The sequence below is a fragment of the Ambystoma mexicanum genome, chromosome 1p (genome assembly GCF_040938575.1).
Source record: "Ambystoma mexicanum isolate Mex_15411 chromosome 1p, UKY_AmexF1_1, whole genome shotgun sequence".
Taxonomy (NCBI): Eukaryota; Metazoa; Chordata; class Amphibia; order Caudata; family Ambystomatidae; genus Ambystoma; species Ambystoma mexicanum.
Window position 1 is genome coordinate 443,006,698 of NC_090921.1, and position 288,358 is coordinate 443,295,055.

A 288,358-nucleotide genomic window follows, 5' to 3' on the forward strand; every position below is an offset into this window, starting at 1 on the left:
CTTTGCCCTGGAGGGATGGAAGGAACGACTTGAGCACCCAAAACACTGCCCGCAATTCCAGGATATTGATGTGGAGATTCCTCTCCTCCGGCAGCCACAGACCTCTGGCTCCCAGCCCTCCAAGGAAGCTTCCATGGTGACCGTCTCCTGGTACGGGTAGTTCTGAAAACTTGTGCCACCACCAATGTTGGAACATACATCCCACCACCTTATCGCTCGATGGAATTCCTCGTTGAGAACAACCTTGTCTGTGAAGCTTCCAGACACCTGGATCCAGCTAGCGTCCCGAAACTCCTGACGGGGTCGCATCCGCAACCTGCAGAGCCGGATCATGTAGATGCATGACGACATCATGCCGAACAGCGACTTGATGGTGCGCACCGTGGTGCTCTTCAGTGCAACTTGGCCAGCAGGGCTGCAATGTGCTCTTCTGAGGGAGCCACCAGGCAGGAGACCGTTTTGAGTCTGGCTACCAGGAACAGTGTGTTCTGTGATGGTATCAAGCAGGAGTTTGGATAGTTGACTGAAAAACTCAGATCCGCCAACAGCCGGACATTCTCTCTGCGTGTTTGATGGCCGGTTCCCTTAACTTGGCCCGGATGAGCCAGTCATCTAGTTATGGGTACACGTGTATCCCCTGTAGACGCAGATGGCCGCCACTGGTGCCAGGCACTTGATAAACACCCTGGGTGCCGACTTCAGTCCAAACGGGAGGGCTCTGAATTGATAGTGCTTTTCCTATGAAGCGCAGGAATTTCCAATGAGTCTCATAAATGGAGATGTGGAAGTTTGCATCAACCAGATCCAGCGACTTCAGGAAATCTCCTTCCAGTTGGCCGAGAACGTGCTGCAACGTGACCATATTACATTTCTGGGACTTAATGCATTTGTTGAGGTGCCGCAGGTCTAGAATGGGCCTCCAGCCCACAGTCTTCTTCTTTACCAAGAAGTATCTGGAGTAGACTCTACTCCGGAGCCCCGGAGTCGCCTTGGAGCCAGCTTCATCGCCCCTTTTCTTATCATGGACCAGAATTCCTGCAGGAGCTGAGGGATGTGCTGCTCTTACCGGGCCACCGCAGGTATCCGCCAGACACTTTTGCTGGAACTCTAGAGTGTGCCCAAGGGCGCGACATCACACCCATTGGTCGGTGGAGATCTTCTTCCACTCGCTGACAAAACCCACCAGCCCACCTCCCACTGGTGTGCATGGGTGGCGGCCTGACCTTCTGGCCAGTTCAATCTTGCTTCGGGGTCTGCGTGCCACCTTGGGAGCGACGATGACGTCGGCCACCTTCAACAAAAGCCTTGGAATGGCATGTAGGACTCCTGGGTTGTTCGCCTAGAGTGACTTCCCACCGGAGACACGACAGGAAGGCAGTGTTGATGAAGAGTGCCTAGGGTATGGGTTGTTTGTGTCCGTCTTAATGGCCTGCCATTCATCGATGGACTTCCCAAAGAGGTTGTCCCCACCAAAGGGCATGTCCAGTATCCTCGTCTGGACCTCCTGACGGAAGTTGGTGGCTTTTAGCTAGCCACGACGATGGAGGCAGACACTGTTCCCCATCTGCAGGAACCCTGTTTCCACGACATCCAGGGCCACAGTAATGGCATGCTCCGATGCCACCTCCTCCTCCTGGAGGATGGACAGCACCTCAGCCAGCTTGTTGTCAGGTAGAAACTCCAGCAGCGGGGCCCTCTTATACCACAGCTCCCTGTCATATCTGGCCAGGATTGCAAGTGTGTTTGCCGCCTCGACTGTTGATGCCACTGAGTAGATCACCTTTCTACCCATGGCATCCAACTTCTTCCCTTCGCTATCAGGTGGAACGGAGGATGAAGACAGGGGGGCTAGATTACTTCTAGGCAGGATGCTAACGTAGGCATTTGGGTGTGGACTCCGGCACCCAGTACTTTTTCTCCAGCCTTTGCCTCTTGGTTGGATTTCTCATCAAAGCTGAGCCCTTGTCCCAAACGTCATCCAGGAGATGCACCGCCAGAATGGTCTTCCTTTTGGCCTTGCGCCGTTGGTATAGAAAACCTTCCTTCCTGGTCTGTTCTGGCATCAGTTGGAAGAGCTTGGACTATCTGGTGACCATAGCAACTGCGGAGTCCCACAGGACTCATGCTCTTCCCCCCCACCCTTGATAATCTCTTCACGCTACTCCTCTTTAAAGATCTAGACGAGCATAGCATTTCGTTCACAAACTATGCTAATGACACGCAAATTCTCCTCCCCCTCTCCGGCTCCTATGAACAAGACCTAAACACCCTCACAGAGACCTATCCACTCATTCAGGCCTGGATGGTGGCTAACGGTCTATGTCTCAATGGGGACAAAACAGAAATCCTACTGGTTGGTCCCAAGGAAATTCTGAACAAATTAGACAGCCAATACAGCTCCCTCAGCATTGAGGATACCGTCATCACGGTCTCTGCTGCAGTTAAACCTCTGGTGGTGTACCTCCACTCCCCTTTATCAATGAACCGTCAAGTCAGTGTCATCTCATCATCAGCAGCTCATACTACCAAAATCATGAATGCAGTAAAACCCTACCTTTCTACTAAAACATGCCTGAACATAGCCAGAGACACCTTTGGTGCCAAACTGGATTATTGCAATGTCCTGTTCCTAGGCACATCTTCGAAAAACCTCAACAAACTGCAAATCACACAAAATAACACTCTCAGAGCGGCACTTAGCATTCCCAGGAGAGAGCATATCTCAACGGCCAGACGAGACGCTCAATGGATCCCAGTCAAAGAGTGCATACTGTTTATGACCCTCTCCATCACCCACAGATGCCTCTTGCAGTCAGCACCTCCATATCTGTCAGAACAAATCCACCATGCGCCCGCAAACAGACCTAAACAGGCCTAATACTAACACCAGCTCTCAGTCCCAGCCTTCGAGAGAGTCAAAGCCGGTGGTGCTAGCACCAAAAAACTGGAATGCGCTACCACTCAAGCTCAGGAAAGAAACTTCCTTCACTGTGTTTAGAAAAGCTCTGAAAACAAAGCCTTTCAACTAGACTGTACTTAAGGAAGTTCCCCTATAACCATGGAACATACCCACTGTATTACCGCAATGTACCATGTAAATGTTTATTTTTTTCTTGCTTTTTTTTCTTCTATGAAATCTGTACTCAAGTGAAACCTCTGTAACAGAGCAACAATGAGTCAGGGCCGAAGAAGCCCTTGGGTGCGGCAAACCATGGCTATGTCGTCATCCATGTCCATAGTTTCCGTGTCCATTCCCATGTCCATGGGCAGACGGGGGGGAGATGTGGGACATGCAGAGTTTAATGCGGCGGCATATTGGTGCTGCTTCCTCTTTTTAGCCAGAGGCTGGCCCAGTGTCACCAGGGCCCGGAGGCATCGCTGACATCTTCTTCTGCATTTCCAACAGCAGGGTGTGTAGGGGTGAAAGGATGTCCAGCAATACATCCCTCAGAGATGCCAGGGGATAGGTCTACTGGACCCAGCACCATTGTCATTTAACGTCGCGGTCTCAATCATCCCCCTCAGCGTTTCCGCCATTGCCGTTCCCCACGTTCTCCCAAACCATGTGAACGGACACCTGGTCCTCCTCGTCCGAGGAAGAAATATCCATCCCTGAAGTTGAGGCCTCCTCCCACACACACCTTTTTTGCATCCTGAGGGGTCCGCTTTGGGCTTAGGGATGGCATCCTCTTCTCTGGTATCTTCTTCACACGCTTGGCCAAGGCCTCCCGCCTCGGGAGGCAGGGTTACTCTGGGCACCGCCAGGGTTAGCCACTTTGGCCTTCGAGAGGGCGACCTTCACCAACTTGATCATCAAAGATGACCACGCCTGGGCCTTCTAGGGTAGGTTGGTCACCTTTTCCTGCACCTCCTCTGGCTTTTCCCACAACTTTGCGGGGTTAGCCGATTTCCTCTGAGGAGGAGCTGGAGCGATGGCTGGAGATGGAGGCAGATGGTGAAGATGAGTGTGCCCTACCTGTCACGGGACCTGCTTGCACGCCATCCCCGAAGGAAACGGATTTACAGTGCTTGGCCTTGTATTGGGCACCCACGGATGGAGCACCATCAAAGGACTTAGAAGCCTGCTCCTTGGACCGGCCAGTCCTGGGTGAGGCATGCCCCTGCTTGCTGCACGGGCAGAGGTCTTGGTATTGAGCCATGCCGCCAGCCTACTGGGATGATCCTTGACGGTTTGCTTGGAGCACCCAAGGCAGATCTCACAATCCGCTTCCATGTGATCCATATGGAGACAGAGGCACTGGAGGCGTTTGTCCTCTACAAAAACGTTCCACAGTCTGCAGCTGGAGCAGAGCTTGAAGAGGGAACTTCCCTATCTCTTCTCTTCCGACATAGTGCGGAGTAGGCCTGATGGCCTTCTGGAATCTTCGATGAAACTTCAACGATTCTTGCCATTGAGTGGCGCTGAAATTCACTGACAAATGGATTCCCGCTTGTTGGCCAAAGGAGCGAAAGAGCACATGGGGTCCATTTGACAAAATAGAAATTATTTATCGAAAAAAGCACACAAATTTAGGAAACCTCACAGAGTAAAACACAAGGAATCCAAACGCTTGAACGTGCAGTAGAAATCTGAAGATGGCGGCCAAAGGGGGGGCTTAGGGAGAGGGCATGAACCAGAGTACAGTGATTGGTCTAGAGAAGAAAGACAGTTTGTAAGTGAAACTTTTCTTTTACTAAGGATTCCCAGCAGGACAACAGGGAATTTTCATGAGCATGTGAATCCATACCAGGCCCCACGTTGGAGAAATAAATAAACTGTAGCTACTAGTCAAACATGGCCGTGCCATGCGATTTTTCACTTTTCCTTTTGCCATCTTGTTTTTTAGCCTTCTTCCTATAAGGGGGGGGGGGTGGTGGGTGTGGGGGTGTATGTGTGTCCCCATCCTTTAGGATAATAGGAGAAACCATTCTTCAGAGATCCTCAAGGAGCCAAGTATCCTGTCCAGCTGTGAGACCAGAGATATGACTGAAGGCCTGGCAACCAACTTCTGCTGCTGTCCTGGAGGAGCCCCATCTTGCTTGTGATCTTTAGCAGTCCAGCAATGGAGCTGCGACCCTTGGAGTGGAGGGACCATCCCTTCCTCATGCCTGCTCGGGAGCCTGCCAAAGGAGGCCTTCGGAAGTGCCATGGAATCGTCCTGTGGCTGACCAGCTTTGATGTTGGGCTACCGTGGTGCCAGCATCATTGTTCCGAAATTTCAGCACTCTAGCATTGAAGGGACCCGAGATAGGGGGGAAAGTCCAACTGCGGCGGCTGAGTCCCTTTGCGTTGCGGTGACCAACGTCCAAAATCACCTACCTGACCAGAGTCCAGTCCTGAGGGGGATCCTGCATCGAGTTTTGCTGCATTCTTCCATTGAGAGTCCTTAAAACAGTGAAAGACACCAACAAGAGATCCCTTCGAACCTGCAACCCCTGGGAATCAAGTACTGCGACCTTTGGTGAGAAAAGCAACCTCTGACCCTCTTCCTTTGTCCTGCCAAGTCTGGGGAAGAATCAGAGTACGGGGGTAAGTTACAGAGGTTCTAACCTACCCATACACCCCCATTATAAGTCAATTGGTTTACAATAAACCATTACTCTAACACTTTTGGCTTTGGCATGGCTTGCTTGCGCAAGACCTCTGAAAGTTGTGGCTACTTTTGGTGGTTAGTTCTACCCGTACCCTAACCCTAAGAATCCTTCGCTGGACCCCAGAGACCCTAACTGCATTTTTTCCTGCTTCATAACTTCTGTGGAACTTTTACCTGAACCTTTGGGCAAAAGGGCCCCAGACAATTTAGGGATGGACAATGTTAGTTCGGAATCATCTCTGTGGACCTTAAGTGCATAATACTCTTCTAGCCTTTCCTTTCCAGGAGTTTCTGATATGCATTATGCCCTATAACAAAGTGAATGTATATATGTGTTTAATGTAATAGTGTTGTGTGCTAACTGTACTTGCTAGTAGTCATATATCCTAGTGTGTTTTGGTCATAAATAAATAACTATTTGTATACATCCTGTCTAAGTGTAATTTGTGATTCCCATTGCGAGACCTCATTGTGAAGCCCTTACAAGCTCTCCACCTCTGAAGAACTTAGCCTAGACTGCCTGTCATTGCTACCTGAATTGGTTTGGCTACAGCTCCCCAGAGTTGTCCCTGTCACAATATAGGTTAGCGTTCTATACATCTGTCCATCAGGCCAGAGTATAGAAAATCAGTCCAAACAAACTGGTGTACAGCAGTGGTATGACCCTCTCCACATATCATCTGGGTGTTTTGTGAAAAGGATCTGTATTGGGTACCACAGTGTAGATCACTGGTGGTGGGTCCAGATAATACTTACACATTACACAATAATATTTGATTGCAAGGATATGTCACCCACTGTACTAGATATAGTGCAAAAATCACTTTCGCCACTTTAAGTGCCTCCAAAGTGGATCAGATAAGAATGCTGTGTGCCGACAGGCGCTTGACAGTCTCTGGCACTAAAGCAGAGTTGGTTGTGAAAATTCAGGATTTTGAAAGAAATAAGGTTGTGCCTAAATTAGCAAATGTTCCCGATAGTGGAGCTGGGTTTCGACCCAGCAGCAGTAACAGGGTTACTGAGAATGCAGTTTCTAATGTTGAGGAAGAAGAAAGTGCATCCTCTGAACTTTTGGCTGTCATCACCTCTGATGCGGAGGCATTATTTGACCTGAACAAGAACTCAGGCTCAAAGAAAAAGAGCTTCAGTTTAATATGGCCAGGTTGGACTTTGAGAGGGTGCATAGGCAGAAAGACGGGGATCACCAGCTGGAGCTTGCCAAGATTCAGGCTTCACAAGGTCCTTCCAGAGGATCTGGAGATGGTTCTGGGTTCTCTTCACATAATAGGTTTCCAAAATATCTCTTAAGTATGTATGAAGAAAAGAATTACATAATTGACTGGCATGTAACATTTGAGTATGCATGTGAGGTACAATGAGTGAGTGACGATGACAGGGTTGCGTGGTTGATCAGCAGACTGCCCCATTCTGGCTGCAGTGCCATTATGAGTGCCATTATGAAAATGTCAAAGGCTGATAGATGAGACTTTGTGAGACTAAATCAATCAATCATCAAGTTTGGGAAAACTCCTACCTAATACTTGAGGAAGTTTAGAGAATATAAAAGTAAGTATGACCTATGTAACATTGGTTGCAGATTCCTTAAAAAACGTTTGTGGCTGGAAAGAGGGCAATCAAGTAACCACCTTTGAGGGTTTGCTCAATTTGGCCATGCTTGAACATATTTTTGCCTCTTGTTCCCCAGAACTAAAGCAACATTTGGCTCACTCAAATGAGTTAAATCCAAAGAGGCTAGCCATTGCTGCTGACTTATGGGTATCACGTAGTATGTCCCATAAGGACAACCCTGCTTCAGGTAAGCAAAAGAAGGAGGGCAAGAAGCAGAAAGAGGGTGGGGGTGCTAATAAAAATATGTCCAAGAAGGCCCACAAAAGGTTTAATAGGGGGAATTCATCAGAATCAGGTCAGGGTAGTGGGACTAACCATCCCAAGCATGAAAGTGGTTTCTCTAAGCCTCCCTATGCGTCAAGTTCCAGTGGGAGCAAGTGACCACAGGACGGGGGAACCCCAAATGTAAGGGTAAGACCGTGGGGGTCCACTCTGCGAGTCTGGCCTTCTCTTAGTACGAGGAGGAAGAGATGGCAGAGGTGCATTCCCTCAAAGGAAGAGTCTGAAGTTAGTCTACATTCCTTGGAAACTAGTGCTGGAGCATTTTTCTCCCATCCCAATCCTGTTGCATAGCGATAATTCTTATGAGGATAGTATTCGGGTAGCAGGTGTAAATAGGAACACTGGGCCCAGTCCTACTGAAGTAGCTTCCTTCCTGGTAAACTCACCGACTCTTGTCATAGTTCCTGGGGGGATACTCTGTTGGCTGGTAGGCCCTCTCTTAATTTTCCAGTAAAAGAAAAATGTTTCTAGTACAACCTGTCAGGCAAGCTGTGAATAGAGAAATGTTCAGGGCATCTGTCAATATGAGGGGAGTGGTTCCTGGAAGAGTGCTGGGGGAGTTGAGTCTTCAAGACTACGGTACTAAGAGTCACTCACCAGACCCTTCACGCACTAGATCTCAGAAGCAGGCTGTCTTGGCCAAGTCTAAGAGAAAGCCTAGGCCTAAGGGTAAACCCATGGTCAGAGGAGTCGGAAACAAGAGCCAGGGGGAAAGAATATTCCCCCTGCCTTACCTTCCTCTGTTGAGGTAGTTGGAAGAGTGCCTATTCCTAATTTGGAAGAAGGACCTACAGACAACCTTGCACCAATGAGCCTCCTCAGCTGCCTAGTATTCAGGTAGAGGAAAGTCCAAGGAGCGAGAGAAGTATGGGCCAAGAGAAGGGAAAACCATTGTGGTTAGGCCTATGGAGAAAGGCCTGCTTCAAATGGGAGGATTCTCCTGCAGTGAAGCAAAGGATTCACAAGGAAGGTGGGTTACTGCAAATTAAGCCCACATAGTCCAACAGAGAAAACCTTGAGAGGTTGGAGGTTACTCAGGTAGTGAGGCCCTTTCTCCTACAGTTGGTGCGCGACATTCCCCTGGTGATGCAGCCTAGTGTCAGGATATCACCTGTGTGGTCCAACACACATTCTTGCTGGCCGATGATGAGGGTACCAGAAGAAAACCATTGTACGAGTCTCAGTCTCTGTCACCAGGTTGACAGGGGGTGATAGGAATTCAATTACTCCAGAGGTCACTTTTAGGAGTGAACTCATTGCTACCAGAGACCAGGCCTAATTTGATTAGCCCTTTCACTCTGGAGACCTCCAGCAATAGGTTGCAAGTGGCAATTGCTCATCATAATCCCATATACCCTTGTGCCACCCCACGGGGAATGACTGCAAACTCATGATTGACACCCTACTGTATGAAAGTCCAAGAAGTAGCTCCTCTGCTGTACTCAGTAGTGGTCAGACCCAGTGGAGGGATGGTGAAGTGACCCGTCAAGTGTCACTGAGCTTTCATCCACAGGAGGATAATCCAAGAGCGAGATCTCTCGGATCTCTCACAAGTTTGATTGGAGCCCTCAGTGAGCCCCAGAGAAGGAGGTGGGACCCTCTCCTGTCAAAACTATATAAATCCCAGACCACCTGCCAGCGGTTTGGACCTTGCTATGTTTCACAGCGGCAAGTCGAACTATTCCCAAGGCTTTGGTGAACGTGGACAGGCTTGCCATTCAGTTTGCTGGGAGTGGTCTGGAGGATATCTTGAGAGAGAACATTGGAGCTCAGCTTGTGGCAATAGAGTGGAAGACAGGGAAATGTGTGTGTCTTCCTGCCCTGTGCCCAAGCAGCCCTAATGGCTTCAGTGAGGGTGCTTTAGAGTCTCCTCACCTGACCCCATGTCAGCAGGGTGAGCTGGAGATTTTGCTGAGGCAACCTCCCCCCTTGTGGTCACTGACATCCCTTAAAACAAATCGGTGCAAACCAGACTGAATTCCGGCAGTGAGTGAATCCTCCAAGTTTGGGTATTGTGGTGGCTCAGAACAAAGAAAAAGTTCTGACAGTTGGGTGTTAGATCCACCCTGTGTTAGAACTAGGAGTGTTTGAGCATTCTAGCTGTCCAGAATCCAGATCTGAGGATCAGGAGGGGTATACAGGCAAAGCCAGTATTGGATTCTGTATGGACACTAGAACTCAGTATGCTGTCGCTCCGACAGAGACACACTCTTCTCTAAGAGGTAATACCTTAGGGGATCAGCGCTGTACAGTTGCTGTTCTGATCTCTCTGCAGGGTATGGCACCATATCCCCATCAGTGTATGCTGAGGAGGAGACAGCCTTTTTAGGACTTTCCAGAGCATTACTTCAGTGTATGGACATGTGGATTGGTGGCTGCAAATGACACCTGTCAAATGATCCGAGCTCCTGTTCCGAATGGGAAAAGGAATCTAAGCAATACATGTCTTGATGACATGGCAGATCCAACCCCCACTTAGAAGGAACTGGGTCTAGCTCAAGAGATTGGGTGTCAGGACCTTCATCAGGCCAACATGTTCAAGAAGACAAGTGTCAAACTGAACAAGAACCATTGGCCTTCCTCCAGCATGAAGCTGGTGTATGTGGAGACAAGATGCTACCTCTCGTCAGTTAGGTACTTCATGTACAGTACTGGGCAACCCACACTACCCAAGTCCAAGTGAGGACTTTCCTGACCTTCACTGGGAAAACAAGAGCAAAGTGGCAGCCTGTGCTAATGTTTATTTATAAAGCACCTATACACAAGGCAAGTGTTTCAAAGTGCTCAAGGAGGGTGGGACAATGGGGAAAAACAACAGTCGCTCAGAGCCCTTGAAATTCTAAGACAATAATAGTCTGCACATACAGAGTAAATGCATATAATACATTTAACAGTTTAGAACAGCAAATAGGCCTGAATACGATTTAGCAGTTTTACCAACTGCAATTAAGGGGTGAAAACAAGGGAGAACAGACAGACGATCTTCAGGCACGGTACAATGGATTGTGCAAGTGCACAGACGGTTACAGGGAGGGGGAGATCCAAGTGCACCCAGTCGGTGGAGACTGGGGTAAGTGCATGGAGAGCCACTCTCCTGGGTCATTTCTCAAGTGCGGTGGGGGGAGTTTAGGGCCCCGAGGAAAGTGTGATAGAGGACTGGAGGGGGTGCCCGGAACCTGTGAGACTCTGAGGTACACCATGCGGCCAGTCAGCAAACTGTAAGGAAGAGGAGGGAGAGAGGGAAAAGCAGAGAGCTAGGTTAGCAGGGTAGGAGAGCAAAGGAAGAGAAGAGCAATATAGCTGTCCCTCTGACTGCCCTCACTACTCATAGGGGACCTAAAGAATTCTTATAGACCCTTGAGTGTGAGAAGGCCTTCACTGGCCTGAAAGAATCCCTCAGTGAGGCCCCTGGATTAAGGGCATCCGATTGGAAGAGACCTTTCTTAGTGCAGACAAATGCCCATGACACTTGGATAGTTGGAAAACATTCACAGCTTAACGACAAAGGAGAGGTACATCCTACATGGCTACTCAGGTTCCAGTTTAGGAGGAGTGAAGAACTCAGTTGGACCCAGGCAGAGAAGAGCTGTTTGTCCATTGTAGGGTACCTTAGGAAGTTGAGGTCCCATCTCCATTGGACTCACTTCAGTGTGTATGCTCACCATAAGCCTTTGAAGTGGTTGATGGATGTTAAGGGAGAGGATCCAAAGTGGCTCAGGTGGTCCATGAGTCTGCAGGCCTTGAACTACATCATTGTGCATAGGCCAGATCCCAAATGTAGCAATTTTGATGGGCTGTCCAACAGGGGTATCCAACTGGAACAGAGGACCCATCCAGGGGTGGATTAGTTCCCCCCCATCCCTTAGTCTGCAGGGGGGGGTAGGACAGATTTGTCTTTACTGCCCCTTTCCTTTCATCTTTATGGAACCAGCAAACTTTTAGCTTTTATTTTTGAATCTGACCTGTACCTTTTACAGTGCATTGAAGTCTTAAGCTTCACTGCACTGGCTTTTGCTCATATGTCATGGGGAAATTGACATGTCCTTCAGGCTATCAGTACTGTGAAACATTGTTTCCCTTAGTCGTGTTACTACTTTTGTATCACTTGTGGAACTTTTTTTATCATTGTGCACAGCAGCTTACACTGCAGTACAAGGGTGTGCATTTTTATTTAGCCCTAGACTAACATTCAGAGGATTTTTGGTTACTATAGGTGTGCTAAAAGGATAAGCTGGTGGCAGCAGTGACTTTTTCCAACTTTTTGGGAACTTTCGTTTTAGCTTTAATGCGTTTGGCCACCAACTGTGGCTACTGATGAAACATGGCCGTGCCACAAGATTTTTCATTTGTCCTTTTGCCATTCTGTTCTTTAGCCTTCTTCTTGGCTTAAGAGGACAAGAAAATCTTTATAAGGACTTCCAGTGCCTGGGAAAGGAGTAGCTTTTGAAGGGCTACTGGAGGGCTGTGTGTGTTTGCTGGCAGGAAGCCTTCGGAAGTGCCTTGGAATCGCCCTCTGGCTGACCAGCTTCTATTTTGGGCTACTGTACTGACTGTGTCACCGTTCGCATTTTGGATCCTCAGCTGGCCCTATAAGGCTAACCTCTATGTAACGTCGTCATTCCTAGCATCGAGGGGACTCCAGATAGGAGGCAAAGTCCGATCGTGGCTGCTGAGTCCCTTTGCGTCGCCGTGCTGCGGTGACCACCATCTGAAATCACTTACCTGACCTGAGTCCAGTCCTCAGAAGGGTCCTACGTCAAGTTTTGCTGAATTCTTCCATTGAGAGTCCATGCAATAGTGAAAGATACCAACCAGAGATCCGCTCGAACCTGCAACCCCTGGGAATCAAGGACGACTTTTGGTAGGAAAAGCAACCTCAGACCCTCTTCCTTTGTCCTGCCATGTCTGGGGAAGAATCAGAGTACGGGGGATAAGTGACAAGAGTTTCTAACCTACCCCTAGAGTCCCATTATAAGTCAATGGGCTTATAATAAACCTTTAGTTTAACACTGTTGGCTTTACCAATGCTTGCTTTCGCAAGACTTCTGAAAGTTGGGGATACTTTTGGTAGTTAGTTCTACTTGTACCCTAACCCTAAGAATCCTTCACTGGATCTCAGAGACCCTGCCTGCATTTTTTTCTGCTTCATAACAAAAGGATCCAGACAAGTTAGGACTGGACAATTTTAGTTGGGGACAGGGTCGGACTGGGACAAGAAATAGGCCCGGACACCAAAAAAAAAGTGGCCCAACCCTCACCTAAAAAAGTGGCCCTCACATCCTCATCCGTGAATCGTGTCAATTCACGACTTTACAGAAAATGCTGCTTATGGAGGGTTAATGGCATTTGTTGCATGTAATGTTTTGTGTAAGCACTTGAGAAAACCAGTGATAACATTACTTTTGTTCTTTTTTTTAAAAAATACTTTATCATCACATAGCTAAATCCTATACTTATTTTGCAGAGCCAAAGAATGGCAGCGCGTGAAAGACAAATTGCTTGGTTTGGGGGCGATTGGTAAAAGGAAAGAACTGTGGAGTACAAGACGTTGTTTAAAAAGACTTGATGGCCCAATTTCTTATTCCCTCTGCAAATATTCTTAAATTTGAAATAAGTGTCCCCATGCACACACGCACAGTAAGGGAAACGTACTATACAACAAGTGACCCAGGAGCAGGCGCAGACGACTGACACTCTAACCTCACAAGTAGTAAAGACTATTCAGCTGTTGGCTACATCCTTGCAGGTGTAGAGGGACACAGTAGGGCGGAACCCTACTCACAGGTAGGGACAATGACTGGACACCACTGCAAAAGGTACTATCTCACTCTAACCACAGGTAGAAAACCACATACTGACTGGCAGTGGCTACCATGCTGTGACTGGCATCTCACAACACCCTCACAGGTACAGACCAGGCCATTGTACCTGACAAATCCCTCACAAGTCTAGATAAGTACTCCTGAAAACTCCCTCAGAGGCACACATATGTGCCATGATTTGTTAATCTCTCACGTGTGTAGAACAGTACCCTGAAAGTTATACCACCTTCCCAGGAGGAGAACCTCAACCCGGACTTGACGTCCCGGGAGGATAGCTTAGCGGCAACGTGCTCACCTTGGAAGCAAGACAACACGGAGCGACACACGTTTGATCCCCGGGTCCACGCTTAGAAACCTCTGGGTATTAAGCGTGTTATAAATAACCTTTCATATCATAATTACAGCTACAGAATTAGACCCATGCCTTGACAACACCCTCACAAGTGCATGCCGTGGACATAACTACCTCACAGGTGCAGATAGTTACCCTGTCTTGGACACCAACCTCACAGTTACACAAACATATGAATGTACTACTACCCTCACAGGTACATATCTAAAGTAGTCCGTGATACACCAATTAGGATACAGACCAATATCCTGCACCGTACCATATCACAGGTTCAGACTTAGAGTCTGGACGTGAAACCACCCTCAGAAGTAAACACCTACGTCTGCACCTGACACTACCCGCATGGGTACAAATATGTGTTCTGGCGTGGAGGTTTCTCCACAGAGCTGACCATTCCATGGGGTAGTCACAGATTAAGAGGTCTAAGTGTTTGTTATGGGTGGCACTTCCCTCACTGCTACTGTACAAGACAACATTTGCACAAGGCAGAAAGGCAGACAGACATAGACCAAGAGAGCAGTGTGCTTGCCATAGCATTACCCTCACTGCTACTGTACAAGATAGCTATTGCACAGAGACGGGGCAGATTGAGGCAGCGAGAACTGTGTGCCTGCCCTGGCACTCCCGTCACTGCGCTGTACAAGACTATGCATGGGGCAGATTGAGACAGAGAACTGTGTGCCAATACATTCTAAGAAAAGCACACAACATTGCAGAGAAAAATACCTCGTTCAAATTTTCGGACCTGCACCCCTGCCTGGAAAATACTGTCAGCTTGCTTCAACAATTTCTCTCCCCCCCAGTTTCACCAGAGACAGGCCAAAGCACAGCACAGAGTACACCGCCCTTTTCTCGACTGTCAAAGGCCGGGTCTCAGCTACCGCCACATCAAACACATGCACACCCACATACACAGAGATCTAACCCAGGGCAGAAAGCTAACCGTGCTAACAGTGTGGTGACTTTTGGAAAGAAATGTGTGTACCCAGTTTCATTGTGTTTCATACATGAATGTATTTAAAAGGAATAAAAAAACACATACATCTTTACCACACTGTACACCCAATGTCCCTTTTGTCAGTACAGCAGCTTGGTTTTCAAAACTGCCCATTTCTTTAGGCGTGTGGCAAAGTCCTATATTGGAATTCAGGAAGTGGGGTGATAGGGTGCGTGGTGCCCAGGGGAGGGCACTGACACCAAGTGATGCTGACTCCAGAGGTGGTACTAGACAGGTGCCCCACCTTAGACCGTTACAGACCTCCTTTCCCACCTTTACGCACCAGGCAGCTCACTGGGCAGAATCATCACAGCACTTACCAATTAAAAAAGCCCCCATTTCCCAAAATCTGCTCCTTTCACATCAGCGCTAGGAGGAACTCGTCGTGCCAGTGGCAGATTTAAGGCAAAGGGCCCCGTGGGCAGCACCTGACACAGGGCCCTAGGTGGGCGTGTCATGGAGTCAGAGATTAGGGTGGGTGCAGTTAATTGTGGTCACAAGTGCACAATGGCAAACTTTAGGGACAAAAGCTATATTTTACAAAGTTGGTCCTGGACAAGCCCGTTGTATTATTTTCGTTGCACGATTGGTGGTGGGGGTGGGGGGTTACTGTGTGTTTTTCCCATTGCTTCACCCACTCTGCATGTGGCCCTGGCGGTAAGCCAGAATACTGCACACCACTCCTTCAAAGAACCTCTGGTGAAATCTGCTACATAGGAGTCCCTAGATATCGACGTGTGATTCTCGTGTAAGGTACAATGTGAATACTTTCCCCAAACACGTACAGGTGCATCGGAATTTCTCCTCCTCTTCTGCCCCTTTCATTGTGCCAGGGTATTGGCCGAATTATGATTTAGTGAGTGCTCCAGTTTCCAGGTGATTATGACTGGGACATGGGGAAACATATTGTATATTACTCTGCTAAGTTAAGACGACAGTGTCTAATAGGTTTCTGTTAATTGAGATGGGCCTTCCAAGCCCGTCCTGGCCGGCCTACCCGAGCATTCCCAGTCCTGTGTATGTCACAGTGTTTCCTATATTGTTGGTGTCGGAATTCTCCAAGGGCCTCTAGTCTTGTTAATTGTGTGCTGTATAATTGTACTGGCTCCAGCTGTAATGCGGGGCATTTAAGTGGCTGCTAGAGCATATACGGCCTTTTACCAAACACCCAAGTAAGAAGAGAAGTCCAAAAGAACCACTCCTCTATACTTTCAGCACTAATCCATCAGCTGGAAAAACATTACTTGATCGGACAGTATGGGCTATGATTCAATGGTGTTCAATGCACATTGGGATGCAATTATGCAATTCCTGCCGTGGGCTAATTATAAAAACAGGCACAGCCGTGCCATCTATTACACTGTCACTGCTTACATGGGGTCATGAACAATATTGAAGGGGTTGTTCTGTGACAAAATGCAGCGAGTGAATGAGGATTAAGCGGTTTATTGCCCAGCACGAAATGGGTCGACTCTCGGCGCAGTGTCAAAAGTATTTAGCGCTTCCTGTTACTTAGATTTCCTTCGAAAATAAACACAGCGGGAGTTTTCAAAGAGTACCATGTTTTGTAACATGTGGAAAACAAAAATTGTACTTTGTGATCAGTACCATTTTGCTGCGCTTGGGCCCTAGCACCCTGTTTTCGGAGTCCAGGAAGATGGCAGTGTATTTGATTGCCTGGAACTTGGCTGATAGTGCAATCAGAAGTAGCCTGGCATGACCCTATACTGATGGTAGCCTGGTAAGGCAGGCAGCGCTGAGTACGGTGGCAAGGGTAAAGTGAGTGGTGTTTTAAATACCGTTTATTTTTCAAATGGTGTCTTTTTGCACGAGTCCAGCCAGAGGGCCTCTGCTCTGCTCATTGCCCCAGGCATCAAGTGACAGTCACTGACTCCACCACTGCCACCTGCCGCTCTATCCCCAATGGAGTGCCGGCCGACCCCCACGCCCCATGCTGAGTTGCAAATTTTGCAATTGCACTGGCGCACGCACGTATGTTTTTTAAATGTTTTGCTGCTGCAGGCAACCAAGTAGCATGGGCATGCCATTGACCACCGACCGTGGTCCATGATTCATTCTACCCCGTAAACACTGCCCCTGTGGGTTGAGGCAGTGGCAGTCAGACTCACTCAGACTGCAGGCAGGTTCTTACCTCTGGTGCTGCTGGATGGATGCAGCAGATTCACACGTACTCACAAAGACAGCCAAACAGCATGGCACAAGCCTTTAATTCGTGCCCAGATTGCAAAGTGTGAAACTGCTGATGCTTGCGCTGGCCCTTTCTCAACGAACGGGTTGGTCAAGGAGGCAGCTCTGGGCTGACCGAGCCCTGTCCCCAAAGAAAAGAACATGAGCTCTCGCAGCTCACAGGACCGATCCCCTCCCCTACCCCACCCCACCCCCGAGTGGACAATTTGTTTTTGTGAGAGAGAGAGAGAGAGAGAGAGAGAGAGAGAGAGAGAGAGAGAGAGATATATATATATATATATATATATATATATCGCGGCACTAACAGGGCTGCCTCCTAGCTAGCGCCACGCCAGTGGATAACTAAGGGTACTCCAGCACAGCCTCAGCTATTGTGGTGCATTCATCAAAGAAAGCTAACAATTAGAAACTAAGTGTTACATGTCTTTGATGAATGCATATATCCCTGTCTGCATGCTGCAAGGTGAGCTGGCAGCAGGCAAGCAGCAACCACCTTTAAGTTACTTAAAGTAACTGAAATTACAAAATGTATACCGCTTACTAAAACCGGCCCCAGGCTGGCTTAAAAAAACGGCCCAGGGCCATCCTTGGTCCAATTCCGTTCGGCCAGCGGCCAAAAGGCCGATAGGGCCAGTTCACCCTGGTTGGGGATCATCTCTGTGGACTTTAAGTGCAAAATACTATTCTTAGCTTTCCTTTGCAGAAGTTTGATATGTATTATGCTCTATAATAAAGTGAATGTATATATTTATTTCGTTTAATAGTGTGTGATAACTACTTGCTAGTAGTTATTTTGCATAGTGTGTTTTGGGCATAAATAAATAACTGTATTTTCATACATCCTGTCCAAGTGTGATTTGTGATTCCCATTGTGTGACCTCATTGTGGACGCCTTATATGCTCACTACCTCTAAAAAAAACTAGCCAAGACCGCCTGTCACTGCTACCTGAACTGGTTTGGTTACAGCTCCCCAGAGCTGTCCCTGTCGCAATATAGGTTGGCCTTCTGTACATCTGTCCCCCAGTTTATAGAAAATGTGTTCTAACAATGACTGTATAATAGCACGCACTGCGTCCGTGGCCTTGGGTCTTCCCTCTTGCTGTACAATCGACTTGAGGATTACATCATTTTTTTTAAAAATTGCACCGATAGTCAGAGGGGTAGGCTATGAGTGCAATGAGGAATCAGTGGGAAGCTCATCCAGTAGAAAGAACATTAATAGGGGGTAAGTAATTTGTTGTTCTAATGGATTGTGTCCTCCTATGGATTCCTCTTAGACTCCCATAGCAGTTTTGGAGATGGGAAATTTGGATTTTTGTCACTATTGATGTTGTGCAGACCCGCTCTCCCAAACACAGCATCCTGACCCGATAAGGGTATCCATGCACTTCGATAAGGTGTGTAGGGATGGCCAGGTAGCAGAATTATAAGTGTCCCGCACTGGAACTATTTGAAGAGCTGAAGTGCCACTCCTCTGGTAGAACGGGCTCGACATTTTTAGGGACATCCTTTCCCTTTATAGAGTATCAGCTGAAATGCATAGAATGATTCAACAGGCAACGGGATAAAGTTTGTTTGGTCACAGCTTTGCCTAGCCTGGGGCCTGTATAACCAGTAGTCATCTTCCCGTTCATTTTCCATCCTAGAAATGTAGAAGCTAAGAGCCCTTTTTGGGTCCAGCCAGTGAAGCATGGTAATCCTTAGATGGGAGGGATGGATAAAAAGCCGGTAAAGCTATTTTCAGTGTCAGATGGACTTCTGCCACCACCTTGGGAGGGAAGGCTTGACGAACCCTCAAAACTACCTTATCCTTGGAAAATATTGTAAAAGGAGGTTTATATGACAGGGCTTTTAGCTCATTCACCGTGCAAGCAGATGTGATAGCTACCAAAAAGATTGTTTTCAAAGATAATAATCTGAGTGGACAAGAATTGAGAAGTTCAAATGGAGTTCCCACTAAGAAGGTTAATACCAGGTTAAAATCCCAGGATAGGACCAGAAAAGGGACCGGTGGGAACGTATTTGTCAATACCTTGAGGAATTGAATGAAAATTGACATCTTAAAGTAAGAGCCTTGCTCTGGCATGCATTTAAAAAATGGATAATGCCACCAGGTAACCCTGGATGGTAGCCACCTGCAGCCGCTGATGGGGTAGGTCGAGTAAAAAAAGGCTTCTTGCAAGTGAAAGGATCAATATCTTTAGCTCTACACCAACTGCAAAATGTGTTCCAATAGCAGGGGTACATTGCTTTTGTTGCTGGCCCTCCGGCCGAAAAGCAACACTTCCCTCACGTCTTCCAGAAGTCTCAATCTTTGCATCCTAAACTCTCACAACCAGACGTGAAGTTTCAGAGTTCTGATTTCTGGGCTTCCCTCTTGCAAGAGCAAGTTCACTCTCTGGGGAAGATGGAATGGAGGGCAGATGGACATATCTAGAAGGTCCCGATACCACACACTCATGGCCCAATCCAGATCAATCAGGATCATGGAGTTCCTCAATCTCCTGATGACATCAGGAATGACAGGAACTGATGGAAACACATACATGGGTGTAAATTCCCAGTCCACCACAAACAAGCACCTCAGAGAGCCTCTCTGAGGAAATTCCTGGAGCATAACAGGACACATTTCCTGTATATACTGGAAGCAAACCGACCTCCTTTAGGTGTTCCCCAAATGGTGAAGATCTCTAGGACTTCCTGAGTCAACTCGCACTCGCGGGAGATGGTGCTCTGCCCACTCACAGTACCCAATATTATTTTCTCTTCTAGGTGAACAGCCGTTAGAGATATCTTGTTTTGTAGCACCCAAAACCAGAGATGCATTGCCTTCCTGCACAGTTGTGGTGACCCTAGCCCTCCTCTCTTTGTGTTGCAATGCATCGCCACTGTGCTGTCTTTCATTATTAGGACGATTTATGGCAAAAAGTCCATCAACGCCAGTGTGACTGCCCTTAGCTCCAAAAGGATTATGTTTTGCATTGTAGTAGTAATTTATATAGCGGCTTTTCCTATTTGTATGGCCTCAAATGCGATTTGTGATAGGAATGCCCTCTGGGACTAAAGTCCAGGTATGGGAAAGTTAAGAGGCGGCTTAAGATGCTTGTGTGCAATTGGCCCAAGATTAGGACTTAGTGTAAAGACTGGAGGAGGGTATCTGTACTCCTGCTCTCTATATGGCACAGAGCACCCCACCCAAGATGTTCTATTTGGTAACGTTGGATGAGCAATCCAGGCTTAAGCTCTCAGGAGGTGTTGCAGGGTGGTTCTTAAGTACATTGTAGTTCAAAAGCCCCCACAAAGCAATGTACACACACTATGTTAGTGAAAACACAGTCTTTAAATGAATAAGGCTTTGATTATGTACATAATTACAATAACACACTTTGCGCTCAGGTAAATCTAAAATTATAAATATATAGTTTCTATGTGGTACCACAATTACTCTTCTGATTCCATTAAAATGTGTCAACTGTAGTCAGTTTCAAATGACATACAAATCAGTTAATAATGTGAACCAACAATAGACTTGGAAGAAAAACAAGTTGGTTAAACAATAGGCAGAAATGTACTGCAGCTACTAAGTCACAGTTCTGTGTGAGGATCCCCCCCACCACACCTGGGCAACCTGTAAATAAAGATATAATACAAGCCCAGTCCATATATTGTTTATATGAGTTATTTACCTCTAAAGAGGTTCTACCACCCCAATTTTACCTGGAATAGCAGAGTTCAACGTTGGGTCGTCGACGGATCCTTCTTGAGCAGCTCCCTTTAAGGCAAGAGCCACAGATTGTCGAGATCCCTCAAAGAAATTATGACATTAAGGCAGCAGCTTTGGTCCTGGCGGTGCTCATAGACGATCAGTCGTGGACGTCCTGCAAAGGCGAGGCATGCAGTGCACCTAGACGACGATAATTCATTGCCGCAAAGAGTCACCGAAGAACATTGGCCCAGCAATGGCGTCGGGTTGTTGGTATCTCTGCGGTCTTTGGGTGGCTCCTCAGCGCGTCAGCGGTCTCAACTTTCTCCAGTGGGACAAAGTGGTCGGCGGTGCTGGCGAGAGCGTCCTTCAATTCAAAGTGTCTTAATCAATAGGGCGTTGCTGCTCTGGTCGTCAGCGGCACAGCGGCAAGGCGTTGCTGCTTCTGTGCAACACAGCTTTGATGGGCCTCCAGCGGTTATAGCAAACCTGCGAACCCAGGGCAATGACAGAGGACAGTTTTCCAATGCTTCTCTTAGTCTCCTCAGCGTTTCCAGTCTCCGGTTGACAGTCTTTCGAAGGCTGACTTGCAGGGCGCTTCAGCGAAGGATAACGGTGCACAATGGTCCCTCCGACGGCACGGCAGCTTTAGGATGATGGTATTTTGCATTTATAAAGCGTCTTATGTACCATTGGTATGGTCTCAAGGCGCTGGTAGGTTGAACGCCCTTGGGAACCGAAGTTCAAGTCAGTAGAGAGAGGTAGAGGGAGTCAAAAGGTACATGTGAGCACTAGTCATGTGTGCAGCTGGCGAGGTGTTCGTGTGATAGCTGCCTCTTAGCAGTAGGTGTGGTGGTTGAGAGATCAATAGTATGTGTTCGTTCTGGCAGATTGTTATCCAGACCGATACTGGCTGCTTTAGGCCTGAGAATGCCTAGGCTGGAAGGTGTATAACCAGCAGTATTTAGATAGGGTGATGGGAAGTATGAGGCAGAATGATGGTATGAGAACAGCTGTACCGAATGGTGTCATAGTATCGCTGTGTTCTAGATGAGTGGTGGTGTAAGGAAGAGAGTAAGCATGGAGATGTGATAAGGTGGTTTATCTTAGGTGCTTGCGGTCGCGCTCACTCCAAAGGTTCCATGTACTCAGACTGTTCTACGCGTTTATGACCGTTTCAGGTGCTCAAATCCATTCGTATCAGCCATCCGCACTACGCGCTCATCCAGACTACATACTAGTCCGCTCTACCAACTCGTCTGCTCTACGCACTGACCCGCTCTATTTACTCATCAGCTCTACGTACTCACCCGCTCCACGCACTCATCCCCTCTTGGCACTCATCCGCTCTACGCAATCGTCCGTTCTTGCGCACTCGTCCACTCTGCGCACTCGTCCACTCTGTGTCAGGTTTCTGCCAATTTATTTTAGATTGTGTGGAAAGGTAGTAACGGTTCCTTAGGAGGGCCTCTATGATATGACCGTTTATTTATTTAGCGCCTATACACAATGTGTTTCAAAGCCCTTTAAGGCAAGGGAGGGAACAAGGGAAAATACAATGACATTCTTACAGGCCATGAACAGTAAGGATGTGACATTAACTATCATACTCCGCCTGACGACATTTCAGAAGGTGCTGCTGAAGAGGGGGCAAGGAGGAGACCGACTAGGTTGCTATCATACTAGGTCCAGGGACAATTCTAAGCGAGTAAGTGCATAGAAGAAAGTGAGGGGAGGAGGTGGGAAAAGGGAGAAAGGGAGAGTGGGAGAGAACAGAGAGTAAGTAGTCAAAAAGAGTGGAGAAGCAAGAGGGGCTAGCAAATACAATTGCAGGAGTCAGTAGTTAACACATAATGTTGCAAGCCAGGATACAAGATGAGGATGGCATGATTCAGGGCCACCATGAGTACAAGATGCAAAGGAAGTTCAGCATGAGAGTTCAGAAAGAGTGATGCACCGTCAATCAATGAAGTCCATAAAAGTCAAATCCAGCTTTGGTCACAAGACGGTGATGGTGAAACCAGAATGTATCTAGACAGACTCCTGGAAAAGTAGGCTGGAGCGGTGGGGGTGAGCAAGGTAGAGGAATCAAGCAAAACAGGCTACACCTGTGTGCGCAAAGGGTGGGGGGGCACACAGAACATCACAGGCGGTGGGTATGGCCTGTGGGGAAAGAGGAAGTAAACACATTTTGGTGCATTCTTACCTGCTGTTTGAGCAGGGGTTTGGGCCCTGGGTCCTCCTGGTCCGAACAGGTCCAAACATTAATTGCCCTTTTCTTTGCCTGCCATTTGCTTCGGACACCCGAGCGAGAGACAGTTGATCTAAGAGTTAAGAACTGGAAGGAAGTGGCAGGGCTAGGAAGGTGGTTGGTGCTTAGGCCAAGTGACCTAGATCCACTTGCACCTGCTCACCATCTGCAAAGGAAAAGAGGCTGGAGGGCTCCTTAAGTAGGGAAAAAGAGCAGCTACTAGGAAGGCACCAGGTGGGTGGAGCTTGCTAAATGGGGTGGGGGGAAAGAGCAGCAACCAGGAAGGCACAGGTGGGCAGAGCTTAGGCCGGGTGACCTCAATCCACTTGCACGCCATCTGCAATCTATATCCAGGATGTCTGTATGGTCATCCCAAATTATGTCCTTTGCAGGTTGCCTCAAACACAAATAGTCTACCACCCTGTTCGCAACCTTTCTGTATGACATAATGGGGTGAGCATTCACATGAGGCTTGTCAAATTCCACCTATGGAGAGTTATCTAGACCACTGGCATCTTTAAGGCAAGCAGCTAGGTCCCCTAGACGAAACTGATCAGAGATCAATTCTTCTGGAACATTAGGTGTTCCAAAACATTCATACCAGAAAGGTAGAACATTGTCATCTTCTTAGTCTTACTCAAAGATGGATCCAAAGGACTTGAAGAAATAAACTCTTGCATCTGAGGTCGAAGTCAAAGGGCCCTCGAATGTTAACTCCTTCAAAAAAGTCATCCCTGATGCCTTTGGCTTTGCTGAAGTCTCTGTGGTCAACACCGTCAACACTAATCGAGATGACATTCCAGAGGTCTTCAGACTCAGGCTTTTGGGTGTGCAGGTCAAAGTCTTTGAAGATCCTTTGCCAGCCTTGGAAGATGTAGTTGGATAACTAGCCTTCTTCAGCTCTTGCAAGGGCCCAGAGGAGCCGCCTTTAAAAAAAACCATACATTTTTGATAGAATTCAGCCATCATAGCGGTCTTATCGGGTAAACGTGTCCGATGCTTGTTGGGTGAGGTATGGAAGAGGAGGAACAAAGGCATAGTTTCAGCTTCTTTCCTGAACACGACGAGAAACAGAAATTGCTCCTAGATCTCAACCAATTGGCATGTTTGGAGTGTTTCTTGATCCTTTCCGCAGACTTGTCCCAGTAGAGCTCTTGCCTTCACAAGATGTTCTTTTGGAAGAAGTGGAGGACTGAGACTTTGAAACCTATCGACTGACCTTGGGCACGTTTCAACCATCTCTTAAGGCCTTGCTAGTCAATAACTGGCAGGAGCCACACGCGATGACTTTGTGCTCCTTGCGGAAGCACCAGAGACATATTCTGTGGAGATCTGAGAGAGGCATCTTCGAGTCACAGGCCATATATCTCTTAATGCCTGTATTCGCCGTAGACAGAGAAATCCAAAATAATTATGAAGTTAGAATTGCAGGGGTGAGTGAATCTATTCCAGAGCGTGCTGCGCATTCTGAAAAATTTAATTGAGGCAATGGCACAGAGCGTGCTAATTATACGATCATCTTCGTCACGTCAGGTAACCATTGAGGGACAGCAACTCTATGCCGTACAACAGACCCTGCTGTTGAAAAATGTTCAGAGACTGCAAAGCAGGAAGTAGAATATGGATATATCAAATATAAGGAATCCATGGGAAGACAATTCATTAGAACATATTGCCTGGATTTAAGTGGGGGCAAACCACCAAAAAGGAAGGACAATCAGGAACCAAGGGAAAGTCCAGAAAAGCCAAAGGGTAGAACTTGATCCAGAGAGGAGGAGAGGATCGACCTCTAGACATCAAATGGTAAAAATTGCAATTTGCTTGCATACTTTGAGCAAGTAATTTCCTAGCAGTCTTTAGGATGTCAATAGGTTCTTGCAAGAAGCTCTGCAAAATTAAAGTTCTCAGGTACCAAGCCACTAAGGAAAGAGTGTGGGAGGTGGGTTTAGCACTATTCCACGCTGCTGAGATTCGTCCTCTGTGGGAACAAGTTACTTACCTGTAACTGTTGTTCTCCAGCATGGGTCTGGCATGGATTCACATGCTCATGAATATTCCCAGTCATCAGGCTGGGAATCCTCCGTAAAAGAAAAAACTCTTTCAGTTTCGTTTCTAAACTGTCTTTCTCCTATAAACCAATCACTGAGCTCTGGGTCATACTGCCTCCAGCCAATGACTGCCCTTTACCTAGGCCCCTCCTCTGGCAGCCATCTTCAGATTTGGTAGAATGTAAAGTAACAGTAGGACAAAGAAGAGCTGCAGAGGGGCAGACGGGGGGGGGGGTTGCGCATGTGAACACATGCCAGACCCATGCTGGAGAACAACAGTTACATCTAAGTTACTTGTTCCTTCTCCAGCATGGTGTCTGGCATGGATTCACATGCTCATGAACAAAGAATACATAGCAGTACACACATGCATAACCAAGGGAGGTGGCAAGGCTCAACAGAAGCAATCTCTTACCACCTCACCAGGATCACCTTCAAGCAAACAGGTTGCACAGCATTGCTTGGCCGACTCTTGACTCCTCTCTGGAATCCCTGTCAACGCAGTAGAACTTCGTGAAGGTGTGCGTCGACCTCCATGTAGCAGCCCTGCAAATGTCCAGCAGAAGCACACTAGACAGGAACCCTGTATTAGAAGTGATCGCTCTGGTAGAATGGGCTCTCCGTCGGCCAAGCAGCAGTCAGTTTGCCTCCCGGTGACAGTGAGTGATACAGCCGGAGAGCCACCTGGAAATGGAAGCCTTGGACAGGGCCTTCCCATGGTTCACAGGACCAAAGTTTTAAAAAAAAGCTGACGTTTTCCGGAAACTCATTGTGCAGGCCACATACAACTTCAGGGCTTTAGCCATATCCAGCGAGTGCAAAGTCCTTTCAGCCGGCGAGGAATGCGTCGGAAAATAAAAACACAGGTAACACCGTGGCTTGTTAAGATGAAAGTTAGGCGGCACCTTGGGCATGAAGAAGGGGTGCGTCCGCAGCACCAGCCTCGTCTCGTGGCAAGTCAATTAAGGTGGATTACAGGATAGGGCCTGGATCTCACCCACTCATCGTGCAGAGGCGATGGCCACGAGGAAACCGGTCTTCCAGAACAAAACTGGAGCCGAGCGGAATGCATAGGTTCGGACGGGGCTCCCATGAGCCCAGTCAGCACCACATTGAGTTCCCACGCCGGGGCAGAACAGTCCCTTGATGAATTCCTTAACTAGACTTTGCAACCACAATGAAGACCATCCAGAAGATCTGGTGTAGCGGGAAATAGCCCCCAGAACCTTGATGGAGGCGTGAGCCAGCCCGCTTTAGCCAATGACAGCAAATACGGAAGTACTTGAGGGGCCGTGACCCTCAGAGAGTTGATCTTCTGCAAACAGCACCAAATTGCGAACCGCTTCCATTTGTGTCCGTAGCATTTTAAAGTAGATGACATCCGGGTCTTGGCGAGTACCTCCTTGCAGTCCACTGGAAGATCGTAGCCCCTGAACTCTAGTGCTGCAGGAGCCAGGCCTTTGGGTTCAAGGACCCCAGGTTGTGGTGCAGAATTGCAGAGAAGATCTGCGACCCCTGGTAGCTTGACTCGAGAGCACGCTGACATGCTGAGAAGGCCCGGATACCAGATCTGCCTCAGCCACGCTGGTGCGACGAGGATCATCCTGCATCGGCACCGTCTGAGTTGATTGATGACTCAAAGAAGCAACGGCAGGAACGCATACAGAAACAGGCCTTTCAAGGGGAATGAGAATGCGTCCCCCCATGCTCCCCGGCTGGGGGGAACCTGCTGGCGAACCTCCGGCACTTGGTGTTCGTCGCCGTCGCAAACTGATCGATCTGGGGACTGCCACATTTGAGGAAAAGGTTGTCCACTGAGCGCAGACCCTGACAGAATCGGCGACGGTGTTCTTTACTCCTACCAGGTGAAACAGAATGAGAACAGCCCATGGGCAACAGGCCCAGTGCCACAAGTCCTGCACCTCCTTGGAGAGCGCTGGGGATCTGGTGCCCCCCTGCTTCTGGATGTAAAACATTGTGGTGGTATTGTCCATGAAGACCCTCTTTGCCCTTGAGGGATGGCAAAATTGACGCGAGGGCACAAAACACTGTCCATAACAATGTGCACTGTCGTCTCGTCCAGCAGCCCCATGCCTCTGGTGTGAAGACGTCTGGTGTGCGCTCCCCATCCTTCCAAGGAAGCATCCGTCGTGACTTTCCTGGTAAGGGGGCTCTGGCAATTCGTGGCTCCCGTGATGTTGGAGCACACGCCTCACCACCTTATCGCTCGACGGAACTCTTTGTTAATGCAATCCTGTCCTGCAAGCCTCCAGACACCTGGACCCAACGGGCGTTGGGGAACTCCTGTAGAGGGCATATCCGCAACCTGCAGAGCCGAATTCAGTATATACCAGCCGACATCATGCAGAGCAGCGACTTGAGTCCTCACCGTGGCAAACCTCAGTGCCAACAGCCATTGCACTTTGCTTAGAATGGTCGATATCCTCTCCTCTGACCGGGACACCAGGTAGGGCACCGTGTCAAGTCTGGATACCAGAAACAGCACGTCCTGCGATGGAGTCAAGCAGGACTTTGCATAGTTCAGAGAGAACACCAGTTCCGTCAGGAGGCAGATGGTCTTCGGCGTGTGGTCGACGGCGATGTCCCTTGATCTGGCCCAGATGAGCCAGTCAACCAGGTAAGGGTACACGTGGATCCCTTGCAGTGGTAGATGGGCCGCAACTGGCGCCAAGCACTTGGTGAAGACTCTGGGCGCCGACTTCAGTCCAAAGGGAAGAACCTTGCACTGGTAATGCTTCTCTGGGATGGCGAAGCGTAGAAACTTGCAGTATCCTTTGGGTATGGGGATGTGGAAGTACGCATCCTCTAGATCCAACAACGACAAAGTCTCCCTCCGCCAGCTGGCCGGGCACCTGCTGCAGCGTGACCATAGTGAACTTCTGGGACTTTTACTTGTTGAGCCGTCCTAGGTCGAGGACGGACCTCCATCCCCCGGCCTTCTTGTGTACGAGGAAGTACCTTGAGTAAACTCCAGAGCCGCTTTGAAACCAGCTCTATCACCCCTTTCTTTAACATGGCCTGAACATCCAGCAATAGCTGAAGGCCTTGGAGCGACCGCTGTTGGCTTCCTGGATCGAGGAGCGCGAGGACTGGCGGTAAAAGGAGGAGCCCCATCGAAACCCTTCGAAGACCGGCTAGACTTCCCTCCTGAGGAACGAAAGGACGGTTGTCATTGCTGTAGCATGCCCAGGGAACGTGCCGTCTCTGTGTCAGTCTTGATGTGTTGGAGGGATTCATCCCACAGCCTTTGCAAACAGGTTGTCCCTGTCAAAGGGCATGTCCCAGAACCTTTGTCTGGACCTCCTGCCTAAAGTTGGTGGCCTTGAGCCAGCCACAACGGCAAAGACAGACAATGTTTCCCATCTGGCGGAAACCCATGTCCACAATGTCCAGGGCCACCGTGATGGCATGCTCCGACGCCACCTAACCTTCTGGAAGAATCTCTAAAGCCTCTACCTGCTTGTCATCAAGGAGGAAGTCCAGAAGCGGAGCCAGCTTGAACCACAGCTCCTGGTCGTATCTGGCCACGATTGCGAGGGCATTGGCAGCCTTGACCGTCGTTGCCACCGAGTAGATAACCTTTCTACCCATACAATCCAATTTCTTCCCCTCGCTGTCAAGAGGGGTGGAAGAAGACGACGACGCTGAACTCGACTGTTTCTTCCTGCCTGCCGCCGAGACTACCAAGTCCGGCGACAGTTGAGAGCTCAAGCACTTGGGTGCAGAGTTCGGCACACTGTATTTTTCTCTTTGCTCAGGCTGTCGAAGGGTTCTTCATTAGAGCCAGCCCTTCATCCCAAACATCGTCCAGGAGTGGGACCGAAAGGATGGTCTTACTCTTCGCCTCTCGGCGCTGATATAAGAAACCTTCCTTCTTCTCCGGCGTGAGAGGGAAAAGCTCTGTTGCTCGGGCGATCATTGTATGGAAGGATCCCACTTCGTCTGGCGGAGAGGCCCTGGGGGGAGGTGACGGGAGGACCCATATCACAACGTTGTCATCCGTGCCTGTTGTCGCCATGTCTGATTCCGTCTCCCTTGTGGGAGACAGAGGGGATGGGTGGTATGGAGGCGTGGGATGCCTCCTCCTCCTCTTGGCCGCGGCTCTCCCGGTGTTAATGTGGTGGCCGGAAATGGTGCCGTGGGTGGAGCAGTCGGAGGGGCTGTCGGCATCCTCCTCTGTATCTCCGACACCAGGGTGTGGAGGGTCGAAAGGATGTCCAGTGAAGCCTCCCTCCTGGGAGGAAGAGACACCCCGGCTGTCATTGGGGTACCCTGGGCCGAATCCGCCCCTACGGCTTTCGAGAGTGACGCCACCACCACCTTGATGGAAGGGTACGATCTTGCTTAGTGCACCTGGGCCTTCGTGGAAAGGCTGGCTCCCTTGTCTTGCTTGGCCATCTCTTTCACGGCCGGGTCAGACACCTTGTCCTGTTTGGCCTTCTTCGGGCCGGGTAGGACCCCTTGTCAACTTGGGCCTTCTCTGTCATGGGTAGGCCAGACACTGTACCCTGCTTGGCCTTCTCTGGATTCTCTCTCAGCTTCCCCGGGGTAGCCGACTACCACTTGTAGGAAGAACCAGAGTGGTGACTGGAGATTGATGCAGATGGGGATGACAATCGCACCCTGACCGTTGCGGGACCCGTAGCAGCAGCGACCCCAATGGAAGCAGACTCCTGGTGCTTGGCCTTGTGTTGGCCCACACAGTTGGGGCGCCCTCAAAGGTCTTCAAAGCCCACTCAGGTTTGCCGGATACGGGAGAGGCATGCCCCTGGGAACCACCCGGGGCAGAGGCCTTGTCCTGCAGCCATGACGCCAACCGTTGATGTCTATTCTTCGTCATGCGCTTCGAGAAGCCATGAAAAATTACACAATCTTCTTCCTGATGTGTCGGGTGCAGGCAATACAGACACTGGGAATGTTTGTCGTCCATGCACACATTCCCGAAACTGCAGTCATAGCAAAGCTTGAAGCAGGAGGCGCCGTCCTCCTTCATGATCCACGTGGAGTAGGCATGAATAACTTCCGGAAGCTTCCAAGAAGAATACTCAATGATTTCTGCCCTTGAGGGCAGATGAAAGATGCCGACAAATGGGTCCCCGTTGATCGGAAAAGAGTAAGCGATGGCACACACGGTGTTGATTGACCAAAACCTTTAATTTTCCGATCACAAAAGCAAAAAAACACAGCAAAGCTCAAAGAGCAAAATGCAAGTACTCCCAACACTTGAACGTGCTGTAAAAATCTGAAGATTGCTGCCTGAAGAGGGACTTAGGTAGAGGGCAGTCATTGGCTGGGGGCAGTATGACCCAGAGCTCAGTGATTGGTTTATAGGAGGAGGACAGTTTAAAAACAAAACTGAAACAGTTTTTTCTTTTACCGAGAATTCCCAGCCAATGACAGGAAATATTCAGGAGCATGTGAATCCATGCCAGACCCCATGCTGAAGATGGGAGGATCTACTATCAAGACTATCTAAAAAACCAAATCCTGTCGGACCAGGGAAGGGTTATCAGCAGCATAGGCAGCCCCTTGGCAAACAATGCTATTGGAGGGAGAAGAAAGGCATTGCATAAACAGTATACTCCTGGATCCATTCAGGAGTCCTATGGAGGACTTTTCTTGCTGTCCAGGTGTTCCACTAGAGAATTACTCCCACTCATCACAGGTTTTCAGGAGTCCTGCTTAGAATAGTCTACTCTCCTGCCAGATGAAAAACGACTGGGAATGTGTCCATAGCAAGGTCCCATTGCCAAATATCTTTTTTTTATTTTTTTTATTTGAAACTTCAGCGTGATTGCTTTTGTTACAAGTTGTTGATCATCAATATTGACAGAAATCCATATTCATAAAAACAGGGTGTAATACCCCCAAGTGAATATATAAATTGCTAGGCAATCACAGTTGGTCAAGTCGTAGTGAATCTAAAAAGTTAAACTACAGCACAACTCAATTTAATGCAGTGTCCAGCACTGGCGTAGGTCCACCAATCTCGATTTCCTTCTACTGCAGGCATAAATTCACTTACATGCTGTGACCGGTGTGCTGCGAGTCGCTCGCACTTTGTTAGCAGGTGTTCGGTTGTTTCTGTGTCGCTATTACAGAAGCGACACATATTATCTTTTCCTTCATTAATGTGTCAACGCCACAGCATCTCTTTTGTTTTAAGCGCGTTTAAGCGGAGTCTCAGGAATTGGGTCCTATGATTTCATTTAGTTTATGGGTGTCAGGACCGGAGTCTAAAGTAGTCGGCATTTGATGACGACGGTCGATGTTCTGAATCCAGCACCAGAGTTCGAACTTCTTTTTTGTTACTTGGGGGCGCATGATCAAGTCATTCAAGTTTAGATTAGCAGCAGTTAGAATTGAGATCATCATCTCTTTCCACTCATCTAGTAACTTCGATGAGCTCTGGCCTGGTTGTGTGCAAAAGATTTGAAAAGCTGGGGTCACTGGAGTTAGGCACATCTTGCGCAAAGCCATTAGTGATTTCCACAGAACACAAGTGTGGAGCGGGTTCAAGGACAATTCTTATCTTATTTGGACCATCGAAATGTATGAAGGTAGCCTTAGAACTCGCCGCCAAAAAAGCCCTTCCATTTTCTGCCAAAATAAAGTATCAATATTCCATGCGTCTTCTGATCCAAAGGTAATTGCTGGAACAACCTTTAAGGCGTAGGTTTGAACTGGGATGAGGGTGAATTTGCCATAATTTCTGTTCAGCAGCCTCGCTTGGATGTTAAATTGTGTCATTCTGTTTTCTATGTCGAGTTTCCAGTGGTGTTCATGTAGGGGGAACAAAGGGACACAAGCTCAATTACCCCTCTTTTTGTCCGCCTCGCAGTAGGGCAGGGACAGAGGGATTTTTGGATAGATATATTTCTTGTCTATCTGAGAGTCGCATAAAAATATTTCATTATTCAGAGGGTAGTCACAGTAAAAAACATATTTTAATAGTATAATTTATACACTTTTGTAGGTGGTTGGTGCTTTCCACCAGGCACCTCCAGACTTAGAAAACAATACATACAACTAAAAAGTCCAAACTAACACATACATATTCTGCTTGTGGTGTCTAGGTTAGTAGAGTGACAATTCTAATGATGCACTTTGTCAATTTTAATTTGTTGACTTTCAAAAAATGGGGAAACTAAGACATTCAATGTACAGCATGCAATTTTAAACGCTGCAAGAAAACACAGTTGTTTCAGTGTTAGGATGTCTACATATGTTTCGGCACATAATATGCATCAACACCATCCCTGGTGTTCTGCTATTTTAGTTGTGGCCCTCTTCAGGACTGAATGTTGTTTTTCGGAATGACAAAAAGTTCAGAAAAAACCCCAGGTGTTCACGTTGTTTTTCAGTGCTGTAAAGGGTGGAAAATATGGAATTTGTGTTAGTGGTGTGTCTAGGACTCAACTTTGCATTAAAAACTCTTCTGATAGAAATTTATGCGACATGGATACAATCTTCTCCACATTCCCACTTCTTACTGACCTTTGTATGCTTTTGCGGTCGGACTTAAGATTATTATTTTTGTTCTAGGCAAGCGTCGAAATCGCTGTCATGCCCTGGATGTCATCATACAGTTGGTTGCCTATATCTTATTTGGGCTTAATGGTTGGTCCTTACGTCGAAGTAATTCAGACTTTCGAGCCTACGGACACAATTGAAAATTTAAAACAAACCGTTTGTTGCGTTTATGCGTGTTGGTATTTCAAACATAGAAGTTGTCTTCATTTTTTACTGACCTGAGAGTATCGTCAGAGGATATAATTTAATTTGGCGCTAGTTGTTTTTGCAGAGATGCATGTCCCCTGCATGTGGGTTCCCAGGGGTACCTTCTTTTCCAGTTTGACAGAACCTGTGGGGGCAGATGGAATAAAACCTGCGTTTAGGAGGCCAAATCTCCACATGAGCCGTAATATACTTTTTTTCCCTTTCGCTAGCGTGGTTTCGTAGTTGTTTTATGAAACATTAGCGTTTAGGTTTTGTTTACCTTCTATTTGATTCGATTAAACGATCTTTACGTATCGTAGTGCAGCTCCTCTCAGTTTCGACGTAGAGGTACCAACTTGTTTGAGTTTGGTGTTTCAAGAGATGAAATATATTACTTCCGTATTGCTTCCGTAGTTGCATATCATGTGACTGCCAAGTACGTCTTTCGAAAAACCCGTTCATTTCTTGGCGGCGCATGCGGCCATCTTGAAGTGTGTAAACTAAATGGTTGATCCTTTCTTTTTTGTAGGTTTCCACATAACGTAATTATGTTTTGTTCATTAAAATAAATATGGTGGTACATAGACACACCTTGGCAGTGTTTTCATTGTTTACATACAGTATAGCCCGTGTATTTGTTATGGTAGACACGAAGTCTGGGCTCCAGGGTCATATAGGCTCGAGATATTCTCTTCAGAAGAAAATTCCCCACTCTACTGATGAGTTAAGACCATTTTTTACTGTATCTAGGTCAAAAATCCATTTTTGTTCGCATTTGCGCAGAGCCAAATCACGGTCTCCGCCTCTGTTTGAAATTTGAACTGTTTGGATGATAAACCAAAAGATTTCACATGGTTTATGTTTTAGTTGGAGATAGTGGGCTACAAGAGGTTTATTAGGTGTCTGATTTCTGATGTTGGTCCGATGTTCTCCTATGCGTATTTTGATGTGTCTTTTTGTTTTCCCGATATACAGGAGTTGGCATGGGCATTGGATCGCATATACTACCCATTGCGAATTGCAGTTTGTGAACGATCTAAGTTGCCAGTCTCTTTCTTTCAATTTTATGTTTTTCATGTTTTTCGTGAGTGGGCAAACCGAACACATGCCACATTTAAAATGTCCTGTTACCGGTGGAAGGTCCCAAAGGGTGTTCTGTAAGTCTGTTTTTTTTGATTGAGGATATGTGTGGACCAAACTGTCTTTTAGGTTCTTCTGTCTTTTAAACGCAAATCTAGGAGGTGCAGGATTGAAGTCCTCCGTTTTTATGATGTGCCAGTTCTTTAGGACTAGTTTGCGTAGCTTGTGGCTAATCGGGGTGAAAGTTGTGATGCATGTCATTTTTTCCACAGTTGTTTTTCTGGGCGGGTTTAAACATGTATCTCGATTTTTATTTTTCGCACTTTTATAGGCCACATTTATATACTTTTTCGGATATCCTCTTTGTTCCAGACGTTTTTTCAGTTGTTTGCCATGTATCCTATAGTCTTCTAGATTCGTGCAATTACGGCGTACTCTTAGGAATTGGCCTATCGGAAGATTGGTCGTGAGGCTTGCTGGATGGTAGCTCTTGAATTCGAGAAGTGTATTCTTATCCGTTTTTTTCCGATATAAGTTTGTGGTGAGGGAGGCATTTGGCTCTGTTCTGATTTCTAGATCCAAAAAAGGGATGCTCTTTGTGTTGTGGCACATAGTGAATTTGATGTTCACATTGCATTGGTTTAACCATTTTTGGAATTCTAGCAGGAGTGAATTGGAGCCTCTCCATACTAGAAAACAGTCATCGATGTATCTGTACCATGCGATGATGTTGGTTTTAAACGGATTATCGATGTGATAGATAGACTTGGTCTCTACAGAGTCCATATATAGGTTTGCAATGTCGGGGGCAAATGTTGCACCCATACTGGTTCCATGTCTTTGGTTATAGAAAGAATCTCCACAGATGAAGTAATTCTCCATAAGGGCCAGTCTTGCGCATTCCAGGATAAAGGGGGTTGGAACTGTCTTGTTGTTCATAATTCGTTGGTTCAAGTATTGTTCCAGTATTTTTAAACATTCGAGCTGCGGGATGCTGGTGTATAGAGCGACTACATCAAGTGTTGCTAGAATGTCTCCTTGTTCCGTGGTTATATTTTCTACGATCTTTATCATACTCGTAGTGTCCTTAACATATGATTTCATGCGTGATACGAAAGGTCTGAGGAACCAATCGACGTAAATTGACAGAGGTTCGAGGATCGAGTCTATTGCCGACACTATTGGTCTCCCTGGGGGTGTTGTGCTGTTTTTATGTACCTTAGGGAGTAGGTAGAATGCTGGGATAGTAGGATTGGTTTTGATTAGAAAGCATTTTTCATCATGATCTATCCACCCTTCGGCTTCTGCATGTTGCATTAGACTCGATATCTCCTCTTTCAGGCGTGATGTCGGATCGCCTTGTAGGCGTTTATAGAATTTCTCGTCTTGTAGATGTAGTCTGATTTCCTCGTTGTATGCGTTTTTGTTCCATAAGACTATTCCCCCTCCTTTATCTGCAGGTTTTATTACAAATAGTTCATTTGTTTGTAGGTCTTTCAATGCCTGTCTTTCCATTGGGCATAGATTGTCTTTGGAGAAATTGTTGGTGCATAGTAGTTTTTTAGTTCCTTCAATTATTTTATTTTCAAAAGCCGCAATCGCCGGGCTTATCATATTGTTCGTAGGGAAGAAGGTCGACGGAGGTTTTAGGCCCGTAGTGCTCTTTTCTTTTTCTTTGTTCCCTATTTTGGGGTTTCGGAAAAAATATTTTAGCCTGATTGTTCGGAAGAATTTTTGTAATTCGATCTCTGTTTGGAAGTTTTCTGCCTTTTTAACCGGTACAAAACTGAGGCCACGGCTTAATACCTTGATCTCACCTTCTGTAAGAACGTGAGTGGAGAGATTGAAGATAGGGATTACCAATTCTGCACAGGTCCGTTCCAGTTCCGTGTTTGCATCCGTTGTGTGGCTTGGGATCGGTTGCGGCCTCCTTGTGCCCTCCCTTGAAAAAACCGTTGTCTCTGGTTTTTGCCTCCCCTCGGTGCGTTGGTATTGGTGCTGTTATCGGAGTCACTGCTTGTAGTACTATTGGTGGTGTTAGAGAAAGTAACGTATTGTTTTCTTTGGTATCCATTTCTTCCTCTCGGTGGTCCTGTTTTGTTGATGTTGTCATAGTATGTTTCGACGAGATATGGATAGGTCTTTGTTTCTTTGTACATTTCAATGTCCTTTTTTAGTTTCCAAATTTTCTTATCAATGGTCAGTTTTTTGAATTTAGCCATTTCTTCCTCTATTTTTTCCAGTTTTTGTTTTATTTCTGTAATGACTTGATCTGATTTAATTTTCTCTTCTAGGATGTTGATTTCAGCTTGTTGTTCTTTCGCTTCTTCCTGGGCGATGTCAATAATTAAAATGAGCCAGTCTCTTGAACATTTGTTTCCGACACCGCTGAATTTCCCTTTGAACTTTGCATTGTCAATGAAAACTCGAGGGATGTTTTTAACCTGGAGGCCTTCCGGGATTATTCCAGCTTTTAAGTAGGCTAACATCAGTTGTCCGTGTGATTCAGTTCTGATGAGCTTTTCTTTTGTGTTAGTATCTCAAAATCGTTTCCAGCCAAATTGTCGATTGAGTTTGTTTCATCTGGGATCATTGTTAATGGTTGGTTGATTATTTTCTGATAGTACTCGTCTGTGAATGACACGAGATTCACTGTTTCCATATTAAGGCGTTAATGGAAGCTATGTCCGATTGGAAATTCAGACAGGCTGACACTATGTCAACGCTTTTTATTGAACCCTACAACAACCGGGTTGTCCAAAGTAGTGTATAAAGGAGGGTAAGTCCCAATTTTTTGGTAAAGGGGGATTGAGCTGAAAACGGGACTTGGTTCTTACAGAGGGAACAAAGGGACACAAGCTCAATTACCCCTCTTTTTGTCCGCCTCGCAGTAGGGCAGGGACAGAGGGATTTTTGGATAGATATATTTCTTGTCTATCTGAGAGTCGCATAAAAATATTTCATTATTCAGAGGGTAGTCACAGTAAAAAACATATTTTAATAGTATAATTTATACACTTTTGTAGGTGGTTGGTGCTTTCCACCAGGCACCTCCAGACTTAGAAAACAATACATACAACTAAAAAGTCCAAACTAACACATACATATTCTGCTTGTGGTGTCTAGGTTAGTAGAGTGACAATTCTAATGATGCACTTTGTCAATTTTAATTTGTTGACTTTCAAAAAATGGGGAAACTAAGACATTCAATGTACAGCATGCAATTTTAAACGCTGCAAGAAAACACAGTTGTTTCAGTGTTAGGATGTCTACATATGTTTCGGCACATAATATGCATCAACACCATCCCTGGTGTTCTGCTATTTTAGTTGTGGCCCTCTTCAGGACTGAATGTTGTTTTTCGGAATGACAAAAAGTTCAGAAAAAACCCCAGGTGTTCACGTTGTTTTTCAGTGCTGTAAAGGGTGGAAAATATGGAATTTGTGTTAGTGGTGTGTCTAGGACTCAACTTTGCATTAAAAACTCTTCTGATAGAAATTTATGCGACATGGATACAATCTTCTCCACATTCCCACTTCTTACTGACCTTTGTATGCTTTTGCGGTCGGACTTAAGATTATTATTTTTGTTCTAGGCAAGCGTCGAAATCGCTGTCATGCCCTGGATGTCATCATACAGTTGGTTGCCTATATCTTATTTGGGCTTAATGGTTGGTCCTTACGTCGAAGTAATTCAGACTTTCGAGCCTACGGACACAATTGAAAATTTAAAACAAACCGTTTGTTGCGTTTATGCGTGTTGGTATTTCAAACATAGAAGTTGTCTTCATTTTTTACTGACCTGAGAGTATCGTCAGAGGATATAATTTAATTTGGCGCTAGTTATTTTTGCAGAGATGCATGTCCCCTGCATGTGGGTTCCCAGGGGTACCTTCTTTTCCAGTTTGACAGAACCTGTGGGGGCAGATGGAATAAAACCTGCGTTTAGGAGGCCAAATCTCCACATGAGCCGTAATATACTTTTTTTCCCTTTCGCTAGCGTGGTTTCGTAGTTGTTTTATGAAACATTAGCGTTTAGGTTTTGTTTACCTTCTATTTGATTCGATTAAACGATCTTTACGTATCGTAGTGCAGCTCCTCTCAGTTTCGACGTAGAGGTACCAACTTGTTTGAGTTTGGTGTTTCAAGAGATGAAATATATTACTTCCGTATTGCTTCCGTAGTTGCATATCATGTGACTGCCAAGTACGTCTTTCGAAAAACCCGTTCATTTCTTGGCGGCGCATGCGGCCATCTTGAAGTGTGTAAACTAAATGGTTGATCCTTTCTTTTTTGTAGGTTTCCACATAACGTAATTATGTTTTGTTCATTAAAATAAATATGGTGGTACATAGACACACCTTGGCAGTGTTTTCATTGTTTACATACAGTATAGCCCGTGTATTTGTTATGGTAGAAACGAAGTCTGGGCTCCAGGGTCATATAGGCTCGAGATATTCTCTTCAGAAGAAAATTCCCCACTCTACTGATGAGTTAAGACCATTTTTTACTGTATCTAGGTCAAAAATCCATTTTTGTTCGCATTTGCGCAGAGCCAAATCACGGTCTCCGCCTCTGTTTGAAATTTGAACTGTTTGGATGATAAACCAAAAGATTTCACATGGTTTATGTTTTAGTTGGAGATAGTGGGCTACAAGAGGTTTATTAGTTGTCTGATTTCTGATGTTGGTCCGATGTTCTCCTATGCGTATTTTGATGTGTCTTTTTGTTTTCCCGATATACAGGAGTTGGCATGGGCATTGGATCGCATATACTACCCATTGCGAATTGCAGTTCATGTAGGGACTTGTTAAAGGTGATTCCCAAGTAGAGAATAGAGTTGACGATCCCGAGAGCTTTCCCATCGACTCTCCATGAGAAAGCTTTCAGTTTTTTTGGAATCCCGATCGTCAATTATAACAACCTTTGTCTTATCGATGTTCAGGGTCAGGTCATTGATGCTTAAATATTCTTGTAAGTTCGCTAACTACCGCTGAAGGCCAATTTGGGTACGGTCTAGGAGCACCACGTCGTCGGCATAGATTATGCAAACAGATTTCGTTCTGGTTGACTTTGGGAGGAAAGCATCTTAGATTTTTTCTGAAATCTGGTAGATCACAAATGAACATTTTAAACAGGTCGGCTGCCAACGGACACCCTTGTTTTACTCCTTTGGTTGTGGGTATTTGGTTAGATAAAGCGCCATGATCATTCAGCCTGATGCGGATGGCGGTTTGGGAATAAAGAGCTTTTATAGGGTCGATTAAGTTGCGGGGACAGTTCCAGTTATTCAATTTTTGCCACAATTTGTCTCGATTAATGCTGTCAAAGGCGCCTTTCAGATCGATGAAGGCCAAGTAGAGATGGGTCTTGGACTTCAGAGTTTCCAACTTTAGTATGTTTAATAATAGGAGATTGACTTCCACACCCACACCTTTGGTGAAGCCAGTTTGTCTGATGTCGAAGATGTGGTTAGACACAGACCATGCTGCTAATTTTTGGCACAGAAATGAGGCGAAGATTTTTCCTATTGTGTCCAACAGGGCAATCGGGCGATAGTTGGCAGGGTCAGCCCAATTGCCCTTTTTATATATTGGCACAATAATCGCTTCGCGCCAGGAATCTGGAATCGACGAAGCAGACAATCGCAGGAACAGCATTTCAATGAACGTTGCCCACTGTTCAACATTTTCCTTGCGCATCATGTTGGAAATTAGGTCCGGACCGGCAGCATGTGATCTTTTTAAGGCTAGTATTGCTAACTCAATGTCCTCCTTGGCGATACTTAGATCCCATGAAGTCAGACCAAGGTCAGAGACTGTTGGTTCCATGGATAGATCACCAAAGAGGTTTGAGAAGTGTTGTTCCCATTTTCCGGCATCAATTACATTTGACATCATGGAAGCGTGCTGGACATTGCCTGTGTTCAGAATTACCCAGATTTCACGGGAATTCTTTGTAATCAGAACATTCATTAGTGCCTCTGCTCGTTCTTGTTCGATGATTATTTTCTGCGATTTTAGCCAATTACGATATGTTCGACGCCGCTGACAAATTTTTGTTTGAATGAAGGTGTTGTTGGTGGTCGCGGAACTAGATTTTTTTATCACGCGAATGTCGCGTCTCATGGCCTTTTTTTCTTGCGTTAGTGTCACTGAGGATATGTGTTTGTACTTTATACCCAATTTTGAAAAATGGGATTTAGGGGTGACAAAGTCGTATAATAAAGGAGCATAGTTCACAGACAAAGCTGTGTCGTGGAGAAATTTTTGGCCTATTTTCTCAATCTTTGGTCCGTCAATCCGCAGATGGTTTCCTCCCGCGTTGACAGAGATTGAGGGTTTGAATTGGTTACAGTCTGTTTGCCATTCTACGATACAGGATAGATGCAGAAGATTGTGATCGCTGGATGGCATCTCAGTTACTGTCAAAGTTGTCTCCTCCTCTAGTAGGTTGCATGAGACCCAGAAATAGTCAATTATTGAATGTACCTTTTGATTGGACCAGGTTGGTCGCGGTGGTTGATCACCTGGGACATGTCCATTTGCCATCATGCAATTGCGGTTTCCAAGAGAGCGACTCCAGTAATGGCTCCTTGTCGATAGATCATCCACTGACAATAGTTTGTATTTTCCAGCGCTGGGATCATAGCCGAACCAGAAACAATTCAAATCACCGACACATATTATTGTCAAGTTTTTGTAAATCAAAAGTGTCTTATCAATAGTTGTTGTGACCGTATCTATAAAGGTCTTTGTGCTTATTTTGCTTGGATTCCAGTATCCATTTAAATGTTTTCTCGCAGAGGTTCTTGTTTCGGCAGTTTTTAATAGGGCTCCTTGTACAAATGGATTTGGGTTGAATGAGTCCACAAGACTCCACCAAGAATTGATTTTAATCAGCATCAGGAGCCCGGACGATGGACGTCCCATCGGGTTTTTGATGGCTGGGTTTAATAAGGAGACAAAGCCGTCTCTAATTGGTGGGTCGGTTAGCCATGTCTCTTGGAGACAGATAGCGAATACATTGTCCAGATCAAGATCACAGGAGTTGAATAGATGGGTGAATCCACAGGTATTACAAGATAAGAAATCCTGTTTGCATTCAGCAGGGATAACTGATGGCTAGCGCTGAAATGTAGCAGTGTGTCGCTTGACACTTTTTTGCGCCTCGGTGGAAAGCGGTATTAAGTTATTTGGAATTGATATTTCTTGGCGAAGATCTGCACGTCGTTGTTCGTTGCTTCCTTGGAGGCTACCTCTTGGGCTTGATGGTAACGGGCTAGGCCTGAGGGATAATGGTTTGATTGAGATGTCGAACCCAAAGACAAGCAGGTCTTCTGTGGCATTCAGCAAGGTATTTCTGACTGAGGCAGAGGTTATATGTAAAAGAACTTGGTCACAACATTTCTCTGTGGCATACTACACGACTCGAATGTCTTCGGATCGAATAGTGCGGAGTGATGGAATACAGGAAAAAAGTTTCATCACGTTGTGTCGGTTCAAATTAAGTTCGCGGTCTTCATGGTGGACATTTTGTAAGCGGAGTTTGCAATTCGGGTTTCCAGGTCCAGATTTTGCAGCAGCGTGGACTCGTGAAATAAACCGAGGTTGTTTTTGCGACTGGAGTCTCGGTTGCTTGGGGTTCAAGAACCCCGATGTTTGCTGTCCTCGTTCAGGATCTTTTGTTCTGTAGTCCAAGTTCTTATTCTGCCAGGAATCTGGTTTAGAACTAGACGAGGGTGCCGCACCAGCAACTTTGGGATTTGTATGGAGTTGACCAGTTTGCTGGTCGATAAGAGAACCATCTGAATATATCGAGAGATCGCAAAGATCGATCTCAGATCCTGATGGGTTTCTCATAAGACTTTCATGGTCTGACTCTAAACGTTGTCTTTTTTTTGCAGGCACCACAAGGTTTGGGTGTCTGGCCAGCAAGGGTTCTTCCAACGAAACACCATTTTGGGGCAAAGAGGCTGGTAATGTAGACTGGGAAATTAAACCTGGTTTGGTTGAAGGTATAATCTTTCTGATGTATTTTCTTTGCTTCGTTTTCTGTTCACGATTTTTTTGTTCTTTCGTGCCTGCCGAAGTGCAATCGTTTGAAATTTTTTTTACTGGGAATTTTTGAACCGGCTCGGAGGTGACCAATATTGATTTGGCAGGACCACCAAAGAAGCCAAAGGAACTCGTAGGATTCAATGGAATGGCAAGAGGGGGTGGGCATTTTGGATGTTCCTTTGATGTGGTGTTTGGAATAACCTCTTGAGGCGCTGTATCCAGATTAATTATTCCGACTTCGTCGATTGGATGACCAGTGCCTTTTGCGGTATGCTCACTCTCAGGAGAAACAACAGGCAAGTGTGAATTGTTTGCGCAACCAAGGGAGAGCATAGAGTTAGGAACAGGTACTGGTGGTTGTAATAGAGGCATTACATTGGTATCGACGGCTGGCCTTGGAGAATCTTTGACTAGCGCCGAATTTGAATTCATAATTTATGTTGAATGGCGCATTCACTTTACGGCTTCAAGAAGGCCATCTGATGGAGTGTCATTTTGGCAGTGGTGCCGGGCGGCAAGATCACTTAGCCGCTCTTGCCATTGCAGGGTCAGTTCAGCCTCCCGAGATAACTGGGAGTGTAAAAAATTGGTCACGGCATCAAATTTGTCCATCTTTTCTTTTACGGTAATGATTACAGAAGTCTGGTCTTTGAAGGCTTCATGAAGTGATTCATACATTTTTAGGAAGGGTAACAATGCAGCGGACGAGGCAGCCAAGACATTGTTGTAGATCTGCATCGCTGCGGCGGACGAGAGACTTGGTTTAGATTTGGAGCTGGATTTTTCGGCACTGCTTGACTGAGTTGTTAGCAGAATCAGAATGGACATCGCCAAGACCAGAGGTGTTGACAATTGGCAGGACTAGACCGTCACGTGGTTGTTGTGCAACTTTGGTGCGTGAGCTTGCTCTCCTGGGTGTGCTGAGAATGTCTTTGTTAATTGTGAGCACGTCTGATTTCGGTGGAGTGTCTTTCACGCTAAGGCCTGCCAGACCTCCAGGGTTTTCACCGCCGACTGGATTTGCACTAGGGCGAAGAGAGGTCAGTTTTAAATTTCGTAAATTACGTGGATTGTCACTTGCGAAGAAAGGCAAATTGTCCCAACCAGCGTCATATTGGAAAATATTTTGAGTATTCATGACAGAGTTAGTCAAGAGACATAACTGAGGAAGCTTTAACATGCATGGCCGATCTTGAGGCTCTGTGCAGAGGGGCTGGGGTGAAGTGGTAGCATTTCAGTTGTCTCACCTTCCAAAGATCGAGGGATATTCATTTCATGCCCACTACGGCTGACAGCATGAGGATTCATGGTGTCAGTTTCAGTGTCGCAACCAATTGCAACTTTAATATTTGGGCACTGGATTTCATGTGTGAATTGGTTGGAGGTGTACACACTCTTAATACTCGTGTTTTGTCGCCTTCTTGAGAGGCTTCCATTAGCTCTGCATCTGTCCAATCAAAGTGGGAGAAAAATTCATCAGCTGTTGCCGAAGTTGGCAGGTTAGAATCAGTACGTTTACAGTTGGCTGCTAGAGACAAACCTGATGGACTTACAGATACATGAGGTAAATCAGTCAACGTTAGTAAATGGCATGGAGGTAGGGTTTTAAAATGTATCGAATCATTGGCAGGCGTGAGGATTGGTTCGCGATCAGCGGGGACTTTTCGGCGGGAGCGGCAGCCTTTGCAGCCTCTGCACAGGCAGATGTATTCAGCTCACCGGCTCCCGCGGGCTGACAAATTATTACTTCTGGAAGTAGTGAAGCCTGATCAGGAGCAATATCACCGCTACCAGGTAAGGAAGGATTATTCATCTCGCCCCTGTCATCTGTTAGCTTGGAAGTTTCAAGCATAGATGTTGGGGTGCGCAATGGTAATATGAGGGGGGGAGAGTTGACAGCACACGTTTTCAGTGGTAAGATGGGCAGTAATGCTGAGACTGATGGTATATCAGACGAAGAGTCAGTAGGGGAAGCTAGTTCGATAGGATGTTGAACACGTTTAGGAGCGCTTACCTTTACAGCCTCAGGAAGTGAGTCGGCTTTTAAGGCAGTCCAGGGGTTTTGCATCCAACGTTGTTGGATGGTTTCCTGCGCGTGTGCGGCCCTCCATTTTCTTTTTGAGCAGTCACTGTGGATAGGTGGCCGCCAGTCGCGGACTGATGCACGCTCCACGCATGAGCTGAAGATTTATCGGCTCAACCTTCTGAAGTGCCTTGAAGCGCCAGTACACAAATGGCAGTCAGGTAGAGAAATACGTGGCTGCAGCTCCTCTCCGGCTGAATTTTCCAATGGAGTGACGTAGATTAGCTCTGCGCACAACTCCGTAGGCGCTCAGAAGGGATCAAAGAGGTGATTCCTCCGCAGTCTCCCCGGGTAAAATTAACACGTCACCAGCGCCAACCGACCGCTCAACAGCCTCCAGGCCTTTACCCCTGTCTGGCTTAATGCCGCAAGGGTGGCAGTTTGTGTCTTTTCAATGAGCCCAGGATCACGTGATCAGGACACGTGTCGGGCGTGGCCCCGCCTCCTCCAGGAAGCGAGGTGCAGCAGTGATGCCGGCAAGAGCCTAGGAGTAGCTCGCAATGCCGGATGAAAGTTTGCAGCTTTCGGATTCAAAGTAAAAGTTCCTTGAGGTAAGCAGCGCACAGGGCGGGCGGCAGCCTGTGTCTTTTCAATGAGCCCAGGATCACGTGATCAGGACACGTGTCGGGCGTGGCCCCGCCTCCTACAGGAAGCGAGGTTCAGCATTGATGCCGGCAAGAGCCTAGGAGTAGCTTGCAATGCCGGATGAAAGTTTGCATCTTTCGGATTCAAAGTAAAAGTTCCTTGAGGTAAGCATTGCCAAATATCTATAGCCAGCCTGCACTGTAAGGGAGGCAGAGAGCAACCCTGCGGCTACTGTTAGAGCAGTGCAAGTGGTATTGTCCATGCATAGGCAAACGCTGTACAATCTGAAAAGCCTTCAGTGCTATGAAAATGGCCTTGTGCTGCAAGACTTTTATTTGGAGGGTTCTTTCCTCATGGGTCAGAGGGTAGCAAGCCTGAAAGAGCCCAATGGTCACTCCACAGACCATGCAGGAAGACCCTGGCACTATGCTCTGGAGGGTTAATATGTCAAACCACCTTGTAGTTCTCTCCTCCTATTCCAACTCCAAAGCAGATTTTGTGCCAAACTGGCACCAGAACTGTGCAACCGTGGTTGCAACTAATGAGACTACTAAAATGCAAGTTGGAGCTGAGCTACGATCATGTGGAGCCTTGCATGAGGAACAACCAGAAGGCAGGCATCATTACCAGAAGTCTCTGGAAGAGAACAGCTGAACGCTGAGTAAGAAGACTAGGTCTTGAACGTCCTGCACTCTCTACTGACTGTGGAGGGACTGGCCCCTCCTGTTATTAACTGAATGCGCAGTGAAGGAGTCTATATTCTGTTCCCCAGATAGGCATGGCGAGATGTGAAGGGAAAACGCTTTCCGGCTCGCTGCCCTCACCAAACCGGGGGAAGATAGGTCTACCCTTTTTACACAACAAAGCCATCACCTTGGTAAAAAGCCTGGGTGTTGGATTCAAGCATAAAATTAAGGACTTTGAATGTATATGACAGACAGGGTAGCAAACCACAGAGCCATTCAAAACCCCCCAATGAAGCCAGAATCAATGCTGACATGACCACTTAGGCTCCCCATACCAGAAGAAACTTGAGACATCCTCCTTCCATCACCTTGCCTTTCTTGGGAACCACAAAGAAGCAAGAGTTTACACATCCGACAGTCTGAGGAGGAACTGGCTCTATCCTGTCAAGGGGAAGCAGTATCTGGGTAAACACCTGCAATTCCAATAAAGATTGTTGGGCGTGGAGTGATAGCTGAAATGAGTAAGGGGTGGGGGAAGACTATAAACCACCAGATGGTCTGCTAATATCCAAGTTCTGCAAGGTGTAGAATGTTTAGGTCCGTTTGGTTATAGCTAATAATTACTTGGCAGTCATGGTGTTGGCCTTTCACTTTTAACGGATTTTATGTGTTGAAAGGCAAGACCGTGTCTCAAGCCTCCGTTTGGTCGTTTAAGCCAAGCCACACTTTGGCACATATCACTTTGTGCATGTATGGCTATTTCTAGCAGCTGACTCAAGGAAGTCAAGCACAACAGCTTTATCTTCGGCCATACCAGCCAGAAACATCTATTGGGTGGGAGATCACTGATAAATTTGCCAGAGCTTGTAGTTTCAAACGCCCACTATGACCAAAAGAATGTTTTCAGAGATCATTTTGATAGAAGAGGAGATCTTCCACATCATCACCATCACTCAGGTCCAACTGGGTGGGGGGTAGAGGACAGGGTGGAACACAGGCGCATATGGGTCAGAGGATGTGCCCGACCCATTGGGGTGGAGGTTAAGGAGCCGCTGTGGGGGATGATGCAGGTGGATTTAGCAGAAGGGCAAAAAAGCTGATGGTAGAAATGGTGAAGAAATAACATCTGCCATCAGATGAGTAAAGAATTACCTCATGATTGCAAGATTAATAACCTGAAGACTGCCTGCAACGGCACATCCCATCTGAATTCCTGGTAGTGGAAGCGCGAGTGCCTGCATACTGGTTAGGGAGGGTGGTGGTTGGCCGATACTGGAATGCACTGCTATCCATTGCTGGGTAGGTTGATCAAGTATAGCGAAACCCCAGCCCCTTCTACGTCCTAGGTCAATGTCCAGGTCTGAATGCACACTCAGACTAAGAGGCGGCTGAAGACACCTCATGAGGGGGGAGCAGAACAATCGACTGTGACCCAATATTGAGGACGGAGTGCTCTTCCTTCCACAGCAGACAGACAAGAGGCTTCCTGCATGTAACCTTGCGTGGATTCACTGTTTTGCAGCACACCCTGATCTGAACAGTTGAATGCTAGGAGCTGTGGTACCCTAGTATGGGGGCACTGCCATGTAGAAACATGCTAGTACGGGGGGGCTGTAGATGGTTCCCAGAGAGCCTCATAGTCTGCTTTTGGCAGTGGCCATATACTTTATGGTAAGGGGCCAAGAGGAACTCTGACCACATCAGAATGAGGCTGCTGGCAAAGCATGTTGGGCATACGCCCAGTGACACAAATGCATTTTTAAGTCCCCAACAGCACACTGGACCAGGTAAAGGATATCTTACGGACAGTAATAGGTCCATGTATTCTTTCCCAAAATATGACCTGAGTGGCCAGCTTAGTTCTCGGAAACTTGTAGTCAGACACTGAGGAGAGCCATTCGGCATACATTTTCTCATGGGGAACCAGAGCTAACTGCTGTGGAGCCTACATGCTGGCCCATGACAGTGAGGAAAACCTGGACTAGTGCCCACTGTCTATGATCTTGAAGCCCAGGAAAGGGTCACTGAAATTCCTCCTGTTTGGGAGCATGCAGAAAATATTTCCCATTTCCTTGATGTTTGGAAGAAGGAAAAGGAAAACCCCCAAAGAACTGCATGCAGCAGAGACGGTACAGGTGTGATCCACAATGATGCATGCAGGTGTGTGGAGAAGCACCGGAAGCAGGACATGCACCGCTTAAATGTGCGGTCACAGGAAGAAGTGCAAGGAAGACCCCAACGAAAACTGGTTTCAAGTTGACCAGGTGACGCTCCAGTCCCCATCCCTGCAAACAAAAGGGCATTGAGGTGGGGTAGTGCACAGGAGGCCTGTCCCAAGGGCAAGCCTATTTATGTGCCCACCCTGCTGTTAAACATGCTGCAATCCATTCTCCTTTCCGGGATGACACCCCATTATTATGGCAGAAAGGGGACAGGTCACAGATTGAACATGCATGGCCAAGTCTAAAGCATTACTGTGGTAATTCAAATCAGTTGTCTTCATGAGTAGTGTATCAGATTCCACTGCTGGGCGTTTTAGCTCTTAAATTCCAACCTACCTGCTGGCCACACCCTTTCACTCTCTGATTTTGCAATATAAAAGATACATGCTTTGATTACATTGTATCATAGGACATCATCAAAACATTAATAAATTCCTCATTCTTAAACCGGCATGTTTACAATTTTTCCAATATTATGCTACTAATTCCAACCAGGAATTTTAATCTCTGCCAAAGGCCACCCTTAAAAAGATTTTCATTAAAGATGCAGAAGGGTTTCATTTTTCCAGGCACATCACTCTAACACGCTACACAAAATCCCAAATTAAACAAAAAAAAGTTTTGTACTTAAGGAAGTGGATGCGGTCAAACGGCAGAACAATATTCAACAAAAAAAGTGAGCACTTAATCTTACCTCACAAAACCTTAATGGATTACAATATAAAAACAGGTTATTTTTTTCAGTCAACACCCATTGGGACAAAGCTTGACAATTGTATTAACGACTAAATCATTGGTTTTAATGTGAAGATCATTTTCCTGTTAACCCATCAAAAAGCTGTACAATTCAGGCAAGCTAGCCCCCATCATAAGAAGGTGCAGCGATTAAACTTACTTGAAAATGCTCCCAAATGTACAGGGACCCATGTTTTGCTCTGCAGCTGTATGTCATAAATTATGTAAGGTAACAAACTAAACTCAACACTTCAAACAATTTTCATTTAGTTTCTTTCATGAAACAAACATGTTTTTGTCAACTTAACCCAAGTAAAAATAGAAGAATCATCATTTTTCAAAAAGACCAACAGGCAAAAAAAAAGGTCGGTAAAACAAGCATTAAGCATGACAAAACACTGTTTTGAAAAAGTTTCTGAAGCTTAAATCTAAACTTTAACTTAAAACTAGCATTTTCAACCGATGTGAGAATTCTCCCCCACTCCCGCCCCCCCAAAACAAGAAGAAAAAGTAATGGAGGGACATTTTCCATAAATGTTACAAACATAAACGTATAGTTTACAAGTACTTAAAATATTGTGACATGATCTTAATTAAAAATATACGAAGGTGTTAAAGTTCAGCTGGTATGTCTCCACTTTTTAAATGGAAAAGAACAGACAATTCTCCAATTAACTGATAAAGTGGTCTATAAAATATAATGGTATTGCCGATCCAGAAAGGCTGTGGATTTACTGTAAAACAAAGAATCAGCTTAAGTGCAGAAACGTAATACTTCCAATTATCGGCAAGCGTCAGTGAAAGCACAACTCAAGGCTGCACATCAATGTCCACATTTACAAAACGAACAGTGTCCACACATTTTCACTGTTTTCCAGACTGTCGCCCTGGTTTTCTTTCTTGCTGTCCTCTACCACTGCCTGGGGCTCCTCGTCCACGTCCTCCAAACACACCTAAACATTTAGAGAAAACATAAATCAGAAGTCAAGAAAGAATCTATTGAGACAGATTAAAAACTGTCCCATCTGCTAAATGCAGGGATTGAGAGAGATTCACTTATTGCAAAGGTTTTGTTCAAAATTCTCCTTACTTATCAATTTTGTGGCTGTAAATCGAAAACATGATTTCCCCTGGAGTCACAACGTGGCAGTTACTGGGGTTGGTAAAAAAAAAGCAAAGTCTGCTAAATTATATACAAAGTCGATTAAAATGGAGCCTCCGGAGTGAACGTGTTAATCTCCAAATAGCACCGTCAATTGGGAAATCCCCAATCTCCCAATTTTTTTTTTTTCGACAATGTATTGTCTCTGAAAGGATGTGGTATGGTCATTCACACGTTGGGCATTGTAGATCCAACCAGCTTTGGGAGACACCAACTTCGTCAAGACATCTCCCCTTCAGTTAGTTTGCCTCTGGTTATTTGATTAACTGCACACATTGGCTACTGCCCAGTTTTCCTCACCACTACCCACTTTTCAATGTCTCCAGATCACTATTCCCCACAATTTGCCACACGTCAACGCTTTTGACCTTTTCTCATCATAGTAAAGTAATATTCAAGGTGGCAAGTACAAAACACACATGATAGGTCTGTCTCCTTAAAAGCATTTATTTTGTTAAACAAAAAAGAAATCAGCAAGGGAGCCATTGAACAGAGCTTGTAAATCACTAACCTTTTGTGGTTAATTTTATGGTCATCGTCCAGGTTATGTACTTATTGTCTTCATATCCATAGAAGCCATAACTTTTAATAGTTTGTAAACCAGAACCATTTCAAATCCATTGCTAGATGTTTGGTTTTGACAGGGAAATGTTGGTTGAGTGTGCATTTCTATAAGCACCCCAGGCTGCCAGATACGTTTTACAGTAATCCAGTTTCATAGTCGTCTTGAAAAATCAAAGTTAAAACAGCTTGTCTAGGGTATATAGAATCAGTCCCTTCACTGGTCCAACTATCCCCAATTAGAGATTGGGCTACGGTTGTTTCAAAACGAGCAACGGCTTCCAGAAACTGATTAGCCGGCACTGCATAAAAAAAGCTCATGTAGTTTTGTCATTGAATTGCTCTTCAATAAATTGCAACCATTAATCTATGTGGCAAGCAACATTAGGTGCAGCCAGAGGGAGGGCTAGGAGTCTCTTGCAAAAATAGTTTTGGATATGGTGCAGTTCTGCACTCTTAGCAATGCCCCAAAAACCAGCACTGTAAAAGTGCCAGGGTATGGGATTTAAAGGCCGACCGATGAACCACAAGATGATGGTTTACAAATCTAAAGTAACGAGCAACCCTAAACAACCCCCACCAACAGTTTGCCTAATATGGAAAGCATGCTTTCGGACATGGTATAATAATGTAAGGATGGAGGAAAAAAAGCTCATCTAAGCAATCATAGTAGTTTACCTGCATTACCCGCTCATTAACCGTTCTAAAGTGGTGTAACGTTTTTGCACTACATTAGGAAAATAAATAAACTAACTTTTTATCATCAATTTTTAAACCTCCCTCAGACATATGCATTATATAAATCAAGCAATTTCTACTAAGATTTGGGAGCATAAGCTAGCAGTACACTTTCATCACCACAGGCCAATGCTGGGATTTAGCTATCTCATCACGAATGTAAAAAACCTTTATATAAGTTAAATAACGCAGGGTCTACAAGTCAGCCTCAGAGAACTAGAGGAATCGGGATTTTGTAATAAAGCCTTTGGCGGAATAACTTATAACAGCAAAATAGTCCTTGTTCATGGCAAATAAAATATTTAAAAAGGCCCAGACATATCCATGCTGAGCAACGTGTCCCATAAACTGCTGCCGTGGCTAAAACCGTAAAATAAAATCTCATCTGTTTGAGATCTACCAATATGGTTGCAAACCTATAAAGATTTAAAGCACCCACTTGAAATGTTATCCAACAAAACCTTAGCAAACATTTTATTAAGAAAGATCTAAAAAGGAGATGGGCGATAACTTGCTGGATAAGCCCTATCCAGCTTTTTCAATATAGCCTTCATCAAAGCTTTAAGGAAGCGGGCTTAAACAGCATCCCAGAGTCGAGGAAGGCTAGAGCAGAGCTATACCTCAAAAGGCAGATTAACACTATTATAACACAGGACCAAAGTGTTTTAACAAAACAAACAAATTAGGATTCCTTTGATGGCTGGGCAAACGCAATGTCAAAGGAGGGATCAGGTAAATGAAAGATGGCCAACACATAGCGACGTAAGAGTTTGCGACAGAGTCCGAAAAGGTTACTTGCAGCAGTAATAACTGTATTCAAAGTCCACTTTTCCTCCACAGTACGGGACTAGAATCTCTTGCACAGCAGCTTGCTTTAGAACTTTGTGCAAGCGCGCGATAGTCACGCCCCGTTAGTCTCTGCGACATTGCGTCAGTCACTCCCTTTGCTTGTATCAGGGAGGGCGAGTGGAGGATAGGCGAGAAAAGAATACTTCGGACCAAAAATACAGTGTTCAGTATGGTGCATAACCTTTTCGTACTCTTACGTCGTCGCCTTTACTCCATACTGCAGGCAAGTTATGCTCATTGAGAAAATCATCTTTGCACTAGATCTCAGCAATCTGGACCATGCAATTAAGATACAGCCATTTTGTTAGGACTTTCTTCTAAGCACAGCATGGTCTTAAAAGCCATTTTTTTTTATTATTGTGATATAACCAATTAGGATTTTACACATTTTATCCACATTACAAAAGTATATAAAAAAAGGAGAAAGAGAAATCTTTTCCACAATTCCTTCAATAAACAAGAAAGTAAACCTAAAAAAAAACGGAAAAAAAAAACGAAATCGGAACATTGTAGTAAAATAAACACACTAAAAAGGGAGTAAGAATGGAATTCACAGTCCTCACAACAGAAAGGTTACCAGAATTCATGTGGAATAAACCGGTTTGCTGTAAAACACGTACCACATTCATTGTTAGCGTCGTCTCATGTCCTGAGATCATCCTTTCCCAGAACGAGTTTGACGAAAGCCTGTCAATGGACTTAACAAAAGAGGTCAAATATTGTACCCTACTATCCCAACTCCTCCTACAGAATCTAAGTATGTGTTCAATGGTCTGATCACGAGGGTGGATACTGTGAAGGGGTTTGACCCATGCTGAATCAATAGACTGGGTAGATGTGGGGATGAGCTACCGCCGCCCACATTCACGCCAGAATCCAGGAGAACTGCGCAGTTGGCACAAGACCACTCCAAAGATACAACCTTCTTGTGGGGGGGTTCCACATCACCACTCTACTGTAAGGATGCCATCAAAACAATGTTAAGCAAGGGTCCTATACTATCAAGCAAAAGACCACTCTATTGAAATGCAGTAATTCAAGACAGATCCCAAAAATGGATGCAACACCGGTACTCACCACTATCAGAAAGCCAGCATTTTAAAACCACCAGACTTTTGTGTAAAACTGAACAGAGGAACCCAAACCAGGCCAAGGAAAGACTTGCTAAGAGGTGGATACAATGTAAAACTATATTCTGAAATGACTTGAAGGAAGTAATTATTTAATGTATATGTAAAAATTGTAAGTTTGATTTACACTGGGAACTAAAGTGACATTTAGCTGAATTCTGCCTGACAACTACCCCCGACAGGAGAAACCTGCTCAGCCAGTCTTCCCAGGCCTAGCTGCATCCTGCTTCCCCACCAAAAGATGATACCTCTCTGATTAGATTAGGGGAGGGGCACCTGCAGGAGGTTGAACAAAGCCCTGTCCTGGGCTCAGGCAAATGTTATATTGGGGGGGTCGTAAAGTGGCTTCCTCTTGGGGGAAACTGGGAGGGGCAGTGCCTCCTCTAGCAAGCTGAGCTTGGGGGAAGTGGATAAACCAGTTATTCCACCATGTGATGTGGGAAGCCACACCCCTTTTTGACCAGGGCATAATTTTAAAAAGATAGATAACTCATAGTGCGGACTGGTCAAAATTATATAAATAATATTATTCTCGGGATTTCTCTGTGCACGTTTTAAGAGGCGTTAGGACCCTGTGGTGTATTCTGGGGGGTTGCTAGCGGAAAATAGTGTCTTACTCCAAATGTCTACATGTTAAAAATCTGACACTTCATCAATTAATATCCATATTCCTTGCGCACATTTGTGTAATTTTTGGTAAATGTCCGATATTGGTAAACCGACCAAAAAGCTCAAAATGTTGTCATTTTTTAATGCAAGCCCCCAGGAAGATCAGAGGCGGACAAGCATGGACCATAAGGAATATATAATGTGTACATGTAATGTCAACCACTTGTGTATCTGGGAAATATGTATTTGAATCAAATATAGATTTGTGGGCAAATTGACCAGGGGAGGATCGTCTGACCCATAAACAGACCTCATTACTCTGACTCACAACCCAATTCCCCCAATCATGGGAGAGGGGAGAATTGGGCCAATGACAAGTAGAGAGGGGCAGGCTCAGTTATGCCACACACACACCCACTTCCAAAACACACAAAAAGAGACTGCTGGGACAGGTAGAGAGATTCATTTTCCATTTCTGCGGAGCATTTTGACAGCCGACATCCCATCCAGACAGAGACCAGAACCAGGGACCCATAGACTACAGAACTTTGAACCTAGAAGGCCCACTGCAAGCAAACGTATTCTCAGCAGGCGTTCAGAATCCAGCAAACCTAACCAAACTATTCAACAGCCGGGCGAGCTGTTTGAATTCTTTGCCAAGAACTTTTGCCGGAACCGCAGACCAGACCCAGACCGCTGTGAGCAGAACCAGAGATCCGGATCGCTGTGAGCAGCACCGGTGCCTGATGACCCGCCGAGCAGAGAGAACCGCCGCTGGACGTGTTGACCAGATCTGTGACGAGGCCCATTCATTTCAAAATTAGGAGTGAGTATCCGCCAGAACTGTGCAGAACCCAATCTCTTAGTTAAAATAATCTAATCCAAACTATTTTAAACTAATTAGAACAGCCTCCTAGAAATCGTGTCATCTGTCATTTTTAAAGTAGCACAACTGTCACCTGTCAATTCTGCAGCTGCAAGCTGTCACCTGTCATTTTGAGTTTACTTTAAATCCGAAAAACTACCTTCACAAAATTGTCCGTATCTCTGGAACCGTTTGTCCTAGGAACAAGCCTAGAACCGACTTCATACTCCTTATACTTTTACCGCAATCGCGATTTACGCACTCCCAAAATTTACCGCGATTTGGCCTGATTTCGTCATCTGTAAAAAGATAGCCGCTTTTGCCTGAACTGCTAAAATTTGTTTGCAACCTAATAACCATCCCTGAACCATTGTTAGGGCTGCCCTGAACTGATTTAAAGTGTCTACCACTCACCCTGAACCTCCTATAGGGAATTAAAAGCAATTTTAGCATTTTTCACTTCCTTGCCACTACATTACAAAGCACTCTTGCCCGTGTTTTAAAAAGCATACCTGTTGTCTAAGCTTGCTGAGGGAGGAGGGGGGACTGAATTTGATTGTATTCCTGAAGACTGTGTGCGTTACTTCCATTTCCTTGCATTGCATATGGGGGGGGTGAATTGCCACCATGGGAAAAGTGAACATATTATCTCTAGTGAAACCATATCAGTTTATTTCCTGTACTGCATTTATTCCACCTTGCATTTCCTTGAAACCATAAAGCATTTCAGCTACCACATCCTCTATACTACTTCTAAGTAACCAAATAAGTTTACCAGTAGAACATTATCCATTGTTGATCACTGTCATATTTTAAGTGTGATATCCAATATTAATTATAAAAGTGTGATAGAAATATATTGTTATATTTCTCAAATAAACCTTTTAAATTTGCAAAACAGACCTACTTCTTGGCTCAGTGGGGTCGGGAGGATTCTAAGAGAGGAGTGTTATATAAGGGTTGTCATCCAGAGTACATGAACTGGACCTAGAAATATATCAATAAGGGTTTCCCTCAGCATCCCAGACTAGGCATTGACTTAGCTGTAATGTTGAAGTGAAGCCGCTTAACAATACAGTCAGGACAAGAATTATGTTTCGACTGCTACGTCCCATTTGATCAGAACCAAAACCGCTCTAATCAAATTAAGGCGTAGTCTAAGAAAGTTCTGCCTAGTTTTGACATCTGGGAACCTCGTAAGATATCTAGCCAGATATCCCAGTTTTTTGCCATATTTGGAGAATGAAGTAGCAATGGAAGAGGCCCTCCCATTATCACCTATCGTGATCCAATCCCTTAACGAAAGAGCTTTTTTAACCTTCATGGGATTAGTGAGCAATGTATGTTCTCAAGCTCATAGAAAAGTAAGATCTCCTTCACTTGTATCCTAAGATCACTCAGGATATGGGACGATTCAAGATTCTGATGGATCAAAAGATCTTCATTAAGTGTGTGGTCTATTGGGTCAGTGATTGACCTGTAAAGTGAAAGTAGTTTCCAATCCATTTGCATCTTTAAAGATCTTAGGCCCAGCTCGTACCTAGGCAAACCCAGCACCTGTTTCCAGATCACAGCTTCAATTTTCAGCCAGTCAATTGACCATAGTAAAGGTTTAGCCTTTATGCCGTAAAACTAAAATAGGTTATAACCTTTGCCACATAGAATGTCATTAGCGGCAAAATTGAGAATTAACAGAATAGGCCCAGAATTTTGTTCATCTGTGCTGTTAATTATGTGCTCTTAGCCAGTGTTTCGGCTAACCTCAACCCAATGGTTGGGACAGCATGTAGAGTGTCCCAGGTAAGTTATTTAATTTACCACAGGGATAAATTGGCCACCTATTGACCACGGAAATCTAACTCCTCAAGTTCCCTGTCTCCAAAAATTAGAACCGTGGATTTCTCTGGGTTAACAACGAGGTTGTTGGCTTTCATGTAGTGGTCTAATGCCCTAAGGAGTCTTTGCAGACCGACAGGTGTTCTGTATAACAAGACAATGCCATCCACATACATGAGCCACTTTATAGGTAACAAACCTAGCTTAACACTTGCCAGAGCTGAGAAGTCTATTTCCTGTCCAAATTCTGCAAGATAGAAAGTAAAGAGAAAGGGGGACACCATACAGCCCTGTCTTAACCGTGATATGTTCTGACAGATGGCCGTGCAGGGTGAGTCTAACTCTTACCATATTTATATCATGGAGATTGGCAAGAAAGTTCACAAGTCACTATTAACAAGATCGAAAGCGCTTGAGAGATCTATGAAAGCCGCATATAGCTTGCCTACATTGGTTTTGTCCTTATTATTTGTTAAGGATGCAAGTAGAATACCATTTAATGATGTTGAATGGCCCCGTCTGAAGCCTGTCTGTTGTTTAGGAAGTATATTATCATCCTTCGTCCAGGCTTCAAGTTCTCTCAGCACAAGCCCCATAAATAGCTTGTTCTTAGCATCTAATAGCGCTATGGGTCTATAGCTGGATGTGTTTTTCCTGTCCCCCTTTTTGAAGATCGATACTATAATGACCGACTTCCATGACGGGGAGATGGTTTTACTTTCAACAATTCCTCCAAAAAATGTATGAAGAATGTGCACCCATAAATCGGGGTTACTCTTGAACACTTCATAAGTAAGACCATTAGGTCCAGCAGATCTCGATGATGAGGATTTTCTGATCAGATCTAAAATATCTTCTTTAGTGAATCGTAGTGCCCACTTCCCTTCCGCTATAAAAGGTTTGTGATATTTTTTTTCAAAATATCTAATCCACTCGCATTCAGTCACTATGTTTGTTTGGACGATCCTTTGACCATTATTGATATTAATTAGTGACCAGAAATTACGGGTAGAATTAGAACCCAAGGAACGTAGCATAGTTTCTCCATCATTTTGCAGACGGGACGCTTTATGATTTCTGGACCAACATCGGAAATTATTTAGAATCATTTTTGTTTCAGCAGCCAGAATAAAATGTTTTGGATTCCTCCTTCCTTAATGCACTACGGGTTTCTTTTGTTTGGACCAGGTTGCCTCGTCAAACACGTGTTTGTGTGTGCGTTGTTTACCTTGTGGCAAACTCTGCGGATAATCAATGGACCATATAATGTTATGTAAGGTAGGAGGTGTAGAATTATTTTCCAGATCATTCAAGGACATTGTATCCCAAAGTTGGACCAAACCATCATTAAGGTGATCACAGTCTCTACGATATTTGACTAGCCTATTTTTATGAGGATTCACCATGGCCAAGTTTTGCCATAAAGCCACAGTCCTATTAAAAGTTCCAAGTTGAAAGGGCTTCAAGGCACTTATGGTCACTCGTGCCATCATCTTTTACCAAGGAATGAGCACACTTTCCAAATAGATTCCCAGATAAGAAGATATAATCTAATGTTGACTGTGGATCACCGACACGATGTGGTAGCAGGTGGAAGATCCCCCTCTATTGACCCATTTAAGATCTTGTAATCCCATTACCCAAAAAAACTCAACCACCTTCTTCCATTCGCTGTTATTTCTTTCTTAAGTGCATTAGAGTTTGAATTGTTAATTCGGACACATAAGGAGTTCAAGTCCCCCCCCCCACCACCACAAGTGCGTCCGGATAGACTAGCTTAATTTCAGTGAGAATAAGTGAGACAGAGTTTAGAAAATCCAACAGTTTTTGCGAGCAGGGTTCCAGTACAGATTTACAGCCATTACCATTAGAGGACTGCTACCCAGGGATGTTACCGCCTTCACAACAAGAATACCTTCTTGTTTACAATGAAGAGTTTTAGCTCATTAAATAAAATCCATCTACAAGCTATTAAGAGGCCTCCCATTGGTCTACCCTTAGCTTTCGACAATGCTGGTTGGATTGTTATATTAAAACCCTCTATTTCAGGTATGATCACTAACCAGGTCTCTTTCAGTAATATCAGGTCACCTTCCCCGAATAGCAGCGTTCTCATCTCGTTATTCCTAAATGAACTGGAACCGCGTATTCCAACTGATAATTTTTATAGTCTCGTAACTAAAGAGAGCATTGACCTACACCCAATTTCTGATACACTTGCATGATTATCTCAGCTAACAATGACCGTGGCAACGAGTCAGCTGCCCCCTTACATGCTGCATCTGGACTCTTATGCCATTTGTTTTGCTCAGGCCCATGTTTGAGAGGAACCACATCCCGTGCTCACAAAACCTACTTCATTGGCTGGTCTAGTTTCCAGTACTTCTAGACCTAGAAGACGCAGCTTTACTGCTTTAGCGCCCATCTGGGACGCAAATTCTACTTCTAACAAGCTCATCAAACTAGATTCTGGAAATAGAACATACTCAATGTCCTTAGTGGAAAACAGGTAATGGTCAGAAGTCCTTTTAAACACTGAAAGTAAAGCCCCTTTGTTCAGTGGGTTTTGATTTGTCGACTAGCATCACATGAAAACCAAAGTCTGGGGACTGCGTAGGGTGCAAAAGACTCTTTGCGACACCTCCTGTTAATCGTACTCCGGTCCCCCAACAAAGTCTGATTTCCCTGACTTCCCATCGTTGTTGAGATGGCCAGGAGACTTTCTTCCTGGTTTACGACAGGTTGCTCACAGTGTTCAGATCCAACTTGCAGTGTTGATTTCTCATTTTTATCATTCTGAGATTCAGATTGAACAGCAGGTGTGCCGAATGTCAGGGGCGACTTTCTTGGACATGTTGAATATAGGAGCTATTTTTAAGCCCATATTTTGAGTCGAAGTTGCTTTTGGAACCGTATTATGCCGAGGTAGAACAATCGGAGCCCATTTAAGCAATTTCCCTGTCGTTGCTGATCTCGAAACTTTTTGTAAGTGCAAAAGTTCATCATTTGGTTCCTTGCCCCATCCAACGTAAATCTGAATACCTATGGTAACTTTCTGCACAAAATCTTCATCTGGTGTCAAAGCAATTTTTTCTTTCCATTTTTCTTGGGCACACCTGCTACTGTAGCAATGAGGTTAGGAAGTACAGCTTGTTGCTACTCTGAGCACCAACAGTTCCCTCAGATAGTTTTAGCTGACCTCCAAGCCCCTTAACAAAGGGGTTGATGTTACTTTCTTTCACTTCATAATTTTAGACTTCTTCGCCTGCGGTTCCATTAACTTAGGAAACAAGGGTCTACCTTACCGGAATCTAAGTCTTGCTCTTCTCCATCTCTTAAAAGACTGCTGTGAACTTTCTCTCCAAGGTATTGAATTATCTGTAGTTCCCTGTGTAGGTGTTTCACTCATCTCCTCTAGGGATATTATTGTCATGATGCCCGCTCCCGGGGAGCCGGTTCAAGCCCTGCGTCCCCGAAAGCGGACATCCAGTCCCCAAGGAAGGACCCAGCAACCCCATATAGGGGCCCTTTGGACAGTGTCCTGGCGCCTATGGCGCCTATGGCGCCAGGCTCATAAAAGACATCAGTCCTGGCGCCATAGGCGCCAGGCTCATTATGGGAGTGCTTGGGTGCACTTACCTGATGCAGACCATGCTGCAGGATCCCGGCCTCCTTGAGGCCTGAAAGGAACTACTTTACCTGTGGGACTAATTTACCATCCGGGCGTGGTCGGGGAAGGATACATAACTGATTGTAGGAAGGATACATACCTGGAACTTCTTCCAAGGCTATTTGAACCCCACCCGAACAGCCACACATGCTTCGCGTTGTTCTGCATCTAGCAGCTGACGCTCACCGTGTCTGCTCCTGCATCCTGACTTCTGCCACGCCTGCCAGCATCCTGGATCACCTGCAAAGGAAGAGAAGAAGATAACAGAAGAAGGAAAAGCCCTTACCTGCTAAATCCGCATCCCGGAGACATCTCGCCGACAATCCTGAAAAGGAAGACTTTAATTTAAAAGCTCATTGCGTCGATCGCTGCAGCGCCGCATCCCACTCACCTTTACAGGGTGCCTCCATGTTCAGCAGCGATCATCCGGATTCGCAGTCACGCCCCAGCGCCTAGGGAGAAGAAGACCAGAACAAAAGGTGAGAGAGAGAAGGGAATAAGGAAAGCTAAATCTCCATGTTAAGACTTACCTGTTGATTCACTCCCTCTTCATTTCGGGTCCGCGCCGCATCCTGGCATTTCCGGACCCCGGCCCCTAAGGAGAAAAAAAAAAAGACATCAGCGTTAATGAGCGAATGAAAAGACATTACCAAAAAACTCTCATTAAAGACTTACCTGATTTCTACAAGGATTTCACCTCTCATCTCGGGTCGGTGCCTGTCCCCCGGCATTCCGTACCCCGGCCCCTATGGGGAAAAAAAGACACTAGCATTAGTACATTAATGCATGGACACAAGGGGAACCTCTTATCAAAAAACTTACCTGGAAGCCAAGCAAGTTTGGTTCTCACCAATCCGAAAATCCAGTGAAGTAACTGGATACCAACATGCCCCTGCATCAGAAGCAGGACGGAGAGCTCGTCCTTCCAGACCCTAAGGTGAGACGCTACGAGAAATCACAGAAGGGTTTCGAGGAGGATGAGAGGGGAAAGTGGGAGGCCGATTGCATTACCCCGCAGACAGTTAATCCCCTATTTTCGCCCACAGAAGGATACTTCCGCGAGCCAGACAAGCCAGATTTGGGGGCCCGGTCCAGTATGTCTTCCGAACCCTGCGCATCACCTTAGAAGAGGTCACAGCAGCGCGAACCAGGCCAGCGCCTCCGTGGGAGTCAGGTGAGCGTAACAATTATAGGTTGAGCAATTATGGATTCAGCAACCTGTGCCAAGCGACAAAACTCCTCCATAACTGACTCGGAGAGTGGAGTATCGTCCGCTATGTCAACTGTTGTAGACAGGGTTGTTTCCTTTATGGAGCCCAAATCTTGATCCTTGGTTTTGTCTAATGTCTGGCGCTGTATAATCTGTGCTATTAACTGCTTGGTCACTTTGTCTCCCTTGAGCAACGTACTCAGGGTCTCATTTATCACATTCAAGTCATTGCTTGTTTTAAGAATCCTTCGTCCAACTTCTTTAAAGTCGGGACCACTGCGCAGTTAATAACATTGCTCAGCCCCACCACCGAAAATTCAAACTGCTCAATGTCTTTCGACATTTCCATAAGAATTCCAGTGTGGGTTTGCACATCTCCTTTCATTGGTTCAAATAATTTAACCAAGGAGTTGAGAACGAAATTCAAAACAGGGCGGGTAAAGTCGCCTCCCCTCTGCACCATATTAGGACTCCGGTGGACAGCGGTGTTTGTATTCATAGGAGGATTCAAGTCAGATTCCACCGGAGCCATAGATTCCCTCCTGTACTCCTCTGTTGAATTAAGATGTCTTTGGTATAACAGATTTTGCATCAGGGTAGGACAGTCATTCAGTGTTATGTGAAACATCCAAGCCAGACCCCAGCCGATGAGATTGCTTAATCTCAACTATGTTAATTGAGTCGTAGATCTGAGACCGTTGGGTGTTTCATTGCACTGCACTCGTACTCTTATGACATCTCTGAAAAAACATATCAATCGTTCCTTTTAGGTTAGTTGCAGACAAAGTGAAGTCATGTGCACGTGTAGAAAATTGAATAACTAGTTCAAGTGCAGGACCCTCAGCCGTAAGAACTGTATGGGTAGCAGTATCTTGATGGACTTGTGCAATCACTTGGGCCAATCCCCCACTGCCTACATTAGGATTTGACAGCACCCGGTGTCCCACACATGGGCTGACTCCTTCGTCAATATAAGAGCCGTCCCAATGTTGCATTTACAAGTCCTCAGGGAAGGGTCAGCTTCATAAATTATAGCGGGAAGACATTTTGTTATTTGCTTTCTTTCTGCCAATCCTTATACGAGCCCAGGCAACGTCTCAGTGCAGTGACCACCCAACCGTACCTTTATTTGAGCAATTAAATTCAGTGGTATATATTTGTGCAAATAATTAGAGAACAGCAGGTATTTCCACAAGGAGCACAATCCAATAGTTAGAGTTACTGAGGCCCGTAGAGAGAAGTTAGGCAAAGGAGATAGGGGAGGGATCAAAGGGGCCAAATCCCAACAGTCTCCCACCCCTCCGGCAACTGTTTTTACTTACCGTTGTGTTTTGTATGCCGAAGGCCATGCAGTGAAGAGTACGTGAAACGTAAAGCAAAGTAGTACTTGTTACCAGCTCCAACAAATATGGCCGACTCCTTTCCTCCTGCCCAAACAGACCACAAATGACCACTTGTCCGTGCGCGCTCCGCGCACAAAATTTGTTCAGGTAATGTTTAATGGAATCCCAGCACACAGGCTACTCCGCTTCAGGAAACACTGTAAACAGACTCAGAGTAACTTGCTACAAATGACCACTTGTCCACCGACTTATCTGCAAACTTCAAAGCAATTCACTTGCAGAAGCTAACCATATTTTGTAAGCATGCACTACAGACTGCGACAGATTAGTTTCAGATCTGGTTTATGTGCTCATTCTGTAAAAACACATGTTTATGTTTTTATCTTTAAACACTTGGTCAACAACCAATCGATAACACTATTTAAAAATGTGTTGTCCACATTCTTGGGAGGACACCAACAGTCGGAATTGTTAGGGTGGCAATTCTGGGAAAAGAAGAAATGGTCCCAGTCCATCTGCTGCAGGAACTGCACTTTTCCTGAGGGCACCAGGCACATAATGACAATGGATGACCACTTATCTACTACAGGTAAAATAGAATGGCTCTGCAGAAGTGTTTACAATTCCTGCTCATCTCAAAATAACAGCACTGACACGCAAGTGAGCTCTGCTAAGGATTACATCTAGCTCAAATGTTCTGAAGCGTGCAGCTTTCGTAAATACCACACCATCTTGAATGAAGTTGTTGGTCCATTTAGTCTGCTTCACCAAACCGTATCATGCACGTCTATGAACCCAGCTCCTTTGAGGGAGTTGTTGGTGAGGCTTTTTCAAATTTGATGGCCAAATCCTACCTTAGGTGAGTGTAGGTTAATTGTCAGAGTGAATATTGCTGTCTGGACTGTTAACATTTGTCTTTTTCAAGAGAAGTGTGGGATGTTCACCCAGTTTACTCTTCCAAGCAAATCACCATCAAACAACAGTACAACCCAGACCAGCACGATTCCATACAAAGTCAAATACAATGGTAGACTGCTGGATCATATCTGATCCTAAGCTACAATTTGGCAGCGGCTGCCACTGTGCATCGGTAATTTAGATACATAGACAGCTATAGGAATGACTTTCTGAAAAACTGGCTATCCATGGACCTTATCAGACAAATTCTCACTGATATATTGCCCATAACTATATAATATCCGAGAACTCATCTTATGTCATATAATCCAAGTCCATTCTTCTTTCTTGCCAGGTCATTGGAGTAAAAAACTACCACTTTTGGTTAACTTAAATGAACAAGTTACTTACCAACTGTAACGTTCTTTCGATTGGATGTTCCTCCCACGTATTCCTCATCTTAGATATATTCGGGTCTTCAGTTTTGCTGCATCGGAAAAGAATGTCACAGCAGAGGGCGCTGTGCTCGAGATCATAGCGTCGATGACCCTCGAGGGCTGCCATCGACCATCAACGTCATCTTTAGTATAAAGGGCTCAAGCTGCGCCCATTGTCTTCAGTTCAACTACTCAGCTGGTACATTGAAAAAAGCGGAACAGGCATCCTTAGACCTCCAGCTCTCAAGTAATTTAGAGTGCAACTGACAAACTGTACTGTGGGGAGGATGGTTGTGAGGGTCGAAGAGGAAAACGTGGGAGGACCATTCAATCGAAAGAACGTTACAGTTGGTAAGTAACTTGTTCTTGGAATGGATTGTGTCCTCCCACGTATTATTCCTCATCTTAGATAGGCTCCCGAAGCAGTATGAATTTGGAGGTGGGAGTACCAGAAAATATTAATCATGAATTGTATGAAGGACGGCTTTGGCAAACAGACCTCCTTGTGATATCGAATCTAGAGAATAGTGCTTTACAAACGTGTGTATAGACGACCAGGTGGTCACTACACAAATGTTTTGCACAGGGACCACCCTCTGAAGAGCCATTGAAGTTGCCATGCCCTTAGTTGAATGAGCTCTTAGCCCATCCGCAGGATTTTCTCCTGCTAACTTGTAGCATTCAGTGATTGCTACAATTATCCATCTGGACAGTGTTTGTTTCGTTACCGCCAAGCCTAAATTATATCCATTATATCCGACAAACAGTTCACTTTTTGTCGAAACTTTGCCAATCTGGAAATATAAAAACTGAGAGGCCCTTTGGGGTCCCGTCTGTGTAATCTTTCTTCCTCCTTACTCGCATTAGGAGGAGGATAGAAAGAAGGTGAAGTGATTTTCTGCGACAGGTGAAAGTCAGAGGCTATCTTTGGTAAAAATTAGGGTTTTACTTTAAGCGTAACCTGTCCTCATGAAGAATTGTATGAGGAGGCTTACGAGAGAGCCTGTAACTCATTCACCCTGCTGGCTGATGAAATTGCCACTAGAAGGATTGTTTTTAAAGGAGTCTTAGCGGGTAAGAGGGCCAGGGCTCAAATGGAATACATGTAAGGAACTTAAAAAGAGAATTTAAATCCCAAACAGGTACTTGAAATAGAGTTGGAGGGAACACATTTGAGAGACCCTTCAGGAACTGAATAATCAAAAGGCATGTTGAAGTAGGACACTTCTTCTGAGGAGTGCTTAAAAATAGATAACTTGGAGGCCCAAATTGGCCAAGTGTAAAAGGAAAGAAAGCACCATAGGAGTATTACATGGGAATGGATAAACATTCTTGTCCTTGCACCAGTTACTGAACTTGTTCCAACGACACTGGTACAAGGACTTTGTTGCTGGCCTTCTGGCCGAAAGCAAAATCTCCATTACATTGTCCGTGAGGTCCCAATCCTTATATCTCAGCCACTCAGAAACCATGCGTGAATGCCGAGAGTCTTGACCTCTAGGTGGAGAACCCGACCTTCCTCTTGCTAGAGGAGATCCTCTTTTTGTGGAAGACGTATTGGAGGACAGATGGACATGTGCAGAAAGTCCAGGTACCACATTCTCCTGGCCCAATCTGGGGCAATAAGGATCATGGTTTTCCTGAACTTTCTCAACCTCCTGATTACGTGAGGAATCATGGGGACTGGTGGAAACGCGTATAGAAGTGGAAATTCCCAGTCCACCACAAAACGCATCTCCTAGAACTCCTCTTAGAGGAAATTCCCTTGACCAGTAATCAACGCACTTCCGGTTCACACTGGTCGCGGACAGATCCACTTGAGGGGTTCACCAAAGGGTGAAGATCTCTTGAAGGACTTCCTGAGCCATCTCCCACTCGTGGGAGACTGCTCTGCCTGCTCAGAGCGTCCGCCCCTGTGTTCTCCCTGGCTAGGTGAACTGCCGACAGAGAGATTCCTTCTTGTATTGCCCAGAACCAGAGCTGCATGGCCACTGTGTTGTTCGTCAGAATCAGGACATTCTTTCCCCGTACAGAGTGCAGAAAGGCCTTCAGGGCTATTCTGATCACCCTCGGCTCCAAAAGGGGGGATGTGTAGCTTGGAGTCCGATGGAGACCAACAACCGCTGATTGACAGATCATTTCTGTGGGCTCCCCACCCAGTGAGTGAGGCGTCCGTCACTACCGTTATCTCCGGCAATGGTTGCCAAAAAAGTTCTCCCTTGAGAATATTGTCCTTGCAAGTCCACCATAGCAGATCTTGAGCCACTCTGTTTGGAACCTGCAAAAGATCTGACATATTCCCCGAATATTGGGACAATTGGGTCCGCAGGGCCCATTGAAGGGATCTCATTCTCAATCTGGCCTCTGGCACCAGAAAAATGCAGGATGCCATGAGGCAATCTTAGAAAACCAAAGGCCGGCAGATGCTGGGCATTCTGAAATTTAACATCTGCAGAATGTGAGGAGCTCTCTCCTAGGGAGGCGAGGCTTTGCCCGAGGAAGTATCCAGGACTGCTCCGATGAATTGGAGTCTTTGGAATGGTATAATCTTTGACTTCTTGTAATTGAGGGAGAAGCCAGTCTGTGTAAGAAGTAGCAGGTCATGGTCAGATGTTCCTGGGCTCGTTCGTGTGAACTCGCCCTGATTAACCAGTCGTCCAGGTAAGGGTAGACGTGAAGCCCCCTCTCCTGAGACTCGCTGCCACTCAGCTTGGTGAAAACCCTCGGGGCGGAGGTCAGCCCAAATGGCAGAACTCGAAACTGATAGTGAGAACCGCCAACTGCGAACCTCAGGTACTTTCTGTGCTTGAGATAGATCGGCACATTAAAGTAAGCATCCTGAAGGTCCAATGATACCAACCAGTCTTGGAGTTGGAGAGCCTGAAGGATCTGAGAAAGGGTTACCATCTTGAACTTGTCCTTCTTGAGGCACTTGTTAAAGTCCAAGATGGGTCTCAATCCTCCGTCCTTTTTTGGGATGAGAAAGTAAGGGGAGTACCAACCCTTGTTTCACTCCGCTACAGGTACATGTTCTATTGCACCTATCTCTCCACCTATCCCTAGCAGGGTTAAAATCTCCTGCACAAGGAGCGGGTCTGGAATTTTGACAGAGTTGGCTACCAGTGGATGGTCCTGAGGCCTTCGTTGAAAAGGAAGGCAGTAACCCTGGGCTACTGTCTCCAGTGCCCAAGCATCTGAAGTAATGCCCCGCCATTTGTTCAGATGTTGAGAGATCCTGCATCCCACAGGGGTTTTTTGGGGAAAGGCCTCCCGAGTGGCTTTCCAGCAGCTGCAGCAGCGGCCAAGGGGACAGTTGCCGCTGCTGGGGCTGATCTAGCACTCTTCCCACTTCCACCACGAGGACATTTTCTTTGCTGTCCTTTTTCACTGGCCTGCCCCTTCCCTCCCATAAATGAGGAGTAGAATCGGAAAGGATGACTCCTCCAGGAAGATAAGCCTGAGTGGCAGTAAAACAACCTCAACAACACTCCTAAACAACCTCAAGCCGTCAAATGGCATATTTAGTAACCTGGCCTGCACATCTGAAGCGAAGCCAGACTTTCTCAGCCACGCAAATCTGCGTAGCACTGTGCAAGATGCCATGGACCTACTGATGCTGTCAGCAGAGTCCAGTCCTGATTGAAGGCATTCTCCCATAGCCTCCTTTCCATCTTTCACAATTGCAAGGAAGCCTTCTCGCCTTCAGGAATGTGTTCAGCTGCTGCAGTCATACAATCCCACAGGGTGTATGTGAATCTTTCAAGGGGTGCAAGTCACATTTGTTGATTTTAAGGACATGCTACCAGAAGAGAAAATCTTTGTCGACCATGCATCAATTTTTTTTTATCATTCCTATCTGGGGGAATTGAAGGATATGCTGAACGTTTAGAGGATGTGGCTGCCTGGATCACTAAGCTCTCAGGTGAAGGATGTGATGTTACATTTTCTGGGTCAGAGGAAGAGGGTCTGTATTTCATTGTGAAATTTCTATTCACAGCTGGTCCTGAATCCGGGATTTCCCATGTGGCCATAACCACCTTTTGAAGTGCTATGTGAAAGGGAAGGACAGGATCCTTCTGAGGACCTTCATTGAGAATGTCCTTCATATCATCTTGTTGGCATATAGAGGACATTATATTCCACCCCATAAATTCTACTACCTTATTCATAAGTATCCTATATCCTGAGTCTGCATGGTCAGCAGGATCAGGTTTTTCAAAATCCAGTTCAGGAGACGTGTCCAGTCCACTAGCAGTCTGCAGACATAGGTCAGCCATTTTGGAGTGAGGATCAACTAACTCTTCAGGAACATCTCTTGTCCCAAATGTTACCCAGCAGGGGAAATGTCATTTTCAGAAGATTGTTTTTCATATATAGAAGCTCATAGATTTGAAAAAAATCTTGTCTAGGCACAGGATAGAACATTTTATCCGAGGATGCATTTTATCCGAGGATGTTGTAGGCATAAACTTTGGCTTCGACAAAGGTGTCGATATAGGTGCGGAAATCTGCGTTGGCCTCGAAAAAAGCATCAATATCGTCGACGCCGGCTTCGACACCGAAGGAGCCTTCCATGTAAGTGCCTTCGAGTAAGGTGTTGACGCTACCTTCGATACCCGGCGTCGAGTACGCCTTTGACAGGGGTGTCAAAGAGACCTTTGACACTGACTTTGATGGCGTTTGAGCACCGGACGGCATTTTGACAGTTAATGCCTCCAATTTATGCACCGGTAGGCCTGTTTCTCTCAACGACACCCTAGACTATTTCTCGCCGGATTTTAACCGTTTAGTCTCTCAGGGAGCCGTCTGTGTCCCCCGGACCGGGTGAGCTCCTTTCGCCTTCTGAGAGGGTGGCCGCCATCAGCTCGATCGAGGATGACTTTGCCTGCACCACTTGGGCCTTCAGGGGCAGGTTGGACACCTTTCCTGCGCCTTGGTCTTCTTGAGCATCTCCCGCAGCATCCCTAGGTTAGCCGATTTCCTCTTCAAGGAGGAGCTGTAGCAACTGTTAAGATTAGTGGGGCCTGCCCGTCGCGGAACCCGCCTGCGCGGCGACCCCAACGGAAACAGAATTACTATGCTGGCCTTGTCTTTGGCACCCACAAATGGAGCACCCTCAATGGACTAAGAAGCCTGCTCCTCGGACCGGCCAGTCCTGGGTGAGGCATGACCCTGCTTGCCGCACCGTTGAGCCACACTGCTAACCTACTGGAAAGATCCTCGAGGGTGAGCTTGGAGAAACCAAGGAAGATTTCACAATCTGCTTCCCGGTGATCCGGATGGAGACCGAGGCACTGGGGGCGTGTGTCCTCCACAAACACGTTCATTAATCCGCAGCTGGAGCAGAGCTTGAAGAGCGAGCCTCCCTCCTTCTCCTCCGATATGGTCCTGCGTGCAGTGTAGGTCCAATGGCCTTCTGGAATCTTCAATGAAACTCTTGACGATTCTTGCCCTTGAGGGGCACTGAAAGACGGTGTCAGGCAAGATTGTGTGCAGTACCCTTTGGGAGACTACAGCAACCTTGTCCTCCTGGCAATAGGTAAGCCAACCTTTGGAACAAGTCTGTACTACACAAGTTGGTAGTGTAGCCGAGCAGCCAGGCTTATCTCAAGAGGGGTAAATGTGAGCAGTAGGGTTTTTACACAGAAATTCACAGTGACAAGCATTCAAATAAACTCTTACACTCAAGGTTTCTTGGTTAAACAATTATTCATTTATTTAACAGCCAGTTGAATAAGCCTTCTTCAGAAGGGAGCAACACAAAAATACACTTCAAAATATACATTCTTAGTTTCTCTAAATAATCAGCAAGTACCCATTTGGGATGGCACACAGATGGTTCCTACACCGAGATGACTTAAATAACTGGACACTGTGGACATTAATATATCATTAGTGCATTTAGAGCAATACTGAGTTGGTGTCAAAGTCAATGGTTTGAGAATAAAACGAAGGTTAAACAAATATTCTGAAGCAGGTAAGTACCTTTGAACCCCACAATGCAAAGTAAATTAACCCTTTCCTGAAGGAAAGGTTAAGCACACAATCAGAGGTAAAGAGTCTTTCAAGGAGCCAGGCCAGCCAATGTTAACTGAGCAAAAGTCTAAGGGAGCTGACGCACTTCTTACCGGTAAGGAAAGTCTTGCACAATGTTTTAGAAGTCTTTGTAGAACAAATAGAATCACTTTAGGGGCACAAGCTGGGAGGCTTGTGAAGGGCAAAGCTGCAAGCAACTCTGCAAAAGCAACCAAGACAAGTCTCAACTGAGAACAAGCAAGTCTACACAACAAGAGGTAAGGCCCCATATTTTTACAGTACCTTTGGTTAGAAGAAATTGGTTCCAGCTGGCTTCTGTTCCTGTGTAGGTCTGCAGATCCTGTTCTTGGGCCTCAGTCATGGGGAGGATGTCTGGGAACCTGCACTACAAATCAGCAGCGGCAATGGGCAAACTTAAAAATCAGCGGCACTTTGCGGTTTCAGCTCCTCGCATCTCTAGCAAAAATGTGGTTCTCGGATACCAATTTGGACTTTCCTCACATCTGGGTTCCAGCACTCTTGAGGTGGTTCAGGCTTTGTCAGTCCTGCTTTCTGGGAGTCCAGAGGATCGTCCTGGAGCTCGGGTCCGCAGCAGCAATGAAAGTAAAACCAGGTCTGAGAGGATTTCCAGATGAGCTCGTCTTGGGGTTGATTGCTCCCACCAATTTAAGGGGAGAAGTCGTCCTTTGCAGGTCTTCTCTATAGTCGAGGCTAATTTGGAGTTTCAGCAATGAAGCATCCATGGTGACAGACTCCTGGTACGGGAGGCTTTGGAACCCTGTGCCCCGGGCAACGGAGTGAACGCCCCACCACTGCATCACCCGAAGACCTCGCTGTTGAGCGCGATCTTGCCTGCAAAGCTTCTGAACACCTGAATCCAACAAGCGTCCAGGAACTCTTGAAGAGGTTGCATCCGTAACCTACAAGACGACATGTCGAGAAGCGACTTGATGGTCCGCACCGTTCCGGTCTTCAGAGTAGTCCTGGCACTTTCCCCAAAATGGCCGCTACCCTCTCCTCCGAGGGCAATGCTAGGAAGGAGACCGTACAGAGTGTGGCTCCTAGGAACATTGTGTTCTGCGATGGGGTCAGGCAGGACTTCGGATAATTGATGGAGAATCCCAGATCTGTCAATAGCTGGATGGTCATCTCCGTGTGTTCGACTGACTCTCGCAAACTGGCCCGAAAGTGCAGGTACATGTGTATCCCCCGTAGACACAGATAGTCCTCTACCGGTGCCAGGCACTTTGTCAACAACTGGGGGCTCAGGCTAAAGGAGAGGCCCTTGAACTGGTAGTGCCATCCCTGCACTACGAAACTGAGAACCTTTCGGGGGTTCTTGTGAAAGGGGACATTGAAGTAGGCATCCTTCAGGTCCAGCAACGTCAGTTGGCCGAGCACGTGCTGCAGCATGACCATCCTGAATCTTTGGGACTGCAGGTCCAGATTGGACCACAAGCACCCGGTTTTATTTTTGACTAAAAAGTATCTGGAGTAGACTCTGGAGCCCCAGAGTCGTCATGGAACCAGCTCTATCACCCCCTTTCGCAGCATGGCTCATACCACCTCTAAGAGTTCAGGGATGTGCTGCTCCTGCCGGCCACCAGGGGGATCCACGGCCACCTGTGCTGAAACGACAGGGTATGTCCGTGGGCAAGAGCGTCCAGCAACCATCTGTCGATGGAGATCTTCTTCCACTCGCTGACGAATCCCGTCAGCCGGCCTCCCACCAGAGTGTATGGGTGGGGGCCTGACGTACTGGCAGGTAAAGAACTGCTTTGGTGCCGGCGTCCTGCATGGAATGCAACGGCAGCGCTGATCACCTCCACCGTAGGCCTTGGAACGCCCTCTGTAGGCCTCCTGGGCCGTGGACCTGGAGGGCTGGCGGTATGAGGAGAAACCTTCCGTCGATCTACTTGACTTTCCTCCTGAGGAGCGAATGGAAGAGCATGTTGGAGCGTGCCCAGGGCAGCCTCTGTATCCGCCCATCATAGCCTGCAAGGATTCGTCGACAACCATCCCAAAAAGGTTATCCCCGATTAGCATGTCCAGTACCCTTACCTGGACGTCCTGGCGGAAATCTGTGGTTCTTCAGCCAGCTCTGACGACAGAGGCAGACAATGTTCACCATCTGACAGAAACATGCGTCAGTGATGTCTAGTGCCACCATGATGGCATGGTCCGAAGCCACCTCTCCCGCCTGGAAGATGGCTATAGCCACCATCCTCTTGTCATCGGGGAGGAACTCCAGAACCGGGCGCAGCTTTTACCACAGCTCCCGGTCATACCTGGCCACGATCGCCAGTGCACTGCAGTGTAGATAACCTTCCTTCCAATGGCGTCCAACTTCTTCCCTTCGCTGTCCGGAGGGACTGAGGAGGATGAGGAAGGATTCGACAACCTTTTCCTCGCAGTCCCCAACACCACCTGGGGGGGCTTGTGCCATCCTTTTCTGGATTTCAGACACCAAAGTGTGCAGGGTCGATAAATTGTCCTGGGATACATCCCTTGGCGGAACTGGTGTGATCGGAGTGCTAGGCCCCACGCTGTTATTGCAGCCACCGTCCTCGGGGAGCGTGTATAGGGACTCTAGGTCCTCGTCGTCCGTGGATGAAGCTTCCATGGCCTGGGACTTAGGTCCAAAAAAGGGGGAGGGGACACGAAGGGGTCAGAGCCAGGCTCGGAGACGGAATCCTCACCTCTGGCATGCCAGCCGGCTTTGCCACAGTCACCATGGAGGCTTCCTGCCCTGGTGGCAAGGACACCTTGGGTGCAGTAGGGGTTACCTTCAAAACATTCAGCCCCATTCGCCTACGTGAGAGCAGCCACCACCAGCTCCATAGTCAACGATGACTTCTCCTGTGTTGCCTGGGCCTTCCAAGGAGTTCAACCACTTTTTCCTCAGACTTTGGCTTGTCAGACTTTTCCTGCAGCTTACCCAGGTTGGGCAATTTCCTCTTAGAGGAGGAACTCTATTGCTGGCTGGCGATGGAGGCGGATGGTGATGTTGATCACGCTTTGCCCATCGCGGTAACCACTTCCGCAGCGACCCCGTTGGAGCTGGACTTGCAGTGCTTGGACTTGTCTTGGGCCCCCATGGATGGGGCGCCCTAAAAGGACTTAGAAGCCCTCTCCTCGACCCGGCCGGTCCTGGGTGAGGCATGACCCTGCTCAGGGCAGAGGCCTTGGCGTTCAGCTACGCCACCAGTCTACTGTGTCGCTCCTTCATCGCTTTCTTGGAGAAGCCAAGGCAGATCTCGCACTCTCCCTTCTTGTGGTCCGGGTGAAGACAGTAGAGGCATTGGAGGGGTTTGTCCTCTACAAACACGTTCCGTAATCCGCCTCTGGTGCAGGGCTTGAAAAGGGACTTCCGGCCATGACGAAGGAGAAGAAAGGAGGTACGGATCAGGCCCAATGGCCTTCTGGAAACTTCAACGATCCTCGCCCTTGGGGGGCTCTTTAAATTAACCATCAAACGGATCCCATGCTGTTGGCAGATGGAGAGAAGAGCACGCAGGCTTTTTAAACTTTCCGTTGAAAAACGAAAAAACAAAGAAGTAGCTCACTGAGCCAAACTAGAGGCTCCCAACACTGAAACGTGCAGTAAAAATTTGAAGATGGCTGCCAGAGGAGGGGCTTGGTGAGAGGACTGTCATTGGCTGGGAGCAATATGACCCAGAGGACAGCGATTGGTTTAGAGGAGAAACACAGTTCGTAAGTGAAAGTTAAACTATTTTTCTTTTACTGAGGATTCCTGGCCTGACAATGAATACATTCACGGGCATGTCAATCCATGCCAGACCCCATACTGGAGAACAGTGGAGTTTCTTCCAGTGGTACTATGTACACTACTGCTCCAAACATATCCATGCGAGGATGAAAGCAGAATGATAGGAAACTAACACATTGGAGCCTATTATGGATGAAGTATTTTTTTACCCTAGTTTTATTTAAAGGAGCAAAAGTGGCTGATAGGCCCTATATCTGTAGGGCTGGGGGCAGGTTTAGAATTAGTATTTGGAGTAAGGAAAAATTATGGCAGAGCCTTCAATGACTGTAAATGAGCCAGGTGTCTGCTGTTTCAATGCAAAGTATATTACTGTCATTTATATAGTGCCTTTTACCATTACTATAGTCTCAACGCCCTCAGGGACGCAGTCCACAGTATGGGAACTTCTCCGAAGTTTGGAATGTGTGTGTGCATTTTGGTCAAGATAAGGAATTAGGTGGGCTGGTGGGCTCCTGGAAGCAACCCAAGAAATCGGGTATGTGGGCGGGTGATGAGGGAGGTCACGAGTGAGAGCAAGTGCAACAGTCTAGTTTTGTGTCCAGCTAGACCGAATTCTGACGTAGGTCGTAGCTGCATTCTAATGTGTGTGGGAATAGCCGTGCCTGCAGCAGTAAACTAGAGCTCACATGGAGCTCATCTTTGAAATTTCTGTCATCAGATTGTCTGTAGAGGAAAAAACAACTACCCTTGTAGACTTTTCTAGGCACTTGGGGAGGCTACCGTCAAGTCATCTAAGTGCAATAGACTGGCTGTCCAATTACATCTAGGCGTGACAGGCAGGCTACCATAAGATCTATGATAATAGGATCCTTTAAGAGCCATAGACACGCTTCCTTTATAGTCCTACTAAATATGTTTTAAGTTCTATAAATGCTACCAACAGCTATTTACTAGCTGCGATATCTGGATATCTGCATATAATCTCTATGCGTTACAATGGCTAACTTAGAATCTTTTGAATGCAATGGAAGGATTACCAGCAATATCTTTGAGGATAACAGGCAGGCTAACATTATAAGGCGCAACACACACTCCCCTACCCCCGAACCATCCAACTTATACTGTTCTTCTAAATGCAATACCAGTGCCAGTCTTCACAGTTCTTCTAGTGAAATGTGAGTGATCTGATACAAAAAGTCATTTATAATGCGCCTATACACAAGTGTTTCTAGGCAGTGTGAGGACAATTTCCCTCCATTTATGGACCTCCCGTTCCCCCACCAAATTTTTCGTTTTGTTTGGCTTAATTAACCTGACTGTTTTCAGGAGCACAGCTTCAGCTGTACTCCTCTGGGCTTTTGCTCATTTGTTTATGGGGAAACTGACAAGTCCTTCAAGCTGTCAGTACTGGGACACTATGTTTCCCTTAGTCTTTAACTATGTGGCCATTTCTTGGTAACTTTGTATCTGTGTGCCAAGTACCTTGGGTCCTTTTGCTTTATGGCCCTAGCCACCCTCTAAGGATTTTCTGGTGTTTGTACATGTGTGCCTAGGACGAACTGGTGGCAGCAGTTCACATATTTTTACTTTGTTTTTGTGGGTCATAGCGCTTTTGGCCCAAGACTGTGGCCGGTGCCGAAAATGGCTGTGCCAATTTTGTTCTGTGCTATGGCCTTTTTGTCCCTCCCCCAATTTTTTTCCAATGGTATGGCATTCAACGGTTTGGCCTTATTTGGGCATGCAGCCTCCAGCGAAAACGGCATCTTTTGCAAGGTCTGCATGTCACGTGCCCAGGAAGAGGGTTGGGACTGTCTGGTCCCAATCCACACTACTGGCGCCAGTATGTTTGGTAGGCCTGAATGACTGGAACCACCATGGGCCACGATTGGCCCACGCCTGGCGTGCATGCAAGAGAGCAGATCTTCCAATGGTTATCCTAGAGCACAAGACTTATCTTGGATAAGAGAAGGGGCTCTGCATCCATTCCAAGTGGATCACCTGAAGTTCACACCGAACTACAAAAGGAACCAAGTATCCTGAACAAAAGAGCAGAATTGTGGTACCGCCAGAAACGTGCTGGAAGGTTTGGCAACCCGACCCCGCTGTTATCCCGTCGGACCCCTGCTTTTGTATCTTTCCAAGAAGGCCTGCAAGGGCGCTTCAACCCTTTGGCGTAGTGGGACCAACTACTCTTGGCACCTCCTGCTCACCCTCGCAAAGAGCTCCTACGGAAGTGTTCCTGGGCCATCCAGCGAACTGACCAGCTCGATCCCGGTGTATTGTAGAGGAGCGCCGCTGTCCCCGCTGCAGGCCAGAGACTTGGCATCGCTTACTTGTGATCCTAGACCCTCTCCTGCCAAAACTCATTGTCATGGCTCCTCTGAGTCTGGATTTATGAGTGTGCCACGCCGCAATCATTTGTGTTCCGTGGGTCTCACCACTGTGGCAACTGTTGCTACAAGTGCCTGCAGACCTGCTGCACCACCTACCCTCCTCCGTTCTTTGAGAGCTGAGAAAAAAGACTACTGTCCCACCACGGACGATTGCCCCGTCCCGCAGCCACGAGAGCCGTAGTGACATGTAACTGCATGGGTGAAACCTACCAGCGTACTGAACACAAAGTTTGGCCTGGACTGTGTTGAGGGTCAGTGAGTAAATGCATCACTTCCCGGTGGTCCCCTGGCACACCCATTTTTTTTTTACACATGAGAATCCCTGAAAAGATAGTCACCTTAGCTGGGCTCTATCTGCAAGGGTAGAGCCTCCTCAAGGAGTAGAGCTTTATTCTTCATCGCCTCAACCCTCTTCCCGAACAGCTACAGCTCCCTGAAGTGAACCCGCTTTACGCACAACCATGCGGTTGTTAACGCACAGCTGTACTTTTGAACAAAAAACTCCTCACCTCTTAGGGTTGGACTGCATAAGATGGGGATTGACTTCGAAGAACTGCCTGATGCAATATCTGTGTTGAACTTAAGTCTTCTGTTGCAGGTTGTGGTTATGTTCTCCCATTTCATCTACAATAGGCAAACACATCTTATATATATGATAAATAGTGAAAAGTGTGTGTGGTAACGGTTTTATTATTAATGTGGTTTATATTAGTGTTTAGTTATAAAGTCCTATAATAAATGTATTTTTGATATACATCTGTCTAAAAGTAATCTGTGGAGTTTTTTTGTGTGTGCTCATTGTGGGCTTCCAATCATTACCCCTTCTGAGACTTATTCTCGACCGCCTGCCAAGCTACCGTAGATTGGTCTGGTTTGTCCAGAAGGCTCCCCTGTTCCACTAAACTAGGGTGGTCTCCTAAACTTCCGCCAACACGGTCAGTGTTTAGAAATTCATCTCAACAGGTGCTACAAAACAAGGCAGGGGAAAAAGGGGGAGGACAAAACAACAATCTTACTAGGCCTGCTCTCATTCAGATCGTGCAATGTTGCATCTACACCGTTCTTCTAAATGCAATGTGCTGACCTTCACAGTTCTTCAAGAGCAGTACAAGTGTTAAACTACCCAGTTCTTTATGTGCAATGCTCAAGTCAATCTACCCAATTTGTTCTACGTTAAATACAGGTGCTCACCCACGGATACTTCTATGAGGCAACTCAATTGTTGGTCTTCACAGCTCTTCAGGTATAACAAGTGCTAGACATACTTCTAAGTGCAATGCATGTGCCAACCCATACAATTGCAAAATAAGAGCTAAATTTCACAGTTCTACTAAGAGCAGTGAATGTGCTAGCCTATGCAAGCTTCTAAGTGCAATAAATGTGCTAACCTACAGATCTTCTGAGTGCAGTTTGTGCATGTGATAACTTACACAATTGCTCCAAATTCAACACCTTGTTGAACTATATGTGCAGTCTTCGAAGTGCATTATCTAAGTGCGACACATTACCTACCCCCCCAACAATCCATCTCAGTGAGCAGAACACAACACAAATGCCCATCTCAGTGTGCAGCAGGTAGCATATGGATTACCCATACAAGCAAACTGGATTCAAGATATGGCTAACTCATGCAAATAGGCGAGATGCAAAAAATTGCCAATTTACACAATTAGGCAAAAAACGCAGGTAGGTATACGATATTAGGTAATAAGAGTGGTGAGGTTTTACTGGAGTACAGTAATGGTTGTGCTCCCAGTCCACACCACACTTAGCTTTTCTGTCGCTGTAGGTTGTCTGTGTCAGGTGTGCCGAGGCGAACAGAGACCAATAGGGAGGGCTGCTGCTTAGGAGGGAGCTGCCCTCTGCCGATGGCTGCCCAGGAAGGATATGTTAAGAGCAGTTTCATCGGTCATGTGCTTGGATCACCGGCCAATCAGGGAACAGGCAACAAAGGAAGGAAAAGGCAGACACAAGGGGGTAGGAAACCATAAAAAAGGAGAAAATGGAGCAAGGAAAGGGTTTTTAAGGCCTTGAAGGAGGACCAGGGAGCTTACCAGGCACAGGGATTTGCTGCTGCAGGGCCGCGAGCTAAAATTTTAAAGGGCCACTATTAACAGATCGATTTTGGGTCTCAGCAGTGGGGAAATGAGAGATTCATAGATTCTATTTTATGCCAGGCCTCAAAATGTGCACTCCGCATTAGCCATTCACTACTGGTCACTGACTCCCGAGTGTAAGAAATGGTGTTTTATGCATGTGGAAACTTGAGGGTGAAACACTTTGTATGTCTTGCCAGTAGCTTGAAACTTGAATTGGTCTGGCAGTTGACTCTGGAAGGCCATGTACCTACTGTATTCCAACTCCATGTGCAGGTCTATTTTTATTTCCTGCTTGGTTGGAAACGTGTGCATTGCTTTTTAGTGTTACAGTGAGGGGATTGTGGAGAGTACAGTTAAAGCAGGTGAAGGGGATGTTCAGAATGCTTGGTCCCCATGAAGATAAATACCAGTGTTTTGATAAACCTGCACCTGGCAATCTGTGGAGTGCCTCAATTCAAGAACTACGGTGTCCATGTCACTACGAGATTGACAATATTATCTGCGCTTCCATTGCCTAAAATCTCCTTGAATGCTACAACTTCTCAAACGACTCAACGCTGCTACACACGAGATATGAGACATTTGAGAGACAGGGACTCCTTTTTTTAGAGTACTTCCCACAAGTCCAGCAGGAATCTTTTGGGATCTACGAAGAGAGCCAAATAACCTCCACATAAAACATTATGGTTTCTATGGATATGGTGGGTCTTAGCTCGAGGGGTATGAACCGAGCAGTAGTTTAGTGCTAGGCAAGAGCATCCAAAATTTAGATCGGACGTTCTTACAAGACTTTTAGAGGCACCATTTGCTACTTAAAGCAGGTTAGGAAAAAGGTTTGAGAAGATGCTTGACACGGCCAAATCTAACAGCAGCAGTCTCAAAGCAATGGCCATGTTGAATATTTCCGTGGAGGGGTTGTATATAGGCAGAGGCGCTTAGATGCGGTTCGGTCTATGACCAAGAAACGATGGGAGTTGTAAATGTTTCTCTCCTTTTGACCTGTGAACTCAATGAGAAATGTGCCCCATCATAGCATCAATATCTGGGTAGGAAGAGCGAGAGAATGGTTAATGGACAGTTAAGGGTTCAAAGGGAATGCTTTGAACAACTGGATAGAGTTTGGGTCAGGTGGTGGGGGGCACAGCTATCTGTGTTAGCAGGAGACCGTAGCTGGTGGAGAAGTCTGAGAATGCTGCAGGAAAACTGAGGCTTGCAGGGGCGTTTTGATTAGTTATTGACTTCAGTTACGAGGTAGGGAGTCAGGTTGAATTATTTTTCTATATTTGTTGCCCATGTCAATATTGTGGATGATGATTGCATTCAGTTTGCTGTTGGCGAGATGTAGGATGCTTTCTGGCGTTCTCATTTGGTGGCAAATGTGTGTGCGAATAACTAAGTTGGCATGGTTTGGTTGTTACATTTGCCATAGAAAAAGTCCCTGCCATCTGTGGGGGCATACAGCCCCGAGGTCTTGGTTCATTGGGAAATTAAGCAGGGTTTGCGGATGGTCTGATGCTATTAGCGGTTGCACATGTACGAAGGGAAGTATGTATTTATTATGCCTTTGTTAGGGTACGAGTACTATTTGTCTACTAGATTAGCGTTTCAGGGTTCTGAAAAAGGTTTCTTTACTTAAACAATTTAGTGCGCAATTCTTTTAACATTTAGCAGGACTGACTTTGGGGATTGTGTTTTCATATGTGATGGAGGGAATCAAGAGGGCAGAGCTATAGTCTTTGAATGGAGTCAAATTGGGTGAAAATAGTTTGACTTCGGATATGGCCTGGAGTCTTAGAAGATTGCTTATTTGGGACAGATTTGTTATCCAGATGCCCAGGCAAGGCAAAGATCAAGGAAATCATGTAATATAACATTGTGCCATTCATTGTAATTTGATATCTGCCCAATTGTATGTAGTGTGCACTACTTGAGGTTTATTTGAAAATGATTGCAAGTCACCTTTCTCTGGAGGGTCATATTCCATCATTCTACAGGATCCCTCATTTTTTTTTTTTTTTTTATTTAGTTGTTTCATTTAGTGAGTCTACCCTGATTTGCCTAAACAGGAGTTCCAAATTATTTATTACGCTTTACATTTACGTTTCCTCAGTCCAATGCAACATGAAGGTAAGCTTAAAAGGTGGACAATTAGCGAATTAATAAACAGAGGTCAAATCAAGAGGCTCCCATTGAGGTTGTTGGGTTTTACTGTTTATTTATAAAAATCAAAACAGAGGAGTTAAAGGCTTTAATTTACTCAAAACACCTGGCATTGCTCTGGCCAGTCTTCCATACCATCGTTTTTAGCCAGTGTGCCCAGTTGCAGAAGGAAGGAGCCAGACCACATGGAAATTAGTCTTCAACCAGCAACCTATAGGAGCAGACCAATCCGAACTGCTTGGCCACATCTCAGCACAAGAACACAAGCAACATTAGGATGTCAGTCTTGATAAGTATAGAAATACCTGGTTTGGTTTACACAGATACAACCAATACCAAAATGTGATGGATGCAAGGTTTTGAATTAATCCCATTCACTGGATTTGCACTAGGTAACCTTTGCAGACCAGCAAGTCCGCCAAATTGTATAGGATGACCTTTCAGGACGGCGGCCAGTGCGAAATGCATGAATTACATAGATTCCATTCCCAAGATGGATGGTATTTCTTTTTCTACAGTGTCAGTACATCTTTTCAGTGCCACGTTTTCAGGCACCATTTTTGAGGCATTACACCAGCTATTAAAACATCTGGTTTGTGTATTTGGGTCTTTATTGACCAAAATGTTTTTTCCTCTCCTGTACCTGTCAAACGAAGCTGTACTACAGGAGTTGCGCTCTAGTCCAGCCAAAGACTAACGTCTAACTGTTACGATTGATTTGTTACCTTGGAGTTTTTTGTGTCACTTGCACTTTATATATGTGTTTTGTATAAGACTGTTGTAACATCTCTGTGTTTTTATGTTTTTTTAATGACTAATAAAATTTGTATTTTGTGATAATATGTTGGCGTAGCTGATTACATTTTTTCTCTACCTTTGCTATTTGTATTTTTGTTTACCATTTTTCACAGCACTACTTTCGATGAAGTAATCTACCATATGGAAACTAAAGCCTTGCCATTGAAATTTCAGATTGACGTTTATACCGGCATCATAGGCCGACGCACCACTGTGTTGGGTCACTGAACTCTTTGCAACAGCAGAAGATTAGGCTTCATGAGAGACTTTTTAACAGAATGTTCCATAAAGAGGTAGGAACCAAGTCTATATTTCACCGTTGCATTTTCAAAGCGCCATCGTCGACACAAGTCCTGCACTTGTCTTCCTTCTTCCCTTCGGATCGGTGAAAAGTTTCGAGAAATCCCCCTCTGAGTGAGTGATTTGGCCTGGAAGGTTCAGCAAATTACAGTTCTTGAAATCATGAGGTTCCAGATAACTATTTGCATCTTCATGTCCAGTTTATTTCTCCACTGCTCTTAAAACATGTTGCAAATGTGAACATTGAGGAAAATGGGAAGTAATTCATTCAAGAGATCTGCATTATGTGAAAGCTCTTGAGACAAAGAAAAGTAAGGGCTAAGCCTTAAGTGGACTCCTCAAGTATGTAGCAAAAGCAAACTCACATGACAGTTGGTTGATTGACATCATAGGAGCATTTGCCACCTCCACTCTTACAGGTTGTTGCTCAACACAAGGAAGGGATGGGTTTCAAATGTTTTCCGTGCATATGTATACTGCTATGTATTTAGCGAGGGCTCTCTGGTCAGATGCAACGATAAATGCCAAGCATGCACATCTATAAGAGATTCAAACCTGCAGACACCCATCTTAGAATAGAAGCAGTCTCAAAACAGGTCAGTGAAATCTTTAAGTGCTTGATAAAATAGTTTTGTAGGATAGCTAGCTCTATTAGCTCTCCACAAGTTGCAAAATGAAAACTGGATGAATGGATATTATTGTGCCTGTTAAATAAAACTATCCAGTTTATGTTTGTTTCTTTTGAAGTAAGTTACTTGGCAGTCCTTTGTTATGTGTGCATTGGTATATAGAAGATGATTGATCAACAACACTCGCTGGATAGATAGATAACGTGGCTCTTTCAGTGCGCCCACAGCCTTCTGAATTGAATAAAACTTACCACATGGCAGATCGGTAAAAAAAAAAAAAAAACGATACGAAGGGACTGATTTTAAACCATGCCACACCTGACCCACTGCACCATTATTATGGATGAACTAACATTTGCATCCCCACATTCAACATTAAAGGCCATCTCAGGACTTCACAAATGATTTGTACACCAAGTCATCCAATTATACCAGAATATACAATTCAGGAGTAACAGCGTTTGACTTCATTAACAAAAAGTCAAACCAATACAAATAACATTACCTCGCCCAGCACCTCCAGCCCCTCTACCCTTCTGTTGTTTCTGCTGTTGCTGCATTCGATCTCCACCACCACGGCCTCTGCCCTTGGAAATCACTTCCTCCTTCACCATGTCAATAATTTCATCAGGAATACGCAAGTACTTAATTGTGCTGCCACGAATATAGCATTCCGGCATCCGCCAGAATTTGTCACCATCCTGTTCAACACAAAGGAACGCAGTGGTTAAATGTGAGGCACACCATGGTAGGAAGAGTAAGAAGGTAGATTAGAAATTGCAGACTTTACAAAAAAAGAATATTACAGTGTGGCTTCCCATGGTCAACCGAAGACCATTCCAAGCAAGAAGAGCTTCAATATGTACTAAAGCTTAACTATGAAATAAAGTCAAAGACTGGCACATTACATACACATAAATTAACTGAAATTGGGAAATTACTACAGAGATAATTGTTCGAAATGCAACAGAGGTCAACCTGTGGTCCAGGGATGAATATTGGTTTCTAAACCATCAATCAGCCCCACACCTCTAGTACACCAGAAGAGATCCGCACAGAATGTAAACCCAAGCAAATGATAAACCTACTTGTCCAATTTTGGTAACGTGGATGGAACGGCAGGCTTATCTCTGAAAGGTTGTGGTTAGTTGCAACACAGCGAAAATAAAATTACCCAATGATAAAAGGGACTGTACAGTCAAGGTTATATAAAAAGATCTATTTTATTAACAATAGACAGTTCTAGCACACTACAAAATGCAACCCGCCCTGTAAAAGAATGTATAGGACAGACAGTTTCAAAGCAGGAAAAGGGATACACTCTGGATACTGACAGGAGGGTAGTCGATATAGTAATTAATCACAATAATTCCAGAATCCATGGCTTCAACACAAAGGCAGCAATGGGTCGTAAAATGTCACTAGGGGCCTTCGGAGAAGGACCAGGGGCACAGAACCACAATGTACCTCGTGCTGTAGGAGTTCTTGGTGCTTGACAGGGTTGAGTCGGTGTCAGGGCGCTTAGCAGCTTCTGCGACAGAGTTCAAGATGGGAGAAAGCTGAGGGTATCAGGCAGCACGCAATTCGGCAAGCTGGCCTACACAGTGTCTCGGGTTCAGGAATCTTTGTCTCAGTGCTGGTCGGCGGTTCTGAAGCACTGCTCGAGGAGTCTCGAACGGCTTTACCGACTGCAGCGTAACAGTCAGTGGTGCAGTCGGTTGCAGCTCAAGGGGCTCGACAAGCTTAATAATGTCCTTAGATGCTTGTCGATGCACTCCTACTAGCTTCTTCACTGGGTTTGTGTCATTCTTTAAGGCAGACGGCCCAAAGCTGTGGAAAGTGTTGTAGGCAGCTGCTGTGTCTTTGGTTTGGTTAAGAGACTCTGGCTTTTCCTACCTAGGAAGCTTGCAGCAGGGCCTAGCAGGGCACGCTGTGTGCTGGCCGGGTACTGGTTCTGGAGCTGCTGGAGGGTTCGTCTGGATTCACTATCTCCCTCTGTTCCCTAGGAGATGTTTAGGGGAGGGATTGTGCTTCTCTTGGAAATCCTGGCCTTCCTTCACTGGCGGAAGATGCAAGGCAGACTACCCAGGGCCCAATGATGAGGTCTTTCTGCTTCTGGTTAATCTGCCAAAAGAGGGGCTCAGCCCTATTTTAAAGCCAAATGGACCACAGGGATTGGTGTAGGCTAAGCCTACCTTAATGAACCAATCCTGGCTCCCCACCAACAATCTCCTGTATGCGTGAGGTCATAACCGGAGTGATGTGCAACAGAGAAGGTAAAAGGGTGAAAAAATGCAATACTAAGTCCTACCCATCTTCCTGTCTTTTACGAATCAAAGGGTCTCGCTGGTTTATGGAGCCCTCTGTGGTCCCAGATTAAAGTTGCAAGTCTCCCTTGAAGCGGCGGCGAGACCAGACTTGCTGGCTTCGTCAATCCACATACTGGTACCTTCTAAATGGGGTCTAAATGTGACAAGAACTACTGTAAACACGCAGTCCCAGACATGACATTTCACTGTCAATCGATAAAGGGTGGGAGCTGGCATCAGGTAGACACAGTGCATATGAAAGGGTGTTGGGGTTTCCGGTCTCCTTCATTAGCCTCTGCAGCCAGGCCCCTTGTGGGCATGTTTGAAAACTATGATTAGTATGTGACTGCTGTCACTAGCTACAAGGCTCAACAAAAGCACAGGGTGCATCCCCAGAGCCTTTGTTAGTCAATTACGATGGCCATGGCAGGGGGAAGGTTTGGCCCAGCCCCCTTCTGAGATGACATGGTGTACTCCTAGCTGTAATATCCTAACTAAATAGGACAGGGAAGGGGATTGTGCCTGTAGAATGTGTCCACCCAGAGTACACAGGTCTATGCGTATGTCAGGCGGTGAGCATAGTAAAATGTGTGCAGTTTAGCCACACACTTTCCGGCAGTTGATCTACCATCATTCAATTTCATTTAGAATTTCCAAAGAACTCAGGCGCGCGCACACCCACTGTGCAGATGGTCGAATCCCTCACAATACCCACTAAAAGAAATTCCATATTTAGACTTGGACACAGAACACTGAACACATCATCCTAGGTTTTCAATGGTGTTCACAAAAACAGATGGTTCACACTACACCCACCAATAGCACTATTGCCACTCAAGTCTAAAAGGTGAGCAATGAAAGCAACCCAGCTGGCGCATACTTCAACATAAAAACAAAATCTTTTATTGTAGAGTACCTACTGCCATATCGCACTGTGTACACGGGCACATGTACACTCACAACCAGGCCAATCCAAAAACCATAAGGATGCAAGTTATCAGGTGTCTTTTTGAATGGTTGACTGTGGGCTGTATACTGTCCCCAACACAAACCTGCATTAAAATGTAAAAGGTGCTGCAGTGAGTAATGGGGCTTATGTGATGGATCCGGCTAAATCAACATACTTGGCTTGCAGGTTGTTTCCCCAGTGTACGCTAAATCTACGAATGGCAATATTGTTAAGCAGGCAAGGGAAGCTCGTTGGAAGGAGTAGAATCATTTGAAAAGGTATAGCAAACATATTCAATAGATACACAGCAAGTGAAAGTGCACAAAAGTGCAGTTTATAAAAAAGGCCACAAAAAAAAATAAAAAAATTAAAAAAAAAACAGTACAAATAAATGATTCCTCCTCTTGCCCTTCACGCCCAGACCTCTTTCAGCCTGATTGCAGACCGCTTTGATATGCATCTACAAATTCATGCTTTACAAAGGTCATATTCTTAGGACATTGATTAGCCTGCACCAATCAAAACACCCAAACTCCAAGCCCTGAACGTCCCTCCCCTGGACCCACATCACGCCTTATGTTCTTTGGATATTGCGCCAAACCCGAATCGCTCAGGGACCAGCATAAATATTTGCAGTCCACCCGATAGAAGTCTTCTCAGCAGCCAAGGCAAGAAACATAGTATGTCTCCTCGTCAGGTGGATTTGTCCATCTGTAGTAGTCTACGGCTGTTGTCGAAACAGTTGCAGTTACACAGGAAACCTGAATGGTTGGGATTGATCAGTTCGGGCAGAATAGGCTCTACCCTATTGGCTAGTATACTTGTGTATATTTTGCCATCTACATTAATTGATGCGATCGGCCTGTACGACGAGTACAGCTTGGGATCCCCTTACTGGTTTACGAATAATTCTGATGCCAGATATTCATCGATTCAGCTATCTTTCCATAGTTTAGAAAGGAGATGCAGGTCAGTCAATATAGGGGCTAAATGACTGGAGTACATTTGATAGAATCCTGTTGTGAACCCAAATGGGATCAGGTTCTTTTGAAGTATTATTTATTTAGGAGATTGATACAATAGATATTCTATAGAAATCAGACAGATGAAGTACTGTTGGTCTTTCGTTATGTGTGGCAACTACCCGTGAGGTTGGCATCATGGAAGGAGACAGACAACAGATTCAATGCTAAACAGAAGGCTTTAATTAAAGAAAATGTCAGGATGGTAGAAGGCCTAACTTGCCCTATGGTAAGGTGGGATTTCTCTACCTCAAGAAAGTAAGGCTTGTCTGTGTCATCAAGTTCAATTGGAAAGTCTGTGTTCAAAACCTATGCTTGCCCTTCCAACTAAGACAAAAACAATGTGGAAGGATGTCAACCATACACTAAGGAACAAGTTACTTACCTGTAACTGTTCTCCAGCATGGGTCTGGCATGTTTTCACATGCTCATGAATATGCCCCGTCAGGCTGGGAATCCTCGGTAAAGAAAAAAAAAATCAGTTTCAGTTTCACTTTGGAACTGTCTTTCTCCTAATAACCGATCACTGGTCTCTGGGTCATACTGCCCCCAGCCAAATACTGCCCTCTACCTAAGCCCCTCTTCAGGCAGCCATCTTCAGATCTGGTAGCACATAAAGTGGCAGTAGGAGCAAGAGAAGAGCCGCAGAGGGGTAGGCGGGAGGGTTCGCATGTAAATCCATGCCAGGCCCATGCTGGAGAACAGTTACAGGTAAGTAACTTGTTCCTTCTCCAGCATGGGATCTGGCATGGATTCAGATGGTCATGAATAAAGACTACATAGCAGTACAAACATGCACAACTACGGGAGGTGGCAAGGCTCAACATTAAGCATCTCTTACCTCCTTACCAGGCTCACCTTCAACCAAACAGGTTGCGTAGCACTGCTTGGCCGACTCTGGACTCCTCCCTGGAATCCCTGTCGACGCAGTAGAACTTCGTGAAGCTGTGCGCCGACCTCCACATAGCAGCCCTGCAGATGTCCAGCAGGTGCGCATCAGACAGGAACGCTGTAGTTGCAGCGATCGCTCTGGTCGAATGGACTCTGACGGCCAGGCAACGGCTGGTTAGCCAACCGGTGACAATGGATGATGCAGCCGGAGAGCCACCTGGAAATGGAAGCCTTGGAGAGGGCCTTCCCATGGTTCACAGGCCCAAAGTTCACAAAAAGTTGCAACGTCTTCCAAAAACTCTTTGTGCGATCCACATAGAACTTCAGCGCTCTAGCCACATCCAGCGAGTGCAAAGGCCTCTCAGCCGACGACGAAGGCGTCGGGAAGAATATTAACACCAAGGGCTCATTTAGATGAAAGTCTGACCGCACCTTGGGCATGAAGGAGAGGTAGGTCCGTAGCACCACCCTTGTCTCGTGGAATGTCAAGTAAGGTGGTTTCCACGAGAGGGCCTGATCCCTCCCACTCTTCGTGCAGAAGTGATGGCCACAAGAAACAGGGCTTTCCACGACAAAAATTTAAGTGGCGCCGAATGCATAGACTCGAATGGTGGACCCATGAGCCTAGTAAGCACCACATTGAGCTCCCACGCCGGGGCCTACACCGTCGGGAATGAGCAAAATAGTCCTTGGACAAACTCCTTCAGCAAACAATGCGACCATAATGATGATCGTCCAGGAGATCTGGTGTAGTGGGAGATAGCCGCCAGGCCAGATGGACCTTGATGGAAGCATGGGCCAGTCCTGCCTTGGCCAACAACAACAAATATGGAAGCACCTGCGGAGCAGGGACTCGTAGATGGTCGATCTTCCGAGTACGGCACCAAATGGCGAACCTCTTCCACTTGTGCCTGTAGCATTTGAGAGTAGATTAAGCTATGGCCTTGGCGAGCACCTCCTTACAATCCGCTGGGAGATCGTAGTCCCCAAACTCTAGTGCTGTAGGAGACAGGCCTTCAGGTTCAGCGATCCTGACTCATGGTGCAGAATCGTGCATCCTTCCCTGGTGAGAAGATCTGTGTCTGCCGGTAGTATGGAGGGGACGCGGACATGTCCAGAAGTCTGGGTACCATATCGGTCTCGGCCACGCCGGTGCGATGAGGATCATCCTGCACCAGGACCGTCTGAGTTGATTGACTAGTCGAAGAAGCAACTGCAACAGAGGGAACGCATACAGAAACAGGCCGTCCAAGGGGAAAGAGAATGTGTCCCCCATGCTCCCTGGCTGGGGAAATCTACTGACGAACCTCCGGCACTTGGGTGTTGGTCGCCGTTGCAAACAGATCGATCTGGGGATTGCCCTATCTGCAGAACAGGTGATCCACTTGGTCCTGCCGAAGTTCCCACTTGTGGCAAGTGCGCAGCTCCCTGCTGAAAGAGTCGGTGATGGTGTTCTTCACTCCTGCCAGATGAAATGGGACGAGGAACATCCCCTGGGTTACGGCCCAGTGCCACAGGTCCTGCACCTCTTTGGAGAGCGCCGGGGATCCGGTTCCCCCCTGCTTCCAGATGTAGAACATCGTGGTGGTGCTGTCCGTGAAGACCCGTACCACTTTGCCCTTGAGGGACGGAAGGAAGGACTTGAGGGCCCAACACACTGCCTGCAGCTCCAACGACTTCTCCTCTGGTAGCCACAGACCTCTCGCATGAAGACTTCAGGAATGCGCTCCCCATCCTTCCAGGGAGGCGCCCACCGTGACCGTCTCCTGATGAGGTGGGATCTGGAAATTCGGACAGATGTGCACACACTCCCCACCTCGAAGCTCCCCTCCACTTGTATCCAGCGGCCATCGAGGAACTCCTGCAGTGGACGCATCCACAGCCTGCACAGCCGAATAAGGTAAGTGCATGATGACATCATGCCGAGTAGGGACTTGATGGATCTTACCCTTGGGACCTCCAGGGCCAACAGCCGTTGTACCTTGCCCAAGATGGCCACAATTCTGTCTTCCGACGGAGACGCTAGCCACGACACGGTGCGTCCTGCAATGGAGTCAAGCATGACTTTGCAAAGTTTATCGAGAACCCTAGTTCCGACAGGAGTTAGACTGTCCTCGACGACAACATCCCTTGAGTTGGCCCAGATGAGCCAGTTGTCCAGGCACGGGTACACGTGGATCCCTCAGACGTAGCTGCGCCGCCACAAGGGCCAGGCACTTGATGAACACTTGTGGCGAAGGCCTTGAACTGGTAATGTTGTTCTTGAACCACGAAGCGTAGGTACTTGTGGTGTCCCTTGTGTATGGGAATGTGAAAATAGGCATCTTCCAAGTCCAGCAACGATAGAAAATCCCCTCTTTCAGCTGTCCCAGCACGTGCTGAAGAGTCACCATCCAAAACTTTTGGGACTTTATGTACTTGTTCAGACGGCGGAGGTCCAAATGGGCCTCCAACCGCCGGTCTTCTTTCTAACAAGGAAGTAACGAGTATACACTCCAGAGCACCGGAGTTTCTTCAGGACCAGCTTGATCACCCCCTTTCTTAACATGGCCCGTACCTCCAGCAGCAGCAGAGGGACGTGGTTTTCCTGACGGGCCACTGGTGGTATCCTTGGACACTTCCGTTGCAACTCTAGAGTGTGTCCGTGGGCGAGAGCGTCCACCACCCAACGGTCGGTGGAGATGGTCTCCCACATACTCGTCTGCAGGCCTCCCACCGGGGTGCACGTGTGGGATTCCACGGCCAGTTCAATCTTGTTTCGATGTTGAAGTGTTGCCTTGGAGGCCTTGGTGACGACGTCAGCGCGGCCCCTGTAGGTATCCAGGGCCGATGAGCGGGGGCAGGGGCTGACGATAGGACGGGACACCTCCTCAGAATCATTTAGAGGAACTTTGGGATTTCCCACCAGAAGTCTGAAAGAACAGCCGCCGTTGCTGAAGCGTGCCCAGGGCACGAGCCGTCTGTGTCGGCTTTGATGGCCTGGAGAGACTCGTCCACAGTCTTTCCAAACAAATTGTCTCCATCAAAGGGCATGTCCAACACTTTCAACTGAACATCCTGGCAGTAATTCATGGCCCTCAGCCAACCTGGCCAACGAAGGCAAACGTCGTTGCTCATCTGGCGGAATCCCATGTCAGCAATGTCCGTGGCCACTGTAATGGCATGGTCAGAAGCCACCTCACCTTCTTGTAGGATCTCCAATGCCTCAGCCAGAGTGTCGTCGGGAAGGAATTCCAGGAGGGGGGTCATCTTGAACCAAAATTCCCTCTTGTAACGCGTCACGATGGCGAGGGCGTTTGCGGCCTTGATGGTCGTTGCTGCAGATGCGATCACTCGTCGCCCCATGGCATCCAACTTCTTCCACTCACCGTCCAGGGGTAGGAGGCCGCCGAAGAGGATGATCCCGAATACTACTTCTTGGCCGCCGCCAAAACCAGAGTTTGAAGACGGCTGGGACCACTAACACATGGGTGCAGAGTTCGGCACTCTGTACTTCTCGTAGCGAACCCTCTTCGCCGGAGCCAAAGAAGGGTTCTTTATGAGGGACAAGCCCTCGCCCCAAATGTCATCCAATAACGGGACAGTACTGTCTTCCTCTCGCCTCCCGGCGCTGGTAAAGGAAACCCTTTTTCTTCTTCTCCTCCGGGACAAGCTGGAATAGCTCTGAAGCCCTGGAGATCATGGCGTGGAATGAACCAATCTCGTCGGGCGGCGAGGATCTGGCAGGCAGAGATGGGAGATCATCCAGGCTGCCGACACCGTCTGTGCCAGTCGTCGCTGTGTCCGGTTCCGTGTCATCCCTCGGTGGGGGAGAGGGAGGCGAGGGGTGACAGGGCGTATGGGGGGGGTGAACTCTCCTCGTCTTGGGTGGTGGTTCCGGTTCCTCCGATGGCCTCGGTGCCGCGGGGGGGACCACCGGCGCACGAGGCATCCTCATTCAGATTTCCGAACACAGGGTATGCAGGGCCGCCAGAATGTCCACTGAGATATCCCCAGGTGACTGCTGCTCCATAGGCGATGGGGACCGGGCGTTTGCACCTCTGTCTCATCGTCGTCACCTTCATCGTCGCTCTCATCGGGCCCCCCCTCTATGCATCTCCCCTCCTGGAGGACCGGGAGACTGGTGAGCTCCTCTGAGGAAATGTCTGTGCCCTGGAGGACTACAGTGCCCCCCCTTCTCAGGGGAGACTGTTTCAGTGAAATGATGGGTATTACCTTCTCTGGGGTCTTCTCGATGGGCTGGAAAGAGGACTCCCTCCTCGCAGGCAGGGATACCCTTCCCTTGGGGGCCGTGCCCTGTGAATCCACCCCAGCGGCCTTCGTAAGGGATGCTGCCAATACTTCGATGGAAGTGTGGGCCTTTGCCTTCACCTTCGGGGGAGGGTCGAGACCCCTGCTCTCCCTTGGCCTTCTCCAAAATCTTGCCCGGATGGTCCGACTTCCTCTTCTTAGAAAAACTTAAGCGCTCGCTCGTGGTCAAAGGTGTTGGAGACGACGATTCGCCCTGGCCACCGAGGAGCCAGTCGAAATGGCGCTCCCAGAGGTAGAGGACTTGCGGTTCTTGGTTAAGTTGGGCTGCCGCCGAAGGGGCGCCCTCAAAGGTCTTAGAGGACCGCTCAGCTTTCTTCTTCTGTGCAGGGGAGGCATGCTGCCGGGACTCACACGGAGCAGGGGCCTTGGCCTGCAGCCACTCATTGAAGCGCTTGTGTCGGTCGGCCTGTGTATGCAGCACCACCTCCCGACAATGCCACGCAGTCGTCCTCCACATGCGACTGGTCCGAATGTAGGCAGTAGAGGCACAGGGAATGTCCATCATCCGAAAAGACGTTCCGTAGGTTGCAGCTGGGGCAAACCTTTAAGAGAGGCACCGAGTCCTTCTCCTCTGCCATGTCCACGCGGAGTAGGCCTCGAAGAAGCTTCTGGAATCCTCCAAGAAGAAACTCAACGAAAATCCGCCCTTGAGGGGCACTGAAGGAATCCAAAACGGGTCCCCATTAATCGGAATGTTAATCGGTGGAGCTCGAGGCTTGATTGACCGAAAAAAATAGAGTAAAACTCAGAAAAATCACAAAACGCAGTAAAAGCTCAAGAGCTATAGCACGAGGACTCCGAACACTTGAACGTGCAGTAAAAATCTGAAGATGGCTGCCAGAGGAGGGGCTTAGGTAGAGGGCAGTCATTGGCTGGGGGCAGTATGACCCAGAGTGCATTGATTGGTTTAGAGGAGAAAGACAGTTTTTAAGTTAATATTAAAGGATATTTATACCGCGTACTATCACAACCGTAGTGGTCCCCTGGCGTTCTGGCAGATCTGAAAGAAAGGGGGTTTGTAGGGTGCGTTAGTAGGATAAAGTTTGGAGACAGAGCAAGGAAGCTATGATGTGCTGTTGGCACATCACATGCTCCATCTACTATAGCAATTCCCTCCCGATGCGCGATCTGCGCACGTCGTGCAGCGTGATGAAGTCACAAGTTTGCATGCGACGTCATCGTGCGCATGACGACGCGTATGACGCGCTCAACGCAGGAATCCATTTCTTGCTTTTCAATAACGAATCCCACTTGTTCTGAGACACACTGCAGACTGGCAGCCCATCCCTCCATGGGCCCAGGAGCAAGAACCTCTGCATTACACCTCCAGGCTTCACTTGTAGGCAGGACCCATTTTGTCATACCCAGTAACACAGGTTCCTATTCAACCTTGTTTGGATCCATCTACTTAAATTGCTAACATGTCCCCTTTTTTTAAGGTATAGACAGCATTCCTTACACCTATTATCTCTCCTACATAGGAGTCCTCATCCACATTGAAGCCACAAGAGGACAGACCCCCTCCTTTTGTTTGAATTTTGAGCGACTTCCATTGCGGCAGGGCTTTGAGAGCACATCCTGAATTACAGGCACCCCTGCTAATCAAGCTAGGACATCCGAAGTTTCCTTCAGCCCCAGGAATCAGGTACATCTTCCTTCTACTTTACTGATGAACACACTTACCTTTTCATTTGCATTTTGATAAAATTATCTTCATCTACTAAGTAGATCCACCTCTAATCCATAGGCCACAGACTTACCAATTTGGGCCACAGAAGACTGAAATGAATTCAATACCAGCCACTTATGCTCTTGGACACAACCTCGGGGCACCAATGTGAGGTAGGAACTATTGTGTAATCTTGACTATTATAAGTAGTAAGAAATACCTGTGGTACACTAAATGACCAAGTTACAATCTGAGTAATATGATCTCGCTCTTAGATATCAAGAAACATCATCCTTGAAGTTTAGCAATTGAAGAAAATCTATGGACAATAATAGACTGAGATTCTTTAACACTTACTCCAGAAGAAGGGATTTTTCCCGAAACACGTTGAGTTTTTATGGATTATCACATGGAAGAACTGACAGACACTGTCATATGTTGTACATAATTGAATATTATGCAACAATGTTAGTTGTAAACTGTTTGTATGTTAATAAGAGAATCCTATTAACAATATTTGTGAATAAACAAATATATATACATATATTTTTCCCTGAGAACCTATAGTGATGCCAATTTTTTACATGAATATTTATTGACTTACTTTGTATTGAGTATTATAATATAAAGCTGGCCGTAAGGAAGTAAAAACATCCATATACCTTCACTTAGATGTATCCAAACCTTAATATACTAGCCTAAGCTTTGACAATTGAAATATCCATAAGAATTTTCTTGGAACACTCATAAATTTGTGGACCCTCATGGCTGCAAATATTAACACCTAGAGAACCATACATATTGACTGTCTGTGGACAGTACCATTAAGTGAGCAGGGGACGCGAGGGGTCCACACTTTGTGGATACCCTCCCTTTTCCAGTCGCTTATAGAAAACAACAACAGGGTCAATTGGGGCTTAGTAAGCCTGGGTAGTAACTGCCTTCCCTAACCGTGAGGGCATACTGGTACACAAAAAACGGTTCACTGGGAAAGACTTTCGTCTGCATGCAGGTCAAGGCACGACGAGAGGGGTTGTTGTGATAATTTAAATGGTAGTCCTAACCATTGGACACAAGACAGGGAGCTGTTCTGGCCCTCTGGTGAGACACCCAAACCATACCGGGGGTGAAAAAGGGAGGGGTTGTGATGGGTTGTCTGACCACGGACAGCAGTAGGTATAGTGCCTGTCTGGGACGGAGAAAGGAAGGAACTAATATCAGCTCTATGCATGCAGTAGTCTTTGTACCGCATGTGGTGTTGTCACCAACAGCCTTAAAAATGATGAGAGGGCAACCAACCGTATAGTCGAGGAGTACGGGAGGGGGGATTAGATCTCGTAGTCATACACCAAGCAACTTTGGTTAACGTGCAGATTGCAGACATCAGGATTTTTTCCTTATGATTTATTCACCCTGGTGGCTCAAAACTCTTTGCATATGGGTGGTTTCCCAAAATGTAGAAAGTTTTTTCTTCTAAAAACGCACAGTCCCACGGGCTATGGGGTGTGCTTGAAAGTCCATGCTTCATGGATTTTGAGTTCGATTTTGTGCGGTACCCCCTGTTGGTCTTGGGGATATCGTGTGGTGGAGCCACAAGAGGTCTGGTCGACCGGTTTCAATGGTTTTTCAGTGATTATGGACCTTCTTCAGGACACACTCAATCTTCATGTGATAATTAATAATGTCTGTCCTCGTAGTAGGGCAGCGATGGCAGACTGAATGGGATCCTGGAGTGGGAGACACAAGGAACATTACAAAGAGGGCATGAGTAAACCTCGAATTGCAATGTTGCAGAGTGGTGGATCCATGAACTAGTTCAGAATCCTGTTGCATAGCTATTGAGTGCTCTCTGGAGAGGCATGTGCTCACTTAATTGGTTAGAGCATTGCCACTTACATGGTGGCTAAAACAGATGAATAACCCCCACACGGGGTGGTGGGGAAGAGAAAGACAGACGGGGGGGCAAAGAAACAAGAAAAATGGGGGTGTGGGGGGGGTGAAAAGAGGAGCAGACCACAAATTGCCGAACCATTAGATGGGATGTTCTTTTGGCAAAAGATTTAGAGTCTAGGCCGTGTGAGTCGGCGTGATAAATGGAGGTGCTCAAAGAGCAAAGAAAAACTATGTGGGCAGCGCCTACCTTGGTCGAGATGCAGAAAACCCAGGATAGCCATGGGCAGGCAGTAAAAAGGGAAGCTCTGCAGGTGCATGCCTGTTAGGAAAGAGGGGGCAGCATGTTGTATAGCTGTCTGTGCCTACTTGGGTAAAAAGTGGCGTATGAAAAAGCACAAACCTGGGTGACTGGGGCGGACGCAACCGCTGCAGCCTGCTCGATCTGAACGCTGGTATCGTTGTGAGCAGCCACAGCAGTTGTTGTAGTTCCGCGTGTGATGCGCTGGAGGGGGCGTGGCTAAGCCCTGTCAATGGTGCACGGGCCAATCAGGTGGAGCCACCTCGAGGGTGTGGTGCGCGCTCGGTCGTGGGTGTGCCTCAAGGCCTGCACGAGAACTGGAACTGGGAGAGGGAGGCGGGAGCGGGAGGGGATTAGAAAAGGGTGAAAGCGGAAAGCAAGAGGCAGAGGTGTCGCTTGGAAATGGGCAGCCAGGTGGCGTGCAGGAGGGTTTCTGCCACGCTGCATGCTGGAATCTGGCTGAAAAAAGGCGGGCTAAGGTGGATCTGGATAATGAAAACCCATAAAGAAAGAAAAGGGCAAAAGAGTGAAATGCAAGCAGATGCAGGAAGCTCGAAGTGTGCCAAGAGGAAACGCAGACCTTGGAATTGGTGTGGTTCGGTGTGGGAGGGAAGGAGGGAAAAAGAAAAAGGAAAAAAGGGAAAAAGAAAAGAAAAGAAAGGAAAAGGGGGAAAAACGAAAAGGAAAACAAAAAACACAGAACACAGAACTATTGTGTGCAGATTACACAATAGAAAAAAGAAGCAAAACAAAAACAAATGGCACATCTTCTGCTGCTGAGTGCATTGGACAGGTCCATAGGGCAGGTGGCAGTTTAGACAAATTTTGAGTTTCAATGTTGTAAAACAGCTAGCTGCTGCCACTGCATTGCTTCGTTCAAGCCTTGCTTGCATGTGTCTAGGCGAAAAATCCACTTTTGTTCTTGGGTTAAAAGAGGATTGCATGGTAGTTTCCTCCTCGTTTCAGGCGCTTGATCTTTTCCAGGATGGTCCATTGGAAAGACTCAGCTGTATGGCCTTCTGCCAGGAAATGGGGGACCATGGGTGCCGACAGTTTTTTGGTTCGAATACATGATCTGTGTTCGATCATTTGTTTCTTCACTTCTCAGGCAGTCATCCCAATATAGCGCAGGTTGCACGGACAGGTGATCATATACACCACTCCTTTGGTATTGCAATTTGTGAAGAGTTTCTGAACCCATGGAGTCATCCATCCAATGTCCACAGTGGTGCTGCGAGCCGTCTGTCTGCACAAGGAGCAAAGCCCACAGGGACTGTGGCCCACGGGGTGGGTCTGCTTCCATAAAGTGCTCTGTATGTCTGATGCAGTGTCTGCATCTTTTGAATGCAAATCGCGGTGGAGGTATGGCGGATGTACCAGTGTTGAGGATGTGCCATCAGGACTTAATCTCCTCCTTTATTTTGTTGAGTAGAGGAGAGTAACTTAGTACTGCCATGATGGTTTTGTCCTCCGTTTTCTTTTGATGTTGCTCAAGTGTGCACAGGCGTAGGATGTGCCTGGCCCTTCTGTAGGTATTGTGGACACTCCTCTGTGGGTAGCCACGCTGGACAAGTTGGTTTTTGAGGATTTTGGCCTGGGCAGTATAGTCGTCTGTCCTGCTGCAGAGGTGTCGATAGCGCAAAAATTGTCCAAAAGGTAGGTTGTCTTTGAGGGATTGTGGATGGTAACGAGTATGTAAGTAATGAATTCTTGTCGGTGTCTTTGCGGTAAACCTTGGCGATTAGCCAGCCTTCTGATGCCATGATTGCTAGGTCGAGGAAGTAGGTTTGTCTTCTGTCTTTTTCCATGGTGAAATGCAGGTGGATATTTCGTGCATTGATCCATTCATGGAATGCCAAGAGTTCTTCATTGGTGCCTCTGAAGATGATAAAGATGTCATCTATTTAGCGACACCAGGTGAGAAATTTGTCTCGAAATGGGTTGGTTGGTGTTATATGTGCTGGAGCTAAAAAGAAGTTGACATACAGATTGGCCAAGCTGGGTGCGAATGTAGCTTACATGCAGGGGTTGGTTTGAGGATGGTTGTCTAGTGTGTGTGAGGTAGTAGGTTGGGGTGAAACCTGGAGATGTGCGAGGTAAGAGAAGAGCAGGGTGCTGCCAGGACTCGCTGCTTGCCCATGTAAGAATGGTTATTAATGCAGTCCTTGTTTCTTTACCTTTGCAGGTTGAGGCGAACTCCGGAGATGGGCGAGGTAAGCGAAGCGCAGGATGGATTCAAGACCGGTTACTTCCCAGGTTTAAGTGTTCTTGCTTGCTAATGCTGTTCTTGTTCTTCCAGGTTATTAATGGAATCCAGATCTAGGGCTTCAGGATCGGGCCGCTAGAAAAGCAGATGAGCAGGAGCAGGACACGGTGAGCGTAACACTGCAGGAGTGCAGAATAACGCGAAGCATGTTCTGCTGTTTGGGTGTGGTTTAAATAGCCCAGGTAAAGTAGTTCCAGGTCAAGTAGGTCCAGGCCCAGCCACACCCAAAACACTAGACCGCATGGCTTGGTTCTAAAGAACTGAGCTGTGTAATAGGCCTCCATGTTGGATTGAGGTCCAAAACTGGTATTGCTTTATTCCTGATAATGAGCCTGGCGCCAAAGGCGCCAGGACTGACTCCATGTATGTTTCTGATGGAGTTTTAATGCCCTTGGGGCCAGTGTGAAGGGCTTTAGCCCCACTGCTGCCAGGGGGCTGTTATACCGGAGGGGGTCAGAGGCATGGATCGTGACAAGGTTCATGTAGTCATGTCTGTCAGGGGTATGCTTGGTAGTGGGTAAGGTTGATAGTTCAAGCTACAGAAAGCTGGAGGCTGAGGTTTCCCTGCCATAGCCGACAGACACTAGAACACCCTTCCGGCTCAACTCGGGTCAGAAGAGTTGTTGTGGACCTTCCAGAGACAACTGAAAACCTGGCTCTTTTTGCTGGAAACTCGCAATCAAGTCGTCCCTAGAAACCCACCAGTTCACATTGCAAGTAACATACTAGCTCAACCTGTCATAGCCTACTGTACAGTCTCGGAAATGTCCCTCTGCCCTACGCTATCTATGATACATTATAACTAAAGCTGTATAATATTGTTTTTATTATCTACTTACTGACACCTGCAATAGGCGTCTGTCTTGGGAGGATAGCTCAGGGGCAACATGCTCGCCTTGGAAGCAAGACGACACAGAGCACCACAGGTTCGAACCCCGGGTCCGTGCTTAGAAACCTCTGGGTATTAAGCACATTATAAATAACCTATCATATCATATCATACCATACATTGCAAAAATGTAACTCTGTACCCTTGCGTGACCCATTTCTGTAAATCTGTAACTATGCAACGCTTTAACGATGTAGGACTAATTCTATAAGTACAGCGCCTAGATATCTTCGGGTCCGGTGCGCTATATAAATTGCAAAATAAATAAATAGTTGTGCCCGTTTTGCGTCAACCTTGTTAGCTATTGTTCTGTCCTGATTGGGTTGTCGGTCGTGGTCGGTTCCGCCTAGCACTGTCCCTTGTTCTTGTGGGTGTGCCCCCTTCTGTCGGTTCTAGGAGTGGTCTGTACCGCCATGGGTTCTGTCAACTGGTTCTCTTTGCATTTTTGTTTCAGTTGTTTCCGTCTGGTTCTGAGGTGTTGAAGAGCCAGGTTTTTTAGTAGTTGTCCGAATTTTAGGTGGTCTTTGGTGGTTCTTATTCCTTTCGGGAGGTTGCTCCAGGTTTTTACTGCCAGGTGGGAGAAAGAGGAGCCTCCTAGTTTTTTCCTGGCGTATGGCTTTGATTCCAGGCAGATTTCATTGCTTGATTTTAGGAGTCTCGGAGTTCTGTTCTGTGCCCGCTGATTTCCCTGTGTGTTATACACGTTGTTTTCAAAGTGATGCGTTGTTTGATTGGAAGCCAATGTAGCATTTTTAGCGCTGGTGTGATGTGATCTCTCCTAGATGGTTTGAGGAGGAGTCTAGCCGCTGCATTTTGGATGCATTGTAGTTTCTTTAGCGTGTGTTTCGGCATTCCGAGGTAGAGGCTGTTGGCGTAGTTGATTCTTGACAGGAGGTCGACGATTGTCTGTTTTGTGGGTGAAGGACAGGAATGGTAGGATTCTTTTTGTGGAGTGAAGGAGGAAGAAGCATTTTCCAATTATTGCATTTACTTGTGGTTCTAAAGTTAGTGCGTTGTCCATTAGGACTCCCAGGTATTTTATTACATTTAATTGTGTCGGCGCGGTTCCCAGTTCTATTGGCCAAGTATGCAGGAGTTCTCTTGGGTTTTTAATAAAATCACGATTTCTGCCTTTCCCGAGTTGATTTATGGGTTATTGGCATTCATCCCATCATATATTTCTTTGAGACATTCTCCTAGAGTTGAGTGCTTTGCTTGTGCATCTTCGATTTTGTAGATGTTTTGAGTGTTGTCTGCATAGTTGTAGCACATAAGATTGCATTTTAGGAAGTGAAAGTGAAACTGTTCTTGCTTTTAACAAGGATTCCCAGCCGGATGACAGGGAAAATTCATGAGCATGTGAATCCATGCCAGACCCTATACTGGAGAAACAGTGTTCCGAAAGTAAAGTTCTCAGCCATTTCCAACTATGGCTTAATCTTCAGCTTCATTTCCCAAATGTCAACAAATTCATTGTAATGTTCAAATTACCTGCTCTTGGCCTTAGAGTAGTATAGTTCCACACCTTTAGGAGGCCCTTACCCAAGTTCAATGTAATTCCAGAGCAGCGGGTTTCAGGGTTCCCTTGCCCAAGTACAATATCAAAAAGATGGCACAAAAGTAGTATCTTGAAGATTGGTCTTTAAACTGACTTTTAGCAATTCTTTAAAGCTCCAGGTTCCCTTCCTCAACCGCTCATAGGCATCAATAGTAGTTTTCCTCTCAGCACAAGAGCAGGTCTCCTTGTTAGCATACAGGAGTTCTCTGGTCTCAGTGTATTTGTTAGACTGCACGGTCCACCCAGAAACACTTGTGTGTACAGGCGTGTTATAAAATGACATCAGTACAAGTCACGCAACCAGGAAACTTGAATTATCATCCAGCCATTAATTATTCAAAATACAGTTCTTCGTGTAATTCAATATTCCATAAACAAGTTGTTTCTTAAAGGCAGCTTCTTGCTGTTTTTCAATTCAATATTCAGCGTCAGCAATTTGCGGTTGTATTTACATGCAGTGTTCAATATGAGCAGTTTGCTCGTTTTCATTCAGTTTGGTATTCAAGATTAGCAATTTGCTTATTTTCATTCAGTTCATATTTCTTGTGGATTTTGCTCATACTTCGCTTTTCACGAGGCTCCCCTGCTTATAAAAAGGCTTTCTTTCCACAGAGACGTTTGAGAACATATCTCTTGACATACGACCACTCTGTTACTTAGTATCACTTAGCCTTCTATTATCGTGATTGGTAATTCATTTAATGTTGTTCGAAGATTAAGGATGTGTATTTGTTCACACGCAGTTAGTCAGTAACACTGTATTCACTCGTCCCTTTCACATACCAGGTTTCCTATTAGTTGAAACTCACCGGTTGTATTCTTGACTTCCTGCTGGAAATGAGTGAAGCGTCTTTTCCCCGATGGGTCAGGGCCTCGCCATCGGCCCCACAGACACTCCTGGGCTCCCTTCTCAGCCCAGGGGAATGAGCATTTCTCCAAATTCCTTCACAGCAGTATGCCTTCTGGTTCCCTTCGCTGGCTCCCTGGAGACACTACTCCCTCGCTACGCTTCTTCTCACAGCCTCACTTGCAGACTCTCCAAGTGTCTGGGTCTCGTTCTCCACCGACTGGACCTGGATAACTCTGGTGCCTCAGCTGCTCTCCCAACTTGCTTCCCTTCCTTCCAGTGACTACTCCTTTTATACTCTCGTGAGACTTTCATAGTTTGCAGGTGGGCATACTTCATTTCACTTGCCTGACTTTGCCTGAACCTATTAGTGGTACCTTGCTGTTCAGTGTACTGTGTGCCTCTTTAGGCCTCTTCCTCATCCCCGGTACCAAAATGGTGAGAATAAGTGTGGTGTTCATTATTCTGTGGCTTCATCCTCGTCTCAGTACCAGAGTGGAGAAAGTATAAGTGTTCATTCCTCTCAGTTATTTCTTCCTCATCTCAGTACTGTCATGTACCCAAAGAGCGGAATAAAGGGGAATTGTTCTACAATGACCCCTAAAGGTCGGGGGATGGTTATGCTGGTTATTACAAGAACAAGGAGAGTACTGTGTTTTGTCCCAAAGTACCTCATCCCCAATCCTTCTCCTCCTCTTCCTAACACGTCTGGCGTGATAATTTCTCCTGACCTTCTCAGGGCCAAGAGAACATTAAGAACAAAATCCCATAACCACCACTGGTATAGGGGTTCCTTCCTGACAGGAGTGTGGGGACTACTGATTCTTAATTAAGGGCATCCCACTTCCAATAACCAAGGTCCCGCCATCCAGGTGGTCCTCCCTCGCTTGTCCACCCCCAGGGACAGGATCCAAAAGCGATGACCTTTCCCTGGCCACCTGTATAGAGTATCCAAGGGCTAGGTTTCTCACATACGCATTTCAGGTACTGCTCCTATTCTAAAGCGTCAGGATTGCATTCTATAATTTTGTCTAAAAGCTGAATCTTTTTTTCCCCCCTTTTCCTTCCTCTGTAATTTCCTTACCATCTACTCCCTGTATAGCATGAATGTGGGTGCCGTCAGTTCATTATTTTAATTATACACACAAATAAGGCTTCCTGCCTGTTTCCATGTCATTTTCCCCGTCTCTTTGTCCCCATTAGTTATAAGTGCGTTGAGCTGTCCCTTAACTGTAGTTTATTTTTTATATATGCTCATAGATCCCATTTTTCCATGTGCGGTCTCACAGGGCACTCCTGTTCTTAGTGGTTGGGAGAGCAAAATGTAATTTAAATGTCAATAAGACCTGTGGACATGAGTAGAAAGTGTAATGTGGGGAGTCGGGAATGAAACAGACAAGAGGCAATCACAGTTTTGGGCCAAGACTTACTAAAATAAAAGGGGTTGGGAAAATGCCTCCGTCTCTGCACTGGAGGAGTTTCCCTATCTAAAACCAAAACTAAGGATTTGTCAGCAGACAGAATGCCCAAACAAAAACATCCCGTGTCACACATTCTAATAAACCATTTCTAGAGTGGAAAGGGAAAATGTCTTTGGCCTTTAGTGATCTATAAATGCTCTGAAAGGGGGGCGTGGCCTGGTGCTCATGGTGTGGGGAAGCAGGGACGCCGAGCTCCGGCCGAGTCGCCGTAACCTGCTCCTACAGCAGTGTCTATAATCCACCACAAGCCTGAAAGAAGCAACCTGAGCGAAGCTGGAGCGACACCCGACCCACACCGAGAAGTCGCTGGGAAAATCGGAAAGGGGAAGAAGAAGAAATCCGACCAGCAATCAACCCCCCTCCTCCCGATCGCATCCCTCAAAATGGCAGACACCATCGTGAGCCCACGTCACTAGGCGGAGAGAAGGAGCTCGCTCCCGAAACACAGTGAGGGTAACCAAATCGATCAACACCCCCCCCCCCGTTAAGGGTGCGAGGTGACGGGGAGGCGAAAACAGAGAGAAGTACAGCACTCGTAGCACTAGCCTCACCCCAACGCCAGAAGGAGCGAGAGCCGACACCGAGACCCAGGCTGCAGTAATCCGATGGCCAAAGAGCAGAAGAAGGGGAAAAAGGCTCACGTGGAGCCAGACGGAGGTACCTTGTGGCAGCCGCATGACCCGGAGCTGGACCGAAGCCGCTGCATCGAGGTCAGAAGCGGAGGTGTCCTCATCCGACGGCGCACTGAGCTGGCGGGCACAGTAAGAGCGAAGCAGGCGATCCACTGCCGGTGGAGAGGCCCCGAGAGAGGGAGCCACTGCAGGCGGGCAAGGTAAGCCCACACAACGGAGGACGATCAAAGTATCAAGGTATCACCACCCAAAGCCGAGAGCACACTGACACGGGGAACATAACCCCGCTCAGAACAGTGCTGTAGCTGGGCACTGCAACCCATTGGGACACCGAGAAAGCTGGCCTCACGCTCCCGCACCTTCACAGCCCCAAATCCCACTAAGCACAAGGCTGCCACTTTGCCTTCTGAGCGTGATGTTTTGCAGGAGCGGCCAAGAGTTTTGATCTGGACCCGGCAGCCTCCAACCGGCAACTACCCCAATCCAGGAAGCTTGCTCCCACTGCTGCCTCTAAACCAGCGACTCCATTGATAATCTCATCACACGGGCTCTGCCACCACGGCCAGCAGGCGCAATATAAATAACGCCATAATCAAAAACGCTTCAAGCAAATTATAAGTGCAACCGCAGCTTTCACAGAAACTGAAAAAGCACTGCGAAATCCTGCGGTACTAACCACAACAAACTCTACACACGAAACAGTCACAATGTCCTCCTCAAGAAACAAGGGGAAACCTTCCACATTGGCCATTTTCGTCACTACCAAATCACATGCCCCAACACGCACGCCAACCCCCGACGCAGATAACCAGACCGCAACTGAAGGAGAAGGCAAAGATAGCCAAGTACTGGAGGCCACAGCCGCACTGAGAACATTCATAGATACCATAATCGACGAAGTAAAGTCGGGCATGCAGCTAATGCGCCAAGATGCCCAAAACCTGAAAGAGTCACCATCGCAGAAATGTCCCACCAGGAAACAGTAGAAGATACCGTACGCCTTAAGGCCCGAATCGCCGAATTGGAAAAGAAGTTCAACACGCTGGAAGCTCGCTCTGAAGAGGCCGAAGGACGCGAAAGGTGCAGCAATATACGGATACTCCGAGTACCTGAAGGAACAGAAGTATCAAATCCAACAGGCTATGTAGAAGCCTTGATTCAGCAAGAAATAGGAGCGGGATGACTAACACAAGACTTTGCTGTGTAAAGGGCACACAGGTCTCTCCAAAAGAAGCCACCACCGGGCTCATACCCGCACCCAATAATTTCGAAGACACTCAATTTTCAGGACAGGGAAACCATACTGAAATATTCCAGAGAGGGGGGAGTGATAGAACGAGACAACTCTAAGATCGCCATCTACCCTGACTACACACCTGCGGTTCAGAGAGCGAGAAACTCGTTTGTCCCGATTAAAGCCAGACTCAGACAACTGAACCTGAAGTATATAAGTATATGTTACTAAACCCATCCAGACTGAAGTTGATCCACAAAGAACACGCAATATTCTTAGAAATCCCAGCAGCTGCCACCAGGTGGATGGAGCATAATAACCTGGCGGAAGGAGGAGGAGGGTCACCCCTCCCCTCTACCCCCAAAGGAGCTCAGAACTGAAACTGCGCAACAAAAACAAACGACAACCACTCCCCAACTCTTAAACCTGAAACAGAAAGAACACATAGATGTGACAAGAACACTGCAATGCTAAAGGACAGCTGAATGGTTACGGAACTCGCCCAGGCTCCCCGGCCGAGCAAACACTAACCCACGAACACTACAGTGCCGGCCTGTTGCCAGCACGACCACACTTGCGTACGAAACCCAAGATGGGACTAGACAGCGCGAGAGCTGCCTGAGCACCGCAACGGAAATGCAGTCGCTCGGCGCACCAGTTATAGTTATGTTTTTGTTATGCTCGTAACACAGTCCTCGGCCTGCAAGCACTCAACGCAATAAAAGTGAAGCACACCACTGAACACAGATCCAAAGAAGGTTGATTAGATGAGGGAGCCGAGACCAGAAACGACGGCCACCCCGAGCACCCAACCAGGGTCGAAGCAGGAGACCCCCCCAGAAATCAACGATGGCAACACAACTCAGGGTACTGACATGGAATGTGAGAGGCATGGGGACATATCTAAGGAGGAACCAAATCCAATCCTTCCTACGAAGGAAGAAGATATCGATAGTATTCCTTCAAGAGACCCACCTCACAGCGGAAGCCACGGCCAAGCTAACTGAATGCTGGGGAGGTCAAGTACGAGGTGCGCACTACTACAAATACACAAGGAGTCTTCACTTGGGTGAATCCTGAAATACCATTTCAGCTAATAGGAACAGAGGCGGACAAGGAGGGTAGATTCCTAATAATGTGGGGCTTCATCGAACAAGTCAAAATATGCCTAGTGAACTCATACTTCCCCCCCCACCATCTCAAACAACTGTGCGCCAAGATCACCCACCACAGAGATGGAGCCTTTATATGGGGTGGGGGGTCATTTCAATTGTGTTAAGGACGGAGCCATTGACAGATCCGAACCCCCACAACAACCAAAAATGCAACACAAGCGCTGAGCACAACAATGGAACAACTAGACTTAGTCGATATCTGGAGAGAAATTCATCCATCCGAAAGATGCTATTCTTATTATTCAGCCCCCCACAGCTTACACACCAGAATAGACTGTTTATCGACACAGAACAACTAACGTACGCAGAGTTCGCAGAATACCTGGGTGGATCGATCTCAGTCCACTCCCCCCTTACTCATGCAATGGAAAATCAAGGGCCCCAGGGCCCCAATCCCAATGTGGCGAATGCCAGTTGCGTCAATCACTGATCAAGCGATCACCGAGAGTCTTGGTGAGAAACTTGAATAAGTGAGCATAAACAAGTGCACGGTGGATAGATGGAGCACCCTATGGGAAGCCATGAAAGTGGTAATGAGAGGAGAGACCATAGCGGGAGCCGGTGGTGTCCGGAAACAATTGAGAAGAGAACTGGGCTTCTCCCTCAATTTCAAGAAGTTGCATCTGAAACCTTCCCACCAGCTCCAGTACATCGGGGCTGTGTTGGACACATCCTTGGGGAAGTGCTCGCCTCCCAAGGTAAGGGCTCATCACATTGTGCAGATGGTGAACAAGTTTCAACATGCCCAGAGTCTCCCAGCTTTCGAATGCTTAAGGTTGTTCGGCTTCATGGCATCGTGCATTTTTCTGGTGCCAGAAACCAGGCTGAGGATGAGATCCCTGCAATGGTTCCTCAAGATGCAGTGGTCGCAGTTCTCGGGCAAGATGTCGGATCCCGTTCTGATTCCATTCTTGGTCTCCCAGGATCTTCTGTGGTGGGCCAACAAGGATAATCTGATGAATGGGGAACCGTTTTGGCAACCATGGCCAGGTGACTGTAGTGACGGACGCTTCCCTCACAGGATGGGGAGCTCAGACTGACAGCGGTCGTTGGTCTCCGTCTGAGTTCAAACTCCACATCAACCTGTTAGAGCCGAGGGCCATCAGGGTGGCCCTGAAGGATTTTCTGCCGCCCTCATCATGGCGCACAACACAGTGGCCATGCATTACCTCAACAAAAAAGGGGGGGCGGGAGGGAGGGTCACTCCCGTTGTGCAGAGAGGCAATGCAGCTCTGGTTCTGGGCAATTCAGCAGGAAATGTCACTCTCTGCAGTTCATCTCGCCGGAGAGGACAATGCGGCGGCGGACGCTTTGAGCAGTCAGAGCACGATCTCTCACGAGTGGGAGTTGGCTCAGTAAGTCCTTCTGGAGATCTTCGCCCTTTGGGGAACCAAGGGAATTTCCTCAGAGAGGAGCCTAGGAGACACATTCATGGTGGATTGGTCATTGCCACACACGTTTCCTCCAGTCCCCGTCATTCCTTGTGTTAAGGAGGTTACGTAGGTTCGGATCCCACATGATCCTCATTGCTCAGGATTGGGCCAGGAGAGCGTGGTACCCGACCTTCTAGAAATGTCCATCTGCCCTCCACGCCGTCTTCCCTACTAAGAGGATCTGCGCTCTCTCTCGTGCGTGCGAGGCGGGGGGGGGGTTGTGGGGAGGTGTGTTAGGCTCTCCATCCAGAGGTCGGGACTATCAACCTTCACGCTTAGTATCTGAAAGGTATAAGGATCGGGACCTCCCGGATGACGTGATGGAGGTGTTGCTTTTGGCCAAGCGGCCAGCAAAAAAATCCCTGTGCCGTTGGCATAAGTTCTGCGACTGGTGCAGAGGACAATATGTTGATCCTTTTCAGTGTTCCGTTCCCATGGTTTTGTCTTTCTTACTTTATTTGGCCCACAGGGGCCTTCAAGTGGGTTCCATTAAAGGATACGTGGCGGCGCTGTCTATCTTTAAGTGCTCTTCTGAAGAATGTTCTTACTTTAAGATTCCTTTTGGATTCACAATTTCTTAAAGGCCTCACTAATGTGTTGCCACCGTCCCCTTTGCAGGTGCTGGTTTGGGATCTGAATTTGGTTTTGAAATTCCGTATGGGTGCTCCATTTGAGCCTTTGCTTGTCCTTTTGAGGTTATTGTCTTTCAAGACAGTGTTCTTGGTTGCGGTTACTTCTGCTCACAGGTGAGTGAATTGCAGGCACTTTCATCTAAGCCGCCCTTTACTGTGTTCCACAACGATAGGGTTGTACTGAGGGTACGTCCCTCCCTTCTCCCTAAGGTAGTGTCTCAATTTCTTTTGAGCCAGAAAGTGGTTCTCCATTCTCTCTATCCTCCTCCTCATCCTGGGAAGGATGAGGAGCGACTCCATAGGTTGGCTCCTAGGAGAGCTCTCGGCTTTTATATTTCTAGGCTATCCAGGGTCAGAGTGGACAATCAACTCTTTGTGGGTAAAACAGACCTTGTCCAGGTGGATTATCCTCACCATTGCTGAATGTTACCTTTCGGTGGGTAAGGACCCTCTTGATGGGTTGCAAGCTCATTCCACTAGGGGCGTGGCCACTTCCACAGCCCTGAAGAGGGGAGTTCCTATTTGAAACATTGGTGATGCAGCCACATGTGCTTCTATCCACACCTTTGTTAAACATTACTCCCTGGATACACTTCTTGGTCAAGATATGGCCTTTGGTAAGGCGGTTCTTTATTCTGCCATCTGATTGGGTACTCTAAATTCTTTTCCCTCCTCCATTTTTTTTGGTACTGCTTTGGGAGTCTGTCAAAGATGTGCAATACGTTGGAGAACCCAATCCATTCGAAGAACAAGTTACTTACCAACTGGTAACATTCTTTCGACTGGATGTTCCTACAACGTATTCCACATCACCCTCCCAGCCTGGCCCTCTGGAGAATTTTCTATGCGATTGCAGCTTACGTTTCCACAAGGCTATGTGCAGTCAAGCAGGCATTGAATATGTGCATGTCACACGTTATGGGGGGAAAAACCTAAACTGACTCTACGGGCGTTGTGCGTTCTATTTATAACATCCGGTGACGTCGCCCTTGACGGAGGCCTTCGAGGGACATCGACCTGACGCCATCAACGCATGACGTACTCTGCTGAAAAAGTTTCCGAACTACACAGCTGTGGACATTACATGTCAAAGATGTGGAATAGGTTGGAGGAACATCCAGTCGAAAGAAAGTTACCAGTTGGTAAGTAACTTGTTCATATGAGAAATCTGGATAAGAGAAGACCTTCTCAAGAAAAAGAAAAAAAAGGGTAAAATGAGCTACCATCATATCTAAAAAATTCCCCTCACCAATTTATTGAGATCTCCTGTTGATCGTGAGAATGGACATCATAGAGTCGAGCGATAGCCCTAGAGAGAAAATTAATCTCTCCGGGGGAAACAAGCTGCAGATTCTGTGAATCTGAAGGAATGGCGGAAACCCTTGTTCACTGGGTAATTACTTGTCCTAAATTGGCAACCCTCTGAACTATACATCTAATGAAAACTCAAGATTGGCTACACTGAACTAGATCAGAGCTGGTGACAGTGGATGGTTATGGGGAAGAGTACCAGCCTATGAAGTTCTCTAGTTTATCGAAGCCATCTTAGCAAAGGCTAGAGAAGAGTCGTCTTTGTGAAATAAGGAACAAGACGTGTAACGGATCTTGGACTTGGTCCACCCTTTTTTCCGTATTTTACTCCCTCTTTCTCTTCGCTTTATCTTTGTCATCCCCTCAGCAAAGATGGATTGAGATATCTTTTTCCTTTTCTTTTTTACCTTTTTTACGGTTGGATGGAATGAAAAACAGGAATTGAATATAAATGGTTCATTTAACTTGCTAAGTGGTAGCTGTCTAAGTTTAACCAATAAACATTATTAAAAAAATTGCTTAAGGGTTCATCCTGCCTATGGAAATAAACAAAGGGTGCCCGTCTGTCATCAGGAAGTCACAAAGTAAAAATGTCCACCGTCCAAACCTAATTCTACCTGACCCTACCACTAGTTTAACCAACTTAAAGTCAGCCAAGAGAAGTTCTTCTTCCCTTGGACTTCTCATATATCCCCGATTGTCTCTGTATGAAAATGTCTCTCCAAGAATTGTTTCTTTATACAATCTTCTTTGGTAAGCTCTGGATATCTCCTCCATGAACTCTTGCAAAACACCTCTGGGCTTGGTGTTCTCTTTAACTGTATGCTGCTTACAGCTTGTTATGAGATGGTCTCTCACACTCTTGTCTTCACTTAAGACTGTCAGTCTCTTAATGTATTCTTGGCTACATTGCATGGGACTTGATCCCCCTTTTTAGATTCCTCCCACTCCTGGTTTCTTTTCTTCTATCGTATGGTTTTCATTTTCCTTAGAAGCCATGCTGGGGCTTTACTTGAACCAGCCTGTGTCTCTTTGCTCCCATACCTTTCCCTTCTTCCCAGTGTAATTGGCTCCTCATCGATTTATTCTTCTCACTGGGTTAGTTGCTTTAGGATCGTTTCACATTGTCAGTCCGACAACTGTATTTCTTGTATCTTGCTTTGTATAACTGGGACAAGTTGTGCTCTTTATATACTCTTGCACTTGTGGCCTCCACTTTTCCAGTTCTCCCCGGTACTTTGTCTGCATAGGGTAGGTAATGTTGCAGGGTTCGACACACACCTCAGTATTCTTCTCCGTTGTTGCTTCTCTCATTCTGGCTTTTTTTTTGGTGGCATCTCGTTTGGCTTCCCCTCAGGCTGCAGCAGTCTCTGTGGATGTGGGCCACAGGGAGCTTCTTGTGTTCCCAGCTGTGATGGTCCCAGCGTCGTTCAGTGGGCGTCTCCCCCACCACGAGGCGATCGTGGTAAACCACCATTAATTCCTGGTTACTTCTCTCTTCTCGAGCAACATTTTCCCCGTTGACTCACTCGCCGGCCTCCCAGTGTCTCAATGTGGCATTACTCAGCGAGTGCTCTGCAGCTTGGCTCTGAAAAACTTGTGTACAAGCGCGATATAAATAAAATATTTAATTCCATTACTCTGCCCCTCCAAGGCATGAACATGTGAGGTGGGGGCTTCCCCTGCATACCATACTCTGCCCCTGCATACTATACTCTCCCCTGCTCCCTCTACTTGTCTGTTAAATATTTCTCGTCTTAAAAAGACATCGTCTTTTCCTCTGATAGATTTTCTTCAGCTTTGCCTGCAGACAAAAATAAAGGTGTTGCATGCTTCTTCTCAGCAGGCAGTCTCATATACACCAATCTGTTGGGCAATCTAGGGAGTTCCTCATAGGAGCGGGGAGGGGGTGGGGGGGTTTCCTTGTCCTTTAAGCGCGAGTCCATCCCTGTGAGGTTCCACTTGCCCGTAACCATAGGGAGGATGTCGCGGAGCAGGCTCGCCTCACTAGCCTCAAAGGGGGTGGCTACCTCTTGGAGGAGAAGGGGCGAATACCATTGATTCATCACAATGGACAGAGTAATAATATGGACCGACCATATACAGGCACTAAACTCAGCCTGCAAGAGGCTCAATCTCTTCCTAGAACTACAAAGTGAAACCCCACAGGTAGTGTGCGTGCAAGAAACTCATTGAAATGTGTGGGAACAGCGCAGACTCCCCAATAAAGTATACTTGCTATAATTTCATGCAGGTATTGGCTCCAAGAAAGTAGCAGTGACAATTCTGCTTCACAAGAGACTTGCTTTCTCCTCCAAAGAACTAATCTCCGATACAAATGGTGGATAAAGTGTGTAGGGCGATGTCCCCACCCCCCCTAAACCTGGTCAGTTTACGCACCAAACCATGGTCAGGCCCAGTTCTTGCAGCTCCAGAAAAAAGGATGCACAGGAGACTTCAACTTAGTCAAATCCAGCACATCAATGCACTGGGTCGATGTCTAACCAGCTCAAAAATACATTGGAGGCTGGATTAGTAGATTCCTGGAGCACTAGGGACACAACTGATAAATGACTTTGATGAATCCTGTGGTGCCATCACTTCTTTTCCGGCCGTGCCCACCTCCTATGTGGCCAGGAGACTGCAGCCGCTACCTGATCCTGGGGGCGGTTATACGAGGGATGATCACATGGGGGGTGGGGAGGGAGATGTCATGGCTTTGTCATGGTAGCTCCTTTTTTCTCTGAGAATATCCCACCCTCACATCATCCACCTAAGAGTGTTGTAAATCCTCTCAATAGATCTGTATGCAAACAATCAAAAACCAACTTGCCTTTGAAAACCACTAAAAACTTTGCCCAAACTACATATGCAAGTCGCCAAGAATGGACTTCTAGTCCCATAAGTAAGAGAATACTAGGACGAGGAAGACGAAGAGAGTAATGCAGGTCACCCAAGAAGTGTGCAGGTGTTAGGAGGTTGCTTCCACCTTACCCGAGCTCAGGAAGACACCAGAGAGCCCAGCAGGAACCGTGAAAAGCAGAGAAATGGAAACTACGAGCAGGATGTCGACCACTATCGGTCGGTTTACCTCGGGAGATACGAAATACGTCAAGAAGAACCAGTGAGTCCACGAAAGGGAAGCAGGAGCACTGGGGCATATTGCCCGACATGTCGAACACCGTTGATGCATAAAACAGCCGTCCTCAGCACAAGAGGTTTGCAACTGTGTGAATGTATGCAATTCACATTTGAAATGAGTCCAGACAGAATTATACCGGGGGAATACAATACCAGAAAAAGCACATATGAATCAATATTTGAGGTTATGCGCAGAGCCCACGTAAGGAAGTCCTGGCAGGACAATTCCAGGCAATTGCAAATGGGTTTAAGGAAGCCCTGGCAGAAGAAAATACCAGGCAGTTATAAGAGAAGCTCTGGCTGGAGAGTATTCCAGGCATTGTGAATGGGTGTGAACATGCAAGAAAGTGTGTGTAACAAAATCCCTGGCAGGAGAGTATACCAGGCAGTTTGAAAGTTTATGTAAGAAAGTCCTGGCAGGAGAGCTCACCAGGCCAATGCAAGTTGCAAGAGTGTTTATGAAGGAAAGTCCTTGGCATGAGAGTATACACGGTGGCTACTAATTGTGAGCATGTCTTGTGAGAAAGCCCTGATAAGAAAGCATATTGGGCATTGAGATGAAGTATAAAATGAAATTGATTCTGAAAATCCTGATCAACCTGGCAGGGGAGTATACCGGGTATCCTTACACAACCGATTCCAAGAGTCAGTTGTTTTGCGCTTCAGTCGTGTTGATGCTCAAGAGACTGATAATCCTGAACGAAAACCAGAGGGAAGAGAAATTCAGGGGAAGGGCATCACTCTCTGGAGCAAAGATCTCTAGCCTTTGGAACTTTGTGTTGGAATTTGGTATTTTCTTTCACAGCATTTTTTTTTTAATGTATTTTATTGAGTTTTCTTAACAAGTTTACAGGATCAATTACTCAATGTTAAAGCATAATTGCAATGTGATATTCATTGTTCTTAAACTAACAATATATACACATTAAACAACATTTAACAGTAACTGTCCTCTGGCTATGTTGCATTTGTATCTCATCCTTTGTCGCTTTTTCTTCAGGTGGCGAGATGTGTGGGGCTTGGCGGCGCCGGGTGGAGAGGGTCTTCTTGGGGTCCTTGGCGTCGTTTATGCTGCGTGTGTGCCGCATGGTGCTTGTGAGTTCAGGCGGGGTTTGTGATTTGCTGAGAAATGTATGCCTCTTATTAGGGCTTTCCATGAATCGAAAGTGTCATTTGTGTCCTCACCAACTCTGGCAATTCTTGCATTCCAGGCACTGGGTTCTGCCTCAGTCAATCTTTCCACTTCCTTGACCCAAACTTCTTATCTCGGTCCACGAGCAATTTCCATGTTATAGCTATCGTTCTTTTTTCGAGGATGCACGCCATGTCCATTAGTTTTATGGCGTATTTGTACTTGCTTGGTCTGGGGAATGTGCCTAATAAGCATTCCTTCGGGTTCCAATTGTATCTGTTCACTCCCGCTTTCCTGCATCTTTCTTCAATTTTGGTCCAAAAACCTAGCACCTTGTGGCAGGTCCAGAACATGTGGATCATGTTGGCGCCCTAGTTGTTGCACCAGGGGCAGCGCGTTCGGGCTTGTTTGTTAAAGCTGGCTACCCGGTGTGGGGTCATGTACGTCCTGTATAGGATGTTCCGCTGTACGAGTCTGTATCTGGCGTTCCTTGAAACCTTGTTAGGGTAGGTTAATGCTCTCCCCCATTCGTTCTCTGTCAGAGTAGTGCTCGGGTCTTTCTCCCATTTTTCTTTCAGCGGCGTGCTTCACGGATTGGGTTGTTCCGTGATTTGTTTATATAGCCTAGAGATGGGTTTCCAGCCATCGCTTAGACCGTGCATTTCCTGTAGTAGGGGGTTCAGGGTTGGTTCCTCAGGCCAAATGCTCCATTTTATTTTCTTTGCAGTGTGTTTAACTCTCTGGTACCCCAGGCACTTGCCTTTTGCTGGGCCTTCCTGTGTGTGTAGTGATTCAAAGTCTCTTAAAGGTTCCATCAATGAACATGTCCCCGCAGGTGTACAGACCCACCTTTTCCCATTTCCTCATTGCCAGTAGGTCGCTGAGATCTGAGCATACGTGTGTTATTATGGGGGTTTCGGGTGAATATGGATGGTGTAACTTAAGGATCAAACTGGTCCTGTTCCACACTTGTTTGACTAATCTCACTATCATGGGGGTGCTTAGTGGGTCGAGCAGTGGGCTCCATAGTGCTTCTTTGGGGAATGTTGGGGCTATCGGTTGTTGTAGTAGCCCTGTTTCGGGTGAGGGTTTGTCAGAGATCCACTTTGTGACTTGGCCAAGCTGGGCCGCTAAGTAATATTTCTGGACATCAGGTAGTTGTATCTCTCCTTCTTTCTGCGATGGTGTCAATAGATGTAGGGGTAGTTTGTGGCGGGTCGCTCCCCATAGGAATTCTTTTAGCATGGCTTCTAGTTTCTTGAAAAAGGGAGGTCTGAAGTAGTAGCATATGTTTGTAAAGTAGTATAGAAATTTGGGGAGTATTATCATCTTTGTGATGGCGGCTCTGCCCATCATGGAGAGTGGTAGCTTGGACCAGAATTTCATGGAATTACATAGTCCTTTTATCACGGCCTCCGTGTTGCAGCCGTGTGTGAGCTCTGGCGTGTGCTTTATTAACTCCCAGGTATCGAAACGTTTCTGGTTGCCATTTGATTCCCACCTTGGGTAGGTCTATTTCCTTCACCCCTCTTAGTCTGGCTAACGGAAATGCGCAAGATTTCTATTTGCTGATTTTTATCCCTGACTAGCGTGCAAAGTTGTCCAGTATGTCGAGTGCTACCGGGGCGTTTAATTGTGGGTCTCTTAGGTACAACAACACGTCGTCGGCATATAGTGAGATTATATTGTAGTTCATGCCCACCTTTATCCCTGCGTCAAAGAGTTATTTCCTAAAAAAGATGGCTATTGGCTCCAGCCCCAGGATGTATAACATTGGCGATAGCAGGCATCCCTGCCTAGTGCCCATGTATTGCCTAGGCTTTTGACACCACTTTTCCCGTCTTCACTCTTGCCATGGGGGCGTTGTGTAGTACTTTGACCCATCTCACAAAGCTTTCACCAAACCCAAATTCTCTCAGGGTCTCGATCAGCCACTCCCAAGTTATAGAGTCCAACGCCTTGTGTCTGTGCTATGATGTGTTGGAGTCTCCGCAGGTTAGCTGCGGTGTTCCTGCCTGGCACAAACCCAATTTGGTCTTCATGGACTAGGGATCCCACTACCCTGGCAAGTCTCTTAGCTAGTATGGTGGTTAAGATCTTGCCGTCATAGTTTAACATTGCTAGTGGGCGATAGGAGTCGCAATCCTTTGAAGGCTTCTTTGGTTTAAGCATTGGGGTTATGAGTGTTTCTCTCATGCTTCCTGGTAGGATTCCTGTTTCGTACGCTTCTTGTAATGCTGCGTGCCGGATCGGGGTCAGGGTTGGTTCGTAAGCTTTGTAGGCTCTCTGGGGTTTTGCATGTGGCAAGGGACCCGATTGCTTCTGTTACATCTTCTGCAGTGATCTCTTCCTCTAGCGCTTATTTTTGTTCTTTGGATAATTTAGGGAGCCCGCTCTCTTCCAGGGTGGGCTTGATATCTTCACTCGGTACGCGTATTGCATAAGCGTAGAGTTCGGAGTAGAATTCTGTAAAGGCGTCATTGATCTCCGTTTGCATCTTGTGTGTTATTCCATTTTTGTCTCTGATCTCGGTCGGGAGGTGTCTGGGATGTTCCCGTTTGCACAGCCAGACCAGCAATTTGCCTGGTTTGTCGGCTTTGTTGTGTGCTCTGGCGGTGCGTGTGGTGAAGTCGAATTTGGAGAGTCTCTCCCAGGCTGTTCGGCAGTTATTTCTAATCTCGCTTAGCTTGTCCTCGGTGGTGCTGGTGTTCAGGGAGTTATTTTCTAGTTTTATTTCGCTTTCCATGTCCTCTAGTTCTCTTCTTGTGGAGGGAGCGGCAGGTGAGACTGAGGTGAGCCAATGCTTGCTCTGGAGAGTGCGCACGGATCAGCCAATCGTCCAGGGAGGGGTAGATGTGAATTTCCCCCTCACCCGAGATATACGCTGCCACTACCACCATTACCCTGGTGAAGAACCTTGGGGCAGAGGTCAATCCTAACGGCAGGACCCGAAACTGAAAACTCGAGTCGCCAGCCGTGAACCAACCAATCCTGTAGTTGAAGGGCGTGGAGGACTTGAGAAAGAGTAACCATCTTGAACTTGTCCTTCCTGAGAAGTTTGTTCAACCAATGTAAATTCAGGATGGGTCTCAATCCTCCGTCTTTCTTTGGAATCAAAAAATATGGGGAATACCAACCCTTGTTCCTCTCCACTACAGGCACCAGTTCTATAGCGTCTTTCTCCATCAGGGTCAAGATTTCCTGCACAAGGAGAAGATCCAGAAGCTTCAAAGAGAGATTCCCTGGTGGATTGTTGTGAGGCCTATTTAGGAAGGGAAGGCAGTAACCGTGGGCTATTGTATCCAGAACCAACACCTCCGAAGTAATGGCTCGCCATTCTTCGAGATGCTGAGACAGCCTGCCCCCAACCGGCGAACCATGGGACTGTTTAGGAGCAGATGCGGCAGCGCCTGAAGGCAACGAGGCAGCTGCCCGAGCGCCTTTTGCACCTCTGTTTTCCCGACCAACACGGGTATTCTTCCGCTGACCCCTTTGACGGGCAGCTCCTCTCATTCTACCAAAGGAGGAGTAGTAACAAAAAGAACCTCCCCTCCACTGCTGTTCCCTAAAAAATGAAAAGGCAGAGGTTGATGCACAGTTGCGCTCAAAGATTTTGCAGCAGCTTTCAAGGTCTGCAACCTCTCAAGGCTCTCGTCAGCCTTGCTGGCAAACAAATGAGGGCCATCAGAGGGCATGTTCAAGAGACGGACTTGCACATCTGGAGAAAAACCCGACTTTCGCAACCATGGACCGGCTAACACTGTCAGCCGTGTCCAAACACGACTGAAGGGATTCACACATGGCATCCTTGCCATCTTACACGAGAGCAGGGAACCCATCCCTTTCTTCCCCCTTGGGAATATGCTGAGCCGCTAATGAAAAAATTCCAGAGTGTGTGAAAATCTTGCCAAGGCACAAGTGGAGTTGGCCGATTTTAACGCCATACTCCTTGCAGAAAGCACCTTGCGTGCCCAACCTTCGAAGCGTTTGTCGTCCCTATCAGGAGGGATGGTAGGGTACGCCGCATGCCTCGAGGTGGCCATAGCCGCCTGAACCACCAAACTCTTGGGAGTGGGGTGAGATGAAAAGGTAGCTGGGGTCGCTACCGAAAGGGCAGTATTTTTTGGTTAACAACTTGTTAACAGCCGGAAGAGATTTCAGAGACTTCCAAGCAGCCGCCACCCTTTCTGTAATGTCAGATGAAAAGGTAACACCAGGTCAGAGGACGGACCTTGACCTAAAATGTCCGTTAGGCCATCATCACAAAATCTTCAGGAGGACTGGACCAGCCCAGATACTCAGTGACCCTAGCCACAAGCCTCCTGTAGGACGACTCGGCATGAGCCCCAGGCTAGGCTTGCCAAATTCCAGTTCCGGAGAAGTGGCCAAACCACTGGCATCATGAAGTCTGCCTCAACTCTTCCAACTGGATGTCTCCTGAAAAGACAGGAGCTACATCAGGCTCTACAGGGTCCAGATAGGAAGTCTGACCTCTCCTCCTCCTCATATGTCATCCAGAGGGAGATAAAAACCATGCCTCGGGACAGAAGGGGGTCTGGAGTCCACCACCGGCCTCACAGACTTAGAAGTAGCCTTCCTAGGAGGATCCAAAGAATCAGGGACCTCTGTCGGTAAATTTCGGGCAAAAATACAAGAAGGCGCCGACAGCTTCGGCGTCGAGAACGGCTGGAACGAAGGCACAGCTTCGACATCGGTATGCGACGGACACAGCGCCAATGGAGTCAACGCCGCCCTTGAGCCCTTGCCTGATTTCTGCAGTATCGATGGAGATGAGGACCGAGACCGGGAAGCACGTCTCTTGCGACTATCCTGGGCCTTGTCTGAACGGGACCCTGAAGGTTTCCGATGGGTCGGGTCGACGACCCGAGCCGGAAGGCTTGGGAGCCACGGTACAAGACCGTTCCTTGCCGGCTTCGTCAGAAGGCGTGGATGGAACTGTGCCCTGCGATTGAAAAATCGCCAACATCTGCTCCCGAAAAGCAGCCCATTCCTCTGGAGTCGGGGACTTGGTCAAACAAGCCACTTTCCTCACGGCACCATCCTCCGAGGACGGGGAAGGCAACCGGTGACAACGCTTCCTAGAATGCCGAGACGAGGACGAATGGCGGGACCCACTCCAGGACCGAGACCCCCGGGACCCCTCCCGATGCAGAGAATTGCCCCTTCGAGTCGTCAGTGAACATCCCCTTGGACTTAGATTTATGGGACTTACTGTGTTTAGAACCCCTACCTACCTGAAGCTTTCCCTTACGCTCCCGCAAGGCGTAAGGGAAAGATTCAGATCAGCGACTGGCATTTGGAACAGTCGTTGGTAGGCAGAATTATATGCAGTACCCTTTGGGAACACCACACACAATTAAGACTACAAGTGACAGTACAAATTTACCGTTGGTACAAGCCTGTACTACACAGTAAAGTGGTAACAATGGCTGAGCAGCAAGAGCAAGTGAGCAGTATCAATAGTTACACAAAGGACAGCAATTACTATGAGTCAAACAGATACTGACTCAAGGTTTCCTAGTTAAAGAATATACATTTATTTACACATCAGTTATATAACATTTCACTAAAGTAAAGCAGTTTAAAAAAAAAATCACACTAACACCACATCACTCCCAATACGTTTCAGACAAGTTAAGCTCCCAAAATGAAGTGGGAGCAAAATGACACTCCAGAAATTCAAATGGGAGGGAAAGACAAAGTTAGGCAGAAATGGAACCACACCAATTTAAGTACTGAGGGCAATTGAGCAAGAGGAACTACAGTAATAGAATCAGGGTAAAAAGGCTTAAGGCCAAAGTCACTAGCTCAAAGGTTTTTTGCCCAATATCATACGGTTCAGGGTAGTTTGCGGTAAAGTTCGCCCCACGGGTTCCGGACAAGGCTGGTTGGCAGAAAAGTTAGTTCAAAGAGAAGAGAAGGACAAGCCCTTGGATTGGAGAAAGATTTCACACACTTTCACCGCAGCTGAACTAGAAGAACATCCACATTTGCACAGTAACCTTAAAACGGAGAGGAACCTGTAGCTTAGGCGGACGTTCCTGGTAGTTCCAGCAGGTTCACGGTTCCTGAAGCGACTGTCTGACTGACACGAAGTAGGACGACTGGAGGGTCCTGAACCACCCAGGGAAGAAACCAGCAACAGAGGAAAGCAACGAATATAAGGTGCGCTCCTTAAAACCCAAGCAGGGTCCAACCTTCCTGGTGGCTAGCCGGCCCACTGTAGCTCTGTACAGCGAATTAGACCAGAGGAGGGGTCCTGGCTTGAAGTTTGGGCGAACTGGTTGGTCCCACCAGCTCAGGGGAAGAAGATTCCTGGAGGATCTTCCCCGTCATTGGAGTTTGAGGATTCGGGCCTGCAGCAGGGCTTCACCGGGCGGTTCAGTCGTGGTAGGGGTCCTCATCCGTCGGCCCGTCGTCGGTTCTTTCGTTCCAGTGGCGACTGCCTTTCCAGTCCAGAGACCTGCTTTTTATGCAGTTTTCCCCCCCATTCACACAACCTGGCTGTCAATCACGCAGCAGGGTGGCTTGTCCTGGCAAGAACAGTCACCCAGCCAATCAAACAGGAGTGCAACTTGGGTTACCAACGGAACCCATGGCAGGGACCCTAAGACCCCTCCCTCACATCCTGCCTACCCAGACTTTTAGGCGCCTTAAGGAGGGCTTCTGTGCAGAAGCCCGCGAAAAGACGGTGAAGAAAGGGACCAAACCTCGTTTGGCGCACAGAGTAAAACACGAGAAAGACTTATACAAAAATAAATGGCAAATAAACCCAGCCGGAGCCGAAATAAAATATATTTGGTCAAACAGGTTTATATTCGAGGCTACTAAAATAGCCTAAAACAATACCATGGTTATTTAAGGTAACTGCGGTAGAAAAAAATAGGGTAGTTACCACTGCCACCAGCCAAGTCTTGATGAAAAGGGAGCGAAACAGTGTTCCAAGAGAAACAGACAAAAAGGGATAAGAATTAACCCTTTCCTATACTCCATGTAAGATGGGGTGTACTGGGTCTGTGATTTAAGAGACTACATAAACTTATGGCAACTTTACATGTTTCTGGAAGGCAGTAGTCAGTCCCAGTGGGAAGTCTAAAAGACAACCCGGTGTCACTACACTGAGGGTGCTCTGTAACACAAAAAATGATGCTCATGGCGTAGGTGAGGCTCCAGAGCCCAAGATCACACAAATGGTAAAAACACACACACACACAGCAAAACACATGCAAGTGGGAAAAAGGCTCACACTCTTACCAGGTGAAAAGAATAAACCCTAGAAATCCAGCAAAGCTGCTGAGGGACTCAGTAGGTAAGGGAAATTGTCCATTTATGAGAATTCTCCCTAACATTCGACAGTGTCGTGACTCTCACACAAGCACCACAAACAAATGCGATGCGGGTCGGTTATCGATATTTTTCTTGCCGAGTTACCGCCATTCGGAGGGCATTGGGTAGACACAAACATTTCCGCCAGACTAGACCTAAAAGGGACCAGATTTTCCAGGGTAGACAAAACATCCCCTCTGAGCCATATGTCAAGATGGCTGCGACCTTCGGGCGATAGAATGAAACCAGCGGTATAAGGGAATACCTTCTGGCGTATTTTAGTCAGAGAGCACGATAATGAGCACTCATCGCAGCACTTGTCTTATGCTCAGGGCTTGTGTGTAGATTTGAATCAGGACTCCGCCCTATTCTTCTGGGTTTTAATTTAGTAAATAATTTGATATCCCATTTGGGCCTGCTCTTCTTGATGGGCTAAGTTTCTTGATTCTTATTTCGACATCTTCTCTATGTCGATGGCCCACTCAGATTGTAAATTGGTAATTTCTCTTAAAGCCTTATCGCCGGGATCAGAAAACAGGTTTGCATAGTGATCACGACATCTTACTTCACCAACTTGCGCAAGCATTTTATCCACTCTAAATGATCCTCCATTGTTTAAGAGTTCTCAGAGATCTCTGGTGTTTTTTTTTAACCAATCGCATTTAGCATTTATTCTGCTTCAGATTGTAGTCGCTGAGATTTGGTGGCAATTAGCCAGTTTTTAAACTTCTGTTTCCATTGCCGGATTATTTCTATCCACTCTGGAGGTTTTAGATGTTTGTTTTTCTTATGTCAGTGCGAAGTTGTTTCTTTGCTTTGTGCACTAGCGGATCATAGGGATTCTTTGGGGTTGCACCATTAAATTTACATGGTTTGGAAAAATCTCTCAGAATCCAAGTGTAATCTACCTGATTCGTGTTAGCATCCACAGCTTGTTTAAATGTACAGTCAATCTTCGCAATCTTTTTCTTTCCAATTTTCAATCCATTTCTGGCCCATGTTAGTTCAACTGGGTCCATTAACTCACAGGTTTTCTGTGCTTCATTTACTTCTAGGGCCATTGCAACTAGATCATGGTCGCTTGTAGTCTGGAGTTTTACTTCTAAAAGTTCTTTATTGTTCTGTAGGTTCCCAGACCAAAAGTAATAGTCCAAACAAAATCTCTTGCTTCCAAGTCCCCATGTGCTTCTCCCTGGTATATCGCCAAGTGTTTGCCCATTGAGCATAAGGAGGTCTCTTAGATTCATTTCTTGGTACCACTTCTGTGCCTTCCCTAGAAGCTCTCGTTCATTTTTTGGAATTCCTTTTTCATCTAACAGACGTATGTTGAAGTCACAACATATTATCACAGGGGCTTCTTTCCATCCAGCTGTAACTTGGTCTACTTCTTCACACAGTGCTTGGATAAAATTAATTTCTTGCACTGAGTTTACTTGCCAGTATGCGTTTATTAATATCACAGTTTGTTTGTTCTTATTTTTCCTTTGTAGATGTAAAATCTGCACATATGGATTGGGACTGTTGTGTGAGACTACTTGATATTCAGAGTCGGTTTTCACCAGAGTCAATAGCCCAGAGTATGGTCTTCCCATGAAGCCCTTGCATGCTGGATTTAGAAAGGCCTCATAGCCGTCACATGATGGAACATGGTGGCAGACCTGGTCCACGAGGCAACTTCCTTGTCTTTATTCCATTTCTTCTTTCTGGCCGCGAATGCCTCAGCTAGCCCTTTCCAGGAGTCCTTCACCTCCACTGCACTTCTCTTCCTTCTGATTGTTTCTCACTGTGAAACGCACTTTTCGTAGATCATGCATACTTCCTGTTGCAAAGCTCTCAGGATTGCTCATTATGGAGCGGTTCTCAGCCAAGTTGCTTTCCCTAGTTTCTAGTGGTTGACTTCTATCCTTTTCACTTTGCCTCTCATTAGCTTGTCCAAGTGGCAGGTCTTTATATGATTTTTGATCTCTTTCTATTTGATTATTATGATGTTGCTTATTTGAACTGAAATTAGATTTCTTTGAAGGTTTCAATCTTTGCAAATGTTTTTTTCTCAGATTCCTTTTCAGCAAGGCGAGATCTTCCTTCAGGGTGACTGCTGAACTTCTCATAGTCTTGTAGATCGTACCCTAATCGCAATAATTTCACATTTTGTTCTAAGATTGCGGTCTCAATTTTCCATGATGTCAAGTGTAAGACTACCTGGTCAATAGACTTCTCAGAAACAAATTCTACTATCTTGATGTCATCTGTCGATATGAATCTTAAATTGGGTATGTGCTGAAGTAATTTCATCACAGTCCATCTATTTTGGATCTGAGATTTACGCCCTTTATCAATCCGTTCTAGATATATTTTGGGGATTTCCTTTTTCTGCCTACTACTGTACACATATGGGCTTTTCGCTCTTGGTCTCTGTGCTTGAATAGATTGTTGCTTTTTCTGTTGATTCAATTTCATTCACTTCTGTTCCATGGTGAAAAATTCTCTCCTCCTCTTCTTCAGAGGGAGGGCAGCTCCAGTTTTCTTTATTTTCTCGTCCTTTTTACTGGGTTCATCCGATCTCTTAGCAGCTAGGCATTCAATTTCTACCCATTCTGATTCCGAGAAGTTATTCCAGTGTGCATCTTCATCCCGCTCGATGATTTCCACCAGATCACTGAGGCATGTTACGTCTTCTATTTCACAGAGGTCCTCTTTGGAAGGAGTCAAAATTCATTTTGTTCCCACTATAGACTTCTCAACTTCGAATACAGCTAGTTCTTTTCTAACTCTAGCTGGGGGATTGATCTACTTCAAACTTTGGTGGAGTTCTTAGATTTCAAGCCAATGGATTGTTTTTTTCTTTTTCGTGACTAGTTGATTTTTTGTTTTTGTTTATTCCTTTATCAGCAATTTCTACGGTAATTTTTCTCGTCCTCCTTTTGGTTGCACTAGATCTTTTTCTATGAAAATCAAAAAGATATTTCCCGCAGCTTTGTTTGCTTGTTCCGGTTGAATTCGATCTACTGCTGCTGTAGGGATCACAGGTTTCTTCAGAGCGGGGGCTTGCGTATTTACTTGGGCCAACAAATCTTTATTTTTTGGGCCTTTCAACATTGATCGCATACATCTGCAATCTTCCAATATCGATTCCATTAAAGTGGATTTGTCATTGGATTGTCTGCGTGCTAGGTCACGTAGCAGATTTTGCCAGAGTGCTGATGTTTCTGCTTCTAGTTCTAAGCGAGATTCCACTTTCATCGCTATGTTGTCCACTATTATTAGTTTGGTCTACAACATGGCAATCAGGGTGCTTTGGTCTCTCATAGCCTCATTAATTGATTCATACAGTTTTAGAAATGGTGAGATGGAAGCCAGGATAGTGCTCTGTAATTCTGACGCGCCTTTGTTCGTTATTGTGGAATTTAGATTCTCATTCTGTGATTCCCAATTCCGATCTTCTTGATGGAGTCTGGAGGTACTACTTGATTTAACTCAAGATTAGTCGATGGTATATCTTGAAAAGATTCTAGACATATTAGCTAAAATTGCCTACTGGTGTCATGTTGTTCTCATGTTGTCTCGTTTCTTCTCTTTGTTTGTTTTGTTCATCTTGTGACTCACTTTTTCTAGGTTCTCTGGGGAAGTTTTGAGATGATTCTTCTGCCGACATGTTAAATTCAATCTCCGACAGCAAGTTTTGAATTGAGGCTAGGCTCTTCCTCTTTTGTTTTGAAATTGTTTGAGTTTTCGCTTCTGCTTTCGTGTATCAAAGCCCCATGCTTTATCTTGTACTGCGACAAAAGAGGGGGGATTGATAGTAGTCTGTTACATCTCCTCTACGTAGCGCAATACCAGCCAGCTTCACAGGAGTACTAGAAAGACCAAAGATCCCTGCATCAGTAAAGACCTCATCTAAGATACATCCATTTGTTTCTTTGTAAGTTTCTGTCGGCATCAGAGTTCCTTTTAATCCTTTGTCTGATGTTGATTGGCTCAAGTCTTTCTCTGCATGAGTAGGCTCAAATTCTACATCAGTTGGCATCAGTCTGCTTATGATTGTTTCATTTGCTTTCGAGGCCGTATTTGCGTTGTGAAGTGTTACATTGTTCTCTCCTGATCATGATGCCTCAGTGGTCTGTATTGGAGTCTTTAGTTTAGTTTGACTTAAAGCATTTATAGGGGTCTTTACGTTTTCTGAGGATTGATCCCCTTTAGTATCTCCTTCGGAGGTTGCCTGGATACTTTTAGTCCTCTTATTTGTTGAGTTTTCATTGTTGGTTATCGCTATGTGATGGAATACAATACAAGTACGAGGCGACAGTAATTCTCTCATAGATGCGAGATAAGAGGCGCCGGAGAGTTTGTGACCCCCCGCTGTTTCTGGCTTTAGTATAATGATCGTATGCAGTATAGGTTGATAGATGATGCCGCGCTTTCCGGTAATGGGTGATATTAGGGCACTTGTGTTGAATTATTATCCTTGCTCGGCTTCGGTGATCAATGGCCTTGCCCCGCAGTCTCCCCAACGCTACAGGCTTTGATGCAACTAATAGCGAGCAATAAAGGACTCCGGATCCAGGCCAATGCAGTTTTCAATGTTGCTAACAGTTTATTTTCAGAGTTGTTAGGCGATCGGAGCCGCGGCAACACATTCTTCGCATGTTCAAAACTGGATGTAAGCAAACATCCGACAGCTTTGGCAGGACCGCACCTCACCCACTCCCAGATCACTTTACTCACTTCGCTCCGCTTCCCGGTTCTGGGAGATTGAGTCCAGTTGGGGGGAGGAGCCCACAGCGTTTGTTGCTTGTCAAAGTGAATGTGTTCTTTCACCAGCCGTATTTCAATCTGCACATTGTTCTAAGAAATGCTCTGCATACATCAAACAAAGTGATTTCAGGTAGTCGCCAGTCCTGCCATCTGTTACTTTACTTACACCTTTTCATATAATTCATTAACTAGAGTTGATAAAGTTCTTAAGGAGTCCGACCCTTCCTCTAAACCGCCACACCATTCAAAAATTCTTATTGTCCCAAAATCTTGCAGATGCCACCTGACCAATGAGTCACTACCTCTCCAGTTTTTACATAGAGAAGTAGCACATCAACTTTCTTTAGGTTTACCAGCGGTCTTAAGGCACTCCCACCTCACCCTCAGATGCAACATTTAAAATGGCATGCAGTTCGCCCTATCTGTCCCTTAGGCGTTGACAATTGTTTCCTTTTTTCGATGTTCATATTTGGCCCTTCTCCATTCCCTCTTCGCTTCGCCTCCCTGCCCCCAATACGTTACTTATGTGAACAAACTAGTCCATCTATTTCTTGCATCTACTGGTAACCGTTTGTCCTCTGTTAGCACCCAGACAGCAGGTCTACTCTTGACTCGTGACCCTTCCAGCAGGGAGGGTCTTCTTGTCCCTCTTTTTGGCGGTATTGCAATTTGGTGAGGGCCATCTCCTTATAAAGTCGCTTGTGGAATGCAGAGTCCTATATGCTTTTGTTTACTTTAACATTAACTTTTGGTCTCTTATGTCTTTGAACTACCAAGAGATTTTCCAATTAAAAAGTGACCAGGATGTGCGAGTTTTTGGCCCAAGGATCTCTTAATAGCTGCACAATAGCTTCGGCTATTTGTGAGCTACCCACTTTGCATTGTCAGCCTTTCCCATCCCATCTCATTTTCTAGTATAAGAAGTTCTCTAGTCATTTCCTTTCTGGATATTTGTGTCGCTGTATCGCTCTTATCCCTTCCTTCACGGTTTGGGCCACGACCTCCCTCGTATTCAGCTTACATTTTATGCCTATGAGGAAGAGGTAAATAAGATATACCTCCTCATTCAGGCATGGATGGCATCCCACGGCCTCTGTCTGAATGACGACAAAACAGAGATTCTGATCCTCGGCACAGAGACAGCAATTAAAAAACTAGACCCCAACTACGCCTCATTTAACATTGACAACAATGTCATCAAAGTGATGCCCGCAGTCAAAACCCTTGGGGTCTATCTGGACTCAGCACTCACCTTCAAGCAACAAACTAATTCCCTAGCCTCCTCCACTGCCTATACTTGTAAACTGATCCGAGCATGTAGACCATTCCTAACGGAGGCCAGCTGTATTACCCTAGCTAATGCACTTATCATATCTAGATTGGACTATTGTAATGCCCTATATGCTGGATCTAACAAGTATATCCTCAACAAACTCCAAACTCTCCAAAATAATGCTCTTAGAGTAGCATTAAACTTACCCAACAGAGCCCATGTCTCCACCGCCAGAAGGAACATCCACTGGCTCAAAATTAATGACAGGATCACCCTCAAAACTATCTCACTCACATCCAAATGCCTCAACAATATAGCTCCCCCCTACCTAGTTAACAGAATCAACAAAAGAACCTCTAATCGCCCCACAAGAATATCTAACGCCTTCACCCTGCTGGTGCCCAGATATAAAAAAAGCACAGCTGGCGGCGCCAGCTTTCCAGTCACAGCGGCCCTAACTTGGAACAAACTCCCCCTAGAACTCAGAAAGGACCAACCTTACCCAAGTCTCAGACGCAAGGCACTCTTATGGCTACGATCTAACGACATCTAAGGTGATCCCCCTCCGCAACATTTCCATTCGCCCTGAGAGACACCCTCTTGACTATGCCCTGCTAACTTGTCCCTAGGTACCCCTACCCCCACTGCCAGTACCCAGCTACAAACTGCGGCTGACCACCACTCAGCTCCTTCTTGCTTCCGACACTTGACAATCAACCGCACTAGCTCTCTCTTACTGCATACCTCACTGAACTGTACCACCTTCCATTCTCTTTCTGTTTCCAACATCTGGCATTAACTGTCCAACACATGCAATCTATAATGTTTCTGAATCTGCTCCTACCGCTTACTTCTGTGTTTGTCACTGTAACCAAGTTCTCAAGTATTCTTGTAATGTTTGCGCCCGGCTACCTGCGGGTTTGGTTTTGCGCTATATTAAATAAATAAACAAACAAACAAGAGCCATCGGTATCTGATGTCCCTCTTGATTAGTTCATCTGAGAGCATTTTCATGTTCTGCCTCTTAGCTAGCATAGCTGGGGAGATCACTGAATATCTGAAAGTAGCCATCCAGTAATTGTATACATTGTTTTTTCAATGCTGTCAAGAGAATTTTTCTTTGGACGAGTACCTGTGAGCTTAGCTAATATGCATATCTTTAAGCCGCTGCCGGTTCGTTTCGAAGCTTTCCAACTATGTGCACCCTATCCATTTCATATTCTGTGTCATTGAGATGCATCACCATTGTCGAAGAGAATGGTCATGCATTTCTTTACATTCTGCAGCTCTGAACCTTCCTTAAAATTTCGAATTGTAATATTCTCGCGTCTGGAGCGGTTTTTTGGCACACTTGTAAATCCTTCACCGTTTGTTAAAGTGGCTGCATTCTCTGTCCCCAGGTAATTACATTTTATGTGGTCCTCCTCAGGTTATTTATCCTGCCACCTAGGTGTTCAATCTCTTTACCATTTTCTCCAACTGCAGTCGAGAACATCTTCATCAGTTCCTCACATAATGCTGATTTTAGCTCATCTTTGAAGGTTATTAGGGGAGGCTTAAAAGAAATTATTTTGTTACAGCTTCTACCATGTTGCCCCCACTTTTGTGTGCCTCCGATGAATCTAGTACAGTTGCTTCGTGGCCCTCTGCCGCGTTTGGGTGGTCTGTCCTAGAAGGCAGGGAAGTATCCAAGTCCACTCTTTTTAGCCTTCTTGGGGGACACGTCATGCAGGTTGAGCTACTGGGTAGAATGCTCCGATTAACATGAGACATAATGGCTTGTTCATTCTCCCATTTACACTTTCATGCACACATGGTTGCAATTCATCTTCCTTCCCTCCATCCCTCCTTCTTCCTAGCGTTTCCTTCTTTATTCTTCCTGAACTGCTTCCTGCTCTAGTTTTTCCTGTTCCCCACCTTTTGCATCTCTTTTCTCCCTGCCTCCTCCCTTTTCACTCTTCGGTTGATCATCTCTACTCCCTTTAATCTGCAATTTTTCAATTTGTACTGCTGGTCTTGACTGCAATTACCCACTCAGCTGCAGGCAAATGTAATTTTTTTTTGTTTGGGTGGGGAGGAAGCAAAGGGACCCGCACGCAAGGCAAGCCTGCATGCGCTGGTGAGGGCTTGAACCCACTGACCTTTCGGCTCTGCTAACAGCCACAGTATCTCTGTGCACCTCCATAGTAGGCTGCCAGCTACGGTTCCCGGTCACGGCATCTCTGACACAGTGGTCAGAATCCAAAGTTAATGGATTCATGGGTATGTGCTATGGTATATTGAGAACTGGTTTTTGATTTGTTGTTTGAATTGCTGGGATCTCCTAATGGAGGAACAGGGGAGGGCGGAGAAAGGATGATCCTTTTACCAATTTTCTGGGATGCTATAATAAATTGCAAAAACTCAAATACATGTATGTAATGGGCATGAAGGGGGAACCCATTCAATTTGAGCATTTCTGTCCAACATGACCATGTGGTTGGACTATTTAATATACTAGACTACACTTAGGTAAATATCCGTCTCTAAAATTCAAATCAAAATGTATTACTTCGTTTTTAAATAACATTGGTCCTGTAATACATAGAGTCACCTGTTTCTCTGAGATTTAGCCCAGTACGAAAGTTAGTGTTTTCACCTGGAGCGCTGTGATGGTAGTTCACACTGGCATGATGGAAAAAGTTGCCTTAAAAAATAAAAAATAAAAAAGGTCCACCTCTTGGGTGGCATTGCTCTTGCCACATTTAATCATTCAATTCCGATTACTCCGTTCTGTGGTGTTAATTGATGGATTTCCGGTCCATTCTCATCCTCTGCACAAGATTATTCAGTTGGAAGTATGCACGAAGGAACGAATTAACAGCAAACCTTAGTAGAAGAGAGATTGGACAGGACTGGTTAACCGCAAGGAATAGCATTCCAAATTCATAGTCTCAAAACTATTTTTGGATGGTGGGGTGAACTAACAGAAGAGAATGTTCTCAGCATTTATGATATTTTACATTTTGTCAATTCAATACAAATACAATAAAGTGTACATTACAGAGGCCCATAATTTGTTAATGCTAATCAATAGTAGGCTTCACAAATAGTGCAGGTTTACAACCTACCCTGGAGGTACAGATTACTTCTCGAAGATTGATGTTCATCCAGTTATCGCAACTCACTAGATGACCGTTATAAGTTTCCCCATTTTTCAATTCCACCAACTGCAAGAACAAACAAGACAGATGTAAGCAGGAACTGAAGATGAAATGAGATGAAGTAATCTCACGTTATTGTTTTTTGTACACTGCTGAATGAGAAGCGACGAGTATTGCAGATGCTACTTACCTGCGACTTTTTAATTCTCAATGTTAAAGCTAAAACAATATTCTAGTGGGAAGAGGTAAAACTATTTCATGTACTACCATTACTTAACATCCTGACATTTTCAGGCTGCAACTTGTATATAATTCTTAGAAATGTGAGAATTCAGTAGCTTTCAGATTGCAGAAGACCCTCACAACAGTCATTAACACGTTTAAAAAAAGAAAAATACAGCTTCTAAGTCAAGATAACTCTAGGAAACCACATTCTAATCTCTGGTTTCCGCATAGGTTGATCAAAAATCTCCATTAGATAATAGCGTTAGGAGGAATGCAGAATAAGCCAAGGATGTCATACCAGCAAGCTAAGATTTAATATGGAAACAAAACAAATGTGATTAACACAATACTGGACATGTATTTTTAAGTCATTATTGCAGCAACCTTTCCGAGTCGTACCCAATGAAGGTGTATTCTTATTCAGCAAGAGGAAAAATCAAATAGCATCTAGAACTTAACATAGATTCTGGCAATTCTTTTCTGCAAAGTAGGCGCTACTGGAACCATATGGAGATTGAGCTAGGTGCACACTCAATCCTGGACTAAGATAGGTTACCAATACTAGAAGCAAACCCTCCCACACTACGGTCAAATGCGAAGAGCTTCTTGGATCATTTGTTTAGCTTGACCATGCAATTAAAGATGTGTCCACCCTTATGTAAATCAATCCATCCCCTTAGTAAAAGGGAACCGTTTTTTCAAAGCTGCTAGGACAGACCCATTAGACATGAGCCAACAACAAGCAACCCTGGGCTTGTCCGTAAGGTGTAACTAAAGTTTCTAAATACAACGTGAAAAGGCAAGAACACACACATTTCACTTAGCGAGCCTCAGCATACACAAAATGAGAAAAAGATTTAAGTTGCAGCTTCCAAACCCCCAGTAAGGTTCTAGGCAGCATGGCGATAATTTTCTAGTCATCTGGGGCGATTACAGATAGGGCAACAAGAGGTCAGGTTCCATCTGCTTGAGAAAATAAGCAAACTTGCAAAGCAATTATAAGTAGAGAAACAACGTGTTCCCAAGTGATTTAGAAGTGCTCGCTTATTTTCATCACTTTTTTTATGCTCATACATGGATCACTTGATTGTTTTACCCAACAACTAACAGCCTCATCACAATTATGGCAGTGTGGTAAACAAGTAAAGGTTACTCACTGTAGTGACTACAGCACTACTAGTTCATAGTCCCCCTTCTACCATACATGTGAGAGTTCCCGTTTATGTGGACAGGTATTAAAATATTTTTCGTTGAAACGCAAACATCCCTCAATTTTTTGATTGGTCGCATATAGCCACACATGGCCATGCCCATCTAGGCGCCGCACCCTGCCTCGTCCCACAAGTCCTCTTCCATAGCCTAGGTTGTACCCAACAGATGTCTAGTTCAGCATACAAGGCATAATTTAGTTTCCAAAAATTGATTAGCAGAATGTGCTAATTAAAATCTTCTTGATTAGCAAACAAACGTATTTGATTAGCAGTCTTGTGCTAATATTACATGTTACCCAAGTTATTTGTACCCTAGAAATAACATTAGCAACAATATAGCATTTTTGTGAACCGCTGAAATAAGACATTAGTAGGAGTAGAGTCTGTAAAATGTTAGGTACATGAATGGACGTAAATAAATAGATTAGATAAAAAAGGCTCTGAAAACGTTTGTGAAAAGCTCTGTTCAGCTGGGTGCAGTCAGTGTTGCACAATGCAATGTCTCATATTATATGCTTGAGCCATCATTCGCTGTGTAAATTTCAGAAGTTTGACAAAACAAAAAAGGTCAATGTTAAAGGAAAGTCATAGTATGAATTTTCGGCAATCAGGGTAAATGTCAACTTCAGGTGGACAAGATGGCCTTGCCAGTCTTTGATATCAAATCTTTTCAATATAGACTTATCATTCTCGGGGTGAGGGCAGAGCCCCCAACATTCCTCAAGCCGGAGTCAGGTAAGCACAAGTGCAGCATTCCAGCCCTCCGCCTGCATGACAGCAGTACGACAATGCATTACTTACCGTAAAAGAATTTCTGATGGTTGTATCTGCTTAGATTCACATGCTGTGCATAGTCCGACATCCAGTGGTAACCCGGAGTATTGCATCTGGTCTTTCGAGAATCAAAAGGGGACGTCGACATGGGCGTGCCTATAACACTATCCCTACGTGACGTGTAGTGTACCCAAGATCCCTCATGCGTCGAGGTCCCTTCAATTGTATTTTTTCTGACAAGAGGGAGCCTTATGACTAACGTGAGCGAGTACAGAAAAGAGAGAAAGTGGTAAGACGTCTATGTTCCGTCCATCCGAGCGGGGAGGAAGGATGGGCGCATGTGAATCTAAGCAGATACAACCATCAGAAATGCTTTTACAGTAAGTAATGCATGTCTTCTGATGTTTGTCAATCTGCTTAGAATCACATGCTGTGCATAGACTAGCGAGCAGTACCCGGAGTTGGAGGTGGGTTGTGAGATAGAACAGTAGTGAAAAGATGTCTTAGTACTGCCTGTCCCCACCCGAGATTCAGACCTAGAATGAGTGTCTAGGCAATAGTGTTTTGTAAAGGTGTGTACAGAACTCCAGGTTGCCACTTTGCAGATGGACTCAAGGGGAACATTTGCAATGAATGCTATGGATGCCCAAGTGCCTCGAGTGGAATGTGCTCTAGGCTTGAAGGGCAGTTCTCTCTTCGCAAGATAGTAACAGAGTGTAATGCAATTGGCAATCCATCTAGAAATAGTGGATTTGGAGACTGCATCTCTTTTTCCTGTCGCCACAGACACGAAAAACGAATTAGTTTTCCTTAGTGGACAAGTTCTTTCCATATAGAACATGACAGCTCTGCATACATCTAGTGTGTGCAGGGTTCTCTCCCCCAGGCTTGAAGGATTTTGAAAGAACGTTGGTAGCTCTACAGACTGGTTCACATGGAACTTGGAAATGAATTTAGGGGCAAATCTAGGCTGATTGCACAAAACCAGCTCGTCTTTGTGAACTGTTACGAAGGGATCTAGAATAGAGAGTGCCTGCAGTTCATTTACCCTTCTAATGGAGGTGATAGCTATTAAAAAAGCAGTCTTGAGGCTGAGGTTCTTAAGATTTGCTTTGTGCATGGGCTCGAAAGGAGCTCCCATAAGCCTCGTTAACACCACATTTAGGTCCTATCCGGGTGTCTGGTTAGAAATGGGAGGGCAAATTCTTTTTACCCCTTCCATGAAGGCCTTAATCACTGGTATCTTCCACCAAGACACCTTTTGTTGTGATGCTGTATATGCTGAAAGTGCCGCTAGGTGCACCTTTATTGAGTTGAAGACTAGGCCTGAATCAAGTAAGTGAGTTAGGTATAGGACAATGTGAGTGGGACAGCAGTCGATTGGATTGATGCTCTTTGACTTATACCAAATGACAAACCGTTTCCATTTACTAGAAAAGCAATATCTAGTGTTAGGTTTCCTTGCCTCCCTGAGGATGTCCATACATCTTTGGGGGAGCTGTAGGTGTCCGAATTCTATGACTTCAGTATCCAGGGCGCTAAGTTCAGTAACTGCGGGCAAGGGTGAAGCATCTCCCCTCTGTCTTGCGACAGCATATTGTACGGGCAAAGCAGTTGACTGGAGGAAATAGAGACATCTCCATCAGATGAGCGAACCAGGGTTGTCGGGCCCACATGGGGCGACCAATATCATTGTGACCGGTTCATGGTGCATCTTGTGCATGATCTTGTTGAGAAGGGGAGTCGGGGGGGGGGGAGGGAGGTAGACAAATTCCCCTCACCATGTTATCCAGAGTCCGTTCTCCTTGGATCGGCTCTGGGGGTACCTGGAGGTGTAATCTTGGCATTGGGTGTTTTCCAGGGTTGCGAACAGATCTATCTCTGGAAAACCCCATTGTGCAAAAACATTGGCGACGGTGTCTCCGTGTAGTCGCCATTCGTACTCCCTGGGCAACAGAAAATTTCTGCTGAATACGTCTGCCAGAAGATTGAGTTCCCCTGGAACATGTTGTGATAACAGGAACATGATGCGTTTGAGAGCCCACTTCCAAATGTTCTGAGACAGTTTGGACAGACCTGGAGAATGAGTGCCTCCCTGTTTGTTCAGATAGTACATGGCTGTGGTGCTGTCTGCAAGGATTAGGATAGTCTTCCCCTGTAGTTGTGTTTCGAATGCTTTCAGTGCTTTGAACATTGCCAGTAGTTCCAGCAGGTGTGGTTGGATGCTATGTCTGGCAACCAAACTCTGTTTGCTGTCTGCTGGAGCAGGTGGGTTCCCCACCCTGCAATGGAGTCATCCATAGTTAGAGTGGCTTCCACTGCGGGGGTGGTGAAGGATTTCCCTTCAAGAGGTTTTTCCTCGACCACCACCGCAGCGAGAGAACTAGGGCTGGCGAGACCACTACTAAATCGTCCCACTGTCCGTTGGCCTGACACCACTGGTTGTTTAGCCACTCTTGCATTGGGTGCATGCGCAGGCACATGTGAGGAACTAAGTAGATACATGAAGCCATCATTCCTAGCAGACACATAGCCTTGTGTATTGTTACCTCTCGACTGGCGACATAGTGAGGGATTTGAAATAACATGTTTTGAACCCTCTCGTTGGAGGGGAAGACAAGGCCGTCCTTTGTTTGAATTAGAGCCCCTAGGAATTGTTTGACTTGACTGGGGCCTAAGCTGGATTTCGTCTCGTTGATCGAGAATCCCAGACTGAATAAAAGATCTATCGTCTTTTGGGTATTTGGCAAACACGTTACGTAAGAGTCCCCTGTTATGAGCCAGTCGTCGAGGTAAGGATAGATCAGGATGGATTGCCTGTGCAGGTGTGCTGCCGCTACTGCTAGTCCTTTTGTAAATACCCTTGGTGCAGATGCTATGCCGAAGGTTAGTACCTTGAACGGATAATGATTGTGTCCTATCATGAACCTGAGGTACTGTCTGTGCACTGGCAACATCGAAATATTAAAGTATGCATGTAATCCCCCTGTGTGAGCAGAGGAATAACTTCCTGCAAGGTGACCTTGCAAAATGTTTGTGGTTTTACAAATTTGTTCGCTGGGCGCAGATCTAAAACAGGACGCATGGTTAGATCCTTTTTGGGTACAAGGAAGTACACTGAATAAACAACCTCCTTTACCTGTGATAGAGGTACGATCTCTATGGCTCCTTTTTTGTTCCAGTATCTCTACTTCTTGAAGAAGTATGCAAAGATGTTCTGGTGTTAGTCTTCGTTGATGTGGAGGTCTGTATTTTGGGGATTGGTTGAACTCTACACAGTACTCGTGGGCTATGGTTTTTAGCACCCATTGGTCTGGTTATTCCCTCCCATGCTTTCAGGAATGATGTCAACAGGCCTCCGACAGGAGAGGCATGGGAGGGGACCCGAATCCTCAAGTCATTTGGTGCCTGAGGCAGGAGAACCTTTGGGGGTCGGGTTCCTGCCTCTTCCCTTACCACCCCGCTGTTCCCTTTGGGGGTACAGGGTATTGCAAGTATTGGTTCCATGTGGAGAGTTCCAGTTGTTTCCTGAAGGGTATTGTTGATGAGTGGAGCATTGGCCACGAAAAAACCTTCCGTTTCAAAATCCTCGCCTTGTGGAATGTCCGTGTGATCTGGTCCAAACTCTTTAGGGTTTCATGTTCTTTTTTCGCAGTCTCTAAGGCCTCATCAACTGCCTTTCCAAACAAGTTGGATTCCTCCACATGTTGTTTTATAAGAGACGCTTGCGTCTCAGGTTTAAACCATGAATTTCGGAGCCACGCATGTCTTGAGGAGAATGCCTTGAGCAAGGGCTCGGCTGGCTGTCTCGGCAGAATCCAAAGTGTTTTTTAAAAATACTTTGGTTAACTTGCCTACCTTCAGAGACTGTGGCGGGTCCTGTAAGAGGATTCAATTCAACACTACAGCTAAGTCAACGCCTAGTCTATAATACTGAATGAAAACCCTTATTGATATATCTTTATGTCCAGTTCATGCGTTCTGGATGACTACCCCTATATAACACCCCTCTCTTGGAATCCCCCTGACCCCACTGAGCCGAGAAGTAGTTCTGTTTTGCAAGTTAAAATGTTTATTTGATAATTTAAACAATAGATATATAGATCACACGTTATAATAAATTAATAATTGAATATCACACTTAATCTAATATGATAAATATTAACGAGGAGAATCTGGCACTAACACGCTTCTCTATAATCAATAAGGAGTTGACATGAAATGGATAAGGTAGCACACAGGTGAATAGGAACAAAAGAAGAAGGTGGTACAGAATGCTTTATGTAAGCTCAGGTGGATGCAATATTCAATGAATGCAGTACAGAAAATACTCAATATGATTTCACCCAAACAATGTAATCACTTTTCTCTGGCTATTCACTCCCCCCCTCTTTATGCAATGCAAGGAAATGGGAGGAAAACACACAGTTCTCAGAAATGCAATCAAATGTGATTCAGTTCACCGCAGCAAGCTTAGACAACAGAAGTTTAAAACACAGGCAAAATGCTTTGATATGTGCTGGCAATTCAGTGAAAAGTATGCTAAAATGCTTTTAATTCCCTTTCAGAGGTTCAGGGTGAGTGATATCTAGTTAATATTAGCTCAGGCTCACTCTTGCAATGATTCAGGGATAGTTTTTATGAGGCAAACGATTTTCTGGCAAATGGAAGGCAAGCAGCAGCTGATTTTACATGTGGAGAAATTTGCAAATCGCGGTAAAATTCGCGGATGCGTGTTCCTCATTAGTAGGAGTAGAGTCTGTAAAATGTTAGGTACATGAATGGACGTAAATAAATAGATTAGATAAAAAAGGCTCTGAAAACGTTTGTGAAAAGCTCTGTTCAGCTGGGTGCAGTCAGTGTTGCACAATGCAATGTCTCATATTATATGCTTGAGCCATCATTCGCTGTGTAAATTTCAGAAGTTTGACAAAACAAAAAAGGTCAATGTTAAAGGAAAGTCATAGTATGAATTTTCGGCAATCAGGGTAAATGTCAACTTCAGGTGGACAAGATGGCCTTGCCAGTCTTTGATATCAAATCTTTTCAATATAGACTTATCATTCTCGGGGTGAGGGCAGAGCCCCCAACATTCCTCAAGCCGGAGTCAGGTAAGCACAAGTGCAGCATTCCAGCCCTCCGCCTGCATGACAGCAGTACGACAATGCATTACTTACCGTAAAAGAATTTCTGATGGTTGTATCTGCTTAGATTCACATGCTGTGCATAGTCCGACATCCAGTGGTAACCCGGAGTATTGCATCTGGTCTTTCGAGAATCAAAAGGGGACGTCGACATGGGCGTGCCTATAACACTATCCCTACGTGACGTGTAGTGTACCCAAGATCCCTCATGCGTCGAGGTCCCTTCAATTGTATTTTTTCTGACAAGAGGGAGCCTTATGACTAACGTGAGCGAGTACAGAAAAGAGAGAAAGTGGTAAGACGTCTATGTTCCGTCCATCCGAGCGGGGAGGAAGGATGGGCGCATGTGAATCTAAGCAGATACAACCATCAGAAATGCTTTTACAGTAAGTAATGCATGTCTTCTGATGTTTGTCAATCTGCTTAGAATCACATGCTGTGCATAGACTAGCGAGCAGTACCCGGAGTTGGAGGTGGGTTGTGAGATAGAACAGTAGTGAAAAGATGTCTTAGTACTGCCTGTCCCCACCCGAGATTCAGACCTAGAATGAGTGTCTAGGCAATAGTGTTTTGTAAAGGTGTGTACAGAACTCCAGGTTGCCACTTTGCAGATGGACTCAAGGGGAACATTTGCAATGAATGCTATGGATGCCCAAGTGCCTCGAGTGGAATGTGCTCTAGGCTTGAAGGGCAGTTCTCTCTTCGCAAGATAGTAACAGAGTGTAATGCAATTGGCAATCCATCTAGAAATAGTGGATTTGGAGACTGCATCTCTTTTTCCTGTCGCCACAGACACGAAAAACGAATTAGTTTTCCTTAGTGGACAAGTTCTTTCCATATAGAACATGACAGCTCTGCATACATCTAGTGTGTGCAGGGTTCTCTCCCCCAGGCTTGAAGGATTTTGAAAGAACGTTGGTAGCTCTACAGACTGGTTCACATGGAACTTGGAAATGAATTTAGGGGCAAATCTAGGCTGATTGCACAAAACCAGCTCGTCTTTGTGAACTGTTACGAAGGGATCTAGAATAGAGAGTGCCTGCAGTTCATTTACCCTTCTAATGGAGGTGATAGCTATTAAAAAAGCAGTCTTGAGGCTGAGGTTCTTAAGATTTGCTTTGTGCATGGGCTCGAAAGGAGCTCCCATAAGCCTCGTTAACACCACATTTAGGTCCTATCCGGGTGTCTGGTTAGAAATGGGAGGGCAAATTCTTTTTACCCCTTCCATGAAGGCCTTAATCACTGGTATCTTCCACCAAGACACCTTTTGTTGTGATGCTGTATATGCTGAAAGTGCCGCTAGGTGCACCTTTATTGAGTTGAAGACTAGGCCTGAATCAAGTAAGTGAGTTAGGTATAGGACAATGTGAGTGGGACAGCAGTCGATTGGATTGATGCTCTTTGACTTATACCAAATGACAAACCGTTTCCATTTACTAGAAAAGCAATATCTAGTGTTAGGTTTCCTTGCCTCCCTGAGGATGTCCATACATCTTTGGGGGAGCTGTAGGTGTCCGAATTCTATGACTTCAGTATCCAGGGCGCTAAGTTCAGTAACTGCGGGCAAGGGTGAAGCATCTCCCCTCTGTCTTGCGACAGCATATTGTACGGGCAAAGCAGTTGACTGGAGGAAATAGAGACATCTCCATCAGATGAGCGAACCAGGGTTGTCGGGCCCACATGGGGCGACCAATATCATTGTGACCGGTTCATGGTGCATCTTGTGCATGATCTTGTTGAGAAGGGGAGTCGGGGGGGGGGGGAGGGAGGTAGACAAATTCCCCTCACCATGTTATCCAGAGTCCGTTCTCCTTGGATCGGCTCTGGGGGTACCTGGAGGTGTAATCTTGGCATTGGGTGTTTTCCAGGGTTGCGAACAGATCTATCTCTGGAAAACCCCATTGTGCAAAAACATTGGCGACGGTGTCTCCGTGTAGTCGCCATTCGTACTCCCTGGGCAACAGAAAATTTCTGCTGAATACGTCTGCCAGAAGATTGAGTTCCCCTGGAACATGTTGTGATAACAGGAACATGATGCGTTTGAGAGCCCACTTCCAAATGTTCTGAGACAGTTTGGACAGACCTGGAGAATGAGTGCCTCCCTGTTTGTTCAGATAGTACATGGCTGTGGTGCTGTCTGCAAGGATTAGGATAGTCTTCCCCTGTAGTTGTGTTTCGAATGCTTTCAGTGCTTTGAACATTGCCAGTAGTTCCAGCAGGTGTGGTTGGATGCTATGTCTGGCAACCAAACTCTGTTTGCTGTCTGCTGGAGCAGGTGGGTTCCCCACCCTGCAATGGAGTCATCCATAGTTAGAGTGGCTTCCACTGCGGGGGTGGTGAAGGATTTCCCTTCAAGAGGTTTTTCCTCGACCACCACCGCAGCGAGAGAACTAGGGCTGGCGAGACCACTACTAAATCGTCCCACTGTCCGTTGGCCTGACACCACTGGTTGTTTAGCCACTCTTGCATTGGGTGCATGCGCAGGCACATGTGAGGAACTAAGTAGATACATGAAGCCATCATTCCTAGCAGACACATAGCCTTGTGTATTGTTACCTCTCGACTGGCGACATAGTGAGGGATTTGAAATAACATGTTTTGAACCCTCTCGTTGGAGGGGAAGACAAGGCCGTCCTTTGTTTGAATTAGAGCCCCTAGGAATTGTTTGACTTGACTGGGGCCTAAGCTGGATTTCGTCTCGTTGATCGAGAATCCCAGACTGAATAAAAGATCTATCGTCTTTTGGGTATTTGGCAAACACGTTACGTAAGAGTCCCCTGTTATGAGCCAGTCGTCGAGGTAAGGATAGATCAGGATGGATTGCCTGTGCAGGTGTGCTGCCGCTACTGCTAGTCCTTTTGTAAATACCCTTGGTGCAGATGCTATGCCGAAGGTTAGTACCTTGAACGGATAATGATTGTGTCCTATCATGAACCTGAGGTACTGTCTGTGCACTGGCAACATCGAAATATTAAAGTATGCATGTAATCCCCCTGTGTGAGCAGAGGAATAACTTCCTGCAAGGTGACCTTGCAAAATGTTTGTGGTTTTACAAATTTGTTCGCTGGGCGCAGATCTAAAACAGGACGCATGGTTAGATCCTTTTTGGGTACAAGGAAGTACACTGAATAAACAACCTCCTTTACCTGTGATAGAGGTACGATCTCTATGGCTCCTTTTTTGTTCCAGTATCTCTACTTCTTGAAGAAGTATGCAAAGATGTTCTGGTGTTAGTCTTCGTTGATGTGGAGGTCTGTATTTTGGGGATTGGTTGAACTCTACACAGTACTCGTGGGCTATGGTTTTTAGCACCCATTGGTCTGGTTATTCCCTCCCATGCTTTCAGGAATGATGTCAACAGGCCTCCGACAGGAGAGGCATGGGAGGGGACCCGAATCCTCAAGTCATTTGGTGCCTGAGGCAGGAGAACCTTTGGGGGTCGGGTTCCTGCCTCTTCCCTTACCACCCCGCTGTTCCCTTTGGGGGTACAGGGTATTGCAAGTATTGGTTCCATGTGGAGAGTTCCAGTTGTTTCCTGAAGGGTATTGTTGATGAGTGGAGCATTGGCCACGAAAAAACCTTCCGTTTCAAAATCCTCGCCTTGTGGAATGTCCGTGTGATCTGGTCCAAACTCTTTAGGGTTTCATGTTCTTTTTTCGCAGTCTCTAAGGCCTCATCAACTGCCTTTCCAAACAAGTTGGATTCCTCCACATGTTGTTTTATAAGAGACGCTTGCGTCTCAGGTTTAAACCATGAATTTCGGAGCCACGCATGTCTTGAGGAGAATGCCTTGAGCAAGGGCTCGGCTGGCTATCTCGGCAGAATCCAAAGTGTTTTTTAAAAATACTTTGGTTAACTTGCCTACCTTCAGAGACTGTGGCGGGTCCTGTAAGAGGATTCAATTCAACACTACAGCTAAGTCAACGCCTAGTCTATAATACTGAATGAAAACCCTTATTGATATATCTTTATGTCCAGTTCATGCGTTCTGGATGACTACCCCTATATAACACCCCTCTCTTGGAATCCCCCTGACCCCACTGAGCCGAGAAGTAGTTCTGTTTTGCAAGTTAAAATGTTTATTTGATAATTTAAACAATAGATATATAGATCACACGTTATAATAAATTAATAATTGAATATCACACTTAATCTAATATGATAAATATTAACGAGGAGAATCTGGCACTAACACGCTTCTCTATAATCAATAAGGAGTTGACATGAAATGGATAAGGTAGCACACAGGTGAATAGGAACAAAAGAAGAAGGTGGTACAGAATGCTTTATGTAAGCTCAGGTGGATGCAATATTCAATGAATGCAGTACAGAAAATACTCAATATGATTTCACCCAAACAATGTAATCACTTTTCTCTGGCTATTCACTCCCCCCCTCTTTATGCAATGCAAGGAAATGGGAGGAAAACACACAGTTCTCAGAAATGCAATCAAATGTGATTCAGTTCAACGCAGCAAGCTTAGACAACAGAAGTTTAAAACACAGGCAAAATGCTTTGATATGTGCTGGCAATTCAGTGAAAAGTATGCTAAAATGCTTTTAATTCCCTTTCAGAGGTTCAGGGTGAGTGATATCTAGTTAATATTAGCTCAGGCTCACTCTTGCAATGATTCAGGGATAGTTTTTATGAGGCAAACGATTTTCTGGCAAATGGAAGGCAAGCAGCAGCTGATTTTACATGTGGAGAAATTTGCAAATCGCGGTAAAATTCGCGGATGCGTGTTCCGCGATTGCGGTAAAACTATAGGGGGTAGGTTCGTAGGAAAGCCACGATTCTAAGCTTTCAGATGAAAGTTATTGCAAGTCTCTAGCACAAACGGTTGCGGAGATATGAGTGATTAAATAACGGTCGTTTTTCAGATTTGAAATTTTAAAGTTCAAAAAGACACGTGCAGCTTGCAACTAGAAAATGACAAGTGACAGCTTTGCAAATGGCAGGTGACAGTTAGGAGACAGTTCCACTTAGATTAAAATAGGATTGAATTATATTATTTTAACTAAGAGATTGGTTCTGCACAGTTTTGCTATGTACTCACACTATATTCTTGAGTGAAATGGGCCTCGCCATGGATCTGGTCAGGTTTTAGACGGGACTCTGGTCTCTGCACTTCACAGTGATCTGGGTCTGCTCTCTCTCTGGATCTCTGGTCTGGGTCTCTAGTTCTGGATAGATTGAAGTCTCTAGTTTGGCTCTCTGGAGGTTTGATAGAGGTAAAGTATGGATTTTTCCGGCAGAGCTTCCAGCGGCAGATGGATTTGAAAGTCTCTACCTAAGTTTCAGTGGTCCATTTATATGTTCTGCAAGTGGGTGTGTGTGTTGGTCATAACTAAACTTGCCCCTCTCCCTTGTCATTGGTCAAATTTCCATTCCTCACTTGATTGGGGAAGGAACTGTGAGTCAGAGTGATGTCATCCATTTATGATCTCTTGAAAAACCTCCCCTGTCATCTGTGCACCCAAATCTATATATGATCAAAATACATATTTCAGAGTTACACAGTTGTTTGAAATTACATATACATGGTGTGGCTGAATTTAGCCATGTCTCTGTCCAAATCTGCTGTTTCTAAGAGCTTGCATTCAGAAATGGCAGATAATTGACTTTTTAACTGATTTTTCAATTTCTGACATTGACCCAACTTTACATACATGTGCGCAGGGAGTATGGACATTAACTGATGAAGTTTCAGATTTTTAACATGCATACATTTAGAGTAATATCCACTTTTCCGCTAACACCCCCCTGAACATACCACCGGTTCTAAAAACCTCTTAAACTGTGGGCAGAAAAATCACAAGCATTATGGTATCATTTATAAAATTTTCACATGTCCGCACCATGAGTTATTCATCTTTTTCTAAACAATATTCTGGCTACAAAGGGGTGTGGTTTCCCAGGTCACATGGTGGAAATACTGGTTTATCCAGTTCTGCCAAGCCAGCTTGCTCTCACAGGCAGTGCCCCTCCCAGCTTCTGCCAAGAGGAAGCTACATTTTACGACCGCTGTAATAAAACCTTTGCCTGAGTCAAGACAGGCTTTGTTCAGAGCTCCTGTAGAGCACAGGTAATTCAATCAGGGAAGTGTCATATCCCTTTTGGTGTGAGCAGCAAAAGGGCAGCTAGGCCTGGGAACACAGCTGTGACTCAAGTTTCACTCCTGATGGGGGTAGTTGCCAAGCAAAATCAAGTTCCTTAAGCCAGACTTTCAGCTAACTGTCATGTTTTTTTTGTTGCTTTTTAAATTAACTTGCAATTTTACACATGCAGCTAGAATGCTGATTCTAAGTGCAAAACTATGACATTTCAACAGTTACAAAGGCATGTGACATCAAACATAGGTCACTCATTTAATCTAAACATTTTCGATTTTAGTGTCTTTAAATCCAGTGCAACTTAAACTGCTGACTCCATAGCAGTTTTGTTATAAGCATTGTTTTGGGCTCTTCATTTCCCAGATTTTGTAAGCACACAAAACCTCATTCTGCCAAATGTCTGCTGGTGTTCAGTGAATATTTTGCACATGTTGCAATGTTTGAAAATAGGCATTTTGAGCCTGCCTTCAGAGAAACACAGGGTGGTTTTAAAACGCCGGCTTTTGGATAGTGGTGAGTACTGGTACTGCACCCATTTTTGGGATTTAAGAAATGCATTCCCCACAATTCTAGGTTGCATTTGGCAATCAGCATTGCCATTCCCAATGGTTTCAGACTACTGTGCGGGTAGTCCAATGGTGGTTTTAAAGCGCTTTGAAGCTAACCGGCGCTACTGTTTTTCCTTTGGCAACCCATTTCCCTCATGGCAACCCGGCCTTTCATTCTCGCACTGGTGGGTGACAAGTGAGGCAACCATTTTGGTGTGCGCACAAACTGCACAGCTTTCCTGGATTTCGGCGCACATGTGGGTTTTCCGCCATCTTGAATTTTCTAAGCCCACAGCACCAAATGTTGTAGCATGATAGCTTAAACGTGGGTCAGGACACCCAACAGTCCGTAGATGTTCTGGAGCTTCTTGTAGGCCTTCTTGTATTAGAGCCCACTGCGCATCTGCCTAACTGGCCAATAGAGTTGTGTTATTGGTGATACGCGTGGAGAACGCTGCTGCTGTGGTAACCCTCTTACCCAGGGCATAAAGCCTTTTCCCTTCCTTATCAGGGGGAGCCTCGCCTGTTGCTAAAGGAACCCCTGCACTTTTTCTTGTAGTGACTACCAAAGAATCTGGGGCACAATGACCTCTAATGTACAGAGGGTCTGATGAAGGGCGGAAGAGTTTCTCAATTCTTGGGTTTACACATCTTGTGAGAGAAGGTGTAGATAAAAAAGGAGCAATGCGTTTCTTAATCGAATTGAGTAGAGGGATGGCTTGGCTGGTTGGCGGCTTCTCCGAGTATATCAACGAAGTCGGCTTCAGGTGTTGTCTCTTCCGTGGCAATTTTAAAGTGATCAGCTCCTTTACGTAACATTACATTCATTGTTAGTTGATCATCAATAGGAGAGGGATTCCTTGTAGGGGTGTTCTGAGGAGAGTCCAAAGCTAGAATATCTGGGGGTCGGGTCTTGTGGCTCTGGGGATTGCCCTGGTTGAGGGTCACCCACATCAGGGTCCTCCCCCCAGCCTTCAATGGGCTCATGTTCCTCTTTGTTATAAAAATTATTTTCCTGGTGGAATGTCTTCCTCAGTAAGATCATAATTGTATATGTCCTCTTCTAAAGAGGGGTCGAAAAGCCTTGGGAATTTGGCTCTAGGGTTAGCAGGGCTTTCCTCACTTGGCCTTCTAGGTATAGGTTGTTCTGCACGTGAAACACATTTTGTCTAGTCTTTCCATGCAGTCCTCGAACTTTTCCCTAGTCCAGACTAATGATTTAGAATGGTCTCGTGGTGGAAAAGTGTCCCTCTGGTAGTCTTCTGTCGAAAAAGTGTCCTTAGCACTCTCTTCTGTCGAAAATCAGAGCTCTGTGCCTAAGCGTCGAAGAAAGTCCTTCTCCCTCAGAGAAGTCCTCTGGCGGAACCGATGAAGGTGGGTTATCTCTGTGCCCTTCTTTCGGCTTCTGAACGCTTTCCCTAGATCCCAGCGGATCTTTGGATCTTTTCGGAGTCCCTAGCCTGCCGTTTATGTGAATCAGCGGCCACATTCTTTGCCCAACTGGCCTCGATGTCCTCACGAGTGGGGGGGCGCGTAGGTACATCTGACGATTGTATATGAGTCTGTTTCGGCGGAATTGGGGCCTTGCCCCTCTCGGCCACCTTTTCGGGCAGTGCCGTAACTTTCAGCAGTGCCTTGTCTCGAGTCCTTTGTTGGTCATCGCCGTACACCTTCCTGTAGGGAGTGTTGACGGGACTGTGTTTTAGGGGTAGCGCCCTTTGTTTTGCATTGTCCAGTCACCAGGCGCGCATGTGGCTGCGGGGAGGGCAGCCGATCTCGATCGGCGGGTATCACCGGAGTTACCGGTGCACCCGTTGGCGCTGAAGTCTTTTTCGAGTCAGTAGAAGAAAGGCTAGGGGTTGCGTGCTTAGTGTCATGCACATGTCTGTCTTTGTCGCCGGGTGTGACTTCCTCATAGCAGAGCCTATGCCGTGCTTATCAGGGCCATGGACAGACGATGCGGAACGCGAACGTTCCGTCGAAAGGTCAACAACCTCTGGTTCGGAGGCCCGATAGTCACTCTCACCGTCGTCACATCCGGTGGGAGCAGCAGTGGGAGAAGTACCGGCCTTGGACATACCGTAGGCCGCCCACCGTTTTACCCTACACTCTTTCAAAGTCTTGGGGCGGAGGAGCTTACAGGCTGCTCACCCTTCCTCTTTATGATCGAGCGGCAAGCACCGGTTACACAGTCTGTGCTTATCCTTCCATGGGAATTTGCTCTTACAAATAGGGCAAAATCTAAATGGATTCCTCTCCATAGCTGAGGTTACACAGAGTGACTAAGACCAACAGGGAAAGAGGGAAGAAAGGGAAATGCATTTTAAGTTTCGAAAAGAAATGTCCACCCGACCCCACTCTCCCTACTGTATAGGTCAGCGGAAGGCCCAGATACCTGAGAGTTAGGTGCGCTATATAAATGAACAAATAACCAGGGGGAGGGTGGGGGGGGGTAAGAGAAATCACATACATACTTATAGACCTAAACCACCTTTGGTATGTGTGTCTAGTGATTGTACACAGAGTAACGGGATCATGAAAAGCAGTCACAAACACTGGAACAACTGGAGATTAGATAGTAGAGCATATGACCTTTTTTTCCCCAACACTTCTTGTGTTTGCATACAAAAGTGGCAACAATCTGACAGACCTATTGGTATGTACCAACAGCATTAGAAGCATCAAGATGAGGATAATAAGAACAAGTGCTTAACCATACATGTCTACACTGTAGTAACTGCAATGCCATCATTTTATTTTTATCCTTTTTATTTATTGAATATTTGTATGGTGCCTATAGAGCAAAAAGTGTTTCCAGGCACCACAAGCATGGGGGAGGCGGGTGGAGGGCCCAGAGGAGAAACAACAGCAATGGTCCTAATAGGGTTTGACACATTGATTGTGCAAGTGCAGGGGGAGAGGGCAGGTCAGGGCGTAAGGGAAGGGGGGTGGTAGTGCAGGAGGAAGGGGGCCCCACGGGCCGGGCAAGTGCCATGGATAGCCCAGGAGGGCAAGTGCCAGATGAACAAGGGGTTAGGGTCAACTAGTGTGAGGACGGGGGTGGACCAGACTCGGTGGCTAGTCAGGGAAGGGTGCCAGAGGACAAGTGTTGGTTATTAGGGTGCTGGGATAGACCGATCAGAGGAGGGCCTGGCCCCTGTAGACTCATAAACCGCACCCCTAACACTAACATGTGCTCATCTCCTATACTCATTGATTCTCCCTACCAATGCCGCCTAGTAAAAGTGGCATTACTGAGTGCACCACTTGCTCTAATTCTGTGTTCCACTACAACCTCTGTCCACTACTAGAATGTTCTCTAGGTCTTCTCCCTTCTTTTGTTTTATTACTCATGTCCTTTTTCTGTAACTAAGTAAGCATTCCTGTAATAGCGCCACAATGCCTTCGGGCTGTTTGTGTGTTTAATAAATGTAAAAAATAAATAAAGAACCAGGCAACAAATTGCAGATGCACAGGGACATGAGCAAGGCAGGTGGAGAGGGGATGAGGAAGAAAGTAAAGTCTTGAGAAGCTTCCAGGAGAAATCCGGCTCCAGTGTGAGACGGCAGAGAAGGCTCCTGCCGAAGAAAGCTCTAACTCCCCCCCCACTCTGTGCTTGTAGAAACAGCTGATCTGCAGAGAGTTGGAGTTGGAAGACCCAAGGACTCTAGCATGGAGGTATTTAGGGAGAGAGAGTTGGATTTAGCGAGGTCCCAGGCCCCAGAAAACTGGGAGCCAGTGGAGAGATTTTAAGGCTGGAGAGATGCGGTCCCTGGACATGTCCTTCAGTCCTATTCTGGATTAGTTGAACAGAGGGGAGGGTCGGAGGAAAAAGGCAGATTGAGGAAGAGGTGGTTGCAGTAGTCCAGCCTGAAGAGGACCAGAGCTTTGGAGACATTGAGTTTCTGGGGGAAGGTGAGGAAGGGGAGAATGCCTCTTAGGAGGTGAGGCGAGGGAGCCCAAGGAGGGCAACCAGAGAGTAGGAGGGAAGGAGGGGGCAGGAGCCTCAATGAGGAGGATCTCAGTAGCAGCACATCATGGCTGAACAGCAGTCAGACAATCGGAAAGAGAGGGGAAGGAGAGGAGGCGGGGGGGTGGCATAAATCAGAGTGGTGTTTTCATCAGATAACACTGGAAATGTGGAGAGAAGGTGGAGATCAAGTGGGCAAGAGTGGCAAGGTAGATTTTAAAAAGCCACAGAGAGAGGATACAGCCCTGAGTGATGGCACAAGTAGAGAGTGAGGTGGAGGAGAGAAAAGGGCACAGTTGAACCTGGGAGAGCCGATCAGAAAGGAAAGAGGTCAACCAATCCAGTGCCCAATCCGTGATGCCCATGGTATCAGAGCAGATTTATGAGGGTGGCATGACTGACCATGTCGAAGACAGAGGACAGATTGAGGAGGATGAGAACAGAGGGAAAGTTGGAGTCGAGGTTTGAGAGCAGGTCTTCACGGGTGTTCAGGAAAGCAGTTTCCGTGCCTCTGGCTGCTCTAAAGCCAGAGTGGTGGTCATGGAGACGGCCAACAGAGTGTGATGGATTTGTTTGGAAATGACCAACTCTTACAAGAGTTTGCCCAAGAAGCGGGTAGTGGAGATAGGGTGGCAGTAAGCCGAGCAGGAAGGGTCTGCAGATGGCTTTTTTAGGAGGGGGTGTACAATGGAGTGCTTTAGGGGTAGTGGTAAGGAGCCACAAGGCAAAGGAGAGGAAGGGAATAAGATATTCCATCCACCCACAGAGTAGATACAGCTGAGAGACTACGCTACATGTCAAACCACCAATGTGGTTTATGCTATCCGTTGCCCATGAGCTACGAGTGGACGGAACAAGCATAGGTCCGACATTAGGACTTATAATCCCAATTCATCAGTTACCAGACATTGTATTATTTAATACAGGACTCCAATCAAACAGATGGGGTTTGATATCTTAGAAGTGATTTATACAAAGACTTCCACGTTTGAAATCTGTACGAAAATTGAGCAGAGAGGCCTCCTGGATAAAACAGGGTGGACACAGTTATGCCAGTGAGGATAAATGGAGAGTTGTATACTCTTCTCTGAAATGCCAGACAAATGATAGTTAACGTATGAACCCCTTATTATTTGCAAGAAAACAGGATGTTTTCTTACCGTACGTAGGTGCTATACATTTATGGATGGATATAACTGATGAGATTACACCAACACTAGATTCCAGAATAATGTGCTGAAATTAGTGTGAGTGTGCATATTCTTGCATTACATTATTTTGTTATTTTTTTAATTTTCGTTTTTACGTGTATTATGGTTGCATGCCTCAGTATTGTATTTTAATTCAATTACACCCTCCTAGTTGGGGTCTTTTACATTGGATTGTACGACATACATTACTCATCGTAATAGTATTTCTGATGGGTGTATCTGCTTAGATTCACATGCCGTGCAAACAGTCCAACATCTAGTGGTAATCGTAGTACTGAATTTTTTTCCAAAGGTCGAAAAGGACGCCGACATGGGCGTGACAAACACTATTCCCAAAGTGACGTGTAGTGTACCCAAAATACTTCATGCGTCGACGTCCCACCAGGTTTTGTTCTGCCTTGAGGGAGCCTTACAGTGGAACGAGTGAGCACAGAAGAAAGTAGGTGCAAGATGTCCATGTTCCTTTTACTCCAAGAAGGGAGGAAGGGTGGGTGCATCAAAACATATACATCAGCAATACAATTACGGTGATTAATGTAGGTCTTCTGAGGTTTGTGAATCTGCTTAGATCACAAGGTGTGCATAGACTAGCAAGCAGTACCAGAAGATGGTGGTGGGATGTGTGAAAAACAGTAGCAAAGAGATGTCTTCGTACCGCTTGTCCCACCTGAGAATCGGAGTGTTCGCCCAAGCAGTAGTTTTGAGTGAAAGTAGTAACAGAAATCCAGGTTGCTGCTCTGCAAATGGAACCTAGAGGAACATTTTCAATGAATGCAATGGTAGCCCCTGTGCCCAGAGTAGAGTGAGCTCTAGACAAAGGATAGCTCTCTCTTGACAAGAGAGTAACAGTGTGATGCAATTTACCATCCATTTGGAAACAGCCGATTTAGAGACAGGGTCCCCTTCTCTACCAGCTGCCACAAACCCAAGAATTGGTTTGTCTTTCTCAGTGGCTTAGTCTTTTCAAGGTAGTATGTTACTGCCCTCCTCACATCTAGTGTATGGAAGATTATTTCGGCCAAGTTAATGGGGTTTTGAAAGAAATTGGTGCAGTTCGACTGATTACTTCAAATGGAACTTCGAGATGAATTTAGGCGCACACAGTGGGTGAGTATGCAAAACCACATTATCTGAATACAAATGGGTCCTGAACAGAGAGGACCTGCAGTTCACTAACCCTCCTTATCGAGATGATGGCCACTAGGAAGTCAGTCTAATAGGGGAGGGCTTTAAGGCTAGCCTTGTACATGGGTTTGAAAGGAGGTCCCATTAACCGTTTGAGGACAACATTCAAGTCCCCCATCCGGGAGTTGGGTTGGAAATATAGGGGTCAAGGCATTTAACCACTTCCATAAAAGCCTTAATGACAGTAATCTTCCAACATGAAACCTTGTTCTGGTATGTGGTATACGCAGAGAGCGACCAGGTGAACCTTTAGAGAACTGAAAACAAGTCCAGTCTAATAGGTGTGTTAGATACATGACAATATCTTTCGGGGAGCAGTAAATGGGATTGTCGTTCTTACCATTGCACCAGATAAAGTGTTTCCACTTAATGTAGTACCAATACCTGGTGTTGGGTTTTCGTGCTTCCCCGAGTATATCCATACGTCTGTGAGGGAGTTGCAGGTGTCCAAACTATGACTTCAGGAGCCAAACTGGGGGGATGGGAGACATGCGGGGGGGGGTGCATGACTGACATCCTCACGAGGTAGAACCGCGGCTTCGTAGGCAAATCTCCCGGACACTACCTGGAGGTGTAATCTTGGCATTGGGCATTCTCCAGATTCACCAACAGGTCGAGGTCTGAAAAACCCCATTCTGCAAAGACATTGAGTGGAATGTGTTCTTGCAAGAGCCACTCGTGCTCTATGGGTAGGTCAAAGTCTTGGCTGAACACGTCTGCCAGAAGATTTTGTTCCCTGCACCATGCTATGATAGAAGGAACATGTTTTTGAGTGCCCATTTCCCAATGTTTTGAGATAGCTTGGATAGCCCTAGAGAATGAGTGCCCCTCTGTTTGTTCAGGTAGTATATGACAGTGGTGCTGTCTCTAAGGACGAGAACTGTTTTCCCTTGAAGGTGAGCCTGGAAGGCTTTCAGTGCTTGGACACTGCAAGCAGTTGCAACAGATGGATTTTATTGGATGATACTGATGGGGACCATACGCCATGCACCTTTGAAGGAGGTGGCCCCACCCCACCCAGACAAGATGTGTCCGTGGTGAGTGGCCTCTACTGCAAGGGTAGTGAACATTTTTCCCTGCAGAAGGTTTGCCCCTTGACCACCACTGCAGAGGCTGAACGAGGGCTGTCGAGATAGTCTCGTGCTCTTTCTTGGCAGTCTCTAGAGCCTCAAACTTTCCAGAAAAGCTTTGCTTCCTCCACCGGCTTGTTGATCAGGGAGGCTTGGGTTTCTGATTTAAAGCCTGAATTATTGAGCCAGGCGTGGCGTTTGAGAAGGATCCCCTGGGCAAGGACACGCCCGCAATTTCGGCAGAGACCAAGGTATTTTTATGAACATTCTGGGTGACCTTCTGTCCTGTCCTTCCACAACCACAGCCAAATGGTGGGTGCAATCAAGTTCTGGGACATCTAGGAAGCCCTCTTGCACGAGACCCCAGTAATGTCACTATAGCTAGCTAGGAGTGTTATTGTTGGCTATTCTGGTGGAGAAGGCGGCAGAGGTGGTGACACGCTTGCCAAGGGCACACAATTTCTTGCACTCCTTGTCGGGAGGGGATTACGACGAGGACAGTGGTACTCCAGCCCTCTTCAGTGTATTAGTTATGACCAGGGAGTCCGGGATGGTATGGCCCCTGATGTACAGTGGGTCTGATGGAGCCGAGCAGAACATTTTCTCAACACAGGGATGTGTGAGCGATTGTCTGAGCAATGAGGGGGCCAGACCCTTCTTGACGGAGTTCAACAAAGGGATGGCTTGACTGACCGGGGCCTTTTCCTTAAGGATATCTTCCACAAAGTCCAAATCAGGGACGGCTTCCCGGATGGTAAATTGAAAGTGGTCAGGAGCCCTCTTTAGAAGGTTATTGAACATCATTTGGTCGTCAATAGGAGAGTCCCTGGTCTGGGAAGTAGGAGGAGTGTCTAGAAAAATGTTCACTGGGTCAGGGTCACGTGGGGGGGGAGGGGAGTGGTAGGCCACATGCCCTGGCCATCTACAAGGTTCCAATCGCGGTCCTGCTAAGTAGGATCTTGGTTGTCTTGGTCAAAGTCTTGGACATAGAAAATGTCTTGACTAGGGCTGTCTGGGTCATCTAGAAACCCATGCACCTGGGGGTCCTGATGGGATTCAACCAGGGATGAGAATTGAGCAACTGGGGAGTGGAGCCTTTGTGATTTAGGAGGGACAAGACAGGAGCCAACATCCCTATGTATTTTTAAAATAGTATCAAACTGGGAAGAGAAATGAATGAACACAGCCATTTTAGTCATAAAAGCCTCAAACGTGTCCCTGGTCCACTCGGAGGAGTCTGAGGGATCAGGAGGGGGTGAAAAGGGCCATGCAGGAAGGACTGGTCCTAGTGAAGGGCTTCAGAAAGAGGAGCAGAGGCCAAAGCATAGTCCTCAGACAAAGAAGAGGCTTTCTTGTGGTACAAAACAGCTTTGGAAAGCTTCTCCCGAAGCTTTTGGAGAGTTTGACAATTGGACCTGTCTGGGTGAGTCTTTCAACGCTACTGCATCGGAGGCCATAGATTTAGTGTGTGGGCCCGCTACAGGAGGAATTACCGCCATGTGTAGGCCGCAAGGGTGTGTGCGCAGAGGGCGTCGAACGGCAAGGTTTGGAAGGACTCACCGAGGAGCCAGACGGGCCTGCGGACACAGAAACCTTCATTGACGGCACTGGCGAGGGATGGGAAGAGGTTGGGTGCTTTGACGCAGGTGATTAGCGTGTATCCTTGTCGCCGGGATGTGCCTTCCCCATGGCATGCTTGCCGCGGACTGACAGCGCGAGAGCTCCATAGGAAATATGACTGCCTCCAAATGGGAGCCGCAGCTGCCAACAGACTCCTCGTCCGAGGGGCCAGCGGGGGAGTGACTCTCGGCCTGCATAGCGTAAGCCACCCACTGTTTCATACGCCTTTCTTTAAGGCTTCACAGTTACACCAGTCATGATCATGAGGGAAGACAACGATTGCATCAACGATGGATGTCTTTCCAGGGATATTTGCAGTTGCAAAACGAGCAAAATTTAAGAGGCCTCCTCTCAATAGCAGAGGGAAACAGCAGCCAGACCAAATGAAAGGCGAGAGAAGGGGTGAAGAAAAGGCCTTTTCAAGAAAAGACAGCACAAACGGGGCCCCACTCTCCCTACTGTAAAGGCCGGGCCGGAGGGCTAAGGTCTCGTGGAAAACAGTCACCGAGCAGTCACTGGATGGATCGTCGGCAGACAAGAGCAGGTATCGAACAGCTGTCGAGAAGTCGAAGAGCACCACCGAAGAAATAGGAGCAGCAATTTAAAACTCTTACGAGCTCTTCATTATGTGCGACCAACTAGATAGACAGAAAAAAAACTGTGGGACTTCGACGCGTGAAGGATTTTGGGTGGGTACACTACAGGTCACATTAGGGTTAGTGTCACAGTTACACCCATGTCGACGTCCCTTTTCGATGTTCAAAAATAAGATGCAATACCCGGCGATTACCACTAGATGTCGGACTATATGCACAGAATGTGAATTTGTTGCGAGAAGGCCACATTTGTATTCTAGTTATAGGTTCATATTTTTTCATGTGTTATTTGTGCAACTCATGTAGATCCCTTACAGATTTTTTAGATACTTCAAGTAAGGTACGTTAGGGCCATATGCACGGTTTTGTGTTTCATATCTATTTTCCAGAAACGTTTTCTCTGGTTTTCCAAGAACCATTGTAATTAAGGATCACTTTACATCCTTACTGTGCAGGTTTTGTGCCTTAGAAACAGAAAATATGAAGCATTTGGTTATGGAATGTGGTGTTTTAATAACTTGCGAATTATTTGCTTTACTCGCTTTCTGCATGTCCCTGCATTTGTATTAAAGGAGAGTTTCTGGGCAAGGATTTACCAAGACAATGCCTCAGCCTTGACATATGTAGTCTTGCAGTTTTTAATTTCTGCAAAAATGGATTCAAATAAAATGTTGCCATCAACTAGATATGGCATTAAATTGGACTATTAATGTATTTGTTAAGTGGGATGAATAGTTAGGAATGGTTTTATTTTTATAGAGCTTTGTGATCGCTGTCGATTATGTAACTATTTTATGAAAGTGTTATTTTTGTTCAAGTTTGTTTAGAATCTGGTTATTGTCCTTTGAACTTTTTTTCCTTTTCTATTTTGTGTAAGGTTTGTCTTGTGGACACCATAAACACAAACCACAAACAGAATATTTAGTATTGCTTTCAGACGTGTGCCCCAATGAAAGACCTTGAGGTTCCAAAATGCCTTGGCCAATACAGTATGCCACCAACACTGAATATTAAGTCACAATAAAACGTATTGCTGTGCTACTTCAATGGATTAAGTGCCATATTTTTAAATTAGTATTAGCTTGCAGTTATTACTACGAGGGTGCGGGGGAAGGAGTTGGTCTCCTCACAGTCTTGTTGGGTTTTTCAAACGTGCAATGTGCCGACATTCCCCAGATACACATTTTCCCTAACTTAATCTGTACAGGTGGTGCCCACTCCATTGTATTCCTTTATATTAAAAAAGGGACAGCTCGACCTCTTAGGGAACCGAAAAAGCAGTCCATGCACCTAGTCAGCATGAAGCTAACAGGGGACACCATGTTGCAAGGAGTCACAGAAGCATGCACCCCGCCCCACTGACCTTGCAAAATAGGCTTTAACCACCTCTTTGAAGCTCCAGTGACAGCCAATGTGTGTGTTTAGGGCATCTGCTCCAGAGTCACTTCCGCTGGAAGATTTGTACATGAAAGGCAGTTTATAGACCCACACCCGCAGCTCCACAGCAAGCTCAACTAGCTGTGGGGACCTGGTTCCTCTGTGCAGTTGCATTGTCCGTGAAGGCCTGTACACAAGAAGAATTCTTGATGATGGGAAAAAGCTTTCAAAGCAATGGAGAGAGCCTCTGGTTGCAGGATGTTGATGTGGAGTAAGTCTGTGATCCAGATAAAATTTTGAAGTAGGAATAGTTTACTCCCTATTTTTTTAAGAGATAAAAGAACTGTAAAAACAAAAATGTTTTATGTGCACCTATTTGTTCACGCACATTAAAAATAAATAAAACATACACCTCTTTAGATCAGTAAGTAATAATGGTTTATTCCTGTGGCACCAAGTGTAACAACGGTCCAAGGATATCCATTGAGATGCGTCGGTAAAAGCAGGGGGAAACACTCTTAGGCGAGTTTCCTAATTTTGTTGATCCATGAGCATCAGATCCTAGGAGTGAGGGATCTGTAGCACCATTGACTGGGAGTGAGATGCTTAAATACAGACAGACAATAGGTAAAGCTTCTCACCTTGAGACGCTCATGCAGAACAGAGAACACAGTGGGCCAATATCGTGAAACACGTCAAAGAAAGCTGTGATGAATCGGAGATAATTCACCCAGAAAACCTGGCCTGGGACCCTTCTTATTTAGCCAAGGGAAGGCACATGCTTCCTGACCCTGGGGGAGGTGTTATGCGGGAGGATCACATTAGAGGAAGGTGGGGGGGCGGAGGGGGTGAGAGCAGGTTATGATGTATGGGAAAACACCTTTAATAATTTCCCTAAAGACCTGACAATTCCTATGGCTCATTGTAAAGTTGAAACTGTAGGAAAAGGGGATTTGCACATTGGGGACTTCAAGTCCCACAATACCCAAAGTACTGGGATGAAGAGGGCGAATGACCCACACCCGAGGGAGACTAAGGCATAAAAGGCACCATCAGGTGCAGGCCATAGAGAGTAGCAGGGAGAGCAGTAGTAGGAGGTGGAGTGGTTGCTTTAACTCCACATTGCAATTGCGACTGAAGGAACAGGGAGACACGGTAACCGCTGTATGCTGTACGGATGCAGGTTTTGAGAGGGTATCTTCTTTCAGAAACTTTCATAGCAGCGATCGTACAGCAGGAAGCGTTGCTGGTGAAAGTCTACTCCCTGAAGATCAAGATTGCAGAGGTAGCACAGCGGCAAGCTTAAAGCGGAGCATCTTTGCCCACGTTATGGCAGGATCTGGTGGCAGGGGAGCACCTATGAGACTTTGGAGCAAGACAACGCTCCTTGTTTCAGTACTGCAGGAGGGGAAGACAGAGCGAAGCAGTTTTTCTTACTGCCTGGAGCAGGATAAGCAGAACACCGGCAGACAGTAGAGCGAAGGGACGCACAAGCCAAACCCAATAAATTCACCAGTAACCTGTGACCCCAGAGCGCTCCATAAACACCCAATAGCCAAACCCGGGAGTTCTGAATATTGAACAAACGAAAGAAAAGCGATGTGGCAGAAATATAAGTATTTTGAATGTCGAACTAATGTGAAGCAGAAAGATAATTATGTTAAACACCAAGCTGATGTAAAGGGGAGAAGGAGCCAATACAAAAACCTGGCGAACAGACCTGTCAACTGTTTTGAAGGTCAGAAGAATTATAAACAACACGAGAGGGCAATCGTGTTAGAAGACAACAAACAACTGTTGCCAAAGCCAAAAGAATACTATAATCTATTCAGTTAAAAAGAACTGTCATTGCCAAATCCAAGAGAAAGCCATTAAGAAGCCAGTTGTTTATAGACCCTATTGTCAGAGGGAGAAAGAAGCAATAGGGGAAACTGACCTAAACAATCATTGCCTAAGCCAAAGAAGAGCAGGGTGAAGAAAGAACCAGTAGCAGTAGTTGGTTGGTGCAAGAGTGCGTAAACAAGAGTGGCATGAAGGCTGCCCTTCTGACAGAAGGTGTTCAGGAGAAGAGCATAAACTGCATTGCATGTGTCAAACAAACGTGTGGAACAAACAGCACCAATGTGCCTCATGTTTTCCCAGGAGAGGTAGTCAAATACGTTGATTATCAAATCAAAAGACTTTTTTAAAGTTTTGTGAAGAAAAACTAAAACCACAGAAGTACTTGTAGAAGTAGTAGTAGTTTGCAAGTTCTGGCAGGAGAGTACAGCAGGACAAAGGGACTTACAGTATAGGCCTGGAAGGTGTGCGAACCAGGCACGAGTAATTAAAGTACTGTGGTAAAGTAAGTGTTGATGAAGCAGAGGGGAAAAGTCCACAAAAACATATTGTGAACAGTTGTAGAATCATCCCTACAAACCCATATTGCTGATGCAAAGTTGAAGTTAACAGTTAAAGAATGATCCCGATAGAAGCCTTTTTGTTGATCTTGAACTGTGGAAGTAAACTTATTTTCTGAAGAAACGTTGTGCAAAACTGTCTCAAATGGAGAGATCCAAGAGGTGTTGAACATTTTTTAACTGTTGGTCAAGTCCAATTGGAACTGTGTTGCAAGACGGGATTTCTGTATTCTTTTGAACCGTCAGTTGAAATCCTTATTAAATCTGGGGAAGGGGAACTCACCCAGGTTACAAGGAGAAAGTTATCTTGTCTTGAACATAGACTTTGTTGTAGCTGGACTGCCATACAAGTGTGACGGACAGCATCTTTTTGTTAGTGTTTTTCCTTTGGTTTATTTTAGTTAGGGAAATCCTCGCCGTGTTAGGGATAGTGAGGCGTTGATCAAACCCGAAAAACCTTTACAAAGTTGTCCGCCTCACATTTCTGACCCCTCACAAGACTTTGCTGGATTCACTGACAAGGCGAAAAAGTAGACGACGAGAGGACTCAGCCTATGAAACTGCAAACCCGGACCAGCCAGTCATTGTGGCAAGGATAAATGTGGTGGTCACGCTGTCTGAGGAAAGCCAACACAGCTGATATTTTGGTGAAAACAATGGGGGGTGTGTTGGGTCCAAAGGGACTAAACTGGTTATTGAAAAGCGGTTTGCATAAGAGTAGACAATTGCTGGTGCGGTCCCAAATGGGCATGTGCATGTATGCATACCTCTGCTCCACTGCGCAGACCCAATCTCCCAACAGATAAGAGACTAGCTCTGCACCAGTGGTATCATCTTGAATCATTCTGGGGTCTCAAAAGGTGTTCGACAGGTCCAGACTGTTCTGCAGGCCCGCCCAGTCTTTAAGCACATAAAAAGTCTGCAAAATGTAACCAGGAGAGGGGGAATGGTGCTCCTTCACAGACCAGATATCCAGGTGCTTCAGGACCTTGGAAGATAAAGATTGTCATCAGCTGCAGCAGAGGATTGGATGGAGGAAATAAGGATGGGCGATCTTCCCAAATGGCAACCAAAAAGGCCCATGGGTCAGAGGAGATTGCCCTCTGTGCCTCCGATTGGAAAGAATTATTCCCTCCCAGCAGAAATTGAAGAGAAAACAGTCTGGTTTTGAGTCGGGGGTGGGGGTGGGGGTGGGGGCCGAGAGAGACTTAAGTGGGATAGGGAAGTTCACCCCCTCCTATAAAAAGGTATAGGACACAGAAGGAGGCCACGAGATACCGTGAATGCCACAATGATAGATAAGTATGTCGAGAGGTACCCCTCAGCCAGCCCTGTAGGCCAGGTGCGGAACAAGTCTACCCCAGAGTGGATGAGGAGCCACAGGCTGCAACTAATAAGACCTCAATTGACAGTATTGATTAAAGCGCCGCAAAGCCAAGACACCAACATAGTTAGAGACACCACAACTTAGCAGCATTAGACATGAAGCATACATGCCATGCGCACATCGGAACACAAATACATGAAGAACATGAGCATGCAGTTATATAGAGGATAGATACATATGCATACCGTCATTGCTTTATTATTTTGTCATTAGCAAACGCAGAAACAGCAAGAATCAAGAGATCATGGGTAAAGGTTGCAGATGTTTGTGTGCAAATAAACTCACAGAACTGCAAGCGCACCTATGGGGAGTATAGAATAGCATGTACACTGTAGGGACCACATAATGGTTTAGGAAAATTAGAGCAGGCCACAAGCCTCTCAGGAAGAGCGGAGTTGAATCAGGCTGGACAAAAGCAAACGTGTCGGACAGGACCAGCTGCCAAGGCCACCAGATACGAATGGCATTCCATTCCCTGAACGACAGTAACACCAGCTGCAGAAAATGTGAATAATTCTTCATAATTCAGAGCTCCAAATCATGGTCCCCGAACACGTGACCCGGCCGACTCAGACAATGGACAGCAACCAGCACTGGCAAGGGGAGCCAATCATAAGCCGACAGACAGAACCTTGCAACAAAGCTGTTAGAATGTGAGACAAAGTTGCACTGAGCAAACAAGCACTCTCAGACTAAGGTGGTACATACAAGTTACAATGCAGACACAGTCATTCTTATTACCTTGAGACGGTACACCAAGAGCTGAGAACCTTTGAGGATCCCAGGCCTGGGGACGTCAGCTCTAGCCAACCACAGTTAAAGAACCAATAGTAAGACCCTCACACTGCAACAATGTTAGAGATAGTGATTTGGGGATAGACCAGGCCAGCCACCTGACATGCGAGAGCCAGTATATATGTTTAGTGTCCACTATAGGTGGACTATTACTCAGTACCAAATCCAGTGAATCGGATACATTTTCTAAAGAGGGGCCCAGGTTATTCTGATGAAATTTTAGGTCAAAACTGGCCTGCAAGCAAGGAGATGTTGAAACATCCACGGATTTCATCTGTCTCTGTACTGGTCCCTATTGGTTTTTGCTGTAATAAACCGCAGTTTGAAGTTGCCATTTGACTGAGTCTTACGTTCCTCCTGTGAAAGGTGTTGCGCCTTCCGAGATTCCACGAACTCCTAGTGGCCATCTGGTTTACCTGGGAGTTTGTCCCAACAAGACGACCTCCCCAGAAGAACCCGATTCTTCCTAGGATAAGAAGTTAAGTGATCAGTTTGCCTGAGCCCATTCCCTAAGACCTCAAAAAAGAGAGACCTGCACTCCGAATACCTTTGTGAGGAGGGAAAGGATTTGGGGGAAGGTTTAGCCAACACCACCAGAGACAGGTTGTTAAATAAATTGGGCTACAGCTGTGTTTAGTGCCATAGGGGTTGCTTCCGCGCGACTCAGCAGTGAGTCGGTCCCGTCTAGATCCCGATCCCTCACACAAATAAAAAGTCACCTCCCCCCCAGGAGAACAAGCTCTCCCTGTGCTGGGTTACTTTGGTGCATAGCGCATTGAGGTGCGCAGGGATTCCGTGGTTAGGGAAGTAGGAGTTAACGATGCATATTTCTGTTTGTTCAATACAGCCCCTCAGTATCAGGTAACTGCCGCTCCATCTGCCTCCATCCCCAGTCACCAGAAGGGTATTGTGGGGTATATCCACGTAAATACACCTCGTGCATACTTAGATTATGCCACTCCGTACCCCTGCCCGCCCCAACATTCTTTCACCTTGGACATAGGGGCTCATTACGAGGTGGGCGCTAAGGGGTTAACGGCGCCGGTAAAGGTGCCGGAGCCGTTAACCCCTTACCGCCCTATTACGAGGTCTAAAACCAGGCATCCTTACCGGGTCCCGCGAGGAGACAAGGATGCAAACAACGGGCCCCTTATTAACAGGCCCGTTATTTGGATCGTCCCCATTCCCATTGAGCCCTATGGGGGCTCGAATGGGAATGGGGATGGTCCGGGTTCCCTGAATGGGGAAATACTAGGCCCTCCAAGGTCGGAATAGCCCGGTATTTCCCCCATTCAGGGAACCCGGACCCGAGTTTGTGGGTAGCCATGCCCTTGTTAAGGGCATGGCTACCTCAAAATTCGTAATGAGGCGCATAGTGTCTTCTGTGAGATGAGTTTCTTGTACCAGGGCTATGGATACCTTTTTCCTGTTCAGGAAGGATTTGACTCGGTTCCTACGCCATTCCTCTTATGTTCCACATCAACATCGCAAAATGACTGAGCCAAACTCAAGGACTCCCAAACACTTGAACTTGCGGATCTGAAGACGGCTGCCAGGGGAGGGGCTTAGGGAGAGGACTGCCATTGGCTCGGGGCAGTATGACCCAGAGTATGGTGATTGGTCTAGAGGAAAAAAAAAAAATCAAAATACAGTTTGTAAGTGAAAGTTAAACTGTGTTTACCTTTACTTAGGATTCCCGGCCTGGTGACAGGGAATAGTCAAGAGCATGTGCATCCACGCCAGACCCCATGCTGGTGAAATAGGTTTTGACACACAATAGTGGACTATTTGTTTTCTACAGACATCATGACATAGTCCTTAGTAGTTGGTTGAGGCAGGGAATCCCCTCATAGTCATAGGGCCACCTGTGTGTCACCCTTACACAAGCCTCCAGTTCTGTCAAAAAGCATGAGTTATAGAAAGAGCATGCAGCGAAAGAGAATTGCCCCAATCTACCAACTACTACTACCGTTCACTGAAATTCTACATAGAGGACCAAAATAAGCTGGTGCATGCTGAAAAATGCAGTCTTGGTTTGATTCTCATGAACTACTTAGACTAATACAGCTAATAATCATTTGCTAAACAAAAGCCCAGACTCTGAAAAGTGATGTCAGGTTTAAATTACCTCCCATAACCCCACCCGGAGAGAGTTTCCAATATGTAAACCGTACAGTATGTGGGTGTGGGGGGGGGGGCATTCATCCACACACACACACAAAACTGCACCTGAAGCACGCCCAAACAGGTACCTAGGAACTTAATGGAGCACCTCCTCCACCATCACACAAACTGTCAATTTCCATTTTATGTATAGCCCACCTCAGAGGTGTGGGCCATTCCTTGATAAGATCTCCGGTTATTGATACTGTTTCTTTTTTTTTGTTTAATAATATTTATTGAGATTATTATGACATGAAGCAACCTAACAATGCAAATATTAAGTTAAATACAAGATGACATAAGCTTTTAACGAACGCTTAAAAGTAGATAATAACGGGAACTGTTGATAAATGAATTAGTATAGATACACTTGAAAAAGATACAGGGGCATATATCATAATCAATTAAGTCAGCATTTTTAGAACAGCTGATAACAAGCAAAATGAGGAAAAAAAACGAACATGGGGAGACAGATGGGGGATTAGAGGTTGGGAAGGGGAAAAGAGGAATTAAGTACATATATACATTTTTAAAATGCCTTAGGAAATACAACATTTGGATTAATGAAAATGGCACGTACAATAAAAATGGAAGACATTTTTATGTGCCGTGTGATGTCACATTGTAATAGTTAAGATAGTGGATAAAAAATGACCATTTAGTATTGCATTTCAGTAGAATTTTGTGAATTAGCTAAACATTGTTCCAAATTTTGTATATTGCAAATATTGTTCCGCCAACCTTTTGCGCGCAAGTTCTTACAATTAGCCGTTAAGTTTTAAAGCAATAGTTATGAATAGATCATATAATTTCCCTGCAACAAACTCATTTTGGCCTTCAAAGGCAAGCCTACCAAGGACAATATTTAATAAAAGAGAATGGAACATTGATAAAAAGAATATACGTTTAAGGAATACTCAAACATTTAGCCAGAACGAAAAAACAAAATGGACAGCTAAAAAAAATATGCTCATAGGAAGCCCCGGCATAATTACAGGTCCAACAACTATTGCTTAATCCGTATTTGTAAAGTTTGACTGGGGTAGTAAATGCCCTATGAATGAAAAAAAGAAAGTGCTGTGTAATGTTTTCTGCTGTTGAAATATTTCTGACTTGGAAAATATCAAAGACCAGATGTGATCATCGAGTGTTACTCCAAAGTCGATTTCCCATAATAAATGTACTGGTTGAGCAATAGATTTTGTATTAAGGGCTTTGTAGAGATTTGAAGCCTTGCGGTCAGATGAGGTGGTTAGTTGCCACAACCTAAGAACATCTGGGGATACAGTGTTATTAGAAAAGTGTTGAAGAGAGTCTAGACAGGAGTTGATAAGCCTTTTGTGAAAGTTTAGTGCAGTGTTAGGGAAAGACTAGCACCTAAACTGCTGAAACGGAAGAATATCAGGGCCATTAATGAGTCGTTGCATAAACCTTATGCCTATTTTTATCCAAGATTTCCGGTTCAATATTCTATTATTAATGACAATGTTTTTGTTATGCCACAACAGGGGGGGGGGGGGGAATCAGTTATTGTTACGGGATTTATTGTGTGGAAAAAGAAGAGATCTTGAGGGCCGCCACAGAGGCTTTAATAGGGTCAAAGGCATGGAGGTGTGATTAAAGAGATAAATAAGATCAGCTGGATCATAAGGAAAAATCTAATTTTTCTCTAGTTTAAGCCAAGAGGGAGTATTTGATAAGTGAGGGGAATCAAACCAAAAACACGATTGTTTAAGGAGGAAAGCAGAATGATAACGTTTGAAATCTGGAAACTTGACCCCTCCTTTATCATAAGGGGCAATTCATTTTGCCATATTCTTTTGCATTTGCCAGAGCCCCAGAGGAAGTCAAGCAGAATAGAATAGATTGGTTTGAAAAATGAGGGAGGCAGAGGAAAGGGAAGGAGCTGAAGGTAATAAAGGATAAAAGGGGAGAGCATCATTTTAATAGTATCAAGCTTGCCCCACCATGAAAGATAAATGGGAGACCATTTGGAGGTTTATCTAGCAAAATGCGTTTGTTAAGTTTAATTAGTGTTATGAATCGTGGACGTGTAGCTAATACTGAGATATTTGATCGATTCATTACACCATTTTAAACCGGAAGGCTCCAATTCATGTTTAAGACATATAAGAGGTCATATTTCAGACTTTTCCTTATTGAGTTTATAACCAGAGACTGTACTGAATTGATGAAGGGAATCTAGTTTCAAAGGTCATCAAGGTGTTTCTTTACGCAGTTTCTTCATCCTACCAGAATATGCCATTATATGACACCTAAGTGCTGCCTTGTATGCATCCCAGTTATTAAAAACCGAAGTGTCTTCATCAATGTTCTTCTCGTAAAATTCTTGCAGGAAGGACTGGACAGATAGAATAGACTGTTCATCTTGTAATAAGTGGTTGTTAAATTTCGAACCTGAGGAGGGTTTACTGATGTTATCAAAGATGAATGTAGTTCTAACAGGGCATGGTCTGAGATAATAATATTGGAGATGGTTGAATCTACAATAGTGTCTGTGCGAGTTTGAGGTAAAAATATAGTCGAGACGAGAGCGTATTGTTTGGAAGAAAATGGAAAGTGTAATCAAGTTGCGTGGGATATGCTAGCCTCCCAGAGTCTATTAAAGCAATCCAACTACTTGCATATATCCTTTACCACTATAGATTTGTGGAACACATTACTAGAGTTATCCTATTTGGGAAGTAATCATTTATTTTAAAATTTGGACCAACTATTAGATTTCAAAATATACATAGCTTGTATATCTTATGGAGATTATGTTCTTGATTTTTCAGACTCCGTCTCTATTAGTGAGTTCGCAAGATTGCAGTGTTTGAAGATTAATTGTTAATTATCACTTTTAAAAACGTACACAAAACCATGCAGGTGAACTGATGCAGATAACCAAACGAGGTTTTGATGATTTTTGATTTGTCAATATAAGTTTATTTTACTGAAAACGTTTGATATATTCATCATCATAGACTGTATTTCTGTAATTTGAAGATTTACCTTATATCCGCTCCAGATGAGATCAATTAAATTCTAAAATGTTCCCTCATGGATTGATTATGTTGGACTTTCTAAGGATAATTGGTTTATACCTGTATTTCTATCATAGAACAATCAGAAATGTTGGCTGGTTATCCAACTTTTGAAAGTGTGCAGGGGACGGGAGTGTCTGACCATTGGGCACTAGTTGCTCTGTGTACTATGTAGCAATTTACATGCCAGCGTTGCAATATTCTCCACTGCACCTGAAGATAATCTTGCATGCGTATGCCTTGAAGTAAATCTCAAAGTATTCTCCATATATAATTTGGTGTGCGGTCTATACTAGTACAATTGTCCATGTCTAAGGACAAACCATCAAACTGCCACTTAGTTTGGAAACCTCGCAGCCCCAGACAAACATGTACATTCCTGATAAACAGCATGTTAATGTTAAATGATATTTGTACCACGCACTATCACCACCGGAGTGGTCCCCTGGCGGCTCTGAAAGAGGGGAAAAGGGAGGGCGAGTTAGTGGGAGGACGCTGAAAAAGTGCAAGAGAGCAGCGATGTGCTGTTGGAGGCCTCAGCCCAGTGGGTCCGTTGGCTAGGCCAGGGTTGTTTGCGGCTGGTAGTCATGTACGGTTGCGAGAGTCAATGTGTGTTTTGTTTTGTTGTTGCAGCGTAGTGAGGTTTGTGCGGTATGTTGTGCTGTAGGCTTGTGGTTGTGTTTGGTCTAGAGTTTGAGTGGTGTATGCAGAAGGGGAAATTGTTAGTGGATTGCTTAGTTTGCGTTTTTGTCTCGAAGTGCGGCGCTGGCTTCTGTAATCTCCCCAGATGGGGTGTGGGAGCATTTCTGCGCCTCTGTCCAGATCTGGGCTTGTCTGGTGCTCACAGTGCATGATGTAATAAGCAATGGTGACAATTAAATTAATGAGCAACAAAAGCTCATCAAATCCAAAAGGTATTGGCCTAAAAAAAGGTGAAATTGAACAGATTCAAGAAGGCCTAACAGCTTCACCGATATTAGACACAGGATGGTAAAAAAAGGAAAAAAAAAAGAAAGAAAACACCAAATATTAGAATCCAGCAACAAAAACTGTCATATGCTTGATGGAATAAAACCTTGAAGAGGGACTTGTCTGGCTGGTAATGCCCTGCTGGCTTATGGCGACAGGTCACAGCGATGTGGAATACATCACCAAGGGCCTTTGCCAGCTAGGACAGTCAACCACTGTGGCTATTATGTTTGTTTGTTTATTCACTTTTTATGTGCACCAGACCCGTGGGTAACAGGGCGCAGCGATAAGAAAGGTTACAGAATAAAACAGTTATACAATATCCAGTATACATATATATAAATCTCACATAGATACAGAATATACAATATACAAGAGTGCAATTTACCAGATATTACGCTAGGTATTTACAGTATGTTAGTATTACACTAGATTAGATAACAGTCATCTGAGCAATGACACCAAGGGCAAGTGGGGGTGGGCCACGTCAGGTTGTGAGCGACTGAGGGTCAGTGGAGATGATATGTTTAGTTACATTTTTTCTGAAGTGTAGGTAGGGTTGATCAACTCGGGTCTTGTGGCAGTAGGTTCCAGATTTTGGGTGTCTTCACTGGCAAGCTATTTCCACCGATCGTGGTAAGCCTGTATCTAGGTATTGCCAGGCAGTTAGCGTTGCCAGCCCTGGTTGGTCTGGGAGAGATTTTCCTATGAAGTTTTATAAAGGTAACTAGGGGCAGAGTTATTTAGAGCTATGTGGGTCAGAGATAGCATCTTCAACTGTATTTTGTTGTCAGGAGATAGCCATTTATGTTGGCCTCTGATGGACGAGATATGGGTTCTTTAGTTTATGCCGAGTGCTGCTCTCAAGGCGTTATTTTGTAATGTTTGTAACCTCTGGATGGTGGTTGTGTTAGTTCCACTGTATAGGGCATTACAGTAAAGTATTAAGGCTCTGACCAGGATCAGGCAGCTGTCGTTGGAGAGGAATGGTTTACCGATTCTTATCAGCTTGCAAGTGTAGGCCGTGGTGGAGGCCAGGGATTTTTTATTTTTAAATTGATTAGGACCAGCAGACACCTAGTGTAGGATGCAGTGTGTGGGGAAACAAAATGTGCCAGCCAGTGTAGCAAAGGAGAACAGGGCTGAGTGGGAAAGTAGGCACCACAGGCAGATCAACAAGTCAAACGCTGTGCCAGAGATCGGAGCGGTCACTCGAACAAAGTCAGTCAGTCGCAAGGACGAGCACACACAGCAACAATACGCTGCAACACGTGTTAGTGGAAGATAATCTAGTCACATGTTCAGTTGGACATTTTACTCACTTGGACCCATTTTAAGAGGAAAAACACCAACCCAGAAAGACAAGTTATCGGTATAAAGTTAAGAAAGATGAATTCTGACTAAGCAATGCACGATTTGATAGCGATTGTTACTATGCAACTGCTACTACATTTATACACCTCCTAAACAGGGGTTGGCCAAGCTAGGATTACAAATTGTAAGTTGCAGGCTTGACCATGCCAGAGGCTAGCCCTTATCCATGAGCTATTCAGGCAAAAACACAGAATACCAAGTAAAAAGTACAATAATGAATGACTGTGTGTAACGAGCTTAAACACTTTTTGCACAAGTGACATATTATACATTTTGGTTTTTATATCGTAATATTTTACTCGATGTTGGCACTTGAAGGAAAAACAACGGAACCAAAAAGAATGGTAAAACCCACACATTAAAATATTAATTTGGGAAAAGTAGCAGTTTGCTTTCTGTTTTTCATAGAAAGTGAAAAATAATGTTCTATATATCGGAGAATACCCCAACTAGGATTACCAGTGACTTTATATTGCTGGGATTCTTGAAAACCTGATTGTTTTTTTTGCCTACATAAAAAGGAATGACGGATTACTATTGTAGACTAGCCAGCCTTAAATTGGAATATTGTAAACTCTGCAGTCAATGTATAAACTAACAGGTACGATGCAGTCATTCGGGTTGAACAGTATTATCATGATCAATTATTGTTCAATGACATACCATAGGGTGATTCTGAGCCGTCTTCAGCAAAGACAAAGGCAGCTGTAAGAAATAAAGCAAAACATTGATTAAAAGCGGCAAAAAAAAAAAAATAAACACCCAAGAAAAATAGTCACACAAAAGATTATGGGTGATGGTGTCAAATTCATTACTCAAGTAAAGGCACACAAGAAAATCTAAAGATACGCTGGCCTCTTGGCTTGCCGATTAGGTCTTTAGAATTATATGCTTTCGAAATCAAAACACTGTTTGCTTTACAATTTAAATCCTACTATTAATCTCAGACATGGGTCCAATGTGGTACGTGCTCCAATAAGTAGAATTCCATTTGTATCAGCAAAATGGAATAAGAGCATGGCAAGTGAGCTTGCAGAAATTCAAAATCAATACAATAGATAGCCCATTTTCAACTTACAGATCAGGTAACCAACATAAATAAAGGTAACCATATTAGGCACTAAAAGGCATTCATGGCCTACCATGAATTAAAACCCATGGACTAACTTATGAAAACAGAACAAAAAAGGGAAGACTGGCACTGGTTTCCTTGCTCAGTGAGAACAAGACAAATCATACACCATAACAAAAAACTTTAAGAAGTTTTCAAAAAGCCAGAAACAGACAATACACAAAATACCAACACATTCCTTTATATCTGCCTAGCTCAGGTCAGGCAGAACAAGCCAGAGCACAGAATGGTAGCTTTTCTATTTGGCTCCATTATCGTGACTGTCATGCAGGATTCAAGATTTTGCTCTAACTCACCAGGACGAGAGGCAGATACTCAAAAGATATGGTTAATGGATCCCTGTGGGTAACTACGTTACTGCCTTAGTGGTCCAAGATGATGGACCAAGAGAGAATGAGGCAGTATCCGGCATCCGTACATAAAGTGTTGGTGATCCTCCGGTGGCAAAGCAAAAATGAGCACAAAAAAGAAATTGATGGCTTACCGAGTCTGCGCTGGAATCATGTAGTGCATGTTGGTGCCGAATTTGCAGGTGCTAAAAGATGTTTGGGCCCCCTAATTTGCATAAATCGTGACATCACAGAAGGAGTCTTTAGTGCAAAAAGTGTTAAGGGAGTTTTCCTAAAAGTGCACTGTGTGATAAGACTATCCCAATTGTTTGTAGATCCCCGACTCTTAGTATCAGTCTGTATTACACATGGAACCTTGGTCAAGTGGCAGAGCAGCCAGGCGTATCATAAGAGGAAGATGTGAGCTGTAGGTACGTACACTGAACCCAGTTAGTAAAGCAATTCAAAGAAACACTTACACATAAATGTATATTAAAATAAAGATGTTTACACAAGATTGTTTTTAAATACATAGTACATTTAACCTAAATACATAGGAATACTTTTAGATACTTTTCAAAGGCCGCTGCCTAGTTTGTAGCTGCGCGTGGTTACAATTGTTACAGCGCTTGATACTAATGACGGTTCTACCGGATTAGCGGTACTACTGCGCACTCACGTAAAACAGATTAAGTATGGCAATTACATTTAGTTAGCAAAACCAAATAAAATATAGTCTTTTAAGAAGGAAAACCTTTGGTTAGTCAAATACTAGCAGAGCTCAACATTCTAGAGGCAGTTTCTTTTCACAGCAAGTCTTAAAGTCCAATTTGCAACCCTAGTTAAAAGGCAGTTCGGAGAGGCTCAAAGTCTTGTGAAGCAGCAGAACAGCGAAAACTCCTGTGGAGATTTTCTAGTCTCTAGTCTTAAAGATGCAGGAAGATTAGGCCAACAGAGACCCTGTTAAAGGACTCGCTAGAAGAGACACAAGCAGCCACTTAGGTCGGAGGTAAGTGGAGGACAGGCCGGAGACCTCTGCGTGCACTCCAACACTCTGGAGCGACTTTTTGGATTAACGTAAGCAATACCTTTTTCCCCACAGTACCATAGTTTTGAACAATGTTTGTGGCTGGATTCTCCCAGGTATGGCAGCTCTGGCCCCGACCTCCGGATTCCCTGGTCTGGAGACGAAAGGAAGGACAATGGATGGGATCTATCGGCAGCAGTATTGAGGAAGGACCTCTGGCACAGATTACGTCAGCTCTTCTGGCCCGTCTGTGGTGTTGGTGCCTTTCCTGCAGCACCAACAAAGTACTGAGTTACTACTGAGTTAACACTGCCTTCAGGGGGCACTGTACCTCCCTATACTGCACCATGATATCAAAGGGGATGCAGATTTCCAAAATAATCTCCCCATTTTGTTCACGGTCCTCAAATAACTCTTCATCAGTCATTTTCTTTAAAGTCACGGTCGGGTCTATACATAATATTGTGTGCCACTCGCACCCAACAGGGTCTGTTCAAATTAGGACTGCTCTTTTTCTGACACTACTAGTCCTTATAAATCTAATGAAAATATTGTCCCTGCCACCATCTCGGGTGGCACCATGGGTCGGAAAATAAAATCTGTAGGTACTTGCCAACACTGTCACAATTTGAGACACTGCATTTACTAATACCTTTAATGCCATAGAAAAATATATTTGGACCACAGGACCCCCCCTCACCCCCATGTACTACTGGCTCCCTTGCTATTGCATTGATTATTGCCATTGCTCGAGTTACACACATCCCTGGAGTGGAAACACTACCCCTTGATCTATGAATAATACAATTCTATTTATTGTACTGAGCAGACCCCTACCCAACAAGTTCACTGGGGAACTCTCAGAATATAACAAGGGGGCTCGTACTACCTCCCAATAGCCCCAGAGAATCCCTGCATGTAAAGAGTTTTACCCAATAATGGAAAGTTCCCCTCCATGATGCACGATTTAGTTGTACCTGAATCTACAATATATATAAATTGCCCGTTACCCATTTCCACCTCCACCGAGGGCTCCTCTTCAGGGTGTGCGATTATCAATAGGATTGGACATGCGAGTGCTTTCTGTGGGCTGTCCTAATCAGAATATGGATTTGTCCTGGCCGCCCGTCATTGTAATTCCTTGGAATGGGGCGCCTGTTCCCGTTGCCATTCTGTTAATGTGTTCCTTCACCCCGCTGTAGTTGTTGCCCTTGCCTGTCGGCCCCATTAGGGAACTGATTTTGAACCCCTTACCAAATTGCTGTTGCCTCCTTCCTTGAGGCCCATGGAATCCCTGCCCTGAGGTGATGGCCCATAATTAAATCTCATCTCAGGTCGGTTCCTGCACTCCCTTGCGAAATGCCCCCATTTCCCACCATACCAGCACTGTGATGTTCCCAATCCTCCTCCCAGGGGCCCTATCCTCCCAAAGCCTCCTGGTCTTGCTCCTCGAAATCCTCCTTTTCCCCTCGGTGCTCCTTAATACTGCTACTGTGGGTTGGGGTACTGTCCCCCCACCCCATTGTCCCTATCCTCCTTCACCCCATAGTGCCGCAATTGTGGCATTCCCAATTTGTTGAGTATCTCCAGTCCTTTCCCCCTGAGCTGGTGCCTTCACTGGTACTTGAACAACAACCTTATTTAGTTTCTTTTCCACTAGTTTTGCCTCATCAGTTTGGCGCTTCGGGACTGTTTCCCTGTCCCGCTCCTTGATTCTCTTACAATTGCAGACTATCATACTTTGTATCTCTGCCCACCCTTTGGCTTCAATTCCCACAATTTTATCTAGTGCCTTCTGGACCTCTTTTGCTAGGCCGCTCTTAAATGATAGTCTCAACTCTCCACATTTCCTGTAATTTAAGGATAAACCTAACTGGGTCATCATCACCCGTTGTGTACTGCATTAAATAATGTAAGTCAGGGGTATCTGGGTACATACTTCGTAGGGCATCCCATACCCTTGCCCTTCATTAACGGCTGCTCATTCATGTTCATTATCTGCAAGACTCAACCCAGCCCTTGTCCATATGTCCCCAGCCTGCTCCCAAACTATGGTGACCAGTAAACTCTTTAAAAAGTCTCCTAGTGCTAAGGCTACCCCTGTTTGTTATTCAAATTCATATGTCCATTTACTAGCTCCGTCTATAAGCTGGGGGAGAGCATTAATCAAATATTTTTTGTCCATTTAAGGCCATGACACATACTTCGTTATCTCTACTACTTTATGTATTACAGGCATCTGCATATCTGTTTTGATTTCTACCCCTTTCGTATTCTTCTGATCTTGAACTACCATGACTAAATCTGGTCTATTTCTTGGGTCTGTCCCTCCCCACTGCCTCTTGTGGCAGGGACAGGTTTCTCACTGCCTCCTCTCCTTGATCTGCTTCTTGTACTGCCTCTTCATTATTTCTACCACCTTGATCTTCCCCTCCATTATCCCTTGTTTGTTCTACTTCTTGTCCCATGACCGTCCATACCCTTTGCCTATCAATTTTTTCAACATAAACATTTCTTACTGCCCCAGGGTTAATCTGAACAAAAAGTCTCCTGACTTCCAATCCCCTGTTTTCTGTACCGGTTCCCTTATTTCTAGTGATACTTCAGGTTCCTGTAACCTGACCAACCTTTCCCGCAATGCTCTTAACTCATTGTCAATGTCTACTTGTGGACCCTCTGAGCACACCACTGCTACGGCCATATTCGAGCTTGTGGGTGGGTTATATGGAGGTGCAAAAACTCCATTCCCTCCCTCCCCCAGTTGCTAAGCCTGATAATCTGGTTGACCCTCTCTCAACCTCTGGAGGCTTATAGAATGGGTTTTATACCCTACTGCAAGTTTAGGCATTACGGGGTACATCCCCTTACATTGGATCTCTTTCCCCTTCCAGATCTTCCATATCCTCAACTAATCAACACAGAGATCAAGAATCTTTTTTTTGTGGAGACTTGTTCCCTTCATATTTGGCTGCTACAAAGATGGACATTTTTTCTAGCATGTTTCTGTTATGGGAGCCCTGCTCTGGCCAGGAGCAGGAAATCCCTTCCTTTGTTTCTACTATCAATTGTTTATTCATTCTGTCACAACACAGCGGCAGAACCCTATGCATGAGTTTTATTGGAATTTCTTCCTCCATAATGTTGTGTGTGTCCCTAATGCTTCACTTAAACCCTACTGCAATGCTGCATGTGCTTCAAAAACACAGATCAAACGACTTTCTCCCCCACCCCCTTACTTTTTCTCACTTTGATATCTCACACACACAGCGACTCATCCACCTTCCTTCCTTACCACAAAAGACAGCAAGAGAAAATATACACAAAATAATTCATCCAGACCCATTCCTTATACCGAGCCACTACTGTTGTAATACCACTTATTGCTTTTATCGTTATAAGAATAATGTGCGTTATTACCTTCTCAACCCGTTATGGCTGAGGATCCCTTACCTTCCCTTTCCATTACAAAAAGTAGAAAAACAGAAATATGTGACAATATCAAAACATAACACCCCCCTTATCAAATCTACTCCTTTAACACATCACCTGAAATCCTATCCAATCCAATCTTATTCCTCATCACCAAAAGTCCTATTTTATACTACATCACCAAAAGTCCTATGCCATAATACATTCACCAAGTCCTATTACATCTATTCCATTGACCCCGTACAACATCCACATCACCATAATATCTTTCACATCACCATAATAACATACATACATGTTCCCACTTTGTTATCATTTGCAGGAGTATACTCACGTGGGTGGTGTTCACTAGAGTTTCCTCCATTCCAAAGCTGGCCTGTTCTGGAGCCACACCCTGCTTCAGTGAGCAGAGAGGATTTCTTTGAAAATGGCTCCTACTAGAGTCGCTCAGTATACATGAGGTTTTTGATTAAGGGGACCGATCACTATAGCTGGGCGTGGCCCTTTTCCTGGTGACTTTTCGTGGCCTGGGCTTCGTGAAGTACGGGGGTGAAACTGAGGTCACATCAAGGGGTCACCACTGAAAGAGAGTCCCTCCTAGGGTACCCCCAACTCTAAGTGTGTACATTCATTATGCTCACATTGGAATGAATGCATCCCTCTAGGGAATTAAGGCCAAGAGTCGATCTTGCAAAAGATAAACTTTAATCTTTACAGAAAATGAGGTTATGGGGCTGGGGGGCAAAGTACTCTGCCCCCCAAACAGCATTCTGTCTTGCTTGGCTGGCTCCTGCAGACTAAATGGCAAGCAGGTGCCTTTATATACTCTTCAACTTGGTCACTGGATACCGGCTGTCACGACCCTCGCCCAAAACCCCCTCTGGCAAACCCATTGGGCCGGTGGAGCCAGGACTCGGGCCTCTAGAGCCCGGCATCCTCTTCAAAAACCCTCCTGGGGCCAGGCCTCGCGCCTATGGTGCCAGGCTCCTACACCATGAAAAACAATGTGCTTGGGAACTACTTTATTGTGTTGTCAGCAAACATGGAGGCATCCACATAGCTTGGTTCCTAGGAACCAAGCTGTGCGGTCTAGTGTTTTGGACGTGGCAGCCTACCTCCGCATACCTAAGGGAGAAAAAAAGAGATTTTAAACAAAGAAAGGCATGCAGGATAGCAACAACACTAAATAACAGCAATAAGACCTACCTGAACAATATCAAACGGGCCGGTGTCAGTGAAGTAACTGGACCGCACTCGCCTATGAAAGACAACGCGCCCCTGCAAAGAAGGCAGGACGGAGAGAAAGCCTAATTCTACCACAAGGTGAGGAGAGGGCGCCAGAGGGACTGAAATCATACGGGGTGGAGGGAGGATACTTACCCCAGTCGGTCAGTCTTGAACACAGTCCTCCTGTATTTTCAGGCAGAACCTTCCCCGCAGACCACATCAGGACAAAGCTGAGAAGCATACCAGCGAGTAACCCGGCTGGGTGGCATCCCTGTGGATACCAGGTGAGCATAACACCGGCAGAGCTCAACCAAAACTGTTCTTCTTGCCGTACAAGGGATGCTGTAGTCTCCAGTGTTGCATGGCCAGGTTTACATTTAGACCAATCCGGCTTAACATACTGCTGCCTCTGCAGGAATACATTGCATCTCTTGCTTAGCATCATTGTCTACGTTATAAACATTCATACATAAACACACCTTCCCGCCATACTCTCAACACGTCACTCAATATTGTTATATTTGATCTGGTCCAGTAATTCTCCCAAATAAACTTGTGTTCCTAGTACTCTGTATGTCATGCATTGAATCTTTTTTAGTCTCCATTGGCTTGTGATAGACAGGGAAAAGCTGCCGAGTTACCTCGTGTACTCTGCCAGCCTGCCTGTAGTCTACTTTTAGCACAGGCTGCATTTTTTCTGGCAGAGAGCCTGCTTTGAGATTTGATTTTAAAACTACACCGAATAACATTTACACATGTTTTCAACTAATGGTTATTTGCACCTTATATTTTAAACACTATCTATATTTAGTGACCCTGAGCCCGCGTGGACTCTTGTAGTGCTTAGAAAACAGTTAACAGAAGTCTTGCATAATTCTAAAGCGCTTGGGAAACTTGGGAATGAAGGAAAGCACTAGGCTCCTTCCCAACAGTTTCTTAATGAGTGTTACGATATCTGCATGATCAAAAAGTCAGAGCAGAAAGCTTTGTTGCTGTAGTGTGTGCAGTTAATGATTAATCTTTTGGCTTAGCAAATAAGGTGGAGAAATGGGTTATCCAAGCCTGTTCAGTTACTGCATTTATCATAAGCAATATTTCGGCACAGTTAGGATTTTTTTATTTTTTTAAAAATAGGTCTCTTGTTGTCTTTGAATGGCTTTTATTAAGTTCCTGTAACGTGTGAATATTATATTTATCTTTTATAAGATAAAATTTGTAGTACTTCCTCAGCTCTTTACGCATCTGTGTCTTCAGAGGTTTAATAGATGGGTCAAAATGTTTTTGTCTAAATGCTGGATGATTAGAGTAGTTGGAGCTTTCAGTAATCATTTTGAGTACATTTGTGTATCCGGAGCAGGACTGCATTGGTGTTTGGTTAACAGGACAGTTGGGCCTTTAGTGTTTTAAGTTTGGGCACCGACCAATTAATTCTTTTCCTTTTGTTGTTAAGTGACAATGGAAATTTGTAATCACATACAGTAGTGGATGAAAGAATCAAATTTATTTCCAAAATATTGTGGTCACTAGAGTCATTAGGGATGACCCGAAAGAAAGCTACTGGATGGCATGCAACGAAATTTAAACATAATCCAGGATGGCCTGGCCTGCGAGAATCCTCTGATCCACATGAGGGGGAGGAGGGGCACATCTCCTGTGACGGTTCCATTTAGAATTGAAAGGTATTGATCGGCTAGAAGCGTCATCCACTTGATTGCTCGAGGTTTACCTTAAGTCACGAGGCAGTTGATATTAAGGTTGCCTACTATTACAGCTAGGTGCGATTTACCATCTAAAGCAATGAGATTTAACATTTGTTCATGGCATCAGAAATTGCAGCAGGGTTCCAATAAATGATCAACAAAGAGGCTTGAGGGGAAAATGGATAGTCACAATTGAGTTTTGTTAACTAATTGTATCCCAGGATATAGGGATGCCCATGGTTCGATGTGGATTTCTTCATTAAGATTTACTGCAGTTAGTAAGCCTGCTGATCGTCGAACTTTAGCTTATTTTACTGCTGAAATCCATGCAGTTTCAAAGTTGGACCACAATGGTTGAGTCATAATGCAAGTCTCTTGCAATGAAATAATGTCATTTTCCTAATGTATTGTACGTTGGATAGGTTAGGTGTGAAGAACCTCGTGTTTCATACGGCCATGGTGAAATTATGTGAAATTTGATCCGGTTGCCGCTAATTGTTTGTAATGCTATTGTCTGCCAATGGATTTTATATCCTCATAACTTATATGAGTTAATTTCGGAATGGCGTGGAAAACAGTAGGGTAGACCTGTTTGGAAAAGGAGCATTTCGCTGCCTATCCAACATTGTAAGAGTCAGTTGGTCTTCATAAGAAATGTCATTAACATTTGGATTTTGGGTGGTTGTTGACTAGCCACTTTTTGGGTTATGGTGTTGGAATTAGTCACTATTCTTTAAGCTCTGGGTATAGGCAGGTGTGATCCTTAGATTGTTCACACCTCTTTTGCTCCATTGTTGGGAAATCTGGAAAATCATTGGACTTCTCAATGGGATGTCTCCCACAAGGTGTATTTGAATTCTGCGTATAGCGTAAACTTTCAATAAGGTAATCCATTTGGGGCAAGGAGGAGACATAGTATGTAGACAAGTTCATAAGCTCTGCATTTGACTCCTCTTCTCCATTCCTTAAGAGGTGATGAAGCAGAGACGAGAATGAGCCAACTGTGAAGCTTGAGGGACAGCACAGTCTCCAGATATTGATCCCTATTGAGTAGGAACTTAGCAAGAGGCTGCTTGTTCTGAAGCTGCATCATTTAGAAACAGTACTAATTGGAACACAATGAATTATTTTGATTTAGACTTGGTGGACTTCTTCGCCAGCGTTTGATTTTTGGCCTTTTTCAAAGTTTTGGATTGTGTTAAGTTAGGCTGTTTTCTTGATTTGTGTTTAGTCGGATCAGGACTTGAAGGGTCCTGATGTCCCTCAGGCTGGCTACATTGTAATATCAGGCACAGCAATGGCGAGTTCAGCAATTTGTTTCAGGTCATGTACTGACCTAGCTCCTGTATCATGTTCAAGAATCTTTTGGACGTCTTCCCTCCCAGGGGTCACAGGTAGATGGGTCAGATCAGTACGAAATTCACCACAAAATTCACCACAAGGAGGCCCAAGTGATGAATTACTTGTGTGCTCCTGCACTCTTTGGTGAATGATTTCTGAAGCCAACCAGTATATTTTTGCCATTATTAGATTGAGATAGGCGCCATGAGAGGACATTTTGTTTTCCAGTGTTTCATGGATTTTTACCAAGGAGTACATTGTCGTGTTGATAGTTGTGAGGGGTAAGTTTGGAGGATGGGTGATTCCAAAGGTTTAGGTGTGGGTCTGGCAAAGGATGCCGGAGAAGAGTTAGAGGAGAAGAACAAGTTACTTACCAACTGTAACGTTCTTTCGACTGGATGTTCCTCCAACGTATTCCTCATCTTGTGATAATTTGTTTCGCCAGCTTCGCTGCATCGGAAAATAAAACTTTCGGCAGAGGGCGCTGTGCTCGAGGTTGTGGCATCGAATGTCCCTCGACGGGCTCCGTACCGTGTCGACGTCACTGATGGTATAAATGGCTCGAGCCGTGCCCCTTGGCTTCAGTTCTGTTTTTTTAAGGAAATACTTGTGGAACATACAGGCGTATGCTGTGACTGATAGGCCCATCGTGAGAGGAAATTGTAAGAAAATATAAACTGTACTGCAGGGTAGGTTGGGAGGGTCGATGAGGAATACGTGGGAGGAACATCCAGTCGAAAGAACGTTACAGTTGGTAAGTAACTTGTTCTTCGAATGGATTGTGTCCTCCCACATATTCCTCATCTTGTGATAGACTCCCATAGCAGTGACCAATTTGGAGGTGGGAGTGCTAGTTTTTGTTTTCATGTACAGAGTGAAGTACTGCTCTGGCAAAAAATCCCTCATTTGTGGATGAGGCATCTAAGCAGTAATGTTTGATAAAGGTATGCATTGATGCCCATTTTGCAGCTGAGCAAATATGTTTTGCAGGGACTCCCCTCTTCAAAGCCGCAGAAGTAGCCATTCCCCTTGTGGAGTGAGCACGTAACCCATCCGGTGGGTCTTTTCCTGCTAATCTGTAGCATTCCAATATAGCTAGAACAATCCAGCGGGATATTGTTTGTTTTGTCACCGCTAACCCCAATTTACGACCTGTGTAGCCCACAAAAAGTTGGTTGTCTTGACGTAATTTTGTCATTCTTGCAATGTAAAAGCTGAGAGCCCTCTTGGGGTCCAGCCTATGCAATCTCGCCTCTTCTTTTCCCAAATGAGGAGGAGGATAAAATGTTGGCAAAACAATTTTCTGAGACAAAAGGAATTCGGAAACTACTTTCGGTAAGAAAGATGGCTTAACTTTCAGGATTACTTTGTATTTATAAAAAGTGGTGTATGGAGGTTTACATGAGAGCCTGTAGTTTACTAACCCTGCGGGCTGATGTTAGTGCCACAAGAAGGACAGTTTTTAGTGTAAAAGCCTCAATGGACATGAGTGCAAAGGCTCAAATGGTATGTCAGGAATTTAAGAACTAAATTCAAATCCCAAGTTGGAACATGAAATGGTATCGGTGGATATACATTTGTAAGTCCTTTCAGGAACTGTATGATTAATGGTATTTTAAAATAAGAAACCTCTTCTGAGGAGCGCTTAAAAATGGACAGCGCAGCAAGATATCCTTTGATTGTCCCGATCTGGAGCCCCACATTGGCTAGATGTAATAGAAAAGTAAGACCCATAGGTGTGCCACATTGAAAAGGGTCCACATCCCTATCCTTGCACCAGTTACTGAATTTATTCCAATGACAAGGATTTAGTTGCTGGTCTTCTGGCCGAAAGCAAAATCTCCATTACGTCATCTGGAAGATCCCAATCCTTGTATCTCAACCTCTCAGAAACCATGTATGAAGTTTGAGCGTATTGACCTCTGGATGGAGAACATGACCTTCCTCTTGCGAAAGAAGATCCTTTCTTTGTGGAAGACGTTCTGGAGGGCAGAAGGTCTGGGTACCACGTCCTCTTGGCCCAATCCAGGGCAATTAGGATCATGGTTTTCCTGAGCTTTCTCAACCTCCTGATTACTTGAGGAATCACGGGTACTGGAGGAAACGCGTACAGCAGGGGAAAATCCCAATCCACTACGAACGCATCTCCTAGAGCTCCTCTCGGAGGAAATTCCCTTGAGCAATACTGATCGCACTTCCGTTTTCCCGTGGTTGCGAACAGATCTACTTGAGGGGTTCCCCAAAGGGCGAAGATCTCCAGAAGGACTTCCTGAGCTAACTCCACTCGTGGGAGACTGTGCTCTGCCTGCTCAGAGTGTCTCCCGCCGTGTTCTGCTCTCCGGCTAGGTGAACTGCCGATAGAGAGATTCCCTCTTGTATTGCCCACAACCAGAGCTGCATCGCCTCTCTGAACAGAGGTAGTGATCCTACGCCTCCACTGTGTTATCCGTCATTATCAGGACATTGTTTCTCTGTACGGAGGGCAGGAAGGCCTTCAGCGCTAGTCCGATTTCCCTCAGCTCCAAAAGGTTGATGTGTAGTTTGGACTCCGATGGAGACCAATGTCTGCTGATTGTCAGATCGTTGGTGTGAGCTCCCCACCCCGTGAGTGAGGCGTCCGTCACTACTGTTCTCTCCGGTCATGGTTGCCAAAAAGATTCTCCCTTGAGGATGTTGTCGCTGCAAGCCCACCATGATAGATCCTGAGCAACTGCGCTCGGGACTTTCAGAAGATCTGACATATTCCCCGAGAATTGGGACCACTGAGTTCTGAGGGCCCATTGGAGGGATCTCATTCTCAATCTGGCCTCTGGCACCAGAAGAATGCAGGATGCCATGAGGCCGAGCAACCTCAGGAAATCGAAGGCCGGTAGATGCTGGGCTTTTTGGAATTTTGATACCATCTGCTGGATGTGGAGAGCTCTCACCTCGGACGGCGAGGCTTTTCCCGAGGAAGTGTCCAAGACTGCTCCGATAAACTGGAGTTGTTGGGATGGTACCATGTGGGACTTCTTGAAATTGAGGGAGAAGCCCAGGATGTGGAAGAAGTGGCAGGTGATCGACAGGTGCTCCTGAGCTTATTCTGGAGAACGTGCTCTGATTAGCCAGTCGTCCAGGTAGGGTAGACGCAAATCCCCCCCCTCTCCTGAGACTCGCTGCCACTACCGCCATCAGTTTGGTGAAAACTCTCGGAGCGGAGGTCAGCCCGAATGGCAGAACTCGAAACTGATAGTGAGAACCGCCAACTGCAAACCTCAGGTATTTTCTGTGCTTGGGATGGATTGGCACATAAAAATAAGCATCCTGAAGGTCCAATGATAACAACCAGTCTTGGAGTTGGAGAGCCTGAAGGATCTGAGAAAGGGTTACCATCTTGAACTTGTCCTTTCTGAGGAATTTGTTTAATTTTCTCAAGTCCAAGATGGGTCTCAATCCTCTGTCCTTTTTGGGGATGAGACAATAGGAGGGGGGGGGGATTACCAGCCCTTGTTCTTGTTCCTCTCCACTACGGGTACATGTTCTATTGCACCTTTCTCTAGCAGGGTTATAATTTCCTGCCAAAGAAGCGGATCTGGAATTTTGGTAGAGCTGGCTCCTGGTGGATGATCTTGAGGTCTTTTTAGGAAGGGCAGGCAGTAACCTTGGTCTACTCTCTCCAGTGCCCATTTATCTGAAGTAATGCCCCGCCACTCTTCCAGATGCTGAGAGATTCTGCCTCCCACAGGTGTTTTGTATAAGACCTCAGAGAGATTTGGAGGCGGCTGCAGGAGCGGCTGAGGGCATAGATGCCGTTCCTGAAGATGGCTTTGTAGTCTTTGCTTGTCCACCACAAGTGATATTTCTTCTGCCCCTTTGAAAGGCCTGTCCTCTTCCTCTACCAACAGAGGAGTAGTATCGAAAAGGACGACCCCTTGAGGAAAATGAGCACGAATAGGGTTTCCTAGGATGTCGCATGGAGGCACGAAGGGACTTTGCTGCCGCTTTCGAGGTCTGTAGTTTTTCTAGGCTCTCATCAGCCTTACTACCAAACAGCCTCGATCCATCAAAAGGCATGTTGAGAAGCCTGGTCTGTACATCTGGTGCAAACCCCGACTTTCTCAACCACGCAAATCTGTGTAGCACTGTGCTTGATGCCATGAACCTGCTAATACTAATCAGCAGTATCCAGTCCATACTGGAGACATTCCCCCATTGCCTCCTTACCGTCATTGACTATATTCAGGAAGCCTTCCCTTTCCTCGCCTTCCGGAATATGCTCAGCTGCCGCCGAAATGCATTCTCACAAGGTATGTGTGAACCTGGCCAGGGTACAGGTGACATTGGTAGATTTCAAGGCCATGCCACCCGAAGTAAATACTTTACAAGCCCAGGCATCAACCTTTTTGTCCTCCCTGTCCGGAGGTATGGTTGGGTATGCTGTCTGCCTGGAAGTAGTAGCTGCCTTAATAACCAAGCTTTCTGGAGTAGGACGTCTACTCAGGTATTCTCGGTCAGAAGTAGAAGTTCTGTACTTCTTTGGGAGATTTCTGTCTACTGCAGCGATACTATCAGGTTTTTCCCAGTTCTTTTCAACTGTTCTTTGTAGTGCCCTATGAAAGGGGAGAACTGGATCTTTCCGGGGTCCTCGGACTATAATATCCGTCATATCGTCTTGTTCAAATGTAGGGGAGGCTCTTCCCCAACCCATATATTCAATCACCCTACTCATCAAATTCCTATACCCCGAGTCTGCATGTTCTGCAGGATCAGGTGCAGCAAACTCCAATTCGGGGTGATGTGTCCTCACCACTAGCAGAATGCAGAGTTTCAGATAGGTCTCTCATTTTTGTCTCGGGATTTATCAGTTCCTCTGGAACTTGTCTAGTGCCATATTTTACTCCAAGAGGAGTAACCTCATCATCTGAACCAGATTCTTCAAAAATTGAAGACATGGACCTAAAGAAGTCCGATCTTGGTAAAGGTGTAAACCTCCTCTCTTCCTCCTCATAATTTGTCGAAGGAATCATCGTTTTCTTCGAGGGAGTCGAAGGAATCTTCGACGCACTCAACAAAGCCTTCGACAAGGCGTTGTTTGAGTCAGACGATTTTTTATGTTTTTTTAGACAAGGCTTTCAAGAGCCCTTCGATGCCGTCCACCCCACCGCTAACTTACTTTTCCTCTCACAGAGGGAAGATAAACTAGGCTTTGTCATCGGAGCTGTCGGCGCCAATGGCGTCGATGTTGCGCCCGACTTCGACAATTTGTGTTTCTTATGAGGGAATCGGAGAGACACTCGACCCTCGAGGATCTCTCGACGACTTGTCACCTCGGGATCTATGGGTACCACTAGGTTTTACCGTTGTAGTTCCCCGACTTCCCTGCGTCGTCCAATGGAGCAACCAGGGTCTGGTTTTTCTGAGGTTTCTTCGAGGGGGTCAAGGCCGCGTTCTCAAAGACCTGCAACATTCTTTTCCTAAAGCTCTCCCATTTGGAAGGGGAATCCGATCTAGTCAGACATCGAACCAATTCTGTCCATGAATCGGACGATGACGACGGAGATCTATGTCTCCTTTTGAGCTTTTTAGCCTTCTCTGTCATTGACTGACAGGAGCCACAGTCGCCGGTTCGATGGTCTGAGCCCAGACACCACAAACAGATACGGTGAGGATCGGTGATGGACATCGTCGACCCACAGTCATTACACTTCTTAAACCCAGTTTTGGGAGACGAAGCAGTCGATGAAGAAGACATTTTCTTGACAGAAAATCTCGAAGCACGCCGTTCACGAGAGCGAAGCAATCGGAAAAACGGAACTGAAGCCAACGGGCGCGGCTTCAGCTATTTATACCATCGGTGACGTCGACACGGTACGGAGCCCGTTGAGGGAACTTCGACGCCACGACTTCGAGCACAGCGCCCTCTGCCGATTTTTTTCCCGATGCAGCAAGCTGGCGAAACGAATTATCACAAGATGAGGAATACGTGGGAGGACACAATCCATTCGAATAAAGAGTTTTCCACATTGCAGTGTCAGGGATCAGAATAGGAGAATCGGACAAGTTTGAGGTGGGATTTGCTGCAGTACCATTCCATTGAGGTTCTCTAATCACCTGGCTAGGGAAGGTCGGCGATTGTTGCAGTTGGTGTAGTTGATCAACACTGTCAGTAAGAGTAAGAAACGCAGAAGTCGGACACTCAGCAATGTCATTTGCTGCTAATTGAACTACTTCAGAGTACAGAAACGGATGTTGGGTGTAATGAGCTGCGTGAATAGTAATTACACTGTGCTTTAATGCAGCATTACCGATCATCATGTCCGGTGTTGAATAAATCTAATGTTCAATGTCAGATATTCCAGGTGTGTAACAAGCCAAGACTTATACATTTTTTGAAGCTCTGAACAAGGAGCAAACAGCTGAAGCACAGGAATCACTTCCCGTGCCTTCATCCTTTTCGTGTTTCACAGTTCCGTCCACAGAGCACCCTAATGGGCCCTTTCCCTTTTTGCTGACCATGTAGCGCACATACAATCATATTTTGTTCAGTTAAGCTGCGGTCAAAGAGAGCAATAGAATTCACCACCCACATGGCCCGGGATTACCCTGGGTGAAGCAGTCGCTCTCACCTGTATCAGGTGTACCATGAGTACCAAGCTGGATCAGGAGTACCAATTTTGGTTGGGTGTATGTAAATATGCTCTGTAAAACGCTTTGGATAAAGGCGCTATATAAATAACACATCATTATCACCCGTCCAATTCAGCTCCTATCACAAAGCACACCACTTTTGAAGAGGGGGTGTTCTGAAATATTTGGTATCCCATACCGATTCGGTAGCCCCTGTCTTCGCAGATCGCAGACCAAGTAGGAGAGTTCCGAGCCTAGGTATGGGGTACCAAATGTTGCATAACACTGGCATAACGCCCAAGTTCCATATCGTCCAGTCAGGAGAGTATACAGCATTGCAAGAGGCGGTGGGGGGACAGCCACAGTGAAACTACTGCTACTTTCCCCTCAAAAGCAGTGCACGCAATTCCAGGTGGTCTCATTTGTGCCCACAAACCGCCCACCCCCGTCCACAATGTACTTTTTCGGTAACATTACTAGTGGCATATCGCATTTTAACACAACAAAAACAACAAAACAAAATATAAACGGCGGAATCATTACAGACGCAGGGAACTCAGCTATTAGAGCTCTGGGGAAAAATACATGCACATCTCCTGATTCGCATATGGATTGCACAAGCAGAAATAACTTCACAGAAAGCACATCGCAAGGAGCATCATCAGTCTTTGATACTTGGAGGCACCATGCAAGCGACTCGACTTTAGACTAAGTTGTCATAAGTAAGCCAAGTGGCAAATTATTTTGGGATGCAAAATACCTAAGATCACTCTCTGCCATGCACACTTCTAAAAGGACAAAAGTCCCTCCCATCAGTACCCCCTCCCTCCCATCAGTGCCTAACACATTGAAATGCTCTGTTGACACAGAGCAACTTGAGAGCACCTCTGCTGCTGCCCTGAGCTCCTTGGGACATTGTCCTGCCAGAGGTTTCGGAAAGGGCAAGGTGTCCTGGCAATTACTGTGCTGAGCAGGAATTACTCAGCACACATTGTCCTGCCAGCGGGACACCTTTCTCGTTGGGCACCCTCATTGAGGTGCCGAACGGGAGGGGTGGCCCACTGACGAAAGTCCCGGTCATGCTCTAAAAACAGTCTGTGGGGTGGCAGCTTGCTCCTACCCGCCCCCCGGCTCGGTACGCCATTGTTACTTGATCAGTCAGCTGAACTGCAATGAGTTGAATGAAACTTTGGTTATACAGTTATTTGTAGCTTTAAAAAAATTAAAAAATAAAAATCACAGCTGCCAACACTTGGTGGGTTTTATGGTTATTAGTAGCTTAATAAATCACAGCTGCCAACAGTGATGGAAATGGGTACACAAACTACGCATGGAAATTGAAAAAATACTCCGAAATACTACCTCCTTAGGGAAATTGACCCGATAAGTTGGGTTCACTGTAGAGGGTGTGGCGTAGCGGTGCAGTCATCATGACAGGCCCGTAAAACGCATACAAATAATATTTCATTTTACAGGGTTGACATGAAACGCAGATAAATCACACAATAAACCAGACTGACAATACATATATTACACATCTCATAGCATAGTGGGAGTATTTGTGGTGTTTCCCTTTTAAGAACATGTATTGCCCCTCTAAGGATGTGTCACAATAGCCTCATACCTGACTGGGAAAAGAAGGACCCTCCACACGCACGTGCAATACCCAGGCGGTAGACAAAATGTAATGGCACTCTGTCTCTGTGTCTCATTGTGTTGGGCCTGCAGGCCTACCCCGTGTAATCACAGGCCTGCGGCCCTGCTAGTCTGGGTGCAATCTGGGTGCCCCAAGACCAGCATGTGTAACCTGGGTGCCTCCAGGCGACTTGCCCGAGAGCCTACAGCAGCTGCGGTCTTGTCATGTGACCACGGCGATCAGGGCGATCCCTGCCACATTAATTGTGTGTTGGTGCCCCAAGCACCCCTTGGGCGGGCCCAGAGTCACAGTGCACAGAAATTATGTACTCCCCTCCCCAATTCAAGGGATAGTTCAAGCAATATTTTATTAAATGTTTTTTTTTAATTAATTTTATTAGTTTTCAATACAACCAACAATACAAACCAAACACGCAGTGCAATCCACAATCATTACATTAACATCAATTGGTCTTTGTTCACTGCCCCCCTGTTCCCACCCCCTTTCACAAACCTGTTTGTCCTTCACGCTCAGTATCTGCTACGCACGGCAGGGCGTCATTCTCATCAGATTCCTCTGGATCTAACATTGTTCCAAATACTCCAGATATCAACGCTTTCCATGCCATCAGGGTACCCACTTCTTCCTCCCAAGACATGCTACTTGCCTCCTGCCATACCACCGTTTCAGCCTCCGACCATTTCTGTAATTCTTTCCACCACACCTCCACCCGTGGCTTATGACACTTTTTCCATCCCATAGCTATCCTTCGCTTTGCAAGCACGTACGCCAAGTCTTTCAGTTTCCCAACATGCTTCAGTTTTCGTGGCCTAGGAAACCCTCCCAACAGGCAGGCCCAGGCCGTGTCTATGGTGAGCGCGACCCCTTTCTCTTCTAGCTTTTGTGCGACTTCTCTCCAGAAACACTCGACCACTGGGCATGACCAAAACATGTGCGTCATATCAGCATTCTCCTCATCGCACTTAGGGCACGCCTGTCTCCCAGCATTCCTGAATTTAGATATCCTCAGCGGGGTCATATACGCTCTATGCATTACGTACAGCTGTATTTGCTGCAATCTGGCATTCCTAGATACTTTCTTATGGAATCCCAGGGCCCGCTCCCACATCCCATCCTGCATTTGGGCTCCCACCTCTATTTCCCACTCCAATCTCAAATGTGTCAATTCCTTTCCAACTTTAGCCATTACCATCTCATACAATCTAGAGATCTCATGCCCCCCCTTCAGCTGTGTCATATATCATCCCCATAATGGCGTCCGGTTCCTCCGCCAACACTGTCTCAGGCCACATTATCAGAATCTTCCGCACCAACCTGTGATACGTAACATACAGGCCCCCCATGTAGTCCTGCCTCCTCTTCAAGTCCTCCAAACTCCCTGATGGTCCCCTCCTGCCATATATCTCCCAACGTTACTAGCCCAACCGACTCCCAGTAGGTTCTGATAATCACCCTCAGTTGCTCATCTCCTCCCGCCAAAGCAACCAGAGGTACCTGCGGGGAACACAGGAGCGGGTCCCCCATCATTATACATGCTCGTCGCCACATTTTCCACCCAAGCCTCATCATCCCCGGGCACTCCTTTATTTCTGACTCAGGCAACCAGATAATTTCTTACAGGTAAAACGGGGCACAGTCCTGCCCAAACAGTCTAAGTTCAGGGGTCGCTACATCAGAGAGAGGTTTGGCCACAAACTGTAATTGACTCGCTATATAATAGACCTCAAAATTAGGTAGCTTGACTCCCCCTATATCGTGAAAGTTCTGCAACTTCCAGAGCGCTACTCTATTCCGGGTACCATGCCACAGAAAGTCTCTACACATACCATTTAGTCGAACAAAAAACCTCTTGGGAATCATATGTGGAATATTACTAAAATAATGTAGGAGCCTAGGTAGAACCACCATCTTAAGCATCGCTCCACGCCCCATCATCGCCAAGGGCAATTTCTCCCAAAACCTCATACATTTGCGGATTTTCCCAACGGCCATCTCGGTATTACGCCTGTGTTCCTCCTCCGCCGTATGGTACACATCTATTCCAAGGTAGCGGAAGGAGCCCACAGTCCATGAACACCGGCAACCTTTCTACAGGGATTTCCTTGTAACTGCCCAGCGGGAAAATGCTAGATTTTTGAGGATTCACTGCTATACCAGACAACCTTGCATACCTTTCCATCACCTCCAGAATATACTGATGATTTTCTTCCGGGTAGCTCAAGTATAATAACAAATCATCCGCATATAGGGATATCAGGTGCCATTCCCCCCCCCCCCAACCTCAATACCTACCACATCGCATTGCTGCCGCAGATATAGTGCCAGGGGCTCCAGAGCCAGAATGTACATCGGGGACCAGGGACACCCCTGTCTAGTGCCTCCGCTAAGTTGCCTTCTCTCAGATATCACTGTTCCTGTTCGCACCCTGGCTAGCGGCGCACTATACAGCATATCCGCCCACCTGATGTACCCCGGCCCCATTCCATACTCTCCCAAAGCCGCCAGCAGCCACGACCATCTAACCGAGTCGAAAGCTTTTACTGCGTCCAAAGACACGATTGCCATTTCTCCTTCATTGTCACAGCCCCATTCAATCACCTGATGGGGTCGCCTGTGATTGTGAGTAATATTCCTGTCCGGGACATAGCCTGTTTGGTCCAGGTGTATCAATTTGCTAATTACTTTCCGCAGTCTATTCGCCAGGACAGCCTGTCCTGGTTCAGCATCGACAACGGCCTATACGATCCGCAGCTATGCCCAGGTTTATTAGGTTTAAGGAGCGGTATTATGATCGCTTCTCTGAGCGACTCCGGCAACCGTCCCACTTCAAACGCCTCGTTGAGCATTTCCAACATTTGGGGGAGCACTTCCGCCCCATATGCTTTATAAAATTCACTAGGTAAGCCATCTGCTCCCGGGGTCTTACTAGTAGGTAGCTGCCTAACAACCTCCTCCAAAGTAATTGGTGCATCTAGTTCTTCTCTTTCTTCTGCGCTTATCTTGGGCAATCCCATATCTTGCAGAGTTTCCAACATCTCATCCCGGCTGCCTCCTCCTCTGTCCTCATATAGTTCTCTATAATAATCTGCAAATTCCCTGTTGACTCCCTCTTGGGTGTCAACCACCTCCCCATCTTCTCTGGTTATTGTCCTAATCGGGGGCCTAGGGGTTTCACTCCTGTATAGCCACGCCAAGAGATGGCCCGTTTTATCTCCTCCCGCATGTTTTCTCTCAACGTACTTTTTGTAATTAAGGTTGCATAGCCTTTCCCAGTATTCCGTGCACTGTTGCTGTAGTTTCAGCACCAGCTCGGTGTCTATGCTTCCATTTTTTAGTTCTCTTTCTAATTCCTCTTCCACCTTCTGTAAATCAGCCAGGACCCCATCCTGCAGGCCTTTCGATTTTGCGATGGCCACACCCCGCATCACCACCTTGAAGGCCTCCCACAGTGTCCCCGCCGAGTCAACACTGCCCGTGTTCACCTCAAAATAGTTAATGATCTCATCTCTTATACATCTCTTATATCCTCCCGAAAAACCGGATCTTTAAGCGCCTTCGCACGGAAGCGCCACGTCAGAATCCGTGCCCTAGGGCGGCAGTATTGCCACCCCAGAACCAGGGGCGAGTGATCCGACAGGACCCTCGCTTTATATTCTATGTGAACGATCTCTATCAGTACATCTGGTGTGGCAAAGACATAGTCAAGTCTAGTGTGCAGCTGTTGTAGGGCCGAGTAATGTGAATATTGCCTCTCATTAGGATGCTTTGTTCTCCACACATCTACCAATCCGAAGTCGTCTAGCAACGACTGCAATACCCTAGCTGCTGGGGCAGGCCTGGACCACCTTGTCATCCGACCTGTCTACTTCGGGGTTTAACACACAATTGAAATCCCCTCCCCAGATCACCGCGCTACCCACGCACGAGCTCAGGTTGGTGCACATAGTCCGGAAGTACTCCGCTGTGTTTTGATTAGGGGCGTACATGTTTACAATGCACACCTCTTTATTCTCTGCCAACCCTCTCACTATGACCAAACGCCCCTCAGTTTCCACCGTTTCCTATATTAGTTGGAACGGAATGTGCGGCGCCACCCAGACCAGCACACCCCTAGCATAGGCCGAGTACGAAGACCCCACTACAATACCTTTCCATTTTCTCCCCACCAGTTCCAATTTTTCCCGTGTCAAATGCGTCTCTTGTAACAATGCAATATCTATCTTTTGTCTCTTCAAATACAGCATGACCTTATTCCTTTTTAGATAACTATTGAGTCCCCTGACATTCCACGTCACTATTCTAAGATCCCCCATGGCTCGTTAGTACCCATCTCCTTCCCTCTCAGCCAACCCCATCCGCCTGCGCCATACAGATACAATTCCACGGCTATTCCCTGTAGGCTCGTGTTTAAACTCAAGCTCCCCAAAACTATATACACAACAAACTCCCCACCTCCCTCCCCTCCCCCCACCCATCCCTTCCCCAAAAACTCCCTCCCCAACTGTTGCCCAGCTCATCCCTGGATCTCAGGCACCCCCACATCTAGCCCTGTCTGGTACGCTCAGAGCTCAGTAGGGTGAAGTCGCCCTAATGGCCACCTAACTATTTATCCTAAATGGGGGTGTGAGGACTAGCCCTGCAAGGCTCCTTAATAAAGCAACAGTCACAGTGCACACAATGCATTATCTATCCTACTCTGGTCCCGTCTACGAACAGGCCACATCAATGACTATAATCAAGTCCCATAGTCTTAAGACGCACCATCTCCCTGTGCTCCCATTACTCTTTACTTATCTCGTCCACCTCCTTCTTCCGTCTGGATGTCAGGCTCCTGGGGGCAACCCTGCGTATCAAGCCAACCCATGGCATCCTCCGGAGTGTCGAAAAACGTAAAGTTCTGTTTTTATGAAAAACCTTCAATTTCGCCGGGTAAAGTAGCATGTATTTCTGGCCCGCCTCCCTCAGTCTCCTTTTAACAGCCCTGAAGTTCATTCGGCTCTGCTGCATCATCAGGGTATAGTCCGGGTAGGCTGTTATGTTTGCCTCCCCTCGCTTGATTGTTCCACCTTTGCGAAAGGGTTCTAGAATCCTTTCCCGTTCCCAATACTTAAGGATCTTGACGATAACTGGCCTAGGCGGATTGCCTGGCGGTGGCCTCCTCGTCAGAGCCCTGTGTGCTCGTTCCACAGCAAATCCTTGAGACAGAACTCCTCCGGTGATCTCCTGTAGCAGCATGTTTTCGACAAACTCTGTGGGGTTGTGGCCCTCTGTTCCCTCCGGTATATCCACAATGCGGATGTTGTTCCTTCGGGCGCGTCCTTCCGCTTCCTCCGCTCTACTCTCCAGGTTGCCCACTCTCTGCACCAGGGCATGCAGTTCCGACTTGTGTGAGGCACAGTCCGCTGTGTTCGAACTCCCTTCTTTCTCCAGGCTCTCTGTGCGCTCCGACAGGGACCTTACATCCTGTCGGAGTAGATTCACCTCCTCCTGCACTTCACCGACCTTAAGGTCCAACACTGTTTTCAATTCAGCCACAACAATTTCGAGCTTAGCCTCCCAGGCCGCTTCCAAGTCTGCTTTCAAGTCCGCAATTGCAGCCAGAACCTCTTGATTTGTACCCGCGGCGGCCATGCCACCTGCAGGGGGCTTGTCTTTGCTCCTGGCACTTTCCGGGCCCGGCGGTGTTCTAGCAAATTCGTCCAGCGTAGGTTGCTTCACTTTTTGTCTTGGAGGCTTATTAGACATGTCGCAGCAGCCGTGTGTTGGGGGTCCGCCCACCTCTTATGCTCCACAAGTAGGGGTAGGGGTGGGTCGCACACTCCGTTCCAATGTCCAAGGCCTTACTTACCCAAGCATGGGGGCCTCAGAACCTCAAAAGCTCTGCCAGCCTCCCCCGTGGCATGCCCTAGTAAATTAGCAGCGATCAGCAAGTCCATTCACCACCTCCTGCCCGGTTATCTGGGCAGTACCGGGACACATGTGCAGGGCAGCACCTTTGTATTATTCAACGCACAAGTGATTGCACTCGGAGGTACTCGCTGCCACACAGAATTAACATCAGGGTTCTGTGCAGAGTGTCCAGGTCACCGCCATTCAGTGCGTACGGTTATTCACACCCAGGAGGGTTTCCTCAGGCCATTTCAGACTGGTCCTTATCCCTTCTCTGCTGCTTGGGCAACACCGGGACACTCGCAATGGCCAACAAATTCGTATCAATGGGCGCACTTATGATTGCGCCCGAAGGTGCCACGCTGCGATGATTGTCTCCTCCTGCTTTCAACTCGAGGATCAGAGCCCCCGAGTTGCTTCCTATTGTATGTCCACACGGGGGTACTGGCGTCTGTCATGTATCTGCCCGTTCCTCCCGTTCCTCTCATGTGTGTATCACCAAGGTGCTCATCCACGTGCGCACCCAACTTCGTGTTACGGTCGCGATCTTCTCCTCAACTGAACAGCTGGGCAGTTGTATGTTCAGGCACTATTGATGGGAAACACCATCCATTTCAACACACCTCCCACCCCTTTCAATATTAATGTCAACCGTCTGGCGTTGCATGCACTGCTCTGCTCTGCTCTGCTCTGTCAGGGTGTACTGTAGGACCCAGCGTGATCACTCCTAGCGGCCATTTTGGTTTTCTTCCCGTCCTCTGGATACTTTCAATTCGTCCGCTCGCAACTTAGTATCTTCAGCATCTCCAGCTCCGAGATTATTCCTGTGCGTGCGCCCACATTTCATGCCTTAGACCTGTTGTTTCTAGATCCCAACACTCCATTTTTTCACTGTTTAGTCCAAGGATCATTCCGGATCGGCAAGAGCCCCTCAGAAGACACGTCCTCTCACATGGCCTCGTAGCCACGCCCCTTCTCATATTTTATTAAATGTTACCCCTCAACATCATACCAAATATTACAACACTATATTAGCTCTACTATTTGGTATCTCCTTCAAATGAAGGTTGAAATGGCTTCCAGAAGCTGTCACAGTGTAGGCTTATGATGTACTCCACTCCCCAATGCAAGGGATAGTTCAAGCAGTGCATTGTTAAATGTTACCCCTCAAAATCAAGGGGATACCAAATATTAAAACACTATAATAGCTGTAATATTTGGTATCCCCTTAAAAAAATAATAATAATAATAATAATAATAATGAGATGGCTTCCAGACGTCATTGCCTCCATTTGGCAGTGCTTCCATCTCCTGTTGTGGGCGCTCAGGTGGTTCTCCCTCTGGGTCGTGGCCGACTCCTGTCAATGTCTTGCCTCCGATTCGGCCTCCAGTCATCCTCTAGGTTTTTTTCCGCCCAGCTCAACGCTTCTCCGGGATCCGTGAAATGCACTGTCGTACCGTTGTGGTATATTTTCAGTTGTGCTGGGACCAGAAGTCCGTATTTTATGTTAAGAGCTTAAAGGCGTTTGAGTGGGTCGAAGGACTACCTCGCTTTCTGAACCGCCCTGGTGAAGTCTGGGAAAAAGGCGATTCTGGAGCTATTAAATGTTATGGAGCCCTTAGTTCTGGCCATCTGTAGTATGGCGTCCCGATCCCTATAGTTCAGGAGCTTTGCTATTGCCGTGCGCGGGGGAGCTCCTGGTATTTGTCTACCCGTTGGTTAAGCGGTGAGCACGTTCAACTGAAAATAATTTTGATAGGGTCTTGGAAGCGGATAGATCAGAAATCGATCTTGGAATAGCTCTACGCTTGGGCCTTCGGACTTCAGGCAATCCAAGGATCTGGATGTTGTTCCGTCTTGCTCTGCCATCACCCTCTTCCACTCGTTCTTCCAGTGCCTTGAGGCGTGCCAACGCTCCGGTCATTTGGTGATTTACAGTCCTCAGGCTGCCCTCTGTTTCCGATATGAGGCCCTCTGCTTCCCTGGTACAAGCCATGAGTTTTTGCAGGTCATGGCGAATTAACGACACCTCAGTACTTATGCCATCCATCTTTTTTTTCCATGGAGGTCCTTCAGTTGGCGATAGCATTCATGACATCTTTAAGGGATATATGGTCATCCTTCAGTGTCAGTGCATCGCCAGAGTTGCCCTGTTCCTGCGGGGGAACTTGGGTAGCGATTGTGTACTGCTCCATTTTGCTCTGCGTTTTCGTGTTCTTTGCCCTGTATTTCCCCTTGGTAGTCAAGCCAGTGTTGATTTGCAGTTGCTCCCTTCCCCCTCAGCCGATGTTTGTGCAGCTGTTCAGGTCAGTGGGGTGCTCGCTTCAGGCGCAACGATTCGGCAAGGCCCCATCCAGTTGTTGCTGTTGGTTCAGGATCTTGTGGATACTGGTCAAGTGGTTCACCAGAGACACTTGTTCCGCCTTCGCAGGTGCACTGTCCAGTGTTTATTAGCAAATGGTGCTGTCCGTGACCACCCTCTGCGGTACTCGGAAGACAGCAGAGCCACAACCCTTGGCTTCTATCTCGCTCGGGAGGTGCCGTTGTAATCTCTAACAACTCTTCCCTCCTTTTGGTTTCTCTTACGGTTCATATGCACTGTCCACTTTGTGGTTTCTTCCCAGAAGTCTGCTGCGTTATAACCTATGCCCTCTCCCTTCTTTGTCTTGTTCGCCTGAGCATTGGCTCGGTCGGCACCCTATCCTTCGGGAAGGATGTGTTTCTATTAGTCTCAGTTCAAACAATGCAGGATTAGGGGCCCTGTTGCCGCTTCGCTCCACGGACAAGCAGGCCAGTACTCCAGTTTCCCCCTTTCCTGGGAGACGGACTTGTTTCAGTTGCCCTCAGTAATAGTCTTTCATCGGGGCCGGTGATATCAGAATGTTTTGCTTTCTCAAATCCCTGCAGCTTCTGAAGTGTGTGCTGCCACTCAGGTCGGCGCACCGGTTGTGTACAAGCTTGCCTCCCAGAAGGTGGTCGCTTGTGATAACCGCCTGGGCTCACAAGCGATTTCAAGTGTGTAAACCACGTTTATTGCTGCGTGTTATGGCGTCTAGGTGATGCATTCACAGGATATTAATCTTATTGGGTTCACCTTAGACACTCAGCGCTCAACCACATCACTACTTTATTGGGAGCTTGGAGCGTTGTAGATTGAGTGCGCAGTTCTCATTCACCTTATAACAGCCATGCCCTCAGCATACGCAGCTTACCTTCCGTTGTCGGTTGCTTTGTGGAACGTGCGTTGCAATCCATCGCGTTCCACTTTCAGGGTCCCACTGAGCGGTTAGGGTCAGGGGGTAATTCTGCTGTGTATCATTGTTGGTAGGCAGTTTAGCTTCTTTGCACCGTCTCTGGGTAGGAGACAGTTTGATTTGGTTGCCCCCACTCACTCCTTGTCGTTGCTTGCTTCACTGTCGGCCTGGCTCTCCTGCAACCGGAGCACCGACAGGTAGCCTTCCTCGGTTTGCCTGCTAGCTCAAGTTGCGTCGTTCCCAGGGGCCTACAGCACCTTCTGCCAGCCTCAGATGGGACCGCCCCATCGACCGCCGGGATAGAAGGTAGGAGCCGAGCCCCGCTGGCACTTGGAGATCCCATCGGGGGCAGGGTGGGACCCATAGCGCGGCTCACCTTGTTGCTGCAGTGATCAGGATCGTAAACGTCGGCTGGTCCTCTCCGTCGTCCTCAAGCTGGGTTGCTCCACCTCGTACCGGAACAGGGGATGCAACTGCCCGCCTGCTTTCGTGGGTGCGCTCGCCACCTACTCGCAGTGTTGTTTGGGTCGGGATCAGTGTTTAGGCTTCCTGATTTCGGCCTGAGCGCTGTGATGGTAGTTGCTCTTGTGGGGCGCTTGGTTCAGTGGAGCCCTTAATGTAACGCGTGCCTTTCTCCTAGCTCGCAGTCCCGGCGGCCATCTTGTCTGTCATACGCGGTCAGCCGCTTCTCGATTCCACAGTGTGCATCTCCAGAACCACACGTTGGTTCAGGTCTATAGTGCAGTGACCCGTTGAGAAGGGTTCTGCCGCTTTTGGAAGCTATTTTCGTGAGTTTAACAACATGAATTTTCATGCCCGGGAGCAGCGAGGAATCACGTCCTCATTACCTGCTTGCTGGCCACACCCCCCTCCAACCTTGGTGATTATTAAAGGTAAGGTTACCCGGTATATCGGGTGCTATGCGCCCATTTATCGTGCACAGCCCCCATTCGAGGAGCCATAAACACATTTGGAGACCCTTTGCACACACTCGTCCATATTTCATTGTGAGTAAGGGGATGTTCAGTGACCAGTCCTCCAGCGGATCTAACAGATCCTTTGGCAGACCTACACCCATTTTGAGGTTAAAATCTCCTCCCCATATGCATTGCTCATGACGATTCGCCCATTTCCTCTTCTATAGAAATAACTCATCAATAAACGCCTTGACTTTGGCTAACCTGTCTGCCTCAGCCTTATGTTATAGAGTTTCAAAATTATTAACGGGTCCCCCCCTAGAGGGTAAAATACAGAGCACCTGTAGGTAGTCCATGTTAGTCTCCACTATCCTAACCCTACAGGTTAGGTAGGCTTTAATCAAAATGGTCAGACCCCCCATAACATCTTACTCTAGCATTTTGTTCGATGAGATCCCCTACGATGTGTAGCCATCTAACAGTGTGGTCTCCAAGGCCCAGGTCTCTTGCAGGAGAATGACATTGTGGTTTTTCTTTTTTTATTTATTTATTTTTATTGGTTTTGTGAAACAGAGAACCTTCAGAGCAAACATGAAAAAGGACTTGTGTCCCTATAAACCTTATACAAAAAAAAAAAAATACAAAAAAAAAAATAGATAATTCCCTGGCGTATACACCCTCTCCTCCCTCCTCCCACCACCCCCTTTCAAGGCACTGTCTCTGATTGCTGCTTTCACTTATACTGCTCAATCCATTGTCGGCAGTACCCACCAGGCTCTAGATCGTCGGCAATGGGCCGATTCCTCTGAATTAAAGTCTGGGTTTTCCAGGTTAACTATTCGGTAGGGTCACTGTTCTCCGGGAATTTCAACCTGTACTTTCCATGTTACTGAAAGCATTAAAGAACCAGAGCCATTCGGTCTCTATCAGAATGCTGGATCCCTGTATAGCTTCTGTGATCTTTTCCATAAGATAAATATCCCTGGCCCCTGCCACCCATTCTTTCTTTGTTGGGAGGCAGGTCCTTTTCCAAGTTCTAGCTCGACAGGTTCTGGCCGCTAAAAGTAAACAATGTGACAGGTGTGGAAGCTTGTCCAACGGCTCATTCCTTCTTTCAAGTCCAAATAATACTAAGATTGGGTCTAGTGGGTGGGATCCTCCGTCCGCCTCTTTGATCCAGCTCAACACTTCTGTCCAATAGGTGCACACTTTGTGACATGTCCACCACATATGCCAATAATTGGCTTTTCCCCCCGCATCCATGCCAGCAACGGGGAATCACTGCTGGAAACATCTTGGAGAGTACTACCGGGTCATATTGCCACATGTGAAGCAGTTTTATGGCATGCATCTTATATTGACACGAAATTGAGGTCTTAAATGCCCTACCACAGAGTCACATCCATAAACCGTCCCCAATTTCACAGCCCAAGTCCCTCTCCCATCTCGTTCTTAGACCCCCGATTGCTCCTTCACGTGGGGGGACAAACGCGCCCTATACAGGAGGGAGATGAGAACTTTCATATCTACATGCGTGTCCAAGACCTTCTCTACTGGGGTGAGTGGACTCTGTATATGCTGCTTCCATTTCCCTGTCATGAATACCACCTTCAACCTTAGATAGGGGAGTGGGGACAGCCTGCCAATGCCCAATGCTCCCTCCAGTTCCTGGATGCTTATGAATGTATTTTCTTTCACCAACTGACCCACCCTGCAAAGCCCCGCTTCAAACCAGGACTGATAATGTTCGTGGCCAGGGATGGCGTCCCTCACCGGTGGGGACAAAATGGGATGGTGAGGGCCATGTAGACACTGTCTTTCTTTCCTTTCCCCGCCAATGCTTTCCACATGGTCCCAAGGAATGGATGCTCCCTGATCCGCCTCGGAAGTATGCCCAGTGGGACCCATAGCCACTCTCCCACCGTTACTGGGCACAGGTAGAAATTCTCCAGGTATACCCATTGTTTGTTCGGGTCCTCCCTAAGGTGTGGGGCTAGGGCTCTTAATTGAGCTGCTCTATGGTAAGCCTGCAAGCCTGGGAGGGCTACTCCACCTTTCTCTTTGGAGAGGGTGAGGGTTTTGTACCCTACTCTAGGTTTTTGGCCCTGCCACAGAAGTTTTAATTTACATTTCTTGGCCTCCTCAAGATAATCATCGGGGGCCTCCAGAGGAAGCATCTGGAACATATATAGCACTCTAGGGAGGAGATTCATCTTTATCGCGTTTACCCTCCCCATCCACAAAATCTGCTCCTTACCCCTTCCTTCCATTTCATTGAATAACGAACAAGGAGGAAGGGGGAGGGTAATTTGCCCTACTCAGGTCTTCATCGGTCGAACAATGTTTATCCCTAGATATTGCAACCCCTCCAAATGGATCTGGAGGCCCAGGGGGCCAGCTCTGTGATATTCCCGTCCGGGTGAGGGGCGAAGGGGAAGATTACTGATTTGCCCACATTCACCTTGAATCCTGAACAATGCCGAACTCCTCTATCACCCTCAAGGCGGCTTCGACAGATAGGGCTGGCTGCCTCACGTGGAGCATTATATCCATCTGCATAGAGACAGAGTTTAAAGGTTCTGTCTCCAACATCTATACCCATCACACCAGGGGACCCCCCTCAGATATTCCGCCAAAATCTCCATGCATGGTCATTGCAAAAAATAGGGGCGAGAGGGGGCTGCCCTGTCTGGTCCCTCGCTGAAGATTAAATCTATGTGATAGCTACCCATTTACCGTAACTCTGGCTGACAGGTCTGCGTACAGAGCCTTGATCGCTCGTCGAACACCCTCACCGAAACCCAATTTCTCTAGTACCCCATGTAGAAACCCCCAGTGGACTCAGTCAAAGGCCTTTTCGGCATCTATGGCCACCATGACTGGGTTGCCCCTTCCCCCCGGGTGCTGCCTCCCTCATGAGAGGATTCTTCCTGAGGGTGGCTGCTCCCTGCCTCCACTGTATGAAGCCCATCTGAACAGAATGGATGAGCCTCGGGAGGAGGCCCTCTAGTCTTGTTGAAATTATTCTGGTGAACAACTTTGCATCCACGTTCAGGAGAGAGATTGGTCTATAAGATTGGCAGTCTGCAGTGTCTTTTCCTTCTTTGGGGAGGACCGTGATTAATGCTTTCCCAAACGACGGAGGGGCCCTCCCTGTGGACATAATATTTGTGAACAGATCCACCAGGCATCCGGCAGTTGGCCTGCAAATGCCTGCCATGAACCAGACCTCCCCCGGGGCCTTACTCAGCTTCAAACCTGATATTGCCCGGGGGACTTCCTTATCTGTTATTGGAGCCTCTAGGGTGGAGACTTCTCCAGGTCTAAGAGTCGGGAGGGTCACGCCCTGCAAATAGAATTCTAATGATTCCCCTCCTATAACTTCTTCCTTCTCGTACAACATCTCATAGAAGCTGGCGAATACTCCCGCTATCGCCTCTGGGTCTGATCTTTCCCCCTCTTTCCCATTCTTGATCTTTGCCACCCATCTATCTGCCCGCTGGGCATGGAGCTTCGCCGCCAGCATGGCACCCGCCTTATCCCCTTTTTCATAATATTTCTGTTGCAGGTGTTGGAGGCCTGCGAAAATTGTACCCATCTCCTTTTCTCTAAGTTCCTGTCTCTTGGTTCTGGTGATCCCCAGGTCTCTCTTCTCTTCCTTCCCCTCGACTCTCTCCAATAGGCGTATCTCAGATCTTTGTTGTGGGCCAAGAGTGTTCTAGTTCTCTTCTTGGCCCCCCTTCACTAATCAAATCTACCCCGCCATGTAGCTTTAGCCACCTCACATACTGTGTCCAAGTAAACCTCACCAAGTGAACCTCACCAGTGTCGTTTAACTCAAAGTACTCTCTAATGGCTGCCATCATCTCCTCTCTAAAAACTGCATCCCTCAATAGGAGGTTGTTGCACCTCCACAACGATTCCCTAGGTTTTAAACCCGATATAATAAAGCTTGCCCAAACCAGGTCATGATCTGACCAGCTAACCAGGCGATGGCCACAGGCATCGGTTCTGCTCATATGCTGGTGTTCCAGTAACATATAAATCAATCCTGGTTCTGGAGCCATGCAAAGTAAAATGTATAGCCTTTCGTAATTGGGTGAGTACCCCTCCAAAGGTCTAACAACCAGTGGTTCCACATTAAGTCCAAGAACCCTCTGTACGGCTGCCCCCCCTACTACCCGTGGGGGATCGGTTTCCCACTTTCATCCAATCCCCAGTTCGCCCACATGTTAAAAAATGCCTCCCAAGAGGAGGGGCCCCTCTGCCCTATCCAATACATACCTCAGTAACTCCTTGATTAATTGCATCTGACCAATATTTGGGCCATAAATGGCTGCTATGGTAATTCAGGAGTTTTCCAGGTTTCCCCCGAGACCACCACTACTCTCCCATCTGCTCTGCCCCAAACGGACGACTCCATGAGCCTAAGGTTTCTGCAGAGTAGGATCCCAACACCTCCCTTTTTGGTGGGGCCCGATGCCCAGAATATGTCCCACATGTGAACCTGCAATGAGTCTTTCTTCCTCTTTCACTGTTCTAGTTGCTTGTACTAGGAGTACATCCAGACCCGCATTCGTCATTTCCCCTCCCCAGGAGTGAGCGCTTGTTGATAAGTTAAGGCCCTTTACATTAAGCAATCCTAGCCTTAAAGTTTCGTCCCAGCCCCTTTTCTCATTGTCCGTCATCGAATTACATTTTTGGATTCACACCTCTTCCGGCCATATGGAAGCCGCTCAGCTCACTTCTTGAGTCCAATCTATGTTGTGCCTGACCCCATACATTCCCAACCCTTCCCAACCCTTTCCCTCCTCCCCAACCGCCTCCCATCCTTGTCTGCAATGCTTGCCATTTGGCAAGCCACTCAGGGAGGAGGTCCATCCATCCCTCGCTGTCCTTCTCATCTCCTCGCCACCCACGGCTGGGGTCCTTCAACTTTTCCCGACTCCTTCACCTCTGATGCGGCCCCGATCTTTTAATCCTCCTCTAGATCATGCGTCGGGGTGTTGTTTTTTTTTTCATTTTCCCTTACCCTTCATATTCTTCTTTATGGCTCAGGGGCCCTGTGGTTCTCGTCTATGCTCCTGGGGCATCAGGGTCCCTTCCTCCCTTCCCTCCGAGGGGGGTTTCCTTTAAGTACCTGCAGCACCTGTAAAGCCTCCTTTCCCTCCCGTGACTCGATAATCCACTCCATTGCGTTCAAATGCGAGGGCAAATGGGTAGGACCATCTATATCGTAGATCCTGTCCAGTGAGCCATTGTGTGAGGGGACGGCATTCCTTTCTGCGGGTAAGTGTGAGGGCGGCGAGATCTTGATAAATCCTGATTGTGTCCCCCCTCCAAGGAGAAGCTCCCCAGTCTCTTCGCCTTTTCTAGGACCTCTATAATTTCTCTGTAGCGGAGGAAACGCATCACAATGGATCTTGGGCCTTTCCCTCTGCCTCCACCACCACTATGAGCTCTTTCCAGCTGGAGTTCCTTGCTCCCCCTCCAGGCTGAAGAGTTGCTTTATTAAACCTAGGACTATCGTCCCAACGTCCGCCGCGGTCTCCCCCTTTTGTTGGGTCACCCCTAGAATACAGAGGTTATTTCGGCGTTCCCCGTTTTCAAGGTCGTCCATCTTCAAAAGCATGGCCTCTTCTCTTATTTCCAGGTCTGTCAGCCTTGCTTCATATTTCATGTACAGCAGATCAGTCTGGAGGTGGTTATTCTCCATACCTTCCATTTTCACTTCAAGAGTGTCAACTCTCCCTTTAAGATCCACTATCGAGGCCTGTATACCTGTCCTTATGGCCTTGATTTCCTGCAGAATGTCTTTAAGACCATTCCTGCTAAGTGGTGCAGGGGGGTGTGCGGGCGCTTCTTGTGGCCATATTGTAGTGTGTTGCCAGGCCCTGCTCCTCGTGTTGCTTGGGGCCTACAGAAATGCTGGAGGGGTAGGATTGTTCCTTCGGGGCGCCTATCAATGGTTGCTCAAGGTTTCCGGTCCCCTGGGTTCCAATAGTTCGGTGCAGACTTCCAGGCTTCCCTGTCTGTACCCCTGGGACCTGGTTCCAGACTCCTTTGTTTTGTATGCCTTGAGCCCAGATCTGGTTTTGCCCTGGAGGGGCACACTGCAAGCGCAGAGATCTTTAGAGATTCCTCAGATGAGGTCTGGGCCGGGTTTCTCGCGGGGCCTCCCGTGTACAGCCGCCTCCTGGCCTTAGGCTCCCTCCGTGTTCTCCGTCTCTCTCTGGCGTGGGTGGGCTAGATTGCGCAGCTTGGAGCTCCACCAAGGACTGGGATGGTGGGGCACCTGCTGCCTGCTTATTTTCCGCGCCTGCTTCGGTCTCCAGAGGGGTTCCCGGGCTCTGCGCTGGAACGGGTCAGGGTCCCGTTTGTTGGCATTCATTGGGTTCATTGTGGAAGCCCCACAGGGCTGCCGTTTTACCCCCCCCTTTGTGCCCCAGCAGTCCACAAGCCGCCCTCCTCTCCCAACGTTGGGGCCAGTGCCTCGCGGGCAGAGGTCCTGCGCACCGAAAAAGAGGGTCCGGGCGAGTTCTCAGGGCCCCGCTCCCGTCGGCGTGTCTTGGAGCATTTATGTATGCCAGGTGTGGGGAGGTGCCCGACTCATGATTTGGCGTCCTCTGGACCTCCTCACCCCCGTTACCACCTCGCCTTTTTCTGGATCCTTCCGAGACGGCATGGGCCGTGTGCTGCGAGGCCCCCGTGTGCTTTGAGGCCCCCCCAGCCACGGCCCGTGGTCTGTCTCCCCACTCCACGACGAGCTGGTTCCAAGCCCTCTCTCTGCCCCACGTTTCAGAGGGGTCCCCCGGGAAGGCCTCTCTCACCAACGAAGCACGGGGAGGGCACCTTCGCCTCTGTTCAGGGAGAACTCTCTTTCTCCCACGGTCGTGTCTCACTCTCGTGGTTTACTTCTCCAAGGAACCAGGCTAGATGCCCCTCCGAGGGTCCCCAGAAGGCCTCTGGGCCACGATGGAGCCCGCGGTGTACCCCGTTTCACTCTTGGGTCTTCTCATTGTGCGTTTTTTAAATCTCCACAGTGGCTTCCCCTTTGAATTTTCTCCTGGCCCGGCTATATTCCAGGATAACAAGCTAGCTACCAAAAGGGCTGCTTTAGATAACATGTGTGACCCCCCAATCTCAGGACCCACTCCCCTCTCACAAAGCTCCCTGCTGAATGAGCTGGGCCGGTCAGCCATACGTCAGTCCAGATCTTCACAGGAGGTTAGGGCCTCATACCGATTAGCTAGCTCAACCCCAATAGTATGCGCCCCTCCCTTCAGTGGGGTCAATCTGTCTAAATTAGGGTTCGACCTCCAACCCAAGGGTAATCTGTGGCCAAGAGGTGGATACAAAGGCCCCTGTGCGTGGGGTCACTCGGTGCTTCCCTCCTAACAAATTTGCTCAAGCGGTTCCCTGAACAGCCACCCTTCCTGTACAACCGTAGAACAAATCCAGAGAGAGCAGCCTACTATGGGGACTGTAGCCGTTTGGTTTTAGGCCTCTGGATAAATTAGAGTTGACCAAATAACAAACCATCATTGCATCCGAGAAGGAAACCACTATGCAGTCCCCCTTCATACATTTGGGTTTTTGGCCTTCCCTTCCTACCATTCTTGCCATTAATATAAGGCTTGGGTCAACGCTCGGTCCAATCAGGTTGGTGTTGATCCAATGGGTCGCATTATTCATTAGCGAAATAGTTCATTCAAATCCACACTTAGGGAGCCCCCGTACACCCATGATAATACCCACAAGAGAGGCTGCTGCAGCCAGTAAATTCAAAACGCTCTTCTCTGGCACTCCTATATGCATGTTAGCCCCAGTGTCCCCTATCAAAGTCCTAAACTTAAGTCGGACCTCCCAGTACCCGTAACATTTTAATGAACAGTTACTGAGCTTAACTGTGTGGTTACTGCCTTACCCTTTGCTGACATCACCAACCTCAGTGACCGGGCCAGGACGCTCACCACTCAACCCCACCTCTGATAGTATCTTACCTTTTGGCTTTGCCCCAACCCCAACCGTACCCATTTCTGCCACTCTTTTTGTTAGATCTCCGATTGAGTCATCCAGGATAGCCAGTGTGTTCATTACCCCAGACTTAAACATCTGCAATGACTCTAGGATGGTCTAAAGGGGCTTGTGCTTTACATCTAGAAGTGATCCGCCCCCCCCCCCCCCCCCCCGAGGAAGAATTTGGTTCCCTCTCCGGGATCCCACCCATATGGCTATTCACCAATTGATCCGTTACTACACCCCCTCACTGTTAAGACACATAACGATGGGTCCAGACTGGGTAAAGTTATAATTAACTCTTTATTGAGTTAGTAACAGCAACGACCCCCAGCCAGGGGAAATCTTCTCTACTGACCTAGTGGAATGTGGAGTCCCCCAGATGCTGAGACTCCACATTCCAGGAAGGGATGTCAGTAAACATGTTATGACAACAGTAATCAAGTTATGGATGAGATGTATTGCACACACAAGCCCATCAAAACAAAGACATTTGAATATAATAACTTCTAATATGATAAACTCTAACCTCCAACACCTCCTTTCCTTCTCGCACTCAATCACACAAAACATTCTACCTTCTCAATATAGCAACTCTCTCTTTATTCCACACAGTTCCACCTCTGACCAGTATAGATGAACCAAGATCCTTAATGACTTCCTTGGGTTCAGAATATAAAGAACACCCCTTCTTGAGCTTGGTAGGCAGTTTCACCTTGATCCATTCACCCGGCTTTACCTCTAACTCTCTGGAGCAATTTTTCTCATCATAGTGTGCCTTAGAACACCAACCATTAGCCATTAACTTCTCTCTTACCAACCCAACATCCACACAACACGACCTCTCCATCCAACCTGGACATAAGTGAGGATTTGGTCTTGCAATACTTCAAAAGGTGAAACACCCGTGGAGACAATCTGTACTGACAGGTCCTCTCCATTATAGTACATACCCAGCCACCCCACACTGCAACCGCAATTCTGATAACTTCCATTAACGTCCTATTAAACCGCTCCACACAGCCATTTCCTTGGGGCCAATACAACGCTGTGGTGATTTGCTCAACGCCATATTTCTCCAGAAAATCTCTAACTTCCCTGGACGCCAATTACGATCCTTTGTCAGAAAGGCATTTTCTGGGGAAACTCTCTCTCCAGAACAACTGTTCCAAAAAATGTATTATACTACTGCTGGTGATGTCTTTAAGCACACACACTTCTGGCCATTTTGACAAATCCATTATGACTAAAAGATACGAGTCCCTCGAGCCTCCGATATTGAAAGGACCTAACAAATCTATTGCCACTTCATCGCAAGGCACATTAGGGCTCTTCCTCATAATGAAGAGAGTATTTTGTACTCTAAGCCCCTCGTCACCTTCAATACACTCTGCACACGCCTTCACTTGCTCCTCTACATCCTGTATATAAATAATCACCCCAGACAGACAGTTCATTCTTTACTTTGTCAAACCCTTATAATTTTCTTTCTCTACCAGTGATAGCAACACCAGTTATAAAACGCAATCACATCTTGATACAAAGTGTCCTTCGCACATGTTAGATCCCACTCCGATTTCTTCAAACTGGTATGCACTTGAAAAATTTCACAAGATTCTTCTTCCTCATGGACAGTACCTTCCCCACTCTCTACCGTTTGCATCACAGACCTCGACAACGCATCTGCAACTACATTATTTTCTCCTGCACATGCTTCCTAACAAATTGTAAACCTTGTAAACTGCTTACCCACTTCATAATGTGTCTGGACACACCTCCCAGACCACCCTTAGAAAATATACTAACCAATGATTTGTGGTCAGGGCAAACAGTAAACTCTCAACCTCAAAGTTTCTTTTAAATTTCTCCACACCCCAGGCAGATGCCAACGCCTCTTTCTCAACAACAGAGTACCTACGAACTTCCTGAAGAGCTCTCAAGGCAAACGCCACAGTATAAATCTCCGAGCCATACTCCTGCATGAGAACACCACCCAAGCCATAGTTGCTCGCATCCACAAATATCAAAGTGTTCCTTGACTCTACAAAACTGCTCAACACGGGAGCATTCAGCCTATTTAATGTCTGTAAACTCCTTCATACACTTCTCATCCCAATCAAACACCACACCTTTTCTAGTAAGATTCCTCATGAGTAACAGCAACGACCCCCAGCCAGGGGAAATCTCAACTGACCTAGTGGAATGCGGAGTCCCCCAGATGCTGATACTCCACATTCCAGGAGGTGATGTCAGTGAACATATTATGACAACAGTAACCAAGTTATGGATGAGATGCATTACACACACAAGGCCATCAATACATAGCCATTAGAATATAACTTCTAATATGATAAACTGTAACCTCTAACACTCACCATCCGGTCTCCCATCCCTAGTCTCACCCCCTCCCCTTCCACTTCCTTATCTGCCTCTGTACCAGGGTGCAGAGGATTCTGAGGCATACGCACCCCAAGCAACTGCTCCTGTAGAGCCATTGCCTGAACCACTGTGCCCTCTAAGGCTTCCATCCCCTCAATACAACATTTTTTTTTCAGTGGTGCTACCTTTGGGATTCCCTCCTGAACCTGAAATAGCATCCCATGTGGCTTTTCAAGTAAAATGTAAAGCGATTCACTATTTTGCTGGCCAGGTCTTCCAAAACAAATCAAGGGAGTGTTGCAAAAGATGGAGCTTAACCTTGGTAAGCTCCTTTGAAGTTTGAATTTGTTTCGTTTTTATGCCCTTTTTGCCAGCGTCCCCGGTCTCCGATCATCCCTTGCTGTCACGCTCACCTGGTCTCCACGGGGGTGTAGCACGTGGCTGCACGAATGATGTCTGCGCTGGCGTGGTACTGTGCAGGTGATGATGCTGCTGCGACTTCTCCCTTGTTATCACCCTCACAAGGCTTTTGGCTGCAAGATCGAAAAAAGATATGAGCCACTGAGTGGTGTTGAATTGGACCCACCTCCTCCACCACCTGATACCCTACCCCTCTGGATCTCACCTTAGAATTTTGTAAGGTAGACTCTCGGTCCTGCAATCTAGCAGGGGCGCGATTAATACAGTCTTTCCCAGGATCGAGTTACTTCACTGATCCGATGAGTGGTTGCCGAGTCTTGGAGAGCTGGGTCAAACAGGTAAGTCTCTATGCCAATAGCTGCTTGGTAAAGATGTTTAAAGTCTTAATTTTGCCTCAACCCCTTTTGATCTGTGTCTGTCTTTTCTTTCAGTCGCGGCCTCGAATGGATTTCGAATGGAGATTCAAATAGTTTTAAGATGCGGAGCAAATTTCCTTCAGGTGAGTTGAAGCGCAAGAGTGAGGCGCTGCAAGTCTAAAATACTGGTTTCCCTTCCGTGCGCGACAAACCTGTTTCTTCTTCTTTTTGCAGAAGTGGAGCGCCGCCGGAATGAAGAATGGAAGAACCGCTCCGAAGATGCTCCGGAAGAATGCTGAACCAGAGTGAGTCTTGCGGCCTGAACGAATACCTTCCCTTCAGCTGATGCGGAAGTCCGGGAGCGGCTGAAGAAGCAACCGATGGAAGGATGCTGCAGGTAAGGCTTTGCTGTTGAACTGACTGTTTTCTCTTGCCCTTCTCCTTCTAGGTACCAATGGATGAAATTCTGAATGGGCGTGGCTGTAAATGTTTGAGGACAGGGCAGACACAGTGAGCATTACGCTGCAGGTGTGCAGAATAACGCGAAGCGTGTTCTGCTTGCAGGGCGTGGCTTAAATAGCCTTGCAAGTAGTTCCAGGTAAAGTAGTCCCTTTACCAGACCCTGTTCTTCAAGAAAAATAGTCCCACAACCACACCCAGAGAAAGCTGAAAGGCTCAGCCTCACTAGACTGAGCAAGTAGTTCCACGTGCTTCATCCCATCTTATGAGCCTGGAGTCCAAGAGGCTCTGTGACACTCCCTTGGGGCTTGATAAGTCCTTATGGGAGTCGATGACAGGGGGGAGCCCATCGGATCCAGGGGGTTCTTAGCGCGAACCATGACACTTGCTTTTCTTTTCACTATGGTGGAAATGCACATAAGAACAGTAAAAGTGACCCATTATAAAATTGGTTAAAAAGAGTAAACAACAGACCGCTAAAACATCAATGTCTAAATGGGGACTATACTATACAGTGGGACCTTCCAGCATGCGTCCGTGCATAAGACACAAATGGTAATGGGCTGCTGGCCACAGAGTGCCACAACCATCTGCGGGACAAATACAGGCACCCGCCACCATAGATTGATAGCTTAGTAAGGACTTTTCGGCTCCAAAGGCAGCCACAACACCCACGGTCACAGATGGCCACTGGCAGTCAGTCCTAGGAAAAACCTCCAGAGACCCAGAGAAGGGGTCTAGGGAACCCCAGATGGCTCAAGGAGCAGCCTTAGTCTGACTCCCTCTAACCCCACTCTCTAAACAATAAACATGAAACAGTCAGAGGCATTGGAGAGCGATAGATTTTGGCGGCAAATCAATAGTCAACCAGTAGCTGGCTCTCGGGAGAGATTCTAGCTTGGCACACTCCTCCTTATCCAATTGCCGGAATAAGTAAATAGCCACTCAGTTGGTTGGACGTAGAATAGCAGGCAAAAGCGGAGGGGAGTGCAAATACATTCACGTACAGTTGTTGGGCATGTATGATTGAGCTTTTAGACCTGTTGAGGACAATCCATCCAAGTGATAGGGAATATTCCTATTACTCTTCAGTCCATGATATGCAGTCATGGATTGAATGCATCTTAATCGGGACGGGACTGTTACATGTATTCTGCTCCTTAGGAGTCTATCAGAAAACCCCCGCTTACTGTGGACATTTCTTCTTGAGGAGAATGTGATTGAGCAACTTCTCTGGCATTTTAAATTGCATGCATGGTCAGATGTAGCATTTAAAAGTGACATCAACGTGGTCATTAACACCTTTTTTTAAACTAATATCGGCTTGGCCCCTTGAATATCTACTATCTGGGACACAGGTAAGGTTGATCTTCATGCTGAATAGGCATAGAGAATTGAGTCCATAAGGCCATATGGAGGAGTTTGACGGAACTCAAGGTAGAGATCAGACAACTTGAGATTGAAATGGATGAGGTCCAGCAATAACATCCTGCTTGCATCCATAAAAGATAAACTGGACCAATTCCGATCACTGACAGATCAGGAGGTGAAATTAGTTTCTGCCCAGATACAGACCCGAAATATGGAGGGGACGGAAGACCTGCCGCTTACTAGCCTTACTGTTGTGTTCCGAAAGAGCCATCACCTCTTTTGTTTTGCTGCAGTCACCACGAGTGGGACGGGTATGCCCAGACGTGGATCCTGTGACTGCTGGGCCGAGGGACCGAAGCTACTCCTCACTGATGAGGCCCCACAAGACCAAACCATGTTTGTGGCTGCTTGTGGTCTCGTGTAGAAGGGATGTGACCCAGTAGTTCGGGCTGCACTGGCCCTTTTGGGGTGGGACCAAGCCTGATTGCATATGGTCTTTCCCCTTTTGTAATGGCTGGGCAGGCAAGGACAATGGCCAGGAGAGTTGCCCAGAGCAATGCCAGTAGTTAAGATTAATTCTAAACCTTCCAGCCATCACCTCTTTTGTTTTGCATTCTGAACGGGGGCCTAAAAACTAGCAACCATATTGAACGATGAAAGGACACTTATGTCAGATTTGAGTGACTTAGTGTATATGTTTCATACTTCTGGCAAGACACTGTATGCTAGGAAGAATACAGAATTCCCTATGGAACTCAAAGCAACCCTATGCGATATACCAATGTGTAAGTTAAATCAGAGAACCCTATACTCTTAAATACCCCAATCATGGAAAAGGATATAATGAATGGCATTGCAGCGCTACCCACCTCAAAAGTCCTGGTATCGGGTGGTCTAACGGCTGTATTTTTTACCAAATTTGGTCCTAAAGTATCCCTGCACTTGTTGAAAGTCTGGCAAGAAGCTTTCCAGCAAGGCTCCCTCCCTCGTTCTATGGTGAAGCCATGATTACGCTAATCCTGAAGCCCAGGAAAGACCCCACTAATTGTGCCTCTTATAGACCCATAGCACTATTACCTACGTGTGGTGACACATATCTAGTTGGCAGATATTAACTCTTGTCAGAAAGTTGTGTGGATGAGGGGGCAGATAGAAAAAGGGGGCAGGCGGTGTAAGGAACTCATGGTGGCAACAGTAAAGATTGACACAAGTGATCACAGTTCAAGGGTGTTTATTAAACTGTATGCAGGTTGGGAAAACGGCTAATCTAAACCTAAATCTAAGGTAGGAGCAAGCGTCAACCATCAAATGAAAATAAGGCAGTCCTAGTGGAGTTGTGTAAAATGAAAAAGGGCCTATACTAAGAAACCCATTGCCAAGCCTTACAACTAATAGAAAAAGGGTGTGGGATAGTTTTCAAAAAAAGAAAGAAGTATTTACAAATATGTCAGGATATGGTAGCCTGGGTATTCCTTCGCCACGTTTTGAGCACGGGCTAAGGTGGGATAGTGGAGCACATCACAGTCTCGAGCTCTCCCAGCATGAGACGACAGTTCTGTTGTAGCTTATCAGGAGCCTCGATGGCCAAGTCTCTTTTATCGTCAAAAAGTCTCTTGCCTTCTAGGGTGAGTAAAATAACAAACACGAACTTCCTTTTCAGGTACCAATTACTTTCCACAAATCATATATGCAGTCCCCTTGCAGTGGGTCTTGGGTGATGACTTCCACCCCGGGAACCCCCTCTTCTGGGCTTGGATCCTTAAAAGGTTCCTATCGATATCAAAGACTTCAGTGGTTGAGTCTCCCGTTTCCGTGGGCCTGGTAGGTTTACAAAAATGACTAACAAATGCAAAGTTCTGTTCTACGTATTCCTCGGGGGATGGCTTCACCCCTGGGTCCCCCTCTTCCGGGCGCAGACCCCCCCCCCCCTCGCTGCTTTCAGCCTCCTTCCACCGGGTTCTCTATGGCTGTCTCTTGGTTCCCAAATCTTAATGTCTTTTCTAACAGTTCATAGTGGACATCCCTCTACCAGGTTCACGTTTGTCAAAGCACCGTTTCTTGGGACTTTAGACTTTGTCCCCTCTTCGTCAGCATCCCTCTTCTGGGTTCACTCTGGCCAACTTCACATTCACATTTACTTTCAATGTTTGCAGGATTTACTTCCCTTGCTTTCTTATAGTTCTTAGGTCAAAGGCTTTCGACTGTGCAGAGATTTTGCCTGACCTCCTGTATGACCACTTTGAGCTATCTCGGCGGCTCTCCTACGGCCTTCTGGTATCTGTAGTTTCACTCAGACGGGGATCGACCAGAGCTTCTCGAAGCAGCACCCACGTGGTGCTGGGTCCCTTCTGCAGCTGGTCTCCCCTTTACAATTTTACAGTTCTTTGAACTTCTTTTACTTTGCCACTTGCGACTTTCATTCCCCACAGCCCGCTTCTTATCAGTTTTCCCTTCGACTCACTTGCTGTGATGAACCGCTTGGTTTTCTTTGCAACTGGACTCAAGGCCAGTACCATGGTAGCAGGAGTCTCCCTCGATCCAGCTTATCAGCGTCAATAAGCTCGGTGTACCTTTGACATCTGCTGCAGGACATTTGGGCTATTGTCCTCAGCCTTACAATTCCTTTTGCAGAGGTTTCGCTGGGTTTTGTCGAGAAGGGCAAGGTCGTGTCTCTCGTCTGCCTCTCGATGTTTGTCGCCTTTCTCCTCCTCTTGAACTGCCTGGTCTTGATAGCTGTCTCACTGTGCGGTCTGCCTCACTCGTACGGTGCTCTCTTGCTCCACTTTTATCCCTGTGGGGAAGGGAAAGGGCCGTCAGGTGTGTGTGATTCTGATAAATTGCCCGACTTTGCCTGACCCTGGTATTGGGGCAAGTCAGGTAAACGGCTCTGTTAGTCCATTGTCTTTCATGTTGTGCGAAAGTGTTAGTGTCGGAAAAGGGGGAGGGCAGTGTTTTTGAAAGTCCTATGGAAGAGGATGGGGAAAAGGTGTTGAAGGAAGGGGGACACCACATCTCAACCGTCAGTGTCCCACTCCCTAAGGACACCCCATTCAGGTGATCCTCCCTCACTAGTTTGCCCACAGGAACTGGATCCAATAGTGATGGCCATGTCCTGGCCACCTGGACGACAGATCTCGGGGATTTAGCCAGGGTGACACCTTCAGGTTTCTCACAGCAGGTTAACAGGCATAAGGTGCAAGCTTTAAATCGGTCACTGAGTGAGTACTGTATGTTTTTTATGTTGAAGGGAAAGTGTGAAAGGGAATTGTATCTGGGCAATCACAAAAAATTGAGGCTCTGCCAAAACTAGGGCGAGTTGGCAGTTAGTTGACAAGTTGTCCCACTGAGCTTGATCATAACCCTGGGGAGTGGCTTCCTCTGAGGGTTTGACAGCTGAGAACTAGGTCTGCCTCCCATCACAGTCTTCAGCTACAACCCAAACAGACTCGTTTTTGGGACACTGAGAATGCTAGGATCCCTCGCTGATTGTTTCAATGTGTCCCTCAGCACATGAATGAAGCGGCTGCATATCCCAGGCACAGCCCCCACTCACTCGCACAAATACTAGGAGCAGCGTCTTCCAATTCTAGAATAGGTCTCTGAAGTACAGGCAAGTCCCAGTTCGGTCCAGAACCTTGCTACGTCCCACCTCAGCAAGCTCTACCCCATGAAGCTGACGGGCGGCTGTAAACCCGGTTTGCTGCAGTTCGTCCCTCTGTATCTGGTGGGTGATAGGGCACCGCTGCCACACCAGCTCAGGGAAGCCTTTCAGAAGCTACCCTGTACTGGTGTAACAGCAACGTCCTATTTAAATGAAAAGCTCCAAGCTGTTGTCTAGGAGCAGAGAGCGTATCACTTAAATAGTGCACCGCTCCCACACCAGCATGTTACATCTTTCAAAGGCTGTCCCATTGTGGTGTAGCAGCAGTGCCCCATTTAAATGAAAAAAGTCCCGCTCCCGTGCTGGAGCACCCAGAAGGGACATTTGTTTTTATGAGGAGCAAGTCGTGATATATTAATCAGTTTTTCGAGGGTGGGCTGTTTATAATGGTAGGTATGTTCAGTGCGTGTAAGACAAATCAGAGCAGGCATATTAACCCTTTGTGCAATCTAACTGGGAATGGGAAATTCTGACCCGTAGGATACAAGTATATCTCTGCAACGGAGACATTCACACCCCTGGCTATATTACAGGGACTCAAACTTACTTCTATCTCTTATTTGATTGATTTTTATTTTAGTAGAATTATTTGAGTACTGATTAAATTTGAATTTTTAAGTTTTAGCTCCATGGGGTGGTGGTTTAGATCCCCTCTGCATGTCAGCCTAAATCATGACTAGCAAATAAGGTGTCAGATACAGTCCTTACCTCTTTGCTTCTGGACTCCTTTGCTGGGAAGAGGTAAGGCCTGTCCTTTCAGGTAGCCACCATGCAACCAGATTACAGGATAACAGGTAAGCACTATGGCTACCCCGAGAGCCAGGTCCCAGGGGGAAAAAAACAAGGTGCTGAGAAGACGTTCCAAGTAAGTTTGTTATTCCAAGAATTTCTCTTTACAGGAACCAGAAAGAGGTCTCCAGATACCAGGCTGCAGATCCCACGAAAAGGAGCAATATCCAGTGAATCCTGAGTGAAGCCAGCTGAAGGTAAAGGTAGCTCCGCTCTAGTATACTCGAGCGTAAATGGAGGACAGCAACGGAGGGATACCAGGGAAGAGGAAACGGGAGAGCCGTGCACGGGTGAAGCCAGCGCTACACAGAGGAAGCGAAAGGAAGGGAACCCAGGAACCCAGATAGGGGGGAGAGAGAGAGCGCAAGTAGAAAACACGAGGTTGCAAGGCAAACTAGCGTTCCGCAATACAAAACAATTGCAATGCGAGAAGCCTTCTAATTACCTCTATTTATTTCCGGGTATCAGATGTTGCCGAGCATGTGATGATGTCACTGTGTAGCAAAAGCATCTGGGCGCCATCTTGGATCGGGACGCAATTTGAAAGAGTTTGCAAAATGAAACCTGATCAGGTAAGCGCCAGGTAGGCGAAAGCATGACATAAGGTTTGGCAGAGGCAGATAGAGTCTGGCTTTTGTTTGGTTGAATTGTCTTTTGTCTTGGTTATCTACAGTTAAAAGGTTTTGTATTATTCATATTACCAAACGTTTTTTAGGATCAGACAGCAGGCAACCATTGCCAAACACAGTTGGCCATTGTTGACTCGCCAGCGTCCAAACCAACCCACGGTTGCCTATCCCCAAGCCAATCATTGCCAACCATGGCCCAACATCCCCAATCATAGCTAACCATTTCCAAGCATCACCATCATGGTCAAGTCTTGCCGATCATTAAGCCAGTTGTTCTGTGGGCTGAGTCCCCACCACAGAGATCTGAGGATCACTTCTCGACTGCACCTTTATACTATGAGGGTCTATCAAAGACCTTGAAATTATATGAGGTTAATGGTTAAGGTGTATTATTTAAGTGGAAAGTGTACATTTAGTTTATGGAGGGTGTTTTGTCAAAGATTATGTGAGAGAGACAGGTAGAGAGATATAAAAGACTAACACCATTCCAGCACCCAATATGGCATCCTGAAAATCATCATGGAAGCGATAAACACACGTTTGTAATCCCCACCTCTGTTACACAACTAGGGCACCCATTGAAAGGCTTTAATATGCCTGTCAATTTATCTGTTTTTATATACTCCCTGTGCCTGCTGTAGGCATCTCCTTCTTAACAAATGTATGATATACACAGCCTATAAGATAGCTAGACTGGTAATATTGCTGTGGAACGGATTAATACACTTGCTACCGTGATCTCCATGTGAGCAGGAGTAGGTACAATTTTTATTTTATTTATTTCAAATAAGGTAGCAGGCGCTCCTCTCCAGAATGAACATGGCATAATAACCTGTTCTGAGATGAGAGTGCAGCACACACTTTTTGCTCACTATACCTTTCACAGATGGGAAATATCCATTTGCATTATCAGTCTTTGTCCCGCCCACATGGGCAGTCCAGCACCAAAATGCTCTTGCCTTGTTCTTTCGAGAGAGGGGCACCTGCTACCTTTTTTGTATATTCTAATGAGGCCTCATAGCGTTGACAACATTGGCAGCTTCCATGGCCGCAAGGTTGATAAAATAGGAACTGTTCCATTTTCTAAGAGTATCATCTGGTATGGCAGACTTTGCTAAACCAGGGGATTACACCAAGAACTGCACTAGAAGCAGCTAACATGCTTTAACAAGCTTGTAGCAGTGGGGTTTGAAAGGGAAGGCTGTATCAATCCTACTCACTGACAAATAATCTGGCATGGCTTCTGTATTGATCTGCACAAGAGGAATACATCACTACAGTACTTCACTCATCTTCTGAACTAAGGATGTGAGACCAAAGGACATGCAGGAGAGAAGAGGTGGCGCTTTGCAGTAGCACAACATCTCACTTATCTCCTGACTCAGGATCTGAGCCCAGGCCATTGTAAAAGGGAGACAACATGATGCGTGCCTGCTGCACCCATGCACCAAAGCAGTATCACACTTGTGTTCGGAATTGAGGGCTTCTTACCTGTAGATGCTGTAAGGGGTGAGAAGCACAACATGTATGCCTACTGTGTTGATGTTTCTGCACAGCATACTGTGTTGCGTGTATCGCTCTGACCCACGCCGCTCGTGGTCGAGGAGGCATGTGGGGGTGTTGCAGGGCGCTGGACAGAAAAGCACAGAGTGGCAGGCAGAGAGATTGCTCCCATGGGGCTCTCTTGCTTGTGGAGCGAACTACACTATGCACACCAGTCGGGTGTAATAGCAGCATAGGTACTTTATGAAGAATAATACTGTATCTTGTTGACAATAACAAGACTATGGACCTCATTACGGGTCTGGCAGTAACCCGGCCAGTAAAACCAGCGGGCTGCTGCCAGACCCGAAAAACATTACCAGCACCGATTTCCCGTTAACACCGAGGCATTACAACCCTGGTGTTACCGGGAAGGCAGGCGCTCGTAATTCTGTTCGTCCCCATTCCCATTGAGTTCAATAGGACTCAATGGGAATGGGAATGGGGAACACGGAAGCAACAGCACCGTTAATAACGGTTTTGGTGCTTCCGTGAAACTGTGGGCGGAACGGCACCGACCCGCAGAGTCGGTCCGGTAACGACAGTGCCGGTAGGCTTATCGGCACCGCTGTTACCGGGCCGGCACAGTCGTAAGTCAACTTTATGTGTAGAAATGCTCATTTCTACACATATCTCTCAGGCATATTACTCCATGTTCCTCTTCCTTGTCCCAGTACCTACTTTTAAGGTATCAGCTTCTTTGAAAAACGTTTAGGTGTCGGCATATGAGGAGGGCAACACAGCTTGTAGATGTTGTTTGACACACAGCTTGCACACTTAATCGCTGCTGTAAACAAGCTACTGATGTAATAAAAATGCTGAAGCCAGGTCTGCATTCAGCCACTTGATTTATAAGCACTCTGTGTTTATTTCATTGAAGTCCTGTTAAGCACACGCATTGGCAAAGCCAACAGTTTTGGCTTGTGTATAATATTAGGAATTTGTCGGGCACTGCTTAGATGCCCAGGTACTGCCACCATTTTGCACCTGCAACTACCAATGGGCAGTTTAATACCAATATGACTGTGCCTTACAAGTGCCTTTGCCATGCCTAAAAAAGCCCAAAACTGTTTGCATTGCTAATGCTTGTTGTATCAGTGTGCTCCGTCTTGTCAGTGTTCCTGTTGCTGCCCGTCACAGACATACCTTGTACCCACCAACTTTCCTTATGTATTGCTGTTTGTGGTTGTTTTTATTAGTGCCTCTTTGATGGAAAATTGTATTTGAAAGGTTGCATTTCTTGATTTATGTAAGGAATCTGTGGCAGCATATGATGAGGATATATCACTTCGTTGAAATTACTGTTCACGCTCTTTCTTGAATATAACATTTTAACAAAAAAAGTGTAGAACCTAATGGATGAAGTCTTATGGGGTGTGTTAAAGCCCCTCAATCAGGAGTATGGGTGAAACGCACAAGGGTGGTTCATGAACTCATAGATGTGGCACCAGGGATGTAAAGTTTCATATCTTGATCGGCTGGAGAACACCTGGACACAGTGGCGTACCGAGCAAGGGCCAGGGGGCACACTGCCACCCCACATGCTCTTTTGAGAGCCTAACCGGGACTTTCGTCAGTAGGCCACCTCCCATGTTCGGCACCTCAAGAGGGTGCCCAACAGGAAAGGTGTCCCCCTGGCAGGACAATGTGTGCTGAGTAATTCCTGCTCAGCACGGTAATTGTCCTGGCAGCCGGACACCTTACCCTTTCCGAAACCTCTGCCAGGACAATGTCCCAAGGAGCTCCGGGCAGCAGCAGAGGGGCTCTCAAGTTGCTCTGTGTCAACAGAGCATTTCAATGTGAGCCATTAAGCACTGATGGGAGGGAGGGTGGACTATTAGCAGGGACTTTGTACCTTTAGAAATGTGCATGGGAGGGAGTGATCAGGTTTGAGAAGGTTGCATAATGCTGCAGGGTTTATGAAATAATGACTATGGCTTTACCCAAGGGGGATTGGTTAGGCTCACATTAACCTGTAGGATGCTATTGTGACTTTGCATGCAGGATGGGGAGAATAAAACTAAATCCATCCTCTTATTGCTCAGCATATTTCTATAATGAGGTATAGTTAAAGTTAATAATGAAAGGGTAGTTTCTGTGTTCCAAGGCATTCCTATAAATAAAGTATTATTTAAGTACAGGAAATGCAAAGGGAAACATTATTAAATATCTATATAAACTAAAACTGTGAAGATGTGCTCAGTTGCTTAAATTGTCCACATCCCGGTTTCACCATTTAATCAAAGTGTGTGATCCTGGGCAGATCATGTAATCAGACTGTATTTTATCTGCAGCTCTGTAAGTGATTCACTTCAAAGCTTTAATATATCCTGATGTTATTTTTTAAAAAAGCCTGATTGCGCCATATAAAAGTGCAATTTAGGTATTTTGCACCACCAAATTATTTGCCACTTGGCTTACTTATGACAACTTATTCTAAAGTCACTTGCATGGTGCCTCCAGGTATCAAAGAATAATGATGCTCCTTGCGATGGGCTTTCTGTGAAGTAATTTCTGTTGGTGCAATCCATATGCAAATCAGGAGATGTGCATGCATTTTGCCCCAGAGCGCCTGAACAGAGGTCTAATACAGGAGTTTCCTGCATCTGTAATGATTCTGCTTTCTTTTTTTTTTTTGGTAGTTGTGTTAAAATGTGACATGCCACTAGTATGTTACCATAAAAGTAGATTGGGGCAGGGCAGGGGTGGGCGGTTTGTGGGCGCGAATGAGACAACCTCGAATTGCGTGCACTGCATTTGAGTGGAAAGTAGCAGGACTTTCACCGTGGCTGTTCCGCCAGCCCCTCTTGCAATGCTGTATAATATAGGGAGGCTTTAGAAACATTTCATAAGCTGTAACTGTCTTGTTATTCCCACAAGGAGCGCAGCTCGACATTTCGTGAAGTGTCATGAATGGCTTCTATCAGTCGAAGCCTCATATCTTAATGACAAGTTAAAGTTTATGAAATGCCGAGCTTCGTTCCGTTGTGGGTATAGATTATTCGGAGAGAAAGCTTTACATAAACGGCTTCCTCAAAGACAGCCTCGCGTTTTAATGCAAAGCTTTCTCTCAGAATGAACAGTGTTTTATCTATTACAGCAACGGAGGATGCTTGCTCGGTGCTCTGCTGCTTAGGTCTGTGACAGCTCGGAAGAGGGGCCGCTGCTCAGGCTTAATGCAGCCAATCAGCAATAAGCCGAACACAGCCGAAGACCAGGGGATACCGGATCTATGTGGGATACCAAATATTACATTACAGGGGCACACTGTCTAGAATGAGGTAGAGGAAATCCTGAGGCACTGCAGACCCTCCGAGCGACCACATCCAGCACGACAGGGGCTCGTTAGCCGTCGCCGCCACTGCTGTGGGACTAACTCAGTCACACGGGCAAGCCTGATCCAGGGCTGCGGACACGCAGCAGATGAAAGTACTTTTATCACAAGGGACCGAAAGTGTATTGCTGTGGTCACAAAGCCTTGACTTATTGCTGCGATCACCTGGTGGCCGTGAGCACACACACAGCTTGACAGTGACCAGGGGGAAACTGTAGTAGTTGCTCGTGCTTCCGCGAGCTCTTATCTAAGGTTCTACGATAGAATGTTGAGGGGTTAAGGTTCGGGGGGGACGGTTGGTGGAGGGAGAGTGAAAGGAGCAGGGAAGAGATATGTACGGCGTTCGGGTTTGATAATAAAGACTTAATAACTTACCTGTGGAGGTCTCGTTATTACACTGGCGACGAGGATCTTCAAACCCGACCCACGCGCCTTGCCAGCCGTACACATCATCCGGTACCTCAGCTGATTTCTGGGCTGCGCTCCCGGACGAGGTCGAGCGCGGGCCCCGGCGTGAAAAGTGTCAGCTGGGCCAACGCTACTTGCCTTCAGCGGCCGGCCGAGCCGCGCTCCCGGAGGAGGTCGAGCGCGGCACACGGCAAGGAGTTCAGCCGTGCTACGGCTGAGCGGCCGCTGCCACTAGCAGAGGATCCTGCCGGGCCGCGCTCCCAGAGGAGGTCGAGCGCGGCACACCGCAAAGAGTGCAGCCGTGTTCACGGCTGAGCGGCCGCTGTCAAGCTTGAATCCTGCCGAGCCGCGCTCCCGGAAGAGGTCGAGTGCGGCTTGTGGCGGGGTGCGACAGTGCCGTGCGGTGCACAATAATACTAGGGAGCGGCACAGGTGAGAGGAGGACCCTGGGAGGGGGCAGAGTCCGGCGTTCTTCGTAGCTGTGAAGACGCAAATTATACACGGATGCCCTGTTGTTCGGCTCCGCCCACCACATAGGAAGTTAACGGAAGGCTTCCTGTTCAAGGGTGGGTGTGTCTATATTACTCGAACTGCAAGGAGAGGAAAGTTAACTACTTGTGTGCTGGCATTGAGATACTGTGCTTTCTATTTGCTACAAAATATAGAGGAGGGAAGTGACTGGAGCCTGCCTTTAACAGTATTGTGCATATGTGAAGGTGGAATAATCATCTTGCTAGTCTGCCGTGTTGAACAAGTTACTTAAACATTGTTATTCACGGAAGAGCGCAGAGAGTTCAGGTGTTTCATAGCATAGACCTCAGTCAGTGGCTATGTCGGATCCAGTGACTATGCAGCGCAGCAATGCACGTCCTCCTCCGGCCTTCCTCCCCAATCCGGGGGAGCCCCCCATTGCATGGGAGCTTTGGGTGGACACTTTCAAAGTATATCTGAGAGCGTCAGGGGGTTCCAGAATGTCTGATGATGACAAGGAAGCGACCCTACTCAATTGCCTTGGTACGGAGGGTTTAAGGGTGTTCAGACACCTTCCGGGCCAGGATGTTATGGCTTTGTCTTCAGGAGAAGGAGATGGTGAAGGGGGGCAGGCAGTGATTTTGGCATTTGAGACTGCTCTAAAAAAACTTGAGACACGTTTTGGCAAAAGAGCAAACATTGTGCTTGAGAGGTATCATTTCTTTTCAAGGGCACAAGGTTCTGGCGAGAACATTGATTCGTATGTGACGGCACTGCGCACCCTCATTTCTACTTGTAAGTTCACGGGCATGGCAGAAGAATACATTCGTGACCAGATCATGATGAGAACTAGTGACTCGAAGGTTAGGGAGAGGTTGTGGACAGAGAAGGATCCTCCGTTGGAGAAAGTAATTGAAATAGCCCGTGCCCTGGAGGAGTCAAGGAAGAGTGTCAAAGAAGTGACGGAAAAGGCGGACATTGTACACATGGTTCAGCCACGCAAAAATGAAGAAAGTCGAGCCAGGGACAAGGATCAAAGAGTCACGCCGAATAGCAGAGAATTCTGCAAGAAATGCGGTTGGAGGGGTCATATTGCGGGTGCAAGGGAATGTCCTGCTTCTGCCGTTGTGTGCAGAAAGTGCAAGGGAAGAGGACATTTTGCCCGCATGTGTAAGGCTATACCACAGAAGGAAGTGGTGCGGATGGTGGACCCCGAAGAAGATGATAACAATGTAACTGTTGTAGGATATGTTAGTCCTTCTGCTAGGGCGGATTTGCTTCCAAAAGAAGGTGCACTGTTGAGTGTGGGACCGTCGGGAAAAAGTGCGTGGGCTACTCTTAATGTGAATGGAGTTCCACTCAGTGTGTTGGTTGACACGGGTTCTCCATACACTATGATATCTCCTGAGATGTATAAATCTAAGTTCCATAAGGAGGTGTCTAGTCTTAACCCGTCTGATATTAATCCTTGTGCGTATGGCCGTGTTCCAATTAAAGTATTGGGATATGAGTGGGTTGAAATTGAATTTCATGGCAGAAAAGCCAGAGGAAAACTGTATGTAGCTTGTAAGGGCGATCCGGTTATTGGGTGGGAGGAGCAGGCTGCTCTAGAGATGGAGATTCGACCAGGCAAAGCTGTCCCGGTTTTGTGCGTAAGCAAGGAAAGAGAAGGTAGTTTGCGTGAGGGAAGTGTGGTGTCAGCCGATAATCTCCAAAAGAAATTTCCATCAGTTTTCTCCTCCGTCCTGGGCAAGTTGCGGGGTTTCTCACACAAGATCGTGCTCAAGAGGAATGCCGTTCCCGTTGTGCACAGAGTTAGGCGTGTACCAATCATGGCACGTGAAAGTCTTCAGACAGAACTTAAAAAGCTGATGGAAGCTGGTGTAATAGAGGAGGTAGAGTCATCAGAGTGGTTAGCCCCGGTTGTATTGGCACGTAAAAATGATGGTGGTATGAGGATGTGTGTTGACCTAAGAGATTTGAATTCAAGTATCTGGATAGACAGGCATCCCTTACCGAATATACAGGAAATGCTTTCACTTGTGGGAGGGGCATCTTGTTTCTCCACCTTAGATTTGTCATCTGCCTATCACCAGGTGGATTTGCACATTGAATCACGACCTCTTACATCGTTCATTACGCCATTTGGAGCTTTCCGTTTCCGGCGTATGCCATTTGGTTTGGCATCCGCCTCCGCTGTTTTCCAGCGGGTGATGCAAAAGTTGTTTTGCGGGGTGGATGGTGTGGAATATTTCCAGGACGATATCTTGGTGTGGGGCAGGTCTCGTGAGGAACACAATGAAAGGATTCTACGAGTTTTGGGCATTTTGGAGAAGAGTGGTTTGACGGTCAAATTAAGTAAGTGTAAGATAGGGGTGGAGAGTGTGACTTATTTAGGACACACCCTGGATGCCAAGGGGATACATCCCAAGGCTGAGTTGGTGAAGGCGTTATGTGAAGTATCTCCACCCACCAGTAAGGACCAATTACGGTCGTTTTTGGGATTGGCCGAATATTATAGTAGGTTTATTCCCACGTACTCCGACAAGACTGTGGCCATGAGAGCGTTGCTCAAAAAGGGCGTACATTTTGAGTGGTCAGGGGCATGCCAGCTAGAATTTGAAGGCTTGAAGGCTCAAGTGGACCAGGCTCCATCGTTAGCTTCCTTTTCTCCATCTAGGAAGACGGTTTTGACAGTGGATGCTAGTGAGTATGGTGTAGGGGCAGTTCTTGAACAGTGTTTTGATGGATCGTATCGCCCCATTGCTTTTGCATCTAGGGTTCTTAGTGAAGCAGAACGTAGATATGCTGTCATAGAGAGGGAGGCCTTGGCAGCTGTCTGGGCATCCAAACATTTTAGAACATTCTTGTGGGGAGTAGAATACACATTACGCACCGATCATAAACCCCTAGTGCATGTTTTGACATCTAAGGGTTTGTTCCAGGCATCGTCTAGAGTGATGCGCTGGATGGCGGACATGAATGAGTATAATTTTAAGGTGGAGTACTTACCTGGCAGTAAAAATATGGTTGCAGATGGTCTATCTCGTTTTCCCCGGCATGATGTAAGTGCGGAAAACTCAAAACAGGCTGTGATGAGTGATGAATATGTGTTGGTGGCCAAAGTGTTTCCGGCAGTAAATGAGCAGGAATGGGGTAGAGAATGTGCGATGGACCCTGTGTTGAACAAAATCAAGACTGCTCTTACTACAGGTGCAGGCAAGGATGAATTGGACAAGTCGTTCGGACAAGTATGGACAGAGTTGTCTGAAGGTCCGTGGGGCATTGCCAGGGGTACCAGGTTAATACCACCTGAATCTCTTAAGGCCAAGTTGGTGGAGTTGGCTCATGAAGGGCATCTCGGGAGATCCATGACGAAAAGAAGGCTGAGAGAAGGGTATTGGTGGCCCAAGATGGATGAGGAGGTTGAGAAGGTAGTTAAGGATTGCATGGCTTGTTCAGTCAGTGATAAAAGTAAGACAACGTCGCCCCAACCCGTACAGCCTGTGGAAGTGCCGCAAGAGGTGTGGTCAAAAGTGGCAGTAGATATTATGGGTCCCATGGACACCTTGGGTGGAGGTTTCAGATATTTTGTGGTGTTAGTGGACTATACCTCTAGGTGGGTGGAGGCCACGGCCTTGTCCTCGGTCACCACTGAGAAGGTGATTGACTTCTTGTCAGCAGTGTTTGACAGGGAAGGGGTTCCGGCTGGAATAGTCTCAGATAATGGTCCCCAATTTGTATCAGTCACCATGCAAGAGTTCTTCTCCAAACTAGGAATTCGTCACCATAAAGTGGCTTTGTACAATCCAGAGGCCAATGGATTAGTTGAACGGATGAACAGGTTTGTGAAGGGGGCAGTTCAGTTGGCCATCGCAAATGGTTTGCCGTGGTGCAGTGTGGTGACTGAAGCTCTAAAAGCCTATAGGGTTACCCCTTCTTCCTTTACTGGAGTGTCTCCTTTTGAGTTAATGAGAGGGAGAAAACCAGGATCTAAACTAAGGGTGGCCGCTCTTGGGGGTGGTGTACAAAGTCGCATCAACATGCAGGAGGTTCTTGACAAGGTGCGTGTTAAACAATCCAGTTTTTGGGAATCTCAGCTTAAAAAAAAGAAACCCCTGCGTGTACAAATTGGTGATCTTGTAGTGGTGAAAAATCCAAGATTTGTAGCAAAGGGTTTGTCCAAATTTATGGAACCAAAAATTGTGACCAAAGTAGGTCATGGATACGTTAAATTGCAAGATGGTACCAGATGGAGTTTGAGGAGGGTGGTCCTTGTTAAGGGAAAGCTGGCGGGGACTAAGGAACTGTGTTGTGAGGGAGGTGGTGATACAATAAGAGTTGATCCAGATTATGCCTCTGAGGATGTGGTTCCCCTAGAGAGGGATAAGGATATGGCTGTGCTGGTTGGGGAGGATGCTCGGGTGGGGCATGGTAGGAGGCAGGCGTCTGCCTCGGAAAGTGATGATGTTGTGCCATTAGAAGGAGCTCATGATGCTAAAGGGATGGATGTACATTCTGAGTGTGATTCTGATAAAGGTGCTTTTGGTTTGACTGGTGTGGATGTAAGGGTTGCAGAGGAGTTGTCAGTGCTTGCATCAGATAATGCAAGCATAGTTCCACACGGAAGGGGACAGTGTGGAAACTCTGCCCTTGCGGAGTCCTCCAATCAAGTGAATAATCGCCCAAACCGTATAAAGAATATTCCAGCCAAATACAAGGATTTTGTTTTAGAATTTGCAGATGATTAATGCTTGGACTGTAATCATTATCAATGTTCCATATAGATAAATATGCCTCTTATTGCATATTAAGGATTCTTTCTGTCCTACCTTACCTTACCTATGTTCATAATTAATGAATGTTCATTATGGAGGTTTACAGGGGGAGATGTGTAGTAGTTGCTCGTGCTTCCGCGAGCTCTTATCTAAGGTTCTACGATAGAATGTTGAGGGGTTAAGGTTCGGGGGGGACGGTTGGTGGAGGGAGAGTGAAAGGAGCAGGGAAGAGATATGTACGGCGTTCGGGTTTGATAATAAAGACTTAATAACTTACCTGTGGAGGTCTCGTTATTACAGAAACCAGGCTACACATACCGATCTGGGAGTACCCAGATCGGCAGTGGGGGGAATGGGGGCTGCAGTACCGTGGTCACACAGCCTCAGCCTGCAGGCCACAAATCAGACACAGAGACAAAAGTGCCAGGCATTGAGTCTGCTGCCATCCGAACGCACGTGCCGGCTGATGAAGCAGGAAATTTCAGCGCAGATGTTTTCACCACAGGAGCCAGTTGGTTGCAAGTTATATATATAGTTTTAGGGCAGTCGCGAACCCTGGCAATTAACCACGCTGCTAATATTAGGTATAACATTCAGAATGACCCAGGTTAAAATATGTAAGTGGTGCATATGAGATTGATAAGATCTCTATAACCTAGTGGTTACCTCGTTGGTCTCTTCGAGACAGAATACTTAAAATTTATTTTAAATAAAATCATTGAACTGCCGCGTCAAAACGTGCCGGGGCCAAAAGATCCCTGCGCCTGACTGGTTGTGCCAAAATGGCCCATGCCGAAATAGGGTGTACCGCCGGGTGAGGCTCCTTTTATTCAGAACCAGGCATGACTCACATTCTCAAAGGAGACCTCACCACATAAGGTACCACATGTTACAGCCAAAGCACAGTAGGGTCTAGTTAATTCTATAGTAATTAAAATCCATATGCTACATCCACGCCATGCTCAGTCTGCGACAAAAGTGGCTTGCAAGCCACAAGAACAGGCATTTGCTGTAATGGATTTTTTTTTTATATTGAAACGATTAACTGATTTGGGCTATTAAAACCAAATTCTTGATATGAGTCCTCATTGGATACATGTGTGACTGTGGGTAGAAATCCCCGCTTCATTCTTTTAGTGGAAAAACGCCCCACGCATTATGCGTAACATTCAGCTGTAGCCACTGATCACCAACCAAAGATTTGTGTTTTAGCACCATTACGAAGTTAAAGGCAGCCACCGGTTCACATTTCGGTTTAGCGCCATCATTGAATAAAAGTGCATTTCGCTCTCATTTTATCCAACGTACCCAAAACCTTGACGGTAGTTAAGACTTCTGTGCGCTTTTTGATAAAAGAAAACCACAAAATATACTGAATTATTACATTGGAAAACACAATAATACAAATAGACGCCACTGACAACAACCCAAAAAAAAGTTAACTACAAAACGGACATATCCTATTTTTGGTGATACGAGGAGATCGACAGAAGCAATTATTCCTTCCCATATAAAGCAATCACTTGCCATTATGAAACAGCTTCCAGTATCCCCACAAAAACTGCACAATCTTCACGCACTCCGTCACCACGTCTGCACCCAAGCAGCGCGCCTCCACACAGGTCAAACGACTGATTGACAGCAGTCTACGCCAGTACACGTTGGATCATTGCAGAGATCAGACCAATGAAAAGCCAGAAAAATTACTGGGTGGTACCCAAAGCCGTAAAAGCCGTCGCAAATGTCTACCGTAAAAACAGGACTTTAATCAAAAGCCGGAAGTTATTGCTCTGTGCAGGAAATATAAAAAAAAGGACAAACAAAATGTCGCTTTCATCTGCTTGTTACTGTAGACCACAGTGTTTTAGGAAAGAGCTGAAGGTCCACCGTGCACGACAAGGGGACGTTTCTATCACACGCTAGTGAACGCCCCTTTGACTATGGTGGATGCTGCCATTCTTCACTAGGGAAGTTATATCCCCAACTGCCATTTTTTTTTCTTCGAGGACCGGTGGATGTTTTTGTTGGACATGGGGAATGTGCAATTACTTGGGCTTTGAGTTATTTCTATTTTGAGCATTTCTGTATGGATACCGCTTTATTTTCGCGGCTATATTGATATTTATTTGCATTTGTTTGCACTGAAAAAGCATCCGCTATTCTGTCCTTATTTAAAGGATTAGTGTTTCATACTTACCGATTTGGGCGTTATGCTTCTGCTTTGTATGCAGTCCTACCGCCTAGAAATTTCAGTGCCCAATGCTACCGATTTGCAGACCTGCTTCAGACCCAGCCAGCCCAGAATGAGCAGAGCGCCATCCCCAGCATTCAGAAGATGGGCGTGTTAAACAGCCCATTCTTTTCATGGTTGACCACAGATGATGTAAAACAGACTTGGTGCATAAAAAAGAAGTTGAACTAAAGAACCGATCCATGAAGGGAGTTATGTTATGTTAAAGGATATGCGCACTATCACCACCGGAGTGGTCCCCTGGCACTATGGCAGATCTGAAAATTAAGAGGGTAGGATAAAGGTAGAGCGAGATTTGTGATGTTCTGTTGGCAGCTTCTGTTCGGTTAGCACTATTTACTGAGCATGGGTGTGGTTTAAGGATCTTTGGGCTCCCATGTGCTGTTGTGTGGGACTGTGTGGTTTGTTTTGTTGCAGTGTAGTGAAGTGTTTGCGGTTTGCTGTGCAAGAGAATGGTTATGTTTGTTTATGGTTTGAGAGGCGTGTGCAGAAAGTTGAGGTTTTAGCAGATGGTTTAGTGGGTTATCTTGTTCTTTCAAGCATCTGTGTTGGGTGCCTTGGCCTTGCTGTCTGCTGGAGTGGTCCTCATTGTTAATGTTAATGTTAAAGGTCATTTGTACCGCGCACTATCACCACCGGAGTGGTCCCCTGGCGCTCTGGCGGCTCTGAAAGAGGGGGGGGATGGTGGGTTAGTGGGTGGAGGCTGGAAAAGTGCAAGATTGCAGTGATGTGCTGTTGGCAGCCTCAGCCCGGTGGTTCCGTCGGCTGGGCCTGGGGTGTATGCGGCCGGTAGTCGTCGTGTGCTGATGTGCGAGTCTATGTGTTTTTTTGTTTTGTTGTTGCAGTGTAGTGAAGTTCGTGCGGTTTGCTGCGCTAGAGGTTTGTGGTTGTGTTTGGTTTGGAGTTTGAGAGGTGTATGCAGAGAAGGAAATTGTTAATGGTATTCGTTAGTCATCTCTATCCTGGACTGAACCGTGTAATCTTACCCGACGGGATGCTTGTACACCCTGAGCCTCAGGAGGTATGTGCCCGATTTTCCATTCGAGGCCGTTTGAGGATCTAGCTGCCCCCTCCGCCCGCTCCCTTAATAACCTTGCATGCTCCTCCCCCCCTCCACATGACTAGCGCCGCTGCTAGTGTCCATACACCCGGTTGTGTGGTGATTGGTGGTATATTGTCTGTTCCACAGCCTCGTGGGACCTAGTTGTGGCTGTAAGGGCGGTGGGGGATGGTAAGGGTTGGCTGGAGTAGTTGTATCCGTTTCTCTGTGTCTCGCGGGTGGACCCCTGTGTCCAGCGTCAGCCCTGTTGGTGCCCCGGGTACTTCTGTCGGTTCTAGCGGTTTGTCACTGTCCTTTTTTGATGATTCGTTTGTCTTATTGTTGTTTTGGTTTTATTCTCCGGTGTTGAAGAGGTAGGTTTTTAGTAATTTTCTGAATTTAAGGTGGTCTTTGGTGTTCCTTATTAATTTTGGGATGTTGTTCCAGGTTTTCGCGGCTAGGTGGTAGAAAGCGGTGCCTCCGAGTTTCTTCTTGATGTAAGGTTTTTGTTCCAGTCGGATTTCGTTGGTTGACCTGAGTGGTCTCGTTGGCTTGTAGATTGTTATTTTTTTTTGTAGGAATTCAGCTCCTTGTCCGCTGATTGCCCTGTGCGTTATGCACATTGTTTTGAAGATGATACGTTGTTTTACTGGGAGCCAGTGTAGTGTTTTTAGGGCCGGGGTGATGTGGTCTCTTCTGGATAGTTTGAGGAGTAGTCTGGCTGCAGTGTTTTGGATCCGTTGTAGCTTCTTCAGTAGGTATTCCGGTATACCGAGGTAGAGGCTGTTTGCATAGTCGATACTTGACATGATGAGGCCGACGATGGTGAGTGTTTTGTGTGTGAAGGAGAGGAAAGGTAGTATTTTTCTTGCCGTGTGGAGGAGGAAGAAGCATTTCTTGACTGTTGCGTTTATTTGCGGTTCTAAGGTTAGGGTGTTGTCCATCAGGATTCCCAGATTTTTTACTACCTTAGATGGTGATGGTATAGATCCCATTTCCGTTGGCCACGGGATGGCGGTTTCCTTCTCTTGGTCTGGTCATTGGCTCTTGTCATTGGCCTGGTTCTGTGCGAGTCGGTGGCCTAGCCCTGTGGCTGTCTAGTGATCTGTGGGTGGGAAAGGAGGTGAGGGCCTCTGCCACGCAGGGTTGGGATTGCTAAGGTTATGGATTGCTCTTTGGTCATGAATGGGCTTTGCCTGTTCATAGTCTCCCTGAGCTCCTAGTGCGTAGGCCCCTCCCTACGAATTCTAAGCACTCCCTGTCCCGTCGGTTGTTAGTAATTAATGCTTCTTCGTCTCCAGCAAGGGTCCCTGTCCATTGGGCTTTGCCTAGAGAAGGGGTTTGGCTTGGGAGGGTAAGTACTGCGGTTTTCCATTTCTTTTTTTTCTTCAGTTGATTCTGTCTGGTTCTGTGGTGAAGAGCCAGGTTTTGTGTAGTTGCCTGAATTTTAGCTAGTCCTTTTGTATTTTGTATGTCTTTCGGGAGAGTGTTCCAAGTTTTTGCTGCCAGGCGAGAGAAGGAGGATCTCCCTAGCCTTTTCCTTTTGTATGGTTTTGGTTCTAGGCAGATGTTGCTTGATCTGAGTGTTCTTGTCGGTTGGTAAATCGTTATTTTCTTTTGTCGAAATTCTGCTCCTTGGCCGTGGATTGCTCTGTGCGTTATGCACATTGTTTCGCACGTGATTCGATGTGTCAAGGGCAGGGATGGTATCGGGGCCTTTCAACCTTTTCAGTTGAAAGGGTCCTTGAGCCTCAGGGGTGCCCCCAGCGACTGCCCCATGCTGTCAGTGAGCAGTCTTATAACGAAGCAATATATTTCTCTCTATATAACTTTTGTTCTGAGGGTTTCCTTACAAGCTGCATTTGCAGGAGCCCTTGCGGCTGTCACTTTCCTTGAGGTATACAGAAGTGTTATCACCTCATTGCCTTTTCACACCGTTTTTCAGTGGGTATTTCTTGTTTCAGCTATCTGCTGCCTGGCCATCTCCAGATAATTAGTGGCTGTTAACCCCAGGATGTATTTCTTTGTCATTTCATTGGGTAAAATTGATGTGACATAATTTCCTTTGATGTCATTATGCTACTTACTATTTTTGAAACTTTAAGATTTCTGGTCACAAAATGTTGGCATGTATGGTGTTTACTTAAAACACACGTATATGCCCAACAGAGCACCCCCCCAAGAGGGCCTGCCCTAGGATTTCAGGGCCCTGGGCGGCAAAAGATTTGTGGCGCCCCCTTAATTTACGTCTCAGAAAGCAACACAAAATTATTCTTTAATATCCATAGGAATCAAATAAACTCATATTCAGTATATGAATTTTAATTGTTAATAATACATATGTTATTTGATATTTCTACTGAGTGCCTACTGCCATTGTTATAGCTTCAAAGCGCTTCAGGGTGGAAAGCCCTTTGCAAGACTGTAGCCTGTACATGGGTTTCAAAATTCAGATCCATGAAGCAGGATCTAATAGTAGCTCCTGGGCGTCTGGGGTTTTCTTCTGACCAGGAGTTACTCACCTACAAAGGTGTGCTTGGCTTGGTGTTTGTTAAATGAATGCGATAAAAGAAATAGGAGTCAGTAAAAAATAATCTATGGCATGCAGAGAGAAAGTAACTAAAAATTCTGTCTTGGCCCAGTGCCTCAGTCTGTTGCTGCCTCTGTTATTCTCTAGTTGTCTGAACCTACAACCATTCAGAGAAATCCACTACATTTGCACTGTAGCACTCCTTAGGTCGCCGTAATGGCCATGTTACTATTCCCCCAACTAAGTACACTCATTGAATCAACTGCTTAAGAAGCACAGGCAAAGACTGCTGCCCTAGAACTCAAATCGGTGCGTGTAGGTGGCTCCAAAATCTGTGGCAATTTAGATACGTATGTAAGTGCATGGATTGCACCCACTGCAAAATAACTGCTGAATTGGAGAACTCTAAATTCCACTAAAACATAAGCGTGGACAAACATGTTGCACACATTGTTTCACCTAACATGACTACGTCAGTCACACTCTTCTGTCAAAAATGTATGCCATTTTATATTTGTGTACACACGTGCAAGGCTACAGGTACCAGAGGGAAATTGTGTTAAAAAGCCGGGACTGTTTTTACATTCCTGACCTGGGAGAACCTATAATCCATGGCAATAGTCGTATGTGCTGCACTCCTTTCAAACATTGAATGCACCAGTCAGTCAATATGCTTATTTGGATAAATACAGCCATCAGACTCACAATAAGCAGATACACCTACAATATCAAAATAGCCATTTCATCACAATTATAAAAACGCAATATCCGTGCTTCAAGGCACCCCGAAATCATTACATTATAAAAACATGTTTTTAAAGGAACAAGTTACTTACCTGTAACTGTTGTTCTCCAGCATGGATCTGGCATGGAGTCACATGCTCATGAATATTCCCCGTCGTCAGGCTGGGAATCCTCGGTAAAGAAAAAAATCAGTATCAGTTTCGTTTCTGATCTGTCTTTCTTAGTGGTAACCAATCACTGATCTCTGGGTCATACTGCCCCCAGCCAATGACTGCCCTCTCCTTAAGCCCCGCCTCTGGCAGCCATCCTCAGATTTGGTAGCATGCAAAGTGGCAGCATGACCAAGTGAAGAGCCGCAGAGGGGTAGGCGGGAGGGTTCGCATGTAAATCCATGCCAGACCCATGCTGGAGAACAACAGTTACAGGTAAGTAACTTGTTCCTTCTCCAGCATGGGGTCTGGCATGGATTCACATGCTCATGAATAAAAGAATACATAGCAGTATACACATGCACAACCACGGGAGGTGGCAAAGGCTCAACATTAAGCATTACATCCAAAACTCAACATTAAGCAATTCTTACCTCCTCACCAGGCTCACCTTAGGCAAACAGGTTGCGCAGCACTGCTTGGCCGACCCTGGCCTCCTCCCTGGAGTCCCGATCGACGCAGTAGAATCTTGTGAAGGGTGTGCGTTGACCTCCACGTATCAGCCCTGCAGATGTCCAGCAGGTGCACACCAGACAGGAACGCTGTGGTAGCAGCGATCGCTCTGGTCGAAGGGGCTCTCGGAGAGCCGGACAGCGGTTGGTTTGCTAACCGGTGACATTGCATGATGCAGCCGGAGAGCCATCTGGAAATGGAAGTCTTCGAGAGAGCCTTCCCTTGATTCACAGATCCAAAGTTCACAAACAGCTGTGACGTCTTCCGAAAACTCTTCGTGCGGTCCACATAGAACTTCAGCGCTCTAGCTACATCCAGCGAGTGCAAAGTCCTCTCGGCCGGCGTCGAAGGCGACGCCAAGAAAACTGGTAACACCAAGGGCTCATTGAGGTGGAAGTCTGACGGCACCTTGGGCATGAAGGAGGGGTGCGTCCTCAGCACCACCCTCGTGTCATGAAAAGTCAAGTATGGAGGCTTGCAAGGTAGGGCCTGGATCTCTCCCACTCGTCTTGCGGAGGTGATGGCCACGAGGAACGCTGTCTTCCTTGACAGGAACGTCAAAGGCGCCGAATGCATAGGCTCGAATGGGGCCCCCATGAGCCTGGTCAGCACCACATTAAGCTCCCATGCCGGGGCAGGAGCATTCACCGGCGGGAACGATCGGAATAGTCCCTTCATAAATTACTTCACCAGGCGGTGAGACCACAAGGACGCCCGTCCCGTAGTCCTGGTATATCAGGAGATGGCAGCCAGATGTATTTTAATGGAGGCGTGAGCCAGTCCAGCTTTGGCCAGCGACAGTAGGTACGGCAGTACTTGAGGGGCCGTAATCCGCAGAGGGTTAATCTTCTGTGCACGGCACCAGACAGAGAACCTCTTCCATTTATGACTGCAACACTTGAGAGTTGAGGACGCCCTGGCCTTTGCAAGAACCTCTCTGCAATCAGCCGGTATATCGTACCCTCCAAACTCTAGTGCCGCAGGAGCCAGGCCTGCAAGTTCAGGGTCGTGATGGAGAATGGCGCCTCCTTCTCTGGAGAGAAGATCTGCGTCCGCCGGCAGCTTGACTGGTGGGGACGTTGACAAGTCCAGAAGGTCCGGGAACCAGATCTGCCTCGGCCACGCCAGTGCGACGAGGATCATCCTGCACCTGGCCTTCTTGAGCTGGTTGATGAGGCGGAGCAGCAACGGCAACGGAGGGAACGCGTATAGAAACAGGCCGTCCCAAGGGAACGAGAAAGCATCGCCCATGCTCCTCGGCTGTGGGAACCTGCTGGCGAACCCCTGGCACTTGGAGTTCGTCGCCGTCGCGAACAGGTCGATCTGGGGCTTGCCCCATCGTTGGAAGAGCCGATCCACTTGTTCCTGGCGTAGTTCCCACTCGTGGCACGAGCGCAGCTCCCTGCTGAGTGAGTCAGCAATGGTATTTTTTATTCCTGCCAAGTGGAAGGGAACCAGAAACATCCCCTGGCCGACGGCCCAGTGCCACAGATCCTGGGCCTCCTTGGATAGGGCTGGGGATCTGGTGCCCCCCTGCTTCCTTATGTAGAACATCATGGTGGTGTTGTCGGTGAAGATCCTCACCACTTTGTCCTTGAGGGACGGAAGGAACGACTTGAGCGCCCAGAACACTGCTCGGAGCTCCAGGATGTTGATGTGGAGAGACCTCTCCTCCGGGAGCCACAGGCCTCTTACGTGGAGATCTCCGGTGTGGGCCGATCTCCGGTGTGGGCCGCCCAACCCTCCAGAGAGGCGTCCGTCGTCACCATCTCCTGAAACGCCGGGATTTGAAAGTCCGTGCCTGTAGTGAGGTGAGCCCGGGTGCCCCACCATAGGATCGCCTGACGGAACTCCTCATCGAGAGGGATCCTGTCCTCGAAGCAGCCCCTCGCCTGAAACATGCGGGCGTTGAGGAACTCCTGTAGCGGACGCATCCGAAGTCTGCAAAGGGGTACAAGGTAGATGCATGAGGACATCATCCCGAGAAGGGACTTGATGGACCTCACCCTGGCCACGTCCGTGGCTAACAGGCACCGCACCTTGCCCAAGATGGTTTTGGTCCTCTCCTCTGAAGGGGAGGCCAATTGCCCCACTGTATCGAGCTTTGCTCCTAGAAACAGTGCTACTTGCGATGGAACCAGGTGGGATTTGGGGTAGTTGATGGCAAACCCCAGCTCCGTGAGTAACCGGACGGTCCTCGCCGTATGTTCGACGGCGAGTTCCCTTGTCCTTGCCCGGATTAGCCAGTCGTCCAGGTAGGGGTAGACGTGGATCCCCTGCAGGCGCAGCCACTGGTGCCAGGCACTTGGTGAAAACCCTGGGTGCCGACTTTAATCCGAACGGTAGGGCTCTGAATTGGTAGTGGCGTCCCTGAACCACGAACCTGAAGAACTTCCGGTGCCTTTTTAGAATGGGGATGTGGAAGTAGGCATCCTCCAGGTGCAACGACGATAGAAAGTCCCCTTCCTCCAGCTGTCCCAGCACGTGCTGGAGGGTGACCATCCTGAATTTCTGCGCCCTGATGTATTTGTTTAACCGACGCAGGTCCAGGATGGGGCGCCAACCGCCTGTCTTCTTTCTGACAAGGAAGTACCTTGAGTACACTCCGGAGCCTCCTGGGGACGAGCTCGATGGCACCTTTCTTGAGCATCGCCTTTACCTCCAACAGCAGTTGAGGGATGTGATTCTCCTTCCTGGCCACGGGAGGAATGCAAGGGCACTTATTGTGGAATTCCAGCGAGTGCCCGTTGTCCAGGGTGTCCAGCACCCAACGATCGGTGGAGATGGTCTCCCACACTCTGATGAACTTCGTTAGCCGGCCTCCCACCGGGGTGCTTCGGTGGGGGCCCGACAACCCGGCCCGGTCAGTCTTGCTTGGAGGCGGCCTTGCGACCTTGGACTCCTTGGCGACGACGCGGGATCCCCCTTGCTTGCCGTGACCTCTGTAGGCCTCCTGGGAAGAGGAGCGGGCTGCCTGGCGGTAAGTGGAGGAGCCACCGCTGGATCCTTTGGAGGCACCCTGTCTGCCTCCGGAGCTCCGAAAGGGGCGTCGCTGTTGAAGCACCCCAAGGGCCCGGGCCGTCTCCGAGTCGGTCTTGATGGCCTGTAGGGACTCGTCCACCGCTTTACCAAAAAGGTTGTTGCCGTCGAACGGCATGTCCAACACTCTGGTCTGGACGTCCTGGTGAAGGCCTGTCGCCTTGAGCCATCCTCGTCGTCGGAGGCAAACTCTGTTACCCAGTTGGCGAAATCCAGTATCGGCAATGTCCATTGCCACCGTTATGGTGTGATCTGACGCCACCTCGCCTTCCTGCAGAATTTCTAGGGCCTCCGCCCTTTTGTCATCAGGCAGGAAGTCTAGCAGGGGAGCTATCTTGAACCAGAGCTCCCTGTCGTAGCGGGCTACGATCGCTAAGGCATTGGCCGCCTTAATCGTCGTCGTCGCCGCCGACAAGATGACTCGTCGTCCCATAGAGTCCAAATTCTTGCCCTCGCTGTCCGGCGGGGAAGTGGAAGTTGAAGCCGCCGCGCCCGCTGCCGCCTTCTTAGCCGCTGTCGAGATGACCGAGTCCGGCGTGGGCTGGGCCCTGAGGCACAAGGGGGCGGCATCAGGGACTCGGTACTTTTTCTCGTACCTGTCCCTCTTGGCGGGTGTCGTGGAAGGGTTCTCGAGGACAGCAAGCCCCTCGTCCCAGATGTCGTCGAGTAAAGGCACCGCGAGGACCGTCTTCCTCTTGGCCTCTCGTCGTTGGTACAGAAACCCCTCCTTTTTCTGTTCTTCAGGGTAGAGCTGGAAGAGCTTGGATGCCCTGGTTATCATGGGGTGGAAAGAGCCAACCTCGTCGGCTGGAGACGCCCGTGGGGGGGGGTGACGACGGGATGTATGTCGTGTCATCGCCGCCGTCATCGTCCGTCGCCGTATCCTCTAGGGTCCGGCGAGGGGGATGAGGGGTCGACCGGTCTCGCAGGTATGAAGGGCGGCGCGGGATGGACTCTCCTCTGCTTGTTCGTAGGGCTTCCCGACGTGCCTGGTTCTGGCCCCTCCATCAGGGTGCGTGGTAATCTCGCTCCACTGGGCCCTGTTCATCGTCGCTATCTTCGATCACGTCAGCGGGAACCGTCCCCTGGGATCGAACCTTCTCGAACCTCTTGTTGAGGCTTATGAACCTCTCGTTGAGGCCTATGGACCTTTCGTTGAGGCCCTTCTCGGTTTTCACCAGTTCCTCCTCAGAGGCTGATTCCAAGTCTGTAATGGCCACCGGTCCCCCCCTCTTTTTCAGCTGGGGGATTCACGGGGGTCTTAGCGATGGGCTGGAAAGAGGATTCCCTCCGCGGTGGCAGGGATACTCTGGGCCCAGAGGCCGTTTCCACTGGCGTAGTCTCAGCCGGCTCCGCCAGGGTCACAGTGACCACTTCGGTAGAGGCCTCAGCTGGGTGGATCAAAGCCCTCACCACCTTAAGTGCGTCCTGGGCCTTCGCCTTGTGGGGAGGGTCAGCGCTTGGCTCCCCCTTCGAGATCGACCGGGTCCGCTCCAGCGGCCTACCCGGGTTCTCAGACTTCCTCTTCCCCGAACCAGAGCGCTGGCTCATGGTCGAACGTGCCGGGGAAGTAGCGCCCTGCTTGGCAACCGAAGAGCCCGACCTTTCGGCGTTCCCGGTGCCCGCGGACTCGCAGTGCTTTGTTGGGCCCCCGTCGCCGGGGCGCTCTCACAGGACTTAGAAGCCCACTCAGACTTCTTCTTCGCCTTTTCACCTGCTGTGCCCTTCCCCAGCCAGGTGGTGAGGTGGGAATGACGATCTTGTTTGGTCCGTTCTGAAAGGTTCTTGCAGAACGCACAGTCTTTCTCCACGTGCGTCTTGTCCTCATGAAGGCAGTAGAGACATCGCGAATGCTCGTCCTCCTTGAAAACGTTATGTAATCCGCATCCAGGGCAGTTCCTGAACAGCTTGGATCCAGGCGTCGAGCTTCCCTTGTCCTGGTCCATGTCCGTTGAGGTAGGCCGCAGATGTTCCGGAATCCTCCAAGAAGTGTAAACTCGACGAAAACTTCACCCTTGAGGGGCGTAGAAGAATTCCGAAACAGGTCTCCGTTATCGGAAGTAGAAACGGTGGAGCTTGAGGCTCGATTAAACTGAAAAAATGAGAAAGTCTCCTGAAAAAGCGTGAAAACGCAGTAAAAAAACTCGAGAGCTAAACACGAGGACTCCCAACACTTGAGTGTGCGGTAAAAATCTGAGGATGCCTGCCAGAGGCGGGGCTTAGGGAGAGGGCAGTCATTGGCTGGGGGCAGTATGACCCAGAGATCAGTGATTGGTTACTACTAAGAAAGACAGATCAGAAATGAAACCAATACTGATTTTTTCTTTACCGAGGATTCCCAACCTGACGACACGGAAAATTCATGAGCATGTGAATCCATGCCAGACCCCATGCTGGAGAAACACAGCACATATCCAACAGCATAAGTCATCCCAATTGTAACAGAATCCCCTTTCTCTGTCTGATGCATGGCCCTTTTCAAAAAGGACAAAAGTGCCCAGAATGTTGGTATATAATCCGCAGCCAAAAGGAAAAGCAATGCCGACCTATAGGAATGAATATTAGTTGAGCTGAGAACTGGTAAAATAGTAGACCTTCTAACAACATTGTATGTTGGACAAAACAGTATAAGGTGCTTCAGATCCTCTCTATCCGCCCCACATGCTGGACGGCTTGATGTGTCGGGATACCCGTGCCACTTTGCTGTGTCTCGCCTCAACTGTAATCAGTCAAATTTGGCACGCATAATCAGCCAACGATCTTCCCTTTTTTAGAACTCAGGAGAAGGTATGGCTGGATCTTGTTCACCCTACTTATCGCAGCATGATCTCTAGCCGAATTAGTGTCAAGTTCAATATGATCCCTTTTCTCCTTCACTGCCCGATTCAGGATGCACTTATAAGAACGCATTTGCCCTGAATCCGACAAACTATCTAAGGGTAAAAGAACCTGAATATTGCTTCTGGACAGAGACTCATCAATGTGTGCTAGCCAGGGAATTTCGTGCCTATCCATGAGGGTCCTGAAAATAAAATGACATAAGGTGCACAGTCGGCTAACAGGAGAAGCCAAGAATTAATCAGAGCTGGCGCGCATTGGTCCTCTCAGAAGTCCATTCTCAGTTCCCTATGGTCTGAGACGCAAGGAGCATATCCCGGGAGTCCCAATAGCCATCTAAAAAAACTTGTTTTCCTTGACCTGCATCTATGGTACTTTTGTGTAGCCCCACAATGGTGCACCATATAGTGTTGCAGCCTTGGTCTGTGTGGCATCGACCTTTAAAACAAAGTCCACGGGTTGTCCCTGACAACGAGACAAAAAGTGGGAAATCCCAACTACATATTGACTCCTCTTCAAGGATTGTGTATTGACATGGGCTCGACCCGGAACTGTCTCTGAAAATCTGACACCCAGATAATCAAATTCCTTAACTCTAGGAATGATGTCCTCATTACAAACCATAGGGCGCATCTTCACCAACCTCTTCCTTCTTCTGCACCCCATTACTGCTGATTTGGAGGTGTTGATTTTTAACCCCAGATTATTAATGAAGGCCACAAAGGCATCTATCAAAATCTGAAGGGCTATTAAGACGGTATCATCAGCATACGCCAGAATGCACTGCCTGGTAGTATTTGTTTGAAACTTGCATGCATCTGGTTACTATACATGCTGCGCATAACAGTTTCAGTTCCACATAAAAAGGGCAAATGTGTATTTTGCACATTAAGCTGACCTCAAGGAACACTTAGCTTTATAAAGTTTTAAAATTACATATACTTTGTCATTCTGTTTAGTAAAGAGTATGCACGGATTGAGAAGCAAATGGTAACTTTAAAAACAAATATGATTGATCTGATGGCTATCTGCCAAATAATGAACCATTAAGGCGTTGAGTCTTGCTAGAGGAAACAGACACTCCTGCTCTAGCTACTTAGAAAACATCTTCCAAAGAGAACTCTGTTTTAAACAATGTCATTGTGTTGCAGGGGGATCAAGGATATTCAAGGCATGGTTCTGCTGCCTAAAAAAAGTCATTGTTCCCTTCACTGTGAATCCACCATTGCACCAATGAATAAGCAATGTTTTTACATGTCTGCACTAACCCCACTGAATTCAGTGGATGAATAATTTCAATTCATCTGGAAGTAAGCAAACCTTAATGACCCAGAGAAATGAATTCCAAAAAGGGACTGATCTTATAAAGGCAAACATAACAGTCCATACAAACCTAACAAAAAAAGCCCTGCCTACACAGTTCCAGCTCTTGACACTTGATGTCTGCACTTACACCTGCACTTGCCACAAGCTGGCTGCACGTTTACCTATTGTTTTTATTTATTTTATTTATTCTTTACTGTTGATCCTATGTATTGCATTTCCTCCTCCTCATTCCCCCCCGCACTTTCCCTTTCACCCCTCCCCTGCACTTGCACAATCTCAATGTCACCTGGCCTAGTAAGATTGTTGTCTTTGTCTTCCCTCTGTGCCCCCTCCCTTGCCTCGTCGCGCCTTGAAACACTTGTGTATAGGCGCGTTATAAATGCCATATCATATCAGCATGGACAATTTATATCTATACTATGAAATATGACATATATATATGAGGGTGAGAAAGAGAGAGTACATCTTAAAACTCATTCAGCACAATACTGAAATTTGATATTTGTACTTTTTATATTGCAGTACAAGGTATAAAATAAGCAGTGCCACGGAGCAATTTGCTATGCAATTCTGTAGGTTTGCAAATTAAATTGGCACTTGTGTAGCAAAGTTAGCTATTTAAGTTACCCTGTTCAATGAAAGCACAGCTCACCCTGCATTCCTCTCTTGCCTTCAGAGCTCGCTCCACCCTCTTATCTGTTCACTGCAAGTTCAAAGGGGCTAATGGATATAGAGTGCAGCAGTAATCATCCCCTTCACTCTTGTGCCAAAAGGCCTGAGTGGGAGTGCTACGCACATTTGATTTTTATTTTTCAAATAATTGCAAACCAGGAATAATCGGGATAATACTGTTATTAAGCTAACTGTATCCTGTCTGCCAAAGACCAGTATGAGCTATTTTGTTTTAAAAAGGCTTTCAATTCCTTTTCTAAAAATGTAATAGGTTACATAATGCATAATTAGAGTATTGCTACTGTAAAACACTGCATTGTCTCCATGCTTTACAGTGAAGTGTATCTACATCTCAGTGTCAACTAGATTTCATTTTGTTGGGCAAGATGCATCATATTGATGAGTCGACACCTTTGAAAATGTACATGACCACACGGCCAAATGCTTTGATAGCAAACATAGTCCTGTGGCCTGCTGGTTACATACAGCTTGCAACTGGTGCTCAACCCATGAGCTGATACCATACTCCTTGACATTCTATCTTACCATGTTGGTTTATATTCGCTACCCTGAAAGTGACATGGCCGCAAACTACAATATTCTGCCTACTTTGCCCAGTTCTCTGCCTGTTATGCCATCCGCTCTGCTTAGTCCTTTAATAATGCAATACACAAAGCTTAACCTGATATTTAAAGTAGCGATCAATAATTTCATCCAGTCTGTACATCTACAGACCTACTGCAAAACTGTACACTGTAGTTGGCCTCCAGAGCTCATTTTGCTTGCTCTATGATTATGATTGCATTATGTGTTTGCACCTGCAGTAGAGAGAGCTGGCCAAACTGTTTTATGAGCCTTTTTATCATATCTATTTATTTGTGTCCGTTCATGCAGCTAAGCTTTGTACAGACACTCATCCAGGGCTTGCAAAGTATTTTCGCCCATTTGCATAGTCGACTAGATTATAAGAAGGACCAGTACCATTTGCAGGGGATGTTGGAAACTTTTATTTAAACTTTACTTGGTTTGCAGTAAATGTCAAATACATGTTTCACTGTGCATGGCTGGCCTCTTGGTGGCAGCAGTGTGCCAAACTAAAGTTGGTTTGTGGTGACATGCACCATTTTGCAGAAAGAATTTGCAAGGCCTGACTTATCTCACTAATGTCTTACTTCAGCGGTATACAAAGTGCTTTATTGTTGCTCATTTTATATCATGGGTACAAGTATCTTCGGGTGGTATTAAAAACATTAGTACAAAATTGCTAATGAAATGGGTTTGTTTGCTAATCAAGAAAAATTTCATTAGCAAACTCTGCTAATCAATTTTTGAAAACTAATTTATGACTTGCAGTATATTTCATGTTATGGTCTTCATTGATCTACATAAAACTATATACTAGTAAAAATAGTATTGGATGCCCACAGTAAGAATTATGCATATGATGAAAATGACGTTTCTTGAATGCTCATAACATACACAGTGCCGTTATTAAATGTACAATAAAATGCACTTTGACTCCTTTAAAGGATTATAACACCATTTCAATTCCAACTAATGATTCACACTTGTCTCGGGAGAATAGCTCAGTGGCAACGTGCTCGCCTTGGAAGCAAGACGACACGGAGCAACATGGGTTTGATCCCCCGGTCCGCGCTTAGAAACCCTGGGGTATTAAGCGCGTTATAAATAACCTCTCATATCATATATCGGTTCCATGTCATTTTATCGTGGGATGTTTTTTCGTGTTTTTTTTTACCAGAGATTCTTTTGGGAAAAAACTCATCAAATTTTTATTTTTTTATTTTTTGGGGGTTACCCCCTCAAACCCCCATTCCCTTAATTTTTTTTATATTCCTGTACACCCATACCTATTACATATAATTTTTTTTAACCCCAACCCAAAAATATGATTTAAAAAAAATCCCTGATGAAAGGACGTTGTACCCATATATCATATCACTTCCGCATGATACTTAGAAAAAGTTATGTATCATTTGAAGTTGAAATGGTGTTTGTCTGTGCTAAAGTTATCCTGTGCTGCCACCTATTGGTGTATACAAACAGTTACAATACACTGCTTGCTTGATAGCAAGTGCTGATAATGGCTCATGGAATCCACAGAAGAGGCCTTTACCAGGCGCAGATTAGCCTAAACCAGGAGCTAAACAGCACCCAGCAATTTCGAACCCTATTGGGCATACATGAAAATACAAAGTATGTTACATTACATTGGATGCAAATAATCTATATATATATACATAACGCGTAGTGGCGTGTGGTAAAGTGAACCTACTTCAACACAGCTATCCTTTCAACATACGGATGCAACTTATCAGTGTTAAATTGCCCTATGCTATCCAAATGGCACAGTGCATCCACTTCAACAGCAGGTATAATTTCAACAAACAGAAAGAGCATGGTTCTACGCGTCACCTTCCACTATTGCAAAGATTTGGATTAATTTAAAGTTACTTCTTTCCACCCCCACTTCTCTTCACACAGGGCACGGTGGTTCCAGTGTCAATGAACAGTTGATTACCAGCTCGTTTTCTGTCTCTAAAGAGCGAATCGCTGTAGGACGAATGCCTCCTCACGAGTTAAAACTGAAAGTAGATGCTGCAATTATGCTACAATGCAATCTTATGCCATCACAAGGACTTCACAATGGGACAAGTTTGACAATTATCCATCTACAAAGAGCCATCATAGAGGCCCGTGTGATCGATGGAACGTAGATACTGTTCTCATACCGCGCGTACATCTCATTCCATCTGAAATATTTAGTCTTTTCAATGACCATTAATATGTCACAAGGACCTGTGCCTTCCTGGAAGCGATCAGTGGTAATTCTGGTATTTAAGAATGAGGATAGAAGTGACCCTATGAATTACCGACCGATATTGACCTTTAAGATATGCTAGAACCGCATATATTATGCAGGGAATAGCTAGTAATTTTAGTTTTACTCACATTTATTTTCAGCTTGTTGTGATAGTATAGCTAGGGAATTGATTAATCAGCCGCTAAGGTCAACTTGGGTATGATCCATCAGGAACACATCATCCGCATATGTGATGCAGCAAATTCTAGTAATGCGAATTCAGTGACTGTTCAATTACTAACCGAGATGACTAGTTTGAAACATTATAAAAATCATGCAGAGCATTGTGTTCAGGCGCACATATGACTTCTATGTCAGTGACTATGTGACAGCTGGACTGAATTGTTCATGGGACTCAGCTGGGTTGCAGCGCAAGAGTTGGGAATGAGCATTATAAATATTCTTTCAACCGCAAGGGCAACTGTCTGCAGTTGAGCGTTCTACTATACTTTACATGCAGTCACATACAAATTGCATGCACAATTGTTAGATATGTCAAGGATACATTCAACTCTTAATACATTGTCCTCTTTCCTGTTCCATCGAGTTATTGCAGTACAAGCGATTTACATTGGATACAAATGTGATGCAGTGATTCATAGCCATCTTTAGAGAAAAATACTGCCTCGTCCACCATGATATCACCAATCCCCAAGACTCCTGGTTCTCTATAGAAAAAACACTTGCACCCCCCATGCAAGTCCCTCAATATCCATTGTCCCCCCCCTATCACCTGGAGGAGATCTGTACCCCTGACCTGGGGCTAGTGGGAATTCTAGTGAAGGATTATGCTCCTGTTGAGACCCTGCAATCCCCCTTGAACATCCGCAAGCGTAACTCTAAACTACAAGCACAATGATAAAACAAAGTCATCATTCACATTTGGTAGTCACATTTGTGACACATTGCAACACACGTCCACCCATCTACTCAGTTGGCAAATCACAGTTTCATAGGAGGATATGTATAAATGGCAATATATCAGTGGGAATGACAGAATAACGGACATATCTTTCTGAACCATATGGTATGAAACCCCTCTCTTCCAAATCAAACTCCAAATTATAAATAAGGATATATGGGTAAAGAGCTACTCGGTGTAAAGCATAGAGTATTGTCTAGTAAAATAAAGGTTTCTGTTGTACAGAGCCTGCTAGTGTTATTCCTAAGCAGTCTGAGATTTGATGCCTTGATTCTACATGTAAATGACATGAGTGTGTCCTTGCACCTGTTCCTTGCACTTAAGTCCTTTTGAAAACCATTACTAGAAAAGGCTGACCTCGTAGGATTGGGTACTTGCACCATTTTTCTGCTGTTGCCATGTCCTGGCCAAATCCATTATGGCAGTGCTTGGGGAATGTCTGTTCCTTCATTTCTAGCTACTTCTATCATGTACAAACTTTAAAGTGTGTGCTGCATCACGCCTGCCAGTGTTATTTTTAAGCAGTTCTTTTAGATGTATGGCCTCATTTCTGCATGTAAATGAATTCTTGTAATTGGAATAAGAAATGTGTGCCCTTGTACTTGTTCCTTACACTGAAGTCCTGTTAAAAACAAATACTAAGGAAAAAGTATTGGCTTTTGTATAGGTATTATGTAATGTATAAGTATATACATATATACAATATAAGTGGTCTTGTATAGTGCCTATCTGCCACTTGACTCTGTAAGAACAGGGGCACGCTGAGGTTCATTAGTGGGGCAGTGGGAAAGGCAGGTGTGAAACGTGTGGTGTTAATGGGTGCCGGTCGAAATACCTGGTTCCTGAGTGCCAATCTGCATTTTGGTAGAGAAACCTGGGAGTATAAGATCCATAGGGAAAATCTCAAGATCTGATATGCTACAGTGCTTTGTTTCTGGTTAGCAGCTGATATGGGAGAACAGGGCTAAAAAAGAGAGCTTAGTCGTTACAGGGGTGGACTGGCCTATAGGAAACTCTGGAGTTTTCCCGGTATCCCTCAGTACCCTGGGACTCTTTTGTGTTTTATTTCCAAAGGTTCTCATAGGAAAAGGGTTGGGCATGCAGGAAATGTGTAATATAGGGACACTTTGAAAACAAATTCCAGGGTTTTTGGTTCCAACTCCAGCCAAGTGTTAGTGTTGCTGTATACAGACATGCTAACTCTCCTGATTTAGGCAGGAGACTCCCTATTTTGAACTGAAAAATATTGCTATTTTTCACGTTCTCCCGCCTAAAATAATTCTAGCCCCAATGTATGCCTCTGGGGAAATTAATGTCTCCCGAATTCTCTCGTGAAATCTCCCTCCTAGGTGCCTCAGAATGTTGCCATGTATGTGTATATGTAGCAAAATCAGGAGTGAGGCATATTTTGGAGTAGCCGACGGAGTGAGATTAACCATTTGTAGAGACGTCTAATTTTGGCATGTAAGCCTCAGTGAGATAAATTCATTTTCTAAGGTGCACGCATTTTTGTCAGGTGGCTAAGCCTGAATTTGAGACCAATCTGCAACTTAGTCACTTGGACAAATATCTTCAGAGCTGTAGCTAGTTGAAATATTGTGACAGGTCTGTTTGACACTTTGGTTTGAAAACAATGCAGGACATGAAAGTGGTGTTTGTGTTTTGCTAACCAAAGTTAACTGCTGTTTTTTCAGCAGTTTCATGATTGCTTTTATTTTGATGTTGCATATATTTGGCCATATTGTCCAAACTAGCAATATACCTTTAATTCAGATTATTATTTTGACTTCTAAATACATTAATCTCCAAGCGTTGATTTTATTATTTATTTTTAAACACAGCGTGCCGTGCTACTCTACCTCCACGTACCTCTTCCTCGTCCCAGTACTTACTTAGGAGGTATTCAGCTCAATTGTCAGGAAGACTTCTTTTATTTCCATTATATTTTTTGTTCATGCTCCACCCCTCCCATCAGGTGTTTAACACCCCACTGTCGCAACATGCTGTAGTTAAATGTGTTCCTGCCTTGTGCAGGGTCTCAGGAAGGCTGCTGGGCTGTGTTATGCAACCACTATCTTTTCCCTGCAGAGCTTCGAGGGGCACTGAAAGAATGGATACTCAGACCGGAGCTTCTTAGCAGACCGGAGCTTCTTAGCTCGGCCTTTGAGGAACTGCCATGAGGATTGGATTTGGCAGACTCCTCCCGAGCAAGTGCCTCTGGTTGAACTGGTTAGGGGCTGAACATGACACAGCTAAGCTGCTGACGTTACTCTGGAGGATGAAGAGTTCTGCAAGGTCTTGGTGACGGAGCGTGAGTCTTCAGCAACTTTGCCTCGGCTGGGAGAGCCATCCCTGGGCTTAGTTGAGGAGACGGAGGAGGCTGGTATTGACTGCTTAGTACAGTCAGTTTTCAAGAATAATGCGCACAGTAACAGCGGCGATATTATTGTGGGGAACTGCTCAGCTTTTAGGCATGCACTCATGGATGATAATTCTTTAACCAGTAAAATAGCTCAGCGGGTTGAGTGCTCGCTGCAGCGATCTGAGCGTAATCTGCAGGTCGCAGGTTCGAATCCCGGCAAGGCCAACACAGCTTTTGATCCTTCCGAGGTCGAAAGCCCTTTGGAATAAGGCGCTATATAAATAACACATCATTATCATTTAAATGCTGGATCACAAGTTCCTCTTTGCTTGTGTTCCTGGTGGGCAGGTGGCAGAGTTCTCTTTAGTCACAGGGCAGCACTCAGAAAAGCAAAAACATGTGTGGGCAGATTACAATCCTCCAGCACCTCACCTCCAGAGAGAGCCAGACAACGGAATATCTGGTATCCCTGAGAAGAAACTGATAGAATCGTTTAAGAAAGTCATTAAAGCAGAGGCAATTAACAGAAAGAAAAGTAAAAATCCTTCCTCGTCTACCAGCTCTTGATCCTGATCTTCCTCTAAATCATCCCAAGAAGGAAGTCTCATCCCACAGAGAGGATCAGAAGGGAAAATATCTTAATAAAGAAGCAAAGAAGCGGTGGCTTATGTCTTGGGTTCATGTGGCAAATTACAAGGGCTGCTAAAACCCAAATCGCCCTCGCTCTCTGACAGGGCACCCAGAGCTCCGTGGCCACCTACCAGCAGTTCTCAATGCTCTCTTGACAAAAGCTAAGGTGACAGCCAGAGAGTTTCGACAAATACAGGGGCACCTCATGTGTCTGGTTCCATGGGCGTGTCTAAAGCCCTTGCTGATTATTTGTACAACCATTGACAGTGAGATGGACTAGGGCAGAGACATCAAGAAAAATAGTTGGCTCAAGAAGGGATTGAAGGGAATTAGCGGCATCTTTATGGGCCCTACAGTCTTCTCCAATTCTGCAGGGGAGAGTGGTGACTCTCCTATCGGACAACACAATGGCCATGGCATACATCAAAAGGCAAGAGGGACTTCATTCCAAGCCCCGGGAAAAGCTGAACAGCGGGCTGGGTGAATGGGCAGAGACTGACCTATTGTCTGTCAAAGCACTGCACATCAGTGGCAAGGAAGTATGAAAGTAGATGAACTGAGCAGGATATACCCATCAGAAACATGAGAGTTGCAGCAGGATGTGTTCCTCCGCATATGCAGGAGATTTGAGACACCAACATTATATCCATTCGCCTCACAGCAGAATCTGAAAACTTCCAGTGAGAGGGATGGAGCACGAATATAAAAAGAGAATGGATATAAAAGAAGTGTCCCTGACAATTGAGGTGGGTACCTCAAAAGAAAGTATTGTGACGAGGAAAAGTAGAGTAGGGCTAAGAGTAATGAAGATCACCAGTAAGTAATCCAAGCATGCCTAATGTAACTAGATTCGAAGGATGCAATGGAAGGAATTGGTCCTGGACCAAACGGGACAAGTGCCTTTTCTGCAGATTGCCGTATAGTGCATTCGAAGCAAGCCTGTTTACCTGGAAGGTATTGAGGCAGTCAGAGTAAGCAATTCTGCAGGTCTTCAAATGTTATAAATAGGACTCAATTCTAAAAAAGGTGGGGGAGGCTCATTAACATACATTCTGGGACTGAACGTATCTTAAAGTGAAATATGCAAATGTAATTCAACTGGCCTTTGCTAATAGAATAAAATGCAAAATACATTTGAGCATTGTCTTTCAAATAAATGAATCATCAGTACCAGAAAAATAACCAGATGTAGGAGATTTTCCTATGAAACTGCTGGCAATGTATAAAAGATGTGCACCTTTTAAACCCAAAATCTATATTGAAATATTCCATGGATAGTAAAATACCAATATAAGACAAGTGCTTCAAAGACACTTTCGTGTGGTTTTATGGGTATGTAAGTGCCCCGAGAGCTTGAGGTCCTGGGTTCAAACTCTGGCTGGTGAACACTTCAGCAAACAAGCTATTTTTTGCATGCAGACTGAAAAACGCCAGGGTGATGACATCCACACTGTGAAGAAAGTGGGAAGGCACTGTCAGGCCACAGGCACTCAACTTGTACTCTGAAAATCAGTACAGTTCCAGTGAGAACAACTACTTCACTCCAGCAACCTCTCTTGCCACTTGCACGGATGGGGTAAATCATAAAAGCCAATTTGCCCTCTGATCTATTCCCCACCTCACCCCCACGTTTGGCTTTCAACAATACTCTGTTTTATAAAGAGGACTTGCATAGTACACATATCATCATTAAGGTGCTCCGGAAATATAGGCATCCTTATCGAATTGCTTTAAACAGAAAAAGTACAACTGTTGCGTTTCCTCCCAACCCCCATCTTGAAGACTACAAATTCCCGAATACTATTCAGCAAAAGGACAAAACAATGGCCTTCAAGACTTAAAGACTCACAACAAAAGATAATGTAAGAAGCTAACCCAGGTTTTTTGCATAAAGGCATGCTTCATATGATGTGAGTGAAATGTGACATTCAACCAAAAAAAGGTATTTGACAGAACCAAAAAATCGAATCCATGAAAACTAACGAGATAGTTTACAACTTTTTTGTTAACGTATTTTAATTGTTTTCAAAGAAGACAGATCTGGGCAGCAGTTTTTTGTATGTGCTTTCAGAATAAAATACCTCTTTTAAATGGTTTGTCCAAAGCAATGGTTCTAATATGGACAATTACCAATAAAGAGTGTCTAAATGTTCTTAGCCTCACAGGGTGGAGCAGGAAGAGGGCCAAGGGAGGCCAGCCAGAGAGTGACAGGAAAGGAAGGTGCAGGTTTGCCAATGAGGAGGATCTCTGTCTTACTGGCATTAAGGCAGAGGTCATTGGCGGCACACCACTCCTGGATTGCAGACAGACCGTCAGAGATGAGAGAAGGAGAGCAGGTGGCAGAAGGGAGCCTGAAAACAAGCTCAGTCTCATCCGCATAGCACTGAAAGTTGGAGCAGAGAGTGGCAATACGGTGGGCAAGAGGTACCAGGTAGTGGTTGAAGAGCCAGGGAGAGAGGTTGGACTCCTAGAGAACACCACAGCTAGTGTGTGAAATAGAGGAAAGGAAGGACCCAAGTTGAACCTGGGAGGCTCAATTGGAGAGAAAAGAGGTCAGCCAGGCCAGGGCCTGATCAGTGATACCCAGGTTATCACAGAGGCGGTTGAGCAGGATGGCAAGGTTGACTGTGTCAAAGGCAGGAGAGAGATCGAGTAAGATGAGGACAGAGGGGAGATTAGAATAAAGTTTGGAGAGCAGGTCTTCACAGAGCAGTTTTTCTGTGCTGCTGGTTGCTCTAAAGCCAGACTGATGGTCATGGAGACAACCAACAGACTCATTGTGGAGGTTAAGCTGGGAGACGGCCAGCTTTTTCCAGGAGTTTGCCCAGGAAAGGAGTGATGGAGATCGGGCGATAGTTAGCTGGGCAGGATGGGTAAACTGAGGGTTTCTTGAGACGAGGGTGCACAAGAGAGTGTTTCGTGGGGAGCGAAAGGCTTCGGTGGCGAAAGACTGATTGAAGAAGTCGGTCAGGGCAGGAGCGAGGGTGTCGATATGGTCCTTGATGGTTTTGAAAGAACAGGGAAGAACCTTTTTTTTATGGGACTTTCATAGATCAGACTTATAACGTGCACCACTGACCCGGAGGCTTAAAGCACAACAACACAAACAAGCATAAAACTAAGAAACAAATAAAACGGACACGAAACCGAGTCCAGGGCGGTACAGAAACATGTGTCAAAAACTGGTCAGAGGACAGTTCAGTTATCGTCCACTATCTAAACAGAAAAGTGTTTAGCCTTTTCCTAAACAGGGCTTTTGATTTCTCTTCCCTAATGTTGGGGAATAGCATTCCATGCCATGGTTGCTGCCACAAAAAACACTCCTTTTCTTCCCTGGGTCATCCTATTTGCTGGAACTCTAAATTGGTTGGTGGTGTTTGATATAAGATTGCGTGCATTTAATTTGGTCTCCAGCACTCAGATACAAAGGCGACAATTCTGTCAAGCACTTCTGTGTTATAAGAAGAAGATGAAAGTCAATTCTGGCATCTATAGGGTGCCAATGCAGGCTCCTTCTTGCCTCTGGGACATGATCCCTTCTTTTGAGATCCATGATGGTTCTGACTGCATTATTTTGAATGACTTGAAGCTGACCTATGTCAGACTTAGCAAGGCCAGCAAGCAGACTGACATAATAATCAAGCCTGGAACCGATTATGGTCCTGGATAATATCTCAGTTTGGTCTAGAGATGAAAGGGTGTGCTTTTGTCAGCAGCAGTGTAATGTAGTATGAAGCTGAGAACACAAAACTGCCGCCCTGTGCCTTCATATTGAGATTACAGTCAAAGTGGACTGCCAAAGTTTTCACTTTGTTTTGAGTTTTTATATGGCAACCATCCATTTGGAACTGGTCGTACTCATTTCCCATTTTACGTATTTTAGCCACAGCGCCTATCACCATCAGTTTGGTTTTGCCGGTGTTCAGGGCCATCCCATTATTACTCATCCAGCGTTGGATCAGTCCATAAATCCGATTGATGTTTTTCTAATCCTCTGCATGATTACCAGCGAGAGGGATAACACACTGTGTATCATCTGCGTGGTTAGTAAAATCAATGTTATTTTCTTCTAGGAGGTCAAGGAATGGGACAGCAAAAATGTTATAAAAAGTGGGAGAAAAACAAACCCCCCCGGTGTACCCTATGTGTAAGCACAGCAGGTTTTGCATAAGCCGAAGCACTGCTGACTCTGCACCATCTGTTAGTGAGGAATGATTCAACCCAATAGGCCACTGATATTGAGATGCCCATCACCTTCCTCAACCGAGAGATCAGTAGTGCGTGATCTACCAGGTCCAATGCGGCAGAGAGGTCCAGCCGCATCAGGATGGCTGTCTGCCCGTTGTCCATGATAGGGAGAAGTCTGGACTTCAGATCCAGAAGGGCGGTATCTGTGCCATGGTTTTCCCTAAATCCTGATTGCCATTTGTTCAGGATCTTATTGTTCTTAAGATGCACCATGACTTGTGTGTAAGCTACGAGATCAAAGATCTTCAGGAAAAAAAGGAGAGTTAGAAATTGGCCTATAATTCAGGGGATTTAACGGACATACGCCTGGCTTTTTAAGCAGAGGCGTGATCCATGTTTTCTTAATGGCCGCCGGCACATGACGTTCACTGAAAGAGGCATTCACAAACTTACACAGGATGCTGATCAATAAGGGGAGCATGTTTTTATGACCATCATAGGGCCCACATCCCCCTGGCAGGAAGTCAGTTTCAAGTTTTCTATTAATGATGCCAATTCCGACTCAGATACAGGTTTAAAGTAGAACTGTTCATCTTTGCTCCACACCTTCTGGGTAGTACTGACACTAATCTCTTTTTTGGCAAGTTCAATGTTAAGTTTCGTTGTATTTAATTTGCCAAACATGGCTTACTGGATGGATGTACACCATGCAGCATCCCTAGTGATGGTCTCAGTTGTACCGTGAGCCGGGTGTTCTAATTCCTTGAGAATTCTGAACAATTCCCTTGATTTGGATTGCGCTTTATTAATTCTATCATCAAGAGAAGACTTCTTTGCTAGTATGACAACTTCCTTAAATGTTTTCGCTGCATACCTATAACCCTCTTTATCTGTCTTCAGAGAGGTTTTCCATCTATATAAGCATTTAATCGTACCACTCTTGAGAGATTGTAAATCCAGCATAAACCAAAGGTGACCCGGCCTCTGGGTAACTTTATTTGCTTTTTTTAAGGTGCTAGGGCATTAGTGGCATCTTGAAGAGTACCTTGGTACTTGTCAATGATGACATCCACTGAGACTAGGTCCTTTGTCTCCTGAGCTAAGGGTAGAAGCCAAGGGTGTAAGGCATTTGGTGTGAGATTCTTAACATTTCTTGAGGCCACTGTGACTTTAGGTGCTTCCCTATGTGTGGCCACCTTTTCACATGCAGCTGTCAAATGAATAAAGAAGTGGTCTGACCAAGGCAGGGAACAATTACTTAGCTGATCAAGGTCATGTTATGAAGGGATATCCAATCCAGTATATTCCCTTTGTTATGGGTTGTTTATCTTTACAGTTTGTTCAAACCCTAGGTCCCCTAGAGCATCCTCTAGGTCCCCTAGAGCACCCTCCAAAGACTTTGCACAAGTGTCATTTTTATTACCCAGCCAGTAATTACAATCCCCTAAAACAAAGGCTTTGGTGTTAGTTTTTAGAAAAGAGAGCAGAAAGTTACATAGTTGATTTACAAACTCTGGCATGGGTGAGGCCTGTACACAAGAACCATATTAAAAGTAGATTATGCATCTGTCTTTATTTTGATATGTAACGTTTCACACCCATCAAGGTCCGGTGTTTTAATTCTTCAAATGTCGAGAGTGACATTGAAAATAAAATTAACCCCACCCTCTCCCCCTTTCCATCTGTTCTATCATGATGGAAAATGTTGTAGAGGTGTGCTTAGTCTTCGAGAGATGGCAGGGGAAGGGTTTTAGGATGATAAGGGACACGGTACGAGAAGACGAGATAATCTCATTTGAAGATTTCAAATTAAGCTGTGAGTTTGAAGAGCCTGACCGGTTTTGGTACCAACAGTTTAGGCACTGGTTACACAACCCCAGGATTAAGGAGGGGGCCACAAGGCTGCTCACAGCCCTAGAGAATATGCTACTGGCAGAGGAAAGAACAAGATGGCTGATTGGAAGACTCTATAAGAGTATAGCCACACAGGGTGTATTTAGCAGATCAGGAAACATGTTTTGGGTGAAATTGTTTTCATTAGGTTTTTCAAAATTGAACAGGCAACAAATCCGCTCCCTCCCTCACACCAGCATTAATGATCTACTCCATCTTTTGCATGTCCCTTTCTGCACCAAAAAAACAATCATGCCAATCATAAATGGCCATTAGAAAGATCGCCCTCGTAGTTCTAGGTTTGAAGCAGTTCAGGCTTGTCGATGATATGTGGTGGATCAAAGCTCCCCACGATGCTTCATATATTTACTGATTTACCTCTGTTCAGGATTATTAGTTTCTCCATCGCGGCTATTAGTTTCTCCATCGCAGCTATCTCCCAAAGTCTGTTCAGCCACTGTGCCTTTGCGTGGGGCTCGTTTTTGCCGCACATCAGCTATCACCCATTAAGCTGCCAGCAACATAGCATTGAGCACTCTGTTTTTGGGCATGTCTCCATGATGTGTGTTAGGGTGCCTTGCTGCCCACAAGCTCTTCATCAGGCTTTGTCTGCACTAGCTGCAAATCTGTGTGTCTTGTCAGGTGTATAGCACCACCTGTGCACAATTGTAATCTGCTGTCCCCTATGGTGCGTGCAACTAGAGCCCTGCCACGCCATGTGACATACCTCTTCCAATTCCTCTGGTGTAAAGGCCCTTCCTAGTTCTTCCTCCCACTTCTGCTTGAATGGCCAGTCCACCTCCCCTGGGACGTCCACTATACTCTTATGGAGACTTCCAATCAGCCATCTTGTTCTTTCCCCCGCTCGCAGCACCTTCTCTAGGGCTGTGAGTGGCCTTGTGGCCCCCTGCTTAATCCTCGGGTCGTGTAACCAGTGCCTAAGCTGTTGGTACCTGTTAGGAAAGATTTCGTTATTGTAGGGAACTTTCCTTCCATGTGGCAACCCCTAAACTTTTTGCTATTGTTTTCAACCTGTTTTCTTGACTTTGCCAGAGAAGTGCAGCCTTCTGCCGTACTCCTCTGGGCTTTCGCTCCTTTCTTACGGGGAAACTGACATGCCCTTAAGACAGTCAGTACCGGGGAACGCTGTTTCCCGTAGTTTCTTTTATCGTGTCGCCATTTTTAGTGCAACACGACACAAGAGGGCACTGTAAGCTAAGTTACAGCTCTCTTGGGTCTCTAGCCTTCTACGGACCCTAGACACTCTTGTAGGATGGTTTTTGGATCGGTGCAAGTCATTCAGGGACTGGGCTGGTGGCAGCGATCATTTGGTTTATTTTGAGCTCCTTTTGCCGTTCTGAGCACGTTTTTGCCGCGAACACAAAAGGGTGGCCCGGCTACACAAAATGGCCGGACCACGAGGCTCCTTTGTCTAGTCCACTGTCCGTCTTGCTCCCTTTACCTTCCCCCGGGTCAGGCGACCCGGGGCCTTCCTTATTTGGGCATGTAGTTTCCCGCGAAACACGGTTGCTTTCGCGGGCTTCTACATGTCGTTTGAGTGCCCCCAGGATGTGGGCTGGGCTGTCTGGTCCCAATACACATCCTGGGTGCCAGAGAGTCTAGGGTGGTGTGAATGCCTGGGACCACTGTGGTCCGTGATTGGTCCACGTATGGTATGTGTGTTGATGAGCGGATCTCCCATTGGCTCCCCTCCGTTTTGGCGCGAAGGGAACCGTGGATAAGAGGGAGCTGGAAACACCACTACCATGTCGATCTCCTGAGTTCTTACGAACCCAGGGATACAGGAGCCAAGTATCCTGCGAACACGAGGCTGGACCGAGGAATCACTGGTGACCCCCTGAAGAACTTCTGCTCCTCATTGCTGTCGTCCGGTGAAGCCCTTTCCACCTAAGATCGAACAAGAAGGCCTGTACTGGCGCTTCGACCTATTGGAATAGCAGGACCAGCTATTCCCGGCACCTTCATCAACTCCTGCTGTAAGCCTTCGGAAGTGTCTCTGGGCCATCCAGTTGACTGACCAGCTTACTAAGGAGGCCTGCTCTGTAATCGCCGACAGGTTGGGTGGTATTCTGAGTCCGGGGCATGCTCACACGCTTCGTTTGCTTAGCAGTCCTAAGCTAGAGGTGAGCAGTGCTCGTTTGGCTTGAATACACCCGGCCGTTCCGTTGCCCTGCTGTGGCGACAAAACTGTGCTTGTTTCTTCGATCGGGACGTCTTTTTACTCTGCACGACGACGAGACGTTCCCTGCTCTTCAGAACCTGCCAGAAGCTGTATCTATCGAGGAGAAGCTCGGGCCTGCTTGCTTCGGGGACCGGTGAGTAGATTAGCTAGGATCTGGTCGCCCTCCTGCAGTGCCCCTTGCTTTTCCCCGCTGTAAATACAGCACCCCTTGTCCGTACTCGCGCCCTGCTTCTGCCTCACAGTGGAGGCTGCGCTAGAGTCGCGGACCGTGTTCTCCTTCATTAGAGCTCCCTACAGAGCTGTTCAACGTCCTCCGAAGAGCTTCACCTTCTGCCCATTGGCACCGGCGTGTGCAGGTACTTTTGAGCGCTAGGCTCCACTCTTCGTAGGGATTGGACTACCATCTAGTTAGGGGCCTCAGAAGGCGGACATATCACACGCATTGGTTCGCACTGCCTGTTTTCCTTCCCCTGCAGGTGGATAACATATTTCGTGCTGCTAATGCTGTGAAACTGTGTATTCTGTATATATATTGGGTGGATAGAGTATGTGTTGGTTTAATATCGTTGTATATTGCTGCTTTTACTGTAGTTATTAGTTTCAAGGCCTTATAATAAATGTGTATCTATTTTTGATATAAACAACTGTTTGGAGTAGTTTGTAAGCGCTCTTGCTTTGTGTGCTCATTGCGGGCTTTCAGTCACCCTCACCCCTCTTGAGACCTAGTCTTGACCGCCGCGATCGCTACCTTGATTGGTCTGGCTTGTCCAGAGGTTACCCTGTTCCAAGTAATTAGGTTGGCCTTCTGAACCTCTGCGCCACCAGGACAGAGTTCAGAAATCCGTCTTAACAAATTGGTGTACAGCGGTGGGATACGACTGAAGGTATCCAGTGTTGCGCACGAGCTAAGGCGTTTTCAGGTTATTCCAACCAGGACACGCAGTAAAGTATTGAATATAACGTTAAAAAGGCCATAGTCCTATCAACAGTATGGAAACTAATACTTTATTAACCTTAAATGCTTCGAAATCTGAAACATTGAAGAAGATGTGTGCGGAGAGAGGGGTTTCCTCTCAAGGCACTAAATTGGAAATGATCCAGAGAATCGTGGCGTGGCAAGAAGCGCAGCTTGACGCTATAACTTCCGAGGACAGTGCAGAAGGTGGTGGGGCTGCTCTCACTGGCAGAACCGACGGTTCTGCCGCTGCACTGATCCATCACGACCACGAGGACAGGGAGGATGTAATGTCTAATGTTTCCTCTGCCAGTATTGATGGGGAGGCTATGCTTGAATTCAAGAAGCAAGAGCTGCGGTTTAGGCAGCAGGAGCTTGAATTCAGCATAGCCAAACTGAAAATCGACCAGGCAGAAAAACAAAAAGACAGGGATCACCAGTTGGAACTGGCCAAGCTTCAGTTCGCAAATGGGTCCAAGGGTCCTGGACATGGTTCTGGGGCTTCCTCTCATCAACGGTTTCCAAAAGATCTGCTCAGTGTGTATGAGGAACGAAATGACATTATGGACTGGTTAAATGCGTTTGAGTATGCATGCGAGGTTCAAGAGGTTGATAATGCGGATAAGATTGCATGGTTACTCAGCAGACTGCCCCATTCTGGTTGCAGTGCCATTATGGAAATGTCGAAGGCTGAGCGCGCTGATTTTGCAATGTTGAAGCAGACTCTCATTTTAAAGTTTGGGAAGACTCCGACCCAATATTTGAAAAGGTTTAGAGAGTATAAGAAAAAGGAAGGTGGTACTTGGGTGTCGTATGTAGCTGAGTCCCTGAAAAACTTGACTGGCTGGGTTGAAGGTTATAAGGTTTCTACCTTCGAAGGCATGATCAATCTGGTCATGCTGGAACACATTTTTGCTTCTTCTTCCCCGGAGCTTAAGCAGCATTTGGCCGATTCGAAGGAGATAGATCCTAAGAAGCTGGCCATTGCAGCAGATTTATGGGTGTCACATCGAGTGTCCCATAAGGACAAAACTCATCCTGGTAAGCAGGAGGAAGGGAAAAAGTCCAAAGATGTGGAGGGTGGGGAATCTGCTAAATCTTCTTCCCCTAAGGGCCACAAAAAGAAAAATAAGGGTAAGCCATCCGAGAACTCACAGGGTAGTGGAGGTTCGCCTCCGAAACAGAACTCTGGTTATAATAAGCCTCCCTACGTAAACAGACCCAATGGGGCTTGTTTTTCTTGTGGAGCAACTGACCATGTGAAGGGGGATCCCCGTTGTAAGGTTAGACCTTTGGGGGTCCACTCCGCTAATCTGGCCTTCTCCTCCTACGAGGAAGAAGAGATTACAGGAGCATCCTTCTCCTCAGACTCATTTCCCAGCGGAATAGAGGCTGAGGTAGTTTTAGTGTCCCTGGGTTCCTGGGAGCCTAAAGTCGCAGAGGCGTATGCTAGGATTCCGGATAATACCAAGCACTACTTTAAAGACAGTGTGCTGATCAATGGAGTGGATACTCCAGCTCTTAGGGATAGTGGGTGCAGTCGAACTGTAGTGGATTCTACCTTGGTAGACTCAGAGGAAGTTGCCAGAGCTCCTCTGATGCCCACTAAGTTGGCTGACGGCCCCCTCCGTATGTTTCCCGTGATCCCTGTTAATCTAACTTTAAATGGTACAGCAGTTAGGATTCCAGTGAGCATTCAGAGAAACGTCCCGGGAAAGGTCTTGTTGGGCAATGATCTCAGAGCTCTAGGGCTCGTAGGAGACACTGCCGAAAGACCCTACACACGGTCTCAAGCACGGGCAGCATTGGCCAAGTCCAATACGCCGCCCCAGCCGAAGGGGAAACCCAAGGCGAAAGGAGTCAACAAGTCCCGACGGGGGAAAGAGAATATTCCCCCGAGCTCGCCTACCACTGCGGTGGAGGGAGTTGGTCAATCGCCCGAGCCTGACGAGGAGGTGGCGATGCCTGAAGTGTTCGACCCCAACGACCATCCTGAACTAAAAGACTTGTTAGTTGAAGGAGGTCCTGATAGGGACGACTTCAGTAAGGGCCAACGTGAGTGCCCATCTCTGGAAGGCCTAAGGAGACAGGCCTGCTCCCAGCTTGAGGGTGAACCTCCTGGGTTGCAAAGGATTTACCAGGAAGGTGGACTCCTTTATAGTGAGCCCACAGAGTCTACAGAAGGAGACCATAGGAGGTTGGTGGTTTCCCTTGCTGTTAGGCCCTTCCTCCTGCAGTTGGCGCATGTCGTTCACCTTGCTGGTCACCTTGGTATGAGGAGGACCAAGCAAAGGTTATCCATGCACTTCTACTGGCCCAAGATGGGGGAGCAAGTAGAAAGTCACTGCAGGAGTTGTGCCGCCTGCCAGTTGTCTGGTAAGGTTGGCGCGACAATCCAAGCTCCGTTGGTACCGCTCCCAGTTGTGGGGGTACCATTTGAAAGGGTAGGGATCGACATGGTTGGTCCCCTTGACCCGCAAACATCCTCAGGCAATAGGTTTATCCTGGTGCTGGTCGACCATGCAACCCGGTATCCTGAGGCCGTCCCATTTACAACTGTAACTGCCAAGCCAGTTGCAGAAGCTTTACTCGGCATGTTCACTAGGGTTGGCTTCCCTAAAGAAGTTGTGTCGGATCATGGCAGCAACTTTATGTCGAAGTATAGGCAGGCTATGTGGAAAGAATGTGGGGTCACCTACAGGTTCTCTTCTGCATACCGCCCCCAGACCGATGGTCTGGGGGGGCGTTTCAACAGGACGTTAACGAGCATGATTGGGGCTCTGGAGGAGCCTCAGAGAAGAGAATGGGATCTTCTTGTTTCATGCTTACTGTTTGCCTACCGAGAGGTACCACAGGAGGGTGTTGGCTTCAGCCCCTTCGAACTTCTGTTCGGTCATCCCGTACGGGGACCCTTAGCCATTGTCAAGGAGGGATGGGAGATGCCCACTCCCCCTGTTACTACCAATGTAGTTGATTATGTGCTAGGGCTCAGAAAACGGATGGTACTTCTGATGGGCTTGGCTAGTGCTAAATTGAAGGCAGGGCAAGCGCTGGTGAAACATTGGTACGACCAGAAAGCTTCCCTCATCAACGTTACACATGGCCAGCAAGTCCTGATCGTGAATCCCATAAGGCCTCGAGCTTTACAGGACAAATGGTCAGGCCCTTACCCAGTGGTGGAGCCCCTGGGTGAGGTTAGCTATTCAGTGGACCTTGGAAGGCCTGGACAGGCTCTAAAAGTGTTTCCCGTGAATAGGCTGAAGGCTTTCGTCCCAAGCGGCGAAATCGCAGCACTGCTATTGGCTTCAGACGTTGAGGAAGAGGAGTCTGAACCTCTCCCTGACCTGTTCCAAAGCAGTCCTTCAGAAAGCTCTTTTGAGGGTGTCCGAGTGGCCCCTCACCAAAATGGACAAGGCTCAGTGGTTTGCCTTGGACATGAAGTAGGTGGAGGGAGGAGACAGCCTCTATCCAGTAAGGTACCAGCGGTACAAGACTGGCCTACCCCCACTACGCAAACCCAAGTGAGAGCCTTCTTAGGACTCACGGGTTATTACCGCAATTTTGTGGCAGACTATGGCACCATAGCTGCTCCTCTGACTGCCCTCACAACTCCGAAGAAACCCAAGAAGGTAACTTGGACTGACGAGTGTGAGAAGGCCTTCCATGGCTTGAAAGACTCCTTGTGCCAGGCCCCTGTGCTCAGGGCCCCTGATTATCAAAGACCTTTTATCGTGCAGACGGATGCCTCTGACACTGGGATAGGAGCTGTACTATCACAAGTAGATGAGAAGGGTAAGGAACACCCTATCGGTTTTATTAGTCGCCAGCTTAAGGACAGAGAGCTCAGATGGTCCACGGTAGAGAAAGAATGTTTCTCTGTTGTGTGGGCCCTAAGGAAGCTGCGGCCCTACCTCTATGGGACCCACTTCACTGTGCAGACTGACCATAAGCCGTTAAAGTGGCTAATGAACATGAAGGGGGAGAATCCAAAGTTGCTTAGGTGGTCCATAAGTCTACAAGGCTTCGACTTCACTATTGAGCATAGGCCAGGTGTCCAACATAGCAATGCTGATGGGTTGTCCAGAATGTTTTACCGACCTGAACAAGAGACTCATCCAGGGGTGGATTAGTTCCCCCTGTCCATAGTCTGGGAGGGGCGAGTGTTAGGAAAGATTTCGTTATTGTAGGGAACTTTCCTTCCATGTGGCAACCCCTAAACTTTTTGCTATTGTTTTCAACCTGTTTTCTTGACTTTGCCAGAGAAGTGCAGCCTTCTGCCGTACTCCTCTGGGCTTTCGCTCCTTTCTTACGGGGAAACTGACATGCCCTTAAGACAGTCAGTACCGGGGAACGCTGTTTCCCGTAGTTTCTTTTATCGTGTCGCCATTTTTAGTGCAACACGACACAAGAGGGCACTGTAAGCTAAGTTACAGCTCTCTTGGGTCTCTAGCCTTCTACGGACCCTAGACACTCTTGTAGGATGGTTTTTGGATCGGTGCAAGTCATTCAGGGACTGGGCTGGTGGCAGCGATCATTTGGTTTATTTTGAGCTCCTTTTGCCGTTCTGAGCACGTTTTTGCCGCGAACACAAAAGGGTGGCCCGGCTACACAAAATGGCCGGACCACGAGGCTCCTTTGTCTAGTCCACTGTCCGTCTTGCTCCCTTTACCTTCCCCCGGGTCAGGCGACCCGGGGCCTTCCTTATTTGGGCATGTAGTTTCCCGCGAAACACGGTTGCTTTCGCGGGCTTCTACATGTCGTTTGAGTGCCCCCAGGATGTGGGCTGGGCTGTCTGGTCCCAATACACATCCTGGGTGCCAGAGAGTCTAGGGTGGTGTGAATGCCTGGGACCACTGTGGTCCGTGATTGGTCCACGTATGGTATGTGTGTTGATGAGCGGATCTCCCATTGGCTCCCCTCCGTTTTGGCGCGAAGGGAACCGTGGATAAGAGGGAGCTGGAAACACCACTACCATGTCGATCTCCTGAGTTCTTACGAACCCAGGGATACAGGAGCCAAGTATCCTGCGAACACGAGGCTGGACCGAGGAATCACTGGTGACCCCCTGAAGAACTTCTGCTCCTCATTGCTGTCGTCCGGTGAAGCCCTTTCCACCTAAGATCGAACAAGAAGGCCTGTACTGGCGCTTCGACCTATTGGAATAGCAGGACCAGCTATTCCCGGCACCTTCATCAACTCCTGCTGTAAGCCTTCGGAAGTGTCTCTGGGCCATCCAGTTGACTGACCAGCTTACTAAGGAGGCCTGCTCTGTAATCGCCGACAGGTTGGGTGGTATTCTGAGTCCGGGGCATGCTCACACGCTTCGTTTGCTTAGCAGTCCTAAGCTAGAGGTGAGCAGTGCTCGTTTGGCTTGAATACACCCGGCCGTTCCGTTGCCCTGCTGTGGCGACAAAACTGTGCTTGTTTCTTCGATCGGGACGTCTTTTTACTCTGCACGACGACGAGACGTTCCCTGCTCTTCAGAACCTGCCAGAAGCTGTATCTATCGAGGAGAAGCTCGGGCCTGCTTGCTTCGGGGACCGGTGAGTAGATTAGCTAGGATCTGGTCGCCCTCCTGCAGTGCCCCTTGCTTTTCCCCGCTGTAAATACAGCACCCCTTGTCCGTACTCGCGCCCTGCTTCTGCCTCACAGTGGAGGCTGCGCTAGAGTCGCGGACCGTGTTCTCCTTCATTAGAGCTCCCTACAGAGCTGTTCAACGTCCTCCGAAGAGCTTCACCTTCTGCCCATTGGCACCGGCGTGTGCAGGTACTTTTGAGCGCTAGGCTCCACTCTTCGTAGGGATTGGACTACCATCTAGTTAGGGGCCTCAGAAGGCGGACATATCACACGCATTGGTTCGCACTGCCTGTTTTCCTTCCCCTGCAGGTGGATAACATATTTCGTGCTGCTAATGCTGTGAAACTGTGTATTCTGTATATATATTGGGTGGATAGAGTATGTGTTGGTTTAATATCGTTGTATATTGCTGCTTTTACTGTAGTTATTAGTTTCAAGGCCTTATAATAAATGTGTATCTATTTTTGATATAAACAACTGTTTGGAGTAGTTTGTAAGCGCTCTTGCTTTGTGTGCTCATTGCGGGCTTTCAGTCACCCTCACCCCTCTTGAGACCTAGTCTTGACCGCCGCGATCGCTACCTTGATTGGTCTGGCTTGTCCAGAGGTTACCCTGTTCCAAGTAATTAGGTTGGCCTTCTGAACCTCTGCGCCACCAGGACAGAGTTCAGAAATCCGTCTTAACAGTACCAAAACCTCTCATGCTCTTCCATGCTATAACCTAAATTGAAGTCCCCAAATGAGATTATCTCGTCTCCTGGTACCGTGTCCCCTATCTTCCTACAACCCTTCCCCTGCCATCTCTTGAAGCCTCCATCTCTAATTGCTGGGGTGTACTCCTCATTTCCATGAATCATTGTAAAGGAGAGGGGAACGACACTAGATTTCTACACACCTTATCCCATTTAGTCATAGTGCCTCTAGTAATTATGTTCAGCTCCAACCCCTTAACCCTATGATGCCTGGGAAGCCACGGTTGTTTGCAGATGTGTTGGCCCAACATATCCTTCTCTATAAAGAATCACAGCTTCTCTGTTTGTTGACATTGCCATTCCGCCACTTATCTCGTCTGGGCAGTAGATTAGTATATCCAGGCAGGCTAGACCACTTCTCTCCTTGGAAGCCTTCATCCTTCTCTTACCAAATCTGGCCTTAGTCTCCCACCATATAAACTCTTGTACGGCCTGTTGGATGCCTTTCAGCTTCTTTACCCGATTGACGAGACGCACATTCTGAAACACGCTGAGATTTCTTGGTAGAATGTTTGTTTTGAGAGCCGATTACATTCCAAGCCATGCAATACAGAGATCCTTCATTTTAAGTAAGTCCTTTTGAATCTCCTTGAAGAGAGGGGGGTAGTTGGTTCCCTCCAGATCAGTCACCTTCTTTGTTATGTTGACCCCGAGATAGCGCAGCAAGCTCACTGCCTGTTTGACTGGGGCAATCTGGGCTATCTGCCTAAGCATAGTTTCCAAACCAGTGAGGTTTAAGATTTCTGAAAATTAACAGTAACTGAGTGCGAAGGGTTAGAGAAAGAGAGAATCACGTCGTCCACGAAAATACTTATTTTATAATCGCCCTTGCCTACCCTATTTCGGTCTAATTGTTGGATCCTTTCCTCAAAGGGCTCCATCACTAAGGTGAACAAAATGGGGGACAGTGGGCAACCCTGCCCCATTCCCCTTTCTAAGAGAATCATGTTCGTGAGCTCTCTGTTTAGGGAAATTCTAGCTTAAGGCGAGATATAATTAGCCATAATCATGGCAATCATTTTCAGGCCCAGACCTATTTTCTCCATCACGATTTTCATGAAGGACTAGTCCACTTGATCAAAGGCCTTTTGGCATAGAGGGAGATGAGCACAGTCTGGTCCTTCATTTTATTAGCTCTCGCCACCAACAGTGGCACTTTCCTTTTGTTATCCACAGCTGATCTATTGAGCACAAACCCTGTCAGGTCAAGATCCACTAATGTTTGCAAAGGGGGCTAGTCTATTTGTGATAATCTTGCTGTAAATCTTTGCTTCAAAATTTAGTAAAGATATGGGTCTGTATGATGCACATCTTGTTACGTCATTACCCTGTTTAGGTATCAGAACCATCTGAGCCTCCATCATTGAGGCAGACACTCTAGCATCCTTCCTCCTGGAAAGAATTGAAGAGGGCCAATAGCGGTTCAATCAGGATGTGCTCCATAGCCTTATAAAATTCTAGTGTGAGTCCATCCAGTCTGGATTCTTTATTCTATTTGTTTATTTTTATTTTAATGAGCATTTGGTAGGCACTTATCCAACTGAATAGTGTTTCAAAATGCCACATGGTTAAATGGGAGGGGAATAAGGGAAAATAACAATGGCATAACAGTAAAATACAGTTATGATCCTACTAGGCCTTGTGGCATTCAGGCATGCAAGTGTAGTAGGAGAAGTGCAGGGAAAAGGGACCTCTTGCCAGAGGTCATACCTTTGATGGCTTCTCTTTACTCTTGGGCCGCTGTTGGTCTCCCAAGCCATTCCCTGTTCGCCTCCTGGATACGGGGGAGCTGCACTGATGCTAGGTATGCCCGTTGTTCATGCCTCGCCAAATATTTCCCTTTATATAAAGCCTGATAGAAGCTCTCGAAAACCCTCTGTTTGTGCGCCTCCCCACCTCCATCTATTCCCCTTTCATCCACTATCCTGTCTTCTTTAGCCCTCAGTCTATTTGCGAGGCCTTTCCCCCTCTTTCTCATAGAACCTCAGCTTGACTCTCAGCAGAGTCTGTCCCGCTGCATATAGTCTAAGTGTGTTGAGCTCCCCCCTCTTAGCCATATGTTTCCTATAAATGAGCATGTTCTGTTTGCTTTGTACTGAAGCTCTAGATCATCAACCTCTGCCACATGGTCTGTCTCCTGCTGCATCAGAAAGGCCCTCTTTAACCCTATGTGTAAATTCTCACATTCATGAAGTCTTCGAAGTAAATTGATGACACTCACCATCAATTACAGAGTTACAATCTCCACCTATGAGACATTTTCCCCTCCCTGATGCCCCTTAGTGTTTGTAAAACGTGGAGGTGAAACTTTTCTTACCCTCTATTTGGTGCGTACACCGAAGCAACCGTCACCAACTGGCCCCCAAACAAGCCCTTTACAATCACATATCTCCTCTCTCTATCTCTAGTAGTGTCTAAAAGTGTAAAGTTGAGCCTTTTCTGGACCAAGATTGCCAACCCAGATCTTTTGGAACGGGCATGCAACTGAATCTGTATAGGTTATTCCTGGCTACGTAGCAGTGTTTGATCCTAGCACTATGAATGGGTCTCCTGAAGAGCCACAATATCTATCCTCTCCCTCTTCAACTCCCTTAACCACTTGTTCTGCTCTCCCAAAATAAGTGCATGAAAGTATCATCATTTTTCCCCAATACACAAACAAGGAAGGCAGTGTGCGTTTTGGAACGTAATAACTCATTCACTCTCTATTAGGTAATAAAACTGGCCCTTATCTGTCCATTTATTAACTCAGATAAATGTTACAGAATACAAAGAAAAATGATAGAAAAGGTTACATCACCGTTGGCAAATATGAGCTCCACTTCATCCTGGCCATGAACTTCACTGGACACCTTCCAAAACCGAGGATGGCAAAGAGAAAACCTGCACAACTGGAATGGACCGGACAAGATACGTCTACCTTCTCTAAGCCCATCAGAAATGATTGTGTCTCTCTCTGCCAACCTCATTCAGTTAGTCTCTCTCTGCCAACCTCATTCAGTGTCTCCAATCTAATGCAGGACAGTCATTTTCCAGAGAGGTTAACTGCCAATATCATTTCACAGATACCTGGCCGGTGGATGCTGCGGAATATCTTAACAAGTAAACACTCTGTTTCTCATGGGAGCCGAAAGAACTGCTTTCAGGTCCTTGCTTAATGCAAAACAAACCTTGTCTGGCCTGAACAAAAACAAGATGTTTTTCTACTCTTTCAGAAAATGCAGATGATGTTCAGAACTAAAGCTTTCACTGTGGCTTGGAGTCAAGTTTCCACTTCTGCAATCAGAATTCATTTCACCCAGATTCCGTAGTTGAGTCAAAGACATTAAATTTTTAATGCATTACATTCAACCCTTGGACTTCGATAGCCCAGTGGCACTAAATTCAGCTTTTGAAATCTACAAAGCATTATAGCTAAGCTAGAAATACATTGCAAACAGCAAAAAATTGAATCAAGATCATCAAAGAAATAAGAATGCAAGCAAAGGCATTCTTTTCACCATCGTTTCACCAATATTTGAGATCCATAAAAGCAGCCAATCCTACCAGTTGTCAGAATAATAAGAAATAGCCTCCTTTGTTAAATCCTTCAATTTGTTGATGTGGTTTTGCACAGACTGGGAATGGTCACTCAGCTTAAAGCAACCCATTCCTTCAAAAGCACTGTACCCTAAATTATGTTTCAAAAATAAATAATCAATAGCAGCTCTATTCTGCAAAACTGCTTTTCTCATAACTTTGCTATCTAAGAGCAATTCTTCTAAGGCTTGCAGGTTAAGATTCAACCCTTTCACTAATAAACATGCTTACTTAATTAGGGATTTATAGCCACCACCAGCTAATTCCCAGATACCAACGAAGAGTAGATTCAGACAATAACTTTACATTTGAATCGCAATCTAGGTGTAGCCTTATAGATTCAAAAATGGATCTCTCTACTCCAGGTAACGCTGGCTGCAAATGAAACAAGGTTAGTGCTAATAGTGTAACTGCACATGCAACTCCAGAGATGTTAGCAGGAATGTAGGTAAAAGTAGTGTTCCCACACGGGAATAACCATTCTTCTGGAAGTTTACCATGGTTCAAATGACTAGCAGCTACAATTGTATGATTACAAGTCATGGGGCCTCATTACGAGTTTGGAGGCTGCCATGGAGCTATTAGCTCCATGGCTGCCACTAAACCGGGCTCCTTTACCGGGTTCCTGCAATGGGGACTTACCAGATCATTCTGACATAGGAGGACCCGGTAAGTCCTCCTTGCAGGAACCATTCCCCATTCCCATTTGAGCCCCCATAGGGCTCAATGGGAATGGGGATGGAGGTAACAACTGGCACATTATAAGTGTCCCGTTGTTACCTCCCTCTTCTCCTCGCGGGACCCGGAAAAGACGTCTGGTTTTACCAGACGTCTGATCCGGGACCCGTGAAGGGAACCTCTTAATACGCGCTCCCGGAATTAAGGGGGCCGGTCCCGCAAGAGTCGTAATGAGGCCCATGGTGTTGGTCATGTTGGTGCATGTGCTTGAGGCAGCTGCACATAGTTGTTCTTCAAACACAGTCCGGTTGATTTCCGGTTGATTTATTTATTCATATTCAATTGATGATATTTGCCAACCGCTTCTGGCTGACAGGTTAAGTTAAAACAGAAATCTCCTTTAGCAATATTATAGGTGTGGATTTTTGTGAGAATTCTACATTTGTTGTTGGTCTCCTGACAGAACTTAACATTTTCATGAACCGAAAATGACTGATGGACATCATCATTTTCCACTCAAGAGTCATTATCGATCACACTAAAAATGTGCCTCAAAGTGGAAGCAGGTGTTGGCACCGCTACCAGACAGGTTGTCTGTCCATTCCATTATGTGAGTTTGATAAACTAAAAAGTAAGTAATATTTAAAATTTCGTGACCCAGGTAAATCCAGATATTTTCAGTTTGAGCAATCTGTATTTGAATTATCATCAATGCTTTGCGAAACCGTTTCTTTGTGCCCGCTTTGGCTGGTATGTCGGTGTCGGGGTCACGTAACTTACAGACATTATTCCTCATCATCAGACTCCCAGTGATTGGCTGCACAAATATGGCGTTTTGCTTTTGCTTGGTGTCTTTTGACTCATCCAAAGGGAGTCCATTTAAAATAACACTAACCCTAGCCAGGCACAGAATATGTAAAGTAAACCCAGAAAAAAGCATATCAGTGTTGAAACTCATTCTCTTAATTAACATTTTTCAGCAGTAACATAGTCCCATTTTTCCTTGCCAGACTCCATTACTAACAGCACTTGGTCTCTGCCTGATGCTATGACATCTGCGGGTACAGGTGGGCACCCACACTTTTGCATCCAGTACCATGCGGTCTGATGACCCAAACCCACGGTCCCCCTAGTAGTTAACACTGCAGGGGGCTCTCCCTTTTTGATCATGGACAGTTTAAAAGGTATGACAATCAAATGGGCTACCCTGTCTCCTACATGGATAGGCAACATCTGATCTCCGCTGTTCATTAAATGACTTTGATTCCTCCTTGATAGTCAGCATCTATCACTCCCCCGAGTACTTGGATGCTGTTCAGTGCTAATCCAGATCTAGGGGCAATCAATCCCATATGTTCTGAGGGAATTTGAACTCCAATCCCAGTCTCAATGACTATTATACCTCTGGGCTCTAATCTGAACTCCCAATATAACGAGGTTTCTGTAGCTGAATTAGGTTGCATTTGCACAGTATGTGTCAACAAAAGCGTCAAAGGCATCTCACACTCAGCCAGTGGCCTATTATTCAACACTTTGGCCGTATCAAACACACACTCACGCCAGCCTACCAGGCTCCCATTCCATGACTTATGCAATTGCTCTTTCAACAACCAATTCATTCTCTCAATCATTGCCGCCCCTTGTGTATGGTACGGGACATGGTAGAGTCACTCAACATTGGTCTCTTGTCAATACTCCTGAATTAGCTTGTCTTTGAAATATGTGCCATTGTCACTCTGAATTTGCAAGGGCACTCCATATTGCAAAATAATCTGGTCTAACAACTTAATGGTGTTCAATTGTGTAGCCCTCTTGCATGGCAACACCATCAAATATCCAGAAACATTATCCGCAATGGTGCAGGCATATTGGCAGCCTTTACTGATTGGCATAGGACCGATATATTAAATCTGCCACATTTGACCCAGTAACTTGCCTCTTCGCAAATTGCCCTGGGCAATATGAGGTATCCTTCCTCTCCTTCCCCCAGAAGCTCACTGTCTCTAGAGCCCTGGTTCTCTCGAAGCTGGACTACTGTAACAGCCTCTATCTAAATCTGGCCGTCTCTACTCTCCGCCCTTTGCAACTCATCCAGAACAGGACTGCGAGACTTGTCCTTGGCCTCAAGCCCAGGGACCGTATCTCTCCAGGACTGAAATCACTACACTGGCTCCCAGTGACTGCGAGGATCAAGTTCAAAACCCTCTGCATTGTCCACAAGGCCGTCTGGGGCCTTGGGCCAAAATACCTTCAACTCTCTCTTCCTAAATATCTTCCTTCTCAAGCTCTTCGCTCATCCTCCTCCAACTCCCTCAGGGTCAGCAGCTTCTCCAAACAACGAGTTGGGGGCAGATCTCCCTCCACTGCAGGGACCTCCCTCTGGAACAGTCTTCCTGCCTCCCTGAAACTTGAGGAGAACCATCTCCGGTTCCGGAAGCACCTCAAAACCTTCCTCTTTGCCCCCGCTTTCTCTCCCCCTCTCCCCTGCTAATGCTACTGAAACTGCACTGAATCTGCAACTGGTCCACTCACCATTCTCGGTCCTTGGCCCAGCCACTCTACCCTGCACTGCCCCCCCCCGGCAACCCCTGCACTGCGGGACTGTGTCTGTATCCCTACAGCCCCCCTTCCCAGCACTTGTCTGCACTTACCTCGCACTTGCCACCAGCTGGCCCTTGGTATTTATCCTGTATGCTGTATGCTAATAACTCTGTACTGCACTTTCCCCTCTCCCTTTCCCCCATGCACTTTTCCCTTCCCCTCTACCCTTGTCTACCCTTGCACTTGCGCAATCTGAATGACACCTGGCCTAGTAGGTGTCTGCCTCCCCTTGTTCCCCCCTCCTGCCTCGTCGCGCCTTGAAACACTTGTGTATAGGCGCGTTACAAATGCCATATCATATCATATCATGGGCCTATGCTGTTGATGTTGACACACCAGTCATTGCAAAATAACTGTTTTCACTACCTCTAAAGGGATATTGATCCCTCAAGATTGTATCCACCTGCGAGTAGCTTTTTCTCTAAGGTGCCCACATTTCCGGTTCAGAAAGCCCACTTAGCCAGACCCTCTAAATTGTCCCCCTGAGCCTCTGCGTCCACAGATGAAATCTTGGGGCCTCATTGCGAGGCAGGCGCTCACGCAATGAAGGGTGCCGGTATGGTATCGGCACCCTTCATTACGTGAGTGGCAATTACGAGGTTCCCTTTGCGGGACCCGAACCAGACGTCTGGTAAAACCAGACGTCTTTTCCGGGTCCCACGAGGGGAAGAGGGAGGTAATAACGGGACATTTATTACCTCCCTCCCCATTCCCATTGAGCCCTATGGAGGCAATGGTTCCTTCAAGGAGGAATTACCGGGTCCTCCAATGTTGGAATGACCCGATTATTCCTCATTGAAGGAATCCAGTAATGGAGCCTGGTTTGGAGGCAGCCATGGTGCTATTAGCACCAAGGGCCTCCAAACTCATAATGAGGCCCTTGGTGTGTTCATCTAAACACAATTAAATAAACGTTCTAATGAGTAAGTAGTACGTGTGCATCCACATGATACACTGTTACTTCACTTTGTGATAGCATTTCCCATATATCTTGCCACAGTTCCTCACTCCACAATTCCTTTGCATGAATTTTCCATCAATTATTTTGCGATGTTGGCAGCCAAACAGCTAGCCCATTGCCCACTGACCATAAATCTGTGTACACATGGCATTTCCCAGGTGTTTCTTGTTTTAAAGCTTGATCGACTGCATAGAGTTCAGTAAACTGACTGCTCTTCCCTTTCCCTGACGTTGTCAAGATCTTTTTTGTCTTGGGATTATATGACACTGCTTTCCAGTAGGGCTCAGTTCCTACATAGCGAGCAGAGCCATCGGTAAACCAGGCATGCTCTGTCTGCTCCACTGTCAGATCTCCATAGGGTACTCCCCATTTCACTGGAGACTCAGGTACTTTAGTCACTTCCTGTGCTATGTAATCTATGGGTGGTATGTTAGCCACTTGTTCATGTAATTTTGCAACCCCACCCTTTCCCGATTTGGCTCTGTCTTGTACCATTTCCTTTTGATGATACTGGCATCTTGAGCATGTCCTATTCTGTGTGTCCCAGGAGAACTCAACACCCAGTGCATAATTGGTATTTCAGGTCTAATCAGTACATGATAACCCACTGTCAATTGTTCTGCATCAATAAGAGCCCAATAACATGGTAGCAATTGCTTCTCAAATGGAGTGTACTTATCACCTGCCTCAGGGAATTTGTGACGCCAAAACCCCAAAGGGACTTGCTTATTGTCTTGCTTCTGCCACAGACTCCAGTTAGTATAGTTTCTTTGTACAGATACATTTAGCTCCACTTCTCCCGACTTCAAAGACCACAAATCAAGCACATGCTGCACTGTGTCCTTTGCCATAACAAATGCTCTCTGCTGCCCTTCGCCCCACTGAAATTCATATTTCTTTTGTGTCACTTTGTAAAGTGGGGCCAACATTTGCCCTAAATGTGGTATATGCTGTCTCCAAAATCCAAACAGCCCTGTGAACTGGTGAGCTTGCTTCTTGTTCACTGGAGTAGTAAATTAAAGTATCTTTTGTTTGGCTTTTTCTCGGTGCCCATTGTGCCATTGAATTCCCCAAAATGTCCGTCAACTGACCTTTGAATCTTGTTAGGGTTCATTTCTCAGCCTTCCTTTTTTAATCCATCAATGTTGGCTTCCAATTGATTTTGCACACTGCGCTAATCTTTGCCCTGAATCAGAATATCATCAATGTAATATGAGATTTGTATGTCAGGTGTGAAAAACCTGAAGGTGTCTCACCCGCTAGTCCCTGGGGATCTGTCATCCAGGTGGCCAGGACACAGCCATCGCTTTTGGATCCAGTGCCTGGGGGTGGACCTGTGAAGGAGGATATTCGGGGAGTGGGAGCGGGACACTTGATGGAGAGACACCTTTACCCCATCCTACCATGTAGAATATCTAAGAACTCAACCCTCCCCCCTTTCTGCACAATCGTTATGAGAGAAAACAGACTAATACCCGAGCCATATACCTCACCTGTCCCAATGCAATGGTCAGGCAGAGCCAGGCAATTACTGACCATCACACACTCTGGACTTCCATTACACTTCCCCACACGCCTAAAAGGTGAATCACAAGAGCACACTCTGAGCAAGGCAAAGCACCTGATGAAGCAGCAGTTACAACGTGGCAGTTTAACACAAGGAGAAAGGCAGATAAACAGAAGGGGATTGCAAGGTGGGAAGTGCCCTTGGCCTTTTCGATAAAGAATTGTTACTTTCACAAACCCTCAAGTGTATAAAGCGTAAGACAAGGAAACAAGGCTGAAGAATCTTGCATTATGTGTCAGAGTTACCCGGGGCTCTCCCGTGTCGATGGTTGCACCATGGTACTGTCTTTGGCTCCTACAATAAAGCAGCACCAGTGAGATCAACACAGCTGGTGAGTTGGGGAGACTGATACCAAACCGGTCTGTGTGCTAAGCTGGAGTGTACCGCCTTGTCCCGTGCTGAAAACATGGGAAAGGGAGGTTAACGGTCTGAACATCCTGACGTAGCATTTCTTGAACACTTCTTTCTTTTATGTAACATTGTTTCCCACACTATTTGTATTTAAAGGTAAGGATTGGGAATAGGTTTATTAGTTTAGGCCCTTTTATTTTGACAAGACGCCACTAGGACTGTGTTATCATTAATTGATGGTCGTAGCTTGCTCTCATCTGTAGATCTAGGATTAGATAGGTGTTTTTCAAACCATTTTTGAAGTTCAATAAAAACCCTTGAACTGTGGTCACTTGTGTGTTTCTTACTGTTGATACCATGCCCTCCTTACACAGACTTGCATGGTATTTCTGTTCTGCCACCAGCCGGTGACAGAGGGTTGGACTAAGCAAGTACACCATAGGCAATCTTGCGAAGGTGTACTGACGCCCACCCCAAGAAAATTAGTACTGCTCCTGGCACTCTTTGGCAATTGGCAAAGGACATACCGAAATTTGAGGGAAGCGGGTATGCTGTACTAGATTTGGCAAAAGCCTTTTTCTCTCTGCCAAATCTAGTACAGCATACCCCTTCCCTCAAATTTCGGTATGTTCTCAATCAAGGTAATAGTATCTGGTACTGCAGGAACTAAAGGCGGAGCGTATTTATTCATTTCTCTATATTCCACAGCCATCCTCCAGCTCCAATCCCCTTTCTTAATGGGCCAGATGGGATTGTTAAAAGCAGTAGAGACTGCCTCAATACTCCTGCCTCTACATATATTCTTTAATGGTGTCTGAAATTTCCCTATGTCCCCCAGGAATGCAGTATTGTTTCATTGACAAACGTTTCGTGGCCAATGGCACGTGACGTGCACTGGAGGGATCTTAAATTTGCCTACAATAACTGGTGTACAAGTCAATGCATTCACTCCAAAATGACCCTAAAGTCAACCCTTCCTAAATGTCAAATACAATAATGTATTCAGGTATCTAGACGATCAACACTTGATATTTCAGTTTTTTTTCTTCTTCAAACTGCTTATCTTCATTTCCACTCCTGACTGTACTGCAGATGTCTTTTTTCTACCCAGTCCAGTAATGGTAAAGTGTTGACCTTTAAATCTTGAAAGATTTCCATGAATCAATGAGGCCTCCGCCCCAGTGTCAATCAAAGCTCAGACCTTCTGTGTATTCCCAGGTTTCCAAAATATTTTTACAATAAAATGAGGCCATCTGTCAATTTTTATGTGAGCTGACACTGCCAGGACTAGGCCATAATCCTATTCAAATTTAGAATGAGTGTAAACAGACTCCAGCATTGCACTCACTGTTTTTCTCCACTCGCATATGGTGGCTGGTATTGGGACAGAATCACCATAGATCTTTCTCCCTGCTCCTCCTCAGGAGTGACGCTGAAGGTGAAGTGTCACTTTTCTGTTGATACACCACCTGTCTGTTGACTTGGTTATAGTGCTCTTTCCCAGCAAGCCCTCCCTTTTTGTACAACTCATACATTTCTCTGGTTTCAATACCATCAATTTCTTCCTGTGGCACACCATCTTTCAACAGTGCTAAAACATGTCCTTTCTTGATACCTGTAAATCTCTGCTGTCTCCTGCCCTCTGTTCTCTTCTCACTGCAGCCCTCCCTCTCTCGAGGCTTGTCTTCACCTTTATCCCATTCACCCAGATCTTCCAATTTCTTTAAAGCATCCACCACTTCATCAGTGGGTTTGCCAGTCATGCCCACCAGCAAAGTCATGATGACACTTTTATATGCAGGTGGACAGTTCTAATAATATTTCTGGTTGACACTGAAAGCGGCACTACCCCCATATAAACTGGCTCATCTACATGAACTGCTTCTTTCATAGCATGTTCTCTGATCTTTTGAACTTCCTCCTTCAAAGTGTACCAATTCTCCTCTCAGTGGGCCAATCTGTGGTAATTGTATATTTCCTATTATACCTCTGTTCTGCTAGGTGCAACAAAGATACCTGAGTGGACTGCCCATTTGCATCTGGCGGCAGCCCAGCTCACAACACCTCCTGAACATAAGTATTAGTTGACAAAGTCAAAGAAGCGTGGAGAGTCAGTGAAATCAACTAACAAGTCTCCAGCTCCGCCATTATACATGCTCAACATCCAAGCCAATAAAGGTTCAGCTAACTTCTGCCTCAATCTAGTGATAATTTCCTCCACTTCCTGTTGAGTATAATCCTCCAATGTTGTTAAATCCACAACACCACCCCTCGGATTATGTGAATATGGGCCTGCTCTCTGCCTAGTAACCAGCTTAGCAGTAACCTTCTTCCCTCCCATTTTAATTTAGGTTCTGCTTCCACTTGAGAGCAAGGATCTGCACTCTCAGAAGTGGAATGCCAAATATCAGCACTCCAAGAATTTATATTCCAATTCGCATCAGCAGTGGCAATGACAGCAGCCACGTTGCACATGACAATCCATCCTCTGTGTTTTCTATATTTAAATTTGGCCACCCTAATAGCTGCCGTCTTGGCAATTTCCTGAAATCTAGAGGTCTTGTCACTCCAAATCTTTAATTGCAGGTGTAAAATCCAGCCCCTCCTCTCTAGAGCTTCTGACTCACTCCCTTTCAGCACTGGGACTTTTTGTAAACAAGACACCACAACACACATCAGTAGCCCCTGCATTGAGCAATGAATAATTCCATGCCTCGCAAAGGCCCGCCGCACACGTAAACGCTCCCACTAATGAATCATACGAGGCAGAAGTCCAACCTGGAATAATTACCTCACTAGAGTCCCTGCCAGCAGAAAGACACTTAGGAATGCATTTTACAAAAACTCTGCACCAGTCTAAGTACAATGAATAAACCACTGCAGTCACAAAGCTTATGAAAACAATCGCACATAACAGCAGTCAGCACACAGCAAAGTTTCTTCTTGCACACACCGATCACACATATAAATGAAATCCTGTGTTTCAAAGCACCAACACAGATTACGGACTACCAATGAATTAAACAGCACAAGGCAGCTGTATCGTGATGCCAGTTTGCTCTGCTCTTCCAAAATAAGTGCATGAAAGTTTCATTTCCCCAATACACAAACAAGGAGGGCTTTGTCCTTTTTGCAATGCAAGAACTCATTTACTCTCTCAATTAGGTTATAAAACCGGCACTTATCTGGCCATTTATTAACTCAGATAAATGTTACAGAATACAAAGAAAAATGATAGAAACGGTTAAATCACTGTTCGCAAATATGCACTCCATATCATCTCTAGTAAACAAGAGTCAAGTCAGCGGAAACCAAAATATTAATTCCCTTCAAGGACAGGCTCCTCTTCCAGTATCACCTTTCTGTGCATGCTCCTCCTGTCTGTAACCTCTTGTGGCGCATGCTCCTCCTTCCGGTATTACCTTTCTGCGCATGTCCTACTGACCTGTATCTCCTTCTGTGCATGCTCTGCTGTGCCTCTGCACTGTGCATGTCTGTTTATCGCCTCTGCATTCCGGTTTATAACCGGGAGTCTGACGCTTCCTGGAACCCCAACAAGGAAAAGACGAGGCCCAACGAAGATCGCAGTTCCGAGAAGACGGAGCGACTCGAATAGGGAAGGGCCTCCCGCTCCCCATCACTGCCGGTTAGCCATATAGCGCCAACATGTCACTGTACAACCACTTCTGAGAGCTGAAACACTGGAAGCATGCGGCAAGAAAGATCTGATTTTTCTTGAGATCTTCCTTTGGTGTGGCTGAGCCGTTATTTCCTGGACTTATTGACAAGCTTTTGGGACCAGCCCCCTCCTGGGTAGAGATTATGGGACCAACTTCTCGTCGTGTCCTATTACATATATGAATGTTTTCACCTTAATCTGAGTACGTTCATTAAGTTGATGATGAATGACCCTGAAAAGATCCAATTTATGGGAATGCTTTGTCCTGATGAAGATGGATTTCATCTGCTTTGTTCCGCAAGATGTATTTCTTCCATCGAAACTACAAACTTTGAATAATGCCATGCTTTCTTTATTATTAACCACCTTTTGCATGACATTGTAGTAGTTGACACATAGCATCCCTAACTTGTATTACTATGTGTATATGTTTTAGATGTGTTTTTACTCTGGTATTGAGTTTTTTCTAGCTATTGGTCCTCTTGTTTGCTGATTATTATAATCGATCCGATTTTGACTCTTTGCATTGTGTGGAATGTGTTATTAATAGACATTTGCTATTTACACATTCCAATTATTTCTGGGTCACTGTGGGTTTCCCCGGTCGAGTGATCCCCTTCACTCATCTAGGGATACCCTCGAGTCATCCTTGTGTTTATCATCGGGATTTATTACGATCGATTTATTTCCCGTTGCGATCACCTCGAGGTTCACAATTGGCACTAGCACTTTACCGCAGTATGCACTTTATTTCTTTATCTCTTTAATTTTGTGTATTGCACAAGTATTGTAGACTATTTAATCCCTTTTTAAACTTTTTGAAATAAATTTATAAGAAATGTAATAAACATGTTATCTTTTATCATGTGTTGATTGACGTATGGTGATCTGACTTATGACCAGCAGTGCTGTTTCTATCTCTTTAACGGTAGGACGATGTCCTTGAAGTGAATTAATATTTTGGTTTCCGCTGACTTGACTCTTGTTTACTACGATTTTGCTTCCTCAAAGTCAGCGAAGTAGGGGATACCCATCCACTGCTTTTTCCTTCTCCATATCATCTCTGCCATGAACTTAACTGGACAGCTTCCCAAACCCAGGTTGGCAAAGAGAAAACCTGCACAATGGGAACAGACTGGACAAGCTACGTCTACCTTCTCTCAGTCCATTAGAAGTGATTGTGTCTTTCTGCCAGCCTCAGTCAGTGTCCCCCAATCTAATGGAGGACAGTAATTTTCCAGAGAGGCCAACTGCCAATAGCATTTCACAGCTACCCGGCCAGTGTATTCTGTGGAATACCAGGATAAGTAAACACCCTCTGTTTCTCATGGGAGCCAAAAGAACTGATTTCTGCTCCTTGCAGCATGCAAAACAAACCTTGACTAGCCTGAACAAAAACAAGATGTTTCTCTGTTTCAGAAAATGCAGACAATGTTCAGAACTATTACAGGATATTTTGGTATGTGCAACTTATTATGTCTTGCGACTTCATCCTTTTACGAGTTCCAGGTGTGTCGCAGATTTGTGAAAATTGGTCGGAGATTATGCCCACCTTCGTGGTTCCAATAAGTCAAATTTTATTCTCACATAAATAAAGCGCCACAATTGAATTTGATTGACACAATTCTGTTGTTTAGTTTTTTGTCAAAAATAGAAATAAGATGAGTGCCCTTAAACTGTTGAAATGTGTTTCGGCTTAGAACGTAGCCTTTTTCAAAACATAGGGCATATATCCTTCATTCCCATTACATCCCAATGTTTGTTACATTATTCTCTGCTGCTATCCAGTGTAGGTATGAAGTTGCGTGGGCTTAGCAATCCCTCCTTCTTGGTGGTCTTCAGTTACATGCGTCGGCTTACTACAGATGTTTCTCTGTTTCAGAAAATGCAGACAATGTTCAGAACTAAAGCTTTCACTGAGGCTTGGAGTCAAATGTCCACTGCTGTATTTCACACAGACTCCATATTTGAGACAAATACATAACTTTTTTAAATGCATTACACCACTGAATCCTCTTATGTGGAGTATTGATCACCCTAACATTCCCCGACCAGAGTCTGAGCCTGTCACTTAGCTGGGCCTAGAGTGCAGGTTTGAGCTACACTATCTCGTTGTGTGAGCAACCGTATCCTTGTTTGTGCAGTGGACCCCTTTACCCATCCCCAAGTCAAAATGCCCCTCCCCCTCAAATGGAAGAACAGGTGCGCTCTCAACATTCCCTCACACGACCAGTGATCCCCATTCTCTTCAAAACTACCCCATACCCACTGCCCCCCGCAGCAGCTTCGCCCTTGCATAATACCAGGTAATAAAAAATACAAAAAACAATTATGTACCCCAACAGGTTAACCATTCAGGTGTCAATGGTATACCAATTTATCCAGGCCAGGCAGCTCATGACCCTCGGTCAGGCAGCATGCATGAAAGATGATTAGCCCATTCCCAATTCAAGCTTCCTATAAGTTCTCACTGCGCCTGCCCTTCAGCTGCTTTCTTCAATCCTCTGTTCCCTCTGGACCCTTTGGAGTCATCACTCTCAGCGGCCCCTGCCAGGATCCTTTGGAGACATCACTCTCAGTGGCCCCTGCCAGATCCAGTAAAGCTGCCCCCTCCTCCAGCTTCAATAGCGTGACCACTTTTCCATTCCATGCAAATTGGAGGTCGAATGGATAAGTCCATCAGTACCTGATATATATCTCTATTTTCAGTAATTGGCTTCATGCTTCTCTTTGACAGGGTGATCTGCTTGATATCCTGGAAGATTTGCATCTTAGAGCCTTTACAGAAGATGAGACCCTGCTTCCCTGCCTCTCAAAGCAGGGCTTGTGCAGCTTGGCCGAGTTGTTCCTTCACTTCTTCCTATGTAGAGGGGCTGCAGACCCCATGGGTCTTCCAGATATCCAGGTCCTGCATCTGTCACTTGGCGCAAACTGCGAGGCCTGCCTGTGGGTCAATCACTTGATGCTTTCATTTATAGACTCTACCAGTGGCAGTGGACGCTGAGGAGACTAATTAGCACACACAAATTCCCTATGAAGAGGTACTCCTTGGGCATCAAATTCTCGCAGACCACAAGCTGTGCTGCAATCCCTGCTAAGGCCCTGCCTGCAGAGCACTTCCACGGCTCCCTGGTCACCAGCGCCGCCTGTCCTGTTCCTCAGCGGGAAAATGCGGCACGATCCTGCAAATTCCCGGCCCTTAGCTATCAGTAAACAGCTGAACCTAATCCGCCAACCGGTCATACGCCAAGCCCACAAGCCAATGAGAACAGTGGCACAGATGCACAAGAGCCACCTGGAGCATCCGGTAAGCCCAGGGAAGTGGAGAGGGTTACTGAGTTGCCTGAACATGTGCACTGCTTCAAAGTAGTTATCAATAAACAAAGTGAAATAGGTGAAGAAACTAATAAATATAAATGCTATACCAAGAAGCTGAAAGACTCAAGCTATTCCACGAATGGCGGATCTGGGGCTCTCACCAGGCCTGCAAAGATATGTATTGGCCGGTAAAGATGCCGTTGGGCTAGGCCTCTGCCGGGCCATGAGACCGTGGCACAGAGCCCGCACCCTCCATCTTAGGTTCCCTGCCTGGAGCACATCGGCTTCTTCTTGCTCCCCTATGCACGATTTACACAGAGGGACGGGTTAGCCGCAACACCGGGTGCAGCTTCCAGGGTTCGTGAGGTCCCGGCAGAAATTCTCGCACCACTTTCTGCTGCCCCTCGTCAGCCGCAAAAGCACTCCCTCAAGGCCCAGCCTCTGATTCAGGCTATGGGGCCGCACGAGACTTCGACCTTGCCGGCAGTTAGGGTCCCGCACCTGCAGCACCGCTCCCCATCTGGTCACCACAGGGGGGAAACACTGGAGTCCCCACAGGCCCTCGGAACAGATCAGGTGTCCATGGATGGGGGAGACGATATCTGCAGCTTATTTCGGGAATGGTGACTCAGAACCCACCTGGAGTGCTCTGCTCCGTCGGCCATCTTGGCTATGCCTCGGAACCTTTGTTTTAACCTCTAAATCATTCAGGGAAAATCCTGCACCTGGCCCCTCATGAACGCTGAACACTTCACTATTCAAGGAGTGCTTCAGGTGCTCCAAAAAGATTGTCTTCATCAGAGACCCTCACAAGTAGTACATATATTGGCTATATCCTCATGACATTCAAGAATGTCACATATGTCGGACCTTCACATAGAAGAACCTACAGGACAGGCACAGGAGACTGCTCCTATATCTGGAGAGTAAGTACCACTCCTCTGATGAGGAATCTGTCAAAATAGCTCCTGTACATTTTCCACAGGACCCTTGAGAAGCATGCTTCCAAGAAAAGAGATTAATCAGTGGATAGTGGGACAGCACGACATGCACAAGCAAGGATTAAGGGCAAACAATAATTCAAGACACCTTCTGAGGCACCCACAATGACAAAAAATCCAATTTCAGAGGAAGAAACAGCCAGCTCTGCAGGTAAGACCCCCCAACCATGGTTACAACCAAAGGATCGTCCACACGGATATCTACATCAGGCATTTCACCGTCAATGGCAAAATCACCCATGGCTAAATCATCCTCAACCAGTGCCTCATCCACGAATCATGGAAATACGAGCGGTCATCGTCAACAAAGTTATTCATCAACGGGAAAATCCCCTTCCATGGCTAACCCGCCATTTATGAAAGGACCCTCATCCACGACTACTACAAAAGAACCCTTGTTCAGGACTAGTACCTTGTCAATGTCTAGTACCAAGGACGGCTTGTCCACGATTAGTACCAACAAACCCTCTTCCATGACTACTGGCACGTTGTTGACGGCTGGGATACAGTCAACAGGAAAGATACCGTTGATGGGAAAATTACTGTCCAGCGGCCACTTTTCAGTGTCCTATCCTGCCTTTCCATGGAAACGATGGTAGCAACACCACAGCACAGAGTGATAAGCATGCTCTGTCAATGCCACATACTTCAGGGTCCAATATTAACATGTTTCTCCTCAAGTAAATGGTCAAGCGCCTTGACATAATTCTTATGGAAGAGTGTTCTGTCCTGGAAGAGGCCTTGGACAGGCCACAATCTGTACCCAAGGAGTATAGCCCTCCATGGCACTCACCCGATGGAGACATTTCGGACCCTTTTCATTCCTCCTTAATGCAGATCTTTAAACACATCATGGATGAATTCCAAAGGCGGCAAAGGGTGCTGTAATGACTCTAATGATGTCCTCACTCCTTTCCCTGAGGTGCTCTCTCCCTATGTGGCCAATGGGTGTCAGCGCTACCTGAACCTGACCCTGGGGCGGCTATATGAGGGAGGCCCACCCGAGGGAGCGACCCTCCCCTTCCGCATCACACCCCGGTGGGAAGGAGGATCAGCCAACAACTACATTAGTGGCAACAGATCACCTCAGACTAGTGGATTCTACAGATAGTATGCAAAGGACACACCATTGAGTTTCTCACATACCCACCTGCATCACCACAGTGTGCATGCAACACCCATCATATAGCTCAACTGAAGCTGGAAGTAGTCAAACTACTACAAAAGGCTGCCATAGAGGCCATACCTTCCATCCACAGAGAAAAATGATTCTACTCATGCTTTTTTCTGGTCAAGAAACAGAACGGACTGCGGCGTCCGATTCTAGAACTATGCGCTCCAAATAATGATGTGAAGCGCATTAGGTTAAATCTCTATAACAGGTCTTGCCGTAGCTTCAGAAGGGCACATTTCTAGCAACAATCGACCCTAGAAGACGCATATTTTCACATACACATACACTGACGCACAGGCGCTACCTGAGGTTCACCTTGGGAAACCAGCAATATCAGTTCCGCGGTCTGCACTTCAGTCATTGATCAGCCCAGATGATCTTCACCAAATGTCTTGCCCCCGTGTCAGCGCACCTAAGAAGAGTGTGAGAAACTCATGGTGGCAACAAGTAAGACAGACAATAGTGATCACAGTTCAAGAGTGTTTATTGAACAATGAATGCTGTATGCAGATTGGAAAAATGCCTATTCTAAACATAAATCTAAGATGGGAGCAAGCGTCGACCATCGAATGAAAAATAAGGCAGTCCTAGTAGCTTTGTGTCAAATGAAAGGGCCTATACTAAGAAACCTACTGCCAAACCTCACAACTAATACAAAAAGGGGTGTGGGATAGTTCTCAAGAAAAGAAAGAAGTGTTCTCAAATAATATGTCAGGATGTGGTAGCCTGGGTCTCCCTTCCCCACGTTTTAGACACAGGGTAAAATGGGAGCTTGGAGCACAGTACAGTCTCAGGCTTCTCCAGCACGAGATGACAGTTCTAATGGCAGCTCTCAGGACATACTCTGGAGCTTCCAGCTATCAGGGCCGTCTATGGCCAAGTCCCGTTTCGCTTGATAGACAGTCTCTTTTCCGTGGGCTTTGGGTGACGACTCTCAAACCCGGGATTCCCCTCTTCTGAATGCTGACCCTAGAAAGTTCTTTAATGATGTCAAGACCCCAGATTGCTATGTTTTCTCGCTTTCAATGCCTTCTCTGGTTCCAAAATAAAGTTCCTTTGACAAAGGAAAGTTTGTTTCCAATGGCACCTCTGTGATGGGTTCACCCCTGCGCCCCCCTCATCTGGACGCTGACCCTTCTCAATTGTTTATCACAGTTTCATGTAAGGTGATGGCTTCACAGCTGGGTCCTCCTCTTCTGGACGCTGAGCCTTCACACAACTCTCATTCCACAAATCATATGACAGTTCCTTTTCAATTAACTTTCAGGTGAAAGCATCCCTCGTGCATCTCCCACGATCGGGCTCGGACCTCTCTTGGCTATCCATATTTGGTTAATGGCTACACCCCTGGATCTCCCTCCGTCAGGGACGGACCCTTACCAACTTCACATTCACTTGTATTTGTGGGATTCACTTCCCTTGCTTTCTCTCATTGCAGGATTTACTTCCCTTGCTTTCTCTTACTATGGGATTCACTTCCCTTTCTTTCACTTAGTTTGTGGATCAAATGTATAGAGATTTTACTAGACCTCCTGTATGACCATTTTGACCTCTTTCAGCAAAGCTCCTATGGCCTTCTGGTACCCATTCAGGATCGACCAAAGCCTCCTGAATTGGCACCCACGTGGTGCCTCTTTTCCCTCTGCATCTGGCCTCCCCTTAACACTTTTCACAGTTCTTTACACCGTTCATCAAACCTGGTTCAAACTTCCGACTTTGCGTTTCTCTATCAACACAGTCCGGTTCTTATCGATTCTCCCCTTGACTCACCAGCTGTGATGAACCGCTTTGCTTTTCTTATTCATCGGAGTCAAGGCCGGTTCCACGGGCGTAGGAGCTTCCCTTGCTCCTGCTTATCGGCTTAAACTGGCCCTGTGTTCCGTTGACATCTGCTGTAAGACACTCTGCTATTGTTCGTGGTCTTGAGCTCTCTTCCACAAAGGTTCTGCGGGTCTGGGACGAAAAGGGCAAGGTCACTTCTCTCCTCGCCACCCTCTTGATTCCTGCCACCTTTCTCCTTGCCTAAACTGCCACACCTGCATAGCTGTGCCGTCATGCTGTCTGACATGCTCACCTTGCTCGTGCTGTGCTCTTTGGCTCCACTTTTTATCTCTGTGGGGAAAGGAAAGACTGTCAGGTGTGTGTGATTCTGATCTATTGCCTGACTTCGCCTTACCCTTGCCCTTGTATTGAACATGTCAAGTAAACGGCTTTAGTGTTAGACCATTGTCCTTTGTGTTGTGCGAAAGTGTTGGCGTTATAAAAGGGAGTGGGAGGCAGTGGTTTGGAATGTCCTACGTGAGAGGATGGGGAAAAGGTGTTGAAGGGGGATACCGAATCTCACCCATCAGTGTCCCACTCCCTGAGGACCCCCCATCCATTTGATCCCCCTCACTGGTCCACCCCCAGGAACTGGATCCAATAGTGATGGCTTTTCCTGGCCACCTGGGTGACAGCTCCCGGAGACTGGCTAGGGAGACACCTTCAGGTTTCTCACAAGAGCCATAGTAGAAGTCTTTCCATATCTCAACAATTGGATCATAAAAAGCAAAATCAAAGGGGCAAACGTCTATAGCTGTCAATCAACCAAAGGGAGCCATGACAAATCTAGGTTTCTCCATAAAAAACTAAAAATCTGTGGTCAGGCTGGAGCAAATCTCGCTCTTCCTGAGAGCGGAACTGGATACCTGCATTCTGCAGCAAAGACCGTCCTCCGAATAAAGAATAAAAAGCAGCCATCGCAAAACTAGCCAACTCCTTCTTGAGGGCACGCACTACCTCGGGGTGTCACTACAAATGGACTAGATGTAGTCATGTATATAACGGGTTCCAAATTGCACGTTGAGAATGAGGCCAAACCATTTGATAATGGGCACAAGCCTCAGGCTCATGGGTGGACTTGTACACCCATCACACCCCTTCCATCAAGAGATACACTGTTGTAGGGCGAACAAAACCTGGGCAGGGCATGCCTTTCCAGGCACCCTACCTCCATGCTTCTTCTCAGGACAGACGTGTCCTTATTAGGATGAGAAGCCCATCTTGGAGACTTGCAAGCAAAGGGCACATGGGACAAACAAGAATCGGACCTTCACATCAATATACTGGAACTCAGAGCCATCTGATGGGCTCTGAATTCCTTTCAGCCGGTCCTCACAGGACAGGTTGTCACCATACAAACTGATAACACCATCTTAATGCATTACACAAACAAGCAAGGGGTTACGAGATCAGCGCAGTTATCTGCAGAAGCATAGAAACTCTGGAAGTAGGCTCTCGTGCAGAGGATTCAATTCAGATCAGAACACCTTCCAGGGAAGGACAACATTCTGGCAGACCAACTGGGCAGAGACTTCTCCACATCCCATGAATGGGAGATGTGGTAGGTCAGAAGGAGGAGACAGACCAAGGTTTGTCATTTCAAGTAGTATTTTATTAGAAACAATAAGAAAAAATGCCTCACTTTCCCTAATCCAGAGTGCTAGTCGTCCATGATAAAGTCCAAATCAAGAGTCTCTCTTCAGTCCAAGACTCTTCTCCTGGGATGCTTTTCAGCAAGTCCCTTGTTAATATTGCATATTCAGATAGCACCTAGGTATCCCTTGTATCAAGTCATAAAAGAGGTTTCTCCACACCCACTCTTTGGTTTCTCTGGGTTTCTTAAATTCCTTACTCGAGGTGTTCTGGCACCTAAGTAGCCTTCTATTTGATTCTTCTCATCTCAGTTATTAGTCTCTCTTTCTCTAATAACTATTCCACAAGTTGTGCATCTTTTCTCTTTTCGCAGGCAATATTTCTCTGGTTACTGGTCTCTTTAATAGTGATCTGTATTATGTATTGTGAGGAATCTGAGGGCGTCCTCACTTCTTTCCCCAAAATATCCTCTGCCCAGGTTGCCAGGGAAAGGCTGTCGCCTTTGGATCCCGACCCTGGGGTTGGGTATGCGATGGAGAATCACCTGGGAGAAGGAGATTTGGGGAGTGGGGATGAGTCACCTTAGGTGAGACATGGTGTCCCCCATTCCCTTTACATCAGGAATCAAACATCCCACAGGCATTTATGGGATATTTCCAATCCCTTCCCTATTGTATTAGAACACCATCTCCCAATGTAGACCACTATGGTACTGAGACGAAGAAGAGACCACGTAGAAGCTTGCATTCAAACATAATTAACTGAGACATAAGAAAACACCACACTGGTACTAGGATGAGGAAGAGGGATGCCAAGTACCATGATCATTGTGAAACTGTGAATGGCTTGCACCTGAAGCCAGGGTGGCAGTATAAATGTACTTCTCAGGTGAGTCTAAGAGAGAGCTTGCAGAGGAGATCGAGATCGCCTGTGGAATGCGTGCAGATGGATAAGCTGGAGGGGAAGATAGGGAGATGTGTGTCCGAAGTGCTGAGGTGCTGAATAGTCGTTGCATCAGAAGGGTTATAGGTCAAAGGATCGACTACAAAGGATCGAATGGGCAAATGATCGACGCAAAAGGACCGAAAACAAAAGGATCAAGAAATTATATATACTTTTTAACATTTTTTTTTTGTTGGGGGGGGAGCCTTTTTGGAGGGGAGCCTAACCCCTGTTTTTTCCCTAAACGAAAACCCCCCCAAAAAAATATAATAAAAAAAAAATTCGATCCTTTTGTTTTCGGCCCTATTGCGTCGATCCTTTGACCATTCGATCCTTTGTAGTCGACCCTTTGACCGGACACCCATCATAAGTAGACTAGGGCTGGCATTGTCGGAAGGTCTCCGGTGGCAGGGTCAGGCTGCTGACCTCCAGGAGTCAATCAAGAGGACTCCCTCTCCGGTAGCCTGAGTTGTCGGAGACCCAGTAAAAGGGCCACGAAAAACCAACCGTAGCGGATAAGTGCACATGAAGACAGCATACCCGGTGAGTCAAGTGAGGCTGAATGACTCCGGGACGCTATGGTGCGAGTCGCGTGGTGAAGAAAGGTCATAGCGCTCAAGCGAGCGAAAGCAGATGTGATTGCCGGTTCAGAACTGGGAAACTGGGAAACACTGATGATTGAAGCGGTTTGTGCATCCAGCAGCATAACGCTCACTGTGCCTGCAAGTCTGCATCCAGCCTTCTGCCACGCCCGCCTCGAGTTTGGAGCTCCTAGAAAAAGGGAGCAAGAAGGAGAAAAGGTTAGAACAAGAGCAATACCTTTAATCCTTACCTGAATTCCCGATCCATCGTGCCTTCGAGCTGGAAGAAAGAAGTTATTTTATGCGCGTCGCCTCGCCTGCTGCAGCGCCGCGCTGAACTCACCGGCCTTCGCAGCATCTTCACATTCCACCGCATCCTCCTGCATGTGCCTGCCGTACTCCGGCACCTAAGGAGAAGACAAGAACAGCAAGGTGATCCAAGGGAATACACAGAGGAATATTAGTTACCCCCCCATAGACTTATCTGATTTTACCACCGGGGATACTATTCCTCTTCACGGGTCGGCGCAGCTTCCACTGCATCTTCGCCGAACCCCGGCCCCTAAGGGGAAACAAAAGGACAGCAAGGTGAAACAAAGGGACTAACAAGGGGAACCCTCTTCACCACAATAGACTTACCTGATTTTACCGCCGGAGGTATTATTCCCCAAGACTTCATACTTTCTCTCAGCGCCTGAATAAGAGAGAAAGCAACAGGTTACATATTGACATTATTTTATCGAACTGTGTTGGAAAATACAAATCCTTACCAGAATACTACCGGTTGCCACGAGGAACTCTTCATTAGGGTCAAGCTGCAACCTGCAAGGAATCAGACAATAGTGAAAGTCAGACATTTGAACTCTTATGAAATTTATACTTACGGCGTCTTGCCGGGAATCTCGGAGTCAATATTGTTCTGGAACTCATCAATTCCTTCGAGCCAGTGAAGCAACTGGTTATCAACGCGCCCCGGCGCTCAATGCAGGATGGAGAGCTCATCTTTTCAAACCATCAGGTGAGACTATAAGAGGGGACATCAACGGCGATCTGTGGGGAGAACAGCGGGGGTGGGGGGATTTACGCTCAACTCCACGGATGGTTAATTCCCTTTCTCCATTTGCAGAAGAATATTCCTACCGGCCAAGCAAACAAAGCTAGGTGCGCCAGTCCAGTCCGTCATCTCGGCCCTACGCGTCACATTGGTGGAGACCGCAGCTGTCCAGTTCCGATCGACGCCTCTGTGGGAGCCAGGTGAGTGTAACAGAACGCAAAGCCTACCCACAAATTCCCACCCGGGCTTTATGGATACCTCAGAGACTGACCAATTGGCCCAATTACTAGGGGAACTGAGGGCTGAGGTGCATTCCGCCCGTCAAGAAACCAATGCTCTTAGGAGAGAACTGATTTTGTCAAAGGAGCGAACTGATGACCTTGCTAGGCAACTATTGCAAAGCCAGGCTGGACAAGCACCCCTACCTGGTTCCGGGGGAAATCCAGATCCTGTGTTATCGAGTAACCCTGTGCAAATAAACCTACCAGGAAATATTCCATTAGCTCCACCCGAACGCTTTGCCGGATATCCCAAAAGGTTCGCCGTGTTTATGAACCAATGCCGCTTGCACTGTTTACGCAGACCTGGAGCCTTCCCAAACGATCAAGCCAAGGAAGCCTTTGTATTGTCATATCTCAGCGGCAATGCAGCTGATTGGTCAATTCCACTAGTTACTCAGGATGACCCAATTCTTCGGGATTTTCAGGGCTTTCAAACAAGCATGGAAAGACTATTTGCCCGGCACTCCCAAGGACAGGCCCTGGATAATGAACTTTTGTCCCTACGACAGGGTAACCAGGACCTTCTATCCTACATCGCAACCTTTAATAGGTTGATAGTGGAAACTGGATGGCCTGAGGTAAAACGAATCACGTTATTTCATCGAGGGCTTCGAGGAGAACTCAAGGATGTCTTGGCTCAAGTCGTGAACCCACCTCAAGACTGCGCTGAATATATAGACTTAGTGGTCCAGTTAGATCACAGACTTCAGAACAGAAAGGCTGATCGAGCCAAGTTTGAGAATCGGGTGTTGGTCAAAACCCACGCTAACCCCAAAGGAGCAGATGCTTCAGAACCCATGCAAATCGGAGGGGTTAAAGGATCCTTAACCCAGAAGGAAAGAGAACGGAGACGGCAAAAGCAATTGTGTCTATATTGTGGAACTTCTGGCCATTTTCTATGGGATTGCCCTGTAAAACCACCCAAGAAGGTGGTAGGAGCTGCTGATAAAAGCCATATGGAGTCAGACTCGGGAAACGACCACGCCCGACAAGCGTAGAGGTCCGCTTGCCGAGCTTGAAGAAGGATACTCAGACCGCGCATTTCATCATACCAATGGTCCTCGTAGATCCAGGACAGCCATCGCATATGCACGCAGTAAGGGCCTACATTGATAACGGGGCCATAGGAAACTATGTGGACTATGAATTAGCTTCCAGGATGAATCTACCTGTCTGCCGAAAAACCACCTCAGATGTCATCACCACAGTCGGTGGAACTGAAATTGCCTCTGGGCCTGTAACTCATTCCACCACAGAGATGACACTATTGGGTCAGGATGGGCATCGAGAGACTATTGTGTTTGATCTAATCAAAGCCCCACAGTTCCAAATAATACTAGGGATACCTTGGTTGGAAACACATAATCCTTGTATTGATTGGCGAGAGAAGAGAATAACCTTCCCGGATTGTGCACAAACCTGTTACCCAAATAAAAGTCAGAACGCAGGCCTGGCCACAGTAACCACAGCAGTCATGCAACTACCTCCAGAATACCAAGAATTCCAGGATGTCTTCCAAAAAGAGCAGGCAAACACCTTACCTCCTCACAGATCGTACGATTGTCAAATCGATCTCATACCCGGTGCACAACCCCCTTGTAGCAGGATCTATGCCCTTACAGAACCTGAGAACCTTCACCTACGACAATACTTAGACCAGTACCTTGCCAATGGCTTTATTCGCCCATCCAAGTCCCCTGCATCTTCAGCTTTGTTCTTCATACCCAAAAAGGAAGGTGACCTCAGAACGTGCATAGACTATCGCGCATTGAACCGGATAACTGTTAAGAACCGATACCCATTGCCTCTGATCCCTGAACTACTAGACCAAGTGAAGGACGCTTGTATATACACTAAATCAGATCTCCGGGGGGCATACCATCTGGTACGTGTAAAAGAAGGAGACGAATGGAAGACTGCTTTCCGCACTAAGTATGGGTTATTCGAATACCAGGTGATGCCTATCGGGTTGTGCAATGCACCAGCAGCCTTCCAATACTTCATGAACAATGTCCTTCGTCAACTCATTGACGTTTGTGTTGTTGTATATATCGATGATATTCTAGTATACTCCTCTTCAGAATCTGACCATGTGAAGCACGTCCGAGCAGTCCTTGAGAAATTGCGCCAGCACAAACTGTATGCAAAACTGGAAAAATGCGCTTTTCATGCCACAGAAGTTGAATTCCTTGGGTTTATCCTGACCCCAAAGGAAGTCCGAATGGACTCACGAAAGGTGGACGCAATCCTTAAGTGGCCATCACCAAGTTCAGTTAAAGGAGTACAAAGC

General features: G+C 46.4%; 1 protein-coding gene across 1 annotated transcript; it reads right to left on the bottom strand.

Moving 5' to 3' along the window:
* Positions 1-48,115: 48,115 nt before the first annotated feature.
* LSM4 (LSM4 homolog, U6 small nuclear RNA and mRNA degradation associated) lies at positions 48,116-225,106 on the bottom strand. Its single transcript, XM_069649267.1, has 5 exons — positions 224,949-225,106; positions 166,960-167,001; positions 129,085-129,183; positions 82,035-82,230; positions 48,116-49,030 (listed from the first exon to the last, which is right to left on the bottom strand). The coding sequence occupies exons 1-5, from the start codon at positions 224,949-224,951 to the stop codon at positions 48,942-48,944; spliced, it is 429 nt and encodes a 142-aa protein (XP_069505368.1). The 5' UTR covers positions 224,952-225,106; the 3' UTR covers positions 48,116-48,941.
* Between the last annotated feature and the right edge of the window lie 63,252 nt (positions 225,107-288,358).

Excerpts from the sequence above, each read along its gene's own strand:
- LSM4 (XM_069649267.1), bottom strand. Across the intron at positions 82,231-129,084 it reads AAGTAATCTGTACCTCCAGG|GATGGTGACAAATTCTGGCG; the intron begins GTAGGTTGTAAA and ends TGTGTTGAACAG. Across the intron at positions 49,031-82,034 it reads GGCTGGAGGTGCTGGGCGAG|GTGTGTTTGGAGGACGTGGA; the intron begins GTAATGTTATTT and ends CTAAATGTTTAG.